Source organism: Ambystoma mexicanum, chromosome 8 (assembly GCF_040938575.1).
Source record: "Ambystoma mexicanum isolate Mex_15411 chromosome 8, UKY_AmexF1_1, whole genome shotgun sequence".
Taxonomy (NCBI): domain Eukaryota; kingdom Metazoa; phylum Chordata; class Amphibia; order Caudata; family Ambystomatidae; genus Ambystoma; species Ambystoma mexicanum.
In genome coordinates this window covers 472,834,141-473,077,933 of record NC_090929.1, presented here as the reverse complement: position 1 = coordinate 473,077,933, position 243,793 = coordinate 472,834,141, and the positions used below count along the sequence as shown (strand labels likewise).

At 45.1% G+C, this 243,793-nt stretch overlaps 1 protein-coding gene across 2 annotated transcripts; it reads left to right on the top strand.

Annotated features, from left to right (window-relative positions):
• The first annotated feature begins 3,735 nt into the window (after positions 1 to 3,735).
• Positions 3,736 to 223,650, top strand: C1QTNF12 (C1q and TNF related 12). 2 transcript variants are annotated; one of them, XM_069610093.1, is made up of 8 exons: positions 3,737 to 5,986; positions 124,306 to 124,425; positions 127,498 to 127,609; positions 135,541 to 135,722; positions 156,490 to 156,598; positions 157,400 to 157,490; positions 217,662 to 217,740; positions 221,219 to 223,650. In XM_069610093.1, exons 1-8 carry the CDS (start codon positions 5,819 to 5,821, stop codon positions 221,315 to 221,317), a joined length of 960 nt encoding a protein of 319 aa, XP_069466194.1. In that variant the 5' UTR covers positions 3,737 to 5,818; the 3' UTR covers positions 221,318 to 223,650. The 2 variants fall into 2 exon arrangements, with proteins under 2 accessions (XP_069466195.1, XP_069466194.1); XM_069610094.1 differs by lacking the exon at positions 124,306 to 124,425 and having other exon boundaries at positions 3,736 to 5,986.
• Positions 223,651 to 243,793: the final 20,143 nt, after the last annotated feature.

Sequence of the window (243,793 nt, the reverse complement as noted above, 5' to 3'; positions counted from 1 at the left end):
GCATTGAGAGGCCTAAATGTTGCAGAGGAGCTAGATTAGAAGCTGACTTGGGACCCCTTGGAGGACTCAGCAGAGATCTTGACTGGCCCCCTTTTGCTGTCACAGCAATGCACTGATGCTCCTTGATGTTCAGTCCAGACCTCTCCTGTAAGTAGAACTAAACCCCAAAATCCATAGAGTGTGTAGGCCCTGCATTCTTGTAGCATTGCATTAGATAATTCCCCATGGCAAAATCCCCATTTGCCTGTACATTTCAGTCAATTCCCCATTGAAGAATCCCCATTCCCCTGTGTAGATCCTTAGTCGCTTTATCAAAGTAAATCAATTAATTCCCCCATTGAAATTCACGGGATTTGTATTGGTGGAATTTGAAACCAACAATCATTTCCCTGTGTTTGGTGAGCCGGTATAGTACTAAAGATCTGCCAAAAGAACTGACTTCAAAAAAGCGCTGTTCCCATTTTGCCATTCTGTTCCTATTGTCCCATTGTAAGGTGCAAAACATTTTTTTTCCCATTTTCCCATTCTGTTCCTATTTCCCCATTGTAAGGTGCAAACCGAAATTGTTCCCATTTTCCCTTTCTGTTCCTATTCCCCATTGTAAGGTACATGAATTCCCATGTGTAATTTCTTTCCCCACTGAAAATGTGCTAAACATCCCAAAATCGGTTTTCCCATTCTGTTATGACCATAGAGCTAAAGCCCTGTGTGTTTTTGTCAGGTGTGGCAAAACAAAGTTTCCACTTGTATCCCTGTCTCCTCTTTAATTTTGTTGTGATTAAGTCTTCCAAAATCCGATTTTCCCCTTCTGTGCAGATTAGTATTCTCTAAAGCTCTGCCTGTCTTTCGAAGTATAACAGTATAGCAGAAAAAAATTCCCTTCCTTTCTATTTTTTCCCATAGCAGTTGTGATAAATAATTTAAAAAACATGTTCCCATTGTGCTGTGCCAAACGAATTTCCCCTTTTTCTTTCTGTCTCCCAGATTGTTTCTGTGAACACCACACAAAAACGATTTTCCCCTTGCATTCCTACTCCCTGCCAGTGCCTTCCATTCAAAGGAATCAAGCCCAATTGATGTTTGGGGGGTGAGGGTTGCTGGGGGAGCGCTTAACCATTGTGCTATCGTTGTGTGTTGAATTGTTCTTCTTCTGTCTTGTAATTTCAAAGGAAGTGTTTGTGACAGTAAATCTTAACCTGGCTGCTTTACAAAAGTCATATGCGTCTTTGTGTTGCCACAACATTGGTCGCTGATGAAATCTGTTGGCTTTCATTTGATTCTAATAAATATATTAATAAATATCTTATCAATACACATCGGCCTGGTTCTTAGTCCATTGTGACGCTGGGTATTCGTTGGGGTTGTGTGCGAGACGGGTTGGAGGCCTTATCAAAAAGGACCTGAAGTACAGAAATCAAAGTGTTTTTATTGTGCGCCACATTCATTGTAGGGGAAGGAGATCCCTGACTTGCGTGTGCCGTGTAATAAATCGTGACAATGGGCCCCCATTGCTGCGCCCCCCCTCCCTGCATCGTGGTAAGTGTTTGGGAGGCAGTGAGTCAGGAGAAGTGGTGCCAAGGTGCCTCCCCCTTCCTCTTTCCCGCAAGGGCTGCCTAACACGGCCTTGCCTGGTGTACTGCTCCCTTGCCCTGGCCCCCCACATTATTCCCCTGTGCCCTTGAACTCCCTTGGTGCCCCAGTCCGTGGCACATGGGCAAAATTGGACAAAGAGGTTTATTATTGACTTGTGTTTCCAATCTGTTCGGATCGCTTCTGGCGTACTAGAGGTATGGGACCGATTGATGGTTTAGAAACCGATATTCATCCCTGGACCAGTGGTGCCCCGGAAGTTGATTTTTCACACCCCTTTAGCCCTTTTTCTTGCCCCTAGCCTCTGTTCTTGCCCCAGCAGCCGTTAGCCCCTGTTTTTGCACCCTTTGGACGCCTTACCCCCAACCCCTTTTGTCAAGTGTGTTGCCCCACTCCCTTTTAACCTCTTTTATTGCCCTAGTCCCAGCACCCTTTAGCCCCTTTTGTTGCCCCAACTCCTTCAGCGAATTCTATTGCCTCAGTCCTGTTTAGCCCAATGTCTTGCCCCCTTAAGCACCATTTTTCAACCCAGTCCCTTTTGTTGCCCTAAACTTCGTATCCCCTTCTATTCTCCCTTCTTCCTTTATCTTACCCCATCCCCTTGTCATGCCCCCAGTCCCTGACACAGGCCTCTCCCCCACAGCCATTTCCCAGTCTCTGCTGATTTCTTAGGATGAGTAGTGTGGGCTCGCTTTGCTCCTCTTACCAGATCCCTACCTAAATAATAAATCACAGACAAATTATGTTTATGGAAAAGTTGTAGGCCATAGGCATTTTATTTTCTTACAGAAAATACAACACAACAAAAATCAATACACTGCCATATGCTTTTGGGCACCTTGTGTCCAGTCCCAAAGATGCCCAAGGCTCCTCCTGAGTCTTTGTTATCCCTGGGCCTTTGTTCCTGGGCACATGCCGCCTACGACATGCTTTGGACCGTGTACCGAAAGAGTACTCGGCGTTCCCACTTCTTCCTGCTCCTTCTTATTTGGACCGTGTACCGAAAGAGTACTCGGCGTTCCCACTTCTGCCTGCTCCTTCTTTTTTGGACCGTGTACCGAAAGAGTACTCGGCGTACCGGCTCCTGCCTGCACCCCTCTTCTTCCGTTATTCTTGTAGGGTGGATTGGGTGGCAAATGTTTTTCCTTCCCCTTATCCAGGCACTAAGAGCCTAACCGAGAGAGGTGAGCTCTTACCTGGTTTGTGCCACCTCTCCTTTTCCTGGCTTACTTATACATCCCCGGCCTTTTGTTCCTTCTTGGGGGCGGCCGGGCAACCCCCCTGGCCCCTTGCTGTTATATTTCGCACCTTCCCAGGTGCTGCTTCCTGCCCTTTCCTGGGCTTTTGTTTCTTGTGGATCCGTTCGGACGCCCCTCCCTACGCTTTTGCCCCGTTTTCCCCCACCCCGCGCCTAAACTCCCAGACCCTCTATCGTCCCACATTTCATGCGGGCCGGGGCCTGGGGCATAGGGTCCAGGCCCGAACCACAGACACCCGGCCCCCACTCAGTCCTACCCATGAATTCTCTGGCTCTCGCAGCCCTGCGCATTGTTCCAAAAAACATGCCAACGTATCTTTTACGCTCCAATTCACATGGAAGCGCTCTTTTCTGAGAAGGGAGTCAGTTGGCGCTATTTTTTTACGCGGCATTTGTCGCAGTTGAATTGAAACCTTCATATGCGTTCTCATACCAGCAGCGGTGCGGTGGGCGGTCATGCCTCTGGGGTGGTTGCCGTGTATGGATACGATTGCGGAATACTCGCGTGTGTCTTCGCAGTCGCAAATTGCAGTGTGTTATTTTTCGTGACAAGCTGATGCGTTATATGCAAGAGGACGTTTTACAAATAGTGCATTTGAAAAAACGTGTTATAGTAACGTTGGTCCACTCTCAGCAGCAGAGTGCATTAGCTCATCAAACTGGGCCACTTTGCCCAAAAGAAATCGCCCAAGCGCGCTCAGATTCTGTTCTGGCCCTTCGGGGTCTGTCCGAGAGTCCGGGCCGAGCCGCTGCCCCGTGGTCCACTCCCGAGCATCGGCTGCCTTCTCTCTTGACAGCAGAAGGAGACTCCCCCCTCAGCCGTCTCCCATTGGCCCGGGGTACCGTCTGGGAACCGCTCCGCGCCCTCCCACTTTCCCTTAAGTGGGATGGGAGCTGTTCTTCGCTAGCAATCCGAGGAGGCAGAGGCCGAGAGCAGGCAGCCCAACCTACCGCGTGGGGAAACCTGAGCGAGGCGGCGAGACCAGCAGCCCTCCCGACCCAGCCTGAGGGCACCGAGGGGCACGGAAGGCGGGAACGCAAGGAAAAGCCCAGAGCGGAATCATACCCCACACTGGCCGATACCAAAGGGCTCAAAGCAGAGTCAACAATCAAAGACCTGGACCGCAGCAGCTTCGGAGCCGTCTCGTGGTACCCTGCTTCCCCAGGGGTGTCAGACTGATGGAGAACTGTACATGACGTATGTTCTAGGGCTGCAGGTACAACCCAGCAGTTCAAGGAAAATATAAGCGCTGGTGCTGCCTGTCGCACTATACGGAAACTGTCTGATGGGTGCTTTCGCTGTCAAATTAGAGGTCTCGCCGCCCTGCTGAGGTGTGCACAGAGTGAAAAGATAGCAGCTCCGAAAAGTGCTAGTGCGGTTCCATTAGCAGAATACCAGCCCCGCTGGGAGGTGCTAGTGCTGTCTGAATAAACGTGGAACAGCCCCTTAGAGAATTGCCAGTACTATCCCAGTAACAGAGCAGCATCTCCGCTGAGAAGGGCCAGTGCTTTGCCATTAACAGAGCAACATCTCCGCTGAGAAGGGCCAGTGCTTTGCCACTGACAGAGCAACATCTCCGCTGAGAAGGGCCAGTGCTTTGCCATTAACAGAGCAACATCTCTGCTGAGAAGGGCCAGTGCTTTGCCATTAACAGAGCAGCATCTCTGCTGAGAAGTGCCAGTACTCTGTTAATACATACATCCTGTGCTATTAAAAGCACAGAAGTCCTGTGGGGAAGTGACTGTTCTGTCCCATTAAAGGTTCCAAAGCCCGGTTGAGACGTGTTTGCACTGTTCAATTGAAATAAACGTGCAAGTGCTCGGATCTGATTGTAGGTGCTGATGTCAGTCTGTTAGAGTTGGGATTTGGGTACATAAGTAGAAGAGGTGGGGGAGCAGTACATGTTGCTTCACTGCTTCTATATTGGCTTAAGATTCATTGCGTAGGAGCGGCCCCCTGCAGTCCCAGGACCGCCCTGACACTGAATAATACACGGAAGGTATCTGTGTGCGATGGAGCTGCTCTACTGCCCTTCCGATACCACTCCCATGTAGTGTCTGCATTTGGACCCCTAGCAGCTGATCCTCAGTGCTGGGCTCTTGGCGCTATATTCTGAATGGTGGATCGTCAGTGCTGGACTTTTAGCGCTGGACGCTCGATGGTGGATTCTCAGCGCTAGCCTCTTGGTACTGAGCTCTTGGCGCTGGACTTTTGGTGCTGAACTCTTGTCGCGGAACTCTCGACAGTGGATTCTCAGCGCTAGACTGTTGGCACGGGACTCCTGGCGTGCGTTTCTTGGAGCTGAAATCTCTCAGTTGGCGACTGTCGTGGTCCTGAGGACAGGCGACCAGCCCCACGGACGGGTGCCCTCATTGGCCAGCGCAGTCTGAGTTGCCATCGCCCATTTGAAGTCGCAGCGGCCATCGTCCAGTGACTTTTAATTAAAGGCTCTGTATACGTGCGGGGGTGGGCAGCCATTGTCTCCAAAACGTCCCTATTTGGGTGTGTAGGAGGTCTCTTGGAGACTTCGCTTCAGTGGGTCTTGTGCCACCGGTTGCAGACCCCTGGATTGTTCCTGCCACTGTACCCCGAAAGGTCACCACTGGATTGATGAGCTGCTCTGAAAGGGCCCTGTCCCTCCCGTCCGTGTTTTTGTGAACCCTAAACTACTTTGGAGCAGTCCAGGCTCCCTCGCACGGCCCCTCCACCCCCCATTTTCTCCGACAGGTCCAGAGAGCGTTGCCCCAAATCTTCCCCCGCGCCAGGGCTTGGAGGAAGTCCTTGGTGGAGCCTCTTACTGTAGAGCTCACCTGGCTTTCCGTGTACCACACGACGCTCCTTTGCTCCCCTCACCTTCCCGAGCCCCTCACCCCAACCCCCAACCTCTCATTTAAGCGGTCCTTGAGCGACTCCATCAGACCGGACCAGGGCAGTGTCCCAGCCCGCGCGGCCCACCTGCCACTTGCGCTATGAGGTGTTGGGTGCTGGCCGTGGTGGCTGGCGTCCTTTGGGAGCACCTCGCCCTGCTCCAGGTAGTGGCCAAGAAGGAACGCAAGAAGGTAAAGGAGCCGAACCAGTACCTGCTGCCGCTCAACGCCACCCTCTCCAACAGCGAGGAGCTCCATGGCTACACCAAGGTAAGAGACACCGCCAGCGTCTGTCCTGGGGACGGCGTGTGCTCGCGTGTGCGCTGCCACCACCCAAGCCCTGTGGTGTATACACACATGGAAACACTGAATGCAAAGAAAATATACCAAGGGCTGCGCCGTGTGTACCCACTTGAGCACCATGTACACGTGGTTGTGTCATAGCGACTCGCAAGAGTACCCTTTTTATTGTAATACATAGAACAGGCGCGGAGGGCGGTGTGATGCATGCTCACACATGTGCTCTAGTCTCCACATACATAGAGCCATGGCTCTTCGTGTACCCGTTTGCATGGTATAAGTTCGCATATGAACACACACTATATCGTGTGGAGTGTACTCACAATTTTACAATATTTTCCACATATATGGAACACACACCGATGGCTGTGAGGTGCGTACTCGCATGGATACAGTAGATGTTCCGTGTTCACGCTCTAACACATCCTGTGAGAGTTTTGAATGTGTACTCACATGTGTGTACTACGGTACAAATACAGAGAACTGGACAGTTTATTCGCCCATGTACACTGTTAACATAAATAGAACATGTCTGTTGTGTGTACTCACGCGAGTGCTTTATCCAGAGAGATATGTAGAGTTCACATCAGGTGTACGATATTCACATGTGTGGACTATGTCTACAATGGGGCCATTGCTGTCTGCACATACATGTGTACATGTGCTCTTTTGGGGCAGCATACAATGAGATATTTGCTGTGTTGTTTATTTTCAAGTGTACAGTTTTTTGTATATGTGCAGAATTTACATCAAGGTCTGTGTGTAGTATATTCACTGAAGGGTACATCATGCTTACATGTGTGTGTTTGTATTATGAACTGTGATGTGCATAGTATGGTTGAACATGTGCTTGTTTCTGCAATGTGCTCTGGTGTGTATATCATGCTTTTATATGTGTGGGTGGTGTGCATGTGTACAGCATGCCCACAGATGTGAGTTGTGTACACTCTGATGTGCACATCACTTACACAATGTGGCTTGTCGATATTTATGCATGTAATGCGATGTGCACAGCATGCATATATATGAAATTGAAATATCCTGGCTAGGCACAATCTTCACGTGTGTGTGTTTTTGTGGTGCTCTGCAATGTGTACAGCATGCTTATCGACGCCAGTGGCCTTTACATAGTGATGTGTACATATGATTATCAACGTGCATGGTGTGCACTGATCGATGCAGAGCATTCATGAAGATGCAATCGATGCATGCTTTGTTGTGGAAAGTATGCATATGTGTGCATGTTTGTGTGTGGCGTGAACATCGATGTCCCGATGACTATAGGTATGTCATGTGCAGCGATATACACAGCATGTATATTGGTGTGCGTGTGATGCATACATTATGCTTACAGATGTATGTGGTATATATCCCAAGTGAAATCATGAGATGTGCATGGCTGGTGCTCGTGTAAGATGGCTCAGTGAGATGTGGGTGTGACCTCCGCTAACAAGATCAAATCCCTTTAGGGACGACTCAGATGTTCATCCTTGCAAGGTCAATCGAGTCCCATTAAAATGGATAATAACACCTATTAACACATCAGGGGTGTTGCTAGGTCTGGAAAAGATCCGGGGCTATGCTAATGTTGGGACTGTTGGGACTCAGGGCTAGCTAGCCTTTTGGCTGCAACCCCTGAGTTTCTATCCGGGGCTACAACCAAAAGACCCGGGCTATGACCCCCTCAGCCTGCTGAGCAACGCCTCTGTAACACATAGAGAACGTTACTGACATCCTCCCAGCCAATCATCATGTTGAAAGTGCAGTCAATAACTACTGGTATTGACTGCATTCTGATTTCAAAAGCAGACAGGGTAACATAATGCAATTTACAGGCAAGATGTCTTTTAACAAGACACATCCTGTATAGAATAACCTGTTTTTTTCACTGCAACATCATATTTGACATAGGAAAGAAAAAGGCAAACATGGAAAACGCGTTCAATTTCTTATAGAGAAACCGCATACTTTTACACGACCCCTAAGGCATTCTCATGTTAAACCCTCTCCAGTTTGACTAAGTTTGCAATTGAAATGCTTAACTTTTGAAGAGAACCTTATTTAAATACTGCAAAATAAAACCACATTCAGTTGACCAACTCTGTCGATTGCGTGCTAACAGCCTTCTAGAAACACTTGTGTACAGGCGCGTTATAAATGATTTAACATATCATGTCATTATAGAACTTGTGAGGGGTCATTAACACTTGGGAGAATGACCCCTCCCTCGGTCTATAAGGCTATATTATTACAGCATGAGTATGACATTAAGCGACTCATAAAAACGAGAGACTCAACTGGCCTGAGTCAATGGTCAGGCTGAGCCATTGGTGAAATAGGATAATCTCGGGCGTAAGGCGGGCGCTTTATCAAGGCCGCACTCGCCCCACCCTCCTCATACAGCTGTTCACGTGGATGTGCTCGTCACACTCTCTAGGACAGTACTCAAGGGTTACTCAGAATAATGCTGTTAAAAGTGTTAGTATTAACTAATCTAACAGTACTCCATTTCAGACCAATAAAGGGTTAAGTCGACCCTGCTGGTATTTGAACCTGTACATGTTTCTTCACATTGTATTCGTCATGAACGTGAGGAATGGTATGGTAATGTTTATTTATAAAGCGCCTATACACAGGCAAGTGTTTCAAGGCGCTCAAGGAGGGAGGGGACAGGGGAGAAAAACAACAGTCGTTCGGAGCCCTTGAGTTTCTGAATGATGTCCAGTCTGCCCAGGGCTGTGTAAGTGCATGAAATACAGTTAACAGTGAAGATTACAACAAATAGGTCTGACGACGATTCTGAAGTTTTTCCAAGAGCATAGGGGTGCACCATGCAGGGAGGGGAGACAGGCACGGAAGGACAGAGGGTCATCAGGCATGGTACCGATCGATCGGATCATGCAAATGCACAGACGGTACACGCGGGGGGCGGGGAAGGAAGACAAGTGCAGGGGGGAGGGAGGAATTCAGATGCCCTAGTTGGTCGTAAGCTGGGTAAGTGCTGAGAGATGCCAATTCTCAAAGGGTAATTGAGGAGTGCAGAGGCAGTGAGGCAAGTGCAGGCTCTGAGGTAAGTGCTGGAGGAATGGCGGGAGTGTCCTGGGTACCTGTGAGACTCTGAGGGGATCCCGGCGGACAGTCAGCAGGAAGGTGGTGAGATAGCTTAGTAGACTAATGCATCCTCTGCAGAGATCTGTGTGTAAGCTGAAGGTCGAAGGGCCCCAGCCTCTCACCCCTTTGAGGTCAGTGCAATGAGTATAATTGCGTTGGGTAGTAATTTCCACTTATTAACAGTGGCCAAAGCACCTTCACACCATTAAGTGTCAATACACATGAAAAGACAATCCGCAAATGCAAAAACAGGAGGGCACTATGCATATAAAAGAAGCGCCACATCCAGTTCTGAGAGGTCTAGTGGGTTGGCAGGAGGACGGGGAGGCATCATGGGTGATCGAACAATCCTGAGTCATTCAATACAATGACACCTCCCTCTTATAGTAGAGGTAGTGTTTGCTGCCACAGGTTTATAATCTGTATATGGCAGCCTTCCCAACTCTGCAGTCATTTTTATAGCAAGGGTAGAGGGCTAAGTTAGACATGCCCAGAGTGGATCCGGTTAACTGATGTTTATCCAAAAATCTCTGCATATCTCGCTCAACACACTGAACTATCTTCCCAGCATAACTTCCATCTCTGGCTCATCAGCAGTGCAAAATATTATTAGCCCCTCTAACACTTAAGATAATGAGGGAATCATTTTCCAAGCTTTTTCCATTGGTACAATTTTAATCAAGTGGACTGGAGAAAATGTTTGTGGGTCCCCTCAGCATGACTGCTGTGCCATTACCATTGCAAAAAGGCCAGATCCAGTAAAAAATGAGACCGCATCTTGTATTGTTAGTCGGCTGTAAATCTAATGCCTGCTATGGCGTTAACTCCATGCAAACCTTGCTGTGGCATTATTATATTGCAAACCCTGCTCTGGCATTGGTCCATTGTACACAGAGGTAACGCTACATCCACAGCAGCCAATAGTAAAAAGTCAAAACAAATACAGTACTTTAGACAGAGCTGGACAAAGGAAAGTTTCCCTTCTTCTCCAGTCCTTGAGAGTGGAATTCCCAGCAGGCTTTTTATGTAGGGTGACCGAATTTAAAAAGTAAAAAAACCGGAACAGGGCAACTAACATAAAAGTAGGACTAACTCTTGAAAGTGGCTGTCAAGGCACTATACTTCATTAGCGATTGGACGAGAAGGAGATTTAAGTCTTACTGTTGTAATAAACCCATATTATAATTATTTTATCACAAACTACCACCATCTTAATTCGGAAAACGCAACATTTCTTCTCTGTCAGATTGTGCACCCCTGTCTGCCAGCTATGAAGACCAACTACCAAAAACCAGGACAACTGCATTTTCCAATGCAAAAACTATCTTGAGAAAGGGGGACAGAGCACCCAATTCCGGGACAGTCCGGGCAAAACCAGGACATCTGTTCACCCTATTTGTATGCAGCAGTATAAGCTTTGGTGCTCATTCATACTTTTAAGGACTTCTATGCTGAAGGCATAGATCCACCAACTTCCATCTGGTAACTTGTTATGTCGCTTGGCCATTCTTTTTCTGATTTGCAGTGCACCGCGCACAAGCAAGCGACTTAAGGAAATCAAGACTAAAGGGTTGAGGAGCAGGGACACAAGGGATGTAGGTGAGAGGAGGCAAGGTGCCAAGCTACAGGTCAAAGAGTGGATGATGACCGGATGGAAAGATAGGCACAGCGAAGCCCCCCTCACAGCTCCTTCAGGGGTGGCGTTCCAGGGGCCTAGAAACACATTGCATTCATAAACTGTGAGGGACTTGCGGTCCAGGGCAATTGTAATAAAAATATATCATGTTAGTCTTGTTGGTCCATCCTCGGGTGGAGGCGTGTTTGAACAAGTTCAGTTTAGGGCTTTTCAGTATTTTAAGTGCTTTTCTTGGCATCGCAGTGTTGCTGGCACATTGCTCCATAGTTTATCTAGGTCCCATGCATGCCAAAATGTTTCCCCCCAGGTGAAGTTTTTTTAGAGGTGGGAAGGCAGCGTTGTGTTTTTCAACCAACCTGAGGCTCCTTGTTGGTTGGTAAAGGTTGAAGTTTGCCTCGTGCGTGTTTGTCCAACATGTCTGACACGTGCCATCTTATGCAATGCACTAGATATCTCGAACCTGAATGCTTCTGTCTGTGTCACGGTGGGGTCCGATTTCCCATTCGATTATGTGGTGACAATTTGAGCAATTTATATACGCTAAGGACCTAATTCAAAGAACGTTTAGCATGCAGAAAAGTGAGTTTGCACTGCAAGAGGACTCTTTGCACTTCACTGAATTAGGCCCATTTACTGCAGTGCAACGAGTAATTTTGCAGTGCAAAGTCACTTTGCTCCACGCTGTGAATTAGGCCCGGTGCAACAAGCTTTTTTGCAGGGCAAAGTCACTTTGCTCCGCACTGTGACTTAGGCCTGATGCAACAAGTACTTTTGCAGTTCAAAGGCACTTTGTTCCGTACTGTGAATTAAATTAGGCCCGGTGCAACGAGTACTTTGGCAGTGCAACGTTACTTTGCTCCACACTGTGTATTAGGCCCGGTGCAACAAGTACTTTTGCGCTGTAAAGTCGCTTTGCTTCGTGCTGTGAATTAGGCCCGGTGAATTAGGCCCGGTGCAAAGAGTACTTTTGCAGTGCAAAGTCACTTTGCTCCGCACTGTGAAGTAGGCCCGGTGCAACGAGTAGTTTTGCAGTGCAAAGTGACTTAGCTCCGTGCTGTGAATTAGGCCCGGTGAATTAGGCCCGGTGCATCAAGTACTTTTGCAGTGCAAAGTCACTTTGCTCCGTGCTGTGAATTAGGCCCGATGCAACAAGTACTTTTGCAGTTCAAAGGCACTTTGTTCCACACTGTGAATTAGGCCTGGTGCAACGAGTACTTTGGCAGTGCAACGTTACTTTGCTCCACGCTGTGTATTAGGCCCGGTGCAACGAGTACTTTTGCAGTGCAAAGTCACTTTGCTCCGCACTGTGAATTAGGCCTCATGCAAAGAGTACTTTTGCAATGCAAAGTCACTTTGCTCTGAACTGTGAGTTAGGCCCGGTGCAACGAGTACTTTTGCGGTGCAAAGTTGCTTTGCTCCGTGTTGTGAATTAGGCCCGGTGAATTAGGCCCAGTCAAAGAGTACTTTTGCAGTGAAAAGTCACTTTGCTCCGCACTGTGAATTAGGCCCGGTGCACCGAGTAGTTTTGCCGTGCAAAGTCACTTTGCTCCGTGCTGTGAATTTGGCCCGGTGAATTAGGCCTGGTGCAAACAGTAATTTTGCTGTTCAAAGGCACTTTGTTCCGCACTGTGAATTAGGCCCGGTGCAATGAGTACTTTGGCAGTGCAACGTTACTTTGCTCCACGCTGTGAATTAGGCCTGGTGCAACAAGTACTTCTGCAGTGCAAAGTCACTTTGCTCTGCACAGTGAATGAGGCCTGGTGCAAAGAGTACTTTTGCAGTGAAAAGTCACTTTGCTCCGCACTGTGAATTAGGCCCGGTGCAACGAGTACTTTTGCAGTGCAAAGTCGCTTTGCTCCGTGCTGTGAATTAGGCCCAGTGCAAAGAGTACTTTTGCAGTGTTAAGTCACTTTGCTCCGCACTGTGAGTTATGCCCGGTGCAACGAGTACTTTTGCGGTGCAAAGTCGCTTTGCTCCGTGCTGTGAATTAGGCCCGGTGCAAAGAGTACTTTTGCAGTGCAAATCACTTTGCTCCACACAGTGAATTAGGCCCGGTGCAACAAGTACTTTTGCAGTGCAAAGTCACTTTGCTCCACGCTATGAATTAGGCCCGGTGAACAAGTACTTTTGCAATGCACAGTCGCTTTGCTCCGTGCTAAACGTTCTGTGAACTAGGCACTAAGGGCCGGCTTCATGGAATTGTTAGTGCTAAATGGGACTAATTCATGGTGCAAAGAGTACTTTTGCAGTGCAACGTCCCTTTGCTCCATGCTGTGAATTAGGCATGGTGCAATGCGTATTTTTGCAGTGCAAAGTCACTTTGCTCCGTGCTAAACGTTCTGTGAATTAGGCCCTAAGGCCCTGATTTATGGAATTATTAGTGCTAAATGGGCCTAATTCACAGTGCAAAGAGTACTTTTGCAGTGCAAAGTGACTTTGCACTGCAAAAATATACCTTGCACCACTCTGTGTATCAGGGTGTTTGTTGGCAGTGCAAAGCCAGTGCAAAGATTTCATGTGTTTTTCTTTGGTGTGCTTTTAAGCTGCTGGTTCCATTCAGCTCGTTCTCTCTCTCAGAGAGCAACACATCTCTCACGTGTTTACTAAAGCTGTTTAAAAAGGTGGCTGTGAATGAACAGTATTCGACAATATGCCAGGAGGAGAGCTCAGCAAATTAAGCTCTTGTCTCAGATACCTCTGTGTGATCCCGGAAGGGTAACTAAGTACTTGATCTTTCGGAGGCCAATACATTGAGTACCATTTAATTAGGTAATAATAACAGTTATAGTGCTTAGAAGATTAAGGAAGAACTATACACAAATATTATGTTGCTACTAGTCTTTCAAAGACGTGCGTTTATGATGCATTCTCCATTCAGAAAATGTGGAGGCAAATGCTCTATGATTTGTTGTTTCCACACTTTGGTTGTCATTGTAGTGGAGCACTCTTATTGGGGGTGGGCAAGGCTTTATAGTGTTGAACAGGAATCATGGCGCGCATTATTCAAATATTAGCTCCAATCACTCGGAACGCAGAGCTGACTCCTGAGGTGGTTTCAAATCAGCCCCCTAAATGATCGTTTCGACTCATTTCGGCTCTTAATTTGATTCAAATAAGTTTGGACTACAGGCCTGTTTTGGTCCACCCGAATCGAATTTGAACGGAGGCCAAATAACAGAATTACACCAAGTAAAGTTACATTTAAAAAATCTAAGGGAGTTAAGCGAAGAGAGTAAAAACACCTGTACACAGTTTGAACCGTCTCGAAATAGCAGCAACTCGGGAGGATAGCTCAGGGGCAATATGCTCTCCTTGGAAGCAAGACGACACGGAGCACCACAGGTTCGATCCCCGGTCCGCGCTTAGAAACTTCTGGGTATTAAGCCCGTTATGAATAACCTAACCTATCATATCATATCATAGCAACACTTTTCTTTTAAAGTTGCTGGAATATGGCTTCGAATCTTTCAACTCGTTTCCAGGTTCAGCACCCAATGGTTCGAACCCCTCCAGCCGCTTCAAATATGCATTGTAGCTGAAGGTTTAGATGGGATGAGAGCCAGTTAACCTTTTCCAAATGTCTGTGGCTATGTTTCGGTGTCAGACATTGCATTTTTGTGTTGTTGATGCCAGCTGGTGCGTGGCATTACCAGACAGTCACCCACGAATGGCGCCAATCAGTAGGAAAACAGACTTCATTGGTAAAGAGTGTGATTGCCTATTCTATGTAATCTTGCATGTGTGTAGCGCCTACTGCCATAGTTCTGATGCGCATACCCAACTGTCTGGAAATCTTTCCCTGTAGGCCAGTCCCCCCTCCATTAGTAGGCCGGGGTTCTCAGCAAGTGTTTATCGTTTGTACCTAGTATGCGCCCAAGGCCGGTTTGAATATGTGTGTTTTCAATTATTGCCGGAACCGTGTGTAATTTTCTGGAGGATCTTGCGTTGAGGTCCCAGAGTTTCCAGGGTCGGGGGTCCTTTCACCCGCAGGGTTTATTTTACCTCGAATTGTTTGAGCCAGGCGTGGTGTCGGGTTTCTGGTCCAGGTAAAGTGGACAGGACGAAAGGCGAGCCTGTTTATATGCAGGGCTCCTGCACAAGATGGCCCACTGCACACTGCCTGGGTCTATTAAATGTGTTATTGGGGCCAGTGACTAGTCAGTGAAACATTAGATGCTATTTATTTAACGTCCATTGCTATGGGCAAAGCTGTGCTAACGCTGTCTCAGGTTGTCAAGGTTCGGTGCGAGTATGGGATCCAGTCCTAGTTTTCTCCGTGCCTGCTCAAACTTTCAATCTTGTGTTTGGCATCTGTACCGGGCAAGACAGCGCGCATTCAAGGACAAGTAGTTCCATGGCTCTCAAATATTCCATGCCGGCTGTGAGTGGCTTGTGAGTCCTGCTTCTCTCTTTGCATTCTGGGACTTGTAGGCATGCGTGCGTGTCTGTACTGAGTAGGACAGACACATTGCAGGATAGATGGTCCAATCGGTTTCATATTGTCCTTTGGCAGAGCTGAGATAGCCATGCAATCCTGGTTTTCTCTTTGCATTCTGGGACTTCCAAGGACACATTCCAGGGTATGCATTCCCAGGGATTTCATAATGTCCTTTAGCAGGCATGAGCAGTTCATCTAATCCTGGTTTTCGCTTTGCATTCAGGGGCGTGTAGTTCTTTGTGAATGTCTGCTTTGAGCTGGAAAAACAAGGACACATTCCAGGGTATGTATTCCCAGCGATTTCGTAATGTCCTTTAGCAGGCATGAGCAGGTCATTTAATACTGGTTTTCGCTTTACCGCCTGGTTCTTGAAGTCTGGCATTTATAACAGGAGAGGTACATGAACAGTACCGAGTCGTTAAGAACAATAAGAGCACTTCAGCGAGAGAGAGAAAGAGAGGTTACTTAAGATCTGTGATACTAGTATGACTGGTGTGGCGGCCATGTTGCCCCTGGCCATTCGCCAGCTAACTGTGGAACATCTTTCAAGTTCTGCTTCACTTTCATGGAGCAGGAGCTGTCATCGCCCGTTCTGGTTTGAAATTTAGTGGAAAAGTTGTGGCTGCTCTTTGTAGGGGATTTCCCCTGGAGTTTGCTAAGGGATATAATGGTGGTTGGGGGTGGGCTGGTCAATGGGGTGGGTGGTGTGTAAGAGGAGAGGGGATCGAAGCATCCTGTCTGCACCTATATTAGGGTTAACAAAAGGATTCAATGTCTTGCCTCAGAAAGATAATGTGTGTGTGTGTGGGATGGAGGTCAGTGGGGTGGTCGCCCGCCCCCCCCCATCCCTTCATAGAGTGACAGGGATTGTGAGAGATCCCCCTCATTTCTTGCCTTCAATGACCCACATAATCATCGTCCTTTGATCATGTTTGACCTTGGACAGCTTTACACACGGACCAGTTACAAGAATGTCACGTCAGGGCTGGTGAGGGGCGGGGAGTCAGGAGGGCTGTGAGAGGGGTGTGCTGGATAAGGGGTGGGGGAGGTAAATGAATTAGGACACCGAAAAGCCCGGTATGGCTGAGGAAAGTCAGATATCGGGTCACAGTGTGCATAGAAAGAGATTTTATGGAGTGCTGGTGATTCTGAAAGGCCAGTATGACTGAGGAAAGTCTGACATTGGTGCAGTGCGCGTAGAAAGTGATTTTGCGGCATGCTGGTGATTCTGAAAGACCAGTATGGCCGAGGAAAGTCAGACATCGGTGTACAGTGTGCCTAGAAAGAGATTTTATGGAGTGCTGGTGATTCTGAAAGGCCAGTATGACTGAGGAAAGTCAGACATCGGTGCACCGTGTGCGTAGAAAGAGATTTTATGGAGTGCTGGTGATTCTGAAAGGCCAGTATGACTGAGGAAAGTCAGATCAGAGTTGCACAGTGTGCGTAGAAAGCGATTTCATGGCGTGCTGGTGATTCTCAAAGGCCAGTATGACTGAGGAAAGTCAGGCCTCAGTGCACAGTGTACATAGAAAGCGATTTCGTAGCTTGCTGGTGATTCTGAAAGCCTAGTATGGCTGAGGAAAGTCAGACATTGGTGCACAGTGTGCGTAGAAAGAGACTTCATGGCGTGCTGGTGATTCTGAAAGGCCAGTATGACTGAGACAGTCAGATCATGGATGCTATGTTATGTTAAGTTGATTTATACTGGGCACCACTACCATTTGCATGGTCTGCAGGCGCTCACGTGGCTCTGTAATAAATTGGGTTGGGTGGGTGAGTGAGGGTAGAGGGATAGGGTGGAGGTTGTGCTCTTCGGTTGGTGCTTGCATGTGACGAATCAACTTTCAGGACATGTCTATGTCGTGCGGTGAGCATAAGAAAAAGTGTGTGTATTAGCCCCATTCGTTTTCCGGAGGTTTAATCTACCAACATTCAATTTCTTTTTAAAGTTAAAAAAAAAAGTCCAGGGGAGCGCACACCCACCCTGCGGATGGTTGAATTCTTCACATTGAAGAACCAGGAGAAACTGATGTCTGTCGGCTTTCTGAGTGTGTTTGGATTTTGCACACTGGGTTTATTGTGTCTGTAGGGGCAACATCCAGTGTCTGGATTGTTTTTTTGCGTCAGATTGTTCTTTTTGGTGGATGTGTGGGTTGTGTGTTTTGTGTGCAGTATGGCGGACCCGTTAGGCTGTGTGAGGTATGTGTAGGGTATACTGGAGAGGAACGAGGAGCTTAGGTGGTTAGTGGTTAGCACAATTTGTTTTTTTTTCATTTTTTGTATTTTAGGATCAGTGCTGTCCCTTGATTGTCTTGGGTCTGCAGTGATAGTTGTGGGAGTTGCCTGTTTTTATACTAGTCTCGGTGAGTTGAATAGCCAGGATTTCAGTCATTTTCTGAAGATGAGGTGATTTTCGGTCGTTCTTATTTCCTTCAGGGTTGCGTTCCATAGTTTGGCTATCAGACAGGAGAATGTGGTTCCTCCAAATTTCTTTTCTTCATAGTGTTTCTTTTAGATTTTGAGGTTGTTGCTTGAGCTTAGGTTTCTTTCTGGTTGGTAGCAGTTGATTTTGGTTTGGAGGAATTTGACTCCTTGTCAGTATAGTGATTTATGAGCGATACAGAGGGCTTTGATCATTTATTTTACTGGGGATCAGTGTAGGCTTCTCAGGGGTGGTGTGATGTGATCTCTTCTGTTTAGTCTCAGGAGTGTCCTTGCTGTGGTATTTTGGATGAGTTGGAGTTTTTTGTGAGATGTTTGGGTCTTGGGTTGAGGTTATCTTGAAGATGAGTTGGAAATCATCTGTGTAGTTGTAAGCGGTAAGTGTGTGTGTTTGAATGAGTTTCATTAGGAGGACATGTAGATGTTGAAGAGGAGTGAGAAGAGGCTAGAACCTTGTTGTACATCACAGGAGATGTTTTGAGTGTTAGGTAATAGGTAAGTTCTTTCAGTTTGGTTAATGAGGAAATACTTTAGACATTGGAGAGCAGAGTCTTTTATGCCGCATTCTTCCAGTCTCTGGATTAGGGTTGTGTGTCGGATTGTGTTGAAGGTGGCTGATATGTCTAGTAGTATGTGGGCTGATTGAGTGCTATTGTCTGCATTTATTTTTAGGTCGTCCCATATGGATAAAAGTGCTGATTATGTTCCTTGCATGGGTCTGAAGCTGAGCTGGAAGTGGTTGAGAGTGTGGGTAGAAAGAGATTTCTTGGCGTGCTGGTGTTTCTGAAAGCCCAGTATGGCTGGGGGCAGACAGATCCTGGGTGGACAGTGTGTGTGTTTCATGGCGTCCTGGTGACTGTGAAAGCCCAGTATAGCTGTGGGCAGACAGATCATGGGTGGACAGTGTGTGTGTTTCATGGCGTCCTGGTGACTGTGAAAGCCCAGTATAGCTGTGGGCAGTCACATCAAAGGTAGAGTGTGTGGGTAGAAAGAGACTTCTTGCCATGCTGGTGGTTCTGAAAGCCCAGTATAGCTGTGGGCAGTCACATCAAAGGTAGAGTGTGTGGGTAGAAAGAGATTTCATGCCATCCTGGTAACTCTGAAATCCAGAGCCAACTTTAGGGATGGGCCGCCCGGCGACCTCCTGCGGTGCCCTGCATTAGCCCCCCACCACGCAAGTTCGGGATGGGTGGTTGGGTGGGAGGCTGTAAAGGTCTCCCCCAAGTCTGTAAAGATCTCCCCCAAGTTGGCATGGTCAGAGAAGGCATGGCAGACGCCCTATTGAAATTAAACGCGCTTTGCTCGCAGGATCTGAGCGCATTTAATAACAATAGGGAGCTGATCACCCCCTATTGAACTATTTTTGTTTTTCCGTTCAGGGCGCTGCGGCCGCTAAGGCCAGCCCTGCTGGAATCCCAGTATGGCTGAGGGCAGACGTATCGGATGTGGACAGAGTGCATAGGAAGAGATTTCATGGCATGCTGGTGCCTCTGATGAGGGCCCGATTCTCAACTGGGTCTTAAGTACCAAAAAGGTCGTTAAAAGTGTTAATGACCTTTTTGGTACTTAAGACCGATTCTGAAGGTGGCACATTCTTCCGGCGTTGGAATGAATGCCCCACTTTCGGAATATATGTGGCGGTTGGTAGGATGGGTGGGAAACCAACCTAGCGACCGCCACATTCGTAACCTGCCACTTAAGACAGGTATTCTTGTGGCACTCCTCCACTTTTAAATGTTCGCTAAAGTGGCATACATATATGGTAGCATTTCGGTGGCGGTATTGTGGAGGAGCGCCACTAGAAGCCTTGTTGCAGTGCAGGGTGTATATGAACACTTTCATATACACCAAAGTAAGCAGCTTCAACGTTGAATCCTGCAACGTTGAAGCTGCTCACTTTGGTGCATACGAACACCCAGGCCCACTTGAGAATAGTGGTAGAGCCTGGGCGTCCTGATTTAGGGCAGTGAATCCTGCTCTTTAGCACGTTCACTGCGCCAAGTCAAGAATCAGGCTCTGAAAGGCTGGTAAGGGCGAGGGCAGTAATGTCATAGGCGGACACTCTTTGTAGAAAAAGATTTCACGGTGTGCTGGTGCTGCTGTCCGAGGTAGACTCAATCGAAAATCAGAATTACCTTTTTGGACTGAAATAAGCTTGTGGTGTGCTCATGTGTCTTTGTGTCTGTGTGCTCAGGCTCCAATTAATATCCCTGGATTAGAAAAACTTGAGCTGGCAGGTTCCGTTTTGTCCGTGTGACTTCTTGTACTGGTACTGCTGTTGCCAGTGTTGTATTTGTTCTTCATCAGGGCTCAAGTCGAGGGTACACGCGAGGGGGCGGAGGGGGGAGTTCAGCCGCTTCTTTCAGAGGGTGGACTCAGTCCCCCCCCCCCAGCTAAAATGACAAACATTGAATGTCCTCTTTAAATTTATGAATTAAAGCCAACTTGAGGGATCGAACCACAGTCATCAGGTTTAGAGCCTGATACTTAACTGCTGCACTATAAAACCTGATGAAACGTAAAACTGAAGGGGAAATGTCCCATTTCGCTACTGCAAGTTGGGGGGAAACATGTGTATTGGTTCTTGTAGTTTAAAACATGCACACCTTTATACATTTTCAAAAACACTATTAGAAGAAAATATCCTCTTGGTTTTGTGGGTATGTTTTGATTTTAGGAAGGGCAATCACGATTTGTCCTGTGCAATTTGGATGGGTACGCAAAGCCAATTTAATGAAATGTGCATATTGCACATTGATATGCTAATTTATGTGACGTCACATCCCATTGCGTTTGTTGATGAGTCCCCCCCGCTTTAAATGTTAGGACTTGACCCCTGTTCTTCATGCATGGACCGAAGTGGTACTATTGCATAAGCTGCGTAGGTTTTCTGAGAGAGAGTGAAGCTTGTGCTGCTACCCATACAGGACCTGTCCTACATGCGTGTGCGTGTGTGTTGGTGTATGTGTGTGTGTGTGTTTGAGAGAGAGAGAAAAAGAGAGAGAGGGAGGGAGGGAGAAGGGGAAGCTGGCAGCGTTGTTGTCCGAAGTGGACCTGTCCGACCTTTGTGTGTGCGTCGTCGGTGTGTGTGAAGTTTGCAGTGCTGTTTCCCACACTGGACTTGTCCTACGTGTCTGAGAGAGCGAGAAAGAGAATGCGATAGAAAGCGAGAGACGCGCGCACTGCTGCAGCCTGCCCAGGCTAGAAAGGGAGGTTGGGCTTTTACTCTTCTGCCTTTTTTCTTCTTTTTTTCACATGTGAGGAACTAGTGGGGTGGCAGAGCAGAGTTAACAACATTTTTGTGGTGAGCGCTGTTTCGGTTTCTCGCTTCCAACCACGGGCAGATTTGCAGGCTGTGTTTAGAGCTGTCTAGACAATTTTCACACCCGGCACTTGCCGGTTATAATGATTTTGGGAGAGCATTGCCCGCGGCTGCTACTGTGCACGGAGACAGACTCTGGGCCAGAGGGTGCATTCAGGCGTGTCACTCGATGTGTCTGTCACTGGTGAACTGAGAGCTACGTCACATCCTGTGATTGGTTCTTTAGCGACCACAGAACCACCAGACAACGTTCATGGAAGACTGTGTTTGCAGTTTCCGCTTTAGAAGACACTAATAAACAGAAGTAGGTCTGTGGTTGAGACAAGTTAGGCCTGATTTCATAGTATTGCGATTGGTACATATCCATTCCAAAGCAGCATATGCCCGTTAGTCTGCCCCCTCCCCCGGCCCCCCACCAAGGTGGTGTTAGCCCCCAACGCAGCCGATCTGAAGTCCCCACTAAACTATCCAGTCAGTAGCAGCGACATGCAGGGTGTGTGCAAATAGTACACAGCCGATAAACGAGGACTCCACTTTTAACAAGGGCCTGGCAATTGCTGCATTTCTTTGTTAGCAGAGGCCTGCATATGCATGCATTTTTAGACAATTTAAGGTGTGAGGGGACGTTAGTACTTGCATGTCAGGGGAGTGATTAGTGGGGTCGTTTTGAGAGAAGACAGTTCATTCTTAAGTGTCTGGTTTCAGACATGAAGGGGAGAGTTAACTGCTTGTAACATTGATGCTTCACCAGAAGGGTCTCTCTAGAATGTGTGAAGAAGTTAGACGCTCCCCACAAGTAGGGTTCCCCCCCCCCAACAGTGTCTGAAGTCATCCCCTCTCCCAATATTTGAACGTTAGCCCGCCCCCAAAATGTTAGTCTAGTTGCTCTCATGTTAAGGGGGGGGGGTTAGGTATGGCACTTGCACTTAAGGGGAATAGTTGCAAGCCCCTACCACGAACGGGATTTGCCCGCACCTAACTTGAGTGTGTGGAGGAGTTGTGCATGGTTGCTACACATCTGCTGGTTGTGAGGCAGTGACGTGTTCAGTTCTTTTGCCAGTGCAGGGCCGACACACTCTGGTCTGTTGAGACTAACACATGAGCCGTGACATTTAGGGCCACAACGGACAATTAATTAGATTCCTGTGACTGTGTGTTGGCCCTCTAAGCAATGTTATGACTAGTAGGTGGCAAAACTAGTTAGCATGAGGTCATCTCATTCCTGATCACAATGAACAAGAGAAATGCCTTGTATCAATTAAAACATCCAGCTGCAGGACCTGCATATATGGGAAAGAGCTATCGACATGCCAAGCCTTTACATGTCTCAGCTGGTGGGATGCCACATAAAGTGTTCCTGGTCATGCCTTCTCTGAAGAACCCAAGATGTTGGAAGACCTGACACTTGGCTCGGCCAATGTACCTCGGGCATGAGCTTCAGCACCCCTGCTTTAACAATACTGTGTTCCCGTGCAGATCTGGGGATAGATAGAGCTCATTACTGACCTCAAGCACCCTCTTCTTTTCCAGCACTGAAACACACACACTCACTCACACACACGCACGCACACACACACACACACACCGATACACATCACACACACACACACCATACACATCACACACACACACACACACACACACACACACACACACCCATACACATCACACACACACACGCACCATACACATCACACACACACACACACACACACACACACACACACACACACACACACACACACACACACACACACACACACAGACAGACACACACACACACACATCACACACCATACACACACACACTCACACACAAACACATACATCCACACATACACACACACACACACACACACACACACCAGCCACATCACACATCACACACACACACACACACACACACACACACACACACACACACACACACACACATCCACACATACACACACACACACCATCCACATCACACACACACACACACACACACACACACACACACACACACACACACACACACACACACACACACACAGAGACACACACACACACACACACACCACACATACACACACCACACACATACATAAACACACACACACACACCTGTACCAATGAACTTCAGTCTTCATCTCCAACACCCATAATTCCCAGTACTTTGGACCAGACTCAGCCCTACTTGCATCACTCCATGATATTTTGGTACTTGGACACTGGGGGTGCTGCTCAGAGTCTGCCACTACACCACAGCTCTGACCTACAGCCCTGCCCATTTTATTCCCATACTTAGATTGTATGTGCAAATACAGGGGCCTCTGTTTCAGTCCCTGGTTTTCGCCGTTTATTTTGGTGGGCTGTGGTGTTTGCCTTAGGGCCACTCTCTCTATTCAGAATTGATGCCCACCGTTTGTGCTTTATCTGGAGAGCGTGGGAAGGAAGCCTGCTCGGCTGTGAGGTAATGGAGGCGGCATCTATGGTCATTCATTCTCGGAATCAGTGGCACTGCACATTTGGTATCACTACATGTTCAATACATTGCTTTTCTTAAAATTGAAAATGTTGGCTTTAGTCATTGCTCCCCATCCATCACTAACGTAGCTGTGTGTTAATGTTAAGGGAAACAGAAGGGTGGCGTCCTACCACATATATTTAGTCCCTTTACATATCCATTTTCTGTAAAGACTTAACCATTTGGCATGCTTAGTATAAAGAGAGCTGTATAGCTAAGCTAACTCTTATACAGGAATGGTGAGCAGACACACTCTTAAAGATACCACTTTACCTTATTTATTTAGCCAGTGTTCAGAGGTGCAGATTCAGTTCCACATTGTGTTCACATTCCAATTTCAATATTTCATTTGTATTCAAAATCATATAAAACAAGAACATTAACTTAACCAACAGATACGTAGGAGAACATTTACAAACAAACATGTACAATCACGTGTTGAGCAGTTTCAGAGTCGTGTAAACATGTGTAGTTAGCCTCAGTGTATAACATATACAAAAGAATAATCTTGAGTTCTTTCACAGGGCAACTAACTGAATAGTAAAAAAAAAGATAGTCAAAATCAAAAGCAAAAGACCATTCTTTCTAACATTGAATGATTTGAAGTTGACTGTGGGAAAAGGACCTAGTCGTTGGTTCATGGTAAGTCAACCAGATGATTGACAGGGCTCAAGCATGCTAGCAGGCCTCCCACTTTATCTCACAGATGCTTTGTCAGAGGCCTGGCAAGTTTATGTGAGGAATAAATGCTCAAGTCTTGATCAGAAAGGGATGGAGAATTTGATCGAAGAAGAGTTCAAGTGATATTACCTATCAACTCTTACTGCAGAGCCCCATGTGTTCATGGCAAGAAGATGTGTGCCACCCGTATTGCCACTGCTGGCCGTGGTTTGCTTTGCTGTAAGCTGAGGACGTGCATAGGAGCATCATATGCGCTGCAAGCATGCTCAGCAGGTCATCCTAGGCTGCTTGCAGATACTATTCTGCGATTCCTTCCAAGCTCTTCCGGGTTTCTGCCTCTCAAGCCTTGCAATATGATGCCTGCGGCGCATCATCGCACGCCCTGATGCCTTCGTGCTCCGGCACCTTATAAACAAGCAAATAAATAAATAAATACATCATTGATGCCTCTTGTGGCTGAGCTATGGTCAGCTTGAGCTGGAGATGTGACCGGATGGCTTTCCAGGCTGCTGATAAGGGGTTCTCATTGGCTGGTGGAGGCTCATGTTGCCTGCCTACAGAAGCAGACTGCCCGCTAATAGGTTTTCATGAAGTTTGCTATGTGTACATTACTAGAAGGACTGCTCAGGGGCTTTGTTGGCTGGTGGCAGACGGCCAAATGGCTTCAGCATAACTCGATTTCCTGCTAACCCCGGAACTTCTGCATATTCATGGCTAATAAGGTTCTCTGATGGAGTACACATGGTATTTATTGTTCCTTCTCATACACAAGTTGCATTGGATAGGGTATATGCCCAACACCGATAGGGGAAGTGCTCCCATTTAGCTTTATAATCTAGTGCATGGGTCTGCAACCTGTAGATCTCCAGTTATTTTGGACTATAGCACCCGTGACCCCTCACCATTTACCATGCTGGCTAGGTCTATTGGAATTTGTCATCCAAAACATCTGGGGAGATTGATCTAGTGGAAGCTCCCCGAGGGGTGCCGGGAGACCCATTATCCTTCCTGTGTGTGAACTCCCACAGTCTTAGCCTGGAGTTGTCGGCTGGAAGAAAAATTAGATTAAGTGGTTTGTCCAGAATTATAGAAACGTTGGTGTCAAGGTTCAGTTTGGAACCGCAGGCGTACAGGCTGCTACAGCCTGAGAGGTGAGAAAGTAACCACTAGACCAGACATCTTCCCTTTTCGCTGGATTTGAGCACAGGCATAACCCCTTCATCTGGAGTGTTGGCTGGTCGGCGGGAAGAGGACCCCTTAGCCAACAAGGTAGTGTGCAAGGGACACAACACCCATTCTGCAGCCTCTAAGCACTTGGCGTAGAAGCTGGGGGAGGAACACAGCTGGACTTTCTGTGCTGGGAGCCCGATTATTTGCTGAGGCAAAACAAGAAATATCATGTGGAAAAAAACGACCATAACAACATCTGCTTTGCCCTTTTAAGCGGGAAAGTGTAAAGTCATGAGAGAAGGAATGTAAAAGTCTATAAATTCACATTGTGTGATGGAGAATCGAAAAAAAAGGTTACTTGTAGCACATAGTCTCTGAGGAGGACATTTCACCCAGAGGCGGAAATGTAGGGTGACCCAGACATTCTGCAGGCGACAAACACAGATTACCTTTGCCCATCAGACCCTAAAAATCCAGCCATCCCTGAACCCCACATGACTGTGTGTATCAGACACCGACAAATGAAGGTAGATATCCCTGCTTGAAGATCCTCACAGTTGGCCTCAGTCTTCTGTGCTTGATGTCAAGGTTCCCTTCTAAAGTCCTGACTAGGTTCTCCTTTTCTGGCATCCTTTTAGTATCGGTGTGAGATTTTTTTTTTTAATCATAGGTTTTCTAAAGAATTTGAACCTGAAATTCATTTGGGAGATTCCTTTTGAACGGATACTACAACATTGTTAATGGTGAGGGATCATGGGAGCTGTAGTCCCAAACAACTGGAGAGACAAAGGTTGCAGACCCCTTATTATGCATGCTTAAATGTCAGTATATTTTTCAGTTGAGTAATAATGTAGATTTTAGGGTTGGAATTTGATTGAACTTCACATTTCTTTTTAATTCCAAATCTCCACCTTAATTATTGTTATTGTTTGAAATTTTACCATAGTACACATTTGCCTCCTCGAACACTTCAAAAAGAGCAGGAAGGGGTTCTTATGGAGTCTACCCTTTTTTGCAAGATTGCTTCAGCTAGATTTGGTGAGGATCCTAACACATTGCTTGCTAGGGTTTAGTCACCCTGTCCCAACCTACAATGAGCTGCTTTTAAATCTTTAAAAAACGTTGCTATTACTTTGATGGTTGACAAAACAAATTTGGACTTAAAATTCAGTAGAAATAAACAACCAAATACAAAGCACAGCTTATTGTCTTGTGCGATCCCGATTGTCAGCCGGTTGGAAGAGCCTTTTAGGATGTATCGAATAGCTTTTGGCACACCTTTCGGGACACCTGTAGAATTATGGAGCTGCTCAGAAAGAAGAGGCGGAGGCTGAGAGTTTTGATGGAGAGAAGCAGGAGGTCAAGAAAAGCCACTTACCACTGTGTCTTAGAGCAGATTACACAGGCCACTTGCTCCTGACCCCGATACTCCTGCCTACAAGCTCCCCTACCCTTACACTCCTACATGATCCAATTTCTTGCCTCATGTAATGATGTCCCATGAGCTAGAGAAGGTGGAAGTTGGTCCATGAGCGAGCAAAATTTGGAGCGTAAAAATTTGGAGCGTATGGGGACATTATTACCTGTTACCCACACAAGTACCCAGGGGTGTTGCTAGGTCTGGAAAAGATCTGGGGCTATGCTAATTTTGTGACTGTCGGGACTGGGGGCTAGCTAGCCTTTTTGGATGTAATCCCTAAGCTTCTATCCGGGGCTACAACCAAAAGACCCAGGGCTATAGCCCCCTCAGCCCCTCCCTAGCAACGCCTCTGCAGGTACCCCTTCCATACCATCAGAAACTCCAGGGGCAACACTTAGATTCCTGCAGCTGGGAACACCGACACAAGACAAGCTGTTCACTTCCTTGTTCAACAGAAAATAAGCAGTTCCATGTATTAAGCATTACAAGTTCCAAACACCTTCACCCTCTGCTTGAGACTTTAGCAGTTGTGAGCCACTGAACCCTTGCAAATGCTGTACCAAAGGCGAGCTTTGAACCTCATAGCTGCAGAAGTCCTTCTTTTTTGCATATCCCTGGCAACTGACCTAAAGCACAAGTCTAGGCCTCCCCCCATCCCCTTGCTACCCCTGGCACCTCATCGATAGCTGGAATTATGATATATTGAGGTGCCCGCCTGAGCTGCAGTTTAAATGCAACCATTGATCCTTTTGGCCTGTGGTAAGTTCTTCCTGGCTGTTGACCCAAGACATGGTCACAGCTGCCAGTATCCCAGATCCATGCAGACCATGCAAGCATTCATTCCACTGTCAATGCTGTACTTCTCTGATTCCACCTTGACTCAATTGACACCTAAGCAAGTGTCCCTTTTCCCCAGCCCCCTTGATCACAGCACTGACCTGCTAAATGTATACACTTAATGGGCTATATTTTTTTCTCTGACAAAGGTGCGTCTAGCCTCAGTCTCTCTCATGGTAGTTATCCTATTCCCATCCACCACAGCATGTCCATTCGTGCGTTGGATTGGACTTTAGATGCTATATTTTGGATAACTTGCAGCCCTTTCATGTAAACCAAAGCTCCATGAGCCTGCATTTGAGCGCCATTTTCCCATAGGAGGGAGCAGGTTCTCTCTTTAATCTGTGGATACATGGTCAACAAGTTCCACCAGATGGAAGTATAGCAAAATGTAAGCAATGATGTGTTAAAAAACACGTCATCATTTACCTTATTTCGAGACACAACTAAACTAGTATGTTATGCGATTGGTATCACATTCCGTGAGCCAGTGAGAGTTGCAGCTTCCCCCCAAATATGTTCACACTGTAGGGAGCAGCCGTGGGGCCTGGGGGTGTCAATAGTGCACACACTGATGTGTCACACGCGTATTGGAAAATATTCGAGCCCTAGCACTTACTTTATACAGTGTAATCTAAGAGCACTTCACAAATACAAACACCTGTTTTATAACTTTACTCTGAACATGACCTAGGCCGAAACACTATTTGATACGTCCTGCTTCAGAGGCAATGTTAGGCGCTGGTGATTTTCAGGAAGCCTTTCTTTCTAAAAGAACAGGGTGATGATTACTTCCGCTCAACAGTGCGCTCATAAAACATCTGCAAACTCCTTGCATGGAGGCGCACTTCTCTGCGCCCCAGTGACTCCAGTCCAGCCCACCTGCTCCTGGACACATGCAGTGTACTCCCACCTACCCCACACACTGACGGCCCAAACCCCTGCCTCCACTGCAAGAAGGGACCAAGCTAAAAGGAGACTTCAAATCATCCTTTGCAAATGGTACTCTCATGAGGGAAATGTCACCCGCCTCACTGTCCCTGCCCCCCAAACTCACCCATGCCTCAGGGTCTGGAAGAGAGACGTCTCAGTGCTTCAGGCTGTTAGGTGTCCTGCGTCTGCCAGTCTCCTGTTACAAGCCGCCCCAAAACACTTCTCAACGCAGACAACTACTCTTCTGCCTTTCCTTGCACTAACAATGGTGCTCCCATAAGAGTTTGGCAAAATAACCCTGCAGGTAACTCCAAAGACCAGCCTCCAGTCCATAATGATTTCAATGTGTCAGTGATTATAGACATACCTTGGATTGAGGCGACAACATCCTGTTTCCCAAGGATACATTCTGCGCCTGCACATTTCTAAATGGAAACAGACCAAAGGGAGTAAACAGCTCTCTAATGCTTAGGTATCCATCAAGTCAAGGTCATATGGCTAGCAACCTTTACAGTACCAAATGGGCCCACAAACGAATGTTGCAGTCTGAAAGGTGACTGTCTGTTTATAAATAGCAGATATGAACTTAGGGACATTGTTTAATGGGCAACACATTTATCCGGTTATATTTGTGCATATTAATACATTATTAATGCCCCGAAGTCTTTTCAGTTCTCTGTCTCGCCGTTTTACTTGGGATTAAATGCTGAAAAGGAAATGAAGCTCCATTTTCAGTATAGCAATCAAGGGTCCTCAAAACAAGATTGTAAACAAAATCGTTCAATGCCATAGAAGATCGATTAAATGATGCATTACTTTTAAAAACATATGTGCCCACACCACAGCTGAAGGAACAACTTCTAGTGAAATAAAATGTGTCATTTCAGAGATCAAGATCAAAAGGAATACAAGGGTAGTCTTCTCTTGAGGTGCCAGAAGATAAATAAAAGGCGCAATAATGTTAGTTCCATGCACATTTTAAATGGTAACCACATGCCATGTTTCTCTGGCTGTTAGCAATGGCAGCAATAACCTCTAACCATTCCTGTTCACCCTCTTAATGTTGAGCACACTAGGCAATATTATGCATGTTTCCATGTCCATATTTCCATTCATGATCACCAAAACCAAGGTATGATGATATCCTCCAGGGTTCCTGCAATACTCATAACGACCCTTTCCAAATCATTATGTTGTAGCTTAATAGGTTCTCATTGGGTCTTTGCTCAGCGCTGCTTATGTGCTGTGCTGCTACCTATGCAAAACAATTGCACATCACGAAGACATAACAGGCTATTGTGTCTGTCCTATTTGCTTAGCATATGGTGAACTGGGGACTACATGTTTTTTAAATTGGTGTCAGTTTAAACATTAGTCTGCACCCCAATCACTGCATAGTGCACACTTCCCATGCTCACAGCAAGGCTCCAAATGTTATGCAGCTAGTTTCTGCATTGTTCACCTGTAACGCCACATTAAGTATACCCACACGCAGTAGACCCCAGGGCCTTGTGCACAAATGCAGTAGCACCCATGCAGTGCTTCATGTACAACTCTCTGAGGCAGGAGACCCAATTTCATGAATTTCCCGAGGGGTGCCTGTAGCCAGATTTTAGGGATGCTCTATTGAAAGTATAGGGATATTTAGCACAGATTACTTTCCTGGGGGAACTCGGTTCCCCTGCCTGAGAGATGCTGATTGCAGGGAAACTGCAGGACTAATATTAATGAAATATGTAGAAACACGCTGTAATATTCTATTGTATGGGCTGCTGGTTTGCCCCAGCTTCAAGCAACATCACCTAAGAAAGTCAATTTCATAGGATTAGTCAAATCCAGTAAACAGTTATGTTGATGCAGAGCTTTACGTCCTGTGGTCTCCATGCTTGCCACAGTGAGTTGCCCAGAGTAAATGTTGGCATACCGCTGAGTGGCAGTCCATGGTAAGCAGCAATACTGCACAACTTGTACATGCGACCAGAATAACCACACACATAAAAGTCGTAAAAAGTACACTGTTCAGGACGTTGCTTTTACAGAAAGCCACACCTATAAACTCCAACCAGAATTAACCCAACATCTGATCTTTTCCCAGAAAATATGTTTATCTGTTTGTTTTTTTCTGTATCTCTTCTTATTTAATCCAATTCCTTTCTTCCTTAACCTTAACTCAATTAACTCTTCCATCCACTGTAAAGTTCAGTACCTGCACATCTTTTCCAAGTAAATTCGAGTCCCGGCATTCCGGGCGCCCATGGGGAAAGCATGGTAGGTGGTTATGTCCATTGTGCAGTGACTGGAGCTGCTTGTGGTTCTATTTATCGGGTTAAAGAGTAAAGGTTTGCTGGAACAGTCAATTAATTTTAAGTTGTTTTCTATATGTTATAATTCCTGTGGTAGGGCAGTTTGCTAACTTAGGGCCAATGAACAGAAGTCTCTCTTCCCCCTACAATGTCAACATCAAAGCAAAGGCATTTGGCAGCAGGAGATCTAATGTGTCTTGTTGGGTTCTAACGACTCCTCTTTTTAGAATGCTCAGCGAGTAGTGCACACATCTTCAGTGCTATTTATTGTTCAATGAGGGTTCAACCAAGGGATTTGGCAGCCAGCATAATATGTCCTGTGTATCTAGGCCTTGCATTCAATGATACATGGTTTAACACAATTCTTTTTTTTCGGATGCACTCAGATTCAATGATCTGTATTGCTTCCACACGTCAATGTGGTATTTTTCAAATACTACCACCAATGTTCCTAGACCTATTTTATAATCAAGGACACTTAGTTGTATATACTATAATTGCTTTCATTAGCATTCAGTCCCTCGGGTAAATGCAGGAGAAGATGAGTTTTCATCTTCATGTAGCTAACATACTACAATCCATGTTGTACTGCTTGTGTCATCAATTTTCAAGTATAATTGTGTATGCTTTTTCCATATTCCACATCTTTGCTAATTGCACATGTAGTGGCACAGTTTCACCCTCAACAGGACATTCTTCAGGCCAGGACCACAATTCCTGTCTCACATGTGCGAATTTGCACATGCTTGCGCAGCCTGGAGCAGCTGGCCACAGGTATAGTCCCACTGGTCGCTGAGGTCCACCTTTGATAAGCCCAGAGTCCATGGTACTCCTTCCGGGTATAATCCTGTGTCTTTTCCACAACCCCTCTCCTAGACCTCAGTCTCTGTATCCATGTGTCCCGATTCCTAAAGGAAGGAGGCTGACAAGGCCTCGCTAAAACTCTCCTTATCAGATCTCCTTGGTAACCCCCAAAGCACAGCCCTGCATCTTCCTTCTCCATCCTGTGAGGGTTGGAATTCATGAAAATTAGGATATAGTCTCCAATGAGAAGCACATCGCATTCACGTGGCTCTGTTTTGTTTGCAGGGTTTAGACCCCAAACTGTATTGCTTTTACAATTTGAAAAGTCCTGAAATTTCTTATGAAACCAAGGAATGGGGAATGTTTGCGACATTCTGTCTCATGTTTGGTACACCAAAACCAACTTCCCCTTAGTAACCACCTGTCTCTTATAGTAATCCTTAGCTTTCTGTAAATCCTCTGCTTTTTCACTGTCGACCTGCTAGGAACATGGGCACACACCAATGGCTGTGGTACTGCCCTACGCAGAGCCACCAAAGGGAGATCTTGTGGAGAGTGGACCTGTAGACAGGAGATTGGTGAGACTCCAATCGATTCATGACTGATTTTCATTATTACAAGAACATTTTGGCATGGCCAACACCTCTGTCTAAAAATACTCTTCTGTTCACAGATAAAGCCCTCAAGTATTGCTATAATGTTCTATTTGTTAACACAACTTAACCATCCAATTGCAAAGGAATAACTGGATGTAAATCAAGCTCCTTTTTATTACATTTTATTTATATCAATTTAAATTGAACAAACTAACATTAAAGAATGGAGATGAGTTTAACCCACCACTGAGAGAAACCCAGAACCTATCCGAGTACAACAGCATGCATCTTACAAAAACCCTCTCTATATGTTGCTCTCTGACTGTCCACATCACTGGAGATACACTGTAATAACGGGGTTCGAATGCAACCTCTTTAATGTTTGTTCTAGCAAAGCCAGCCATAATGGCTACCCTCAACAACCTCCTGATGGTTAATAATCATTACAGGACAGAGGATAGTACTCCCCATTGCTCAGTCTCTGTCTCCATCCCACCCCATCCCACCTCACACCACCACCGCCATAACACCTTACCTCTTCAAACCGTTCAAGAGCTTGTTTTCTTCTGGAAGGTGCCAAAATATACTCTTTGGTGGTCATTATAGTCTTGGCTGGGATGCGCACAATGTGTAAAACACATGTGTGACACTTTACTTTAATGCACTGTGGTACATTACTGGATGAACCACAGCGTGGATTGAAATTACCAAAACAGCCACCCTATGCACTCTATGTCAAAAATCCAACAGTATGTCCACCCATATCTGATTTTAATGGATCTGATGGATTCTGAAAGAGGGTAAGTGCTTCCATACATGCATGAACAGAAACAGAAATGCACAGAAATTATCTATTATAAATATCCTGCTGGCTTGATCATTAGGAAGCGAACAATGATGAAAGTCTAACCTATACTGGGACTAAAAACCGGTATGCAGTGATATTGTCGAATTGAAAACAGCGAATGGAATTTGTAACGAACCCAAAACGTCTAAAAAATAAAAAGAACACATTTTTAAAACTATATATATGTGGTTGGGAATGGGAATAGTAGTTTTGGGAGTGGGGAAAAAGTATGAATAAAAAAGGGGTGGTTTTAGGGCGGAACCCCCCATAAGCAAAGCCAACTTTTTTTGTGGATGTTTTTGGTTTGTTGTAAATTCATTCGTTCTTTTGTGATTCATTATAATTACATGTAACTCTAAAACATTTCAGACAATGTTTGCTTAGAAATGTGCTAGAAGTACTATGTTAAATAATATCACGTACAGCACTTTTAATGTGTTTTCTTCTTTGTCACACCAAAACAATTCTTCAATAATTAAGATGTTCAGAAACAAAACTCACATTTCTTTATTTCATTCTTGGTTACTGGAAGGATTATTAGATATCATGGTGACTTTCATTCCATTGCCTAATAAGGTTATATTGTTTATTGAGTTACATCCAGGTCAGCTTGAGCTTAATGTGTTCATAAGAAATTCGAGAACAACCATACATTTCATCCAGTTGTTAATCTAAAGACATTTGCAGAAGTTAGGTTAGAACTTGAGGTTTAGCCAATACAGGTGTGAAGTATTTGATGAGCATTGTTTTTAGATGAAAAGAACAGGTGGAAAGGGGGAAACGTTCCGCTTGTGTTGCTTAGAAGAATCCCACATTGTAGGAACATGCTCCAAGCAGGCCACTGTAACACAGTGTAGCTACATGTAGATGCATATTTTTCTCTTACCTATCACATTGTTCCACCTTTAGAGTTTATTCATCATGGTGCTTACTTTTCTAAACTGTAGTAAAGTTAAACCAATTCACACTCATAAAAGCAGTTTTGTCTTTAGTGAATCCTGGGATAGCAATACATAGCAGAAAGGATAGTTGTTTGGTATGAAGATAAAGTTAACACTGAAATTGTAACAAACTGAGGGCAAGTTGGAGTTAAATTGAGGCTGGACAAAAGCTAGAATGAAAGATGAGAACTGGTAATCAGATGGAAAATGTGATGCCATTTATTCCCCTGTGCTTGGAATTATTCAGGAATTCATTGGTTAGAATTACATAACCCAGTGTTAGACTGTGGAAAGCACTAATGACACTTTGATTCTGCACTATGTCTTTACAATGGTTCTAGAAGAAGAAAGTTTGCACTTTTATTGTGTCCTAAAAAATCAACTAAAAGGAGATCGGGGTGATTGGTGGAATAGAGGTCTTAATGCCAGCAGAATCTTCTAAGGTATGCTGCTCTGAGGTGCATATCTCACGGGCCAATTAGAAGACTCACAGGTATGTTCTTCATCAGGGATTGCTACATGTATACAGTTGTTTGTATGGAAGTACAGAAGCTTACATGCATAGGATAAGGAAAAGCTTTGCAGTTAGAAAAGTAATATTTTTGTTTCTGCACGCATGCATGCATACATAGCACTAGACAGCGAGGGAGACGTTTCAAGACAAACATACATTTGGTGGCTGATGTTCCAAACACCATTTTTGGGGTGGGATGGCCTCAGATGATGCAGGATAGAAGTATGCAAAGTGCAGCCAAAGTTGCGAATACTGCTCTGGATGGAGGGGAGGGAGGTGTGATATAGTCTGATGTTTCATGACCTAGGAGAACTTGAAATGGAGATTTCACTTCCAGCCCAGAATATGAGCTGGATGACATCATAACTATTCCACTCTGTTACTGTGGTAACATGTAGTGCATGATAATCAGCACAGGAGGACCTTCCCTCCATTCTCTTACTTCAGAGAGAATAGGAGTGCTATTGCTGACAAAGTGGATGTTGAGATAAACCCCTCTTACAAATCGTGTGGCTGTACTGCTTTAAAACCCCCTATTGCTCCCCAGTTAAAGCATAAATATGGCCATCAGTGACAGGTTTTACAGTAATCATATTTCTTCACTGTTCTATTACCTATGAGATGGTGACTGATTTGGCTCCTTCGAGCTAGCAACACAGACTAATTACCTATATTCATCAGGTTTCTGCAACTCTGCAGTTCTTGCACTTTTAACCTTTTATGTAGCCTTCAACACAGAACAGGATTTGATTTGATTTGACAGATTTATATAGCACTAAACCTGGCAGGCTTAACTGCATTTGGATGCAATGATATAATGAGATTGAGTTTCTTAACTGACATTGCTCAATAGTTTTGAATAGGGCTAAAGGAGCATAGATTAGCCCCATAGTTGAACAGTGAAGTTTTCAACAATTTACGAAATCGTATGAATTCCGTAGTGCTTCGGAGTGGAGTTCCCAAGGAAGGACGTTCCAAAGTCTAGGGTCATGGACTACGAAGTGGCGGTCCACTCTGCAAAGGAAGGGAATTCCAAAGCCGAGAAACATTGGACTCTTCTATTCTCTAAACAGAACTTGATGCGTGCTGCCAGTAATATATACTTATACTGTTTGGTTAAGTCACAGGGTGACCAGTACTGTATCAAAAGATCACATCTCAGTGAACGAAAGCACAATCTATTCTCTCTCTGAGTTCCACTCTTCATCTCACATTCCAGAGTAAGACCAGTTACCATCAGTTCAGACATACATTTTGCACAATCCTTGTCTTTACTTTATCTGGGTTTTCCCCCCAAAAAATGCGTTGCCTGCTTGCAAATTTAGTCCTGCAGACCCTAATGCAGATGGCTCAAATTCTCTTGAGATATGATCATCCCATTAATTGTAACCTGAACATATTTTGCAATCATGTGTCTTCTTTCAACATACTGTACACTTTGCATGCTCTGTATGGCACCATTTCTTTTGCCCACACTCAGTTACACAATAACAAAACACGGTCACCTTAATAGTCCCTGAGCTTTTCTCAAGCCCTGTTCTCCAACTCAATATGGCTACAAACCTAACAATCTAAAACCAAAACATGCGATGGGAGGAGAGGCTCTGCCCGAACTGCTAGGCCATGTCCCATATGCACAGAAACACAAGCAACCCCAAGCATTTCCCAGCATTTTTAGGCCTCAACACTGAGGTGTAGCGTGCTTCCCTATGGTGCAACAAGCAAGGGAACCATGCCTGGGCATTCAAACATAAATGCCTTGAGTTATTACTGTATTAAAATAACTTGAAAATGAGTGTGAAAACAAAATGATGGTGTTGAGCAGAAAACTAAAGAAATCTCGGTTTCCGTTTTTTATTGATTGTCATAGGATTGGCATAGTCACTCAGTACAAATGTCGGCGCAGGCTCATTGATCGTCAGTCCAAACCAATGCATGCAGTACAACACGAAATGGGTGTGAATATAGGAGCTATAAAAAGATATTTTAAAATAATAGTGTTCTATATCTTGTGCATTCATTCTGAAGTTGTACAATATCTGTTTCAATATCACGGTTAGCTTTTAAATATAGTATACATATGCAGGAAAGTTCCTGAATAAAATGAAAAAAATGGAAGAGCAGTATTTCTTTAATAAAAAGAAAAGCTTTTGGGCGATACACGCCCTAGAACAATTGCTGTAGTGCACTTTTGACCTGAGCCTGACTCTGATCTTTTACAGGACCACATCTAGCATTTGTTGTACAGTGCGACCTCTCGTTAAGTTGCCAGAAACATGCTTGCATGAAATACAAGCAAAGGGATTATTTTAGTCTCACACGGTGGAACTGGCTTTTCTCAGTTTGGTCCAAAAAAAAAATGTGCAGTCTTTCCTGGGAAATAAAATTGACTTATTACCCCGTTTACAGAAAAAGCTCAGACAAGACATACAAATAAAATATAAGGCTCTATGCAATTACATTTCACTGTTAATAAGAGCAGCCTGTCGTTTCTTAAAACAAAACAAAAAAGTATTGTCTTGAGTACTCCTCAAGGGTATCGAAATGGAATTAACTGCTAGGAAAAGCAGATTATTGATGTTTGGTCAGTTGCCCTTGTTATGTATAGAAGACCTCAGATATCAATATGTGGATCACGTGGTGGCCTGTTGAAAATGTGATGCATATACGTCTAAAGAGCCTAAAGTTATCCTCATCTGCAGAAACTGAGAAGAATTATGGAGGCTATATAGATGCCTTTAAACTGATAAATATCATGGCAATATTTGAAACATATTTAAAAATGGTTAAAAGCTGCAGAACGTATACACTTATGAGAAGTATGAAAATGGATGGTAATTAATTACTTCATATCCAATCCTTTTTTTAATAGTTTAGCTTTTTTCTGTTATTCCTGTTTATATATAAGCAAATATTATAGTGATGGTATAATGTAAGAATGTGTTTAATTACTTTAATGCTTGCATAGTTCTCAGTAAAAGTCTGAATTCAAATAATAAGCTTAAAGTGAATTGCTGAAAAATCAAGTAATATGATAGTACATTATTTTTTTAAATACCTCCTTGCACTTCAAAGTAATGACCTAACATGGGCATAATCTTGTGCTCCTTCTTTCATCACCAACAGTTAGCATTTGTCAAGCTGTTGAAACTATACGTCATGCCTGGGGATCACTGTAGCCTCACATATGGTTTCTGCTGTTTAATGTGCTTGGCATGTTGATGTGTGGTTCTGGAATTTCTTTCAAGACTCTTTTCCTTGATTTGTAGCTACTATGTTTTCCAATTGGTTCTATGTTGAACTCTGTTAAACATTTGTATAAAAGAGCCATTTTGTCAAATCATCTCCTTATCTATATTGTGGAGATGTTCATTTCAAATACATGTGCTGAGAATAAAATCCCTAAAGATGATCTTCTAATTTGCTGTCTAATGGTGTCTATAAATATACGGGAGTTTTAAATTATTACATAGATGTTTCTATTCAGTCTTCAGTCAGTCCTTATACATGCAGCAGGCATCTTCTGATCTTATCATGCTGTATTGTGATTACCCCGAATTGCCACTTGTTTGGAAATAAACAGTTCTACTTTGCCTTTTCCAAATTCTTTCATTGCCAGCTTTTTCATTTTAACTAGAATGACTAGCTGTTTAAGACAATGGGCCTCATTACGAGGTTGGAGGTAGCCATGCCGTTTATAAAGGCATGGCCACCACCAAACTCGGGTCTGGCTCCGGGTCCCGTGAAAGGGGAATGACTGGACCATTCTGACCTCGGCGGGCCCGGTAATTCCCCTTGGGCGGGACCCAGAGACGGTACGTCACCATTCCCATTTGAACCCCGACAGGGCTCAATGGGAATGGAGAGGATGGTAAGCGATACCGTTCATAACGGTACCATTGCTACCATCCAGTTCTGCTTGCGGTTGCCGCTCTGCCCGCCCGGTCTGACCAGGCATGCAGAGCAGCACCCGCGAGCAGCACTCGTAATGTGGTGGCATGGTAACAACGGCGCCGGTCACGCTACGGGTGCCGTTGTTGCCTTACCGCCACAATTGTAATGAAGCCCAATCTATTTGCTTCTTTAACTTTAATAGATAGTCTAATATCAGACCTTCTGTAGCTGTTTATGGGTTTTCTAGCCCATTGGACTTAATCACCGGGATTTGATGTAAAGGTTGATCAGCTTGCAAAAATTTTACACTTGTTCTATAATCTCAGTTCTTGCCATCCTAAACATAGAGTTGCTTATTATTGTCTGCTATTTTACTGAAACCTTCCTGTTTTCCCATCTCAAAAAACATTTCAGCAAACAATTCAAATTCCTGTAAAAGTGCTTTTAGCAAAATACATGCTTTTTACATAAAACATTAGGCTAAACTTAATTTGATGAACATTCTGCCTGCCCATCAAATCCAAGTTGAAAGATCTCCACCTCATCACATCTTCCTATAAGTACAGAGAAGTGGTGCTACATTGCACTGAGAGAGGCAATCTTCAATTATTTCCTTGGATAAATTATACTGGGCTATTCCCCTGGTGGTGGTGTTCTGCTGGAGGATCACTTGGCAGGGTACTCAGGTGAAGAGGAATCTGAGAACCCTCTGAACAACTTCCCTAATGATCCCACAGTCTTAGTAGCTTATTGTAAAATCGAAGATTTTGATGGTTAAACAAATAAGAACACGATTCCTACTAACTGGTCTTCTCACAGATTTTCTCACTCTCCTGCTTCTCGTACTATTTCCAATCTTCTCTAGCCACCCTTGGATCCTGGAGATTCTTGCATTAATGGTGCTCTCTGGAACGCTTAGTCGATCTATAAGAAAACTCATTCTATTCTTGACATGTTTCTACGACTCAACCTGCACTTTCTATGCATTACTGAGACTTGGCTTTCATCATTCACCTCTGCTATTCCTGCTTCCTTATTCACTTCTGATACTGTGTTTACCCATACTCCTCATTCTCTGGGTCGTGGAGGGGGTACTGGTATTCTTTACCGGCCTTCCGCCACAATTCATCTTAATTCCCTCTTGTTACTTACTTTTACTTCCTTTGAATACTCTCTTTCTACTTTTTCTCAGTCATGTGGCCTTTCTTTTGATCTATCACTCCCCCACCCTCGGCCCTCTTTCTACCTTCTGTGATGACATTGATGCTTTACTTAGTGTTGCCTTGCTTTGCTCTAATTCCTTCTTGCTATTGGGTGATTTTAATCTGCATCTTTCATCTTGTCATGCCTCTTTTCCATTTCTGGCTACTATTGACTCCTGTTGTCTCTCCCCACTTCTTATTCCTCCTTCCCATATCTCAGGTTCCTCTTTGGATCTTATGTTTACCTCTTTGATGTCTACTTCTGAGGTTTTGATGTGTCCTATGTTCTTCTCTGATCATCATTTGCTCCTATATTCTATTTATTTTCCTGTTTATGACACTTATTCTACGCTGCCTGGTCCTACCCCTTCTTTTTTGCATTGTGATCTTCCTACTTTCAAAACCCCTCTCTTTGTATCTTCCTGTATTTCCGGTCTTCCACCGCACTCAACCATTTCAGCTCTCTCAATGGATGATGCTGCTTCAGCTTTCTCTGTTTCCCTTTCTACTTCTCTTGACACTCTATATCCTCTCTCTAAATTCATTCCTTCTCATATGCCTTCCGAGCCCTGGCTTACTCAGTATCATCACGCCATGCAAAGGGCTCTCTATCGCCTGGAGCGCCACTGGCATAGATCTCGATCTGTGTCTGATGGTGTCCTTTCCCTCCTATCATACTTTATATGATGAGAGGCTTCTTCCTTCTAAACATCTCTATTTCTCTGATATTTTGCACTCTCAATCATCCCATACCCGCCTTCTCTTCCAATCCCTTTCTCATTTATTGTCTCCCTTTCTGTCTGATCACTCCCTTCTCTCCACACTCACTGCATCTGACTTTGCTAACTTCTTCACTTCTAAAGTGAATTCTCTCTGTTCTGCTATTCCCCTTTATTCTCTGGCTTCTTCCTGCTCTGTTTCTCCTTCCCCTCTACAGCAGTTCTTTGTTCTTTCTGCCAATTTCTAATTCTGAGACTTCTTTACTCATCTCTTGGGTACATCCTACTGCTTCTCCTAAAGATCCTTTTCCCTCTGGTCTTATTTCTAAAATCTATCATTCTCTCAATTCTTACATTACTAGTCTTCTTACTATCTCTCTTACTACTTCTACTTTCCCTCTTCTATTCAAACATGCCATTATTCTTCCTGTTCTGAAAAACCCTTCTTTAGATCCTGCCGTTCCTTCTGAATTCCATCCTATTTCCCTTCTTCCTTATCTTTCTAAGTGATTGGAAGATCTTATTTATTCCCAGGTTTCACCCTTTGTTACTCTTCAGTCTGTCTTTCGACCTCTTCATTCTACAGAAACTGCTCTTTTATCGGTCTGTGACTCTCTCCTCTCTGCTTGTTATGCTAAACACTCTTCCATTCTTATACTCTTGGACTTATCCGCTGCTTTTGATACAGTGAATCACTCACTACTTCTTCTCTCCCTTTCCTCTTTTGGATGTTCTGGTTTTGTAATCACATGGTTTCAATCGTATCTCTCTAATCGCACCTACTCAGTATCCTAGGCTCGGGTTAGTTCAAATCCCTTTTCTTCTTCTACACGGTGTTCCATAATGGTCTGTTCTGGCCCATTTCTCTTTTCACTCTATACTTCTCATTTAGCCAAGATTGTCTCCTCTTTTGGGTTGTCTAATCACTTTTATGCGGATAACAACCAACTATTTCTATCCTTTTCTTCCTTCACACCTGATATACACACTAACCTCTCTGCCTGTCTTTCCGCGATCAAAACCTGGAGGTTAGACCACTTTCTTGTCCTTAATTCGTCTAACACTGAAGTCCTCTTTTTCCCACCAATACTATTCCTTTAACATTCTGAAAGTTAGATCTCTTCTCACCTCCAGTGCCACACAGCTTTTAATCACTTCCTTAATCTTCTCTCAATTATTCTATTGTTCTGCACTCCTCTTTTGTCTTCCTTTCTCTCCGTTAGATTCTCTTAAATCTATCTTCAATTCCTCTATCCATCTCCTGTATTCCCTACCTATTCGTGACTCTATTTCTCTTTCTCTGGTCTCTCTTCAATGGCTACCTTTCCACTCTCAATTTAAATTCAATTTTCTCTGCATAGTATTTAAATCTCTTTATGGACTTGCCCCTATCTACCTTGCTTATCTTATTTCTTTCTACGTCCCTTCCCATACTCTTCATTCCCAAACCCACTTTCTTTTAGCTGTGCCTCGCCCCCATGTGCTTCCTCTCATTTCTGTTCTTTTTCTCTACTGGCTCTACTGGAATAATATCCCTCTCTCTCTGCGGTCTATTCATTCTTACTCAATCTTCTGTGCTTCCCTAAAAACCTTTTTACTTCAACTTAAATTGTATTTTGAGTCCTGTTGTAAGTTAAATTGTATTATTGTATCCACTTGCTCATTTTATTGTATTGTAAAATTGGTTCCGGACTCTTACGCCTTGTCGTAAGGCGCCATATAAATAACAAATAAATACAAATACAAAAGTTACGGACTTCAAGCCCCATAACGCTCTTATTACTGAGATGAGGAAGAGGAGTACAGACTTACTAAATTATCATGAATGGTCTAGTGGTTGTAATGACCCACACCTGGGCAGGGCCTTTAAATACTTAAGGGCATTTCAGGTGTGGGCAATTGAGTAGCAGCAGAAGCAGCAGGATGATGCAGAGACCAGAGCCACCGCTTTTGTGATAGTGGGAGGCCGCGCAGAGAAAATGGAGAAGATCAGAGTTCTTAGAAGATGCAGAGGATGCGCAGCAGGAAGCGGTATTGGGCCCAACTGTCCTTAGGGAGAGAGAAGTTCTCTGTGTCCTGCATAGTGCCCCAGTGTGAGTTTTTCACCAGAGTGAAAGTGGAGCAGTGTAAGCTCTATTGGCAGACAGAGCAAACAGCAGAATGCTGACGACAGCTGTCATATGACAGGAAGATACAACTAGCTAGAAGGCAGAAGCAATGTACAACATTTCCCCTTCAATAGTGTTACATGTTCCTTTGTCATTGCCATTGCCCCTTCTACATTGCTCTGTGGACCTTTGCCATAGCCCCATCCCCCATTGCCATTGCACTTTGTTGATGCCACTACAACTACAGCCCTGTGCCCCATTCCCATTGTCTATTCCACAATGCTCTTTCTGCAGTGACCATTGTCTCCTTGCCATTGCCTTCACCTGATTGCCACTTTCCCTTTCACATTCTCCCTTCTATGTTTGAATTGTGCCCCATCGCCAATGCTCCTTTGACATTTCCCATTGTCCATGCTCCTTTGCTATTTTAATTCCCAAACCTCCCCCAAGACATATACACACACACAAATACACGCAAGCATGTATACAGCCACACTACACATACTTTCCAGAAACCTCTTTCCCTCAATATCCTCATCCTCCAGGCATCATACACAGCCATACAAGGGCCAAAAGCTGGCATAACTCAATTCTGTGCAATGCAAGCCACTAAGCATTGGGTAGACCCCTGTCTCTACTTGTGCCTCAGATCACAAGTGGGTTTGTGAGCCGATCCCACCCACAACTAGTGACAAGCAAGTAGAGGGCAGTGTGAATGAGGCCTGTAGGGTGTCCTGACCCACGTTTAAGCTACCCTGCTACAACATTTGGTGCTGTGGGCTTAGGAAATTCAAGATGGCTGTGCCCCCTTGAGGAGAAGGAGGGAAGATATTATGCCCCGGTACAAGTACAGGGGCAGGGTACAATCTCGGCACTGGTGGACACTGGATCTCAAGCTACCCTTCTGTCCAGAAGGGCCTTTGATGAACTGAATGCAGGAAGGGGAGAGAATTACCAAATTCCTCTCACCTCTCTTCCTGGACAACTCCAGAACTTTGACGGGAAGGAAATTCCCGTCGAGGGGACGGCAGACTTGGACATTAAGATCGGGCGACACAAGTTGAAACACCCGGTCATAGTTGTGACCCCAGAGGGCACCCCTTGTTTACTAGGGAATGACCTCCTGAGAAGGTTGTCACCCCTAATAGATTGCGTAAACAGGGTCCTCTGGACCCAGACTAGCCGACCAATAAAATTAAAACAGAGTGTCAACCATGTTAGTTTAAACGGCACCTGCCACATGGTTGAACAAAAATCTGACCAAGTAGAATTTCACTTCCAGAATAGCCGAATTCCAGACGTGACAGTAATAGCAGTAGGACAAGAGACTGGTGATGGGGGGTCCTCTCTATTTCTGAAAATCAACCTTCCTTCCAGTCTAAAGTGGTATTCCACGCTGGAAGGAAACACTTTGAAATTCTATACCAATCCACAATCAGAAACCCCCACTCCTATAGTCCAGAAAGATGTGAAATCAGCTCAAAGCCTGGCTGATATTCAGCAAATTGGAGAGCAGTTGTTCATCCCTGTTCAGTTAAATGATGGGAAGGACTCTGTTCTCGCTCGAGTGTGTGTGAACAACGGTAAGAGCTTCATCAGCGAAGCCATGTTCCGCCAACTCCCAAAAGATCCAGCCATTCCCACCTTCAAACTGATAGACAAATGGGAAATGGACCTGGAAGCACCTGACTCCAAACATCTCCTGCCAAGCAGGTGTATGCTCAAAATCTCCATTGGCAACAAGAGCATAGTCCATAATTGTTGGGTCGTGCGAGACGTCACTGCCGCCTTTTACTTAGGCAGTGACATTCTCAATCGCTTTGCCATTAGTTTGGACCTAATAAACTTCAAAGCTTGGTCCCGATTAGCGGATAATCCCATGGGCTTTGGTGATCCAGAAAAAGCATTTAGGTCAGCTCAATTACTACCTTATGCAGTTGAAATTCAGATTAAAGAGGAAGTCACCATCCCAGAAAGGACCCGACAATTCTCCCTGGAAGTGAAAGTTAAAAGGGGACAAGAGTTGAAAAACCCTGATGCTTACATACATCTAAATGCTTCTCTCCAACAGCAAGGGTTGGGGGTAAACCCAACACCATTAGTCAACATAGAACATGACACCATTCCAATAGAGGTGGATAACAGCGACTTAAAGAGTATTACTCTAGCCGCAGGCACCATTATTGGAATGGCGGTTGATGACCGACATTTCTCCATTGATCTTGTAAATGAACTGTTAGGGCCAATCCCCAAGGACTGCGTTGACAGTGACAGTGATGACAATACAACACCAGACAGGATTTTTACCCGGCATGGGGGGAACTTCCTGGTGTACACTTCCTGCCCCTATGGTAAGGAAGATGTGACCTGTGACTTCAGGAGGGATGAGGTGATTTTCCAGGTCCATGAGGGCTGCCTTTCCCACCTGAAGCCTCCGGTCCAAATCAGCACTCTGACCAGGGACTTCTCCACCCAGCTGGAGGAGGCCGCGGAGATAGCCAAACCAGAAGTCTTTCCAGGCTTCAGGCAGATGGTGGAAGAGAGAGTCAACCTAGCTGATGCCTGTGTGACTCTGGAACAAAAGCAAAAGTTGAAACAAGTTTTCTTGGATTTCCAAGATCTCTTTGCGGTAGACTCATATGACTGTGGTCGCACCGACATCCACACCACAACAATCCCCACGGACCCTGGCATGACTCCAGTGTTTGTGAAGCAATATCGCTTGCCTCTCGCATCAATGGAGTCCCTTACTGAAATAATTAAGAACCTTGAGTCCCGGGGAATAATCCGTCCAGTCCACAGCACCTTCAATAATCCGGTGCTGGGAATATTGAAGCCAAACGGCCAGTGGAGACTCTGCGCTGACCTCAGGGAGCTCAACAAACGGGTCCACACTTCCCGATGGCCTCTTCCCTACATTGACCAAGGGCTGGCCCAGATTCAGGGGTCACAGGTATTCACTGCAATAGACCTGACCAATGGATACTGGACCGTGCCTGTCAGTAGGGAGGACCAATACAAGCTGGCTTTTACCTTTGGGGGCCAGCAGTACACATGGACCCGGACTCCCTTCGGATACCTTAACTCCGGTAATGAGTTCAATATTTTCCTACATAAGGCCATGCCTGACCTGGGTGCAAGGGGTAACCTGGCTTATGTAGATGATGTCCTCATCAAAAGTTCATCTGTGGAGGAACATATAGCGGAGATCCGTTATGTTCTGACACAGTTGAGGGCCGCCGGAGCAAAACTTTCCTTTCAGAAAGCACAGTGGTGTAAAACCCGTGTTAACTTCTTGGGGCATGAGATTACTCCTCAGGGTCTTTGTCCCCAGGAAAAGAAAGTGGAAGCACTTCAGAAACTGAAAGACCCCACAACTCTGCGGGAACTAAGGAGCCTCCTTGGACTGACTAATTACAGCAGAAAGTTCATTGAGGGCTACGCAGAGATCACCAGACCCCTGATTCATCTCCTGAAGGGGGGGGTCAAGTGGGAATGGGGTCCAGAACAAGCCGAGGCAGTAAAACAACTCAAAAGAAGCCTCTCACAAGCGCCTTGCCTAGCTTACCCTGTCAGAAACAAGGAGTTCTTCCTGGAGACGGGGTTCTCTAGTACGTGCTTGACGGCAGTATTATATCAAAAGCATGACAAGGTCAATAAAGTAATCTCCTATGCGAGCAAAACTTTATCCTCTGTGGAGGAAAAATTCAACGATTGTGAGAAGGCACTCCTGGCAACGGTGTGGGCATTGAAGAATTACCGCCCGTTTATCCAGGGGGAACACATCATAGTGGAGACTCCACACCAGCCTCTGCAATATCTCCAAAGTGACAGAATCCGGGCCGGAAATGTGAGTAATTCCCGAATTACTTCCTGGATTCTGTCAATGCAAGGCTTTCCTGTGGAGGTCAGATATGGCCAAAACAAGAAGAGTCCCCTCGCGCAAGGTCTGGCTGACTTGCATGATTGTGCCAGAGAAAACTGTCTCGAGGACGAAAGTCTAAAAATAAAGGACAACATGGAGGCATACCTTAATTCCCCCCACAAAGTCTTTGAAGAAGACAAGTGTGAGGGAATGCCCACTGTGTATGTGGATGGATGCTCTTACCATGTCGACAACAACGGGGAGAAAGAACTGGTGGCCGGCGTAGGGAATGCATGGGTGAATGAGTCCCCAGAACCCTCCGCTGGATACAAAATTGGTCCCCGAAGTAGTCAGGTGGCAGAATTGATGGCTGTGCATCAGGCCATCCTCACTGCTGTCCAGCATCAACTCCACGAACTGGTCATAATCACAGATTCGGATTATGTACGGAACGGGTTCGTGGAGCACCTGGTTAATTGGAAGACCAGAGGCATGGTATGTGCTAACAACAAACCCTTGAAACATGGGAAGTTGATCCAAAACATTGATGATCTGGTCACCTCGAATGGGATGACCATCTATTGGAAAAAGATCAAGGGTCATTCCAAAGTAGAGGGACCAGACAAAACTGGAAATGACTTAGCTGATCAGCTGGCCAAAACCGGGGCCATCCAAGGGGATCTAATTGAGATTGAGTCCCTGTTGGGGGAAATCCAGGTCACTGCCATCACTAGGTCCCAGACAAATGCTCACAACGACCTCTCAATTGCACAATGGAGTAAGGAGACCCCTGATGCTGATTTGATTACTGCTCAGAAGGGGGATCCAATAATTGGTAAATTTTACCAGCACCTTGAGGACCCTGAGAACTTTCCCCTGACGGATACCGATTACATTGGGAAAGAGGACCTAAGAGTGTTGATGAAATGTCCCAAAATGTTCCGGATCCAAGACGGTTTGTTGGTAAGGAAATCCAAAGCTGGCCACGATCAGTGGGTGGTTCCTACCTCATTCCGAAGCCTGATGTTAAATCACGCCCATGATGCGGCCACTGCCGGTCATAGGGGGTTTCACACAACATTGGAAATCTTAAGAGAGGTTGCATACTGGCCACACATGGGGCAGGACCTCGACCAGTACCTGAAGGGTTGCCTTGTGTGTGCACAATTTCAGCCATCATCCCTCACACACCGGGCGCCTTTACAAAAGAGGGGAATGACACTGCCATGGTCAGATTTACAAATCGACTTTGTAGGCCCTGTGATTCGCTCGGCTAGGGGGAATAAGTACATGTTGACTGTGACATGCTTGTTTACCAAGTGGGTGGAATGTCTCCCAGCCCCAAACTGCAAGGCAGAAACTGCAGCTGCCTTGATGATTAACCACATCTTTTCCCGTTTTGGTCTACCTCAAAGGATTGAGTCAGACAGAGGTAGCCACTTCACCAGTGAAGTAATGACAAAGATGTGGGAGATACTGGGGGTCAAAAGGAAGTTGCATATTGCTTACCGGCCAGCTTCTTCTGGGGCAGTAGAGAGATATAACCGGACAATTGTGAGCATATTAAAGAAGTTTGTGGCAGATTCTGGGCCAAGTTGGGATATCCGATTACCTCTGGTCCTAATGGCCATCAGATCTACCCCTTCATCTGCAACCAAAATGTCACCATTTGAGTTGATGACTGGGCGCAAGATGGTGCTTCCGCAGCATTTGCTCTACAGGACCCAAGAGCAGACACTGATAAATGCCTCCACTACTCATGAGTATGTAGAGAATTTAAGGAAACACCTCCAACATGCTTTTGCTTATGCTCAGCGGAATCTAGAAAGATCGGCTGATAGCATGAAGACCCATTATGACCTGAAAACTTCCAGGAAGGAATATCAGGTGGGAGACCGGGTCTATTTATACAACTTCCAGAGGAACCAGGCCAAGCAGCGCAAATTTTTGCCTACATGGAAGGGACCCTTTGAGATCGTCGATAAGATCTCCCCTGTGGCCTACAAGATCCGCATCCCCAAAGGTGGTTCGGCAGAGGGGGAAGACAAGTGGGTCCACATAAACCAGTTGAAATGTTGCCATCCCAGGCACACTCTGCAACAACTGGAGGAATCCTCTGGAATCCTAGCGGGTACTGTATCAGACTAATTCAGTTCCAATCATAAAACCTACCACATCTAGTCTCTAAAATATTGTGATTTACATGAAACTGTCTCTAGTGATGCTGTTTTTTTTTTTTCAAAATAAGAATGTAATATTTCGTTACGATGAAATGCATATGCTGCCCCACTATCTCAACAGTGGTGGAAAAAAAAATCGTCTATGAGTAGATATTGCCGCTCTTCCTTTATCATCCTAGGAGAGATGAAACCATGAAGGATGACCAAGAAGGACGATCCGGAGACCGGGAGCAAAGACACAACGGGCCCGGGGTACCGCCCAATCTTCCCATCAGGACCGGCGAGGAGAACTGATCGATCTGACCGGATGGAGAAGAAGATGCTGAACTGTGCCATCTACAGAAGAGGAAGAAGATTATGCGGACAGACCGGTGCGTGGGTCAAAACCCTTGGGCATGCGACTCCCCATCGACCCAAACTCAAAGTGCAGTCACGTGGGGGGGCTTGTAGGGTGTCCTGACCCACGTTTAAGCTACCCTGCTACAACATTTGGTGCTGTGGGCTTAGGAAATTCAAGATGGCGGAAAACCCACATGTGCGCCGAAATCCAGGAAAGCTGCGCAGTTGTGCGCACACCAAAATGGTTACCTAACTGGCCACCCACCAGGGTAAAGAAAGGTCTTTGTTAACAAAATCCACTTTTACTGATGTCAAAAAGTTGCTGAAATCGTGACTCATTGGACCACTTTAAAGATTCAACCCTTTTTGTGGGGTTCCACATAACCATCTTACTGTAAGGAGCCCCATCAAAACAATGTTAAGCAAGGATTTACTACCATGTAAGAACCATTCCTGTTTAGAATGCATTAATCCAAGAAAATCCCAAAAATGGGTGCAGTACCAGTACTCACCACTATCCAAAAGCCGGCGTTTTAAAACCCACTGTGTGTTTTTCTGAAGGCAAGCAAAATGCCTATTTCAAACCTTGCAACATGTGCAAAATATTCAATGAACACCAGCAGACATTTGGCAGAATGGAGTTTTGTGTGCCTACAAAATCTGGGAAATGAAGAGCCCAAAAACAATGCTTATAACAAAAATGCTATGGAGTCAGCAGCTTAAGCCTAACTGCAACTGGATTTAAAACCACCAAAATCGAAAATGTTAAATTAAATGAGTGACCTATGTTTGGTGTCACATGCCTTTGTAACTGTTGAAATGTCATAGTTTTGCACTTAGAATCAGCATTCTAGCTGCATGTGTAAAATTACAAGTTCTTTTAAAAGCAATAAAAAGTTAGCTGAAGGTCTGGCTTAAGGAACTTGATTTTGCCTAGCAACGGATCCCATCAGGAGTGAAACTTGAGTCACAACTATGTTCCCAGGCCAATGTTCCTTTTGCTGCCCACACTAAGGATATGCCATCTATCTGATAATTGAATTTCCTGTGCTCTGCCAGAGAGTGAACAAAGCCCTCTCCACTCAGGCAAAGGTTTTTATTACGGACGTCGTAAAAAGTGGCTTCCTCCTGGAGAAGCTGGGAGGGGCACTGCCTGTGAGAAGCAAGCTGGCTTGGCAGAAACTGGAAAGACTGGTTTCTGTACCATGTGACCTGAAAAGACACACCCCTGCAGCAAGGATATGGTTTTATAAAAAGGGGGATAATTCATAGTGCGGACATGTGAAAATTTTATAAATGATACCATAATTCTTGTGATTTTTCTGCCCACAGTTTAAGACGTGGTAGGAACCGGTGGTATGTTCAGGGGGGTTTTAGCGGAAAAGTGGATATTACTCTAAATGTGTGCATGTTAAAAATCTGAAACTTCATCAGTTAATGTCCCTACCCCCTGCACACATGTATGTAAAGTTGGGTCCATGTCGGAAATTGAAAAAGCAGTTAAAAAGTCAATTATGTACACTCTTTGAATGCAAGCTCCGAGAATGAGCAGATTTGGACATAGACATGGCTAAATTCAGCCACACCATGTATATGTAATTTCAAACAACTGTGTAACTCTGAAGTATGGATTTTGATCATATATATATTTGGGTGCACAGATGATAAGGGAGGTTGTTTCAAGAGATCATAAAATGACATCAATCTGACTCACAGTTCAGTTTGCCAATCAAGCGGAGGAATGGAAGCCTGACCAATGACGAATGAGAGGGGCAAGTCTAGTGATGCAACACACACACCCATTCTCAAGAAACAGATAAAAGCAGAGAGTCAGGACACATAGAGACATTCAATTTCATCTGCCGCTGGAAGCCCTGCCGGAAAAATCCATACTTACCTCCATCAAACTCCAGAAAGCCAAACTAGAGACTTCAATCTATCCAGAGCAGAGACCAGACCAGAGAGAAAGCAGTGCTGTGCCTAGCAGAGACCAGACCAGAGAGAAAGCAGTGCTGTGCCTAGCAGAGACCAGACCAGAGAGAAAGCAGTGCTGTGCCTAGCCGAGACCAGACCAGGCGCTGTGAGCAGAATCCGGAAAGACCTGACCAGACTGAAGATCGTGACCAAGTCGCTTTCCTGTTCAAAATCTCTTGTGAGTACTTAGCAAAACTCAGAACACATCTCTTAGTTTAAATTCATCTAATTCAATCTATTTAACCTAAGTAGAACTGCCTCCTATCTGTCACCTGTCATTTCTAGTAAAATTTGTCATTTTGAAAAAGTGTGCGTTTAAAATTTACAAAACCAAAAACGACCTTTACTAAATTACTCATATCTCCGCAACCGTTTGGGCTAGAGACTTGCAATAACTTTCATTTGGAAGCTGAGATCCTAGGCTTTCCCAGGACCCCAAAACGGTAGAGATAGTCCTTGCGGTTCCTTTGTAATAGCGCTCGGCGCATCCGCGAATTTTGCCGCGATTTGCAATTTCTTCACATGTAAAAAAACTGCTGCTGCCTGATTTCATTTGCCAGAAATTCGTTTAACCTGCTAACTATCCCTGCATCATTGCTAGTGTGAGCCTGGACTAATATTAACTAGATACCACTCACCCTGAACCTCTAAAAGGGAATTAAGAGCGTTTCCAGCATATTTCTCATTCATTGCTAGCACCTATCAAAGCATTTGCCTGTGTTTTCAAACTTCTGTTTAAGCTTGCTGGATTGAACTGAATTACAGTTGATTGCATTTCTGAGAACTGTGTGTTTTCCTTCCATTTCCTTGCCTTGCATCAAGGGGGGGAGGGGAGTAGCCAGAGAAAAGTGATTACATTGTTTGGTTGAAATCATATTGCGTATTTTCTGTACTGCATTCATTGAATATTGCATCCACCTGAGCTTACATAAAGCATCCTCTACCACATTATACTTCTGTACCTATTTACCAGTGTGCTACCTTATCCATTTCATGTCAACTCATTAGTGATTAAAGAAGTGTGCTAGTGCCAGATTCTCCGTTGTTAATATTTACCATATCAGATTAAGTGTGATATTCAATTATTAATTTATTAAAAAGTGTGATATATATTTTAATTTATCAAATAAACCTTTTTAACTTGCAAAACAGCACTACTTCTTGGCTCAGTGGGGTCAGGGGGATTCCAAGAGAGGGGTGTTATACAAGGGTAGTCATCCAGAACGCATGAACTGGACCTAAAGATATATCAATAAGGGTTTTCATTCAGTATTCTAGACTAGGCGTTAACTTGGCTGTAGTGCTGAATTGAATCCTCTTACAGGCCTTTGCTTTGCCTTGAGTACAATACTAGGAACGAGTGGAAATGAATAGGGCTGCCAGCATCTTTGTCTGGCATCCCTGCGGGCAATTTCACTCTGAGCATCGCTGCACATGCGTCAGTGGTGGGGATGCACTAAAGTACGTCCTCGGTGCATGAGTGATGCCGTCAAAAACGCCAGCCGTGGGATGCAAAATCAATGCCAATGCAAATATTTCACGCTCTAAATTAAGATGCATTTGGGAAAACCACTCAGTGAGACACTTATAATGCAGTGTGCAATACAGGTCAGAAAATGCTTTATGTTAGAGTTCCCTCTGACAGCCACCTCTGTACAGTGTTGTGCTTTTAGAACATATGATGTGATTTTAGCTCTGTGTTTGGGTCTTCCTAATCTACTGCTGTTTTCCATAGCGGTACTTATGTGGGGTGCCTTTGAAGGCCCCAAACAGAAGTCCCTTTCACCTGAATGACAGGCATTTAAACCCTGCAACAAAAACGGCCTTGCTTTTGCTTTTGTTTCATGTAAAGTCAAAGAGCCATGTGGCCTACCTATCATTATCAATGGACATGCAGCAGTTTAATTCACAAAAGAAGGAGGAATCAAAGAACCTGTGACATGGAAAACAACATTTTTAAACAGTGAAAGCAAAAACGGCTTGCACATGTGCTTACAAATAAAAATGGCTTTTAAAAGTCACAATGGCAAAAAATATCACTGCTCACCAACAAGTGTCAGGAAGACAAAACATGATGTGTGGGTTGGCCAAAGCAATGTATATTATGTCTCACCCACAAAACTCCAGTGATATTTGAAGAGACACTTCATCTTCAGGAAAAACTTGTTCGGGCTGAGGGCAAAACTTCGCAAAGGAAAGCCCCACTTCAGCTTGGATGTCGCATCTCACATCTAGTAACCGCGAAATAAAATTTGGTGCTGCTAAAGGCATCAAAATTCAGTATCCCCCAGATCTGCAGACTAGGAATGCAGGGACTTCAAAAGAAAGCCATCCTTGGATGGAGCATGACTAACAGGTGTGAATCCTTGTTGCACCCACTGCAAAGAGCACACACTAACTTCAAAAAGACTCATAAAATCCTCTCGTCACAGGCTTAACCAGGGGAACAGATGGTTGTGTGGGATGAAACAGCCATTCCATTTGCTGAACAGAAACACCACAATTAATTTAAAAGACTATTTTCATTTTTAGGCATTTTGCGCAGCAAGCATATTGTGGATTGATTTCATTTTTATACAATTTTTATGTAATTTCCAGGCGGTTTTGTGGATTTAAAATGCATCAACCTGTGACTCTGGGAACTGTAATGGCCAGTTAGACTAGGTTTCTGGCTGCTCTGAACATGTTACAGAGTTGGTGAAAAGGTGGAAAATGAAATTGGGGATATGCTCAATAACTTACATATCCATTACTGTTGTGCATTTTATGGAAAGAGAAATATGTGACACATGGCCATGCTACATCGTACGGATTTGGTGGTCGGCTTATCTAATTACCCATGATCAGTTAAAACAGAAAACATGTTTAGTATGGCAGTTGCTAGTACAATTATGAAGTTGTGATACATAACTAGCTTTTGCCAAAAAGTTGAAAGGAGTACAAAGGATGATGACAAAAGGGAAAAGACAGATGTTGCTCCAAACCCCTAAACCAATCCTGACTGGGAGCAGAGATAGAGAGGGTAACTATCCAATCCTAGTGTCAGGGATTATTGCAGGGTACTTCCCCTAGATTGTAAATTAGTGATGTCATTTCTGCTATATAAGAGGGAATGCACTAGGACAGACACACAAAAAACTGGGAGACAGAAAAAGGCTGCTGAAACTTACGATCTTTGAGAGTGGAGTGATCAGACCCCTGCCCTATCTTTCCAGAGTGTCCTGAAATGCAGCTGGCTTTCCTGAACCTTTCTATCTAAGTAGAAATAACCCCAGCCTTAAATTGCATAAGCCCTTCATTCTTGTAACATTGCAACCAATATTTCCCCATTGAAAAGTCCCCATTGAAAACCCCAATTGCAAGTGCATTATAGTCATCTGTCCACTAAAGAATCTTTTTTTTGCCCTTGTAGTTCAGTCATCTCCCCATAGAAGAATATCTTGTTTGCCTGTGTATGTTAGCATATCCCCATTGAAAATATCCTCATCTGTCTGTGTAAATCCCTAGCATATTTTTTATAAGTAAATCAATTAATTTCCCTATTGAATTTCACAGGATCGGGATTGGTGGAATTCGAAACCAGCAATCTTTTTCCAAGTGCTTTGTTAATTGTTCTAGTTTTAAAGGAATTCCCAAAAGAATTAATCCCATTGTGATTTGAGAAACAAATTAGTCCCTGTGTTTAAATTGGGCCCAGATAAACAAATTTCCATTTCCCACTGTCATTCCTCTTTGCATTTGTCATCCTGAACCAAAACCGATTTCCTTGTTGTGAGCTAACCATTTTCCAAAGCCTACCTGTCATTTGCAGCCTCAGAAAAAAACGAATTCAATTTGCATTTTCTTTTCCATTGAAATTAAGCTTGACATCCCAAAAAACAATTTTCCGTTTCTGTTCCTCTTTCCCTATTGTGTGGTCAAAAATGATTTTTCAATTGCATTCCCTTTCCGTTGCCCGTGTGCTGCATATTCTAAAAATCGATTTTCTATTTGTGTGCTGATCAGTATTCCCTAAAAGCTCTGCCTGTCTTTCTAAAAATAACCAAGCAAATTCCCTGTTTTCTGTCGCTTTCCCCAAGAAGTTGTGAGAAAGAATAAAACAAAAAAAAACATGCTTCCACTGGTGCTCCAAAAACTGATTTTCCCCTGTTTTGCTGGCTCCCCATATTGTTTCTGTGGGCACCACACCAAAACCAATTTTTCCCCTGTATTCTTACTCCCTAGGCCTCATTACGAGTTTGGCGGCAGCCATGGAGCTTTTAGCTTTTAGCTCCATGGCTGCCGCCAAACCGGGCTCTTTTACCGGGTTCCCAGAATGAGGAATTACAGGCCCATTCTGAGTTCGGTGGGCCCGGTAATTCCTCCCTCTGGGAACCCGGGCCCGGACCTTCCCCATTCTCATCTGAGCCCCCATAGGGCTCAATGGGAATGGGAGAGGGAGCTAACAATGCGCCGATTACGAACGGCCAATTGTTAGCTCCCTCTTCCCCTCGTGGGACCCGGTAAGGACGCCTGGTTTTACCAGGCGTCCTTACCGGGTCCCACGAGGGGACCTCGTAATTTCGCGGGCCGGGTTTAACGGGTCCGCCTCCATTAGCGGAGCTGGTTAACCCATTCCGCGAAAGTTATAATGAGGCCCCCTGACACTGCCTTCAATTGAAAGGAATCAAGTCCAATTGATGTTTGGGGGGTTGAGTGTTGCAGGGGGAGTGCTTAACACTAGTGCTATCATTGTGTAATAAATTGTTCTTTTTCTGTTCTGCCATTAAAAAAGGATGCAACTATGACACTATATCTTAACCTTGTTGTTTTTTTGGAAATTATTGCAATTTGTGTTTCCACAACATTGGTGGCTGTTGTAATTGGTGAATTTTCCTTTGACATAAATAATAAATATCTTATTGATATACGCACTGGCCTGGTTCCTAGTCCATTGTGACACGGGGTGTTTGTGGAGGTTGGGTGTGAGACAGGTTGGAGGCCTACTAAAACAAAATCTGTAGTATACTAAAAACTAAAAAGCATTTTGGTGTGCACCACACTTATTGTAGGCGAAGGAGTTCCCTGGCTTGCGTGTGCCGTGTAATAAACCCTGCCACTTAGCACAGATTCCTTCATTAAAATTGTTCTTCTCTAAACTTTCCTAATACATTGAATGAATATAGGGACAAATAATGTTTGCCACTTTACAAAAATCATCAGATGGTTGCTTGGTTCTGGGCTCAGAGCCTTTCAATTTTGTGTGTTTTTAATGTCTTCTTGCTTTCTACATACATAGCTGTATATGGTGTAAGATATGAGGATTCAACATGAACTGTGGTAACAAAGGGGACACATATTCATTTTTCAGTTGCATAACTCTAATCTGTTCTGAAAAAAACATCCATTACCCAGTGACTGCCTTGTTCACATTATGACTTCTTTCTTTTTGTAATTATATTTTTATTACAGTTCACAACTGAAAAATAAGTATCAAAATGCAAAAGGAAGGACAATTTCATACAAAAGTCAAATTCTTTATGATATAGTAACATGCCTTTTAATCTAATCTGGCAGCAGCAGGATACTCTCGAAGGATATACAAACTCTTTTTGTAAGATTGAGGAGTTTAAATGAATTCTGAAATCATGTTACCTGAAGTGTATTCCTCTGTGATTCATCAAGGTTTGGGGGAGGGATGTTTCAAGTCTCTGGGTACCATGTCGCCCAGCTAGCAAGATTGTTTTCTGAAAAACATTCACAGATTGCATGATGGTGATCACCTCGAAGTAAACTGAAAGTAATGTAATTAGCTCTTAGGGATATCTGCACTCACAGAGTGCTAGAAATACCATCAGAAACCATATGACAAATGCTTTAAGCAAAACAATATTTTGCAAATATTTGGATAGAGTTGGCAGCTCGAGACTGGCACCAGACATTGGACCTCATTACGAGCTTGCCAGTTCGGATAAATGGTACCAGTAAGCATGCCGATACCATTGTATCCGGACCGGCAAACTCCGAGTTTAGACCTCGCGGAATGAAAGGCACCCACAAGCACAGCATGTCGGATGCACCGGAACCATTATAAATGCCAGCCTCATAATGAGGCCCATTATCTTTCCTGTCCCGATTTCATCATTTGCCCTCATGTGACAAATAATACATGCAGTATGTTACAAAGACAGCGATCTGTGGCCTATTGTACTTTCACATTATTTTAGTACCTTTGTACCTGGAACGTATATAGGTGGCAGGGTCAAAAGGATCATTGTTCTGGGCCCCTGCCTGACTACCATACCATTGGACCTTGTTGGGGGGTCCCTTCTGCTTTCCATTTTGCTTGTTGGCAGGAGTGCTACTTTTAAGCCCTCTCTCCAGATTTAATGGAGGGGAAGTTTTTACCTCTGCCACCTTTGCATCATCAGGGGTGTTAACGGGTTTGGGGGTTGTGGCTGTATTTTTACTTTCAGCAGGCTTTCGGATCACATACATTCTGGTGGCCTGTTCAATCACCCAATCCAGGGACATATGCTTGTGAAAATCACGCATCAATTGAGCGATTATGTATTTGGGGAGAGCATGGCAATGTGTAGTTATGAACTCCTTACTATTGGTGTTCACCTACCGGGAAGTCTGAGCCAATGCCTGCTTTAAGTCCTGCACAAACTCCCTAGGCACCTGATCTTACCCACACTGCAAATTATATGTAGCCTTACAAGCCTCTTGTGGGTTTCCGTTGAGTGAAAAATCTTTTCAATATGGCCACTTTATAGATGGAGCATTTATAACCAGTCCCGCAAATAAACTGAAGTACTCAGGTGAGAAAGTTAATTTAGCAAATACTATACAATTCACATCATTCCTGATCTGGAAGGATGCCATCATCCTCATAAAGTTCCAGGTGCTCCCATACCGAATACTTGGCATTCTTGTGGTATGGGGTCAGGAAGCTCTTTACGGCCTTGATTTGTCTTATTGGGTCTTTCACAAAACCCTTGCTCTGCTTCGCTGTCTTTTTCTTCCACTGCACCTGAGTCCATTCATCTTCTGAATCTGAGCTGGTAGTGGTACTCCCTTCCCTGTCTTCTAGGCGCTCCTAATCTCTATGAGACTGGGAATATCTCCCAGAACCACAGGGTCTGGACTCCTCTCGCCTGGACCAAAGTGAACCCTCAGGGTCATTCTCCCTGGAGTTCCTTTCGGACCCAGGATATAACCCAGTTTCCTCATCCCTCCTACTGGGGAGTCTGAGGAATTCCCCCCATTCCCCTGAATATACAGAGGTTTTGAGAATACAGTTCCTAGACTGAGAGTCTGGCTTTTCTTCCTCAGAAAAGCGGGCAATGTGGTCTCTTTGTAGTCGCATCTTCAGCCAATCTAACTCCCTGACTTTCTCCTCATAATAGTTTTCATGGTCTGAAGTACTTATCGTTTTATTCCTTATTTCCCAGGACACACTGGTCCAGCCACTTTCCCTTCTGTGTGGTACAGATGAATACTCACCAATATCAGACAGGGACAGCCTCCTTGATCCGTTGGGCTAGGCCTGGGTAAGTCTAACTGCCTCATGTCACCATATTCTTTATAGGTGACATGCATGAGGTTGGTTCCGTAAGGAACTCATAGGAAAGACAGACACAAGTGATCACAGTTCAAGGGTGTTTATTGAACTTTATAATTAGTGAGATAAATGCCTAATCTAAACAGAAATCTAAGATGGGAGCAAGATACGACCATCAAATAATAATAAAGCAGTCTGAGTGGCATCTTGTCAAATAAAAAGGGCCTAAACTAAAATAAACCCATTGCCAATCCTCACTACTAAATTACCAAAAAAGAGTGTGGGATAGTGTTCACCAGAAATTAAATAAGTGTTCTCAAAATGATAAGTTAGGATGGTAAGGATGGGTCTCCCTTCCCCACATTTGAAGCACGAGAAAAGGTGGGACTCTTGAGCAAAGAACACCCATTGGCCACATCAGCACAAGGTTCACAGTTCAGTTGTATGATATCATAAACCTTCTTAGGCCAAGACTCTATCCTGCAAAAGTCTCTTGCTTCAGTAGGTCTGTGGTGTTTCACAATGTTTCACAATGTCAAACAAACAAACAAACAACAGCTTTCTTCGGTATTCTTGTACCTTGGTGATTGTTCTTTGCCTCTCGGATCTCCCTCTGCCAGGCTATAATCCTTCTTGTACAAATGGGCTTCCCTCCATAGGGTTCACCACGGCCCCCTTCTTGTATACAGTTCATGTATTCCTAATAAAGTTAATGTATAGCTCCGTTTTATCAGAAAGTGGAGTTTCCTTCTCTTTAGCCTTCATTCGGCATCCCTCTGTCGGGTTTACACTTGCCAATTATAACAGTTCCAGTTCACAATCGTTGTGGAAAGCGGGGTTGCCTTTGCCTAGCTTTCCTCTAGCAAAGGGTCAGAGACTTTCGATTGTATGAGGGATTTGGTGTAACCGTCATAGGACCACACTGATGCCTCATGCCACCTTTTTTCTAGCGCCTTCTAGTTGCTGTAGTTTTCAAACAAAACAGGTCCTGGTCAGAGCCTTTCGAATGAGCACCCACGTGGCACTGGACCGCTCTGCACCTGGAGCTCAGCTGGGCTGTATTTAAAGTTCAAACATTCACACAAGTTCTTTCTTCTTGCGTTCAAAATGTTGCTATTCGCAACCTTGGGTTTAATACAGTTCGGTTTGATATCAGCTTCCTCCGACTCACTGGCTGTGCTGAACCCATTGGCTTCTTTCTTTGTTCACCGGAGTCAAGGATAGTACCAAGGTAGCCAGTTTGCCTCGCTGCCTGCGTTATCAAAGCGGGAGGCCCCCATGTACCATTGATCTCTGTTGCTCCGCACACCAGCTATAACTCCCAGTCTTACAATTTCCCTTGTTGACGCTTTGGGGGTCTCAGTTGAAAAGGGCAGGGGCAATTCCCCTTCGTTCTTCTTCCAGATCTCAATGCTTTTCTTCTCCCTTTCTACTGCAAGTTTGGTTTAGCTGTCTCCTTGTGCGTTCTGCCTTGGTAGAAGTGTGCTTTTGTGCTCTGCCTTTTATCCCAGTGTAGAAGGTAAAGGTCTGTCAGGTGTGCGTCATTATTGTAAATTGCCTGACTCTGTCGAACCTGTGTATTGAGAAATGTCAGGTACACGGCTCTGGTGTCAGTCTGTTGTCTGTTACAGTGTAAGAACGTGTTTGTGTGGGAAAAGGGGGGTAGAGCTTCTAAATATCCTACAGGGTAGGATGGGGAATAGGTGTTACAGGGAAAGGGATACAACGTCTCAACCCTTGGTGTCTCACTTGCACTCCATGAATACCCCTTGCCTAGGTGAACCTCCCCCACTGGCCGTGTCTTGGCCACCTGGAAGACAGATCTCCGGGGAACAGTGGGTTAGACACCTTCAGGTTTCTCACAATTCCCATTTGTGCATGAGAGGTTGTAAATGACTGGCATGAGACCCCTGTTGGGTAAGGCACTTGATCAGTGGGCCATAACCCATATCCTGACGGTCAGGGTGCCTCAGGTCCTGTTTGTCATTTCTGATTTGCTTGATGAGGCTCTCACACCTCTGTCTCTCCTTATTTATTTGCTGTTGGTAGTCAGAGAGCTGACTTTTTAGTTCTGACACTAAGGCCTGATTAATCTCATGCACCCTGCTCTGAGCTACCAACCGATCCTTTGTTTGCTGCACCTCGAGCTGAATTGATTCATTTTCTCTCTGTGAGCCTTGTATGCTGTGTGCATTATCAAGGCGCTTTTCCTTCAGGAGAAAAATCTCTTTCTCTTGTTCATCCTTTCATTTTACTGCCTCTAATAGTTTGACTTCTATAAACCCCCTTGCTCTATTAGCTCATTCCTTTCTTCTCTAATTCTGGTCAGTTCCTGAGAACCTGACTGTTCCTTTTCTACCTCCATTTCCAACTGATTTATCCTCTGTAATAGGATGCTGTTATCCTAATTCAAGAGGTCTTTTTCCTGAATCCGCTACGTCCTCTGTTGTTTCAGAGTACTTACCTGCGGATGTATCTAATCAAAGTCATTTTGGGAATCAACCCCATTGATATTAACTGACTGTTTTCATTTCTCAACTGCTTTATTTGCAATTGAAAGGCCATAATGTCATCCAAAATGACTCTATTATGAGCAGCCTGGTCATTTAGCTTGTGTTGCAGTGTGCTCAGAGTTTCTAAACATCCTTTATGTGCATTTTTCAGTGCACAGAACTCTGTTTCACGCTCTGCACTCTCTTGCTGCAGTGTTTTCAGCTCATCTTTGAGTTGTTGAACATGATCCTGGGTCTGTAACAGGTCTCCAGCCTGCTTCATCTTACTAGTCTCACTATTTTTCCAATGCTCTTCTACTAACAGCAAATGAAAATATAACTGAGCAGTTAGCTGAGCCATTTGTATCTGTTCATCACGTGAAGTTGTGGTCATATATAATCAGTGATCGAAGTGTACAAAAAGAAGTAGTGGAACTATGTTCCCTACCGGTCTGCACTCAGTCCCCACAAACCCCATCACCACTTCCCCTACCACACACAATACACAACCCAAACACATGCACCTGCTGTTTAAGGTAACGTTCAGTGCAATGCACTGAAAATGCATGTTTCAACTTCTTCCTTCACTTCTATATTAAAACAAAACCATTCCGGAACAGTTTCTTTTTCAAATAAAAGTATAGGAGCTGTAAAGGGTAATTTTAAAAAGTAGAGGAGCACCGCTCCTGTCCGCTCCCGTTCACTTCGACCACTGTATATAATGTCTCAAGCCCCCAATCTTGTAACGGTTTAATGAGAAGCCACCATCAACACAGGGATTTCCTTCCTTCCCCACTTAAAGTGTGACACAACAAACTGTTTAACGGATTCTTTTTTTAGCGATATCTCAAACACATATCATGGCCCTTCCGTCCCTTTCCCTTGATCTAAAACTGAACCAAGAACCAGGCCAGTGTAGGGAAATATATTGGTATTTATTTAAATAAAACGTAATAGAAATTAGCACAAAAATGTCAAACACCACTTTATCCATGGCACAACACAATCAACATCTCTCAGCATCAATAAATCTCAAAAAGTGACTTAAAAAGAACACAATCACAATTCTTCGCTTTATGCAAATTTCACTTCAGGAAATAATTACACTGATCAATAGTGAAAGCAATGATCACAGTGTTGTGCGATTTTATTTTCCTGCGGGCTTAAAGGTTAGCAGTAGGATTTCATGATTGGTACAAATACATATGACAATTATGATTTCGCCCACACTTTCGGTTTAAAATAAACACAGGGTGATTTAGCGGTTTGTTTTTCAGAACCTTTGGTCTATGTTCGGAAGTCAGGCAGAAAAATTGGAATGATTTCGGGAATTGTGGATTTCAGACCCCCCTCCTCTGAAAGGCCTGCATTGGGAAGCTGGATAAAAAGGTTGGACTGATTCAAGAACAAAGACACCCTTCTTCCTTAAAGAAGTTGGGGTCAGCAGAAAAAAAGGATTACCAAATTAAATTATAGGCTATAGTTTTCAGCTCACACTGGCAAGTGAGATGTTTTAATTTCGAATTTTAACAAAATTCACCCCATAGTGTTCTGCCAAATGAGGAAGTAATTAAATTAATATTTTTTGTTAACTAGGCTAAGGATCTACACAGTTCCCCCCGCACCATCCACTATAAAGGGAAACGATTCAAGGCAAGCAGACTACTCCACCTTTTGGTTTCCCATGGCTCAGTTCTACTTACATGTAAAACCTCTGTTTAAAGTTCAGGAAATCCAGCTGCATCTCATGACACTCTGGAAAGATAGGGCAGGTGTCTGGTCAATTCCCTGTCAAAGATGGCCTCCCGCTCTCCACCATAGGACCCGGTCATCTTTGAGCCCTTCCTAGAAATAGACAGCTCCACCCAGATGCACTCTGAGCAATCTCCTCTGGTGTTTCCTTACAGCTGTCAGATGGTCATTTTCAGCAGCCCTTACTGTCTCTCTGTCTGTCTGTCTCTGTGTAGTCCCCCGTATACAGCAGATATGACTACACCACGATTACAATATTGGGGAAGTACCCTGCAATAATTCCTACAACTAAGATTGGAAGTCAGGATTGGTTTAGGGGTCTGGAGCAACATGTGACAATTCCCATTTGTAATCGCCCTTTGTTCTCCTTTAAAATGTTGGGCAAAAACTAGTTTTGTATCGCAACTTCATCATTTTACTATCAACTGTCATAGTATACATATTTTCTGATTCATTTAATCTTGGGAAATTATATAAGCCGACCACCAAGCTTGTACCATGTAGCATGGCCATGTGGCACATTTCTGCGTTTTCCATAAAAAGGATAACCGTTATGAATATGTCATTACCCATGTCCCTACTGTTATTCTCCACTTGCTCAACAACTCTCGTTAGAACATGTTCATATCAGGCAGCAACACATCTTAAATAGCCGTTATAGTTCCATGAGTAGCGGGTGGATGAATTTGATATCTACAAGACACCTCCAAAATCACCTGCAAATTACATACAAAATGGAACATGGATGAAATCAATCATCCTTATGTTGATGAGAAACAGGGCTAAATGATAGTAGTCCTTTTAAATTAATTGTGAATCTTCATGAGGGACAAATGGTCCTCCTCCTCCTTCCTTCTTGCCATTTGTTTTTACTGGGTCAACCTGAACCCAGAGGTTCTTTTTTTTTATCAATCTCTTTGCATTGGAAGCTTGCTCTTTGAAGTTGTTGCCCCCATTTTCACACATATTAGTCATGCTCCAGCCAAGCAAAACTTCTCTTGCAGTCAATGCTGTCAGAGCCAGCAGGTGTGGCAAACACTGAATTTTGACAACTTTAGCAGGACACTTTATTGCTGTTGGTAACCAGCTGGGGGATGTGACATCAAGACTGGCAGTGGGAGATTTACTCGTGAAGTTTGCCCACAGCCAGCAAAATGGTTTGTCTTGGGCTAACAGTTTTCCATGAAAAAAGTGGCTTTTCAAATATCACTGGTGATTTGTATGTGAAACGTTATATACATTGTTTTATGTCAACCCGCACATCATGTCTTTTCCTTGACATATTTCTGTGAGCCGTGATACATTTTCACATTTAAACTGCTTTTATTTGCACACACCTGTGCAAACCATTTCTGGTTTCACTTTTTAAAAATAAAATGCTGCTTTTCCTTTGCAAATGACAGGTAGGCCCTTTTTCCACATGGCTCTTTAATTTTACTTGAAAAACAAAAACAAAGGAAAACAAAGGCCTAGCCGTTTTTGTTTCAGAGTTTAAAAACCTGCTGTTCATGTGAAAGGGACTACTATTGGGGGGGGGGGTGGGGCTTTGAATGCACCCCACAACCCCAAACACAGATAAAACGTGTTTTTTTCAATAATTTAGAAGTTGAAAGGACAGACGCACAAGGGCCTATTTTACTATGTGGTGATTTGAATTATACACTAGAAACCTATCCTAATAGAGCATCACTTAATCACACTGCCCTTAAGCCTAAAACCAAAGTGGCATTTTCCAGCCATTGCAGTAGCTATTAGCTCATAGATGCCTGGAAATCACCACATGGCAATAAAAGGGAGTTCTCCTTCTGATTCCATGGTCAATTCCATCCTTTAGTTCATATACACATGTAAGCTATGAGCAGTAACAGCGTATCTCTCACTCCTCATGATGGAAATAGACTGTAACACATGTGATTAAGTCAGTCAGATGGATCTTAATGGAACACTTTTATAATGTGAGGACATTTGTTAATGCATATTACCCATGACTTGGAGGAATGTACAGAGGCCATCAAAGATGCAAAAGATACCTGCCTGCTATGGAACACTTTAAATTCAACCAATAGAGGGATGTTACCACCTGGAGCCTGCGAATGAAGTGGAGGGAGAATCAAAGGATGATTGCTTACCAGATGTATAGTTTAACTAATACCAGCGGGACATACAGAGGTTTTTATCCAAGATATGATATTTGTGTCAAGAACAAAACTACTGATCCCTGCAATGAAAACAACACTGAGCAGACAACCTGTTCTAGTATTTCACCTCGTTTTGATGCAGGATTTCCAAACCACAGTGAATCTTAGCAATCCAGCAGGTTTGCCGTAAGACCCATGCCCCTCAACCGCCACAAGACAATAATGGGGAAACCCGGACTTGCACCCACCTCCAAGCACTCCTCAACAATTCAGCTGAGCAAGCAGTTATCCCTCCTGCTTTCAAAGCAGCTTTCCACAAGCCGCGGCTAAAAGAGCACAGAGGATCACAGCGACCCTTCATCTACCACCCATTCTCCAACTCACCATTCACTGCAAATATCCTTGAGAAGTTTATATAACAACGGCTCCAGGATCATGTGCAAAGAAACAGTGCCCTTCGCAAGTCAATACACGCAATACAGACTAGCAAGAGGAAGGGAGTCTACACCATACTCTATATGAGACATGCTAACAAAACAACTCTAATACCTACTCATGTACTGCACACTAACTGCTAGACATTTCTGCCGCATTCAATACCATCAGCCACAACATTCTGTTAAAATGATTGCAGGATTAGATGACATCAGAATAAAATAACCTACTTGATGCCGGATCACTTTATTCCTCAGCAACGGGCAGGGGTGTTGCTAGGTCTGGAAAGGATCCGAGGCTACACTAATGTCGGGATTGTTGGGACTCCGGGCTAGCTAGCCTTTTGATTGTAGACCCTGGGATTCTATCTGGGGGTTACAACCAAAAGACCCGAGGCTAAAATCCCCTAAGCCTCCCCCAGCAAAGCCCCTGCCAACGGGACTGAAACAACCCACACATAGCCCAGTTCTGGTAATTTTCCTCAGGCTGACCTGTGTAGTACCCCAAAGATCTAGCCTGCCCCTCCCCTCTACCTTTTACTGTGTTCATGGTCCCTCTCTTAGATATTATTAATAAGGTCACAAATATATGCAGATGATACCCAAATGATCAACGCGCTTACAAACATACCTACATCAAATAGACCGGCTCTGAGCACATACCTTTCAAATGTTTATTCATGAACGATGACAAAGAGACTTAAAATTAACACAACCAAGAGCAAACGTGTGATTTGTGGCACTACAGTATCGTGTCTTAGACCAATCAGTTGATTTGAAGAAATGGGAACTTGCCAACAACAGAGATCAATAACCTTGGACATTCACTAGTCTGTGTCCTCCCACTCAAACTGTAGGTCAAAACCAGCCTCTAAGCTAGAAATGATCCAGTGCTTCCGATCGTACCTGTACCCACACAGAACATTGGCAGCAGTTACACCACTACCCTCAAGACTAGACTATGGTGAAAGCCTTCATTAGTTACTGAATGGACTGCAGGTACCAGCACCTGGCTGATAGCCTTCTGGGACCTCAAAGACATGAACATATCACAGCAGCCCTCTGATCACTCCAATGGCTCTAAATTGAACAGAGGATTGTTTTCAAAATTCCATGCATTGCTCTTCCACGCAGGGAGCAGGAATCCAACATGCGGAAATTCATCCACTACAAGCCCACCAGAATGCTTCAGTCCAGGAACGTAGCCTTAGTAACGGAGCCAGGCTTCATCGAAAAACCCCACAGAGAGTCATCCTTCTCATTTCTGTTAACCAAGCCTTGAAGTGCGATGCCCAGACGTTTGTGCACAGAGGAAAACCACGTGGCCTTCAGAAAATCCCTGAAAACCTGGCTAGTCAACTGGCGCCAGCACAACACCAGTGAAATCCAAACCGAATCTGTGCACCGTGGACGAAATTCCACAAACAGAGGCCCATGCACATTAACATCAGTCAGCGGGAACCCTGATCTGCCCAGTCACGGGCCTGCACACAACTCATCAGCTAAGGACTACTGTTATGTTATGCTATGCTATTAGGCTTGTAACGCGCCAAGCATCGTCTTCAGCTGTTTACGAAAGACAAGATGGTCCCCTGTCTTTCGTAGCTGATTCTACTGCAGATCAGACTCATTTGGGTAGGCTTCCTTGTGCCCCTCAAGTGGAATCAGAATAGCATTCTCATGAACATGACACAGGCCGGCACACAATGCCCAGGGATATGGAGGAACAGGCTGTTTTGGGTCACTCTCTGTGTGCTCCTTAAATGAAACTGGAAGGAAAGAGATCTTCAGAGAGGATGACTAAATGCTTCAACAACATCAGAACAGTCATCTTGAATCAAAAGATGACCTCCCACCCAACCATCACCATTGTAATGCCCTTATGCCTTCATCTATCCCTTCCTTGCACTGCTCACACAATCAGCCCTCACACATAGTAGGGAGCTGACTGCAAACATTCCACATTAGTGTAGCAATGCCACTGCTCACTTCTCTAGTCATATCACCTCTCCAACCACCAACAAGCAGCTAACCAGGTCCTGGGACCGCTGACTTTAACTGATCAATTTTAGGGTCTCTCCAGTAGATGAGTCACTCACCCAGGTGTACCTCTACTAACCACGCAGAATCATACTGGCACGCAACCCACGGGTAATCCAGGCCTGGAAGCATTAACAACATTGCATCTGCCTTCACATTTAGTCCATCAACAACCCACTTTTCTTGCATGGCCATGCACAGCAAGGCCATTGAAATAGCAGCTGTGCACTATACAAGACCACGTTACATTACATTGCATGTCAAGCACGCATTACTCAGCCTTTCACCCTGCGGAAGTCTCCTAAGTGAGTACCACTGAGGTGGGTGGTATTACAATGGGGTGTGCACGCTGCAGACCTGCTCTTGTTACACATCTCTGAGTTGAGTGTCTGCCTGAAAGAGTCCTTTTTCTGCCAGATGAAATGAAAGCGTTATATTTGCTTTCTCTCTGAGTCAAACCGCCACTCTAGCTGCAAGCAATTAGCCCTGCAAGAATCACTTTACTTCCTATATACAGCTGAAGGCATGACAAGCTCTGGGCGTTTCTCCGCATTGTATACAGAAACCGTCCTCTGCCTGCAGCAATCCTAAATTTAACCCAAACATAACAGCCAAGCTTCTTATGGGTTTGAGAAGTTTACTTTTACTTTTTTGGTATGCAGTCTTTAATTCTGAGCATTGTAATTTAAACAGTTCTTGCATAGCACCCTGCTGGTATTTTGGTGGCCTTCCTGTGTGTTACTTTGGAAGAGAAGAGTGTGGTTTTAGAGGTGGAAAGGCAGTAGAAGGTGCCAAATCTACCAATTCGCCCGATGGCTTAAAAGTTATAACACATGGAAAAATTGCTTTTTTTTCCACCTGTAACATTGGTTTTCAAATTGGCGAAAATGTGCCTTCATTTAACAAGCATACAGCGAAAATCACGACATGGCTTTTCTCCAAATTATAAACAAGTTGGGCGCAAACCATTGCAGATGTGCCTTTTGCTGGTTTGGTACTCATCAGAACAATATTTGTTTCTAAGATTTGGTGGAGAACGGGCTGCAGCCAGCACCGAAACCTTTTACATATCTATCGTGCTGCATTGCAACAAGTGAACATTTTCAGAAACAAAAAGCCACCATTTTGTTTCTGATGCGAGCCAATCCCCTAAGAATTCTCATGATGTTAAGGGTTTACTTGCATCAAGGGTGGGATATGGGGAGACTGCACTAGTAGCAATTGTGAAGCTTGAGACTTTGTGACGGGCTAGAAATCTGATTTTCTTTATTAATTTTTCCGTCTTTTTATGAGAATCGTGACGTCCTTCGTGAATGCTTTTGTCACTGGAAGAAGACATTCTTGCATGCTGTGTTTTGCATTCTCTCAAGAATTTGTGTCAATTCTTACAGTAAATTCGTGGAAAATTCTCTTTGTAAATGTTTGCAGTAAAATCTTACAAGAACATATCAGTTGGGGTCACAAAACACTCCTTTCAAAATGCATACTACAATTGCATGCATCCTTATTCGGGTTCCGCATTATCACAAATTGGCCACTGGCCATAAACTAATAAGGGAGAAAGATCTGATGCTGCGTAGCTTAGAAACATATTGATAATATTGAATGTGGCGTCTGTGATGATATAGAAAGAAGAAATTTAGTGCTTCAAGTGTTGTGAAATATAGTTTAGCAAAACCCTTTAAATTTAGCATAAACTGGAAGCTAATCCACCGTTTTGTTTGTTTTTGTTTTGTCTTATTCATATTTATATAGCACACAACAGCCCGAGGACATCGTGGCACTTGTTACAGTACAATGCTTAGTTACAGAGTTATGAATCATGCGTATGTTACATAATGAACAGTTTGAGCAGTGATACAATATATATACAATTTACAATATTTTTATACCCCCTACCCCATTGTGCAGCAAATGAGCAAACTGATGACATAAGAGATGGCATAATGTATGATATCACATATTAACTAAGGTGTTTTCCACTGAATATATTTATGTAATTTTATGGTTTAAACCACAAACCTAGCTCGATAGCAGCATCATGGTGTACAGGGTTTGGGTACCCAGCATATGGGCTGGAGTCTTTTATCAATAGAGAAGTACTGGAGGTGCGGTCTGTGTGTTATTCCGTGCATCCACTGGCATTAGTCCTTAGTCAATTGCTGTTGAAAAAGTCACGTTTTGAGAGATTTGCAAAATTGGAGAATTCTGGGGGCATTCCGAGTCAATACGTTCGAGTTCCAGAGGGTGGGTGCATGACAAGAGAAGGATTGTTTTCGGTTCCTCACTTTGTGGACGAGTTGCGATTGGAGCTGGTTCATCAATTCACTGTGCAAGGAGCGTGTACCAGCAGATATGTAGAGCATAGCCAACAGGTACACCCGTGTGTTAGGAATGACTGCTTTGTTTATCATACATACAGTCTTGAACAATATCCTGACATGGACTGGAAGCCAATTTATGGTGATCTTTACACTGGCTCGCCGTTAAGGACAGAATCGACTTTAAAATCTTGTGCTTAATTTTTAAATGTGTTAACAAACTGGCCCGTCATATTTATCCAATAAAGTTTCCAGTTATCAACCAACCAGTCGTCTTCGGTCAAGCAATAAACTGCTGCTGGAAATTCTTCCCCCCAACTTTGTGTCCAGGGGGACCGCAGATTTGGAGGGTATGGACCAAAATTGCAGAACATTCTTCCCCTGGAGATTTGTGCCTTTGAATCTCTCTTTCCATTTCGTAAGGCCATAAAAACGTACCTGTTCAATTAACATCGGAGCGGAAGGTTAATGTTGAGGCTGGTATTCTGATTTGATTCATCCCCTTGTAGCAAATGTTTGTTGGTTCCTACGTGTTTTGATTCTTACCAATCTGCACCTAGATACGATTTATTTTGTTAAGTGCGCTATACAAATGTTTCACAATTAGTGTAGTTTGCGTAGGACAGCGGTCAAATTTACATGTACCCATAATAAGACATGCTGCAGTGTGGTGAACTGCTTTAGGAGACTCAAGTGAGCAGTGGATGGGAGGGCATTTCCCCCATCAATGGCAGAGACCACAAGGGCCTGCACTACAGTCCGGAAGTCCTGTGGCAGGATTACATTATCTAGGTGAAGGGAGCAACAGACGAGCTGGATACCACACTTCTCTGATTAACGCAAGATTATATTTGCAATAAATTATCATAGGACGGCTAAAATAATAAACGGGAAGGGTTCCTGATTATCAACCACTATGCCGAGGTGCTTAGCTCACACAAAGACAAACATTAATTCCGGTTGGCAGCTGATTATTGACCATTGCATCTTTGTTGCTTTTCTCACAGGTTGTAAACAAACATCTTTACAGGGGGTTGAATTACAGTTGAAAAGGGTCATAAATTATACTTAAAATACATCTAAAAGCTCAGAGTTTACTTATAGAACGATTACTTGCTTTGGTGATCCAAATTGGCTGCCAGTCTGGTACTCTGCCACCGTTATCTTTATTTACATTTGGTGAAGTAGGAGGATGGGAGCAGCTGGTCACTGCCCTCTGCATTCATATTTTAGTCACAGAGCACCAGACATGTTGTCAGAGTTCAGAATTGTCTCCTCTCTATGCCTATACCTTTCTCGTGCAGCTTACCAATGGAAACAACCTTTGATGGATCATTTAACACTACGGCAGGCCAGTCCCTGAAGAAGCATTGTCAAGTCACTCAGTGCCTGAAGATCTGAGAACACAACATATAGCCTGAAGCCCTCAATATAGTTCAGGGGTCTGCAACCATTTCCGCCTCCAGATGTTTTGGATTCCAACTCCCATCAGTGATAGGCTGCATACTGAATGCTGATTGCTCATGCGTCGTAGACCCTAATATCTGGGGCACCACTGGCTCTCGGTGCAGGAGGTGTCCAATCAAGTGCACACATTCGGAAAATAAGCAGAATGCACTAGGATGTTCTTATCGAGATGTACACATCACTAATTGTGACTACCTATGTGCCAACCAAAGTGGTGGACATTATGTTCAATGTGGGTCCAACTATTTTATCATCATATCTGAACTATCTGATGTGAAGTTTTTAATTTTGTTATTTGTGAGACCCTAAGAATTGTGCCTATCTACACTAAACTTGAAGCAGCTGTCAAGGACAGTAGAATTCAACAGCCCTCCCCTGAGACCGAGCGCTGCACTCGCATAAAGGGGCATCAGGAAATTACAGGTGAAGTGCAGGAGATGCATAGGGAAAACTAAGCGATGGGTAGTATTGGGTTGTAGACAATTTACAGCTGATGCAATGTGTCTGCACTCTGCACATCTCAGAACCAAATATCTGCTTTCACTTGCCATTCACAGCACCAGAGCCCAGTGCATTGTCTGTACACCACGGACGCAGCGAGATTCTACACCTAATTAACCATTGCAGCACCAGGGCCCAGTGAAGTGTACTTGCACAGCTAAGCAGTAGAGTGTTTCCACAGCTAGAAAAGCATTCCGGCCCAGTGCAGTGTTACTGTACACCTCACAGTAAGGATACGTTTACAACTAAAAACCATTTCCAGCCCCAGAGCACAGTGCAGTGTGTTTTCGAAATCACTGCAGTAGGGTGCTTTCACAACATGCAAACCATCTCTTCGCCACAGCAGAGTTCAGTGTGTCTGTACTCCACAGAAGCAGTGTTTCTGTACACTTCAGAGTCAAGGAGGTTGAACTTCCACAACTAATAAACCATTGCAGCAGTAGAGTCCATTGCATTGTGTTTGCACACCTCACTGGCAGGGAACTTCCACAGCTAACAAACCAATTGAGGGCCAAAGCTCAGTGCAATGTGCCTGCACACCTCTTTGGTAGAGAGAAGGTGTGCTCAAGCTTTCCAAAATGTGCACAATGGGAAAATCAAGTTTTTTTTGGTTCGACCTGCCCTGAAAATCTCTTCCAGGATTTACCAACGGTTGAAGCTTTCTGCCAGTCTCACGACAGGGTCTGAGGCCCACCATCCAATTACAAGGCCAGAGACTCAGGCGGGTAGTTTGACTAGCCAATCGGGGGCCCTGAGCTAAAAGGCCTAGTTTGTTTCCTGTTGCCTTTGTAAGGTGTGCTTATCTGTAGAGTTAGAAGTGGGCAGGACAGGCTCGCAAACTGATAGCTTTGGATGAGATTTTGAGTGTTTTTGGTCAGCTTAGGAGAGTTCTGGAGTATTTTAGGGGACATTGTAAGATATTTGTGGTGTTTTGGTGTTTGTTGATCACCGTTTTATCCCCTTTTGTCTGTTTGTGTACGTTCTTTAGGCTCCATCTGTAATCGTCTGGGATAGAATACCCACTGTTGAGGCCAGAATAGCCTGAGCTTTTTTGTTAATATGATGTGGGTTACATAATGCTAAATCAAGGATTAACCAATTTACCACGTAAAAGATGCACTGATAACACAGGCAACTGCCTAAATTGTTAGAAATGTTCATGATTGCACAGAACAATTGTATAAATGTGTATTGATGTACAAAATCACAACAAACCTTGACAATGCTCACATAAATGGATATGCTAAGTGAATGATTGGAAATAACTAGACCACGTAAACTACTACTACCATTATACATTGTTATGTAACAATTTACAAAGAACAGAATGATGTCAAACCAACTGTAACTTACTTAACAGGCTCTCTTGTATATGAAATGGTTTTTTGTTTGTAACGCCTTGATAAAGCCAGCTTAAAGGAGAGAGAGACATTTGCACGTGCCATGATAAGGTTAATGTTGGCTCAAATACAGGTTTCTAGTTGGGCCTACCATGACATAGGACTGACGTCCAGTAGACAAAGACTTTAAATTGACAACTAATAAATCTAATTTTTACTCAACTATCTAGTTTTGAGTTTTTATAATCTTTGCACAATGCACTAAACCTTTTTGCTTTATTCTTATACTCTGACTGACTAAAGTGAATATCAGACTAGGTTAGGTCACTGCTGCCGGGATAGCTATATCATTTTGAGACAGATCTAATTTACTAAAGGTACATTATTCACTTTTCCCTCTATTGTTGTTATTAGGCGTATGCATTTTTGTGATTTTAATTTTATTTTTATAGAACCTTGGTTGGACCTTGTTTTGTTTTGGTAAGGCAGTACTATTGCTGTTTGGTTTGCCTCTGTACCAGCTCATGTCCCTCCCGAAGATCAGAGCCTGTACTTGCCCTACGTTACCAAAACAGGTAAAGGAGATATGCCTGTTGGTCTGTGCCTGAGACACCTTTACAATTGGGATCACTGCTGAAGCGATGCTGAGTGGGCGATTTAGCCGCTATTCATCCCTGTACTCCTGCTGAATGGTAATCATTTTGTCACACTCTTTTTTAATTTAAAAAAATAAGTTCATGCTTTACCCTGTTTCGTTTGTGCCAAAACAAAAGTTAAAAAACAGCTTCCTTTTTTGTGTTTGTAGCGAAAGCTTTGTGTGTGAACCTGTGAAGCCTTCCAGAGCTGTGCACAGTCACCTCACCTACTGTTTGTGTGTGTGTTTTGAGAACCTTCTCCCATCGCGTGAGTCATGCAAGAATCCCTTTGTTTGTCTTTGTCAATTTTCTGTGTTTTGCACTTTGACAGACACCTTATGCACATTAAACACATTTGATATTTGCATATTGAGACCTCAGGCAGCTTGTTCTTTAATTTGGAGAGAGTGGTGGAGGAGATGAGGAGCTGGACTACTCCTCAACCTCTGTGTCAGAGGTTGATGTTGAGTAGGTATCAGGTTTGTCAGAGACTTTTAAGGCTTCCCTCCCTTCCTCCTCACCTGAGGTATCCGTAGGGTAGTCTTGTGCCACCGACCTTCTTCCTGGGCGTCTTCGAGCTGGATCCTTGCCGTCTTTCTTGCCTTCCTTTCTTTGACGTAAGTAGGGGCGAGCTTCCAGGGATGCCACGCTGTCGGGTGATTGGGGAACCGAACAGTGGGAACTCCCGGGAGCCGGCTCCTGAGCAGGGAAAAAGCCTCAACGGCAGAAAAAACCCTGCGATGAGAGTCCAGAACAGGAAGATGCCTGAGGTGATGTCTTGGGATGTTGAGGATGATCGGAGTAACAAACTTGGAGAGCTGAGAGTGACGGATGAACAATGGGGGAGAAATCCCAGGTAAGCAGAATCACCTCCATAGAAGGCGAGGATGAGGAGAATACACCAGGAGAGAAAGCAGGGTTATCCAGAGGAATGAAGAGGAGCACACAGGACCAAAGAATGGTAAAGCCCAGGCGCCAATGAGGGAGAGACCAAAGGAGCCAAGCTGAGAGGAGGGATCACAGAGAGACCGGTCAGGGTACCGGTAAGCGAGCAAGCGGGAAATAACAAAAGAAGTCCAATGGAGGGGGGTCTAGCCAGAACGCGGGGGTAAACAGCGTAACCTTCCAGCCGGGAGAAGCAGAGAAGGTGCAACGCGAAGAAACGCTGCTCGAGCCCGACACTAAATAACATCGGCGGCCATCTTGGAAAACACTAGAGCGGTGCTTCCCAACGGCCGTCGAACGTAACGGCACCTGTCAATGGCGTCTCCACAAATCCCAGAAGCGCCGCCCGACGGGAATCATGACAGTATGACCCCTTCTACTTGGGGGACCTCCTGGTTTGCCCGGATGTAATCTGTGAAACCTCCTAATGAGTCGCGGGGCATGAATGTGACTCACGAGCTCCCATGTACGTTCTTCGATGGGATAACCCTTCCAATGAACCAAGTATTGAAGGATTCCATGATGATAACGGGAATCAACTAACCGGGAAACCTCGTATTCTGCTGGTTCACACTGAGTGACACTAAGCAAACTCTCGGATCTTCTTTTATAAGGGTCCGGACGGTAAGTCTTCAAAAGAGAGGAATGAAATACGGGATGTACGTGTTTGAGAGAGGAAGGTAACTGAAGACGAAAGGTAACAGGGTTAACCTTCTTGGTGATCCAAAAAGGTCCGAGGTATCTGGGTGCAAATTTTCCTATGTGTGTCCAACGAGGTAAGAATTTTGTGGCCAACCAGACCTTATCACCTTCCGTCCACGAGGGTACTGCCTTCCTTTTCTTATCGGCCCATGTCTTGTAGGACTGTCGACTAGCGTTCAAAGTCTCACTGGCTAACACATGAGTTTCTTTGAATTCCTTCAGGAGATGATCCATAGCAGGTAATTTCGACGGACGAATATCAGTCAAAGGCAAATGTTTGGGATGGTAGCCAAATGTACAAAAAAAAAGGAGACATATTGATGGCCGTATGTCTGGTATTATTATAAGTGAACTCAGCCATAGGGAGAAAGGCATTCCAGACTTCTTGCTTTCTGCTACAGAGACATCGAAGATATTGTTCTAACGTATGATTGAGCCTTTCTGTCTGCCCGTTGCTTTGCGGGTGGAACCCAGAGGAGGGAGCTTGTTGAATCCCCAACTGTTTGCAAAGAAAGCCCCAAAATTGGGAAGTGAATTGAGGGCCTCGATCCGATACCACGGTTTCTGGTAGACCATGAAGCTGCACAATCTCTTTCAAGAATATCTTGGCCATCTCAGGGGCCGTAGGTACCCCCTTCAAAGGTGTGAAATGGGCCAATTTGCTCAGAGAATCGACAGTAACCATGATGGCTGTGTTCCCTTCAGAATTTGGCAACTCCACAATAAAATCCGTGGAGACATGGGTCCATGGTTGTTTGGGAGCAGGTTCCTGTTGTAATAGGCCTATGGGCTTGGAGGAAGAATACTTGTTGGCTGCACAGATGGAACAGGTGGATACATAAGAATGCACATCCTGATTCCAACCTGGCCACCAGAACATTCTGGACAAGAGATCCTTGGTAGCTTGTATGCCCTTATGTCCGGCCATGGGTGAATCGTGACACCATGAGAGTGCCAGTCTTTGATGCTTCTTGTCGGGTAGATATAGGGCTCGACCTTTAAAAAGGATTCCCTCTCTTTCTTGTAATTCAGACCCTAAATCAGACCCGATCACAGAGCAATGTTGCTGAATGCGGACATCGCGCAAAAAAATATTGGCCACGGTTCTGATCTCTTTACCCGCTAACAATAAATCCTGGCTAGAGTCTGCTTCACCAACCGAATCACAATTACGAGACAGGGTATCGGCTAAGATATTCTGTTTGCCGGGAAGGTATGTAACCTCAAAATCAAATTGCAAAAAAAAATACGCCCAACGGGCGTGTCTGGCATTACGACATTCCATCTGTTGCAGAATTCGAAGATTACTGTGGTCGGTACGTACCGTAAACCTATGTATAGCCCCCTGAAGGAGGTGTCGCCACTCTTCACAGGCATGCTTGATCGCCAACAACTCTCTCTCTATGACAGAATAATTCCTTTCACTGGAAGACAAGGTTTTAGAATAATATGCCACCGGATGTTCTAGACCATCCTTTCCTTTCTGAAGGAGAGCGGCTCCAATAGCTCCTCCTGAGGCATCCGTCTCTACAATAAAGGGGAAAGTCTGATCAGGCTGCACCAGAATAGGTGCCAAGGTGAATGCCACTTTCAGAGCTTGGAATGCAGAATCTGCCTCTTGAGACCAAGAAAAGGTTACTCCCTTCTTCAATAGTGAGGTGATTGGGAGAACCTTCTCAGAGAATCCAGGAATGAATTGACGGTAAAAATTAGCCAGTGCGAGGAAGCGCTGAACTTCTTTAACGTTTCTGGGGGCTTGCCAACCGGTTATAGCTTGAATCTTCACGGGATCCATGCGGATACCCACGTGAGAAAGGATGAAACCTAAATAGGTTACCACTGGAGCTTCAAAAACACACTTTTCAGGCTTTACCAAAAGCTTGTTTTCCAGCAGACGTTCTAGTACCAGCCGAACGTGTCTTCTATGTTCAAGGAGGGACGAGGAAAATATCAAGATGTCGTCTAGATACACCACCACTGAGGAAAATAGAAGATCGGCAAACAACTTATCCATAAAGCGTTGGAATACAGCAGGTGCGTTAACTAAGCCGAAGGGCTTGACTCGATATTCAAAATGCCCTAGTGGTGTCCGAAATGCTGTCTTCCATTCATCCCCCTGTCTTATACGGAGCAGGTGATATGCTCCCCTGCGATCAAGCTTAGTGAAGACAGATGCACCTTGTACGGCTTCCAATATCTCCTTGATAAGAGGCATCGGGTATCGGTCTTTGATGGTAAGGCGATTCAAACCTCGGTAGTCTATACAAGGGCGGAGTTCCGATGATCCCTTCTTCGATATGAAGAACAAAGATGCTCCAGCTGGCGATTTAGATTCTTGAATGAGTCAATTTTGTAGATTACAATCTAAATACTCTTTGAGAGCCTTGCGCTCGGGTAAGGATAGGGGATACATCCTCCTGAAAGGTATAGACGCATTAGGTTGGGTTTCAATGGCACAGACTTCTCTTCTGTGAGGAGGAAGGGAATGTGGTTGCTTGTCCAGGAAGACTTCTAAAAAGTCTTGATAGTGTTCTGGGATCATATGAAGTGATGCTGTCAACAGGAGATCCGCCTTGTTCGGGGAGGCCTTGAGATGACCGATCTCTAGGCATTCATTGAGGCAAAAGGATGAGCGAAACTGTATGGCATTGTTCGTCCAGTCGATCCATGGGTTGTGTCTGCGTAACCACGGAATACCAAGAATGACCGGAAAGTGTGCAGCCTTGATGATGTCGAATACCATTTCTTACTGATGCTGAAACAATTGGACTTGCAAAGGTAGAGTCTCTTGATTAATGGGTCCTGAAGACAGAGGTTGACCATCTACCCCTTCCACAGTAATGGGCAGATTCTTGAAACGAAGTGGCACGTCGTTCTCTCTGGCCCAGGATACATCAATGAAGTTCCCTGCTGCACCACAGTCCAGCATGGCTAAAGCTTCCCAGACTGTAGAAGGATCCCGACACAACTTAACCTGAAAGACCATCAGCCGATTGTCTTCTCTAGGAAGAAGAGGCAAAGTGTTGTTACAGGGATTCTTTTCAACACCCCCGGACCTACCCCTGATTAGGTTCGGGGAGATTCGTTTCCCTGGCGGCGCGGAGGAACCTCTGGGCAATTTCGAAGTAGATGTTTACTAGAACCACAGTACATACAGAGACCCAACTCTCTTCTTCTCTTCTTTTCTTGGTCTGTCAAAGGCCCTCTTGTAGTACTGATCTGCATTGGTTCCTCTCCAACGGGGGAAACCGGACGATCCCTCAAAGAATTGGGTGAGATAGATAAGGGAGGGAGACGTGGACGTCTTCTTTCCTGTCTTCTTTCTCTTAACCTAAATTCAATCTGCAATGCGAGTGATACAAGGTCTTGAAAGGTCTGGGGTCTTGCAATGCGTGCCAGTTCATCCTTAATGTCCTCATGTAAGCCGCGACGAAATAAAGTCTGTTGGGCCGAATCAGGCCATCCAGCATCTGTGGCTAGTTGCATGAAGGATGTCACGTAAGTCTGTACATCGTGGGGACCCTGTCTAATGTCAAGGATGGCTTCATATGAGGCATACTGAACCTCGGGTCGGTCAAAGCGGGTCTGTAACAGTTGTAGAAACTGATCAAAGTTAGAGGTAGCTGGATGAGACTGTAGAACTAGTGGTGAAGCCCATGCCAAGGCGTTTCCTGTTAAATTTGAGACTAAGAAGCCCACCTTGGCCTTGGTGGTCTCATAGGTGCGAGGACGGAAAATAAAATAAAGCCACAAGCATCCAAAAATTCCTTCAATAACTTCGGATTGCCATCATACTTTCCGCAAGATAATGGTAGAGGAGGTAGATCTCCACGGGACTCCTCACGAGCTGCTACCTGCAGCCGTAATGATTGGTTTTCAGATCTAAGTGATTGAACCTCTACCGTAAGCCCCTGAATGGCGGCTACCAATTCCTGGTACTGTTCGAGAGAAGCCATCTGTGTTCTTTGGCGTTGCACGCTATCAGGTTTGTCAGAGACTTTTAAGGCTTCCCTCCCTTCTTACTCACCTGAGGTATCCGTAGGGTAATCTTGTGCCATCAACCTTCTTCCTGGGCATCTTCGAGCTGGATCCTTGCCGTCTTTCTTGCCTTCCTTTCTTTGACGTAAGTAGGGGCGAGCTTCCAGGGATGCCACGCTGTCGGGTGATTGGGGAACCGAACAGCGGGAACTCCCGGGAGCCGGCTCCTGAGCAGGGAAAAAGCCTCAACGGCAAAAAAAACCCTGCGATGAGAGTCCAGAACAGGAAGATGCCTGAGGTGATGTCTTGGGATGTTGAGGATGATCGGAGTAACAAACTTGGAGAGCTGAGAGTGACGGATGAACAATGGGGGAGAAATCCCAGGTAAGCAGAATCACCTCCAGAGAAGGCGAGGATGAGGAGAATACACCAGGAGAGAAAGCAGGGTTATCCAGAGGAATGAAGAGGAGCACACAGGACCAAAGAATGGTAAAGCCCAGGCGCCAATGAGGGAGAGACCAAAGGAGCCAAGCTGAGAGGAGGGATCACAGAGAGACCGGTCAGGGTACCGGTAAGCAAGCAAGCGGGAAATAACAAAAGAAGTCCAATGGAGGGGGGTCTAGCCAGAACGCGGGGGTAAACAGCATAACCTTCGAGCCGGGAGAAGCAGAGAAGGTGCAACGCGAAGAAACGCTGCTCGAGCCCGACACTAAATAACATCGGCGGCCATCTTGGAAAACACTAGAGCAGTGCTTCCCAACGGCCGTCGAACGTAATGGCACCTGTCAATGGCGTCTCCAAAAATCCCAGAAGCGCCGCCCGACAGGAATCATGACAGTAGGTGCCTCAGGGAGAGGATGAATGGAGATGAGATGGAGTGAAAGGAGGGGAAATCAGTGCTTGAGGAGGAAAAGACAGATGGTGGTTCAGGAGGATATGGCTACCCAGTTGGAGCAGGTTGTGGTGTCTGCAGAGTAAGATGGTCGGCAAGCACCTTGGCTTTAGAGGTGGGGTGAGGAGGCAGCACTTCTGAAGCAGCAGGGATATGTTGCCCCAGATGTTCAGGGCAACAAAGGGCAGAAGGCAGAGAGGACAGGAAGAGAAGGGGCTGCAGGAGACCAAAGAGGCGGTGGCGGCAGAGATGCTCCCCCTTCAGATGACTCAGTTGAGACCCGGGCTACTGCATCATTTCCTGACTGTACAGTGGGGGCAAGGTGAGTGCAGGCTTTCCACAAGAGGGTGAAGTCCGGTGAGAAGACATGCCTACCCATGACATCACTGTCTGTTGTTCCTGTCAGGGGGACGGCAGGTTACCAGAAGACCGTTCATTGTGGGCACCTCTTTGATGTGCAAGCACTTTGGGCTGTGAGACAATGACGTGTTCACGGAGCCCAGTGGCACCACCGACAAACACGGCCACTTTACGGTCACTAGTAAAGCAGCCTCCTATGGGTGGTGGTAGGCTTCATAATGTTGGGCCATTTGTGCAGAACAGGTGAGACACAGCGATAGGCAAAAACAGGCACATATTACAACATGTATTTCTTGTGAGTTGGTGTGAGCTGGATGTTGGGCGAGCTCGTGGTGGATGCCATGGATAACACATGTTCCTGCACGGATCTATGTGATTTATTCGAGGAAACAAATTCCTGCGGCCGAAAATACAGTTTTTTTTTTGTTTTTGCACATTTCAATGCATTTATATGCCAGGGAGACCCCCACATCACCTCCCCATACTCCCCTTAAAATATGTATAACCCTAACACACCCACAGATATACATGCATTGAAATGCGCATTTCGAAATTCTGAATTCTTGGGTGCAGGATTTTCGGCCAGGAAATAATATGCTGCACCACCCTATCCTGTTTAAGATGACTGGGCAAGAGGATAGTAAAAGGGTAGTAAAAGGGAGGAAACAGTGTATTTGGGGAGTGAAAAAAAGCATTTGTGTCCTCTGCCTGTTGGTAGAGCCAAATAAATGAAGCTGGGCCTCGAGATTGTGAGTGTGACATTAGGACTGGGAGAGTGGCCCCGCTGGAGGAGAGGTCATTTAGGATGCTGGGAAAACAAAAGTTTCCATTTGGTATGCACTACTGTGAGATTCTTAGGTCTAGATTCACAAAACCTTTTGGGGCGCAAGTGAAGGGATGAGCTTGTGTCAGAAAAGGGGCAAGCCTATTCTTGAAGGGCATCTGATGAGTTTGTGCTGATGCTTTTTTATCACCCCTTTGATCATTTGCGCATATAAGTGGGAATTTCCATGCATTTAAAAGTGCATCCCTAATTCACAAACGGGAAGCACTTTTAAATGAGTAGAAATGAAAGACATCCATCTGCACCTTTTGAAACAGGTGCCGAGGGGGGGGGCACAAATCATTATAGGGCCATTCCTTGGGTTCATTAATACCTCCATCCTATTTTTATATTTGGTCTCCGTCACTAACCGGGGTATCATCAAAGAAGAGTTTTCTGAGCCTTGATCTTGAATCAGGGGATGGAGCAACATCATTGTCATGTTCTTCATCATCCGTATGCAACAGAAACAGCAGTGGGAGGAGCATTGCCTTAGAACTTGGGGTTCTTTCAATTAATTATACAGTTGAGGTTTACTGATTGCATGCTTCATTTTTTGACTGGGAAAGATGGAGGTTATTATTTTCGTACTCGATGTTGTGTGTTGTATTTGTTGGTGTTATATTGTCTTTTGTCCTGAGCTGTTTGGTTTTCTACTATAAGATAGGGATTTGTGGTAGTGTGTTTGGGTTTTAAAATTTTGGATTTAAGTTTGGTTGGGTTTAGTCAATTATTATTATAAGTATTATACAAATTGAATACATATCTCTGGTGTAATGGAGATGCACATGTAACTTTTCTCTTGTATGTTTCATTCTCAAAACGGTAGATAAAATGATTTAAAAAGAACTATATTAAACGACCATAAGACAAAGAAAAAAAGAAACAGAAGTGCAGGATTTCCAGGAATCACCTCTTCCTCCTCATGCATGGCTGTATCTCTTTGTTGCTGAGCTACTGTCATACTTTCTTCCTCTTGAAACTTGGTTTGTGGCGAATCAACTGCCTCATACTCCTGCACTTCTTTCTCTGGCACCTGAGGCATTTGCATAGGTGCTGTATGCACAACTCAATTTCTCCCTGAGGCACCAGATACCTTTGAGACTGATGTCCCTGTTCTTTGGAGAGGAAGAGATCTACTGATTGACTGGCGTGGCTGGCGTAGAGTTCAATGTACTATGTAGGCTTCTCCAATACAAACAGCTGATGATGCAGCATATGACAAAACATCCAACGTATAAATCTCTCCGCCGACCCTTACCACGTCCATGCCCTGGGCGCTGCAGTAGATTCAGGCATGTTAATTCAATTCACCACTTCCCTTCCATGAATGAATGTGGATTTCTCAGTGCGGTGGCCTTCTCCTACGCCCAGTAAATTCACATGGAGTTCTCTGACCTTTGGCCTTCTTCTCATCCTAGTAAGCACACCTGGTGTTCTCAGTGCTGCGGCCTTCTCTTATGCCCAGCAAATGCATGTGGTATCCTGGGTGCTTTGATGTCATAGAAATAAGAAATATACACGAGGTTCTCAGTGCTTTGAACTTCAGCTATGTCCTGTAAATGCATTTGAGATCTCAGTGTTAGGGTCTTTACCTCTGCCTATTAAGTGCACGTGGGGTTTCCAGTTCTTTGGCATACTCCTATGCCTGGTAAATGCACATGAGGTCCTTGATGCTTTGGCCATCTCCTACACCTAGTTAATGAACTTGGGGATTTTAGTGTTGGTCTTCTCCTACACTTATGGGATACACCTATGGTCTCCATGCTATTTGCTTCCCCTTCCCCTAGTATATGCACAGGGGTTTCTCTGTGCTGCGGCCTTCTCCACTGCCTAATAAGTGCATGTGGAGTTCACAATGCTTTGGCCTTCTCATCTGTCTAGTAAATGCATGTGGGCTTCTCACTGCTTTGGCTTGCTCCTATGGCTAATAATTGCATGTAGGATGCTTGGTGATATGGCTTTCTCCTCCACCTAATAGGAGCATGTGGGGTTTTCAGTGCTTTGATCTTCACCTGCACCTAGTGAAGGAACGCAGGGTTCTCAGTGCTGTGGCCTCCTCCTCTGCCTTCAAGTGCACATGGAGTTCCCAATGCTTTGGCATTTTCCTATGATTGGTAAATGCACATGGGTTCTTGGTGCTTTGGTCTTCTCCACCTCATAAATGCACATGGGGTTCTCAGTACTTTGGCATTCTCCTATGTCTAGTAAATGCACATGGGATTATCAGTGCTTCTCGTATGTCTAGTAAAGTTATCAGTGCGTTGGCCTTCACCTCATAAATGCATGTGGGATTCTCAGTGTTTTGGCCATCGCCTACAGCTAGTAAATGAATGTGTAGTTCTTAGTGCTTTGGCTTTTTCCTATGCCTAGTAAATGCACGTATGGTTCTCAGTGCATTGGGCTTCCTACCGTCTACAGAATGCATACAGCCCCTCCACCCAGAATTCTCAACCCACCCTCAAATCTGCCCCCCCAGCCTCAAAAAAGTCAAACCTAGTTCCCTAGCTCACTTTAGCCCTATTCTCAAGGTACATCTACTGTATCTTAACAACCATGCAAATCCCTTCCCCAACAATGCAGAGCCGCTCCTGCCTCTTCAAAGGCCAACCATTGGCTGTCCAGAGTTTTTATTCATTTGTCTTTATATAGATGCAAGGTCAAAAATGTTATCTTGAACCACAGGAAAACCCTGTTAAGATCAATTGGGTCGAATTCCCTAGCATTTCTATGTGTTCAGGTTTTGCTCTGTAGAGAGGTTCTGTAACCAGAAAAACATACGGGTTTTGAGAAAAAAAAAACATTCGAGTACCAGAGCCCAGAGCAGTGCGTCTGCACATCTCTGAGGAAGGAAACTTCTACAAGTAACAAAGAATTCGAGCTCCAGGGCCCAGGACGGTGTGTCCTCACACCTGAATAACAAGGACTTTCCACAAGTAACAAATCATACAAGCATTAGAGCCCAGTGCAGTGTGTCTTCACATCTCAACAACAGAGAGTTTCCAAAAATAACAAACCCTTCGAGCACCAGAGCACAGTGCAGTATGGCTGCACATCTGAGGCAGGGAACTTCAAAACTAACAAACCATGCGAGCACTAGAGCCCAGTGCAGTGTGTTTGAGCATATCAGAGGCAGGGAGTTACCACAACTAACAAACCTTGTGTACACCGGAACCCAGTGCAGTTGCAGTGTGTCTTCACACCTCAGCAATAGGGAGCTTCCATAACTAACAAACTATGTGAGCACCAGAGCACAGTGCAGTGCGTCTGTACAGCTCTGAGGGGGTGAGCTACCACAACTAACAAATGATCCGAGCTCCAGGCCACAGTGCAGTATCTCTTCAAATCTCAGCAACAGGGACGTCATTTAGGGGATGCCAGGGTCGCAACTGCGACCACTGAAGTCTCCCTTGCTACCCCTGTGGGCTGCCTTGCTACCCCTAAAAAATGTTTAAAAAACTTTTTTTATTTTTATTTTTAAAATTGAGGCTCCTGGGCTGTGTCCAGCAGCATGTGTTTCTTTGTTTGTGGAGTAGCTGGTATTCTGGTAGCTATAGCGGTAAGATAGCTCAGTGGGTAGAGCGCTCGCTGGTGCAGTGCGTGTGTGATCTGCAGGTTCAACTCCCGGCAAGGTCAACTCAGCCTTTCTTCCTGCTGAGGTTGATAAATGAGTACCAACAGCGGATGGGTGATTTTGTATGTATATTTGCAATGTATATCACTTTACAGGGATATCGTAACCATATGTTTCATAGTGTACTTAGAAACAATGCTATGTGATGCCACTTCCTTTGTTGTCAAGCGGTGCAAGATCGTGTGCCATCACTTCCTGTGATGTCACTTTGGGGTTGGGTCAGATGACATCACTTCCTGTGATGTCATCAGAGATCAAGTGTTCTGTGATGTCACTTCTGCTACCCCAGGCATTTTGTTCAAATGATGTCCCTGCTCAGCAACAGAGAGTTTCCAAAACTAACAAACCATTCAAGCAACATAGCCCAGTGCATGTTTGCACATCTCAGAGGCAACGAGTTTGCAAAACTAACAAACCATTTGAGCACCAGTGTCCAGTGCACTGTGTCTGTACATCTCTGAGGAAGGGAGCTGGCACAACTAACAAACCATTCGAGCACCAGAGCACAGTGCAGTGTGTCTTCACACCTCAGCAGCAGTGAGTTTCCAAAGCACAGTGTAGTGTGTCTGTACATCTCTGAGGAGTGATATTCATCAAGGCCTACCTGCAGAGGGATAGCTAACTGGCCTGACACGGGCCACAAACAAAAGACACAGCCACCCGTGTTCAGTGGTACTCGCACTGCCCCGCTTCCGGCGCACGTGCATGGTTTATTGAAAGCTTCCTCCTCCCCTTCCTCGCATCACGTATTGTCCGGAAGGGCATAACATCACATGAGGGAGGGAGCTTACACAACTAAGAAATAATCCGAGCTCCAGGGTGTGATGTCACGTGCCGGAGAAAGCCTGGTCACATGTCAAGGGGCCGTAGCAAAAGGAAATAAAGGAATCACCGGAACTGGCATCTTGGCAGCCAACTGAGAGGTCGTGTATCCTTTCAGCGCTGCACAGTGCCATCAGGCCTTAGCAGGCCCATGCACCTGGCCGGTCCTCCACAACAGCAGAGTGCCCGACACAACACTGTCGACGAGGCGGTGCAATCCCCACCCGCCCATATATAGACTTTGGCCTTTTCACCCACCAATAACCCCCCAGCTCCATCACTGCAATCCAGGAGGCCTACCATCAAACACCCACCAGCCCGTGTGCAGATTTCCAGCTCGCGTGTGCAGACGCTTCACACTGGAGAGCGAGCCTTGCTTTCAGGCCCCCAACGTTCTGGTAGAACTGGCGGCATTCCATCGCGGAAGCGGGAGCCTCGTTCTCTCACCCCCAACGTTCCATGGGGTTTCCCATGAATGAACACAGAAGCGGAGCCTTGTTCTCGCACCCCCAACATTCCATGGGGTTTCCCGGATGCCTGATACCATCGCACATGAATGTTTCCAATGCTCCGGAAGTGCAAGCAACAGCACCCATGTCCTGACATCACTGTACACAGCAGTTCTAATGCCCAGGAGGTGTTCTACAACACACGCTCCAGGCAATCAGGAAAAGCAGTCACAGAAACACTGGCGAGTGACGGCCCCAACAACCCCAGTGACAGGAATCTTCTGTCAATGCTCATAAGTGACTCATCACCCAGGGAGAAGAACCACCTCCCGCAACCACTCATGCAGCGCCACCAGGAGCACGTGGTTGCACCTGCACCAGTGAGGAACCCTGTTTTCCCACGCACAACCCTCGGCCCAATTCACAGCACCAACCATGTCCAGCACCAACACAAGCCCCTTGAGGGCAATTGCAAGCCCATCTGCTAGAAGGGGCACTACTCCAGAACACCCTGACCCAGCACTCACCACCCTCATGGCGCCATTTTGACCCTTTCACCATGGGAGCAGCCATTCGCTGGGGAATCTGGCTACAACAATTCGAGATGCATCTCAATGCCAGGGAGATTACGGCAGACAGGAAGAAATGCACTTTCCTCCTGCTCAACATCAGAGCAGCGGCGCTACGCCTATTCACCGCCATCCCAAACAATGGAGACGCAGATAACTACAACGCCACCAAGAATTCGCTTACAAACAACTTTAAACCTGACCTCAATCCTGACTATGAAAGATTCCATTTCTGTATGGCCAGGCAGCGAGAGAGTGAGACGGTGGACAACGTCCATGCCCGCCTACGAGAAATGGCAGTTGGCTGCGAGTTCCCCAACGAGGAGTTGGCCATTCGTCTCCAAATAATCAACGGAATCTCATCAGAGAAACTGAGGAGGGCAATCCTGTCGGAAAAAAACATACAACTGTCCCGCATCCTCGAAATGGGGCGTCTTCGTGAACGCACGGATATCCAGGTAGCAGTAATCAAAGCTGCAATCCAGCGACTTCCACTTGACAACCCCAGGAAAACAGAGGACGTTGCAGCCATATCGAGACGCCAAACCACCCGGGAACCGGGAGACTGAGGAATGAACCCCCCCAATCCCCACATGCCCCAAGGAAGAGAGAATGCATGCAAATGGTGCGGTGTCCCATAGCACAGAGGAGAAACATGCCCCGCATGGGGGTCGACCTGCCACAAGTGCAACCGCCTCAACCACTATATGGCTGTCTGCCTACATCCACCAAGCAGAGGAGACCGAGAACAACCACTGCGGTGGCCACAAGAGCACCAGAGGAAATTTGCTCCTCGAGAAACCTCTCATCAACCATGCAGGAAGGGGAGAGCGAGAGCTGTAGACCATACCCAGAGATCACCGGACACGAGTGAAAGCGAAGAAAGCGAAGATGGCGCATCCCCCGACAGACGGGACAAAGAAAGGTTAAGGAAGCCCAGCAAGAGAATACACAGTGTACACCTCATCTCAGCAGTAGAGCCCAAAAGGTCCAAGCAATGCAAAAGACCATTATGCACCATCATTTCCGACAGAAAACCCTTAAGAGTGGTCGACACCGGCGCAACCGTCAATGTCATGCCAGTAACAGCATTCGACAAGCTCCACCCAAGGCCAAGACTCCAGGACAGGAAAGTCCGACTGTATGCATATGGCTGCAAGAAACCACTGCCAGTACAATGGTCCTTCAGATCAGATTTTTCACATAACAACACCACGTGCCGAGCCCGAATCTACGTTGTCGACGCTGGTTGCGAGACACTTTTAAGCTGCAAAACAGCCGAAAAACTGCAGTTAGTACAATTTGCATTCAGCATCCAACACACAGAAATCAATGATCTACTAGCAAAACACCAGAAAGTATTCCAGGGCATCGGCTGCCTGAAGGGCCGATCCATCAAACTGCACATTGACCTTACTATGGAAGCAAAAGCAGTGCGTCATCGCCGAGTGCCGTTCCACATGAGGGAGGCTGTAGAAAAAGAACTCGAAAAATTGGAAAAGGCAGGCATAATAGAGAAGACCTCAGGGCCGACCACGTGGGTATCCCCCATGGTGGTAGCACAAAAGCCCAAACAACCCAATGCAGTACGGAACTGCATCTATATGAGGCTCCCTAACGCAGCCATCGGAAGGGAACGTCACATCACGCCAACCATAGACAAGCTCATCATTGACCTGACAGGAGCAAGAATATTCAGCAAGCTAGACCTCAGGTCAGGATACCACCAACTCAAACTGGCAAAGGAGTCGAGGTACATCACCACCGTCTCCTCCCACCTCAGACTGAGAAGATACAAGCATTTGAACTTTGGAATATCGTCGGCAGCTGAAGTGTTTCAGCACGAGATCCGGAAGGTCCTCAATGGCCTAGAAGGGACAACAAACATCATTGACAACATCATTGTGTATGCAGCAAATGAAAAAGTACACCATAAGCGCCTTGCTGCAGTTCTGCGCAGACTGGAAGAAGCAGGAGTAACCATGAATGCCGAGAAGTGTGAATTTGAAAAAGAAGAGCTCTGTTTCTTCGGGTACATCTTTAAAGCAAGAGGAGTATCGCCGGATCCAGCAAAAGTAAACGATATCAAAGGCACCAAAGCCCCGCAATCTGCCACAGAAGTAAGGAGCTTCATGGGAATGGCAACGTACTGTGCGAGATTCATCCCAGACCTCGCCGCCATAGCAAGCCCCCTCCACGAACTAACAAAAAAGGACCAGAGTGGGAGTGGTCGTCCACCCACCAACAGGCATTCCAACTAATCAAAGACATGCTGTCTGCCTCCACAACCATGGCATTCTTCGATATCGAGAGACACACAGAACTCCTAGTTGACGCCAGCTCAGTTGGCTTAGGGGCCGTGCTCATCCAAATCGACAAGGAAGGTAACATACACCCCATCGCTTTTGCAAGTCGTGCGCTAACCCAAACAGAACAAAATTACGCACATATAGAAAAAGAAGCCCTCACAATCTTGTGGGGATGCAGACACTTCAGAGTTTATCTACTGGGCAAACGAGCAAAAGTATTCTCCAACCATAAGCCCCTCATCCTGATATTCAAGGGCTCAGCACCATACCGCCCAGCATGCATCGAGAAGTGGATGTTACAACTCCAGCCCTACAACATAGAAGTGGAGTACCGAGCGGGAGCGGACAACCCAGCTGACTACCTGTCCCGCCACCCACGGCCCGCCACAGACCAGGAAGAATGACACGTGACAGAGACAAATGAACACATGTGCCATGTGGTTGCCTGTCCCCGACTACGGGCCCTTACCCCACAAGAAATAGCCAACGAGACCGAGGCAGACACCATCCTAACACACAGCACTCTTGCCATCCAATCTGGAAACTGGAAGAACTTCCTAACCTCCATGGCCCAGCGCACAAAGTCCGCTCAAGAGAAACTGCAAACACTCTTTGGGATCCGCCACAAACTTACCATAGCCCCCGAAGGAGTGATAATAAAGGGACACTGAATTGTGCTACCTACAACACTGGACGAAAGGGCCCTCAAACTAGCCCTCAGTGGCACCACGGAATTGTAAAAACCACAGCATATTTTAAGTCCCGGATGTGGATGCCCCACATGCAACAGCGAGTGATGGATCTCGTAGAAACCTGTTCAACCTGCCAAGCTACCAGTAGAGCCAAGACCCCAGAACCTATCATCAGCGCTCCGAGGAGCAGCAAAAGGTGGGAAGCCGTCAGCATACATTATTGCACCATCGTAGGGGAAGGCTACCTACTTGTCCTGGTAGACGAATTCAACCGATATCCTGAGGTTGAGCATGTGCATCCACCAACGCAGAGACAATGACTCTAGCCATAGAGAAAAAATTTGCAATACATGGCATCCTGTCAAAAGTCACAAGTGACAATGGACCGCCTTTCACCAGCCAAGAATTACGCCAATTCTTCCAAGACCTCAACATACGACAGAAGCGGAACACCCCAGGATGGCCACAAGCAAACGGCGATGCCGAACGATTCATGGTATCGCTCAGCAAAGTCATCTGCATCGCAAAGGAACCAGGCCACTCCTGGCTGAAGGCAGTATACCGTTTCCTGAGGACCCACCGTCAGACCCTACATTCCTCGACAGGGATCAGCCCTGCTGCCCTCATATTTGGAGTACCAATACAAGCTGAACTACCCATACACCCGAATTGAGTGGCACCCGACCCGAACATCCCAGCCATAGAGGCAAGATGAGTCAAACGGAACGAACAAGAGAGCCGCACTCACTGTGCCTGCCACCGTGAACTGATGCCGGGAGACACAGTACTGGTCAAGAACTGGGCTACGCCCAAGAAGATGTCTAAACTTAGAGTTCTGAACCTGGACGGTCAATGCCGCGAACCACAGCATGATCACAGCCACCAGAGTAAGTGAGACTGTAACCGGGAACATATCGCACTCCGGAGAGTACCGATGGAATTGTGGGAAGAAGGCCTGAGGACCCCAAGAGGAGAACCCAGAGAACCCGGTCAGCAAAATGACCAGGAGCCACCCAGAGCCTACAACACACCCCAAGAACAAAGAACACCGACCCCATGCGAGGGTGAAGCCAGGACTGAAAACCCCTCCAGTGGACGAACCCGAGAGGTGTCATCCCCGATACAAGCTGAGGCAAAGGCCAAGACCATCCTCCTGCCTCCAAGGGTATGTCATAAAAGGAATCTACCATCGATCGAGCATGCAGGACATGATCCGAGAGACTAGAATAGACTACACCTGTTTGATATGTTATTGTTGGTGACTGAGGAAAGCATTCTAAGTTTGGAAGGAATGTGATGTCACGTGCCGGAGAAAGCCTGGTCATGTGTCAAGGAGCGGGAGCAAAAGTAAATAAAGGAATCACTGGAACTGGCGTCTTGGCGCCAGTCCGGGTTTATGCAGCCAACTGAGTGGTTGTGTATCCTTTCAGCGCTGCGCAGCACCATCAGGCCCTAGCAGGCCCATGCACCTTGCCGGGCCTCCGCAACAACGGAGTGCCCGACACAACACAGGGCACAGTGCAGTGTGTCCTCACACCTCACCAACAGGGAGTTTTCTCAACTAGCAAATCACACAAGCAGTAGATCCCAGTGCAGTGTATGTTCAGATCTCAGCAACAGAGAAACAGAGTTTGCAAAACTAAAAAACATTCAAGCAACAAAGCCCAGTGCAGCGTGTTTGCACAAATCAGAGGCAGCTAGTTTGCCTGTACATCTTTGAGGGAGGGAGCTTCCACAACAACTAACAAAAAATCCAAGCTGCAGGGCCCATTGCGGCGTGCCTGTACATCTCAGAGGCAGGGAGGTTCACAACTAATAAACAATCCGAGCTCCAGGGCCCAGTGCGGTGTGCCTGTACATCTCAGAGGCAGGGAGGTTCACAACACATACTTGCCAACATTCTGTGGACAGAAAGATGTAGGATCTTTCAAGTTTCAAAAATAATAATTCGCATATCAATGACATCACAGGAAAATACAAAACACATTGTCGGCACCATTGAAGCATTCTAAAATACACAACCCATCAAATAGCACAACATGAAAGATGTTCAAATGTTAAAAATGTTTAATTTTGAATGGTAAATTAACACCAAATTCAACTACCTAACTTCACAGAAGCTAATCACACAGAGCTGGTAGGCAACGTTTGCCACTACTCAGTAGCAGCAGCCTGGGCAATATGTATTCCTGCAGTGCAAGTTGAACACTTAATGACATGGGCCCTCATTACAACACTGGCGGTAACCAATGGCGCTATTAGCACCATGGTTGCTGCCGGTATTGTAACGAGTCTGCCAATGGTAAATGGGGAAATACCGCCCATTCCAAGGTGGGCGGGGTGGTAATTCCCCATTTGCCATTGGCCCTTCCCCATTCGCATTTTTTTGCCCCATAGGGCGCAAAGGGACTGGGGAAGGCAGTAATTAGGGTACCGCAAATTGCGGTACTGTAATTACCTCGAAAGTCCCTTTGCGGGTCCCTACTTTAACGGCTGGTCCAAACCAGCCGTTAAGGTCGGGAGCCGCAAAGGGACCTTGCAATCAGGCGTTAAGGGTTTAACGGCACCAACAACTTTTACGGCGCTGTTAACCCCTTAACGCCAGGGTCCTAACGAGGGCCATGGACTGATACTCCCCTCAGTCTGATAGTTAGATGCTTTGTGATGGTGTTACGCTCTGCCACATTCCTACACTGGTGGTTGACCTAAGGGTTGTCCCGGCAACAGTTCAAGTCAGTGGATTGGTCTGAGCCAATCAAAGTAATCGCCTACTAGCCCACTGCACAGAGTAATTGTCCTACAGCCTGCCTCAGAGTCACATAAATACCTGCCACTGTAAAAAGCAGTAGGATCTGTCTCCAAAATCTGTAGGCGATAGGACTGTTTAAAAAGCAGTAGCCTACTGCCTAAATCTGAAGGGTTGGCAAATGACAATAAAGAAACTAGTGGCGCACCAGTCTGCACCCCTCAGCGTCGGAAGCTTTCTCAACTAACAAGCCTTTTAAGCACCAGAGTCCATGCATTGTATCCGTACACCAGACAAGCAGCGTGTCTATACACCCGCGTCTGGCAGCATCTACAGCTAACGAACCATTCCATACCGAAAGCATAGCGAAGTGTTCTTGCAGGCCCCAGAGGCCTAACTTATTCCTCCCGCATTAGCTATTTTCCTATCACGACTGTCACCAGGACACGGGTACACACACCATTGTTCTCAAGGCTGCTGATTTCAAAACCATTGTTAAATTTGGAAAGATTGCGAGTGCACCTCTCTCTTAAATTTCTCAACCAAAAGGAAAAAAAAAATCAACACCAGCGTGGCGGCTTAAAAATTAAAAAAATAAAATAGAAAAGTGCTGGTTTTTTTTCTTCTTTTTTTGAATGGGACTGGAGTCCAATAGCTGAATTCTCGGCGCTCTTTTTACAGCATCCTGTGAGACGCGTGATGAGGCGAATTCCTGGCCCACACCCTGCCTTTTTAATGAGCTTAACACACTTCTGGGTCAGGTGTTAGCTGATTGGCGGTCCCAGACGCTTTCAAGATTTGGGGCCCGATCCAACATTTTCCTGCCTGCTCAGCCATTCTGTTAACCTGTCAACGTTCCAACCCACGGGCTCTACTTTCTCAAAGATATGTTATTCGCACCTCATCATCGCTCGCAATGTCCTATTGAAAAAGGAGCCTATGTCCTTGCAAGCTGGCGACTCTGAAAGGTCGACAGGGATGGGCCTGAGCTCTTTACTTGCTAACCTTTCACCTATGTAACTGGGTCTAGCGTCTTTGAAGGAGGGGCTTTGCACTCAGCCTTCTGTGTTGCCGAGCACTCGTCTGGGCCTAGTCCATGTGTAGCATGACGTGGTCCCTGGGTAGCTGGGCCTAGTCTCTTTGTAGCTGGAAAATGTCCCTGTGTAGCTGGGCCTAGACCCTTTCTAGCTGGGCCTACTCTCTGTGACTAGATGTATGGGTACAGAGGAGCCCCCACCCCTATTTGTCTGGGCCTACTTATTGTGTAGCTGAGCCTACTCTCTCTGTAGCTGGGCATAGCCCCTGTGTAACTGGGCATAGACCTGGGTAGCTGGACATTAACCCTGTCTAGCTGGTCTTAATCTTTTTGTAGCTGCAAAAGGCCCCTGTGTAGCTGTTGTTAGGCCTATTCTCTGTGAATAAATATATGGATACAAAGGTGCCTCCGTCCCTGTCTGTTGGGGCCTAGTTATTGTGTAGCTGGGCATAGCCCCGGCATAGCTTGGCATACACTCTGTGTCGCTGGGCATTAACCCTGTGTAGCTGGGCACAGTCTTTGTGTAGCAGGGCATAGCCCTTGTGCAGCTGTGCCTTGACAATGTGAGGCTTAGCCATTTCTTTGTGTGTACGAGCCTTTTTCTATATATCCTGGTATTTCATTGTATTTTCAATTTGTATATACCACAAACACTGCACAGGTGCATTGGCGCACTGCATCATAGAACACATATGAGCACCCACCACTAAACAGTCCAATCCAAGTGCAAAATATCAATCGAAACAAGGTGGTAGTCAAAGAGTTCGAGATAAAATAAGAACAAGTAAAAAAACTCACATTCTAAAGGTAAGAGAAGTTAGTACTGTAATAGAGTCCGTATGGAGAGCAGCAGTTGGAATAGGTTCCCAGTCTTCCAAGCCGCTGACATCCATCAAGCTGTTGGGCGCTTGAAGTCGGCTGCCCCTTCTGACCCAATCCCTCTGGCCATTCTTAAAAAGATTTTGCCAGACAGGACACCTTGGTTTGTAGAGGTGGTTAATTCCTCATGCCGGGATGGTGTTTTGCCACCAGAGCTAAAACAGGCTACGGTGATCCCGCTCCTGAAGAAACCATCGTTGGACGTGTCAGCATTGGCTAATTTTCGTCCTATTTCACTGCTTCCTTTCTCTATGAAGTTAGTGGAGTCCCTAATTGCCCCACTGCTTTCTTCTTTTCTGGAGTCATCTTATTTTTTGACCCCTTCCAGTCAGGGTTCCGCCCGGGCCAAGGCACCAAGAGGGTCCCAGTGTCTGTAGTTGATGATTTGACCATGTTAGCTGATCAGGGCAGTGCAGGAGCTCTGATAGTATTAGATCTGTCAGCAGCATTCGATACAGTTGATCACGCCATCCTGCTATCTCCCCTACAGGAAGCGAGCCTCTCAGGAACTGTCCTAGGTTGGTTCTTTTTCTCACGGATTGGGGTCAAATTATTTGCCTACCTCCTTTTCTCTATTCTTGGATTCTATCTTGTGGGGTTCCTCAGGGATCAACCTTGTCCCCCATGTTCTTTAATATCTATGTTCAGCGGCTGATTTGCCTCATCCATTCCTACTGTTTTCGTTGCTATTCCTATGCTGACGACACTCAGATACTAGTGCATTTAGCTCAGGATCATGATACTGTGTCCCTTGAATTTTGGGACTGTCTGTCGGCAGTAGGAAATTGGATGAGTGCGAATTGGCTGAATCTGAATGGGGACAAGACCAAAGTTCTGGTGGCGGGTGCTTCTCTAGTCACTACTGAATGGTCTGGCTCTTTCTGGCCTTCTAGCTTGGGTAACTGTCCTACTCCGGTGAAGGTGGTTAAGAATCTTGGGGTCTTTCATCTGATCTATCTATATCACCGCAGGTTAATGCAGTCTGCAAGACTGGTGACCTTTTTCTTAGGGTTCTACGCTGTGTCCTGCCTTTCTTGCCGGAACACTTGCGACCCTTAGTGGTGTCCTCCTTGATCCCTGGTCAGTTTGACTACTGCAATGCACTTTATCTGGCGCAACCTCTTGGGTTGGTGCACTGCCTATAGCTGTTGCAGAATTTGGTGGCCAGGGTGGCTACTGCGTCTCCCTATGGAGCTCATATAAGCACGCTACTCTGGGCACTTCACTGGCTCCCAGTGGCCCCGAGGATTCAATTCAAGGCTCTGTGTTTAGTACATCATGCCTTTTTTAAACACGGACCTGAATACCTGCAGGACAAGTTTTCCCCGTATTTCCCTGGCAGATCACTGCGGTCAGGAGATGCCAAGTTAGTGGCCGTCCCAAAGATACTTAGGGTTCGTGTAGGAGGGCAGGTTTTTTCATATGCAGCCAGCAGACTTTGGGATGAGCTGCCTGCTGGACCTAGAGCCGTGGAAAACCATCTTCAATTAAAAAAAGCCCTGAAAAGATTATTGTTCTAGGGTCTCTGCTATGGCCTGTACCATTTCCAGTCCTTGCGCCAAGATGCCTTCGGGTGACAGTGTGTGCTACAAATTGCCATAACATAACATAACAAAGTGTTGCAAAGAAAAAAATCATATGAAAAAGAATGCTTATCAGATTTGATTGGATTTGATTTAGCTTTTTCTAGAGCGCATAACAATGAAGTGCTGGACAGAAATATCTGCATCTGCGTGCAGATGATAATAAGCTATGGAAAGTGAGGGGAATAAAGTCATTACTGTAATAGATTAGTTTTCAACAATTACCCAAAGACAACCAAGGATTCTGTCCCGCGGATTTCTAGAAGATGGTTTCCACAGTCCAGTGCCCGGGACAGAAAATCATCCATCGCCTCTAGTTCTTCACCGAGTAGAGCAGTAGTATTGAAATTTGGGTATGCTCAATCCCCCTTGGAGTAAAAATATTGAGACCGGAACCCCTTGATTAAAAATATTGTTTCCGTGCCCCCCAGAAGCCATATCTGCTTACATTTTCTATTGAAAGCAGTCACTGCACTCCCTTTTTGAAGAGCCGCACGCCCCCCATGGACATCCCTTAGCCCCCCCTGGGGCCCAGCCCAACAGTTTGAAGACCACTGGAGTAGGGGGAGTAAATAAGAAATGTTGACACTGTGGCTGCAGAGGCCTGGACGCTTGATATGCTTTACTCATATGCTCAAGATATGGAGGCGCCAAACCATGAACAAATTTCAAGATGACGCAAAGTACCTTAAATACATTGACAGACAGGCAGCCAATCTAGAGAATGATGAAACAAGGAAGCTGGGTTGAATTTAGGTAATCTGAAAATCAACTTAATTGCCGCATTGTGAACAGTTTGTAAGCGACTCAGGGAGTAATTAGAAATCCCTGCATTCAAAGTATTAGCAAAGTCGAGGCATGGGTTAATCGTGGGAAATAAGTGAAAGAGCAGTCCAAGAAGGAACTTTGAGTTTTGCATAGAGAGAGAAGGGTTCCTGAAATAGAACGCACATTTAACCAACGAATAAGGGGCACCCCATGACTAGGCTTTGAGAGTGCAAGAAACTCGGTTTTGATGAGTTTAGTTTCAGGAACTGAGAATCCGCCCAACTCTTGAGCCCTTGAATGAGGGTCTTGAGTAGGCAGTACCTCAGATGGCTGATGCCCATGGCTCTAGTTGCATGCCATAGCAATATTGGTGTATTTGCCCCCCCCAAATGGGCCGCCAGACCTTCCTGTAGCTCTGTGCGCAGATGAAATGGCAAAGGATATAGGGCCTAACTCCCTGTAGTACTCCAAAGAGCATGAGTGGCAGGTCAGATCGAGCATGGCCAGCCCTGGCCTGCTGGCAGGGATATAATAGGAACAATGTGAAACAGTCACAAAGCCCACTTCCCAAGACCATCACATGGCAGGGGACAGAGGCGTAGACAGGGTCAGGCCCACCCAAAATCGGTAAATACGCACTCAGCAGCACTGTGTGGGCATTTGCAGGTGTTAATGCCACTGTCACTGCAGAGGGCCCAACTACATTAGCTTCAGAATCAGGCCCCACTTGTTAGACAATCCTGGCTACGCCTCTGGTTGAGGATATTGAGGAGTATCTCATGGTAAAACGTACAGAAGCCACAGAGAAATCTAAGGGGTTCAGCAAGCAGGGCAAGGAGGAACCACCATTATCCAGTAAAGAGATGTCCTCATTCAGGGCCTACATGGTGGTTGTCTCTGTATTGCAGCCAGGCCGAAAGCCAGATTGGAGCTTTTCTAGTACATTGTACTGTTTATGCTCTTGCTGGTCAGGTGGCCTAATGCAGTGTCTTCAGTGGTTACATTGGATTTCTTGCCTCACCTTTATTGCTCTGTCTTACTCTGTGGTCTTCCTGTTTCTCGCTTAGCTCCTTTAAAGTCTGTTTTTAATGCCGCTATACGTCTCTAATACTTCATTTCTCCTTGTGATTCTATCTCTTAGTCTTCATCCTCCCTCAGTTAGCTACCATTTCACTCTCGACTTAAATTACATTTTCTTTGTATTGTTTTCAAATCTCTTTATGGTCTTTCTCCTACTTATCTTTCATCTGTTGTTTCTTGTTATGTAACTTCTCGTTCTCTTTGTTCTCAGTCTCAATTACTATTATCAGTTCCTTGTCTCCCCTGTGCCCAATCACAATTGTGTTCCTTTTCATTGATTGCAGCCCTCTACTGGAATCCTCTACCCCTCTCTCTTCATTCTATTACTACTTATTCTGTATTTCGTTCTACAGTCAAAGGTCATCTTCTCCAGTCTTGATGTAAAAGTTTTGTAAACCTTGTACACCCCTTTATCCTGATTTTATTGTTCTGTAAGTTTGATCTGTGAGGCACTTTGGAGTAAAGCGCTATATAAATGACAAATAAATACAAATACCTTTTCTTTGCTAGGTGTGGTTAAGCAATCAAGGGCCAAGTTGCATAGACGAGGTGTGGTGGGATGCACGATGCACTGTGCTGTGCTGATGTTATCAAAGTCAGTAAGGTTGACTGTCCAATTCGAGTTAGTTTCTCTACAAAATAAATAGCTCTTTAATCAAACAACAGAACTAATGTGCAGTAAATTACTGTTCAAATAGGAAAACAGAGGTTTTTAACCCTAACCATTGAAGCTTTCTCTCAAAGGTCGGTCTAGCTACATTCATAGCAGAGAATAGAGCAATCATTATTTGATGTAATGTAAAGTGGTCTCCAAGAAAGGGGGGTGATGGGGAAAGATGAGTCGGAGGAGAGGGGAAGAAAGGTGCAACTCTTGAAGTGTTGATGAGTGCAGTTTGAGCTTGTGCTTGCAGAGGGAAGTCCCACGTGTGGTTATCCTCCTTGCTTCACTATCAGAAAGATCAACCACAAGAACTGGCGGATCTGGAATTGTGGGTGTTGATTTGTTGGAATTAGTGTGAAGGGTACAAGAAGGCGTTCGGATGCAGTGTGCATAGCAAGCTGCGAGTGTGGCATGGTGTGGGAAGAAGAAATGATGAGCAGGCTAGTAGGGGGGACGGATGATGCAGAGTGAGACTGACCTGTTTGGGACCAGTTTATGGAATGAGCATATGAGTGCCTTTTCTTTATCGTAGCTTGGTGAATAGCCAAGTTTTTAGGGATTTGCTGAACGTCGTTATGTTATGTTATAATTGTATAGCGCCTCCTTCATAGCTAATGGCGTTGAAGCACTCTAGGATCCATGGCCCTTCAGCAGATGGTAATCTGAAAAGACAAGGGAGTGGAGAAGTGCAATGCATGCAGAAGAAATTGTAGTTTAAGCACTCTATGGAAAGCATTGGAGTCTAGCGCGTAGACACTGGAAGACGAACTGAGGATGTAGTAGAGTCAAGGTGTGTATTAAAGATGGCAAACTGACTGTATTTGTTCCCGGGACTCAGCGATATACTAGAGGGAACAGCATTAAAAGAGGAATGTAGCAGACATGAACAGTATATTGACCCATAGGACAACTGTCTACAGTTGAGGGGACTGCTACAATTTACATGCAGTGTACATGAATATGATGGAGACAATGTGACAGCTGTATGGAATTTTTCGGGGCACTCAGATGTATGCGATATGGCAGAGTTTTACATGCAGTGTATGTGCACAGTGAATGATATGCTGTCACATGCAACAGAAATTGAGCAGATTCCTTACCATGACACTGCAGTGCTGTTGCAATGCACCTTATTGTGTGGTGGTAGCGCACGCCTCAAAGTAGGCCACATGTGCTCATCCAAAGTATGTAGTTGCTTTCGTATTGACTTCCATTGGCTCGTTGCTTGCTCATCCTGGGCCTGTGCTTGAGGAAGGTATTGGTGTTCCATGTCCAATATGAGAGGAGCGTGGGAGTGGCTGACCCAATATGGTTCTGTCGTTCTGTAGACTGAACATAAAAGCACTGATGCACATGACTGTTGACCTGTGGCCAATGTTGGGCCCGGCTTTTTGGCTGCCTGAGTGGATCCTGGTCCACAAAGTTTAGTTTTTCTTTGTCCACTGTAAGAAAATTCAGATTCTGGCCATTTCTGTTTTTAGGTGCACTGCATCAATATCCCGTGGCGCAGGGCTCATGGTTGACACAAAGCAGCACGAGGGAGCCATGCAAAAACTTTTCCTGAACTCGTTTACTTTGGCGAATGACCAGGTCCAGCGATGGTGCCTGACCCTTATGTTCTGGAGATGCTAGCTTGACAGCATTGGCACACAACCCAAGTAGGACACAGAAGGGCAATGAGTCTCTATGGAGGTGCATAGTTGGAGATTAACCTTTTGAGATGGAGCCCCAGCCTGCAAGGCTCCAGTGAGATGCTTTTTTCTTTAGGATTGTGGTTTTTGGCTCCTTTATCAAAACATCGAAGTGGCGTGCGTCGCGGTGGGGGCAGGGCGTGGTAGCCCGGGCTTCTAAAAGACTAGCTAAACAAGGCCTCATGGACCCTGGAATTAATATTGTGTCATCTAATGATGTGGACTTGGTTAACTTGGATTGCAGCATCCAAGAAAGTTCTCTTTACGAGGGCATGGCTTCGTTAGCCGAGACTTTGGAGCCCACTCACTCACTTGGCCTTCATAAAAACTTGGGATTGCGTCGACGCTCTAGAAGCTGTCCGCAAAAAAACATTTCTTAATGTGGTTGCCACAGGGCCTTTGATCATAAAAATCTTACTCTGCATATACTGTTGCGCTAATTGAAGCTGCTTCAACTCCTATAAATTCTACTGAGCTATGAGCTATGCTCTGGGCTGACAGAGGAACGTACGGCTTCACTTCCCTTCTGGGGTTCAAAAACAATAGAGAACGTGGTTAGGGCTGTGGCCACGGCTGCTCGAAGCCTTTCTCTGTGCCCCCATTGGTGCACTTTTTGGCACCTGATAGTCAACTGGTGCTTGGCCCTTGTGCAGACCATCTTTGCTCTAGTCTAGCAGAACCTGATCCAGAAGCTACGGATGATACAGACGTGGTCAATGAAGTGGCCTCATTGGCTTTGCAAGTTCCGTTGCATGATCAGTTGCACAAAGAAAACCACTCTACTCTCGTGCCCAAGCCTAACTATCCTAACTATCCTCAAAATCAATGCGCTAGTCATGTATCTCCTGTTCATGATGCATCCAGCCCTATGATATTTCCCCACAGCTTTAATCGGACGACTTGGCCACTGTTTTCTACGACACATTAAATAGTGTGGATGTCAGTTGCTCTTCAGCGACTATGTTTGCTGTTTTGGAAAACGTATTTTGCAATTCAATGCTCGATATTAAAAAAAAAAACTGGAGAAACAGGGTACTTCTTTCACACATATTGAGGGAGAGGTGAAAAAAAGTATTAATATCACCAGTGACCACACTACTGTTACGCTCACCTGGCTCCCACAGAGGCGTCGATCGGAACTGGACAGCTGCGGTCTCCACCAATGTGACGCGTAGGGCTGAGATGACGGACTGGACTGGCCCACCCAGCTTCGTTTGCTTGGCCCGTAGGAATATTCTTCTGCAAATGGAGAAAGGGAATTAACCACCCGTGGAGTTGAGCATAAATCCCCCCACCCCCGCTGTTCTCCCCACAGATCGCCTTTGATGTCACCTCTTATAGTCTCACCTGAGATGGTTTGAAAAGATGAGCTCTCCATCCTGCATTGAGCGCAGGGGCGCGTTGATAACCAGTTGCTTCACTGGCTCGAAGGAATTGGTGAGGTCCAGAACAATATTGACTCTGAGATTCCCGGCAAGATGCCGTAAGTATAAAGTTCGTAAGAGTTCAAATGCCTGACTTTCACTCTTGTCCGATTCCTTGCAGGTTGCAGCTGGACCCTAATGAAGAGTTCCTCGTGGCAACCGGTAGTATTCTGGTAAGGATTTGTATTTTCCAACACAGTTCGATAAAATATAGTCAATATGTAACCTGTTGCTTTCTCCCTTATTCAGGCGCTGAGAGAAAGTATGAAGTCTTGGGGAATAATACCTCCGCCGGTAAAATCAGGTAAGTCTATTGTGGTGGTGAGGGTTCCCCTTGTTAGTCTCTTTGTTTCACATTCCTCTCCTTTTGTTTCCCCTTAGGGGCTGGGGTTCGGCGAAGATGCAGTGGAAGCTGCGCCGACCCTTGAAGAGGAGTAGTACCCCCGGTGGTAAGATCAGGTAAGTCTATGGGGGGTAACTAATATTCCTCTATGTATTCCCTTAGCTCACCTTGCTGTTCTTGTCTTCTCCTTATTTGCCGCAGTGCGGCAGGAACATGCAGGAGGATGCGGTGTAATGTGAAGATGCTGCGAAGGCCGGTGAGTTCAGCGCGGCACTGCAGCAGGCGAGGCGACGCGCATAAAATAACTTCTTTCTTCCAGCTCGAAGGCACGATGGATCGGGAATTCAGGTAAGGATTAAAGGTATTGCTCTTGTTCTAACCTTTTCTCCTTCTTTCTCCCTTTTTCTAGGAGCTCCAAACTCGAGGCGGGCGTGGCAGAAGGCTGGATGCAGACTTGCAGGCACAGTGAGCGTTACGCTGCTGGATGCAGAATAACGCAAAGCGTGTGCTGCTCTTCGGGCGTGGTTTAAATAGCCCCCAAAGTAGTTCCAGGTAAGTATTCCTCCCCAGTCCCGCCCGAGTAAAAAATAGTCCCTAAGTAAAGTAGTCCCTTCCAAGCCTCTTTTGGCTTGGAGCTCTTGCAGCATGGTCTGCATCAGGTAAGTTTGCAGCATGGTCTGCATCAGGTAAGTTTTAATCTATGAGATAGGCGCCAGGACTGACTCTCCATATGAGCCTGGCGCCATAGGCGCCAGGACTGGACCCAAATAGCCCCTAGCAGGGGTTGTTGGGCTTGCTTAGGATAACTTCATGCCTGCTTCCGGGGTTGCTGGACGTGGTCTGGGTCCCCGGGGGTAGGCATCATGACAACTACCTGCGTAGACAGAATCCACACAAGAGAAACTACTCTTATGAGCTCAATTTTGGAGCTTGTGTCAGTGTGAAAGCAGCTAAAGCCCTCTGCTTTTTTGGAGGCTGAATCAATTGCACCCTCATGGTACCAACGTAAGAAGAAAAAGGTACACTTTCCATCTGTTATGTGCGATGACTCTAGGCTGAAGAAGAAAAGAAAGGCTAACTTGGCCATGGGGCCTGAAGTTATCTGTCCTGGTGATGACCTTGGGTACACCGGTGCAATCACAAAAATACAGTAGCAGCTCCACCTACTCCGCTCCAATGGGCCCTCATCAGCGCCTGTTCACTCCCTGCTCATACCACTGAAATTCACGACCTCCTCACCGACCTTGATCTTGACATACTCACCATCACGGAAACATGGCTCCATTGCGCATCAGGACCGGCCACTTGCCTAGCCCTCCCACCAGGCCATTCCATCTTCTGCCAGGACAGAACAACTACCAAAGGAGGAGGTGTAGCACTCAAAGCTATAGACTCTATTGCCATTAGACAAATTAACTCCTCAGTAAGTGATAATAAAGATACCCTCTCTACCAAACTCTCTCTCTCTCCCAACAATACCATCATCGTCCACATCGTTTACCGCCCCCCAGGCACTCTGCTTGATTTCCAAAGGAACCTCCTACACCTGCTAGGAGATAACCTAAAAAACCATCCTTCTGGGAGATCTTAACCTCGGCTTCAATGATAAAAAAGACAAACAAGGAAAATCCTTGGCCAAAACACTCCACGGAATGAGCTTCCTCCAAAGATTCACTGACCCGACGCATACAAAAGGTTGCATTCTAGACTGGATAGCCGATCATAATTGTGCTGTAGATATCAGCTCTAACATGCCCTGCCGCTGGACCAACCACAACCTCATACACTTCTTCATCCCGACCACCAACACTACTAAACCCACTCAACCAGCCCCCCAGCACTAGCCACATCTGCACAGCTTCTGTGGAGTGCGACAAGGCTCCTGCACCGTGCCTACACTATACAACATATTTACCGTACCACTTTTCATAGACCTGGACAATCACGGCATAGCCTACACCAACTACTCCGATGATATCCAAGTTCTCATCCCCCTCTCTGGCTCTTATGATCTCGACTTGGCCACACTCAACAAAACATATGCCCTCATCTAATCCTGGATGGCGGCTAATGGGCTTTGTCTAAATCCTGACAGCAATGACAGAAATCCTTCTAGTAGGTCCAAAGGAAACCCTCAACAAACTCGACAGCAAATATAAATCTTTTAATATTGAGAACACTGTTATAACTGCCGCTGAAGCAGTCAAAACACTGGGAGTCTTCTTGGATTCCACTCTTTCAATGACGAGCCAAGTCAGCGCCATCTCATCAACGTCAGCACTTACCATCAAAATCATAAATGCTGTCAAACCTTACCTCTTCTCCAAAATCTGCCTGACCATAGCTAGAGACACTATTGGGGCCAAGCTGGATTATTGTAACGCTCTATTTTTAGGTACCTCAACAAAAAAACTCAACAAAATACAAATCACCCAAAATAATGCCCTTAGAGCTGGATTAAGCATACAAAAAAGGGAGCATATTTCATAGGCCAGACGCGAAGCCCACGGGATACCTGTAAAAGAATGTATATTCTTCAAAACCCTGACCATCACTCACAGATGCCTCTCCCTCTCAGCCCCTCCTTACCTGGCAGAAAAAATCCACTGGGCGTCTTCTACAAGACCGAAGATGACGCAACACTCCAAGCTGCTCCACGTCCTGACTGTTAAAAGAGCTAAAGCCGGGGGAGGGAGGGTGGCAAGCTTTCCGTTCCTAGAACCCAAAAGTTGGAACATTCTACACACCTCGCTCAGGAATGAGACTTCCCTCACAGCCTTCCAGAAAGCACTCAAAACCAAGCTCTTTAACTAGTGCTGCCCACAAAGATCTATAGGTACTCCTGTAACCCCAGGACCTGCTTAAATCCTGTGTTTTAACTGTCTACATCACTGTTCCTCTGTACCTTTTCAAATGTATTGCCACAATTTCGACAAGCACGGTAACTAAGTAACCTCTTTCTTGTTTTGCCTATACCATCTTACTGTAACCAACAAGTTCACTGTAGCAGCGCTGCGATGCCTCTGTTGTGCGTTGAGAGTCGTGAAGATATAGGAGACCTCCGTCCCCAAGTGCCGCACAGGGAGAATCACTTATCACTCCCTGTGCAACCCTTGAGGCCACAGGTGGAGAAGATCCAAAGCCGGAACCGAAGTACTAGGAACCCCAAGGCAGCTGTGAAAGAAGGCAATGATTACAATCCAAGCAGGCAGGGCACTACATGTATTCAAACAGAGAACAATCAGAGTCTTACCGGGGACTTGATGAAAAAGGACGTTGAACCTGAAAGGGAGGATGGTTCCAGTACTCACGCAGGCAAGGGACCCACCTTCAAGGATAGGACCAATTGTCATTCGCCAGTCTCCACCTGGAGAGGGTTGTAGTGGAGTAAAGGGTCCCAATCAGTCAGATGACAACCACCACTTGGGAGGCGTGACCCACCGTGCAGCGAGGCGATCTGGGAAATCCAAGAGGAGTCCGTTGAGCAAAAGAAGGGTCTGAAGCCAGGAAGAGCCATCCGAATAAATGGAAGAACAAAGAGCAAGATCCAGAGGGAGTCCGTGATTCAGTCCGAGGTCAGAAGCCGTGATGAACAGAGGAGCCGGTGTCGTCGCAGCCAAACGTGATCCACAAGAAGTCCAAAAGCAAGAACGAGGTTTCAAGGAAGCCGGGTAAGTAACACGAGTAAGTCAGCCAGACAGGGTCTCCAAGGAAATCAGCTGTGAAGCGTGGAGTACAGGTACTGAACAGCTTAAATACCGTTTACTTCCTGGTCACGTGACATTAAATGGAGCCACGTGACCGTGAACCCGGGGCACATGACCGTATAGACAAGTCACGTGACCGGGCCACAACGGTACGAGCGCGTGTGTTACCGCTCGAGCGGCTGCCTAATCTCCATGGCAACTGCCAAGGGAGAAACGGCCGTAAGCGCGACTGAAAGGAGTATGGCGATTGTTTTGCCAGCGCGCGAGCCAGACTGGGTTGCCTGCGCGAGTCCCGGGAGACAGGTGAATGAGAGAGAGTGGTCCCGTGACTGGGTGACGGGACATGGCCGGAGGTACGACCCGAAGACATGACAGCCTCTGGGCCGATGTGCGCTTTATCCATTCAAATAAATAAAATAAATAAACACTATGACAACTCCTATTGTTAGAGGCCAATACAAGAAGGGTTAACATTTTAACACCTCTGTGTCTGTACGGCCGCTATCAGTGGAGGAGGACTGTGAATTGACGACTGCAGTTGCCAATACTATTGATCCCAAGGGAGGAACTTCTAAACAGCTAACAATGCAGGTACCAAAGGTTAGCTTTTTGAACAATGATCATATTCATGTCAAACCAGGCAAAAAGGCTGTGAACCTTGAGTAAAAGAAACAAAAAAATCATCTGATGAGAGTAAAGTGGAGGAACCGGTTTATAATATTGAGGATCTGTTTACATGTGATGAGGTGGTGGTAAAGGTACCTGAACAAGTTGGTATCACATTTAACGCCCCAGTTCAAACTGACCCTAGTAGAACGGTTCAGATGACCTTCAGTTTCCATCAAAAAATGGTCAGTTTGGTAAAACCAAGGCTTCACAAATTGAAAGCCTTTTCTGCAATGCCAAATCTTTCTATTTGAACCGCTCTAGGTTGATGTAACTGTTTCATTCAATTCTACCACTACACTTCATTAGAAGCAATGACCTAAGAATCGGTGACATCTGTGAAAATGTCAGCAATGCAAGTTCAGCTGTATATATTAGAGTGGAAAACTCTCTTGCCTCTGTTATGGACAAGTGCTCTGCAATAAATAGATTTCGTTATGAAGTGGAGATTGATGTGTGTGCCTGCACATGGTATCCGGAGGTACATTTTCAGCTAACATCCAACGAGACAAAGTGTCTCATGCTACACGGTGTGAAGATGGTGCTCTTCTGATAATGAGGAGCCAGTATGGCCAGCCTATGGGTTTGACATAGCGATGGTATTACCTTTAAAGCTAATTGTGCCAGTCAGCCATCCGAACCGTGGGGAATGTCATTATTTGGGAGGGTTGACTGTTGGGGATGGGGATAAGGGTGAAGAATGCCATTGGGACTGGTTGGCAAATTTGGTTAAGCAAAGGAGGCCACAGCTTTCCTAGCTCTCCCTTTCTTCTTCTTAGCTGGAACACTTGAGGTCACTTGCATTTATTTGAACTTGATGGCCTTTTAGATCATATTGACAATTTCAAGTCATAGCCCTCCAGGAGACTTGGCTTACTAACCCTTTAATCATTGACGCCTGGAAAATGTTATCCTTACAGGCTCTCCGGGGGCCTAGGGACTGTCCTAAAGGTGGTCTGGCACTGGCAGCTGGGAACCCACTGATCTTGGTTGCTATCACTCGTGCATCTTTGAATGTGCTAATTGGCAGAGTGTTAGTCCCCCAGACCCTACTAACTCTAGTAGAGAAATGATAATTATTAACATCTTGGATCCCCCTTACGTGGGTTGTCATGGGGCCACTATTAAGGAAGTGGAAAAACGAATTTCTGAATTGGTGGGCACTACAGCTGTTATTAACTGTGGGGACCTCAATTGTAGTGTCCCGCATGATGCCCGTTGGAAGGAACAGATATTGGATTGTTCATCTCCCCCCCTTCGGGGATAAGTTAAATCAAGTCTGTAAACAGGGGTCACAATGGGCTAATTTGCTTTATCTTGCTGGGTTTAGTATGGCTAATGGTGCCTTCCCTTCAGGCGCACCCCTTCAATATACTAGAATCAGGCATACTTATTGTAGCATAATTGATTAAATCTTTTATGCCAATAATTTGCCATTGATTACAGACATGTGCGTCAACAAAGACAGAAAAACAAATTGCAAGTCTGTTTTTAGAGACCTTTTTTGTAGCCCTGCTTCCACCAGAATATTGCATGTTAACTCGCAACTGAAGCGCTTGTCTTGGAGTGATAGCAATATTAGGGTTGTTACTCCTTTCGCTAGGTCTGTTCTCGAGGGCTTTATCTTAGTGTTCTTGACTCACAATCTTCCCCTGAAGCCGTTTCTTTTGTTATTGCCAACTATGAAAGATGTATTGAAGACATCATGGTAAGAACCTCAACTAAACATGCGATTTACTCACGTGCAGGGATTGGTCCTAAGAAATTACATCGACACACCTTTGGTACAGATGTTAGGGCCAAGAAAAGAGTTGTGCGTAAGGACCTATGCAGATTGGCACATGCTGAACCACATCCGTTAAACTGTGCCACTAGGGCCAAGGCCTTAAAAAGTAGTTACTGCAAATGGCTCAAATGGCACAAGTTTCAGGTTCAGTGTGCTCAATGGCGGGACTTGGTTCATGCACCCTATACTAACAATACAATTGTGTATTGGAAAATCATTAATGGCAACAAACCTCTGGTGCGTGATATCAATGGGGTCTTGGAATTGGCTAGGAATAGTTATATTGAAACATCTTTGGGGGGTGAAACTCCACAGATAGTGGTTGATACCACTTCTGCTGATTGGCACTTTTCACAAAGCATAAATGATATTCACTAGCTTATCATGGCCAGTAAATCAGCTCGAGCCCCTGGCCCTGATGGGATTTGTAATCAGTTACTAAAAACTGTTTGGGAAATCTGGGCAACTGCACTACACTGGGCTTTTCAGTGGGTTGCCGTAATCCAGGTCATTCTATCTTCATGGAAGGACAGCATGATCGTTCCTGTTCATAAAAAGGGAGCGATACAGACCCTGGCAATTATCGGCTGTTGGCTATGCTGGGCACCCCAGCCAAGATCTTTGTCAGGGCCCTGTTAGAAGAGCTTGGAGCTTGGGCTGAGAGTAACAACATTATCCCATATAATCAAACAGGGTTTTGGAAGGGCCTTAACACTACCACCAATGGCCTGGTTTTAGCCACTATTGTCCATCAGGCTTGGCTAATCCGTAAAACTCCTGTTTATGTGGCTTACATCGACTTTAGCACAACGTTTCATACTGTGGACATGGGCAGACTACGGAGGATGCTGCACTCCTGGAACAGCCCTCTTGGCCTGCTAAAAATGATCATCAGTCTACACGAACAGACTAGGGTTAAAGTTCATCTTGACCAACAAGTTGCTCTGACTCGGCTTCCCACCAAGAAGGTTGTTAAGCAAGGGTTTATTTGAGCCCCTATGCTCTTTAACCTTTATTTGTCAAATCCTGGAGAGGCCATCGTTAACCCCTTCATAATTCCCGCCAAATTATACTGAGATACTCCCATTCAATGGATGGGTGATGCAGATGGCCTTGTGCTCCTCGACCTCACTCCTGGTGGGTTGCAATCCTCACTGAGCTCCTTGAAAATATACTCTTTTGCAAACTCCCTCAGAGTGAATATTGCAAAGCAAAATTATGATTTTTTGTCCGACAAACAAGAAGGCTCAACAAATTAATTGCCACATGGATGGGAGTGCAATTGAGGTTGTCTCTGATGATAAATATTTGGGTATCAACCTGGACTCCAAATTACGTGGTGCCATAAACCTAGAATTCACAAAGACTAAGCTTTACCAGATAGCAGGTATTATTGGCTCCTTTGCTCATAGGGGTGAAGAGTATCCAAGAGGAACATTGTATAAACTGCACCAAACTGAAATATTTCCCATTGCCCTGTATTGCCCAGAGATTTGGGCTCACTGGATTACTACTGAGCTGACAAAATTGGAGTCTGTGATTTTAAAGAGACTTCTGAGATTGCCTTCCCATTCATCCTTGGAAATTATTTATTTGGAATTTAACATAGTGCGATTCTTGTTCGTTGTTATCTCAGCATTCTAATTCTATACTGGGAGCTTGCCAATGCCGAAAGGAGACTCACTGAACAAGCACATGTATGATGTGCTGCAGACCAGAGCTAACCTGCTGTCCTCTAGCTGTCTGGGGAGAATTAGGCTCATGGCTGATAGGTGGCTTCGTTCGGCTCAACAAAATATACTAGCAATGCCTCTTAGTCAATATAAGAACATCATGAAGAAGAGTCTTCACACACAGAGTAAGGAACAACTGACTGTGAATCTGGTCACCACCGTTCCGGAGGATAGTTAAGCGCCAACGTGCTCGTCTTCGAACCAAGGCGACACGGAGCAACACAGGTTCAATCCCCGGGTCCATGCTTAGAAACCTCTGGGTATTAAGCGCGTTATAAATTTCATATCATATCATATCAAAGGCAAGGCTGCTGAATACATTCAGAACATTCAGGCACGTGGAGAGCTTCCAAGTTATATCCATCACTTCTTGGGTAATTCCCTGGTTTGGGATTACAGCAGAATTACATTCAATGTAGTTGAGTCTTTTGAGCTACTTCGAGCCTGGAGAAAAATTCCTTAGAATGCTAGATATTGTCGCCTTTGTGGTGAGTCACAGTTGGAGACAGTTAAACTCCTTCTGACCGACCGCCCCTCTCTCCTGAAGCTTCGTCATGTGGCACTGCGATCAGGAGGTATGGAGGGTAACAAGACGAGTGAGGAAATATGGAATATCTTCATGAGTGGGTATCACGAGGGTTGTATGGCACACTTTACTATCTTACGGAAAAAGATCTGACAGGTTTCGACCGTCCTGGGTTGGTGACATGTGCTTATGAAGTCATCTTAATGGCCCATGTCAGTTTGCCAGGGTATTGTTATGTCCCTTTGTTTAGCTGTAAAGAATTGTTGATATGTGATAAGGAAGTGCGTAGTATTACAAGTTTACTTTTGGTAACTTTTTAGTACTGAACAAATAAATAAACATGTCTTTTCATAGGCAGGTACAGCTTGCCAATGTAAAGAGTTTTTGTATTTTTTTTCTGGCAGCAGGCTCACAGTTCACTCGGTGACCACTTCTTCAATCAAGCAGATGGACAGGTGAACGTTTAAGTATTTAAGATGGCTAGTGTCTCAGCTGTCCCTGATAGTAGGAGAGAAACACCTTTGTGAGGAATTCGACCATCCGCATGGTGGTTGTGCGCTCACCTGGGCTTTTTTCAAATTTTAAATGAAATTGAATGATGGTAAATCAACCTCCGGAAAATGCGTGGGGCTAATCTTCACACATTTTCCTATGCTCTCTGCACAACAAACGCATAGACCTGTGTACCTGGGTGGACACAGCATATAGGCACAGTCCTCACTGTCATATTAAGTTGGGACATGACAGCCAGGAGCACACAATGTCATCTCAGAAGGGGGTGGGGCAAACCTTCCCCTGCTATGGCCAGCCTAATTAACTAACCATGGACTTCACACATTTGACCCATATTCCAAAAATATTTATAGCATAGATAATTTCATTAGCGATAATTAGAACAAGCTTCTGTTGTTCAGAGACACATTTAGACAGACATACAGCAATTCACAAATATCTCAACATGCAAAACAATTTAAAGGTAAAACCAGATAACAAACACAGGTAGTGTCAAAAGAACCCCGGGACAAAAATGCAACAAAGTCGTCAAATCTAACACTATTTAACACCTTAATGCAAGCTTACTTACGATGCGTTGAGGGAACAAGTCCCGTCTTTAGGGGGAACACCTTGTTAAGTTCCTATAGAATTCACAAGGAATATAACATATAGAGAAGGTTACTATCACTGAGTGATATCCTGCCCAAATACGCATTGATAAATAAACTAGCTATTCAGTAAGGACACATGCCTCGAGACTGGCTCTCTGTGTAGCCAGGCCTGGATACTTGGTGGCTACCTAGAGTTCTCTGTGTGGCTGAGGTTAGTGCCTGTGTGAGTGGCTGGCCTACTACATATGTCTGAGCCCCAGAATCTGTAAAAAGGGGCCTAGTCCAAGGTACAGTACTGTGTATCTGGGACTAGGCCCCTTGTAGCTAAAACTAATGTCTTTGTAGCAGATCCTAGTTTCTGAGCCTGGTCACTGTGTGTCTGAGCAAAGCCACAATATGGCTCATGTTATTCATGTATAGCCAGGACTGGATTCTTGGTGGCTACACCTAGACTCATCTGTGGGGCTGAGATTAGTCTCTGTGCGGCTGGCCTACTACGTCTGTCTGAGCCTCAGTATCTATAAAAAGGGGCCTACTCCCAGGTACTGTCCTGTGTTCTGGGACTAGGCTCTTTTTTGCTAAGCCGAGTCTCTTTGTAGCAGATCCTAGTTTCTGGTTGTCTGAGCCGGGTCACTTAGTGTCTGAGCAAAGCCACCATATGGCTCAGGCTATTCACTGTGCCGCCAGGCCCGGATTTTTGGTGGCTACACCTAGACTCCTCTGTGTGGCTGAGGTTAGTACATGTGCGGCTGGCTTACTACATCTGTCTGAGCCCCAGTATCTATAATAAGGGGCCTAGCGTCAGGTACTGTCCTGTCTTTCTGTGACTAAGCCCTTTGTTGCTAAGCTTAGTCCTAGTTTCTCTGGGCCTGAGCCTGGCCACTGTGTGTCTGAGCAAAGTCTCCACATGGCTCAGGCGATTCTCTGTGCAACCAGGCCTGGATTCTAGGTGGCTACACCTAGACTCCTCTGTGTGGCTGAGGTAAGTACATGTGCGGCTGGCCTACTACATCTGTCTGAGCTCCAATATCTATAACAAGGGGCCTGGCGTCAGGTACTGTCCTGTCTTTCTGGGACTAGGCCCTTTGTTGCTAAGCTTAGTCTCTTTTTAGCAGATCCTAGTTTCTCTGGGCCTGAGCCTGGCCACTGTATGTCTGAGCAAAGTCTCCACATGGCTCAGGCGATTCTCTGTGCAACCAGGCCTGGATTCTAGGTGGCTACACCTAGACTCCTCTGTGTGGCTGAGGTTAGTCCCTGTGCGGCTGGGCTGCTGCGTGTGTCTGGGCCCCATTCGGTTTATCAGACACTAGTTGATGTATCTGGGACTAAGCCCTTTGTTGCTAAGCCGAATCTGTTTGTAGCAGACCCTAGTTTCTGTGTGTCTGAGCCTGATCTCTGTGTGTCTGAGCAAAGCTTCTATTTGCCTCAGGCTATTGTCTGTGCAGCTGAGCCTAGTCTTTGTGCAGCCAAGTATAGTGTCTCGGTGCGTGCCTAGGTCTCAGTCTCTCTGTCTGAAATGCACTTTCCACAGGTTAGATATGCACCCTTTCCACTTACCTGTATTCTTCACCTATGTGTCCTGCCTTCTCGGTCTATGATGGGGCCACCTCCCTCACATTGCCCGGGCTAGCTATTCATTACAATAATAGGAAGCACTTAAGCGGTAAAATACACGGGCACTGCTATGCTCCAGATCCTGTCTGACCCTGAAAAGCTAGCCCTGCCTAGCTTTCCCATCTGTTGGTGTGTTTCCCCCCATCCCTTCAGCTGGCCATGGATCCTACCATAACTCACGGAAAGGGGGCACAGCAGAAGCCCAGTCACCAAGGAAAAGAAAGGATATAGGACTCCAATGCCTGACTATTGGGGTTCTACACAGAGGATGAGGATAGGAAGCGGTTCTAGTCCTGGTTTTGTTTGTGTTGGTGGCATATAATCTGTACAGAGGGGAGAGGGAGAAAACTAGTTCACAGAGAGATAGAGAAAGGGAGTGAGAGATAGGGCGAGAGAAACAGACACCACCCCTCCCTCTACACACTCACGGGGAGAGTGGATGGATAGACAGAAAGCCAGATCACATTGACAAAGCGAGAAAGAGACTGAGAGCCTCTACCAGAGAGCATCAACTAATAGACACAGGGAGAGAGAGGGAGAACAGAGCCCACGAGTCTGCCACAGAAGAGGAAGAGCGTCTGAGAGAAAAAGAGTGAAAAGAGGCCACAATACACTTACTGGGTAGGGAGAGACAGAGAGACAGACTGCACTGTCACAGAAAAAGTGAGCCACAGACCTCACTGAAACAGTGTGAGAGAGACAGAGAGAGAGTCGAAGAACACTCTAACACAGAGAAAGAAAGGGAGAAACAGAGCACAGTGCTAGGAATAGTGGCAGCGAGCGTGTACCACCACACTGCACTAACAGAGAGTCAGGCATCGGGGAGAGAGCACATCACATTGCTTCCCACCCACTGACAGTGAACGAGAGAGATAGCATAGCAAGTCATCTCTCACCCGTCTAGCCACTCCACACTGACTAACAAAAAGAGTGAGACAGCAGCACTTACCAAAGCAAACTGGCATTGAGATGGTGAGACAATAGAGAGAGCACGCCTTATAAAGTGGCTCAGAGAGAGAGAGAGATCTACATATATTATGCCGGATATACAGCTCGTGCCTGTTTATACTGAGCTCTCCTGCGATGTGATCCATCAGTACTCCATGCAAATGGCCCAAGCCTTGTAGGTCACTGCCTTTTTGCTTTAACCCCAGAAGTCCCAGAGCAAAGAGTGCAGAGTTTTGTACCCTGAGCCGTCCATGCCCATCAAATTCTGGCCCTTGATGGGAAAACTCCTGACCTGGCCAGGGGTACTGGGCATCAGGGGATTATACACTGAGGCGGATTAAGATCATCGTTTGGGGCCCCTGGATCGAAGGCTAACTGTTCTCGACTTTGAGAAGGATAGACTCTCAGCTTTTGGGCGGTATCCCGGCCGGGATACCGGCCAACTTCATTTGCGTTAGTGCTCACCCGTCTGGCAGTATTACCGCCGGATCATGCGTTGGGTGCTAACTGTTACTCCCCATTCCCCATTCGGTCCATTGGACCCAAAGGGGCATTTCTTTTTTGCACAGTGACTGTGCAGTAGTACTGCCGGCGGGAATACCGCCAGTGGTAATTGCGCCAAAAATTGGCATTTTCTGGCGAGTTTACCCCCAGCTATAAACTGGGGATAAACACGCCAGACCCGATATTGGGTGGCCCCTTAAATGCAACGGTAACACTGTTACTGCCGCATTTAAGTGCTACCACCCAACCCGTGATCAGACCTATTGTGTGCAGTGAGGACATGTCTGGGGACTCTTGGGGCTTGGTTCCTCCAGACCCTGAGGAAGTTTAGCAAAATATAAGGGCTAGTGGCAACTTTCTAAAGGGCCAACCACTTTTCCCCAAAAAATGCCATGCATTAAATAATATGTGCCTTTGGCTAGTGTTAACCAGTTATTGTAGAATCGCAACTGCATTTTTTTTGTGGTGCTGGTTGGCTTCTTTTGGCTACCATCATTTGAGGGTGATAGGTTGGTAAGATAGCTCAGTGAGTTAAACGATTGCCTTTGATGTCTCAGTTGAACCTGCGGGATCTTAGCGCGAACCATGTCTGCACTGACTGAATAATAATACATAGAAATACAGTGCATGGAAGCTGGAATAATTTGACATGAGGTGCTACCGAAAAAACGTGATGCTGTTAAATTTTGCATCCAAATGATCAACCAAGTCTACAAACAAAAATGTCTACAACATGACCTACCCACTTTCCAGCAATAGTACACAGAAGCACAGTGGCCTGCTTCAAAGAAACTTTCCGTCAGGCCCTGGCATTTCGAAACACTCACTGACGGATCCTAAATCTGGCCATTCACATTTTATAGTCCATATCTAGAGATTATGCAATTTTTTATAGTGCCTAGCACTAGCAGGTAACCTGTAAGAGCTCCTATTTGCTGGAAGGCTGTGAATTGGGCCACAACAACTGTGACAAATCAACTTCCAGGGCCCCAGTGGTCCAGGCATGAATATCGGTTTCTAAACAATCAATCAGCCCCATCCCTGTGGTGCACCAGAAGTGATCCAAAGAGATTGAAAACACAAGCAACCCCCTTGTCCAATTTTGGTAACATGGATGGAACGGCAGGCTTATCTCAGAAAAGTTGTGAATCATTGGTTAGTTGCAACACAGCAAAAATACAATTATTACCCAATGATAAAAGGGACTGTCCAGTCAAGGTTGTATAAAAATATCTACTTTATTATTATCACAACAGATAGTTCTAGCACACTACGAAATACAACCCACCCTGTAAAGGAATGCAAAGGACAGACAGTCTCAAAAAAGGAAAAGGGATGCACTCTGGATACTGACAGGAAGGTAGTCTGTAGAGTCAATAATCGCAACAGTTCAAGGATACTACCTGGTTTTAGCACAAAGGGAGCAATGGGTCGTAAAATGTCACTAGGGGCCTTTGGAGAAGGACCAGGGGGACAAAACCACAATGTATCTAGTGCTTATTCATGGTGCTCAACTGGGTCGAGTCGTTTCAATGCGCTTTTCAGCTTCTATGACAGAGTTCAAGACGGGAGACCGCTGTGGGTATCAGGCGGCAGGCATTTCGGCGAGGGAAGCTGGACAGACGACTGCAGGCTGGCCTACATGGCGGCTCAGGGTCAGGAATTGTCTCATTGCTGTTCAGTGGTTCTGAAGCACTGGTTGAGGCCTCTCGGATGGCTTTAGTGACTGCGGCGTAACAACAGAGGCTCGAATGGCTCGAAAATTTTCTTTAAGGCGGACGTCGGTAGATGCTTGTCAATGCATTCCTCCTAACCTCTTCACTGGGCTTGTGTTGTCCTTTAAGGTGGATGGTCAGTACTTTAAGTGGGCCGGGGCCTGCCCGGGCCAGGCCCCGGCAGTCTCCAGAAAGTGGGGCTGAGCCGGGGCCCAGCCGGGGCCCCCCGTCCCACACAACATTGCGGGATGCATTATCCCGCCGCGGCCGCAGCCGCGACGGGAGATGCGCCCGTCATTATGTTGGCCAAGCTGACAGAAGTGCCAGCCAGCCACAGCGACGCTGAGGCTGGCGGCACTTCTGTCAGTTAGTGTAACTCCCTCTGATGACCCCTCATCAGGGTCATCAGAGGAAGTTACTGTCCCTTTGTTTTCCCTCCCCAGGTCACTGACCCCCGCGGGCTCCGTGATCTAATATGCAGATTAAATCATGGAGCCCGCGGGTTCGCAGAGGGTGAAAGACACCTCGGGCTCAGTGATAGCAGATAGATCACAGAGCCCGAGGTGCCTTTCTCCGTCGGCAAAGCTTTATAAAATATGCCTTGAACTGTGTACGTTTCAAGCCATCTTTTATAAAGGTAGAAATATTTCTATGTTTATAAAAGACGGCTTGAAACGTGCACAATTCAAGGCATCTTTTATAAAGCTTTGTCGATAGACAAAGCCACATTGCGGTTTGTTTTGTCCGTCATGCCTTGAATTGTTTACGTGTCAAGCCATCTTTTAGAAACATAGAAACATGTTACAAATATCTATGTTTATAAAAGGTGGCTTGAAACGTACACACACCATAGTAAGGTAAGCACACAAGTGTGCATAACTTACTACGGTTTGTGCACTTTTCAAACCACCTTTTATAAACATAGAAATATGTAACATTGCTATGTTTATAAAATATGGCTTGAAAAGTACACACACCATAGTAGTACGCATACAAACATATAAATGCTCACATACATTTATATATTTGTTTGCGCACCTACTATGATTTGTGCACTTTTAGGCCACGCCCACAATGCAAGCCACGCCCCCAAACGAGGGCCCCCCCTCAATTTCTTACCCCACTTAAAGCACTGTGGATGGTACAAAGCTGAGGAGAGTGTTGCAGGCAGCTGGCTTGTCCTTGCCATGGTTCAGATACTTTCTGGCACTTTCAAACCTAGGAAGCTTGCTGCAGAACCTAGCAGGTTATGATGTATACTGGCTAGGTACTGGTACAGTATCTCCTTCTGTTCCCTGGAAGATGTTTAGGGGAGGGATCTTGCTTCCCTTTTAAAGGTCCTGGCCTTTCTTCAATGGTGGAAGATGTAAGGCAGACTGTACCTTCAGCAGGGTTCAATGATGAGTTCTTCCTTCTGCGCCTGGTGAAGCCTACAGATGATCTGCCAAAAGAGGGGCACTGCTCTCTCTTAAAGCCAAATGGACCACAGGGATTGGTGTATGCTAAGCCGACCTTAATGAACCAATCGTGGGTCCACAACAACTGTGTTCATGAGGTCATAACCAGAGTGCTTTGCAACAGAAAAGGTAAAGGGGTAAAAACATGTAATACTAAGTCCCACCCATCTTACTGTCTGATGCAGATCAAAGGGTCCCTCTGGTTAATAGAGCTCTCTGTGGTTCCTGATTAAAGTGGCAGGCCTCCATTGAAGCTGCAGCGATATCACACTTTCTGTCTCTGCCAAACCACATACTTGTATCTTCTGAATGTGGTCTACTGTAAACACGCAGTCCCAGACATGAAAATTCCCTATCAATCGATACTGAGGGTGGGAGCTGGCATCAGGTTGACACAGTTGCATATGAAAGGGTGTTGGGGTTTCCTGTCTCCTTTGTTAGCCTCTGCAGCCAGGTACCATGTGGGCATGTTTGAATTAAACTCTGATTAGTAAGTGAATGCTGTCACCAGCTACAGGGCTCAACAAAGGACAGGGCAGATCCATGGAGCCTTTGTTAGTCAATTAGGCTGGCCATGGCAGGGGGAAGGTTTGGCCCTCCCTATTCTGCAGAAGCATCATCTATTACAACTTTCAGATTCCAACTAAATATGACAGGGGGGAGCGCTCCTGTAGGCTGTGACCACCCAGAGTACACGGTCTATGTGTATGTCGTACGGTGAGCATACAAACACTCGTTTCCCTGTTTCTGAGTTCTAGTCTTGATGGTTTTGAGTTGGTGATTCAAGTTTCTGTGACCCTGAGCTAGAATCTCCCTGTTACTACTCTCCCTAAAGAGACCCCAGTTTCCCTGTTTCTGAGCCGTGGTCTCTATAGTTCTGAATCTATGAATCCTAGTCTCTGTGGACCTGAGCCCTAACTGGATGTTCCTAGACACCATGAAGTGCCCCTAGTTTCCCTGTTTCTCAGTTCTAGTCTCTATGGTTCTGAGTCTGTGATTCCTAGTATCTGTGGACCAAAATCCTAATCTCCATGTTCCTAGACACCCTGAAGTGACCCTCGTTTCTTTGTTTTGGAGCTCTGTCTCTATGTTTCTGAGTCTGTGCATCCTAATCTCCTTGGACCTGAGCCCTAATCTCCATGTTCCTAGTCCCCCTGAAGTGACCCTAGTTTCCATGTTTCTGAGCTCTGATCTCTATGGTTCAAAGTCTGTGAGTACCAGCCTATGTGGACCCAAACCCTATTCTCCATGTTGCTAGACACCCTGAAGTGACCATATTTTTTCTGTGTTAGAGCTCTGTCTCTATGTTCTGAGTCTGTGATTCTTAGCCTATCTGGACTGAGCCCTAATCTCCCTGTTCCTAGTAACCCTAAAGAGACCCTTGTTTTCCTATTTCTGAGCTCTGGTCTCTATAGTTCTGAATCTGTGAATCTTAGTCTCCGTGCACCTGAGCCCTAATCACTATGTTCCTATACACCGTGAAGTGGCCCTAGTTTCCCTCTGACGATGGAGTCGGGGTCCTGAGACTAACACCACCCTATACGTTCATGATGAGACGAAAGGCCATAAATGCTTGAAGCCGCTCAGTTTTTTTCGGATGAATCCCAAATGCACCAATGATTGACAAGTATACTGAGAGATACCTGCCCAGCCAGCCATACAGACCAAACACAATACAAGTCTTTACAAGTGTGGGAGAAGAGCCCATGATCATGAACAGAAACACCTATGTAGAGAGGCTGGACCAAGCACCAAGAAGCCATGGTACTGACGTCATTAGTGACACCACAACCTAGCAGCGTTAGACATTAAGCACATGTGCAACCCGCACTGCACCACACATTCACACACTCAAATACATGAAGAACATGGGCGCACAGTTCTATAGCTAGAGGACAGGTACATATACATACTGTCAATGTTTTTATTATTTTGTCATTAGCCAAATGTAGAAACACAGAAACTGAAAGGTGCAAGAGATCCTGATCAAGCTTGCTGATGCTTAAAGCCAATAGTGGTGTGGACACACAGGAGTATGTATGGAACCTGATCGAACCACGAATAGCTGATCTATAGGGAATGAAGTACAACATGGACAATGTAGAAAATGCAGTATAAGGTTTAGGACATTTACAGCAGGCCTCAAAGCCACTGAGCAAAAGATGAACAGAGCCATCTCAGGCTGCACAGGGAGCAAGACGTGTGAGACGGTCAAGAGATATGGAGACACATTCCGATCCCCAGATGAAAAGGGGCCAGTTGCAGAGAAACTGAATAAATACTCACAATTAGGAGCTGCAGAGCTCGATTTTGTGGTCTCTAAATACGTGATACAGCCGAATGAAACAATGGACAGTCTTCCATGATGGGAAAGAGAAGCTGGACCCAACAAACAGACGCAGACTGCAACAAGTGTTGCTACCGTTAGGAGGATATTCTCATAAGGCAAGGTGGTGTACACAAGTTACAATACAGACATAATTGTTCATATTAGCTTGAAAAGGTACACAACGAGCTGAGAACTCGTTTGAGTCCCATGCCTGGGGGGGATCAGCTCTAACCAATCACAGTTTAGTATCCTAGGGGTTGATGGCAACGGAGAAGAGCCAATAATAGGCCCACTACGCTGCAACAATGTAATAGATAGTGAATTGGGGATGGGACAGGTTGGCCACCTGAAATGTGAGAGCCAGTAGATTTACATAAATAGGTGATTTTATAGGTTATTACACTCCTGATAGCCAATCCCTCACACCGATAGAATTTTAAAGAAGGCTCAAGTAATGACAGAGTAATATCACCATTTTTGAGTAAAACTGGCCTGCGAGCCAGGAGACGCTGATAAGTACTGGAATCCACCTGTGTACTTCTATCCATCCCTGTTGGTTTTATTTGTAATAAACCGCAGTTTGAACTTGCCGTTGACTGAGTCTTTCGTGTATACTGGGGAAGGAGCTGGGTTCTCCAAGTCCACAGACTTAAAGCATCGGTCTGGCATACCTGGGAGTTCTTCCCAACATCACTTTCTGAATTCTAGTCTCTATGGTTTTGAGTCAGTGATATCAAGCCTCTGTGGATCTGAGCCCTAGTCTCACGGTTCCTAGTCTCCCTAAAGAGAACCTATGTTCCCTGTTTCTGCCTGAGTTCTGCCTCTATGGTTCTGAGTCTGTGGGTCCTTGTCTCTGTGGACCTGAGCCCTAATCTCCATGTACCTTGTATCCCTGACATGATCCTATTTTCCATGTTTCTGGGTTCTAGTCTCAATAGTTCTGAGTCTGGATTCCTAGTCTCTGTGGACCTGAGCCCTAATCATTTCCATGTTCCTCGTTTCCCTGACGTGACCCTAGTTTCCCTGTTTCTGAGCTCTGATCTCTATGGTTCTGAGTCTGTGATTCCAAGTCTCTGTGGACCTGAGCCCTAACCTCCATGTTCCTAGACACCCTGAAGTGACCCTAGTTTCTTTGTGTTAGAACTATGTATGTTTCTGAGTCTGTGAGTCCTAGTCTCTTACCTGAGCCCTAATCTCCACGTTCCTAGTATGCCTGAAGATTCCCAGTTTCTGAGCTCTGATCTCTATGGTTCTGAGTCTGTATTCCAAGTCTCTGTGAACCTGAGCCCTAATCTCCGTGTTCCTAGACACCCTGAAGTGACCCTAGTTTCTTTGTGTTAGAACTCTCTCTGTATGTTTCTGAGTCTGTGAGTCCTAGTCTCTTACCTGAGCCCTAATCTCCACGTTCCTAGTATGCCTGAAGTTATCCTAGATTCCCAGTTTCTGAGCTCTGGTCTCTATGGTTCTGAGTCTGTGATTCCAAGTCTCTGTGGACCCGAGCCCTAATCTCCATGTTCCTAGACACCCTGAAGTGACCCTAGATTCCCAGTTTCTGAGCACTGGTCTCTATGGTTCCGAGTCTGTGTGTATGTTTTAGCGTATGTGGACCCGAGCCATAATCTCCCTGTTCCCGGTCTGCCTGAAGAGACCCTATTTTCCCTGTTTCTGTGCTCTAGTCTTAATGGTTCCGAGTCTCTATGTATCTGGCTCTCGTGGCCCCTCAGCTGAGAGGGCGCTGTATAGTTGAGTCTTCTCTCTCCCTGTCATACCTCAAGCCATCTAATTGTTCATTAAAATATGGAAGCGTGAAAGACTGGGCCCGGGGAGCAACTGTTCATGCATATAAATATCCATTGTTCACATTCCTCCTTCTGCTTGTGACGTCATAGACACATAATGTTACAGTTGTAGCTAGGCAAAACAGTCTGCCTAAATAATTTTCACTGTTACATTCCATCTTCTCATTATGATGGCATAAACAAAAGAACGCTGCTTTCCACATCCCAAGCCAGGTTTTAAACAGATCTGTCAGTTTCTTTACATTCCATGCTCGCCGTGTGACGTCATAGATGGAGGAATGCTACTTTGTAACAATGTCACTACTGTTAATATAACAAGTGGTATTTGAGTATATTAACTGGACTGTTTGAAATGTAAACAGATTGAGGTAGGTTGGAAGCTTTTGATTGGCCTGTTTTACACCATAGGGAGAACCAGATGACCTAAAGGACTGGGCATTTCCAGGACATGAATGCCACGTGGAACGTATGACCTTTTACCTTAACCTGGCTTTTTTGTAGGATTGTGCATTCTTTAGTATGATATCATTACTCAGTAGGAAAACACAGGCACTAACACAGGCAATAGCTCTAGCCTTTTTAATCCTATGGACCCAGGGTGCACCAATCGGGCATTTAAAGGGCCTGATTCATGGAAGTGTTTTATAATGGTGCAATCCCATAGGAAAACGTTCCATGAATCAGGCAAAAAGAGTCATTAGAGGAGGTGCTGATACCTTATTCTTGGAAATGTGCATGTTGCCTTATCAGCAAATGTGACCAGAATATTCCCAGGTGGTTGTGCTGATGCTAATGATGCTTGTTTGAATTAGTGTTTGGAGTTTCCTGTCGCTATAGCTGTGCGGATTTGATTTCTGCTTCCAATCTGTCTCCTGTTGCACTATAAATACGTCTCCGATTGCAAATGTTTTCAACTTGCCAGAACATCAATGGGCTGTTCACCTTTACATCAAAAAAGTGGAAAATTGGTTTGTGATCCAGTGATTATCTTCTGATATTTTTGTCAATATATAGTTTGCTAACATATTGGGCCTGATTCATAGAACGTTTTCCTATGGGATTGCACCATTATAAAACACTTCCATGAATCAGTCCCATAGTTGTGTGATATTGTTCTGTAAATAAAAGCTTATATGTATGTAGTGTATTCATTGAGATTGCATCTATCTATGTGGCTGAAATCTGAGCCAGCCAGTCTGCCATCTACAGAGCCTGAGGATTCAGCCTTGCTACCAAAAGGCAGACCAATTGGTCTTGTGAAGCCCTTGCTTGACTTCAAAGTAAGTGTTGTTTATGCAGGAGCACAGTAGAGTTAAGGTGGATCACATTTTGCCCTCATCAAATGCCTCTGAGGCATACACAACAAATCATTTCAGACAAGGCATCCCTTTCCCACCTTAAATCCCATATGGAAACCTTTCCTTTTCTCGTTTTCCTACAACACGTCCAAGCAACAGCATTCCCTTGTCTCAACTATGTGAATTAACTCTATATAGACGCGCTTCAAAATACATATGCAGACTTGTGAGAACATGGTGTCGACTACTGCACCATCTTGATCCTGAGGCACTCTACATTCCCACTTGCTCTCAGTCTCCCACAGCATCAGCTTTAAGGCACTTTGCATTATCCACCAGGCCTTGCACAGTTGCTGGCCAGAGTTCACATGGGCAACATTGGTCTGATATCTGCCCAAGGGCAACCACTGTTTGATACCTCCCTTCCGCATTGCAGCTCTATGCTCCATGAGGTTTTGTCGGTAGGGGGTACACAGTACTCAGTAAGTCAACTCTGTGGGCAGGTAAATTGAACCACGTTCTGTATTTTGCCATAAAATAATTAGATGGCAAGACAGTATAGGAATTCTGGAGTAACATACAGGCCTATTTTTCAAAGAAGAGGTGGTAAATGAATGAATGGGACACAGCAAGGTCTGCAAAAACAGGACAGTCACCGTAGTGTGAGGGCAAAGACAGAGATGGTGATTGGAAAGTGCTTTTTTTTTTTTTACAACAGGAAGGTGAATGAACAGACATTATGGACCTGCTTTTTACTGCCAGATTGCCTCGGTACCATTGGGGCACTGATTGCGCTGCAGTGGGAGCAGTGGTCGAAGTGGGCGGGAGTAGTTGGATCAGTGGTCGAAGTGGGCGGGAGCAGTACTACTCCACTTTTTTCATTAAGTTTTACCATTCCTTTACTTTAATTTTTAAAAAGAAACCATTCCGGAATGGTTTCGTTTTAAAATAAAAGTGTGCGAAGAAGTTGAAACTGAACGTTCCCTTAAACAGCAGGTGCGTTTATTTGGAGGTTTGTATTGCGCGTGGGAGGGGGCTTGCCGACGGGGTTTGTGGGAAGCAGGGGAGGGAGCGGGGACATGCCAGCAGGGAACATAGTTCCACTACTTCTTTTTGTGCACTTCTACCACTTAGTGGGATAGAGTGCTTGGAAAACCTATTCCAGAATGCAGTACAGGGAAACTAGTTGCTCTGGTCTGGCAATTGCACCTGTTTTCTTGAAAGGTTGTCCCCGTGTGGTAACACGCCTCTTCTTTGTCCACAGCTTCCGGAAGCACCTGATCCTGAAATCACGGATCCCCGGGAGACCTGGATGAGGTTCGTTCACCGCCCCGATGATGGGAACAATTCCAAGAAAAAGTGCAAAGGCAAAGACAAGAAATTAGTAAGTTGCTGCTGCAGTGGAGGTGGAGGGCTTGGGGGGAGTGGAGGACATTAGGATTCGATTTTAAGCAGACCGTTTCAGCACTTCAGTTAAAAAACTCACTTTTCAAAAGTTTATTTGAAGGAGTGTTAAAGTTAAATTTTTAACACAGTGACACTTAGAAATATTTGTCATACTTGTGACGAGTCGTAAAATCTATAGTTACAGAAGGGGAATCTACTGGAACTGTCCAAACATTTCAAAATCTGCAGGTGATTTCTAAAATCTGCAGGGAATTTCGGAAGTCTGTGCTCATAAGAAATCTGCTTTTTCTGCAGAAAAATCTGCCCCACGTATTTGGACATTCTCTGCGCATGACCGCAGTGATGATAGTCCAAGGAAATTACAAATTACATCATTGATGACAGACAAGGTCAACACCATCCACCAGGGCTGTGCCCATGCCATCCGGGGATTGCAGCCATGCCTCAGGTGCCCTCATGGGCACTTTCACTACCTGCACTTGCCACAGAGCATGGCCTCTCACATATGCTTACTTTTTATAATCCAGATACAAGGCTCCAAAGTAATTTCTCAAATGGCAGAAACAGTGCTCAGAACTAATTAACAACCCTTACGGCCTCCTCCTCAGTCCCTCCCCTTGCCCTCATCTCAGGGGCTATGGGCTTTGACTCCTTGGGCTGCATCTGGCATTTGTCTCTTGTTTGTGTCCATCTCGATCTTGCCATGTAAAGCTCCTGCCATCCATGGATCCAGGAATCCCCCGTCTACATCCTGAGGGTCTGGCAGTGACACGTCATGCTTTCTCAGCATTTTCATTTTCTTTATGCAGAGGATTCTGGGATCCACCAGTCTTGCCAAACCCTCAGAAACAGCATGGAAGAAGATATAATTTGCTTAAAATTGCACTTACACTGTCTAAAGAACCACCAAAGCAGCTCTTTGAGAGCCCTTTAAATCCCCCCACCCAAACTTCACCATGTGGTTTTGCCATGACCCCTCTTGCTGCGGTGTGTGTATTTTCATTTTTGTTTTCCACTGTGAAGCAGAGGATCCGCTATCTTGGATCCGAAGATCTGGCAGTATTGGCAGATCCATGGATCCAACATTTTGGACCAGAACACAGCATCCTGATTGGTACAGTTATATTTTTTACCCAGATCCTCATATCTACCATTCCCATAGACAAGATCTACATACATCTGATTCCCCAGATGTTGGAGAGGTGATAAGGTTTGAATGCATTTTATTAAGTAACTGCTGAACAGATTCACAATAATCCATCCAAATATTCTGTCCACTTACTTGGCCAAACCATATTTTTGGAAGGTTTTATGCAGATTCTTGGTCAGTGGCCAAATTTATAAGGAATCGAAATGTGTGTGTGTGTGTGTGTGTGTGTTCGCGCGCGCGCATGCATGTGGAGCATTTTACCAGATGACTGGCTATCATAGAGACACCCTGGTTTGAGTGTTAAGCTTTTTCTTTTTTATCATCTATTCTAATGTCTTACTTTAGTGCCTAAAAGAGCCAGTTGATTTGATCCAAGACTACACTTCCCAGAAGTTACTCGGTTTTAATGGGAAGGCTTTGTTATTCACCACACCAACCATATGCAGTGTTTTAAAATGGTTTCTCTTTAATCACAAGCACACATTGAGTTAATCGGTTAAAGACACTAAATCAAATAATGCATTTCACTCTGATTTCAGCTCTTGGCCTTGATGAAGCTTGGGTAGGCTGAAACATGCTGATTTAATGACCGCAATAACATGTATTTTTATATATGAATAAAATGAAGAATCTTTTAAACACTCCAGGTGGTGGCTCTGTGGACATATTCTTCAGCTAGTGGCGATGTCTGCTTTATCATGACCGGCACCGCTGCCCGGGATGGTATTCCCCCCGCCCCCCTCCTCTGCACACAGAGGCAGAGTGCAGGAGCTTTGATAGTGTGTGGTTTGCATTAACATAGATCAGAGTGGGCACTGTCCATTGTGAATGGGGTCGTCTAGTAACGCTGCTCCACTGAACATGTCACTTTAGAACAAGTTATCGGGGCCGATCACGATAGTGGGCCAGTGACCTTTTGGAGGCAGGATTCTCTGTACACTGATGTCTTATTAACACGCCACAAACAGACAAACACACGCTTTTCGGACAGGTAAAGATCTGCTTGGTCACCTTAAATACTTCTCTTCCTGAATTCTGATTGCCTGTAATTGATGTTGACCCAGAATTACAATTGGTGAATCAAAATCGCATGTATACAATTAGCGAATTGCAGGCTGCGGTGGTGCAGTGACAGAAGGCATGTGGTATGTGACAGTGCAGTAATCTGTGTGCTGGGATAGTGGGACGATGGGGGCCTGAAAGCTGCAGATAGGGTACCTGCTAGAATAAGGTAATCCCAGTCCACTGCCACGGGGGCAACAACAGAGGAGCCTCAGAAAGCAACCCTCTGATAAAACACAATCTGACCCCAATGTAAAGGAATGTGGGGGCCCCAAAATGTGACTTCCCCCGGGTGGACATGCTGTGGCTCTAGGAGTAGAGTATCAGAGGACATGTACGTTGCGATAGTGCATTGATAAAGAGCCTACAGTCAATAAGGGCTGCAGACGGCCCTATTGCAGTGGGGCAGGGCCTGCATATTTCAGTAGCTCAGCTAGAAGTGGCTGCACATGTGCGGTGTTAGAGTATCCATTGAAATGCATTCATGGACTGGTGCCTGGATTTGATTCTTAGAGTATCCATTGAAATGCATTCATGGACTGGTGCCTGGATTTGATTCTTAGAGTATCCATTGAAATGCATTCATGGACTGGTGCCTGGATTTGATTCTTAGAGTATCCATTGAAATGCATTCATGGACTGGTGCCTGGATTTGATTCTTAGAGTATCCATTGAAATGCATTCATGGACTGGTGCCTGGATTTGATTCTTAGAGTATCCATTGAAATGCATTCATGGACTGGTGCCTGGATTTGATTCTTAGAGTATCCATTGAAATGCATTCATGGACTGGTGCCTGGATTTGATTCTTATGCTTTCTTTTGGCTGCTCTCAAAGCGTGGCCTTATAGGACCGCCAGGCCCCCCAGGGCCCCAGGGCCCACCTGGACCTCCAGGCGCTGAAGTGACGCAGGATGTGCTGCTGCAGGAGTTCAAGGAGATGATAAAAGGTAAGTGCTGCACCCTTCGTGTCTCCAGTGTCTTAAAGTACAGAGTACACTGCATGTCTGTTCACTACATAATTCAACTTCCATTAGCACCCTGATTGGGGGAGCCAACCAATCAGGTGGCTTGGATTGCGGGCTGAACCCGGCGATCTCCATGCCGCTTGACAGCCGGTTCCCCTGCCGCCATCTACCCCTACCCTCAGTGCCTGTTTACTATTTTCTTCCACCTTTCCCACCCCTCCACTTACCTCATTTTGGCTGTGGCGAGTGCTGCAGCCGCTCCTTCGTCTTCGCTGCCAGACTCTGCCATGGAAAAGGAAGAGGGGCTCCGCTCCATACATTGCAATAGTATTTTCCTTCCGTGATCAGGACGCCGCTACGCTCGGGCCTACAACTCGGGCTGACGGGCCATTAATCCCAGTTCCAGCCCTTCGAACAGGGGGTTAACGCCACATTTATGTCGCCCCTTCACCACGGATGTGCCCTAGAGTACAGAGCACACTTCATGTGCACTCACTACACAGGACAGCTTATATTAATGCTGCACCGTCATTATTAATTGGCTCTGCCGTACAGTGTATGTACTCTCACTATATATTGACAACCTATATTAAGGCTGCCCCTTCATCCCTAATGTGCACTACAGTACAGAGCACACTGTATGTGCACTCATTACAGAGGGCACCTTCTATTATTGCTGCCCCTTCATTAGTGATTTCACTGCAGTACAGTGCACACTGCATGCACACTCACTACATAGGAACATTTCTATTAAGGCTGCCCCATTATCACTGGCGTGTCCTACAGTACAGAGTGCACTGCATGTGCACTCACTACACAGGACAACCTCTGTTAATGTTGCTACCTCATCACTGACGTGCCTTTACAGTACAGAGCACGCTGCATGCACACTCACTACGTAGGACAACTCCTGTTAAGGTTGCCCCTTTATCAGTGACGTGCCTTTACAGTACAGAGCACGCTGCATGCACACTCACTACATAGGACAACTTCTGTTAATGCTACCCCTTCACTACAGTACAGAGCACACTGCACATGCACTCACTGCACACGGCGACTTCGATTGATGCTGCCCCCAGGGGAGCAACCGCCATTGGAATGTTGGGCAGCACCATAATTACCACATGTCAATTGACGATACTGGTGTTGGAGCAGTTTAGCAGCACTTTATTCAAGATTACTCAGTAGTCTCTGCTGCAAAGTAAATTCGCTGTATAGAGGAACACTATGGTTGCAGCCTGCCAGAAGGAATGAGTGCCTATATATCACCCATAGGAAGATTTGATTCAGAGAGGACTGCATTTCATTTAGGACATTTGAGTTTGCGAGACACATTTTCCCCTGTGGAAAACATGAGCTAAGAGGATTCACCAATCCCCATGGACTATAACCTAAGGGATGGATGGCCTCTAGCAGTTTGCCTATGGATAGAAAGTCATCACTTATATAGGTTGGAGTCTGGAGATTTGCTTATGGACAAGCTACCTTTCAGCTGTAGGGGTGGATGAATTCTGGGCTTTATCACAAGGACAAAACACAAAGTCAAACAAGAAGTGTAGAGTCTACCCATTGTCCCAGGGTCATAACACTACATTTCACTTGTTAAATCCAGAGCATTGTCTCATTCATAGGAAGTATGGGTAGCACACATTTACCCCTTGAAATAATGTGTTCAGAGGTATTGCCCGGTCCCCGGAACAGAGCATGGCTTATTACCCAAAAAGGGATGGCTATACAGATTATAGAGGATAGGGACTCTGTCCCCTGCAGGAAGGATGGACTCTGGGAATTTGCTTGGAGACAAAAACAATCCTTCCCTTGTAGGAAGCAGGGGTTCTGGGGATTCCCCCCTGAACAAAGAGCCTGTAAACCTTAGGATGGATGGGAATGGGGGATTCCCCCATAAGAAAGAACCTGCTACTTGTAGAAAGAATGCACTCTGAGGATCAACACGAGGGGATAACCTACCATTACAATTTGAAATTGTATGATTAAGCTCTATACAAATACAAGATATTGTTATGTTGGAAGAATAGGTTCTGATGATTAGCAATGAGGTGATGAGCCAGTCATCTATAGGAAGGATTGATTCTGAAGAGTGTTCCAGGATAATCATTTAGTTACCTATGGGATGAATGGGTTTTGGGGATTCACCAGAGACAGATAAATGTGTTGCCTGAAGGAAGGATGGCTTCTGGGAATTTAGACAGCGATTAGGAACCTCTCAGCTCTTTCAGCCTAATGACACAAGCTGTCTCGGATCACCCTACTCGACCAACCGTAGTCAGAGACAGGCCAAGTTCCACCACAAAGTACCCCTAGCTTACACATGTGGCGCATAGGCCATCCCGAAGAGCTGTCAGTACCAGGTGTGGCGGGGGTTAATGACCCACAATCACAATGCAATTAAGAAATGAAAAGAAATGCATCACGAATTTCTTAGTGGGATTTTCACATAGAATATACTCTTTTACCTGTTGGGAAATTGATTATGGGATTCAATTACCCATGATATAAAACATCTGAGTCACTAGAATAACCTGTTCTGTGTCTGACTAAGGACGGCAACATGCCACTTTTAGTAAGGTCAGGTTTCCAGTGACTCGCCCAGGGATATAAAACTGGCCAAGTGCAGCAATGGTGGGTTTGTAGATTCATTGGATAGGGAAATTGTTAACACTGGAAAGTATTGGATCATGCCAGGAAGGAGAATATGCCACCTGAAAAAATAATGGGCCTGGGTTTTCTCTTCTGAGACGGGGAACTGTGCCTGTAGGAAGGATGGCGCTTATGAAGATTCACTCAGGGAATATAAAATGTGCCTAGATATTTTATTTTATGGTGATTAAGCCTATGATATAGCTTGGCAAGTTAACCACTTGCCTCAGACATTTGTATTTTTGGGCTAGAGTACACAGGTTCAAACCCTGGCAAGGCCAACTCATCTCTTCTCCTGACTGAGGTCTATACATCGAGTATGATTAAAGTGGCTAATAACAGCACCTATTGTTACTGGGCTTGGATGCTTGAGCAAACCATCCGAACGTGCTAGAAAATCATTCTTTTTAATCTAGTGGTGGAGTACCTGACAAAGCAGTAAACACATCTGGAATTAGCACATGTGTACAGAGCCCGCCTTCTCTCAGGCTGGATGGTCCAGAGTACTGTCACTGGATTACAAAAGTTCCCCCTGCAAGACAGGATTGGCTGAAGTGAATATCACAGGGATCCAGAGCCTTTCACCTGCAGTGCAGGATGAGCTAAGTGGACCAGGCCTGGTATACAAAGCCGTTCACTTCCTATAGTAGATAGGTACAATAAGACTGGCAAGAGGCAAAGGATTCAACAAAAAACAGCTACCTATTTCTCAGACTTGATGGATTCAGAGCTGGTCCCAGGACCATGGAGTTTGGTTAAATTGGTCAGGGGATCAACTTCAATATCAACACCACCCTTAACTAAGAATGGATGCACGTATGGGAATTGCAGGGGATGCCTAACTCAACACCCGGCCATTTGGCAGGTTAAAGACTGGGATTCACCAGCCAGGCTCTTCTTGGTCTCTTTCTAGAGGCCTTGCATTGAGGTGGTTGAATGTAACCGATCAACAATACTTTGACCTCTCTCTAAAAGGGTGAAATCATAGAGTGATTTTGGATATTGGGCCAATGCAGTACTTGGTCTATTACTGCAAACACTCCTCTAGAGATAACAATTTCTGTAGGCATGCTCATTCAATTGCTGTCCTCTCGCTGGAAAGATCCCATCCAAAGGTGAGGCGCACACTCAATTTCCTCAAATATCTTCTTGTATTCCCATCTGTGGGACAACATCCTCCATCCCTTTAGCTGTCTTCAATGTTTTCCCTGCTCTGCTTTATGCCCACCCCCTTCCATGATCCATCAGCATCACTATCCATGCACTTACCCGGTCGACTGTAGCTTAAGGGTTAGGCTAAGGTGCTGCCATTACTAGCCCCTACCAGTCTTGCTTTATGAGCTTAGCTCTTACCATGGCTGTGAGCAGTATCCTAGCCATGAGAGTCGGGAGACCCTGGGAGAAACACATGAGAAGTGAGACCAAAGAAAATCATATTGCAGAGAAGAACATGGTCTCATGAGAAGCCCAAATGCATTTGTCCCATCGTTGCTCTGAATACTTACCCAATGGGGGGGATGGCTGGCTGAGCAGTGCATTATGGGGTTTGGAACTTCTGTTCAACTCGAGGATGAGTTGACTTCAGAACAGCTGAGGCTCTGGATATCTCAGCTCTCTTCTGCCTCAACCTATTGCCTGGTACTGCCTCTGACTCTGTCTCTGGCTCAGTGGTCTGGCACTCTGGTAGTATACACACTTAGGGCATGGGCAAGCAACTTGCACCTGCATGCCAGACAGTGCGGCATGATCCTGTCCGACTAAGAAACATGTGCATCCATTTTACCCAGCTCAGGCTGGTGCCAGGCCTGCCCCTCGTGCAGCATGCGGTAGGTTGCATTTTAAACTAACAGTCAGCTGCGGCAGGCGAGAGAGTCAAGAAATCAAACTGTCATCAAAAGTCAAGTAGAGGCAGCATCATTTTAAAAGCAAGACGAGCATATTTGGACTGGCTTGTCATCCTCAACAAAAGTATTGCATTGATAACGCAAGGCGCACAGATGCACAACGCACGCCATTGTAGGTTATGTGGTACTGGTGAAATTGAAACACTTGAACATCTATTAATTGAATGTGAAAGCCTACATATGCTAAGAGCAAGCTATATGGAAGCATACAAAAATTATACTAACCTTGACGATTTATCTTTAATATGGCTGAGGTTTTTAAATGGTAATGATCAAAATCTGATATTTTATATTGTTACATTTTATTGGAAAGGTGTGGAAATTATGAAAATCGTTGTTTGATGATTTTTATGAATGATACCTGTCTTTTTTATGTACATTTTTAGAAATTCACTAATGAGTTGTTGTATTATCGTAAAGGTTTTATTAAGTACTATATTTGGTCATGCAATAGAGCTTTGCCCAATTTCCTACTGAGTATTTTAGCCACTGTATGTGTACATAGGATAACTGTGCACATGTTGTTTTCTCATCTTTTTATGTTACTTTCTTTAACTGTTGTATATACAAAGCCAGTTGGCTGATTATGTATTAAATAAATAAATAAATATATTAAGGGGTGACAAGATCAACAGACAAGTCAAGCATCAGTTTCAGTAGCAACTTCTTTATTAAGGGATGTTTACAAAAAAGGGTCATCCCAAATATAGGGCAACCACCAGGATGTTACAGTGGCACAGCCCGAATGAGCACCCTGACCCTTCCTGCAAGCCCAGCTGAAGGGAATCCCAAGCTCTTTGAAGAAGCGCACACCGCTCCACATCACACATGCATAATGGACGCTGTGGACATGCTGCCACAGGGCACACCACATCTTGCACAAGGTGAAATATGCAAGTATGTTTCTGAATCAAACCTTGAACTTTCACCTAGTGTACACATAAGGGTGTGGGAACTTGTATCCAACCGTACCAGCTGCCAATGTGCACAGCTAATAACATTAGTATGTGTATTGCAGTGGCAGAGGCAGCTTTTGGTGCTGGAGCGGTCATTTGGATCCTGAGGGGCCCTGGCTTTGTGAACTGGTTCAAGATCACTGCTGGGAGTGGATTATCTTTTAGTGGAGAGGCATTGACATCTCCCATGAATCAGTGCAAGCGACTGATCTGGCCAGGAAGATCACTTTTAAAATTATATGTTCAAAGGGTACATTTATCAGCATTATTTTGTAGAAAATGGAGGCCAATGCCCATAAAATGTCCAACTGGTCCTCAAGGGTAACACAGGGACAAATTAATTAAATGCAAAATTGAAGGGCAGGGCCCTACCAAAGAGGACTGACAGTGATGGATGTTTCCTAATTGCGGGGGGGGGGGGATTCATGCCCCAAACAATGTATCATGAGACACTACAAACAAGTATTTTGCATCACTCATCATGATCACCGTGGTCTTGTTTGCATCCAGCCTGCATATTTTAAATACATCTCTCTAGCACAGTTTGTAAATAATTTGCCGTCTTTAAATAAAATGCTCTGGCATTCAGTGTATAAACCATTGAATCACTCTTAGCACTTACGTGCTACTGGGTCACATGCTGCTATTTCCCACATGTACAAAATGGAGTGTTGAAGGAAAGAGTACACACAGGTGAAAACACCTTTACTCCTATTTTACTCTCCATATTTTAAAAAATGTAAACGCTGCAAGCAAAAGATAGCATTTACAATGGTTTCCTATGGAATCCCCCTGCTTTTAGCATGTTTTAAATGCAGGCGGATTCCACATGAATCCATACGTTTTATGCCTGCATGAAAATGTCATACAGGCATAAAACTAGACCCTTAAGCATGTAGAGTAAGAATGAGGTGAAGAAAACACATTTCCCCTCCTGTCTTAATTTTTGAATTCTCTAAAGTGGTTAAAAAATGTGCAAAGACTTATCTAAGCCTTTTACCTCTTAGTTTTACAGTTATTTTACTGCACTGATGCATGGTCCTCTTGGTCATCTTGGATATTTTGAGGGGGCCAGTACACCTTTAATCCCCCTGGTAGTTGCACCCATAGCTGCCTCTTCATCACCGATGTGCCCTTCAGTACAGTGCATATATATATATATATATATATGCGCTTTCTGCTGCGATCTAGGTTTGATCGGCAGGTCGCTGGTTTGAATCCAGGCACGCCCAACTCAGCCTTTTATCCTTCTGCGGACAATAAATGAGCACCAGCTTCAGTTGGGATGACAAATGTATGTAAATATGTTCTGTGTACAGCCCTCAGGCATGAGTGATATATACATAATAACACATCATTAATGCCTACAAACACAGGTTTCATGGCTCACTTATTTAGAGACACATTTTAATAGAAAATGTCTTCCAATTGTCTCACCCCTCAGCATTCCCCTAGAGTCTCCATCAGACTCTGCCTGCATACCCAAGTAATTTTCCCTCTCATTATGGGACGGCAGCCTGTGCAGCATCAATAAGGGAAGGGGTCCATGGTTTCTAAAATACTTATATCTGTGGGAGGGAAAGGGAGGCGGTGGTTCAGTGGCGATAACCTTCCCTGTTCTCTGTCATGGAGGGAAGTGCATCCATTCCACAGCTCTTGGCACTTTGCTGTCAAATCATGGCTCTTGCACAGTGGGAAGGAGCGGAATCTAAGTAAGGAAGACGTGGACAGGGCCTTATTGCCCAGGGGTATCTGTGAAGGTATCATTTCATCCAATAAGACAAACACAAGACAGCTCCACCAAGTAGCCTTTACTGGAAGTTTATCTCCGGAAACAGAACCACACTGCAATCCATCATGGGTATTCAAATAAGTTGACAATTTTGCTTTTTCTGCTCCATACAGAACAAGTATTGTTGCCTGACAGGGCAGTGCTAATTAATAAGTGGCGTTATCAACTCAAGACGTGCAGCTCTGAGGGGTACAGCAACCAATCACATACATGTGTCTCCCTCAGTGTGGCATAGATTGACATACTTGAGAATGGAGAGTTGGGATCTGGTGGACAGTAGATCAGTGGTGAGAAAAACAAAGCGATCAGCCTATTCACTAGGCATCTATACAGGCTTCCCTCCCAATGCCATTCTGAAATAACAGGCCTTCACTAGGAACATCACAGAACGGAAAATAGAATCAGCCAGAATAAATGTTGGTAAGCTTGGTATTAGTAATAATTGAATAAACCAACTACAGATTGTCTTCCTCACAGCAGGCGTCTCAGCAATGCCCCCTCACATAGTTTCAGAGGCATGACTATGTTGGAAAATCTCTAGAAGTTCTGATGAGCTGGTCTGACTGCAGAGCTGAAGAATTAACCCACTCTTCTTTTCCTCAGAGGCTGCAGAGCACCGAGCTTCCGCGGCCACGCCAGAGCTGACCAGTGAGTTGCCCCCACTGCTCCCAATCCTGGAAGACGTGTCCCCATACCGGCGGGTGGAAGAAGCCTTCCACTGCAAGCTGAAGGGCCCAGTACTGGTGGACAAGAAGACCCTGGTGGAGCTGCAGAACTTCCAGACGGTGAGGAGGGCTGCGGGGAAGTGCGGGGAAGAGGAGCTAGGCCTGAGGAAAGAATTCTAGAGAAGAGGGTATTGCAGTGCTTGCCAACTGCTGAAGACGGGCACCAAGGCAGTGGTATGCTTGAATGTCTCGATTTGGGGGGAAAACTTGTTTTGAAGGCCTTTTGGAAGTATACGTATATATTTTTTGGCATCTGAAGGAACCTGTGAAGAGAGTTCCAGAAAGCTGGGGCAAGAGCAGAAACGATTCGGCCACCATTTCCTTTTGTATTTGAACTGGGAACCTATAGCAATTTCTGTGAGCAGGAAGGAAGAGGCCAAGTTGGCACGTTGTGGTGAAATGTGCCTGTCGTGATGGTGGCCCCTGGGTCCGGAAGGTCCTTGGGATGATATTGAAGATTTACATTAAGCTCCTTGACTCATCAAGAGCCACTGCAATTCATGCATCCTTTGAGATATATGTTGCCGATCATCGGTCCCGTTGTGGATTGAATCCGCTCCATTTTGAGTCCTTTTCCCAATGGGTGGATCTGACAGGAAAGCGCTCTCTTGTAAAAAGTATTTCCATAGCTGTGTCGAGACACGACAGTAGAAGGGACAAGCCAAGTGCAGAGGTCAACAGGAAGGAGTGGGGGGATTTTGCACAGCACCTGGTTGAAAGACGAAGCCCTATATTTTACAGGTGGAGCAGGGAGTCCAGCTTAAAGCTTACATTTTTAGGTTTTGGCAAATAAATGTTATTTTAGTGACACCTAGTGGAGAAAAAACTATTGCAATCAGTGATGTCAGATGGAAAAGGGGTTAGCATACACATGATGTGTCGTCATTCCCTACTTTTGTATGTTTCTGGCATTGTGGTTTTGCTAAAAGAAGAATATTCTGTGTGTTCATCTGCTGTCAACTTAAAGGAAAGAGTTGTTGATGTCTGATACTTGACAGAACAGTGTTTGAGGTTTGTGTCTGTTTTTGTTAAGCACATTCATAATTTTGTATTACTTGAAATGTTGCAAACTCTATTGCATGACTCATGGCATGAACATTACTTTTGCATTTTGTCCTTCGCTTGACATATGACAGCCAAAACCTATTGACTTTGCCACTGCTTGCTTATGATAAGGGAAGGTACCGGGAAGACATTTATGTCAACAGGCCAAAGAGAGGAATTATTTGGATCAAACATTAAATGCATAAAGACAAATGAAAATTGCAGTCAAATAGACGGATCGTAGAGGCAGGTAACAGGCTGGAAATTTACAGGGACAGTGAGTGGGCCTGGGTGACGTTACAAGTGAGGGGAATGTATTGTGAGGTATGAGGAGGCAGGAACACCAATTCCACTCTACAGATTTTCTGCAAAGAAGGGCATAAACCATTTGAGGGCCTTTCCATAAAACCCACCTTCTCCTTTGCCAAACGCTGTTGAATGATCAGGTGATATAGAGAAATGATGTGATTGGGTCTCGGAAGGATAGCTCAGGGGCAACGCGCTCGTCTTGGAAGCAAGACAATGCAGAGCAACACAGATTGGATTCCCGAGTCCACGCTTAGAAACCTCTGTGTATTAAACGCATTATAAATAACCAATTACATTTGGGTGGTATGTGCAGACCACACAGAATGGAGACCACGGCCATTGCTGTCCCCTTCAGAGGATTGTAGTTAAGCTGTTGGGGATCAAATGATGCTGCAGGCATCTTTTGCAGGCTGGCAGACAAAGGTAAGGGTAAAATGGGAAAACCAATGGGTGTTTAAGAAGGGCTGTGAGAATTGCCTTTCCGAGGGACAAAACAGCAAAACCTGCACTGTAGGACACTTTAAGAACCTGGCTCATAATTGGTAGGATTTAGAAAACTAGACAGATTTTGAGACCATTTGACGTCCAAATTGTCTAAGGAATGAGTATGTTTTGACTGTAAGGAATTGTAGATGGATAGCTGTGAAGTAGGGAGCTGTATCCCAGTGAGGGGTTTTGAGTAACATCAGATAGACAACAAGATCATAGTGCAAGATGTCTAGGAAGTCACTGAGGACTCCTGGGAGGAAAACACACCAAAAGCTAACAGTCTATAACTTGACATTGTTTTTTGTGCAGGGGACAGACTTGAGAAGTACGTCGTGAGTGGGTGGTAGTGGTGGAATGGGAGGTGGTGCAGGGTAAAATATGAGTGGTACTGGTGGAATGGGAGGTGGTGCAGGGCATGATCTGGGTGATAGTTGTGGAATGGGAGGTGGTGCATGGTGAAATCTGAGTGGTAGTGGTGGGATGGGAGGTGGTGCAGGGCATGATCTGGGTGTTAGTGGTGGAAAATGAAGTGGTCCATGCATGATCTGGATGGAATTGGTAGGATGGAAAGTGGTGCAGAACATGATCTGAGTGGGAGTGGTGAAGTGAAGTGGTGCAGGGCATGATCTGGGTGATACTGGTGGAATGAGTGGCAGTGCAGGGTATGATCTGGGTGACAGGGTGGACTAGGGCATGATATGGATGGCAGAGGTGGAAAGATAAGTGGTGCAGAGCTTGATATGGGTGGTAGTGGCTGAATGGCAGGTGGTGCAGGACATGATCTGGGTGGCAGAGGCGAAGTGGTGCAGGGCATGATCTGGGTGGTAGTGGTTGAATGTAAGGTGGCGCAGGGCATGATCTGGATTTCAGGGGTGGAGTGGGAAGTGTTGCAAGGCAAGATCTGGGTGGCAGAAGCGAATGGCGCAGGGTAGGATCTAGGTGGTCATGGTGGATTGGGAGGTGGTGCACGATAAAGTCTGGGTGGTAGTGGTGGAATGGGAGGTGGTGCAGGGCATGGTCTGGGTGGTAGTGGTGGAATGGGTGGTGGTGCAGGGTAAAGTCTGGGTGGTAGTGGTGGAATGGGAGGTGGTGCAGGGCATGATCTGGGTGGAAGTGGTGGAATGGGAGGTGGTGCATGGCATGGTCTGGGTGGTAGTGGTGGAATGGGTGGAGGTGCAGGGTAAAGTCTGGTGGTAGTGGTGGAATGGGAGGTGGTGCGGGGCATGATCTGGGTGGTAGTGGTGGAATGGGAGGTGGTGCAGGGCATGATCTGGGTGGCAGAGGCAAAGTGGCGCAAGGTAGGGTCTAGGTGGTCGTGGTGGAATGGCAGGTGGTGCACGGCATGACCTGGGTGACAGTGAAAGTGGGGCTTGTGTTTTCATCTTAGAAGCTTGCCGTTCAATGGAATTCTGCATTGTTGGTGTGGGCCTCTCCATCCACGCGCTGACGAGCTCACTAGACGATGCTTGTGCTCAGTTCAAGGGTTTAGCATGGCGTCTTACACATATAATAACACATCAGCGTAGGTAAAGTAGATCAAAAATACAAAGAAACACTGGCACTTTGTGTGGAGGGAGCCTGAGCAGGGCGCAGGATGGAACAGGCCCGAATTAACAAGCCCTGCTGTCTGGTGCCAGTTTCAGCCCTGTGGTCCCCTCTTCTCCAAGCGCATCAATCCCCTATTAATTTAATTACCTTTAATTGGGTATTTTTAGGTAGAAGCTGCCGAGGTTAAATTGCTGTCGGTTTTACATACGAATATAATATCTTTAACCCTGTCCCTTCTGCAAGACGCATTCATGGCGTGGGGGTTCAGCGCTACAGTGTAACTGGCTCTTAAGCACATATAACGTCAACATAGCACACATATTATGGCACACATCATAACAAACAACACAATTAAAACATAGAGTATTATCTTACGTTATAGTATAGGTTTGTAGAACACTTAGAAAGTCATCTTTCTGTGACAACAAATGTTCCAGAAAGATAACCTATAATAGTATTAAAAACCTAGAACAGCATAGCATTTAACATATACCATAATTAGGCTTTATAGACCTAGCCTGAGCAGTGTACAGGGAGTTATGGGCCCTGAAGTCCAAGTTAAAGGCCGAGCACAGCGAGGGTGTTTAAAAAGTCTTCAGAGCCCAAAACTCCCAGAACAGCCCGAGGGGCATGATCTATAAAGCTATTATGTCCCTAAAAAATCAAAATAAAAACATTTTATTTTAAAAAAAGAAAAAAGAAAATCTGCCTGGAGTGGTTGCTGGAAACTGACTAATTCCTAGCAACCGCGCCCAAACCTGATGTGGAGGGAGGGGAATGGATTAATCAGCCTGGTGAAGACTGCAGGCAACAAGAGGGTGGGGGGTGGATGGTGGTCTCCCCACCCTAACAAGGTAAGGAGTGGGCGGAGGGGAGGGTGATTGTCTGTGCCGCGTTTGTGAGGTGCGGCCTGGGCAGGATGAGAACGGCACTGGAAGGGGGGCTCCTGCCCCCTACTCTAAGAAGGCAAGGATCGAGTGAAGGGGGCTGGTCATTTTTCATGCCCTGGCAGCGTCTGTCAGGTACGACCAGGGCTTTGTGCAGAATGTCTCTGGAGGATAGCTTAGGGGCAACGTGCTCACCTTGGAAGCAAGATGACACGCAGCAACACAGGTTCGATCCCCGGGTCCGCGCTTAGAAACCTCTGGGTATTAAGCGCATTATAAATAACCTATCATATCATATCAATGGCGCTGACAGCATGATTAGCAGCGCCGTTGACCTGTAATGAGAGGCAGCGCTGTGCTAACATCCATGGCCATATGATGGTCAATGCAACAATCCCGTGATGAGAGAGGGCGCTGCGCTGAGAGCCATGCAGCGCTGGCAGAGCTGGCAGCATGGCTGGCAGAACGGTGCTTCTTCTTAACATGGGAGTGCCGCGCTGACAGCCATGCACTATGTAGTAATATAGTGCAGGCTTAGCCCTGGTGTGGAATGCTACGTGCGTGGGATTCCACACCAGTGCGTTCTAGTGCTGTTTACTTTGAGCGGTTTGAACATTGCTGTGGGAGTTGGAGGGAGGCGGTGCTGAAGGTGGAGGACCGCTGTGCAGGTCGATCTCAATAAACCAGGTTCGATCCACTCTGCCGTGTGTCTCGTTATTACACTTGCAACGAGTGATCGACCTGCCCGAACCACGCGTCTTTGGAAGCTCCAGCGGTTACTGCCACTCTTCTTCGGTTGGCATCGTGCCTGGAGGGACGCTTGAGGACAGCGCTCAGAGGCGCCCTCCGTGTCCGCCTACGTGCAACTTCGACTCCTTCTCCGGTGTGCAAGGGCGCCCCTGAACCTCAGCACGACGCAGCGCCGAGCTGATGCACGCCACGGAGCCCAGCGGCAACTGATGCCTGGGCTGCGCTCCCCGTCCGGGGTAGAGCACGTACCGTGAGCCGGCGGATGTATCCGGAGCCACAGGTGAGGCAGTCAGTGTAGCGTCTGGCCCCTCAGTTCTTCCTCGCCCCGTAGACACTCTCCAGTCGCAAGCAGAAGGAGGGGGGGAACCTTTCTATGATCCGCTCTTCCATTGGATCTCTACCGTGGGCAGGCTGCAGGGAGGGGCGGATCTTTGAACATTTGCAAGCACGCTCGCTAAGCGTTAACCCCTTCTGCACTGCTACCACAGACATTGCCTTGTTTGCTTCGTTCCGTGTTCTAATGAACTGTCTCGGTCTGCAGGAGTTAGAGTAACTGTCTTGAACCACAGAGTAGAACTAAAAGTGACCTTCCTTTTCAGATAGACAGATGTGACAAAAGGAGGGAGGAAGATCTTCTTCTATTTGACATTTCTGCCTTTACATTGCACTGAACCTGAGGGCCATGTGCATTGCACTAAGCCAGAGGGCCACGCGCTAGAGCCCCTTTAGCCCCAACCTATTCATTCAGCAACTTATAGAGGAACCTTGTTGTCTTGCAAACTCCTTATTCTTCTATTATGCAACACAGCAACGCGCGTCCTCCTCCTGGATTCTACCCAATCCCGGGGCTCCGCCCATTGCTTGGGAGCTATGTGTCGACACCTTCAAGGTGTATTTTAGGGCGTCAGGAGGGGCAAGACTCTCGGATGACGACAAGGAAGCAGCTTTGCTAAATTGCCTCGGTACAGAGGGCCTCAGGATCTTCAGACATTTACCTGGTCCATGTGTGTTGGCCCCTTTACCCAACAAGGGTGAAGGGGGTGATGCTTCCCAAAATGTAGTGCTTGCATATGAGACTGCCCACGGCAAGTTAGAAGGATGGTTCGGAAAGAGAGCCAATGTGGTACTTGAAAGGTACCACTTCTTTTCAAGAGCACAAGGTTCGGGGGAGAGCATCGACTCATATGTAACCGCCCTTCGTACTCTGATTGCTACTTGCAAGTTCATGGGACTGACAGAAGAATACATCCGGGATCAGATTATGATGTATACACGTTACTCTAGGGTCAGGGAGAGGTTGTGGACTGAGAAGGATCCACCTCTGGAGAAAGTGATTGAAATTGCCCGGGCCATGGAGGAATCTAGGAAAAGCGTGAGGGAAATGACAGACAAGGCGGAAGTCGTACATGCCGTATTACCCCGCAGGAGTGAAGACTCCGGAGGCAGAGACAAGGACACCAGAGGGACGTTAATTTCTAAGGAGGTATGCCGGAGATGTGGTTGGCGTGGACATGCTCCTGGGTCGAAGGAGTGTCCTGCCTCCACCTTAGTGTGCAGGAAGTGCAAAGGCAGAGGGCATTATGCCTGTATGTTCAGGAGTACTGTGTCCTCCAGAGAAACTGTGAGAATGGTGGATGTGAATGATGAGGAGGAAGGTGTAACCATGGTGGGTTATGTTGGTTCCTCTCGAGCTAACTGCGAGAGTACTAAGGAGGGTGTGTTGTTGAGTGTAGGTCCTGGAAGGAAGAGTGCGTGGGCTACCCTCAAAGTGAATGATGTGCCTGTGGAATTAATGGTAGACACGGGATCCCCCTACACTATGGTCTCTCCCGAACTCTATTGTTCCAAATTCAAGAAGAGGATGTCAGATCTGTCTCCTCCTTATACTAACCCCTGTGCCTACGGGCGCGTTCCCATCAAGGTTCTCGGTTTCAAATGGGTGGACATAGAATTTCAGGGACGTAAAACCCGGGGAAAACTATATGTTGCCTATAAGGGTGATCCAGTGGTGGGATGGGACGAGCAAGCTGCTCTAGAAATAGAAATACGTCCAGGCAAATCAGTTCCAGTTTTGAGTGTGACTGAGGGTGAAAGAGATACTACTGTTTCAGACGTACCCTTGTCTGCAGAAACTCTGTAGAGTATGTTTCCTACAGTTTTTACATCCAAACTGGGCAAGTTGAAGGGTGTCGCCCACAAAATAGCCCTGAAGAGAGGTGCGACCCCTGTTGTGCACAAGGTCAGGCAAGTTCCAGTAATGGCTCGGGATGCCTTGAAGGAAGAGCTTAACAAACTGGTGGAGGCTGGAGTGATTGAAGAGGTAGAGTGCTCGGAATGGCTGGCTCCTGTGGTGTTAGCGAGAAAGTCTGATGGAAGCATCAGGATGTGTGTCGATCTCAGAGACCTTAACTCCAACATCTGGACCGACAGACATCCTCTTCCTAATATCAATGAAATGCTTTCCTTGGTGGGTGGAGCCTCCTGTTTCTCTACTTTTGATCTCTCCTCCGCCTATCATCAAATCGACCTACACATTGACTCCTGACCCTTGACCTTTTTTTTCACTGGTTTTGGGGCATTTCGTTTTTGCAGAATGCCCTTCGAACTGGCATCTGCTTCTGCCGTTTTTCAGAGGGTGATGCAGAAGTTATTTGCTGGTATTCAGGGTGTAGAATACTTCCAAGATGACATCTTAGTTTGGGGTGGGTCTTGTGCAGAGCACAACAGTAGGGTCATGGCTTTTGCTTTTGCAGCACTAATGAAGGAAAAGCCGGCCAGCTGTAGTAAACAAAAGCTACCGCTGGGTGTCTTTCCCTTCATAAATAAAAATAATACATAAATAAATACAACGTTTTTAAAGCTGCGGTTTTATTTCTAAGTTTTCCGGGCTCCTCCAGCTAGTGCTTATTTTAAAAAAATAAATAAATAGCACTTACCGAGATTCAGCTGCAGCTTACCTGCTCTGGTCTCCGGTCCCCGTCCTCCGCGTACAGCACCAATGAAGGGAAAGCCACCCAGCGGTAGCTTTTGTTTACTACAGCTGGCTGGCTTTTCCTTCATTAGTGCCGCAAAAGCAAAAGCCAGCACAGGAGGGCCTCCATTTCACAAAATGGATGCGCCCATGTGCTTGCTTTTGCGAATTTTGAGCTTGAATAGCTCAAAATTTTACATAGGAAGTTTTAAAAAAGAGAATGCTAGTATTTTTTTTTTATGTTGCCTATCTATTTTTTAAATAAACATTTTTACTAGACCATGCCTTTAAGGCAGAGTATTATGGCAGTGTTTGGAGAAAGCAGACCTGCATGTATGGCAGACAAAAATGACACTGTATTGGGAGGCCTCTAGTCTAAGCTTGAACATTGACTGGAAGCTAATGCCCAGAGGCAGTAGCAATGAGGGTCAGTGAACACCACTTCCGGGCCAGGAAGTGTGTAGAGACAAAGGTCCACTCAGTGCATAGACCAGGGTGGCCCAAGTATTGTGGGGGGCAAGCTCCCTGTGGTAAGAAAGTATGGCAGCCAGTTGGAAGAAGCCCTCTAAACAAAAGAATGCTGGTTGCTAGACTTCTCTATTTCTAAATAAGAACTCTGATTTCTGCCAGCACCTGGACTACCCATAGGGAATTGAGTAGTTTGGCTACGTCTTCAATGCTCCTCTGTGCGCATGTACAATACGTGTGGGTGTTGCATGTATTAGAACGCTACTCACGGCAGGGATTGAAGCCAGGCCCTCACGCTGGGAGGGTAGTTTTGTAGGAGGCATACTGTCTCCTCTTTGGGGAATGGGAAAAGTCCGAAGTCAATAAAGTTGTACATCCACAACCTTTGTTCATGTGCTTGTCCTCCCGGTTCTAGCGCTGTCTCCCTGGTGGGTGACCTCCTGATGTGATGTCCTGGTCATACCTCAGACACACTTGGTGCCAGTGTTTCTTCCACTAAGGTCGGGTCTTCCATTATGGAGAGCCTTCCTGTGCCATGAGCATGCAGCTGTGCGGCTTTAGTTCAAGTTGTGCTCTCTCGCTCACCCTGTAGTATCCCACATGGATCCTCCAGGCCATCTGTGGTGTCAGAACACGCTCCTTGTGAAATCGAAGCTTCAGTGTGACAGTGGCCTTGATTGTAGCTGGTTCCTTCCATTTTCATGTCCTTTTCTTGGACCGGACCAATCGAGAGTTATTCCGCCATTTGCCATAATCAAGAGACCATGACTGTGTTGCAGGTTACCAAGGCAACTTTCTGGATGCGCTGCACTTGCACATTTTGACCTTGGGTTTTTAAAACATGTTGACCTTAGCAAAACCACCAACTTTAAAGTTTTAGGGCCTGATTCATCTATTTGCATGGTTCAAAGTGACTTTGCACTGCTGAAAAGTGACTTTGCACTGCTGACACAAACCCCGATTCATGGAACTGTGCAAAGTGTATTTTTTTAGGGTGAGGGATTCCTGGTTGGGTAACGCCCACACCTCGGCCAATGAAATGTGTTTTTAGAAAACACGTGACCCCGCGCCGGGTACTAATGAGATAAATTCCAACATCAGATGGCAAGATCTTGGGGAACCCCTCTTTGCGAGTTGGAGCAGTGATGGGGCGTCAGTCTATGGTGATTTCACATCGACATAGGACTTCCATTAATTTGGGGGACACTTCTGTTTAACTTGCCCATACTGCTGTTCGGTATCAATGAATTCTAATGGCCCTATAAGGTCAACACCCATTATATCCTAGAGTGTGTGGGCTAGGGAACACTTGTCATGTGTGTGCCGGCAGTACTGGAAGGCCGTGCAGAACTCAATGCGATGCTACACTTCTAGGTCTGGGGAAGGCAAACAGTACTTTTCAGTGGGTGCCATTTGGTGAATGTCATGCCCAGATGACCCCCATGCACCCTGTCAAGTAATGCTCTTTGGTGCCGTTCCCAAAGCAATGCCCTGCAGCAGACTGCCTGGAAGCTTTTGAGGCCTGCTAGGAGCTCTACTGGATGGGTGTATTGATGGGGACGGCAGGGCTCTTCTAGAGCTATCGGCATACTCTAGCCTTTTCTACCTTTTCTTTTTTGACCTGGACAGCAGTTACTGTGTCCTGCTAAAAGTGGACAGTGGGTGTTCTTGGGTCCAACAGGAGAGGGTAAGATTCAGTTCACTAGATGCATTTGCAGGTCTACTGTGGATGAAGGCTCTTTTGAGGCACCAAATTCCACTTTACACCAAGTATTTATTTATTTTGGTATTTTGTGGAGTGTCACCTGTCACCTTCCAGCTGCTTCAAAGAGCTTGCCCATCTTGCGGATGAGTCCTGGTAGGAAGCTGGAGGCTCATACTGCTGAGTGACCCTGGCTGGCTTATCAGCAGATGGCTGGTAGGGTAGGAGAGACTGGTGGAGTGTTCACTGAATGGTGGGTCTACTATGGACTGGGACATAAACTATGCTTTGGAAGGCTTGCCTGAAAAAACACAAAATAACAAGTTCATATAGAAAACGTACATTATGTTGCGAATGCACAAAATACAGAGGACGTTCCCCCAAACAAACACAAAATGGGATTCAGATGCAAAATCCAAACTGGGAAGAAAAAAGAAAAAGGAAAATCATAAGGACAGGACAGGGTTAGATATGGAAGAACGAGAAAAAAGGGTCAATTCAATAGGTGTGTGCCGGGTGGTGTGGGGGCACACAGAAAAGCAAAAGGAAGGAGTACATTAACAAATAACTATTTCGTTTTAACATTTTCAGCAAATATGCATTTGCAACGTAGACATAAATCCTAACAGACCAACATTGTATGCCATGTCTTAGCAACTTAACATGATGTTGCATAACATAGCATATTGTTGCATACCAAACATAAAAAAGCACAACATTTAAAAGCAGGGCTAAGCATAGCCCAACCAGACAGCAAAAACATGACACAGCAGAAATCTAACATACCATAACACCACTACACAGCTAGAATGTCCCTTAGTTCCATTCAACATGCGGATGCATGCCACATAAAGGTAACTGGTAACTACAACATTTGACCACCCTCTCCCCTCCCTCAGCCTAAGAGAGAATTACCTTGGCTACCCATCCCAGCCAGACTACTCTACGAAATTTAGCACATCATGTATAAGGCATCCAATAGCCTAACTAGGAATAGGTGCATGGGCTCAGGTGGGACGCGCTCCTCTAGGACCCAAACCATTGCGAGGCTTGAGAGGAAACTGGCATGCAAAGGGAAAGCCAGGAAACAGGCCTGCTATTGCTACAGCCCATCCTACTGGAACACAATCTACAGCCGCAATCGGGTCTGCTCCAATGTTATGCAGTTCAGGAAGGAACTCAATACCCTGTTCTTCAGGGAATACTTATGGGTCGCTTCGAGTTGCACCCAGGTGTACCCCACACCTTTAGTATGGTATATACAAGCTACTAAAACCTTTAACCTCTCCTTATGCCGACCTCTATTAATCCCAAACTTCTTGAAGAGTGCTCCATTGCTTCCTTGCTAAGTTTGTGTCATATACATCCAAATAGAAGTAGCAATAGAAGCCAAGGAGAGCTGAGGGGCCTGGGAGAGCTGATAGGCCTGGGGGAGCTGAGAGGCCTGGGAGAGCTGAGGGGCCTGGGAGAGCTGAGAGGCCTGGGAGAGCGAGCTGAGTGGTGCTGGAGAGCTGAGGGGCCTGGGAGAGCTGAGAGGTGCTAGAGAGCTGAAGGGCCTGGGAGAGCTGAGAGGTGCTAGAGAGCTGATGGGCCTGGGAGAGCTGAGAGGCCTGGGAGAGCTGAGAGGTGCTAGAGAGCTGAGGGGCCTGGGAGAGCTGAGAGGCCTGGGAGAGCTGAGAGGTGCTAGAGAGCTGAGGGGCCTGGGAGAGCTGAGAGGCCTGGGGGAGCTGAGAGGCCTGGGAGAGCTGAGGGGCCTGGGAGAGCTGAGAGGCCTGGGAGAGCTGAGAGGTGCTAGAGAGCTGAGGGGCCTGGGAGAGCTGAGAGGCCTGGGAGAGCTGAGAGGCCTGGGAGAGCTGAGAGGTGCTAGACAGCTGAGAGGCATGTGAGAGCTGAGAGACCAAGAGAGATGAGTGAGCCAAGTGCACAAGGATGCCTAATAGGTGTAGAAAGGTTAAAGAGGCAGAGGAATCCAAGAGACATGTGACTCACGGGAAAGAGACGAATCGAGGGAACACAACCCAGTAGGGCAACCTGGACAGACGATGAGAATATCTGTAACTGTGAAAGCATGCTAGGCGCATATCCCTGAGACTGTGTTTAAGGGACAAGAAACATGCTGGAAACTGTGCATCTGAGACTGCATGGCAACCCTGAGACTGTTTTTAGAGGAGAGGACAACAGGGATACATGTATCTCTAGTAGACTGGAATGCCTTGTTGTGCTGTAGTTTATCCATTTCCTTCACCTTTGAACTGGACTGTTCAGTGAGATGGCCCTTTTACTTTAGAGAGAAACCCCTAGTACCGGTATGCATTTATCATATTCCTCATCCTGACCACAATAAAGTGTGTTTGTATGGCGCGTCCTTCATCGTGCATTCTGTTGGTCTGCCATAATACAGACGGTTATAGGCAGGGGATACAGGTTCGGGAGGGAAAAGTGGTTGCATTGTTCAGTAATTTGTTTATGGATCTTCAGCTCTGCTCCCACTGAAGCTCCAATCCTATACCTTTTCCACAATCTAACCTTCCTAACTGCATGGTTGAGTACCTGTCTCTCTATCAGTGATTCCTCCCTTGCCCTCTTCTGCTCTGTATGGATGTCTAATGGATGAATATTGTCTATGTGTCCTGACCTGCAGGTGCTGGATGGGGTCGGACGAATGCTCTGAATTGGTGTTGAGAGGTTTCGCTCTGGCTAAATATTGATGTGGTAGACTGTGAAGTGAGTAGTGTGTACAGTGACCTGTGCAGTTAAAGACTGGATTATTGCATAGGGGTTCTTTGCATCCCACTGTGTGGGGGTGGGGCTGTGCCAGTCAGCAAAGCCAAGCCTGAATGCTGCTGAGAGTTGGAGTTACTCATGTGTCTGTGTGTTCTGCTTGGGATGGGTTATGCCAGAGATTTGATTTGTATATGACTGTGCATACTAGTGCTAAACATTCAACATATGCAAGGTGGCCAGTGCATAAGAATTGATAGCCTTGTAAACTAGGCGAGGGAACTTGAAAAGGGTGTGGTTGTGCATGGAGAGCCAACTAGCATGGTGCTGGAAGGTAGAAGTGGGAGAGGATCTGGGTAGATTGTAAAGAGTGCTGACAGTGAAGTTGAGGACTCTGGGCATCATCACGAGTTGGACGGTGCAGTAGAAATGTGGTGATAATAGCGTTACCGCTGCATTACCGCACCACCCAATTACGAGTTTGGGGCAAAGTTGGAGGATCCACCTCCAGCTCTGAGATGGATGTAAATCCACTGACCTTATACCCATTTTCGGTGCAGTTACCTCGGCGCAATTACCACTGCAGCAATTGTGCCGAAAATATGCCATTGAGTACTAAGCAAATGGGGCCTTGCACCGCCAACGCCACTTTTAATCCAGTGATATTACCACCAGACTAAGTGGCAGTAACAGTAATTGTGTTGGGTGGTATCCTGGTGGATTTACCGACGGGATACGCCCCAACTCGTGATGAAGTCTTTTAAATAGAGGGAGGAAGGAGTAGAAAGGAAGGCCGAGGAGTAAGCACGAGCAGTAGTTGACTTTTCTGTGCATGAGGGTGGAGATTAGAGTTTTCGTAGAGTGTTGAGTAAAATATGTACAAATGGTCTGAATGTTGAGATGGTTAATATGAGCATAAGAGGTGGTGGTGATGAATTGTTAAAGTCAGAGGTCGCTACCAAAGAGGACTCCAAGGTTGCAAGTCTTGGTCAAGGGAGCAAAAAGGTCACACAGGAAGGAGATAGGGCGGGGGAGTCGATTCCTTTTACTGCAGTCAGTGAGCAGAGGAATAAGAGTCACTGGGCAAAGTGAATTGAGTCCTCCCTACAAACGGGAGATACTGGACCAGCGAGAGGAAAATGCTTGTTTTTTGTCCACATTGGCACTGGCCAATAGGTGCATCTTATGAGGAAAGATACTTGCCGATAAAAGTCTCTGCACGAGTTCCTCTGCAGTGAAGTCAACTGTAACAAATAAAAGAAGCAGTTTTCTATACATTCTCTCCATTTTGTTGGAAGATTCGACATTGCTTTTTATTTATAAAAAATGTGAGCGCAAAGCATACACAATTTCAATAAAATCACAAAAGAGAACAAAACTATCAGCGTTCACAAAATATGCACACCCTAAAATTATTACTCTCATAAAGTCCCTAAACAATGCATGCAAATACAGCCCTAACATTCATATTTCATTAGCACCACTACTTGCAACAACACATATACTCTGTAATCCCCCGGTTCACACTGGTACTAAGAGCACTGCACTGTGAACTCTGTGCCTGCACTATGCATCATGCCCACGTTTGATCTAGGTACTTTTGTGGCAGTGTATCAGTTCATGCCCCAGCCATTTTGCATCCATACTTGGTTCAGTAGGTCTGCCATTGCGCCAGGCACACACCAAGGTGTACCGTTACTTTGGACTCACTCCTTTGCCTGGAGTGTCTCCCCCTTGAGCATTACGGATCAAGCATACAACCCATTTATCACAAACATATTTTTCACATATAAAGAACGCTGTTATTATTTTCCCAACATGCTCCTTAATTTTATACAAAGCAGGCTGTAACCCTCAATGGTGTAGTCAGCTCCCCCTTTCACATACGAGTATTCCCACCGAGCACAAGAGCAGTGTATCATTCTTTCTTTCTTGGAATGATAACCGTCTATCAGAAAATGATGTACATGGTTATGCCAAGTTTTGAAAATGTGCTTTGCTCAGTAAGACAAGTGTAACCTTTTTATTATGAAAAATATTCTTATTGTCTCCAAAATGAAAACTGCAAGTGATCATTATTAAATTAATGTGTGCTATAAACATTTTTTAAAAAGCTTCTTTGCAATGTTGGTACAATTAAACAATTTCCTTATTTTAATATCTACTTTTGCCAAAACAACACAGCCCCCACTCTAAGGTATCTGTTTTATTCCTCTAGTCTTGCAGCTGGTGGTAGGGTGGTTCTAGAAAATATTCAACTGGCAAAGTGACTCGCCTCCATACATATAAAGAGACAGAGACATAGAACGGGACAGAGAGACAGCGAGAGAAAGAGACTCCAGAGAGCAAGTGGGAGAGGGAGGGAGAGAGAGCCCTAGATCGGCATATCATACGCTGGGTACAGCCAGTTTATTGGCTGTATTCACCTTTGTTACTTTAGCAACTCTGCTCTCCCAGCATCTCCTCGTAGGACGTGTCCTTGGCATGTCACCATGCACAGAGCACAGGAACCACCTTGGGCTACTGTGTCCAATCACTTAGCCTGATTTAGAGGCCATTTTGACTTTGTGCTTTTGCTCCCACTTCTTGGAATATCAGAGGACCACACAGCGAGCCTCACTCACTAGAGGAGGCAGAGTGTGTATCGTGTATGTTTTGCCTGATTTCCCCTTTCTAGAGGAGTGTGAGTGTTTACTGTCCATGTATGTCTCTCTGTATATCTGTCTGACCCTGTCCATAAATCTCTCTATATCTATCTGTCTATCTTTCATCCCTCTTTCTGCCTACCTGTTCATCGGTCAATGTCCTTCACTTTATGGATAACGGTCTGTCTATAGATCTTTCTATCGATCCATTTATCCGGCTACCTATGTATCAGTCAGAATCTTTCTCTTTATTGATCTCTATGGTTACATGTCTTTATAGTGACACATTTTATGTTGAATGCACTTATACCGGAGAAAAAATTTGGAAGGGTCCGCCCCCCAATCTCCCCATTTCCCACCCTTAAAAACCGATTCCAACCATTTCCACATAAGATGTAACCCTTTACCCCATCCCACATACATTTTCGTTATGTTTTGTCATTGTAAATGTTTTAGTATAGGTGCATGTCTACATAACATTTCCGTTATAAAGACTGTATACCGATCGCTATCTACCTGTCCATCCATCCATCCATCCATCATCTATTCAGTCCGAATGCCATTTACAAAAGACAACATTCCGCAGGTTTGCCCTCTCCTGGTCCCTTTCAGAGCCCCCATCAACCCCTCTTTCCTGTGTGGCACCCTTTAAACCCCCCCCCCCCAACGCCCACCCCAATTTACGTGCTGTAGGCTCCGGCTGCCTCCTTCATGCTATCTGGATACGCAACCCTTGAAGCCCGACGTACACCATGGCGGAATCCGGCATGGACCATGGTGCTAATAGCACCATGGTCCACCACCTGACTTGTAATGAGGGCCCATGTCTCGCATTTGTGCCTGACCTTTTGCGCATCAGGCTTTTGGCTGACAAGGCATCTATGCCGCAAACGATGTATTCAGCTATCCTTCCATCCATTTAACCATTATCCACCTTGACTGTTTTTTTTTTTTTCTTTCTTTCTTTCTTTCTTTCTTTCTTTCTTTCTTTCTTTCTTTCTTTCTTTCTTTCTTTCTTTCTTTCTTTCTTTCTTTCTTTCGTTCTTTCGTTCTCTCTTTCCTTCCTCATCTAAGCCCTGCTCCTAATGCAGATGAAAGATCCCTTATCTTGACGGCTGACAAACTTCACTTTTCTCGAAGGAATCCTGCGGTGGGGAGGAGGCAGCCGTGTAGGGAGAGGTTCGGGCCATATTCATATTTTAGTTTCTCTAAGCGATTACCTCTCATTTTCACCTCAAGCCAGACCCAGTGCTCTCGTGGCCAAAACTAACAGTAAACAAAGTCGATCTGATGGAAGTCTGACTGCGGAATGTCTGCCGCTCGCCATGATTGGCAGACGCCCCACAGCGGTCCACTAACTGTGGTGCTCTTTCAGCGCACCGCGCTCCGTTACAGCTTGCAGACTGGTGCACACGTTTCTATGCGTATGTGCCTCAACTCTCACTCGCTGAGAACGAGTCTCACATCTGGGCATCGTGTCTCACTTCAGCTCCGGGGAGCGTAAATGGCCTCGTGCCAGAGGTAAAAGTGTAACAAAAAATGTAGTGGCACTGTAACCCAGGCGGGCGGAGGCAGTTAGGTAGCCTAGGGCACGGACCCGGACTGATGGGTGGCAGGGTGGGTACACCGCCAAGTGGGTGGCAGGGTCGGACTGGGGCATAAAATTGTCTGGGGCACCAAGAAAAAGTGTCTCACACTGGCAAATGGCAATTCATTCCTTTTGTGACAAACTGTTTGAGTAGTACCCAAAGGGGAGGTTTTTGTTCAAATGTGGTGCAAAATGTGCATTTTATAGGATATTCATTTAGTAACACTGGTCAAAACTACTAGCGGCATGGCGAAGTAACTTATCAAACTGGCCCACATAGGGCCCAAAAAGTGTCCCACTTTGACAAAAAAACCTGTCCCACGCTAGAAGTTTCTGTTTTTTTGGTTCAGGCATTGCCCTTTTGTCCTATAGGCCAGTCCGAGCTGGATGTGTTGGATGGGCTAAAGAAAGGGCCCCCCCTTGCCTGATTCTCATTTTCTTCTCTCGAGTCAAAATAATGTCAGTTTAAATGTAAGTGCTCTAGGAGGTTGTTATGCTGCAAATTAAAGAAGACGTCTCCAAAATTCTGCTTGCTTTCTCTGATAAAATCTCTGCAGCATGGTGGAAAATTAGAACCCTCGCCCTCACTAATCCCATCACTAGCCCAGGTGCTTCACCCCCAACTAACATCTCCAGAGGAAATGGGAAATCGACAGAGGAATACCCTAGCTTCGCTTTCAAAGCCTTTTCCACCCTGAGAACTTGCGGATGCCCTCGCGACCATGTGCCCAACCTCCTGGCCAGGGGGTGCGCTAACTTTTAAGATAATATTTTAGCATAAACCACTATTTAATCCTTTTCTCACTCGCTTTGTCAACTCCTCCTTCAAGAACAACAATGTCCCTGGCTGCATTAACAGAGTAACCGTCACACCACTAGTCAAAAAACCAGGTCTCAGCCCTGAAGATCCATCTAATCTCAGACCCATCACTAATTCTGTTTTTCTTCTCCGTTAGATGGCTTCTATACAATTGCAAGACTTTCTAGATCAACATTCAATACTCCATGAAAGACCGTCCGGATTCAGGTCCAATCACAGCACTAAGAGTGCTCTGCTAGACCTCCAAACTAACATGCTCGACATGATAGATCAAAATCAATGCGGCCTGCTGATGCTCTTGGACCTATCAGCAGAGTTTGATTTATTAGATCACAACGACCTGTTTACGACACTCCAAAGTACTGCCACAGGCTCCCATCAAGCCCTGTCATGGTTTAACTCCTTCCTGTCCAGCCGAGTCTCTGAGCGGTGCATTGGGGCGGTACTTGCCTTGACCCAGCTGCTATCTGTTATGGGGTTCCCCAGGGAGCCAGCTTGTCCACAGCCCTCTTTAATGTATATATCAGGCAATTATGTGAAAAACGGGATAAAGAAAAGATTGTATTTTCTAATTACTCTGATGATAAGCAACTGTTGCTCACCCTAGACAGCAACCATGACTCTGATTCTCTCAATCTCAACAGCATCTCCCGCACAATCAAACAATGGATGTCAACATCAAAAATTCTAAAACAAAGCTTCTTCTCTTCGGCCCTCAACAAGCTAAATCCAAATTAGACCTGCGGTACGTCCAATTTGAGATCGATTGTTGCCATATTGCTACTCTCAGTAAAGTAAAAACCTTAGGCACTTACTTAGATTCTTCCCTGAGCTCTAATTCATCAGTGAGTAACTTAGTGAAAACCACCCATTACCATCTAAATTTGCTCAGTCAAATCAAGCCTTTCATCTCAGAAAGAAACTGCTAAACCTTAGCCAGAACAACCTTCCTCTCTCGATTAGACTATTGCAATGCGATTTTACGCGGCCCATCAAAAGACAAAATTGTTAAGTTGCAGAAAATTCAAAATGATGCTGTTTGCATCATCAGGAATACGAAACGGGGCGTAGAAAAAAATCTCCACTGTCTATCTATAAACTCATGAATCAAGTTCAAGACCCCCACACGGACACATAAATGTGTATATGGCAAAGGATCCACCTACCTGAGAGAAAAAATCAAGAACTATCATCCTCCGAGAACCCTGAGCTCCAGCATACAACGACGTTTAGTCTATGCCGAGCCCAACCGCACCCGAGGCAATGAAAGTTCCTTTGCCTTCCTCGCCACTAAGGCCTTGAACTCCCTCCCACCGGCACTTCATCAGGGAGAGTTGCTGCGGTTCTTCCACAAGCAATTGAAAGCTATTCCATTTGAATAAACCCTACCTCTGCCCCGCCTACTTCTTAGCTCATCTTGTCTCTTCGTTGTCCTTGCATGTTTTTGTCAAGTGCCCAGATAAATAAATAAATAAATGATGATGAAGAATTACCCCACAGAGTTCCAGGAGTAGCTATGTTCGTATGAACAATTGTACACAACTTTGAGTCAGAAAGACGTGGAAAGGGGTAGATGCCAATAACAGAAGGATGCATAGGGCCAAGGCATATGCTATTTGGTTACCGAGGCTCTAGTAGGGCTTTCAAGAAGAGCAAACAGGGGATGTGCATTGTGTTTAATAGGTGCTTCTATACTTGTACGAGAACCTGCCTGAAAGGCTCCCTGCAGTCCAAGCACGCCCACACAGGAGCACTTTACATGGCCTTACACCAGTGGTCTTCAAACCTTTTTGGCCTGGGCCCCCCTCAGCAAGATGTGGGCAGGCCGCCCCCCCCAAAATGCCAAATGGACAGTAAGTCCAAAGGGCTATGAACTTTTGCGAGTCGTCGCCATTACCTGCTCCCAGTATAATCCCTGGGCTCCCCCACCGGTAGATAAATGGTACCATTACACACGATATTCATTGCAAGCTGAAGAGCAGATTTTATTTTTGAGTCTTGAATCTAGACTAAAAAAAATCCTTGTTTTCCTTCCGAATGTGGGTGTGCGATCCCCTGGACATGAGGTTTCGGCCCCCCAGGGGGTTGAACCCCGCAGTTTGAATACTGCTGCCTTACACACTGTCTGCCAGCAGAGCAGGGGCCCCTTGAAGTGATTGGCTTCAAAGAGCCCATCAAATAAAAGGAAATGGTGTGCCACATCTGCAAAAATAACAGTTTGGAAATGATTGTCGCAAGTACCAGAACCATTAATATCCAAAAAGTGTGCGTTTCTCTTTGCTCCAACTCACTTCATCCCCACCCCATGGATATTGCCAAAAACGGTCATGGTTTTGCTGTGAAACCCCCCAATTTCCAAAGGAGAACAATCACAATTAGGGATAATTGTTATCTCCTCTTAGGGAACATGGGCGGGGCCTTACCCGTGTGGCCTCAGAGGCAATAGCCCACTCTGCAGGGTACGGTTGACAGGGCCACAAGACAGCTCTATTGATACAGTTATTATAGCAATCACAAAAGTCTTGCTCTGCTTCCTTGTGTTGTGCAATACTCTTGTCTTGGTGCCACCATGGTATTGAGTTGTGTGCATGTCTTGATTAGTGCCACCAACATTAGTTTGTGGCATTCATCAATAGTAGGTATTGCACAGGCACTTTGAACTGTAGTAGATATTGTGCATGTGTAATGCTTTGATCTATGTCATACATTGGACCTGTGTAGCTCTTTGATCCATTGTAGATATTGCAAAGGTGTAATGTGTTCCTTTATGGCAGCTGGTGCACAGGTATAACGCTTTGCTCTGAGGCAGATATTTTCCAGGTGCAATGCTTTGATCTGTGACAGGTAGGGCACAGGTGTAATTCTTTGCTATTTTCCTCCCATAGCCTCTTGCCAAAGGAGCCTTCCTCCGTGGGTCAGGAATGAACCTGGCAACCGGCCGCTTCACAGCACCCATATCAGGGATCTACCAATTCTCTGCCAATGTCCACATCGGTGAGTGGTGCCAAATCATGTGTTGGGGTCGGGCAACACTAGGTGCCTGTTGTAGTCTACGTACCCCGCATCCCGGGGCTCCCGAAGCTCGGATGTTGGGTAGCTATCGAGTTTGGTCCTAATGGTCACATCCCAGATGCAAATCTCATTGGAGGGGTTTCTAGGGAGATTGGCCTACCATCTGTGCAAAGGGAAGTACATCTCAAAGTGGACAACATTAGAGTGAAAGGTCCAGCAACCAGATCACCTCTCTGAGCACAAGCCCGCTGTTATGGGGGGCATGGTGGCAGAGAACGGATAAAGTATGGGGTTCACTAAAGGATTGAGGGAAGATTATGTTTAAGTGAGGGAGAGAGGAATGGAAGAAAGAATGAAGGAGGAGTAAGAGTTTATGAAGAGGGAAATCAAAATCTGAGAGGGATGTAAGGATTTGGCATGGGAAGAACAGTGGAAGTATATATAGAGGCAGACACAGAGCAGGGGAGGCAAGCTCAGGGATCGCAAAAGAAACGAGGCAAGCAACAGAGGAAGATACAAAAAGAACAACAGAAGCAGCAAGAGATGCCTTTCAAGTATCGCTCTAGATGTTATGGGGATCTGCTTTTGGGCCATTTTCCTGATCAATTCCCTTGTAGTCATTCTGTTGTGGACTGTCCCTCTGTTTTTTCAGTGACCCTTATCCAGTCATTTTACCCCGTTGGGCCCTTTCCCCCCATTTGCCTTGTTTTTTGCCAGTCGCCCTAAAGAGGTCCTTCTCATTTTTCTAAATCCTCTTCACAGTCCATTTATTTTCTCTTCCAGATCACAGTGAGATGAAGACAAAGGGGCAGCTGAGAGCCCGGGACAACGTACGGGTGCTGATCTGCATCGAGTCCTTGTGTCATCGCTACACGTGAGTGACCGCTCCAGGCCACTGTGTGTTTACCATCCCTGGCATATTCCAATAGATTCTTGTGGCCACACATTTACACATCAGGATACCAATGCTCATAAGACACAGTAAAGCATATATGTATCTGGTGGGCATTAGTTGGACAAGCCCATACATTCAATAGCCAGTGGGTTTGGGAGGGCATGCATATTCATTGAGCGCTGACATGGAAACACAGCAGAATTCCATTGAACTAATGGGAAACAGTGCATATGAGGGAGGGCCTGGAGCAGAAATTGTTTTTGAGCTGTGGATCGTGTCTTTATTGAACTTATCTGTTTCCCAGTTCCTGCACCACATATCAGTGCTTCTGCTTCTGAACCCTTAGTATGGCACGCCACATTACTTCCTATGATGAAAACCTGTATCAAAGGAGAATTATCAATAGCTTCAGGTGTTCTGGGGAAAGGTCAGGGAGGGGAGAGTCTAGCCCGCTACGGAGCACTGGGGTGGTGTACGGGGGGCTATAGGCCCAGGTCTTTTGGTGGTAGCATCAGATAGAAGCTTGTGGGCTACAACCAAAAGGCTAGCTAGCCCCGAATCCTGATAGTCCCGGCATTAGCGTAGCCCCGGATCTTTTACAGACCTAGCAATACCCCCGCTAGCCCCTATTATGGAGTTGACACCGTTCAGTGATCTTATACACAACCGCTCTATTTCAATGCACACACCACAGTCGAGTTTGGAAAGAAAATCAGAAGGAAGTAGGAGGGCATGCGACATCCTGGAGGGAAGATAGATAGATGGGCCTATGCTAAGACAGGCTTATACTTTCCTGCATCATTTTGTGTTCAGGTTTTGTTAAGCACAAACCTAACCAAAGCACAAATTAACACATTAGGTTTCTGCCATTTTAGGGATCCAAGATAACAGGATGGGCGGGAGAGCCAGTGTGGGATATTCCCAGAGGAATTATTCAAGAATGTGTGCAATTTGGGTAAGTGGTCAGGTGATGGGTAGGATTGGAAGGGGCTCGGTGGTGGGTCTTCAATTCCTTAAAGAACTGTAAAGGTTTGGGGGAGTCAGATTTGAGCAGCATGGTGTTCCAGAGTCTTGGAGATGATCAATTTGTGGGCTGCTAGTCCATCGAGCTAAGGAAACATCTGTATAATTATTTGTGTTCTTATTTTTACCAAGGGTGTTCAGTCTGCAGTGACCCCACCAAGTGACACAAGCCCAAGGTCACCTTCAAAACCAAAGTAATTAAGCTGTGTGACCATAGCACTTCTCCCCAATCAATATTAAGCATTCTACTTTCATGTACAGTTGCATTCAATCTCATTGATGACTCATAAATAGTTGGAGCAATTTTTCTTTTACTGAGTAGCCAACACGTGTTTCGACCTGAAACAGCAGTTCTTCCTCAAGGCTAAGAGTCCCAATAATAATCCATAAATATACAAAAATACAAATTAAATACATATAGAGCTCTCTGAAAATTCAAATGGTGTATCAAACCATCAAGAGTTTCATGATATATTCATATTGTGTTAACAAGCCTAAATGCTCACAAGGCCGGATGATGGACTCAAATGTGTCCCATGGCGCACAATTATAGTATCTAATTCTAATCCAAGCAATTTGTGACCTACAAGTTAAACCAAAAAAAGTGTTCTTTTGGTTTGACTAGTAGATCAACCAGCCCTGTGAGCATGTAGGCTCGTTGACACAGGTAACACAATTATGAATATATCTTGAAACTCTCTTTAGTTTGATACACCATTTGAATTTCATAGCGCTCTATAATAAATAATGATCTTTATAAATACTGTTACAGGGCACTTTGGGAAGACCTATTCCCAAGTGTTGATTGTTGCTATTGCGAGCGATTTATGTAAAGTGGAAAGCTCACCATCAGTCTTAGAAAGGTAAAGTTAATCATACATTGCACCCCACACTCTTGGGATTGTTTTTTGGACACAGTGAGGTAGCACAAGGGTTTTACAATCTTTTGCAAACCACTGTGCACTTTCATACTTGAAGATGACTCTTTTTGATCACAGCTGTTTCTGCATGCCTAACATTAGGACTGGCCTAACTCATAGGATTACAGGATATTTTTACCAAATTGACAATTAGGTTTAGTGGTGGTGGACGCATGATCACAAAGCACAGTCACGAAACCTGATGAAGACACAGAGACAAGCACTGGTTATGGGAGTGCTGTTGGCTTGTGTATTGAAGTAGTGGGAATGAACAAAATAATGGTGGGATCTATGTATACTTTTTTCTCTCACCAACCGTTCTGCGATGGTTACTCGATGTGCGTAATTATGAATTTACACATGGATACACCAACTAACGTGAAATGTGATCACTAAGATAATTGGTAAGGTATCAAATACTATACTTTATATGTATTTAATTTGTATTGTTGTTTGTTTCTGGACTATTATTGGGAATCCTAGCCTGGAGGAAGACATGCTGTTTCCGGTCGAAACACATGTTGGCTAACAAGTAAAAGAAAACTTGCACCAACTATTTATGAGTCATCAATGGGTTTGAATACAACTGTATATGAAAGAAGAACACTATTGATTAGGGAGTAGCGCTGTGGTCACCCATCTTAGTTACTTTATTGAAGATATCTTGCGTTCTAGTTTTACCTTGCTTGCAGTTCTGCGTTTCAAGTTTGGCTATGTCAATGCTTCTTGTGATGCATTGTGCCACAGAGGTTGGTGATTTTCTGTGCCAGGTAGGGGGTTGTTTTGGCAGTCACTGCCTTGAAAATTGTTCATTCAGTCTTAAATGTGATCTATACCCGGAGAGGGATCCAATTTAGATCTATCAGGTCAGTGTAACAGGGGAGAATTTATTTTCTTAGACCTTTGATGAATTGTGCCACCACACGAGGAACACTCCTCCAGGATATAACATGTCTTTACATCTGTGTTTTCACAACTTTATGCATGTGTATCTACTGCAATTCCATCTCAAATATTAAATCGATGTTGCTCATTTTTCAGGCAACAAGCAGAACAGCTGTATAAAAAGGTTAACGGGGTATCAGTAGAATAACCAGAATGAAGGGTTTCAGGGAGCTTGTCCCCCATTTTTTTTTAAAACTTAATTTTTATTGACATTTTTTAAGGAAACAAGACATTGCCAGATGACATTGATTTGACTTCACATTGCAAAAAAGACAGTCCTAGTCCCCCAGATTTACCCATTCCCCAGCTCCAATCAACATCCCCAAAATGCTGACAAACTCGACATCCTGTCTAATAAAAACCCATAGCTCCTCACCCTACCCCTCCACACTACACCGTTCTCAAGAACTATTCCCGTTGTGCCGATATCCATTTAACCATGTCTCAAGGGATAAGTTCTCAAAAAAATCCTTATTGTAATATTTCAGCTCCCTCCAAGGCCCCTTCCCTCCACTCTTGCTCCTCTCATGTGTCTGCAGGGCTCAACATGACCCCCTCGTCCAGTCCCCACTTTAAAAGCAGCACCCCCCACTCTGCATTAAACCCAGCCAGCCCATCATGCACCACAGCTTCCAACCTCTCCATGACTATTATATCATGCACTTTCCTCTCCCACATTTCTTTCGATGGGAGAGTCCCGCTTTTCTAACTTTGGGCTATGGCCAAACTCTCCGCTCTCCTATCTTCCTCCCTGTTTTTCTCCGGGACCACCAAGAGTATCTGCAGCGGGTTCAGACTGAGCTTGATTCCTGTGATTTCCTCCATCCAACCTAGCACTTCCGACTAGAACACTTGTACCCTGGGGCAACACCACCACATATAGGCCAGGGGCCCCCTCTGGCCACATCCTTGGGACACAAAGGAGAGGCCCCCACAAACATTCTGGAGCGCTTCAGGGGATCCCTATGCCAGCCCATCAATACTTTTAAATGATGCTCTATTTTGGAGGTGAACAGATTAACCTGAAAGGTGACTTTATACATTTGCACCCTGTCCTCCACCATGCTTTCCTCCCCCACCAACTCCACCAAATACCTTTGAAAGGTCTGTCTCCCCTTTAAGCAAGACTCATTCAAAGCTTTATACAATCTAGACAAAATGCCCCTACGCGTGGTAGAGACGTCACTAACCTTCTCAACCATTGTTAGTTCCATTGCCACTTTTCCTCACCATGTTTGGTCGGTCATTATGCCCTTGATACAGAGATACTCAAAAACTAAGACTAAATCCCTCCCCAGCACCTTCCGAATGGCTTGCAGGTCCAGGAAAACCCAGTTGTTGAATAGTTGACCCGCCCGCTCAAGTCCCATGTCCGACCACTTCTGTGAGAAAGCCAGCCCCTGGAGCGCAAAGTTGAATGGCGGTCCCCATACTGAAGACAAGTGGGAGGGCCATGTCAAGAATGTGTGATTACCCTCTGTGTCAGACCAGAAGGACCAAAACACTCCCATGGTGGGGTGCGACCTGAGGCATTCGGGTACAGACTTGAGAGGGGACCAAAGATAGTCCCTCACCTTCAAAGGATGGGCCATCAAGACTTCCTGGTAGGTCCAGTAGGTCCACAAGTCATCCCTCATTTGCTCGAGCATCACCCTTAGTTGACCCGCCTTATAATAATTCGTTTGCATGAAGTCCTCTGACAACCCCCCATTTACACACACGCTAGCCCTAGGTTGGTTATAAAGATCTGCCACCCACCTCAGAAAGTTTGTACCCAGCTGCATCTTCGCCAGGACCTTCATCATGAAGAGCCATTTGACCCTGTCATATGCTTTCTATGAGTCCAGGGATACCAAGCAGGCATCCAGACCCCCCGTCTGAGCGCAGTGGATCAGATTCAGGGTCTTCTGTATATTGTCCGATCCCTGTCTCCCCCTAATGAAGCCCCCTGGTCGCCGTGCACCACCTTAAGCAGTCCCCCCTCTAATCTCATACCCAATATTTTTGCCAGAATTTGTACATCGCTGTTCATGAGGGAGATAGGCCTGTATGAAGAGCACCTGGTTGGATCTTTCCCCTCCTTTGGGATTACGATGATTGGTGCCAACAGCATTGTGGGGGGCAAGCCCTCCCCCTGCATGCAGTTGTTAAACACCCTTACTAAGCATGGCTCTAGCCATGACCTAAACAGTTTATAAAACTTAATCAAGAAATCATACTCTCCCGGACCTGTCCCTGACTTCATGCCCTTTATGGCCTGCAGAAACTCTTCAGTCGTAATCGGGCACTCGAGGTTCTCAACTATCTCTGGGGCAAGCCCTGGGAGGAGAAGCTCATTGGAAAAATGTTTCTCTCTGTGCCACTTCACCCTTCCATTCTGACGCATAGAGGTTGCTATAGTACTTCACAAACTCCCCTCCAATACCTTTTGGGTGAATGATGGACACAACCTCCCCAGTCACTATCTCTCCAATAGTTCTTCGCTTCCTCTCCTCCCTCAGTTTCCATGCAAGGATCTTGTCTGCCCTAACTCCATTTTCGTGGTAATTCTGTTTCAAGAACAGAAGTTTCTTTTCTGTATCCTGAGTTAGGATGGCCAGTAATTGGGTTTTATTTTGCTGAACTTCTTTCGCTTCCTCTGGAGACGTATATTTCCCGTGAGTTCCACCTGCTTGTACCTGTGCTATCTTTCTACTGAGGGTGTTTTCCTTTTCCCTCATCTCCCTTTCCTTTTCAGAGCCTATCTTCATCAATAACCCCCAAATCGTTACCTTTAAGCCCTCCCATAGGGATTGGATTGACACCTCCCGGTGTCATTGGAAAGGAAGAAGCCCTTGATTCCCGAGATCAGTTCCTGTTGCACCTCCCTCTCCTTCAACAGGAAATCCTTACACCTTGAACCCCCACCTTCGCCCGGAGTCCGTCTCATGTCCACTGAAATCCTCACCATATCTTGATCTAATCACGGGATTGGGGTGACCTGTGAGTCTAAAGCTTGAGCCTTCAGGGTTGTGTCTACCAAAATCAGAACTATACATGAGAATGCATCGTGCACCACTGAGAAGTAGGTGTATGGCCTATCCCCCTCCACGGCAGGGGGAGGGAGTCAACCAAGCTGATCCCCCCAACCTCTTACGGTCCCTTGTGGGTCTAACACCATGCTGAAATCCCCCCTACTACTAGCTGACCCTCCACAAATATAATCAGAGTGTCCCTCACCTCCTCCCAAAATTCGCATTGGCCCACATTTGGAGCATAGACAGAGCCCAGGGTGAGTCGGGATCCCTGTAACTGACCCTTAACAAAAACATATCTCCAATTCGGATCAGACAGAACCGATTCCACCAAAAATCCCACTTGGGCTGAGACCAGGACTGCCACTCCCTACTTTTCCTCATGTCAGATGCCAGAAACACGGCTCCCACCACCCGAGACTGTAATCGGGGTTCCTTGCCCCTCAGCCAGTGCGTCTCCTGAAGGCACATCCATTCCAATTGAGCCCTCTTAAATTCATGCAGCACCATTGACCTCCTATGTGGTAAATTGAGACCTCGTACATTGAGGGAGCCAATACACATTTCAGCCAGTCCGGACATTACTTCGCTGTTTGAACCCTGCATAACTCACCCTTTACCCCAGACAGATCCATCGATGGACCTCCGTCCCTGGTGCCCACCAGACATCAAACCAACTTTGAATCAGCAAACTCTGAACTATATATGAAATAAACAACCTGAACATCCCCCTCCCATCGCCCCCCCCTTGACATTCAACCCCACCCAGATTAGTCACCTAGTATGGGATCAAATCACCAGTGTTCCCCCCCAAACTCAGAACCAGCCCAACAAAAGCCCTTTTCCTTGAGCCTCCTCCAGCACAATATATCTCGAGCCTACTCACTCCCAACTAACCACCTCCTTCCCCCCTCATTTTCTCAACCCATCGACGAAACCCCTGTCTGGGGCAGCTGTTTCAGTTCCCCCGCTAACATTCTTTCACTAACGTTGTCCCCAACACCACCATTCCTAGCAACTCTCAATGGTTCCCCCTTCCTCCCGGGGGGGATTTAAGTTTCTTGAACTTCTGTATTCTGGGAATCCTTTGTCTATCTTTAAGTTGGTCTCTACTACATGCTCCTTCCATCTCCTCCCCAGGGCCCTCCTGCTCAAAGGAAATAGAAAAAGGGAAGTCCCAGCTTTACCACACTCCCTTATCAGTGAGCTATTTCGTAAGTGGACCACATTGCTTTCTTCTCGCTAGCGTAAATGCTGACAGGTCCTGGTAAATTGTTATTTTGCCAGAGTCATAGACCACTGGGCCTGCCTTCCTTGCCTTCTCCAGGATCTTCACCTTTTCTGTGAAGTAATGAAACCTCGCCAGCAATGTCCTCTGACCCCCTGTCCCTCCCCCAGCACGGTGGGCCCTATCGAATGTAGGTTCGTCAAGCACGTCTGAGTCAAACATGACCCTCAGCACCTCCATGATTGACCTCTTAATGTCCCCCTCAGTTTCTCCCTCTCTTTCGGGAAGCCCAAAAAAACAGAGGTTGTTCCTTCATTCCCTTTTTTCGAAGTCATCAATTTATAGCTTCACTTCGGACTTCATTCTCCTCAGTTCCGATAGACTCATGTCCATTTGCATCTCCAAAGTGTCAAGAGAGGTTCGATTGTTTTCCAGGCCGTGTACTCTTTCATCTATCAAGACCATCCTCTGGTCCATTTTGTCCAACCGGAGGCCCTGTGCCGAGCGCATATGCTACGTTATGTTATTTGGCATTTATATAGCGCTCTATATATCACTGGTATGACCTCAAAGCGCTGGTAGGTTGAATGCCCTCTGGGACCGTAGTCCAGGTCAGTTGAGAGAATAGGGTGTCGTAGGGTGCATGGGTGCACCCGTTATGTGTGCAGCTGATGTAAGTGCCTGATGGTAGCTGCATCCTAGCATTAGGTGTGGTGGTATTGACATCGGTTGAATGTGTTCAGTCTGGCGGGTGAACGCCAAGACTGGTTTCTGGCTGCGTTAGTCCTGTAAGACACTTATGTGTGCAGCTAGGCTGGATTGTCATGGGAAATAGCTGGGTTGTATTAGAATGACGAGGTGTTCATGGGGTAATGTTCCTATGTAAGAAGCTAGGCCGAATTGATCGAGGGGTATAGCTGCACTCTAATTGTGTGATGGCGTGGAGAAGAGAGTAAGCATAGTGTTATGGGCGGAGAGTGTTTGCGTGGAGTTATGATCTAAGGAGATAGATATTCTGCATTTCAGGCATGCGGTTGCTTAATAGTGAATTAATAAGCGTATTCAGTGATGACATTGTTCGGGATCTCATTGAGCATTAGTCATCAGGTTACTAGGGTTCAATCGCTTCAGAAGGTCGTGATTGGTATTACGGAAAGAGACACGTTTTTAGTGCTTGGCAGAACACCATGTAGTGGTTGGTGTGTCGAATATGAGGCGGAAGCGAGTTCCACAGAGTTGGGGCCAAAGTTCAGAAGGCGGATCCTCCGATCCTGAAAGAGTTAGAGGTTGGAATCACTAGAAGGAGGGCAGTGCTTGATCTTAGGGTGCGGGATGGGAGGTATGGTTTTATCTTTTCTTGTAGGAATAATGGGCCGGTCTTTATCCCTGATTTCCTCCATCAAGGCAGCTATGTCCTTCTTGGTAGACACCGGGCCCTCCTCCATATTTCCAGCCAGGATGGGAGTAGTCAGGCATGCACTCTTTAGGGGTGCTTGGTACTGAAATTTCTCCAGGACTGGCCTCCAACTCATCTATTTCCTGGCTCCCCGGGCCTTCCGCTGTCCCTCAATGACTCACCCGGCTTGATTTCCTGGGCCAGTTGCTAGGAGCTGCTGTCGCCCACCTCTGATATGCCCTCTCAGTGTGTCCCCAAGGCCGTCAAACCTCTGTGGCCCAGCCCCACATTGCCTGCTGACCCCCCTTTTACTCACCAGCTAGGTCGAGGGAGTGGGGCCTGTTGCCGGTCAGTCCTTGCCTTGACCAAGGGACGCAAATTTGTTCTCTGGGCTGCACACAGACAGACTGCCACTCCCCAGCATCCAGGTGATCAAGCGTTCTCCCTCATCGTCCCCCCAACACTCTCCAGTAGGTATTCCGGTGGTGTGGCAAGGCGGGCACACGCCCCTGGTCAGTTTCAGGGGGCCCACACCACTGGCGTCCTGTATCCTGCGCCCACACCAGTCTTGTTTGCCAAGGAGGCCGTCTCCTCTTCCAGATAGCACCATACTTGGGCCCTCTCAGAGGGCCGCTCTCACCTGGTCACTGACCCTGGGGTGCCCAACCAGCTTCAGTGGGTGATAACATAGACCCCCTCTGCGTCTGCTCCGCAAGGGGAGCCCCCCAGGCCTCCACTGGGGGTTCTCAGGCACCCCGCTCCTCCTCCTGTCCCTCAACCTCTCAACGTCGCTCTGCAGGGGTGTCTCCAGCTCTGCCTCTCTCCCAACCTCACCAGAGGGTTATCGCGTGGGGTGCCTTGCCTCCACCTCCCAAAGCTGCAGTCGCTGGTGGCCCTCAACTGTGTCCTCCAAGGCACCACTTACACAGTAGAAGTCTCTGTGATGCCCTGTGGGGCCCACCACACTCATCGCAAGTTCAACTGGACCTCTGCTGTCTCCGGCGCAGCAGCAATCGAGCCTCCAGGCTCACACCTCACTCCGCTCTCTGAGGGGGTCACCGCCGTGCAGCCTGCCTGCCGCTTAGGATCACACCCTCGGCACCACATCCCTCTTTCAGGGTCTCCTTTACGGGGCCTACGCCGGGCTGTCGTGTTCCACCTCCCGCAGTACATCTCTCCTTTGTGCTGCCTCCGTCCCCACCACAGCTGTCGGCATAGCTAGCTTAGCCGCCCGATGTCATATGCACCACAAACTTGGGGCAGGGGTGCCCCAGGCTTGCCTCTCCTGAGGGGAATCCTTGTTATTGCCCCGGGGGTAGTGGGGGCTCAGTCTCCCTTTGTGATTCCGGGCTCAGGAGCTGATGTGGCTAGCAGCTGCACGCCATGTGCCCCCTGGCGGCCTCCTTGTCCCCTATTATAAAAAGGAAAAAGCAATGCAAATGGACAGATGAAAATGCATAAAGCTGTAAACTCACCCCTGTAAAGCCAGGGAACCACACCAGGGGTGTCAGTCATTCGTGTGGTCCTGTCACCTTGATGAGTGAAGACCACAGCTTGGGCAGTCATTCTAAGGGCTGCTTCTTGAAGGTAGTGTTTTCATTTTACACAGCATACATAGTTGAAACTCTGTGTTCTGGGCTTTATTTATTATATGGATCTTCAAATATTGGCCACAGATGATGAAACCTAGGAATTCCGCCATGGCAGAGATTCGGTCTGTGAAGCCATCTGGCTGCATATACTGATCCATTCTTGGACTGGGGTTCATTTGAAGTGGATAGCATTGAGGGTGGATTCTATTTTAGTGGGGCTGAGTTTCAGCCAGGCATTTGACAGCCAGCCTTGGGTGATTTGTAGGCCTTCTTTTAGTCATTGGAAGCACTTTCTTTTGGACACCTACACGTGCAGCTGGCTGTCCTCGGCATTTTGGTAGTTCTTTATAACCAGGCAAGTGCTAATTACAAGACTTCCATTGTACAGAAAAAAGATGATTGTTGAAAGCATGGACCCCTGAGGGACTCCACTGGTCACTGGGAGCCACTGGAATCCAGACAGGCCCATTTTCTCATGCTAGGGTGGGTTAAGGAGCTATGGGTTTAGCCATTAGCCATTAGCTAATTAGCCATTTGCTACTCTACACTCAGGACTAGAGATCCAATAATACTTAACAATTCATAAAAGTCCAGGGCATAAATGGCACATGGCAAGTACAGCTTAAATGTTCAGAGTAAAATAAGGCAGCGATAGTGGTATGCACTCACTCACCCCTGAGCATGGTGGAAGTTCACAGAGATTCACAGCAGGAGGTAGATTTGATTTGCAGCTGATTTAAAGATTGTATAGATATGTTATTTGTTCCCACTGAGTTTACCTTTCAAACCAGGATTCTTGGAAGCAGACACTAGATGGCGTTTCCTAGCACTCTGGGACTCTCCTCACCCTGAGCTGTTCGGTTGTAAACATGTTTTTCCATCTAATCTGCCTTTAGTGTCTAGTCTAAGTGTGCTTGGGAACTGACATAATTGTGTCCTCAAATCCCACTTGATGATCTGTACATACAGCGTTCCACAGTGATGATAGAAGGTTCCTGACACTATTAACCTGGATTCACTTGCCACAATGATGCCAGCAAACGCCTAACCGTTTTTAAAGTGGATTGTCTCTCTGCACTGCTCGGCAAAGTGAGATAATTTTCAGTCTGCATACATCACTCCCCCACCTCCCATTCAAACTGCAAGCTTACTGAGGGCCTCATTACACGGATGGCGGAGAACCATGGCGCTATTAGCGCCATGGTTCATGCCGGTAACATACCGGCACTGCCTTGGCGGAAAGGGGAATTACCGCCCCATTCCAAGGTTGGCAGGCGGTAATTCCCCCTTCCACCATTGCCGTTCCCCATTCCCATTTTTGCCCCATAGGGCATAATGGGAATGGGGAAGGCGCTAATTACGGTACTGCAAATTGCGGTACCGTAATTAGCTCCCTGGGTCCCTTTGCGGGTTGGTTTTTAACGCCTGCCAAAAGCAGGCGTTAAATTCCCCAAGCCGCAAAGGGACCTCGTAGTAATGCGGTAAGGATTTACCGGTACCGGTAAAATACCGGTACCGGTAAACACTTACCGCCATCCGTGTAATGAGGCCATGAGAGTCAGAGAGGTGAGATTGGTTCGTTGTTTTGCAAAAGGCTAACAACTTGTCCAAAGGTTATTGTGTAAGGATCCCAAGTATGTGTGAGGGTTCAATTGGACAGATTTTCCTAATATGAGAACCTACAAAAAAAAGACGAAAGTACCAACATCCTATTTTGATAGGCTGGTAAATGACCCGTAGCTGACGTAGCATGTGGCGCCAAGGTATCTGTGTGTTTCTCCGCCTTGTGGCCATTTTCAACTGGAGTGTCCGGTCAGAGCAGGCACGGAGCAGGCAGTCCATTCTGTGTGTTCCCTTGCTCCATGTAGGGAAACTGGCAATGGAGCTACTGAGATCCCTATAGATTCCACCGGCTTTTCTGCATCCCAGGTGTAACCCATAGGGATCCCGTGTAATGACGACCACCACTTTTGTACAAGATGGCCGGCGTTACTGATCACCACCGTGGCTGCACCCGCGCATGGCGGGGATCCAATGGATAATGGCACGGAAGCATGGGACCACCCAGACTCCAGTGCTACTTTTCAGCTCAATACAGGGTAGAGCGCTGAGGAAGTGGTTGGCTGTGGTCCGGATTTGCTCAGCTGGAAAATCTGCAATATTCCAAATGATGGGTTTAATGGTGAACAATAGTAGTATCGATTAGACCAATTAAATGATTTAAATTTAAAAAAAAAATGTAAACAATAATGTAAACCAAAAAATCCAGCTGGACTAGCGAAAGAATTGAAAAATTGAAAATAAACATTAATGCAGACTGGACAGAAATGAGGAGACTGTGCAAATAACAAGGTGCTATGGAGAGTCTAAAACACACTATTTAAGAATGAAAAACAAAGGCCGTCCTTGTAGACTCCAGGCTATGAAGGACGCATACAAAGGGATAGGCTTTTGGGTCTGTACCTCTTTACCCCTCACGTCCCTTCACCTGCTCCGAACCCCAACCTCCCACACTTACCTGCTTCTGGCTCCGGCTGCATCCATCCTGTAGTCTGTCTGGACAGCGCGATCTTGGAAGCCCATGCACAGCAAGTCGTTCTTTTGTTCCCGTCCATCTCCCTGTCATTCGGGGCGCCCCTCTGTCCACTTACTCCCCCCACCCCCCAGATAACTGTATGGACACTGGGATTCTAGAAGCCGAAGGCACAGCAATTTGCGCTTTTGTGCCCATCTCTCTCCCCGTCATTTCCGGGAGGTCCCCCACCTCGAACGTCCCTTCAATGCGCTCTTTCGCCGACATGACTCTGGCTCTTAATTATAATACTATAAGGACCTGGGAGAGATGCCATGCTGAGGGTTCATTACTGCTAGTGTACATGGCCAGTACCAGTGGGTCGCTGTTGGGTCTCTGTTGCCATTAACTCGGACTCAGAAAGGATAGGGAAGGGGAAAAGTGACTCCAATTCTTCACTTCTCAACTCCCTGTATGGCACTCCACTTATCTATGAGAAAAACTGTCCTCAATACATACACAAAACAACTAAACAAGAAGTCACATGGCTATTGAAAGCTCCCCTTGCCCGTAGCATGGCTATAACACAGATAGCCACCGAGCAATGTTCCCACATACACAAATCATGAGTGCAGACGTAAGTAGTGCCAGCTCCCCTCGCCTACAGCATGGATGTGCCATGGGCATCCGTAGAGCAATTCTAACTCATACACAAAACATGGAGTCCCAGATAGAAGTAATGCAAGCTCCCCCCACAGGTATACCACGAGCAGCTGCAGAGCAATGTTCCCATATGCACAAAACATGAAAGCACAAACAGAAGTACTGAAGGCTCCCCTGGCACGCAGCATGGGTATACCACGGACTGCTGCAGAGTAATGTGCCCTTATATACAGAACATGAAGGCACAGATACAAGTAGTGCAAGCTCGTCTCACACACAGCAAGAGTATAGCACGGGCAGCCACAGAGCAATGTTCTCTCATACACAAAACATGGGGGGATAGAGAGAAGTAGTGCAATCACCCCTCATACGTAGTATGGGTATATCAGGGGCAGCCACAGGGCAAATAGATAGAGTCTACTTCCTTTCCACCACCCATTAACTAAGGGAAGATATTAAATCAAACAAATCCATACACTTGGTTCTGTTGGACAAACTACTTACATTGGATTTCTGGGTTTGGTGCTCAGGAAATACATCAGTGTTTCAGGACCCTCTCTTGGGGAAGCCCAGGGATCTGGTCCCGCACTTCAGTCATGGATAGCCACCAGCATTCATCCCTCGATTCTACTCGCCTTGCAAACATCCCAGCCTCTTTAGTCTTTCCCAAGTGCTGTCTCCCAGGCAATGTTAAGTCTGCATCATTTTTTCAATAGTTGCACCCAGATGATCTTTAGACATCTCTCCCCTCTTTGGCTTGTGCTTCCACTTTTTAACCTCACAGCCACACCTCGTAAAAATTAAAATTAGGATGTGCTAGCTTATAAGCCCTGCATTTTAATTAGACCCCTACTGTCCTCTTCGACCCCAAGGCCCAGACCGTCTCTGTGGATAGTCTCCCAGAGTTATGTAGTTGAAATGATGGGAGGGATGAATCCACCCACTGGAGTTTTCATTTTACACTTTTCAATTTTTCACCTGAAAAGTCACTACAAGGCAAACGTTTGTATTTTACACATAAACCTAACAACATATATATTGTTGGGTTTTTCTTTTCATGCCCCTTGTAATGAACTGTCTCGGCAGGAGGTTGCAGGTGCGAACAGCACATTTTTGCACTTTATACAAAAATTATAATAGTTATGAACGTGACATTTTCTACCCAGATATCTATCACATCCCCAAATCTCTGCTTTGTGGCATTTTCTGTTCAGTTAAAACACATTTTAGGATCTAACTCTTGTCCCCAAGGTCGAATTTTCATAAGGGTTCCTTCACTTTTTGTGATACTTTGACCATTACAGTGCGACTTATGATTCTTGAGAAAATTAATGAACTATGATCATCCAATTGAAGGCAAGTCCCTGATGCGCACACACCAGACTAAATAAAACCCTCTAGGGAAAGAAGCCAAGAGATAGCTTGCAAGGATAACAAGGTTTAATTGTAAAAAATACAAATATCAGGACTATACTGCTCGAGAACGTTCTAACTCCCGACTGAATGTTGATGCTTTTTGAGAGGGCACAGCATCATTGATGACATCACGTATATGGTCTGAACCCGCACAGATGATTGGTAAGGCAGTATACATAATCCTGCTCCATAGGAGATGCCAAGCTACAATTGGTCCGTTTCTCAGCCGTCTGCTGATTCCCACTGTGCTCATCTCTCCATTGAGTGAAGGTCAGGTCACTCATAAGTTACTTTGTAAAAACTATAATACTAGGCTGAGCCTACTACTACATCACTGTGGCATGCACCTGGGAGGCTCGGGGACTGTTGCCAGGGGGAAGGGAGGAAGAAATACAGTCATAATGACCCACACATTCTGGGCTTTGGTGATACCGCACCTCTCGCACTCAAGGCTTCCACCATTGTTTTAATGTATAATTTATCCCTCCCTGTACCTCGTGTTACAAAGGATATAGTTTATGCTGAGTAGTGAAACAGTCGCACATGCTTAGATCTTGTATGGTCATTTGGTTTATGCTAGGGGCTGGGTGGTCACTTGCTATCATGGAATGCAGTTGTGTGGGTGTCGGGTCAGTGGGATTTGGCTCTGCAATGGCTGGGTGGGGATCAGAGGCTGCCGGCAGCTTGATTGTGATGAATGGGCATTGAGAGGAGTCTAGTGTTGTCTCATGGCCTTGCAGGGCGCATTCCTTCCAATGATACTAAATATTTGCAACAGTGAAGGGACAAGGGGAAAGTGAGCTTCCGTGAGAACGGCTGGTGTAGGCTCATTCCGCCTTAATGATTTGGGCCTAGTCAAATCCTTCCACGGATCTAAGAGCTGTGTAGTGCTGCCATGCAAGCCTGTGCCTCTGCCATAATTACAAAATGGCGTTTCTTTCTACACGCCTTCTAAGGTTAGGCATCTGCTATTTGCACTATATTAGATCTGTGCCGAGTTTCATTGTGCGTTTCCCTCCCCCCTTGTACACTACACTATTTCATAGGGGATTTGCCTCACCGTAAAGCGCCTAGGGGGGTGGGATAGACTCATTTCCATCTCAACACAATCTTCAAACATATATGCAGATCCTGACTTTCATTTCACAGTTAACAGGGCATCTACTTCATTGTTGACATTTGCCTGGTGTAAAGCAATCAGCCTTTCTTCCCCCAAGGCTAATGGCCATCTTGTTTCTTATCTCAGAAAACAGGCCCCAATAAAACTCTTTCCTTGGCACTGCTTGAGTGTTCTGAATAGAAACTGAGCCCATCTCATGATATAGAAACTTAAAGGCATGCCTCTAGAAACAGATATGTATGTTTGTGAAGGTTACATTTCCTTGGGCACATGAGGCCTTCTGTTTATTTTTAATATAATTGCGTCTTGCTGACACTTGTTCATTTTCTCATCATGAGATGTTCATTTTGGCAATGGAAATTTTAACTCCATGTGTTTATTATTTCAGCTGCAAAATGCACCCACTTCCATAATCGCAATTTCTGTGTTTGCAAATGCAATGCTTTCCATGTAGAATAAGCCTTTAATTTTTCTTGGCTTTATCAATCACATGCAAGGCCCAATCAGTAAGTGGATTTCTCTTTATTTGAAACAGCCTTATAGTATGCAGCAGATGTAATTAAATACTATCTTTTCAGTTTGGCATTCATCTCGGCATGTTTTCAATGCCCTGCTGTGTTTAGGCCCAACATGGATAAATGCAGTCTCCTTCTTTTTGGGCAAAATATATCCCATACATGGTCAGCCGTAGAGCAATGTTCCCTCATTCACAAAATATGAAGGCACAGATAGAAGCAGTGCAAGCTTTCCTTGCACGCAGCATGGCTTTACCATATACCGATGCAGAGCAATGTTCATTCATACAGAAAACATGAAGGCACAGATATAAGTATTGCAAGTTCCACTCACACACAACATGGGTATATCACAGGCAGCCACAGAGCAATGTTCCCTCATACACAAAACATGAAGGCACACACCTACGTAGTGGATGCTCCCCTCACACACAGAATAGGTAAACCAAGGGTATCCACAGAGCAATATTCCCTCAAACACAAAACATGAAGGCACAGACAGAAGTAGTGCAAGCTCCACTCACACACACTCTGGATATACCCCATTCAGCCGCAGAGCTTTTTTCCCTTATACAAAAAACATAAGGGTCCAGAAAGAAGTTGTGCAAGCTTCACCAAAACACCCATAGAAGCTTGCACAAGCTCCCCTGGCATACAGCAGTATTCCCTCAAGCACAGAACACGAAGGCACAGTCAGAGGTATGGCAAACTCACCAGGTGCGCATCATGGCTATACTACATGCAGCTACACAATAATGTTCCCTCAAACACAAAACATAAAGGCACAGTCAGAAGTAGTGTAATCTCCCCTGTGTTTGCAAATGCCATGCTTTCCATGTAGAATAATCCTTTAATTTCTCTTGGCTATACCAAGGGCATTCGCAGAGCAAACAATGTTCCCTCATACACAAAACATGAAGTCACAGATAGTCGTATTGCAAGCTCCCCTTGCACGCAGCATGGGCATTCCACAGGTAGCCGCATAGCAATGTTCCCTTATACACAAAACATGAAGGCACAATCAAAAGAAGTGCAAACTCCCCTTTCACGCAACATTGGTATAGCACGGGCAGCCACAGAAAAATGTTCCCTCAGACACAAAACATGAAGGCACAGTCAGAAGTAATGTAAGCTCCCCAGGCACACAGCATTCTTATACCACGCGCAGCTGCAGAGCCATGTTCCCTCATACACAAAACATGAAGGCACAGGTAGAAGTAGTGCAAGCTCCCCTCAAACTTAACATGGCAATACCACGGGTAGCCACAGACCAATGTTCCCTCATAGACAAAACATGAAGGCACAGAGAGAAGTAGTGCAAGCTCCACTCACACAGAGCATAGGGATACCACAGGCAGCCACAGAGCAATGTTCCCTCATACAGAAAACATGAAGCTACTGAGAGAGGTAGTGCAAGCACCCCTCACACAGAGCATGGTTATACCACAGGCAGCCAGAGAACAATGTTCCCTCATGCACAAAACATGAAGGCACAGAGAGAAGTAGTGCAAGCTCCACTCACACAGAGCATGGTTTTACCACAGGCAGCCACAGAGCAATGTTCTCTCATAGACAAAACATGAAGGCACAGAGAGAAGTAGTGCAAGCTCCACTCACACAGAGCATGGTTATACCACAGGCAGCCACAGAATCAATGTTCCCTCATACAGAAAACATGAAGCTACTGAGAGAAGTAGTGCAAGCTCCCCTCACACAGAGCATGGTTATACCACAGGCAGCCCCAGAGCAATGTTCCCTCATGCACAAAACATAAAGGTCCAGAAAGAAGTAGTGCAAGCTTCCCCAACACGCACACAGAAGCTTGCACACTCTTCCCTGGAATGCAGCAGGGTTCATTCAAGCACAAAACATGAAGGCACAGTCAGTAGTAGTGCACACTGTCCAGGCATGCAGCATGGGTATACCACGAGCAGCTGCACAGCAATGTTCCCTCAAACACAAAACATGAAGGCACAGTCAGAAGTAGTGCACACTCCGCAGGCACGCAGCATGGGTATACCACGGGCAGCCACAGAGAACTGTTCCCTCAAACACAAAAACATGAAGACACAGAGAGAAGTAGTGCAAGCTCCCCTCACACAGAGCATGGTTATACCACAGGTAGCCACAGAGCAATGTTCCCCCATGCACAAAACATAAAGGTCCAGAAAGAAGTTGTGCAAGCTACCCCAACACGCACACAGAAGCTTGCACACTCTTCCCTGGCATGCAGCAGGGTTCCTTCAAGCACAAAACATGAAGGCACAGTCTGAAGTAGTGCACACTCCGCAGGCACGCAGCATGGGTATACCACAGGCAGCCACAGAGAACTGTTCCCTCATACACGAAACATAAAGGTCCAGAAAGAAGTTGTGCAAGCTACCCCAACACGCACACAGAAGCTTGCACACTCTTCCCTGGCATGCAGCAGGGTTCCTTCAAGCACAAAACATGAAGGCACAGTCAGAAGTAGTTCATACTGTCCAGGCACGCAGCATGGGTATACCACGAGCAGCTGCACAGCAATGTTCCCTCAAACACAAAACATGAAGAGTCAGAAGCAGTGCATGCTCCCCTCACACTCAGCATGGGTATACCGCGGACAGCCACAGAGAACTGTTCCCTCATACACGAAACATAAAGGTCCAGAAAGAAGTTGTGCAAGCTACCCCAACACGCACACAGAAGCTTGCACACTCTTCCCTGGCATGCAGCAGGGTTCCTTCAAGCACAAAACATGAAGGCACAGTCTGAAGTAGTGCACACTCCGCAGGCACGCAGCATGGGTATACCACAGGCAGCCACAGAGAACTGTTCCCTCATACACGAAACATAAAGGTCCAGAAAGAAGTTGTGCAAGCTACCCCAACACGCACACAGAAGCTTGCACACTCTTCCCTGGCATGCAGCAGGGTTCCTTCAAGCACAAAACATGAAGGCACAGTCTGAAGTAGTGCACACTCCGCAGGCACGCAGCATGGGTATACCACAGGCAGCCACAGAGAACTGTTCCCCCAAACACAAAACATGAAGACAGTCAGAAGCAGTGCAAGCTGCCCTCACACTCAGCATCGGTATACCGCGGACAGCCACAGAGCAATGTTCCATCATACACGAAACATGAAGGCACAGATTGAAGTAGCGCACGCTCCCCTCGCGCACAGAACAGCAAGCAGCAGTGCAAGCTTCTATGACACATCCTGGGTCAGACTGGGACAAAACATAGCTCACCACCAATAAAAAAAAATAGCCAACTAATGATTACTTTTCACCACAAACTGCTTTCAAAGTAACCAGTGGCAGATTTTTGGTAAAATTGTCCCACAAAACGGTCCCACAGAAGCCAGTTCGGCTATACTGCGGGCCTTGCCCTGCTACTTTGGTGGCCAGTCCGAGACTGCACGCACAGAACCCGGGTCGAAATGGCCCATAAAATTGTCTCGGGCACCAATGAAATAGTGGCCCGCAGTTGCACATGGTTATTCTTTCCTTTTGTGACACTGTTTGAAGAGTACTCAAGGGGGAGTTTTTTGACAACATTTGATGCAAATTGTGCATTTTAAAGAATATTTATTCAACAGCACTGGTCAAAACGACTAGCCGCATAGTGAAGTAACTCATCAAACCGGCCTACATTGGCCAAAAAAGTGGCCCACTTAGAGCCCAAATACTGGCCTACGCCAGCATTTTTGGTTCAGACATGGGCCTGTTGCCTAGGCCAATCCGAGCTTGCCCAGAAAGCGCACCGCAGGGGCAGCGCAAAGCCTCCCTCTCTCACAGAACAGGTGCATCCGGGCAGCATGGGTGCCCATTTTGGAATCTGTGTACCTGCACCCTTATAAAAACACCGCGGTGGACGATGATGACTGCAGGCCAGGTGAGTTTGAGGTAGCGTAGGCACTGCTTTGATTGGAAAATGTGTGCTGGAACGGCTTCAAGGCTTCTTCTGTGCTACGCTGCAGACCCCCGCCACTGTGTGGAGACCGCCATCTCCTCATAAATGCCAACACTTTTATGGTCCAGTAAAAGGGCGCAATTTAACAAGCAGCTCCTGTGCAGTGCTGCTGGCCAGGTAAGCCTCAGATGGCAGTGAGAGAGGCTGCAGCCACGTGGGGCGCTGAGCTCATGCGGCAGAAATGTTCCATTCATTAGCGCCACGCCCTGCTCACCCACGTCAGACCTGCAACGAACATACCAGCAAGGTCAGGCGAGCCCTCGCCCGGGGCGCATTTTTGGCAAGACACTGGCTTCTTGGGATGTTGACGCCATAACGGTCTCTAGAACCGAACTGAGAGTTCTGTGTGGGGCTACCGGGAAATCAGACCCGTTTTCTGATAGGCCAGGTCCTATGAGCTGGTGGTTTTGGGGCAGGCTCTGTCTGGTTCTAGGCCGACTCGCCTGAATTCCCCAAAGGCTGCCAATCAATGAGGTGTAATTATATTTTGGATGATAGCTCAGGGGGTTTATGCGTCTGTTTTGCACGATGTTTGTGGAATAAAAGCCTACATGACTCAGCATTCTCATCCTCCCAACATAAAAGGAATCACACTCCATTCACTGAATTTAAAAAAAAATGCTTTTTTATCCAAGAGGCGATTCAGTTGTGACTTGTGCGTTAGATATCACGACACACACAGTATTGTTTATTTTGCATTTAAAATAACTCCCCACAAAAAGACACTGTTATCCCTTCACTAAAAAGAGCACAGGAAAGCCTGCCTCTTTGTGCTACTTTAGGCCTACGAGAGATCTCCACGCCTCATAGAATTGCCACACAACATCCTGGACCCCCATAGTCATCTGCAGTGGAGAAAGTGTACTTTGTTGGGTTTCTGGGACAATGGTAATTTTGGATGGCTCCGTGGCAATCATCGGCATGGAGCAGGCATCCTTCTATGCAGATTGTCATCAATGGTCCAGGTGATGCAGGTCGTAATCAATTAGTTCCCCATCAAACTCATGGGTAGCACACAAAGCATCAACGAGGCCCTTCCACGACAAGCAGTATCACTGACTTGTGGGGTCCCCACGGGGTTCAGTCCTGTTTCCGGTTCCTTTCATATGTACCAAGGGCACCTCTTTGATCTGTTCTAATCATATGCTGACAGCACATCTTTATAAGGATCTCCTGGGGAAAGGATGCATTTCTCGCCCTCCGGACATGCGTTGATCATATTGAACATTGGATGTGACAAATCTATGCAGCTCAACCTCTCACAGATGGAAAGAATTTCCTGTCTAAAAATGTGAGCGGCCATAAAACTCCATTGCTCGTTTTCTGCTTCTTGATCAGACCTAACAGTAGCAAAAAAAAAGTTTAAAAGCATCCACCATGCAGCCAGGGGAAAACTCTCTTAACAAAGACATGACTGCAGCCCCCTCCCTGCGCAGCCCCCCTGTCTGATTTGATAAACAAACACAGCAGTAAGCAGTTATGTGCTCTCCTTGTGAAACTTCAGGAAACATATTCCTCTAGTGTCGCTTCAATATTCAACAATGCTGGTCTACAGAGCAGTCATTTCATCATTTCACCGGGACAATTCACAGTACTTATAATTAGTGCCGGCCTTAGCAGCGGCAGCGCCTCGTGTGTTTTAAGAACAATTTTACCCCCCACCTCCCCGCACTGCCCTGATCAACGCGGGGCGGCGGGCCAGGGGGTGCGGGGAGGTGAGGCCAATTTTTTGTTTAACTCCCAGCTCCGGCGCCTGAGCAGGGAGTTAATCACTGGAATAAGGTGCTCATGTTAATGCATGAGAGCCCTATTCTAATGAAAACCGTCTCGCTCCTGCATCGGAACGGGGCGGTAATTATCTCAATAGGGTGCTGATGCTTTTGCATCATCACCCTATTGTTATTAAATGCACCCGACACCGCGGGCGCATTTAAAAACAATAGGGCACCTGCCACACCTTCTCCCACTACGCCAGCTCGGGGGATCCCTTGAAAGACTCCCCCGAGCTGGAGTGGCGGGGGGCTAATGGTGCCCGGGAGGGTTTAATGGCACCCCAGTCGGTCGCCCGGCCCGCTCTGCCGTAAGGCCGACTCTGCTTATAAGAATGCTGGGCGAATTTCCACCCCAACAAAATGAAGAATCAAAGTGAATCCCTGCATTGGAGATTCAGCAGGCTCGCAAGTTCGAAACGTGAGCTCAGCCTTGTCTGTGAGTTTTCCGTTGGCCAGTAAGAACCCCTGAACCTCTCACAGTGCTTTGGTGGGTGGGCCAATCAGAGCCGCCCCAGTATCTCGAGGGAGATTTGGTGGCCACGGATAGGACCCCGCTTGCTTCCTCTTTCTCAGAGGGCTTTTCTTGGCTGTTGTAGGGAGGCCTGATCCGCACGGGGGTGAGCAGAAGAAGTCCCCGGTTTGTGACATTTTCTTTTTGATTGGACAAGCTTTGTTAATCTCATTACATGTTTACTCAATCTTTGAAAAGCCCTTTGGAAACCCTTTGTGACACCTTTTATTATTTTTTTTAATTTTCTTTTTTATTTACTTTTGTATAATCCAAGAAAGAAAATGATTTTTACAAGAGAAAATAGCTGAAGTTTCGATGTAAAAGTGTGGGCTTATCCGAGCATTTCCCGAAGTATTTCAATGCTTGTTAGTTTGTTTGCCTGGTTTCTTCAAGCATAAAAGTGCCAGAAGAAGAGTCGCCAGGCGGCCAAATGAAGCAAGTTCAGCATGAGGCAGTTAAATCCCATCCGGCAACTGTAGTTTAGGTTTCTGCGTAGGATTTGCCATCTGATTGTGTAATTCTTGATTTAGTTGTTCTCTGGTTGACAGTTGGAATCTATTGCGTTTATTTTTGTAAAAGCTACTTCCATTAATTTGCATGTTGCTACTGCCCAACGTGCTTTTTCCCCCGAAATAAGGTGGCACCACCATGTGTCTTCTTCTACCAGCAAGGAGTTTACCCACAGAGGTGACAGTATGGCTATGCATTCTGGGTTGAGAGTTGGACAGTTTAGCAGGAGATGACAAACTGTTTCTTTAGAGCCCTCTATTGGGCACAATCTGCATGTTGTAACACTGGCTAGGCTTCTTATCCCCAGAATCTCTCTAGTGTAGAGCAGATTCAAAAAGATGCTCCAAAGTTTTTTGTCTGGGAATTTTATACAATACGCCAGAGGGGATTTTAGCTTATTGTGCGTTGGCGGCACAGGTGTTTCAGGAACTTGATCGCGATTGTTTTCTCACCAGTCGTTATCCAGTCTTGATTCTTCAGCTTTTGGATCACTCTTTGTGGGTTCGATATCAAGTCCTCTAGGCTACATGCCACTTCTTCCAGTTTGTTTTCTTGGTGATTGATCCAGTTCTGAATCTGCTCACATTTTGTTGATGCTAGCTCTTTGGCGATGGTATTGAAAATTGGAAGGCCATCTTGCATGAGCGTCTTTCTGTAAATGGCCAGTGACGAGACATTGACGGTGGCTCCCAATGACAATAGGCCCAACCCTCTTCTGACGCCGCAATCGGGATAGAGTTCGGTAGACCCAGAATCGTTCTCCAAATATATCCCTCAAGTTTCTGCCATAGTGAGCTAGGCATATTGATTGTAGCATCCATGCCGTAAGTTAGTGCAGGTACTATTTTGCCTTTATAGAAGTTGATTGCTGGGATCAGTGAGAATTTGCCAAACTTGCGATCGATCATCCTCAATTGTGAGGTCAGGTTCTTGACTTTGTCCCAGAGATATAGTTGCATTTTTGTCTCCTGTGGAGTCCCATCCATGATGACTCCCAGATATTTGAAATTTGGCACGATTTCGATACGACATTTGTTCACTGACCAGGAGTGAGCTGAGTTCTTAGGTTGCCGGTTCTTGGCAAGGATCATGATTTTTGTCTTATTGTTATTTATGGTGAGATTGTTAATAGCCATGAATTCTGCCAGATTGTCCAGCTGACGTTGAAGCCCTATAGGGGTCTGGTCTAAGAGTATCATGTCGTCAGCGTAGAGAATGTGAGACATCTTGATGGTGCCGATCTTCGGTGGAAAACGCCGGACAGTTGCCTCCGAGTCTTTAAAGTCTCCCAGGAAGGCTACAAAGAGGGCCGGAGCCAGTGGACAGCCTTGTTTCACTCCTCTTTCTGCGTGAATTTCTTTGGTGTGTGTACCTTGCTGGTTCAGGCGGACATGTAGGGTGGTGTTCAAATGCAGAGCTATGATTGGCTGTAGGATTTCTTCTGGGCAGCTCCAATCTTTTAGCTTTTTCCATAGGAGCATTCTGTCGACTCTGTCGAACGCCTGTGAAAGTTCAATAAAGGCGGCGTAGACTGTTGGAGCTCCCCGTTTTATTCTTGCCTTTAGAATACTGAGTATGAAGATGTTCACTGCAGTACAGCCGTTTTTCTTGAAGCCCAGCTGGAAAGGGTCCTCACACGGCACATCTTTTGCCCAGCGCTGGAAATGTTGTAGAAGAAGCGTGGCAAATAGTTTGCCCATGATATCCAATAGGGCTATAGGCCGATAAATTGTCGGATCTTCTCTGTTTCCTTTTTTGAAGGTAGGAATGACAGTTGCTTTTGTCCATGACGCTGGAATCTGTCTGCTTGTTGTGCAGTGGCTGATCAGGAGACTGATAAAGTCCCTCCATTCATTGATGTGTTTTGTAGATCCGTATTCGTGAGGCCATAGGGGCCCTGGTGCTCTGGATGTTTTTAGCTTTTGGATAGCCGCACTTATATCTGTTTTTTGGGAGAGGTCAGCCCATGAAGCTGAATTGAATTCTAGATCAAAGGTCGCATTTGTTGTTAGGGGGGGGGGCAAAAAGATCTGTGGAGAATTCGACCCAGGCGGATTCATGAACTGAGTTGATCATGTTTGTTCTTGTTTTTCCTTGCGAGATGTTAATCAGGGCCCAAAAGTCAGCTGATTTTTTGGATGCTAAAGTTCTCATCATAGTTTCGGCATCGTTTTGGTAAAGTGCTGCCCTTCGTAATCTGATCCAGGATTTATAGCTCTTGTATTCTTTTGTCCATAGTTCCCACTCCAAGATAGAATTTTCAGCTTTAGCAGAGCGTTTCAATTTTCTCACTGCCTTTTTCTTTTTCACTATTATTTTGTCATATGTATGGTTGTAGATGATAGGGTTTGCCTTTGCCTCATTCTGCATATTTTGTAAACAATTTCCGATCCACCAAAAAACAAAAAAGCTACGAACAAAAAAAACCTTTCTGAAACCCTTTGTGGTCTTTTTTTCAAACTTATTTCCTTGCCCTACCTCTTAGCGTTGAGCAAGTGTATTCCGTTATGCTACCTGGAATATTTTCGTCTACGCCCAAATACCTCGATCACACTGGCTTGATGAAAAAAGGGATGGCTGCTAAGCCTGTGTGTATTATGCACTGATGGTAAAGTAGGCCTCATGTGGTTCAGTTCGCTATACAATGGCACAGTCTGGGGGACTGTAGAGGCTAAGGGTTGTATGGTGACTGAAGGATGGTATTGAGAAGTCTGCAGTGGATGTGTGGTGAGCAGTCCTTTACATGGAGCCACCTCATATGAGACTGCAACGATGTAGTGCCCACATTGCTCCTTGCCTTCCCAAGCACCGAGTTTTCTTTCACAGAGTGTGGGTGGTTAGACTTCATGAGCACACATTTTTCTTGCACCAAAGCTCAGCTGGCTAGATGCTATTTGGTCTATAGCAAGAAACTCCACTCCTTGGATTTTTATGGTGGGCTAAGACGTGGTTGTATATGCTCCTCGGGCTGTGAAGGTGGTGGTGGTGCGACTGCCACGCGCTGTTTTTTTGAGCTTTCAGATCTCTCAGGCTGTGTGTGAAACATTTCACACACGGGTGGAGGAGTAGCATTGTCTTCCCCTCCTGTATTTGTAGCAGTGCCACAGCCTCCTCCTACTCCAGGGTATCCGCGGCCTTCAAAAAACATGTTGCAGCCTTGACTCGGATGAATCATAATCTTTGTCTTGCTCATCATCATCATCATCCTTCTTCGTAGCGGATTTCGGTGGAGGATCATGACGTCCCATATCCTCCTTCTGTGCGTCGTTTCTTTCTATTCATTAGCAGATACTATCTTCACCTCTTCCCCTTCTGCCCCAGGGGCACTGGACTGCACCTCCTCCTATGTCTGAAAGACTCGGTACATACTATTTTATCTTGGACACTAGTGTGAGATGTGGCAGAAGGTGCTGGTGTTCAATGAGATTTAGGCCTGCAATTTAGCATGGATGCTTCGGTCATCTCCTGTGCACACAGCAGATGTTGTGGCTGATGTAGTCCCCTTCCCACTGGCACACTGAGGTGCCCTTAACACGTTGGCACAAGATGGTCATTTATCATCTCCAGTTACAAAAAGATAACACCTGTGATGCACACTCATTTACCACCAAGCCCCTGTCATTAAACAAACAATTGTGTGATGTTCTCCTCCCTAGTCAATGGCAAGAAAGACAACTTCTATGTGTGTCATTCACGATGGTCCCTGGAACTCTATCCCCACTAGTACTAACGACAAAAAATTACAGTCACTAAGTACCCGAACCAAATCTGGGATTTTTTCGCTTTCTAGTATCCTCTCCTAAATAGTCACAATTCTCTTGAGATATAAGCACCTTACAAATGCACAATACATATAAACAAATAAATAATGTGGCACACTTGGCTATAGGCACTGCCTAGATGATACTCTCTGGGATTTTCTTCTCTCTAGTTACTGCTTCACAGACACAAATGGCATGCCATGTATGCATATTTCGCCCCAGGTGGTGACTGGGACTGTCTCCTCTCTACAAGTAGGTGTCACAAAAAGGTGGCCCATGCAGCTAAATTCACACCAGTGGTGTTCTCCTTCCAGCCCCCAGCAAACACTGGGATGTAAAATCGATCCTATTTTAGTTTTCTACCTCTCCATCCGCTGAATTCTTTTTGAATTTTCTACACCTCCCTTACCTAAACTGGCAACCTCCTGATAACAAACTCTGACCTTAAAACAAACTGCAAATTTGACTAAACCACCCACCTGAACCTTGAAGGAAGATTGAGAAGGTGTGATCTGGCCAATCAGTGACAATGTGGGTACTCAAGAGTTTGCACAGAGGTTAGCTCAGGATGCCATGTCATCGGTGACAAAATGTCCCTGCCTTTGGCTTTCAAGTCCTTATTAATTACATTCTGGAAGTTGTTGTCTTGGGTCAGTTCAACTGAATGAAATACACTAAATTAAGCTAAACGAAAATCGAAGCCCAGGACTGGCAAATTGTGTACAGGCACTCGTAAACTTGCGTTCTCAGGAGTATCCACACAGTTTTGCGATGCCCTTAAACATTGGGGATATACCCTTCCTCACTCCGAAACAACATCAGCTTAAAGCACGACTCCACCAGAGCACGTTCACGAGCTCAGCAGTCTACTAATCCGTCGTTATAACCCAATAAGACATGCACTGTGACAAGAATTAAAATGAAAGAAAGCGTTCCCTCGAATTAACGACATTAGCTGATCACGTAAATGCAGAAGCCGAACCTATAGATCTGGAAAATTCCAGAAACCTTCAGGGGCGGAAAGGCTGAGCATGAAGGGAATGATTCCTGTTCGACCTCTTTTCCACTGTACTCATTATCCTTCATCAGGTGTTATATAAAATCTGGATTTAGCAACCATGTACGTGACCTCGAACGTGTCTATGTTATGTTAATTAGGAGGTAGCTGTCATGCATTACCTAATACATGTCTGCCATGGGTTATCTTGGATATGTTTGTCATGGGTTGCCTGGGGCATGTCTACAATGAGTTACCTACCATATGCCTACGCCATATTTCCCAGGACAGGTCTTACATGGGTTGCCAAGGACATGTCTAGAATAAGTAACATGGAACATGCCTACCACGGGCCACCTTTCATATGTTTATCATAGGCTACCTGCATGGCATTACCTAGCATGTGTCTACCATGTGTTACCTAGAACATGCCAATCATGTGTTATCTGGCATCTGTCTTCCACAAGTTACCTAAAACATGTCTTCCATGGGTTTTCAAGGACATGTCTAGCATGGGTTATATCGTAAATGTCTACAATTGGTTGCCTAGAACATACCGATCATGTGTTACCTAGCATCTGTCTTCAATGCGTTATCTAGGACACACCTTCCTTGTGTTTCCCAGCACATATCTACCATGGGTTACCTATCATGTCTACCACGGGATACGATACCTATTACATGTGTACCTTGCATTACCCAGAACATGTATACTGTTCATTACAAAGAACTTGCCTGTCATTGGTCACCTAGCACATGTCTGCTATTGGTTACCTAGCACATTGGTTACCTAGCACATGTGTGTTCTGTGTTACCTTTGACATGCTTATAATGGGTTACCTAGGACATGTGTACCATGAGTTACCCAGGACATGTCTACCGTGGGTTACCTATTAGATGCCTGTGAAATCGCTGTTGGGAAGGTAGGCCATCTTCATGATTTAAGTACTTGGACAGGGAAGAGTAGGACTGTGAGTAGTGAACATTACCCGGCTCTAGTCCCCCTGCCCCCAAATTTTGGGCTATGTCGACTCGACCTGACCAACCTATAGAGCTGTGGCCGGACAGAACAGGACAAAGACATCAAACTGTGCATGGGCTTCGCTGTTTACAAGCACCATGAGACCTTTGGGTTTGTGTTGCGCTACGTAAGAACTTATTTAATAAGTTAGATACCAAAGGCTCTGCTATTCCTAACGTAAAGCATTTCACTGTTAGCACCTGCATTCATATGCCTACATTTTTAGTCAATTTAAATCGTGATGTGGGGTTAGTATTTGCATGCCAGGTGAGTGATTAGAAGGGTAGAGGGGGCAGGAGACCACTCATTCTCACAGTAATTCTTAAATAGGTGCTTTCAGATGTAAAGGAGAGAGTTAACTGCTTGTAACATTGAAGCTTTACAAAAATAGTCTCATTAGAATGCATAAAGAAGTTACAGAGGGGGTGGAGCCTCCAAGGTAGCCCTGCCCATCACCAATGAACCCCCTGTTGAAATGTAGGTTTTGTTGCGCCCCTGGTGTGAGCGTTCGCTCTGTCAGTTCCTGGGCCCTGTGACAAAGCTGTGAGCCTATTCCATGGCATTACCGTTCACGCTGTGCCACAGGGTGTGGATGTGCCGTAAACAGGCCTTAATGTCGACATGTTTTGCAGCTGAGTAAGCATCCGTCGGCCATAGCAGATGCACAGTGCAGCACTTTCAGCAGGACACCCAAGTGCAATCGGATTAATGACGTTCGCAGTAAGATATTGGCCCCGGGGATCCACAAGAAGGCACACGATTTCTCGGGAAGTGGAACTGATGATGTCAGGGGCCCGTCAGCCCAGGGAGCTGGTGCCAGGGAAAAACCGGATGAGCAGGCAGCCTACTTCATACTTCTACAGCAACAATAACAAAAGTTACACTACGTGTTCTGTTTGATGCCTACTAGCCATTGATAAATACTCTTAAGCCAATCGTCCCTATACACCAATTGGAAGTGCTTATCAATTAAGCGCTTGTGTCCTTAGTCCTGTGGCTACTAACACCTGTGCTTAATTTGGGGGGGAGCCCTGGCAATAATTTTTGTGCCACCGGCACTTGTTGTCTCAGGCTCACATTAATTATGGAGTGGTGATAGTCAGGGGTGGACTGGCCTATAGAGGACTCTGGAGATATCCGGGTAGGCCTCTGCACCCTGGGCCCATGGGTGGACTGGCCTATAGGGAACCCTGTAGATTTCCTGGTAGGCCTCTGCACCCTGGGCCCAGGGGTGGACTGGCCTATAGGGAACCCTGTAGATTTTCTGGTAGGCCTCTGCACCCTGGGCCCATGGGTGGACTGGCCTCTAGGAAACCCTGTAGATTTCCTGGTAGGCCTCTGCACCCTGGGCCCAGGGGTGGACTGGCCTATAGGGAACCCTGTAGATGTCCTGGTAGGCCTCTGCACCCTGGGCCCAGGGGTGGGCTGGCCTATAGGGAACCCTGTAGATTTCCTGGTAGGCCTCTGCACCCTGGGCCTCTTTTGTGTGGTAGCCTATTTTATTTCCAAATGTTCTCATGGGGAAAGGATAAGGCTTGCTAAAAATTTGCAACATGGGGCCACTTTGAAAATGTTTTCCAGGGCCTCTTTAGGTTGCCAGCTCCCGCCCCCCCAGGTGATAGTGCATCCATTAACCGCAATGAGCAGGTGCGAGCTGCAGTGGTCGACACTGTGGGCGCAGCTAGGGGTGGTGGCAGCAGTGGTGCCCACCCGCAGTGTCATAGGGGTGCTACAACATATTTGGGCCCTGGCACTTCTTTTTTTCCCCCTTCAAATGAATCACTGGCTAACACCTTCAAACTGTAACTGTTCCTCCTACTGGGCCATTGGAGATCCTGTTATGGCGCTCATGAGGATGGACAGTGACTGTGCATCACAAAGGAACAGCAGCATGTTATCTTCTGGCGTGGCACGTATCTCTGAAATAGGAGCATTGCACACCGAGCTACACTTGGTTAGTGAGGACATTTCTGAGGGTAAAACTGTCCGATATAGCTGGGGAGAAAAAGAGCATCTGTGAGCAGGGAGCGTGCTTGTTCATTACCGGTTAGGCTGGGGGCGCACCCATTCACGAGTCAGGCAGAGACTGGCCTGTCACTGACTGAGTCAAGGCTAGTCCGATGGCCCCTTGCAGAGCGCAGTGCCTGTCAGGGAATCTCGAAGTGTCCTGATGGCCCAGTCCACCCCATCAGCAACCCCACCTCTATGGCGTTCCGTTCTGGTCCAGAATGTAACAGCAGTGTGGAGGCCGTTTCCCGCAGGAGCCAGACAGGCGTATTTAAACGTCTGGGTATTTTTAGACTGCACTTGCACTCCTGGCACCAGCTGGCTGTGGCCGCTAGTAAACACAGCGCTGCAGGGCGCCTCTGTCAGGGCAGACATTGAGCCAGGGCGTCTATCTTATCTGAGACTCCCAATCTAGAGAACTTTTGTTTTCTCAAGCACCTTGAGAGCACTCGGAGCTGGCCGCCAGCCTCCCGTGACACTTGGATCGCTCGCTGTCTGTCTCCGCGTGATGGGTCTCGTTGCTCTCTGGGAGGCTGCCCTCGCCCCTTCGTCCTGTCACGTACCTTCATCTTCTCTCCTCCTAGAACCATTCCTTATCCTTTCCCTTCCCGGTCTTCCTAGCTTGCGTAGGTTCTCTCTTCTTTTGTCACTTATCTTTGTTCCTCTGCCCCACCTTATTGTTTCCTCCCGTGTTGGTTCTTTCTTCCGGGGTTTAGGGCAGCATGCCCCATTCCACTGGAAGATGATAGGCAAGCAATGCTTTTAACTTTTCATTCTGGGACTGCAGTCCTGTATTTTCCATTTATAAACCCAGAACAAAGTTAAAACCAGAACTGGGCCCACATCTCCTGAATGGAATGGGGCCGGTTGCCATGCAGGTGGGGGTGTTAGTTGGAAAATACTTCCTCTTTCATACAGTATGTGAACATATTCCATTCCGTTCGGAGGATGATACTCCAGTCCTGGTTTTTACTGTGCATTCCGTGATCTTTAGTGGTGGATTTCCCATTCTCAATTCAGAATACAGGTCCCAGAGTGAAAATGAGCACTCGCCTACTCGGCACTAGCCAATCAGCTCAACACAGGCGTTATTGGGCAATCTCCATTCCTTGAGCCTTGTTGCACACAGTGCACACTGTTTCCATTAAAGACAGAGAGAAAGAGAGAGAGAGACTGGCAGTGGCGAAATGAGAACGTGATATGGGAGCTGGCTGCAGAGGCCAGTGATCGTGGGGCTGGGGGAGGTCAGCTTAATTGGCCTTCTTATGACGTTTCATGCTTGGCTATGACTTCTAATGCTTTGTTATCCATTTCATGCCTTGCTAGGCCCTAATCAACCATGCCAGGTCATGCTGTTCCTTGCTATATGTGGTTTGATTGTTTGCACCCCTCTCTAACACACCAACCATTCTACTTGTGTACCTAACACAATGCTGCTCCCAAGGTTTCCCAATGTGATTCTGCACGCTGAGATTTGCTCCCATTTGTCCACCTGTAATTTTGCTCCTGTGTGTCCCATTGTGCATTTGCCCTGCTATAGCTGTGCTGCTAGGTGGCCCACTGTAATGTTGCCTCTCTGGGGTTCTATCCCGTGGAAATGACTTAGAAGAAATGTACTTCAAAGTGATTACTTCAAAATTATTTCGAAATATATATATAGGTTTGTGAGTTAAGGGGTTAAAAGAGGGTAGGGTGCCTGGGGAAGTGGCAGTAGTGAAGATGACGGGGGATATGAGCGTACCCCCAAATTTAAAAACAAAAAAAGAACAAAGTTTAATCTCGAATTAATCCCTTCGATGTAAATTATCTCGAGGTGATGTATATCAGCAAGATAGCATAGAATCCCTTGGTTCCCTAACGTGATTTTGTTCCCTGATGTCTGATGTAATTTTGCTGGCTGCTAAATTTTGCAGCTGATCTCGTAGCATGCTGAGTTGTTCCTAGAGACCCACTGAGACCCTACTCTCTCTGGAATACCCACGATGAACTCTTGGATCTAATTTTGCATGGTCTTTGTACCGGGTACCCACTGCTGTATTGTTGGTTGTTTTTAATTTGGCCATTCCTTTTGAAACTGGTATCTCTGTCAACAATGTGAATAATCTTTAGAATACAGACGTGTTCATTTGATCTAAAAAAAATCCCGGCAGGCCGGCTTTCCCGAACGGCAGCCTGTTCGGATCGCGTTTGCCCAAAATCTAGCCTGCCTTCGCAGAGCCTGAAGGAGCATCTGTGGTAGAAAGAAACAGAAAGGAACGGGTGGGGGAGGAGAGTGTGAGGTCAGGGGTGGGAGGAAAGCTTGGCTGGGAGGCAAAAATGTGCCAATGGAGGGGTGGGGGAGAGAGAGAGAGACACTAAAGATTTGGGCAGAGCCTAAGAGAGACTGGGGTTCTCAGGGTTTCCCTAGATGAGAGGGATTTGAGAGGGGGGACGTGGGACACGGTGCTTGGGGAGTTTACTGGGGTGTTCCCTGTATCAAAGAGCAGGAAGACGGGTCTATGCACGATCATTTTTTGCACCAAATAGTTTTCTTGGAGTGTGGTTATGGGCAAACCCGCCTGCGATCAAACACTTGAATCCTAGAATATTCAAGCACTGGCAGTTTTCAACTCTATAGGCCGTTAGCAGTCAAGGCACATTCAGTCTAGAGCCCCTCCCTGGTTATCATCTGCCTTGATTGCTCAATGCCAAATTGTTAAGAAATATGAAAGGGTTTGGTGATGCCATCCTTCTGATGAGTCTTATCAATTATCACGATCCTTGTACCACAAGCACATTTTACGACTCTAACATGATTGAATCAGTCCATTATAAATGCAAGATTTGAATTCAGTTGTTAATACTATAACAACTCTGCTGAGTGGCCCATCCTCTGAAGCGTCTCCACAGAAATTTCAAAATTATGTTACAATCTTTGCTTAGAATCCATCGGATCCCATCACCCAATTACCATCCATGGATTTCATCACCCAATTCACCATCCACGGATCTCATCACCCAATTCACCATCCATGGAGGTCATCACCCAATTCACCGCACATGGATCCCAACGTCCAATTCCCCATCCATTAATCTCATTGCCCAATTCACAATTTTATTTATTTATTTATAGCATTTGATTATACGCCCACACCCGGTGGTATCACGGCGTATGTTTACAAGAGTATTTTCAGATTTATTGGTTACACGAATACTCACAGGCTTCTTGGTTACATGGTAGAAGTGCTTAGAGATAATTACAAGCATAGTTGCATAGACACAAGTCAAAGGTACAGGTTACATGGTAAGAAGGAATAGCACAAGAAATTCAATGACACATTTGATATACAAGGGAGTGTTACAAATAGTGTTTGTCATGTGGTTAGTACTTATTAAAAAGCCAGGTTTTTAATAATTTCTTGAATTGTGGGTGGGAGGTCTCGTTACAAATATCAGATGGGAGTGAGTTCCAGATTCTGGGGTCTGCTATAGTGAAGCTGGAACTACCTGTTCTAGAGTTCTTGAATTTGTGGATAAGAAGGTGAACGTTGGAGCTGGATCTAAGTGTTCTTGCTGCTGTTTTGAGTGTGAGGCATTGTTTAAGGTAAATAGGGGCATTAGAGGTGACACATTTGTGTGTGATGGTGAGGGTTTTATGGAATATTCTAGCTCGTATGGGCAGCCAGTGTGCCTCTCTCCTGTACTGTGTAATGTGCACCCTTTTGTATATACCTAGCGCTGCTTTCAGGGCCTTGTTCTGTAGTAGTTGAATTTTATCTATGTTTTTCTTGGAGGTCCCTAATAATAGTATATTTCAGTAGTCGATCTTGGCCAAGATGAGGGCTCTTGCAAGTGTGATGCAGTTTTGGGGTGTGAGGAAAGGTCTATTTAGGGCAATACGTTTGGCTGTGTAAGCCATGGAGGAGGCAAGTGAGTTTATGTGTTTGCACATGGTGAGGCTGGAGTCGAGGTAAACACCTAGGGTTTTGACTTGGTTCGATATGGTAATTGGTGTACCATCTGTGACAATGGAGGTGTACTCTGGATGTAACTTACTTAGGTGGGCGAGGGCACCTACTATGAGTATCTCTGTTTTTTCTCCATTAAGAGAGAGGTTGTTAGTTGCCATCCAGTTCTGGACGAGGGAGTAGATTCTGTTAAAACAAATGGTGTCCTGCTCTAAATTACCTGTGATGGGGATGAGTATTTGTGCGTCATCCAAGAAGTTAGTGTATATTACTCCCATGGCATCTAGGGCCGCAAAGAGAAGTTTGGTGTAGGCATTATAGAGAGTTTGGGAGAGGTGGGAGCCTTGCGGGACGCCCAGTGGGACAGATATAGGATCAGCTGCTTCATCACCGATGGCTACTCTCGAGGTTCAATCTGATAGAAATGTTTTGATCCAGGATGTTGCTTCTTTTGAAACATTGAAGTTTTTTGCTAGTGTTATGCATAGTTTGTTATGGTCCACTAAGTCAAATGCTGCTGACAGGTCAAGCAGTAGGAGAATACAGAGGTTCCCTGATTCTCTGGTGGCGTCCATCTGGTTTTTCAGGTCCAGTAGGGCTGTATCAGTGCTATGCCTGGGGCGGAAACCGGATTGCATATCTCCTAGTAAATGGTTGTTTTCCAGGTGGGATTGAACTTGTGTATACACAATTTTGTCTATAACTTTAAGCAGAAAAGGGACTGTCATGATGGGACTGTAATTGGTAGGGGTGGTGGGTTCTAGGGTGAGTTTTTTTGAGGAGGGATGTTACCAAGCTTCTTTGAAATTAGCTGGGATGGAGTTGGAGTTGAACGAGGCGTTAATAAAGTTGGTGATGGTGGGAGCTTGTATGGGGTGCAGGCCTTAACTAGTTTGGCAGGAAATCTATTGCCTTTGAAATTGGAAGGTTTGAGGGAGGCTATAGTATTCAGTACAGGGGCTGGTGTCATTGCGTTGAAGCAAAACTCTGTAGAATCTATCACTGGCGTGGGGGTAAACTCAGCAAAACTCTGTAGAATCTATCACTGGCGTGGGGGTAAACTCAGCAGTGTGTGCTAGAGACTTTCTTTGCAACACAATTTTATTTTGTAAGGTGTTTAGTTTTGCGTCCTGGCAGGTGGTACACCATGCTTTGCTTGCAGTTGCTGGGCTAGGAGGTGGAATGGGTGTTTCTAGTTCTTTGATGATTGAGAACAATTCTTTATTGTTAGAGGCAGCATTAGAAATTTGAAGGTTCAGGGAGTTTGCTTACCTGGGTGATCACTGCGGGTTTGTAGGTTTTGGAAATTAAAAGGAGTTCTTTTTTAGCTTCACTGGAGGTTTTTTTTCTGTAAAGATGTTCTAGGGGTCTTTTTTACTTGTAAGTTCAATGAGTTCATCATTGTACCATGGGTTGCTGCATTTGAGTCTTGGTAGCTTGGATCTGCGGGGGGCTACCTCATCAATGGCTGTTCTCGAGCAAGTATGGTAATGCAAAGAGATGCTGTTGGTGGTAATACCAACTGTGGGTTGAGCATCGAGTAAGTTGTTCAGGATGGGGGTCAGGATTTCCAGGCGAGTTTACGTGTATTTCTAACCAAAATAGGGATAGGAGCAGTGGAAGGAAAGACTAGATCATTGGTCATGATTGTGGATCTCAATGCCCAATTCACAATCCATGGATTTCATCGCCCACGTCACCATCCATGGATCCATTCACCCAATTCACCATCCATGGATCTCATCGCCCATTTCACAATACTGGATCTTATCGCCCAATTCACCATCCATGGATCTCATCAAAGATAACTGGCCAGACAAGAAAAGAGTTTGAAAATCCTCCCGATGTTCACACTCTTTGCTTGTCTGGCCTATAGTTTTTAATGAGATCCATGAAACCTGCCACCTATGTGATGCTCCAAGCACTCCATCCACTTAAATAATTGTAAACAATTATTTTGCTTTATATTTCTCTATGTGGTTTCAGCTGATCAATCTATTCTTAGCTCATGGTCATTTTACAGATTTTTTAAAAAGTGTTCCGCATCACCCTTGTCATCAAGAAACCATTTATTGATCCTGATTGTCTTTAGAAATGTCACCCTGTTACGGCTTTACCCTTTGTGGGTACATTCCTGGAAGATATAGGGTCGCAACCTGAATCATTTTCCTTAGAGAACCATTTTATTTCCCCATGTTAATCTGGATTTAGGCCTGTTTGGGATATAGTGACAACAGCTTGGCATATATTAGGCCTTTCCACTGGGCACCTGATGCTGGGACATCTGTTCATTGAGCTGATGCACCGTGAGGCCCTCGTAGACATTCCTTCCATTGAGATGGGCATGTAGAAGTGGACCTTGGACGGCTTCCAATCTTTCCTTGCCAATTACATTCAAATCGTATATGACACGGGGGAAATACAGTCATGGAGCAAGACATTAGCCAGGAACAAAACAACCTAGGCAGAAATTGATAGCCTCATATAGCAAGGAAAGGCACACAGCATATAAGGCATAGTAATGCACACAAAAATAGCAAGCCATGAAAAGGCATAACAAGACAAAATGACTTCCTCCCTGGACACCTCCCACTCATCTCTGCAGACAAATCCCATTTCTACAACAAAGTGACACCAAATCACTGTCAAGCCTGGCCCCCCTCTCACTCTCTCTCTCTTTCAAATCGATAGATTGTACAGCATCTGTGGCAAGGATCAAGGAATAGCAAATGAGGGGCGAAAACTGACTGGATACTCCTTATCCTCTGTGAAATGCTGAGGGTTCTGGAAGAAAGGAGTTATTTGGGTTAGAGAGAGAAAAAGTTGCCCAGAGTATGAAGATCAATGTCATCAAAAGCCATTCTAACTTGCTCAGGCGCTATGCTCAGGGGAAGCACCATGGACCCTCGCCATTCTGGGCAACACTTGACAGGCAAAGGACACCCTTTGCCAGGCATTGCTTAGGCAATTAAGCAGTGGCCAGAATTCTAGGTAGTTTCCCCAGTGTCCCCACCAGATCACATTACACACAGCCAAAAACAGGTGGGAAAGTCACTCTGTTCCCCTGTAAACAGGCAGTAGGCATCATCCCATAGTACTTACTGGCTGACTTTCTAAAACTAAACACTTTGACAGGGTCAGGTATCTGACCTTGCTAGAGGGAATGTGAACTCATCTGAACCTGGGGCTGCAGGCCTACCAGGCTGTTTGCCGGAGCCAGTGTTGCCTCAGAGGTGGGCTGTGGGAGTTGGAGGGTCCCAGGTTCGGTCCCCTCTTTATGTCACTGGCTACAAATGCAGAGTACCACTTTTGGTCAGCCCTTACCTGCCGCACAAGATGCTGGTATGTATTTTCTCTCTTGCCTTTCAGGACCGCTGAGACCAGAATTCCTTACAGAGTTGGATGGAGCATAGAACCCACTCACTGCAGACCATCAATCCAGGCACTCATCCCATGTGGAATATCAACTTGGTAACATAATTTGGTTTCATTGGGTCACCATTGAGGGGACCTGTGTTTGAAGAGGGGGCAGGGCATGAATGGCCCTTTAAGGTTTCCACATCACCTGGATCCTGCGGGAGAGAAAGGCAGAAATAGCTCCAGCTAACCAGCTGAGGCTGAGATCCAATGGAAGGGAGATGAGGGGGAGGGATAAAAGGGGACGGGATGAATGGGGCAGTTCTATTTTTTCAGTGAGGTTAATGGAGGAGAAGGTGGACCAATGGACCAAGAGGAGGAAGGAGGGTAGCGTGGAGCATGGAAGAGAATTACAGAGAGCATGTGCAAGGTATTGGTTGGTGTGACAAAGTGCTACTTGTGTGTGAAAGTGCGTGCCTGGGGAGTGGATTGAGTGACTGAGTTTAAGTTTAAGAGATGGGGAAGTTAGTGAGAATGAGTGAAGAAGGTGTGAAAGGTGGGTGACTGTGGGAGAAGAAGGGGTGAATTGGAGTGTAGAGTAGGAGGACAGTGTCTAAGACAGTGTAGGAGGAGAGAGAAGTAGGGTGGAGAGCGGAGGAACGGCAGAGTTGCAGATAAATGAGTGGAGAGTTGGAGAGGGAGAGTAGCAATACAAGGAAGAACAGAAAGAGGAAACGAGAGAGGGAGGGAAGGGAGGGAGGGAAGGGAGGGAGGGAAGGAAGGGAGGGAAGGGAGGGAGTAGGGGGAAGAGAAGGGACGAAAGTAGAAGGAAGGGAATTGAAGGAAGGAACACACACCAGGGCGAGGATTATGAGAGCATGAGAGGTAAAGATCAAGTGAGACCTCAGTGGTTGGAAGGCACTACTTCCTGAGGTCATTCTTCTTTGGGGACCACAGGGTATAATCCATCTTGAACATTCTGTAGGGCGTACGACAGATAATGTGGTTGCCTTTAGCCCCTGAACACTAGCCATCCAGATTTTAGACAGCAGGGGTTACCGATCTGTAGTGACCATCTTGTGTTTTAGGGAAGTCTGGTGTTAGCTCAGTGGTAAACCAAGGGAAGACGAGAGAATGGCACACCTTAGTAGGACCATATTAAAATATTTAAATAAAACCCTTGAAGCATCTTTCAGAGTTGGTGTGTCTTTAGTCCATCTGTCACAACACATATAAAATGATTTCTGTCAAACCTAAACTTTAAATTCCTCATTGGTTAAAAGAAGTTTGTTTATGAGCTGAAAGTGGCGAAAATGCTTTACAGAAAACTGTCAAGCACAATTAGAGCTACGCAGAAATGTTCTTGATGTGTGTTCCAGGTAGCAAAGGAAGAAGGACTCTTGCGGACAGAATAGAGTTTAATAGATGAGTAAGATTGGGATTGGTTTGCCTGGGAATGTTATGTTTGCTTGTTTGGAGTGAACTACACATTCTCCTCAATATTGCTGGGAAAGGTAGTCTTTGATCGTTTCTTTGCTGCTTTGAGTTGAAAATAAAGGAGGCGAATCATAATATGAGCTTCTGGTCTTGGCATGGAATCTAGTTTTTGGCATATCTTTTTGTAAAGATATGTTTCTTAAGTTTTCCAGAATGGGAGATAAGCTCCAATTCCCACGAGATCAGGTGCCCGTGGGCAGCAGCCAATGAAGGTTATCAGGCTGGCTTGATATTGTCTCATCAGCCCAGGTGCATAATTAGGCACTGTGCCCAGGCTTAGTTAAGAGGAAGTCTTTGAACGTTTTTTTGAGTAACGCATTCAGTTGGCATAATCTTACTTGGATAACATGATGGCTCCAACAGGAGCTCTGGGAATTGTCAGCCTTTGATGGAAGCCTTCTGTTTTATCCAGAGTTCTGATTTCTTCATTGGGAGGTCGTGCATTGCAGCCTCCCTTGACTCTCTACACAACACGATCCAATAGCCAACATAAACCCACACTCCCACACCAGAGCTCAGCATCCTCACATGCACTGCAGAGACCAGCTGCTAACACCTCTCCAGTCTGCTCTCTCTCTCTCTCTCTCTCTCTTTCTCTATTTCTCTCCAGAAACCTGGCAGAGTGGCAGAGAGATTCCTCCACCAGCCAGTGGTAGCAGGAGGGGGCCCTTACCACTATGTCCACCCTTGGAATGTTATTTCTGTCTTTCCACCTAATTCCGTCCTACCAGGAGAGTAGTCTCCGGTTCTAGGGAAACAACCCCTTTTCTAGAAAACACACATGAATCCAATATAAGTAAGAAAAACAATTGTGCAGGATAATGGCTAGTTCAGGGCCTCCCTTTACACCACCAGGGTACAATATCCCTCCACATCACCACACACACATTGTTATATTAAGAAACCTTTGTCCAGGTAAGTGTGACATTGTACAGGAACTTTATTTCAGTTGTCATAGTGATAGGTTATTTATAACGGGCTTAAAACCCAGAGGTTTCTAAGCGCGGACCCAGGGATCGAACCTGTGTTGCTTTGTGTAATCTTGCTTCCAAGGCCAGCACGTTGCCCCTGAGCTATCCTCCCTCCCTCATTCAGTCATGTAGTGACTGCCCCTTCCTTGCTCCCATCGGGAAAAACGAATCCTTATTGAGTTTACATACATTTTCACAAAAGTGTTCTGAAGTGCACGTTCTGAACGACTTGTTCCATGAGCAACAATGTCAGAGCAAGCCTTGTCCCACGCCCTTTCAAGTCCTTTCCTTTTATTCTTCTTTTGCCAGCTCGGTTCACCTCCCGCCCCCTGCTCCGTGTCCATGGCACTTTCTCTATCTTTAGAATGGCCTGGCGCATATCTAGTGCCCAAGTCCATACTAAAAGTAACTCCATTCTCGCTTAACTCACAACATCACACAACCTTCATTTCTTACCACACTCTAGTTCAAGTGCATCCATTGCGAGCCCGGCTCTATTTAGAACACTTACTAGCCCAAGCTAGTCAATATCCATCCTTGTCACTGGGCTGTCTGTCAACCCTGGATCCTCTCGCCCTGAGTTTGCATTCAGAGCTTCAATACTCCGCTGGCAGCATCACCTGCCTCTCAGCGTGGGCAGAGCCTAGATCCATGACTGGCAGTGCTGAGGCGTGTATTTGAAGATGGGTCTGCCCTTGACTACAAGGCCAGTGGTTAATACAGGCAACGAAACAAAGTCCCTTCCACTATGTGTCTGTGTACATCAACTCTCGCCCCGTTGCCCACTGCATGATAGTGTCAAATCAAACTGGCAACGCCACTAGTAGGTCCAGAATAATGTTCATTAGTACATATTTTCCCTTTTTAATCACTAGTATTAGTGGTCATTGATAGGGCACAATGTCTTCCATCAGAGGGCATGCGAAAACATCAGGGTAAGTAGAAAGAGGGAACTGGGCATAGACAAAACCATTCAGTACCCATGCAGAAAAACAAATCGATGCCTAGCTGTTAGTTGAAATGATTAAAGATGTACAGCATAGACAGACAAAATAATGCCAGAATTGTCACTGTAAGAACACACACATGATGGCTTTGCCCAAATCAGGGGTTTACAATGTGTGGCTCTTCAGATGTGTTGGAGTATGGCGCCCATGATGCATTGCAATTGACTATGTGTTCACTAGGGTTGATGGGAGTTGTAGCCCAAACATTTCGGAGACCCAATGGATGCAGACGACCTAGCCCAAACATTGCCAGTATTTGCCCCTCTAACAACACACCTATGGACGCTTTGCCCAAATATTACTAGCACTTGCAAACGTAAGGACACAACTCTGATGGCTTTGCCCCAAAATGCCAGCATTTACCCTGATAAGGGCACGCCTGTGATAGCTTTGCCCCAAAATGCCAGCATTTCCCCCATTAAGGACACACCTGTGATTGCTTTGTCCTAAATATTACCACCCTTTGGCACTTTAACAAAGCAATTGTGAACACTTGCAATGGTCTTGCCTCAACTGATGGCAATTGGTCCTGTAAGGATGTACATCTGGACGCTTTGCTCCAAGATTCCAACAAATGAACCCTGCAAGAAGGTACTTGTGATGACTTTTCTCTAAAATGCCAGCGTTGCCCCATGTAGGAAAATGCAAAGTATTACATTAAGGATAGTAGAAATACTTCCTGGGTGATTAGAAGTCTTTCTACTATCTCAGTGCTTAATGAACTAGTGTCCAACCCTTACCTTGCACACTGTTCTTAGTGTTAAAAGGTATTTACTGGGTTTAAGGATTCATAAATTACAGCATGTCTGAGGTGGTGACATCACCATCTCAAAATGTGGTGTAATTTTACAAAACAAAAAACACATGGGCAAAATACTTTTAAAATGCACAAAGCAATTAGTGCTGAAATCAGAAGCAATTGAGGAAGATACCTTCATTCATTGTCTTATGGCATGGGGAGTGGTCCTCGGTGCAACAATCAGTTAAAAGAAATTTTGAGGACCACCGGCACCACTGCTGCTGTTGCTGTGAGCCAGTCATTTTGAATCTATTTTAGAGTAGATGTCTACGTGGCATGAAAGGATTGGGCAAGGCCAGGCTAAGGCATGCAGATTGAGCTGTGACACGCGCCACCCAAGAAATCGCTGAGTGTGCTAAAAAAGATGCTTCTTATTGACGACACTGGATACAGATGTAGAAAAGGAAACTCCCAGCTCCAGCATTCCCTTTGGAAGCACAGGTACCATTCATACCTGCTCCCACCAGGCCTATCCTAACCACTTGCAAGAGTAACACAGCTGACAGCAAAGGAACACTCAGATACCGGTCTATGCAACATACAACTTTTAAGATTCCCCGCCTACCCATATCGGGCCTGATTCACAGAGCGTTTTCCAATGGGATTGCACCATTATAAAATGCTTATGTGAATCAGGCCCTACGTGTTTGCATGGATTGGCTCCTCCATACCTGCTAAATAAAGATATATAACCCAACAAGAACCTTATTTTCAAAAGATAAGATCTTCCTGGCTATTCCTGCATCTAATTTTGTCCATAGAGAAGATCTCAGGTTGTCTGTAGCAGTCCCAAGACAATGGAACTCCCTTTCATAGAGTATAAGGGAGCTAGATGAATTCTTTCAGTTTCATAAAGCCACCAAGCATTGGCTGTTTTGCTAATTTGATATCTGGCTGTGTTCAGTAGACAGCATGGCGCCCCTTGGTGCAGTTAATTCTCTAAGGGGCATGTTACAAAATGAAACAAATACAAAGGACCTCATTAAGACCCTGGCGCTAATGGGTTAACGGTGCCGTAAAAGGCTGCAGCGCCGTCGTTAACCCATTAGCGCCTAATTACGAGGTCCCTTTGCGGGACCCGACCTTAACTTTAAAGTAGGGACGGCAAAGGGACCTTCGCGGTAAGTACGGTACCGCAATTTGCGGTACCGTACTTAGCGCCTTCGCCATTCCCATTATGCCCTATGGGGCAAAAATGGGAATGGGGAAGGGCCATGGGGAAATGGGGAAATACCGCCCCGCCAACCTTGGAATGGGGCGGTATTTCCCCAATTCACCATGGCGGACACGTTACGATACCGGCACCAACCATGGTGCTAATAGCACCACGGTTTAGCGCCGGAATCGTAATGAGGACCAAAGAGTACAAATACAAATATCAACAATCAACTTGCGTCTACACTGGGCAGAGTGCCACATCTTCTCAGCACAAACAATAAAAGCGATCAATTAGTGTCCCCAAAGTACACTTTGCACATGAAACCATGTAGCCGGCTGCCCTCAGACGATGGCTGTACACTACAGTCCAATAGGAAGGGCACGGGCAAGGATCCACTTTCAACAATTGTTGTCTACTGTGTGTACATATTACCTTCATGATTTCTTAACCACAGGCTCATAAAACCAGCTTTTGCTTATATTGCAGTGATTTTATAATGTCAGGGTCAGGCTGCGGTGGGGGTGTGCGGTATAAGGACGTGAAGCTGTGTTTCAGCGTATTCTCAATCTAATCTAGAAGCACCCTTGCTCCAAACTGGGCAAAGGTAGCACGGTCTGTGGATTGTGGCATCATTCTGAGTGTGTGCCTGGATTCTCTGAAACCATAGAGGTGGAAATCCCCAGTGAGATTCTATTTACCCACGTGTTTGCCTGTTGCTCTTGACGCTTGATGGAAATCCCTGATAAAGAGAAGCAGGGAGGTGGGAGTGGGTGGGGCCGGGGGGATTGCCGTTTCGAACTTCTACGAGGCAGGGCATCTGCAGGAAAAGGCTTTTGAGTCCTAATGTTTGCAACTTCGATGAAGGGAGGTGTCACGTTTTGATCCGAAGGTCTTGTTTATTTCTGGAAAGAATTGACAGTATTCGATTTGCTTTACAAACTCTTTTTCAGCAAGTTGGATTATTGAGTGACTCGGTGAGCAGGAGGGGAGCAGTTGTGTCATTCTATGTATCATCAACTAATGCAAGTTATCTTTTTTTGTATGTTTGCATTAGATGTCACTGGGCGTTGCTTCTGTCTCTATGTAAGAAAGAAGAAATATAAAACATAGAAACAAATAATGAAGAAATAAAAAATAAAGAACCAGAATAATAAACAACTAGAATGTAACTAGCTGTACCAGCAGTACCATACGCCGAGCTAGCACTCTCCCTTGCTCTCTTTGTGCTCCGTTTTTCGCTTTATCTTCCTTTCTCTGTGTGGTGCGAGTCTCTGCAACGCTCTCGGGTCTGTGCTTTCTGTTCTCTCTGTCAGTGTGGTCTGTTATTCTCTCACAGTCTCTCTCTCTCTTTCTCTCTCTGATGGCACGGCCTGTTTCTTTCTTTCTCTGTGTCAATGTGGTCGCTCTCTGTATTTAGTTAGGTCTTGCAAGCTATGTTCTCTCTCTCTCCCTCTCTCAGAGTCTGGTACACACATTTTCTCTGCCAGTATGTCCTGGTTTTTTCCCTCCCTATCTCACACTTTCTCTCAAGGTTGCTCTGTCTCTTTATCCATCTCCTTCACTTGTTTTGTCTATTGCTCTCTCTCTCTATCTCTCTCCCATTTCCCATCTCTCTCTTTGTCCCTCTATTAGACACTGTATCTCTCCATGTGTGTGCATCTCGCTAACTCTTCCCCTGTGTATACTTTCCCACTCTTTTTCTCTGTCCCTCCCTCTTTCTTCTTTTATCTCTCCTAATCTCCTTCGCTGTGAGTGTCTCTCAATTAAACATTGCATTGGGTTTCATAGAAAAAAATAGATCATTGATGTTAATATGAACAGGGTAGTTTCCAAGAAGGAAGGATATTTTGAGAGACAAAATCGTATGTATTCTCAGCAAAGAGCCTATAGAAAAGGACATGGTTTCATTGCACTAACTATGTAAACTGTCTCTTTAAAATAATACAATGTTACCTTTGAATTATCACTTCCAGTATATATTGTAGTCATTTTAAAAATGTTATACTTATCTTACTGTACAAAGCACATCATCAAAACCTAGAATAACCATATAACTATTTTGATACTACTCTTCAAAATACACCTAGCTTAGTTCTATCCTAGTTCTGTAATGAGTTCTTAGCATTTGGTTATCATCTGTGTCTAGGTGCCTTCTGTGTAAGTGCCTTTCTCGTCCTGGTCAGTAATGTATTGCATAAGTGAGTTGTTTCTTGGACCTTCTAGGTTCCATTCCTGTTGTATCCTTGTTTGGCGTTTCAGCGTTGATGATACTAAAATTCCATAAATAGCACAACAGGATGGAATCTACAATTACACAGAGCAACACATTTACGCAACACATGACCTACAAGGATGAGAAAGGCACATAGACAGGGGATGACCAAATGCTGATGACTTATTTCAGAACCATGCCTGATTATTTGATGCTACAGGGAATGTGGAGGAGTAAACCAATAGGACTTTTTATTATTAGATACTGGAGACTGAACATTAAACACTATGTGCAGAGAGCATTTCAGGAATGAATGTCCATTAAACTGACCAATGTGCGCCGGCAAACATTTCTGGAGGCCAGATGAAGCTCCTATAAGATGTGAAACATGTGCTGACCATTTTTAAGTGAGCACAGATCAAAAGTGCATTTTAGAGCAACAAAACCTGTTTACACTGTTGTGGAGCACTAATAGTTTACACACAAAATAATATCCTATACATTAAAGTTTTTTTTCTGACTTACTATTTACAGATATTTTGGGGGAATATTGGTTGCCACATTTTTCACGAAAAGTGTTTATATATAATAATATATAACCCACAAATCGAACATATAACATAAATTATAAATGGTCCACACTGTCTGCAGCGAATTGTATCTTAATGACGTATCCCAAAAAAAAACCGAAAAACATATTTGATTTGTTTCAACTATAAAATACACTAATTATTTAATCTACTTTGCAAACCTATGCATCAACCCACATTTCTAGTAGTCATCTCTCTCTTGCATCCAGTAACACAATACACTTTATGGAAATATGGAGCTAAATTTCTATTTCGAAATCAGATAATCTACATGTTTTATCTTAATGACTAATACCATGCTCTGTATTATATTTACAATGCAATGTCTGCCACCGGCAAGGATGTAACCACACTATCCTCTGCTTAACTTTGTAATGTACTGCAATCAATACTACAATTATGTCAAATGCAATTATGTAACCTATGCAACTCGCTCTGTGGGTTATTTGCCAAGAAATGCACCTAGATGCCTTTGGACTTTGAGCGCTATATAAATAACCACATAACCTCATAAATAAATAAATAAGTAAATAAATAAATACGAAGCACCTTCATACCTTAAGAGTGGTAAAATACACAGTCTAAATTAAAACACAAATATTCTTATCCTAGCATCTGCCAATTTCCAGGTATAACGCTGTGCACCATCATAAATTATTCCATCCATCATGGCCTTATTCAACTATTTTAAAGATTTATATTTCAGGACATACAAATCAAAACCTATCCTTAACATGTGACCTTTGATTTATGAAACAGAAGTAAGCTTCCTAGCACTGTTCACAGAATTATTAAAGAGTGTGTCCTTTGGAACACCAATGATTGTTCATAAATCCCCCAAGTTTCTTACTACGGGGCCAAACATTTGATGTTAGTTCTTCCCACAGTATTTCACTCAAGGTGTCAATGGAAGGTCCTTTCAAAATCGAACACAAATTTTGCTGTGATCTCTCAATTCTCTTATCTATTATACATGGCCCCATTTCAAGACAAGCATATTCTACATGAAAGGATTTTCTTAAGTGAAGCAATTTGTTAAAAATATATTGTATTCATTCATATGTTAAAATGTGCACTACTTTTGACTCATATAATTGTATGGTAAGCATCCACGATTTACTACTATAATTCCCCTCAAAATGTAAAATATTATACAAGGCCTTTTTTCAAGCTCTTCCTAGTGCCACACACATTTATCTAGTAAATTCCAATATATTTTAACATGTTTCATTCATTCTCATCCATCACCCATTTATAATGACAAGTTTTCAGATGTTTGTTCAATATCGTCACAAATGATTCACTTGAGTTCTTTTCATGTTTTAAAGATAAGACATTCTGGTATTCAGATTTTAGGTACTGTTGTAGGCCTTTAGGAGTGTGAGCAAATATCACTGTTTCACTAGTGTACAGTAAATAAAAGATCTTATGATTATTGATTTTGGCATGGATCAATATACAAACAACTTGGAAAATATTGCCTAAATCCACAATATATAGATTGAACAGAATCAGTGCTTGCACAAGTCCCCTATAAAGTTAATTTGGATTCCAATTCTATCCTTTGGAACCACCTACCCTGATTTGAGAACTGAGAATACGGCCGTAGGTATTAGTGTGGAGTTCGGTTACTACAGATACTAATGACCAGTGAATACCTATTTATGTAATTCATATCAGATTAATACTTTATCAACATGGTCAAAGGTGCTTGAGAGATTTATAAAGTCTGCATATAAAAGCATTTTCCCCCCAATAATATATTTGGATGCTCAGTGATGTAATGTCATAAAATTATCATAGGTGACTGTCTCTTTAATCAAACTGGTTTGATTAAAGGTCAGAAACTTATTTTCTTCAACACATTCTTTTATCTAATATATATTTACAAAAACAGATTTGCAGGTGGATCCTGATAGACAAATATTCTATAGTTATTTGTTAATACGTTATCACCAGATTTATATATTTCTAGCATAATGCTGCCAATCAACATTCTAAAGTTAATCCAAATGTAAAAACATGATTGAAAAGAGGAGTACATATAGCCACATTTTCTGAATTACTTTTAGAGTGTCGTCTGAAATTTCAAGTGGACCAGGTGCATGACAACCTTTCATTTGATTATCATTCCGCCGAGTTCATTCTGATTTATGCATTTCACATCTGTCCGAAAATCTTGATACCCTGCATATTCAATAATTGATAGTAACTATAGTAACTATCAATATAAGGCTTACATTCATTTATCTTAAACTATGAGTCTTTTGCACTACTCAGAGTGGCTAGGCCTTTGTAAATAATCCTCCAAAACGTTTCATTATTCTACTTGGAAATGCAGATATTAAACAGTACCAATTTGTCTCTTCATCATTGCTCTTTTCCGATCTTAAAAATGTTTCTTACTGTTTGGGTCATTTATAAATCATTGACCAGCCTTCGTTGCTTATATCACAATAAATCAATTCCATTTCTTTATTTAAGCTCCACATTTTCATCTGTACTTCAAAGTCACACAGAATGCAAGTTTGCCCTGGGACTCAACATTCTTTGGGGGACATTGCTCTTTCCCTATGTGTGCAAATAACCACATACAATACATCATAGAATAATCCCATGACATCAAACAAGTGATCAGATGATAGTCACATTCCATACAATTACCTTTTTGTAATAGAATTTCATAAACTATAAAATGAAATTATCATAAATACATAATTTAATATGGATTTATGTTCCTTTTTTCCATATGAATAGTTAGCTCTGCTTTCTTCCTGGATCTGGCCATTAACATTGCATAAATGATATGTTTTGCAAATGTCCAAAAAAGGATACTGTCTCTTTTATACTGGTGTTGGTAGGACATAAATATTTAGGAATGGGCCTCATTGCACCTTGCATTTCAAGATCCTCATCATTATACCAGTTATCATTAATCTGTGCATTAAGGTAATCAAACATAATAAGTATGCCCTTTCAATATTCTCCCCAAAAGAAAAAACCCTCTTTTGTTAAAATCCCAACCTGATTTTTCACAGGCAATAAGTATATAGATATTAAATATCAAAATAGATTGACCATCACAATCATAAATGCCCAGGATAGTAAGTAAAATATAAACAGACCTTGGAACCATCAGGACATGCCTTCCATTAAAAGCTGATCTTGTTAATGTAAATAGTCCACTGATAGGTCTTTCTTTGTTTACTTTAATGTCCCTTTATAAAAGCCCACAAAAGTCTCTACTTCCTTATGCTCAATTAACCAAGCTTCCTGATTACATACTACGTATTATTCCTAATGAAATCCCATATCTCCTTTTGTTTACATTTTGAGGCACCTGCAACTTTCAAAGAGGTTAGACAGATATCCTTAATTGAGCTCTTTGCATTGCTAGGGATGCTTTAATTGATGTGATTGAAGAGTACTCACCAGCTAACATCAATTTCCTGTCCCATCCACATTCTGCATTTTGGCGCCTTTTCTTCAAGTGTGCAACGCTCTTGTTCACCCATTCTGCTACTAATTGTCATAGTCGCTACATTTTGCAGCTCTATTTCTGATTATTCCTGTCATGCAATGGTTTAATGTAATATTGTTTCTGTTGGGATGTTCTTTAACTTCCCCACCTCAGCCAAGGACCTTATTTGATATAATTCTTGATTAAGAGTCAACAGAAGATGTCATTGGGGTCCATCTTGTACACATTTAATGGTGACTAAATCAGTATTATTGGTGGTGAATACCAACAGTTGGGGAATATGATGTAATACACTTAGCATGTGTTAATCTATTCATGAAGGTTAATTCAGTATTGGCAAATATTTTACATAATGCAAGCCTCAGTTTATGTGACATTTCACTTTCCATTTGTTCTGACATCTGAGGAAATTATTTCCCTCTCGTGTACAAGGTTATGATCCTGAGTTGATGTATTGTGTTGTGTTAACTCAACAATCCTTTCTTTCTCATTGATAGTCCTACATGTTATGTTATAAACAATTTGGACATTTCTCCCAATATTTCACCATCTATTACATAGGAGTCAATCCCCTCAAAAATTGTGTTCAGTACTTTTTTATTAAGATGAATATTCTCACTAAATCACATCTACCTTATGGATGACCTAGGTATATGCTTTTTATATTTTAGCTTTTCCAATCCAATCAATTCTTAATATTTTACATTTTCATTTGAAAGTTCTTTCTCTTTCAGTTTTTTTTACTAACAAAATAGTTTGTATTACCTTCTTTATTATGTTTATCTACTCTTATTTATGCTTCCAAAATATTGCTTTCATCTTGCCAAGTGTATTTTCTCTCTTTTCAGTAGACATAATTAATTGTCTTTTCACTTTGCACATTTTTTCCGTATCCACTAAAACATATTTTATTCAATATGGTTGCTTGATTATTCGAGGACTGTAAGCGTTTTTCCAAAAGTTCAACAATATACAATCTGATGGAAGCTTTTGAACAAGACAATCAGGGTAGGGGAGGGATCTGCCTGCAATGCTCCATTATTATAAAAAGCATCCATCTTCTGGAAAAGATCCTTCAATCAATTCCATATAGTTTTTTTTAAAACGTCCTCCACCCCTGAACAGTTACTAGTGATGCAAAGTCTTCAAATGTTTTGTCATTAATTAGGCATAATAACTGATCTCTTTCTGGGATTCATTCCTTTTCAAAATATTTGATCTTATCAGTCAATAGTCAGGGAGAGTATAATCTCCCAAAGTTGTTCATTGATTTCCTTATTTCTTCCATTGCTCTGTGTCACCATGATAGACTACTTCATCCAGTAGTATATCTTGAGATTCTCCTGACTCGGGTCACCCCAATTCTGGATTTGAATTCTACTCTATTATTTAATGGGAAATGCTTATTTCCATTTTATTTCTGACAAGCAGTTCTTACAAGAATTGTGGCTAACACGCTTTTACCTAATTAACTATTTCTCAATTTATGACCCACCATGTTTCGGGATATATATTAAGCAAAAGAAAGGGAGAGAAAAACCGGAATCCACTCCCGGGCGCAACCGCACTCCAGCTATAATTATCTTGAAAAACCTCATAAATCCACACACAGACCGTGTTAACTGTGCAGCCAGAAAGTCCTTTATTGGTGAAAAGGATATGTGGACAAGGAAGGCAGCAGCAGCATTTTACAGGTAAGAACGACGCGTTTCACCCTACTCGGGCTTCGTCTGGTATGTGTCATGGAGAGAGGACTGCATTATTATAGCCAGATAGTAAAAGTCCATCTTCACTTGTTAGCACTCTTGTGTGTTGGTATAGTGTCACACTCTTTTCTATAGAAACAGGCGCCCATAAGTAAATGTCTTTAAACAATGCTTTCATTCTATTTGAATGCTTGACATATAAACTATGCAGATGATGAATATATGTTATGCATGTCCCATAATTTTCACAGCGCTTCATTATTACTAAAGTGCTCAGTGCTTTTGATAACAATGTTGTATTAAATTAATGACAATGCTTTCATTCTATTTAGATGTCTATTAGTATGTTATAAAAGAGAAAGTAGTTTCTTTGCTTGTTTTGTAATATTGGTTGAATTTCTTTACCCCAAGTGGGTGTAACAACGTGCTTAGTACTAATAATGACATCATAATGACCCCTACGAGCCATTTGTTTGTGTAGCTATGTTAAAGTGCACAGTGCCTTATTATTACAGTCAATGTTATATATTAAAGTGCTATGTGCTGTAAAAAATACAGTTGGACTGCATGTATTATAATATACATTCAATTTCATTATCCCAAGTGGGTATAATAAAGTGCTTGGTGCTAATGATGACATCATGATGACCCCTGAGAGCCATATGTTTGTATGGCTGTGTTAAAGTGCACAGTACCTTGTTATTACAGTGGATGAGTGTATACTAAAGTGCTATGTGCTATAAAAAACACAGTTGGACTGCTAAAAATCTAAATGCTATATGCTCTTAGTGTGAATATTACAGATCAGAGGATAAATCATAGGTTGGAATTAGAGACTGTGTGTTACCCCTAAACGTGCCTCTGTGGTATTAAAAAACCAAATGGAATTCAACATTTGATTTAAAGTAGAGACTGTATGTTGCCCTTGTGGGTGCCTCTATGATGTGACTGGACCAGATTCATTTTTATAAAAAGAAAATTATTAATACGAGTGGAAAACTGTGTGTTACCCTTGCGTGCATTTCAATCGGATTAATTCATATGGGAGACTGTGCGTTACCCTTGCGGGCGCCTCACTCAGATTACAAATTCAAAGGATATTTCTTTAGGTAGCAATATGAGATAGGAGACTGTATATTACCCTCACCGGGCTGAAAGTTAAAGTGCATTATGCACAAACAAGTCTCATATTAATACCAAGGGTTGACCTTAATAACGGAATGACCTCCAAAAGTAAAATTGCCACTTTTTCATGATAACATTGGCCCTAATTTTAGAATCCCATCAAATATACTCATAATGTTCAAAATTCTTTTACCTCATTAAACTTCACATATACAAGACTGAGGCACATTGTAAACCAATAAATGCAGCATACTTTGTGTATAAATGCACATTATTCTCTCCCATTTACAAGTGATAAAATAGTGTATGAAAAAGCTTTTTGTTAAAAAAAAAACAATAAGAAAAAAGTGCAAAACACTGCAGATAGATGTTTGGATGTCTAATCCGTACTTAGTGTACTGTAAACCCTTACTTATTCTTTTTGCACACAGAGAAATGTAATTTCTAAGAGTCTTGTTGTCAAAAAACCTAGGCTAAACAGTGTTTATACTAGATAAACAAATAGAAATGTTGAGTGAAGAATGGAAGTTTGTGATACACCTTGGTGTTCAAATTTACCTCAACATTTAAAATACATTTTACTCAACTTAATGGGTCTGATTGTGAAAAACACAGTCTATTTTTCAGGCTGATCATGTTTTTAGGATCCCAAGAATACATATAGTTCTTCATCACGATTGTGACCTCCCGGAAACTTGGTGTTGAAATCCACTATGTATCTTGATTCCATTTCTCTCAATTTTCTTAGTCTATCCCCACCTCTTGGGTGTGCTTCCACTGTGTCCATAATAAAATATTTAAATGATCCAATGTCATTTTGATGAATGTCTTCAAAGTGTTTTGCAAGTGGATAGGACATATCGTGATTCTTGATTGCATGTAAGTGTTGAGGTATCCGTAGCTTAGCTTCCAGTTTTGTGCTACCAATATACCACAAATTACATGCACGTGTGATCACGTAGATGACAAATTTTGTGGAACATCTCAAATATTGTTTAATCTTGATTTCCTTTTTGGTTCACGGGTGTAAGAAGACCTTGGTATTCATTCCATAACGACACCCTTTGCATTTGGCACAAGTGTAAAAACCTGGTTGTCTTCTTGTTAACCAGGTATTGGAACTCTGTTTTTAGATGACTGAAAACATACTAGTTGATAGTTTAGTTTGTATTGATGGTGGCTTCCTATAAGTTATTGTAGCATGTGTCGGCAGATGCGGACTAATGTCAGAATCTCGTTTCAAAAGATTCCAATATTTGTTCAAAATCTGTTTTGTTTCTTTGGCTGCGGAATTGTACGTAGTAATGAATCTAATAATGGAGTCCTCTTTCTGTTGATCTTTTATCTGTTCTTTGTGCGAGCTATTTTTAGCTAGAATCATTTCCAGACTTTTACTACAACTACGGTCATAGGCTTTACTTATGATTCCTTTTCTATATCCTTGCTTCAAAAATCTTGCTGCAGTCTTTTTTGCATTGATCTCCCACACTTCATTCTCACTACAATTCCTTTTAATCCTTAAGCACTCACTGTACGGAATGCTATTCTTGAGGCATTGTTGGTGAGCACTTGTCGCATGCAGAAGTGTATTGGTGCTTGTTTCTTTTCTATGTGATTCTGTACTTAAACTGGTTCCAATAACTTTTACTTTTATGTCTAAATAGACTATTTCAGACGTGTTGTGTTGTTCTGTAAATTTCAGATTATGTCGGTTTTGGTTCAAGCTCTGAAAGAAACAAGTCATTCATTTGCCGTTCCATTCCAAATGATGAATAAATCATCAATATATCTTAGCCACATAATTACTTTGTCTGTTTATTTTTTCTGGTTGTCGCTGGAAAAAATTTCTTCCTCCCACGCACCCATATACAAATTTGCAAAGGTTGGGGCTATTGCTGTGCCCATTGCTGTACCACAGATTTGATTATAGTATGTGGAATCAAACATAAAGGAATTGTGGGTCAAAATGAAAGACAGCATGTCCACAAGCATATGTGAGTGTTCTCGATAGCTTAGCGATCTGGTAGACAGAAATCCTCTGACCGCATCTATGCCTTAGAATGTGAAATACAGGTATATAGGGAAACCACGTCCGATGTAACCAAAAGAAAATCTGGTTGCCAGGGAATATGTGCAATATGATTCAAAAAAGCTGTTGTGTCCTTGGTATAATATGGTAAAGTTTCCACAAATGGGAATAGAAAATTGTCTATGGGCCTCATTACGACCCAGGCGGTAAGTTACCGCCTGGGTCGTACCTTTACCACCATGGCGTAAACTACGTTTACGCCATGGTGGTTGGCGGACTTACCGCCCCATTCCGAGGTCGGCGGGGCGGTAAGTCCCCAATCCCCATTTACCCTTCCCCATTCCCATTTTTGCCCCATAGGGCATAATGGGAGTGGGGAAGGCGTTAATTACGCCACCGTAAATTACGGTGGCGTAATTAACAACATGGTCCCTTAGCGCCATGGATTTTAACACCTGCTAAAAGCAGGTGTTAAATCCGCCATGGCGCTAAGGGACCTCGGAATCAGGCGGTAAGGGTCGGCGCTGTTTACGCTGCCGTAAACCCCTTACCGCCTGAGTCGTAATATTTCAAGGTGTTTTCTAGTAAGGAGTCTATTGATGCCACAATCGGTCTTCCGGATGGTCGGGACATTAATTTATGGATCGTCGGTATGAAATGTATAATTGGAGTCTTAGGATGATCCTTTGTTAATAATAGTTTCTCTTTCATTGTAATGAGATCCAAATTATACCATTTGTCCAACATAGTGTCATATTGTGCTTTATATCATGGATACAGATCACTAGGTAGTCTGACATAGCTACTGGTGTCTTTCAATTGGCGTTCTGCCTCCCTCTGATAGTCTTTGGTGTTGAGAACTACAACATTGCCACCTTTGTCTGAAGACTTTATTGTGATGGATTTGTCTGCTTTTAGATTTTCTATGGCTATATAATATATATATATTTAGAAAAAGGGAAAGTAATTCCTTCTCTCCTGAAGAGGATAGCACTCGAAGAACAGTGAAATATATAGCCTTAGTCATGTTCAACAAAATGATGTAGACAGGTAATAAAGAAACCATCAAGGAAATTGTTCAAAAGAACAAATAAAATGAAGCAACACAATCTACAAACAAGATACCCAGTGGAAAAACCTTAAAACACTAAAAATCTTTCATGTGTGGACACTCACATCAGCTAAAAAGAGAAAAAGGGTTAATACAAAAAATACAGTGAATTGAATATTTACAAATCCAGAAAAAAAACATAAAAAATAAAAGCACATACATTCAATTAAAACTCTAAGTCAACATTACCGGTCCACTCAGTGGGCTACACTCACTTAATAATAGAAGGATGATGCATAGCATGTCAGTTCTTTAAAATATTGCATTCAAAATATGAGCATAACTATGAGGGCACTTTCACTGTAATTAAGATTTCTGTGGTCAGAACTTGTTTTCGAAATCCTCACAATTCTGTCTTGTTCATTTTAAGAGAGAAAATCTATTCATACATTCTTCCAACTGGGATCCAAGTTGGGTTCACTGACACACAGTCATGCAGAATAATAATGAATCACAAGCGAAAGATTTGACAGCTGCGTATGATTTCACAAATTTACCAGTCTTTCTTGCTGAAAGTGTTGACGAAATTGAAGACTGGTTTTGTGCTTTTTCTGAATTTCATGCTTCCTCTAAAAGCTCTATTAGATCACAAATTGAGGGTAGACAGATGAAGTATGATGGTGCTATAGCGGAAGACAGCTATGCAGACTTCAATCGAGTCAAAAATGCCTCTATAAGATAAAAGGCGAGAAAAAACGCGCCAAAGACGTCTATTAGAATTGGATACTCCAATGGCGTATTGCTTTGGATCGATTCAAGCGCAAAATATGATAAAAGCACCAGCCTCTGGAAATTCAAGGAAAATGTGGTCACTACTTGGCTGAGCAAAGGGCAACAATGTTTCCATGAATATTAACCCCATAAAAGAGGAGTCTTGGATACAACATCTATCAAGTCTCCTCTAGGTAAAAACGTTATTTGGGCTAACATTAGTGCAATGCGTAGTAAAGGCTCTTTACTAACAGTGGATGTGGATGATATCAAGTGTGAAATAGCTAGATTGAAATCATCTATAGCCCCCGGTACTGACGGTCTGGCTGGCGTCGTCCGTGAGCAGGATCCTGATTTCTGGGCAACATTACATAAGATTTTGTTTGACAAAGGTTTATACGAAGGCAGGATTCCATCCTCCTGGACCTCTTCTAGATTGATTCCGGTGCTTAAAAGGGGTTCTCCCTTTTGTCCATCTAGCTATCGCCTACTTTCCGTGTTAGATTGCTCAGGGAAGTTGTGTTGCTCCATTTTGTTTAAGAAGATACAGAAGCGGGCAGATAATGGTGGTTTATTAGAGAGATTCCAGAGTGGATTTCATACTGGTTACTCTACAACTCAGAATCTAAGACTGATGGGCCATTTAACAGAGAGGGCTGGAAGAAAGAACACCCCAGGCTTTTGACAGATTTTAAGTCTGCTTTTGACACAGTGGATAGAGTTAGGCTTTGGGAGAAACTTGAGTCACTCGGCTGTCCATTTGATGTTCTGTATTTTGTGAAACATTTGTATGTCGACAACTTAGCCAGGGTTTAATTGGACGGTGAGAGAGCCTTGACCGCACCCGTCTTCCTAGGCAGTATTGTGAAGCAGGAATGTTCCTTAAATTGTATGATATGATAGGTTATTTATAACGCACTTAATACCCTTGACTCCCCTGCTGTTTAATCTTTATTTGGCCGATTCCTCTGTCATGCTCGCTAGGGGCGGGTGTGTTCCTCCTAAAATCCATGTGTCCCACTGCCATGTGTTGGCCTATGCCGACGATCTGTTCTTGTTAGATCATACTATCTCTGGAGTAGGCCATGCTGCCAAGTTGCTCTTGGAATACACTGCAGTGAATTTGTTGATTATACACGAAAATAAGACCAAACTGATGATATTCTCTGCAACAAAGGTGGCGCGGCCATGTCTTATCGTAAACGACATCACAATTGAATATGTCGATTGTTACAAGTATCTTGGGGTAGAAATAGGGGCTCAGTCATGCTATAAATCTGAATAACTACCCGTACTTACAAAGGCTACTCAGCTGACCTCACTAATCCTCTTTAGAGGGTGCTGGATGCCTATATCTGCACTGTTTTGTTCCTGCAGTTATTTATGGTTTGGAAAGCCTTACTATGACTGATCTGAGCTGGCTGCAACAAATGGAAGGGCGCTCCTGACAAAAGATTCTGGGTCTACCTCCCTGCATCCCCATGGCTGTCATTAGGTTGGAATTAGGCTTGCTTTCTCTTCAATCCATAGTATTGCGAAAACGAGTCCTAATGTACGTCCAGATGGTATTAAGGAAGGATCTGCATTTTCTCTATGACCTGGCTCGAGATGCTCTAACAACCCCAGAAAGTTAATGTATGAGCTGAGTGTTATGGAACTCCTGGTGGAGCTGGGCATCACATTAAATCCAAAAGTCAAACCATTCAAGTTCAAAAAAGAGCTCCATAGGAAAATAGAGTTATGGGACGGGGTGAGAACTTTCGCTATCTGGCCACATTGAGGAGCTACAGTCTTGTAAATGAGACATTATATATGTTTAATAAACCTCAACCTTACTTGATTGTTTGTCCATCCAAAAATCGGCGGCGTTTCTGGCTATTACTTTGATTAAAATGCTTACCTGTTCCAACAGTGGCAGGTTCTATGGTAAGGATTGCTGAGTCAAAGAGCTAATATTGTATTTGTCAAATTTGTTCAATGCCAGAAACTGTCAAACATCTTTTAACTGAATCCTCTAAGATTGATGAAGAATACTGGAGCCACCTGGAGAGATTTGTACAACAGTGTGAGACTATTAAATCAGATTCTTTCTGGTGTCGCTGTCATAACACACCAAATAGATCTCTCTAGCTGGCAATGTATAGGATTTGGCTGGTGGTTTGTAAGAAGTTATAGAAGCATGTGATGGGGACAATTAACTGGTTGTGACCATAATGGTCACATCCTATAGTTTTAACGTATATGTAGTATTTGGTAATTTGTGCATATTTGTTAATGTAGTGTATGATTTTATTGACTTTATTGTTTTGTTCTGCATTATCAGAAATTAGGATAAATTGTTTGTATTGTGTTACATTTTTGACTGAATCACATTAAATTAAATTAAATAAGTGGAAGTAGTTGGGTAAATAAAAAAATATATATATCAGCAGAAAATTAGGTCCTTTGCAGATTGAAGTAATTTCTTACACACATTAATCACCCCTAGTCACGAGGGGGATTAAGATTCAACATGGCTGACACTGAATAGCGTAAAACACAGCTGCTCAAGCATCCATTCTTATTCTTTTATCTTCCAACTGATTTCCTAGTCGGATTCACCAGCCCCTAGTCACCCAAGAAAGAACAGAATTCACAGAAAGACAAAAGTTGTATAAATTTTAGGCCACATCACTTTAATGCTTTTATAATTCCAAATATGATTTCAGTCAGAATCACTTGAGGGGAGGATTAAGATTGAGAGAAAATTGACAGATTAGCACGGTTGAACACCCACTGAAACATAAACTCTCTTCTTTATATCTTCCAAATGGGTTCCAAATCAGATAAGAGGCCCTTCGGTCACCCAGGAAGAAATGGTACTTAGACAAACTGGGGATCTTTTTTTTAATGTTGGCAGCTTCCCCAGATAGTAGTCTACAGTACTATCCAATAACATACTCCTGCAACACAACTGCACTTTGTATTTCAAAAAGAGTAAGTGGAAAGTCCAGTTTCGGGTGTCAGTAGATAATGGGTGTTGAAAATCCAAAGCATTGGGATCTAACCAGCAAAGCAATAAGCAGGCGCTCGCTGTCTGTTGCCGACTGCCCTTCTAACTCCATTGCGCATGCTTCGCTCTGGCTGGGATTTTTTCAATCCAGGTCACGTTTGCTGTGCGCCTAGGTCCTAGTGCACCTAGATTAATTCACTTCAGCTCCAACAGTGCTTACTCTGCCACTTTAGCTGACTGCCCTTCAATGCCCTTGGCCCCCATACTTATACTCCCCCGGTGACCCTCATGCCATTGTTATACGTGAATATTTTCGATTATACTTAAAAATGAAATTCACATTGATGTGTAACTTAATTTGGCATTACAAATTTCTATTTTTTTTCTATTTTCGACTTCATTTTAAATTTTGCCTGATATATCATTTCTTTCGTTTTTATGTCATTTTGTCCTTTAATTCTGCCCTTTTTGCTCAGGCAGCAGTGAAGCAAAACCTCGAAGTTCTGACACTTTCCACCTGTATTTCTGTTTTAGGATACCGTTTTAATATGCCTAACTTGTTTTGTCATCTCTTCCAGGTCTTTAGAAGTCATCGCAGGCCTGGAAAGCAACAGTAAAATATTCACCGTATACGTACACGGACTGCTACAGTTACAGGTATGGGGTTATGCTCCTGTGTCACAAGCGCTTAAAAAAATTGGATGAAACAAGGGGGCGTTGGTGGGGGCGCGGGGCTTCGTGGGAGTCGCTAGAGCCATCAAGGCGCCAATGCTTTGAGGCCCATCCAACTATTGGCGGGGCTAACACATATGAACAAGAATACAACGCAAGCAAAGCAATGTTTAGATGTGTGGTGTGAGTGTGTGTAACTTGCAGGACTCAAAGGTAGCCTGGAAGGTTAATTCCCCTGCTGCATATATCTGTATAGCAGGTCACAGGGTCCAACATCAGAAAGCCAGCCAATATGGTAACCACATCTGTAGGCATAACAGCCTTATCACATTTGCCCCACAGTCCAGCAAGGCACACATGAGAGTAAGCGCTTAAAAGAGACAGGAAACAGCAACCAAACCGTGGAACCCACAATTAAATCCGGTTGTTATAATTACGTGGCAGCCCACGTCCTGTGCAATAGCCGAGGCTTGCAGGAGGAGGCATGGACAGCCAATTCCCGTGCAGCCAACGTTTTACGTATTTGCGTAATATATTCAAATAGCTGCACTCGGCGCATCATAGAACGACTTATTTCTCTCTCTGTCGCTCCCCATCTCTCTCTCTGCCACACTCTGTGCCCCTGTCTCTTTCTACATGGGCGAGAGTAGCATAGTCATGTGCGCCTATGCCCGAACCACTCCAGCCATTGCCGCCATATGCATGGCCAGAGGGGGAAAAACAGATACGTTGAGCGGGTGGCGTTTTTTAAAAATGTGTTTGAAAAAAGCAGTTATTAGAAAACAAAAACAAGAAATTATCTAATTGTACTAACATTGTAAACTGTCTCTTTTTAAAATGGTATGATGTTTATTTATAATGATCACTTTCAGTATCTTGTAGTCATAAAAAGAATGTTACACTTGTCTCACTGAAAAACATACGGTAGGAACAATATTTTCTGATAGAAGATTATTATTTCAAGATAGGCAGTCCAGTGCACACCCATTGCACTCTTTCTAGATACCACTATGAAGAAGTAGAAGGGAACAAATAGCACTAGTGAGGGCTCCAACTTTCTTTTCAATCAATCATAAAAAAGTGCCTTTTTTGTGTGAAAATAAGAATGACCAAAGATCTTTACATTTAAAAAATATGTCGCTGATGAAAGGGTTGTATGGTTAAATCACTAAGTACATAATGCACACTGGGATTGGAGCTTATTGCATTTTTCACAACACTCACCCTAATATTAAAATCAGAGTGTAGACCGGTTCAGGCAGCTTTAGGACTAGATTTGGGGAGAAAAATGTTGCAGCATCAGTCACATGTCCGGTCTATTCAGAGCTAATGCTTCCTTTCCCCTGCACAGAATTTTATTTGAGCGTTAGACTGAGAGTGGCTCTGTTCTACACATGCTCAGTTCCAAAAGCATAGACGTCCTAAGAAAATTATATGTATATAAGATACCATATGATTAATATTGGTGTGTTTCGAAATGGCATTTAGATATATAAATACATTCTCTGCATTTCCTTAGATGTCGTTCCTTTTGTTTTCCATTTGCTTTGGCCTTTTTTTATTTTGTGGAAGGGCGTTTGGTTGTTATATTATGGGTTATTTGTAAAGCGCAGCATCTGCCATATGTGGACGTCAGCAGCTAGGAGCGTCTGATAGGGTGACCAGATGTCCCCATTTTTCCGGGACTGTCCGAGTATTTGCACCTCCGTCCCGTGGTCCAGAGACTTTTTAAAGTTTAAAAATCCCATCCTGGGATTTGGGGATCAGGTGGATACCATCCCGGTTTTTGGCCGGATATCTTCATTTTTGCCAAAAACCGGAATGGTATCCACCCGATCCCAAATTCCGGACGTTTTAAAAAAACTTAAAATAGCCTTGGGACCCCCGGTGCTGAAACATGACACAGGACAGGCCACCTACATAGAAGTAGGACTACAGTTTCACCACTGAAACTGTAGTCCTACTTCTATGTCAGTGGCCTGTCCCAGTTTTTTATTTTCGAAATCTGGTCACCCTAGCGTCTGATCAGGAGAAGGAAAAAAATACTCTGGGCCTCATTACGAGAGTGGCGGAATGGGTTAACGTTAAAGGATGCGGACCCGTTAACACCATTCCGCCACATTACGAGGTCCCCTCGCGGGACCCGCTCTGCACGTCTGGTTTTACGAGCGGGTCTCGCGAGGGGAAGAGGGAGCTAACAAAGGGCCGGTCGTAATCGGCACGTTGTTAGCTCACTCCCCCATTCCCATTTAGCCCTATGGGGGCTGAAATGGGAATGGGGAAGGTCCGGGCCCGGGTTCCTGGAGGGAGGAATTACCGGGACCTCCAAACTCGGAATGGCCGGGTAATTCCGCATTCTAGGAACCCAGACCGGATTTTGGCAGCAGCCATGCCGCCAATAGCGGCATGGCTACTGCCAAAATTGTAATGAGGCCCTCTTTCAGCAATAATCAGATTTACCAAATAGGAACATTTTACTGAAAATAAGATAGGCAGAGATTACTCTGAGTGAGCACCTAAAGGCTGTGTGTAACCGTGTCAGCAAATGCTTAGTGTGAGGGAGGCCTGAATACCTATGGAATGCACCAATCTCTGACATCACAAGGCATGCCATATTTTCTGTGGGCAATCCCACTGCAGCAAATACTCTAGGGCCCCTTCCACTACCATTTAATGTCTTCAAGTACAGTTCTTGAGAACCCCAGCAAACACAAGATCTCAGGATATCCACCAACTATTTAACAGAACCCTCTCATTTATCTGCTTTAGGTTACCTATTCCAAAGTTTTTCGTTGGTTTTGCTCTTGACGACCCTACTTGCACACCCTAGGATCCAGAGTATTCTTAAAAATGTGTCCCTCCCAAAGGCTGGAAGCAGAGGAATTGCTAGAGGGGGAGGGGGCTACGGGGGCTATATGGTTGTAGCCCCGATAGAAGCTCAGATACTAGAACCAAAAGGCTATAGCTAGCCTGGAATCCAGCCAGTCCCGACATTAATTTAGCCCCTGATCTTTTCCAGACCTAGCAACACCCCTGCTGGAAGTGTTATAAGGATATGGGTAGTGTAGCAGACAGGGTTCTGGATGGTAATAGGCCACAGGGAGAGTAAGCTGCATGTCAGGAACCAACACACCAGTCCCATTCCTTATAAATCGCAGTGAGTGATGTGGAGATGGCAGTGGTGCCATTGATTGTAGACTAGTGGGCTAGTGCACCTACTGCTGGACCCAATATTCAACCCATAGGCTAAAAGAATATCAATGTGTGTTAACTGCATTTTAATTGTCTTTTGTTAAAAACACCAGTTGGTCATATTAAACTTGTTATTTACAGTTTTTCCAGACCCAGGAAACATATATAGTGCTGATTATTGGTGAAATGAGATCATTTTTTGAGGGGAGAGACTATGACTGTTTGTGTGTCTGGGCCTACTCATGATTTACAATTTGCCTTTTATCTGCAGGCTGGGCAGTACACCTCCATCTTTGTGGATAATAGCGCGGGAGCGCCGGTTACCGTCCAGAACGGCTCTGACTTCATGGGAATGCTCATGGGCGTATAGGCCGGATAGCTGAGAAGGGGCGCACAGCAACAAAGAAGCGGCGAGCAGCGGAGGAAAGATGGGCAGAAGGAATGAGAGCATGCATCGGTAGGGACAGACACTAAGAACACAAGAGGGTGTCACCATGGATCCAATGGGTGACATCTCAATGACATTTCCACTTCCACCTAGAAATCACCCGTTGACGCTTCGTCCTCCACAGACATCTTTATGGGGCCCGACAACCAAAGGGGCCACCCATTACCCATAACTTTACGCCAGTTTTGCAGAAATACACATAACCATTCATCTTCATATAGCGGACAACTGCGTATTATTTAAAGGAACATATTTTGGACCAAGCTCTACTCCTTCTACGCTGCACCCAGACATAGGACAGACTAAACTGTGTGTTTTTCTTTTAAAGAACTTATATTTTATATATATTTTGCAAAGTGAAAAGCAACTGAAAAAGGTTAGCAGAGTTCAGTACGGGAGCTGCCTTCGGATATATATCGACCAAGAAAGTCGGGGTTCTCGAGACACTTAATTCACTATGGCAAATTTCAAGAGGGAATGGACCATGCACGGTATTAGCACATTTTATGAGAACCAGAGGTGACCACATCTGTCATAGGGAGGAGGTCATTGTGAAAGAGCTTTGGACATTACCCATCATTTATTACCGAGTGTTGTCACCAATGGATCCATGGAAGTCAGGGGAGTTTGCTCAACAGTTTGGATCCTCATCTTTACTTATCTTGGTTTGACTCTGAAATGTGTTTGGCCGAAGTAAGTCCTGCTCTGCTTAAGCCTTCTTTGCCTTAACTGGGAGGTGAATTCAGAAGAAGAGCCACCATCAATGGAGCATACCAGATCCCAGAGGAGCCATTTCAATCAAATACAGTATCCCACAAGCTGCATTGGCTGGTTACCTCTGTCGTATCAGAGAAATGTGGTCCAGTCACATTTTTATAAGATACCATTCATGTACATTGCCGTGACTTCAATGCTTTCCTATGGAAATTAGGACGTATGGGTCTGTCCAAAGGGCAATGAAATGTTTAAGCAGAAACAAAATATTGTTTGGGGGTCGTTAGAGAACCTTTAATCGGAAGCACAGCTGAAATTCTGATAGTGTTCCATGGTGGATCAGGAAGGGGGAAAGGCTGCATTCAATCCCACGCTCCTTTTGTCCAGTGGTGACTGGGATCCCTAACACTTCAGGAAATACAGAAAGCCCGCCCAGGTGCAGAAACCTCCAGCTTCCTCTTCTGGCCAGACTGCATCTACAAAGCAACAGTGGGACTGTCAATATCAGCGGCACCTCGCTGCGGAGGGTGGGATTGGCCCTACATGTGTCGGATTGCCATTGGATTCAGCTTTTGTTATGCATTCGGATTGGCAGAGTGGAGAGGCGGAGGGGAGGGTCCAACTGTGTCCCTTTATTTCAAATGTTTTGAAAATATTTGGTGATAAAACTGTTTCTTCAGCAGCTATAAAAGCTGTTCCGCTGACTCCTCGAGCTGAACAATGCAATAAGGTCAAAGGGTGAGATGTTGGGACTTCTCTTGGATGGGGTGGCTCACAAATCAGAAAAGGATCTGCATGAATCAGTTTATGAAACGCTCCACATACTACCAAGATCGAGGCGGAAAGGTTCCACAAACCAGATTGGTCTGTTCCACAGGGAGGACTATTAAGACTAAGCATGGGGTGGTAGTGGCTCAGAGGAGCCACCACAGAGTTCTCTATATTTAAGGATGCTGTCTTTCCTGTATTAGGCCAGCAGGTGGACGGATAGTACTGATGCGGCCTAAGGCAGGCATGGGGTATGACAATCAGCCTGTGCCCAACAGTCTGTTAACCGTGCCTTTCTGAAGAGCACCTCCATGGGAGCGTGCTTGCCCAGGACGCGGGGACCTTCACTTTACTTCTCCAGGCTGGACATATTGAGTGCACACTGTGGATATTTGCATCACTCCTTGGAGGTGGTAACACAACCCTTCAAAGAAATGTTTCTTTCCCAAAAGGTTTAAGTTGGACAACCATTACTGGTGGGGCACAGCCTATATGTACTCCTATCTTACATGACAGGATGCATCGTATTGCTATGAAGTCTTGTATTGTGTGAATACTTGTAAAGAAAATGGGGTGCTTTTCCACAGACTCCCAATATGTAATAATCATATAGTGTGGTGTTATCAGACGTGTATTATAAATATTAACTTGGACAAAGTTTCAGTATGCCTGACAAATTTAAGTTGAAATATTTAATTTATCATCAAACTGAAGAAAAAGTTGTCTGAGTTTTTCTTTAAATGTGTTACTCTTTAATAAATGCATATTTTTGATTTATGTCTGCAACGGCTGTGGGCCCGTCAAAAGATATCCAGGTTGCCACAAAGGAGAAATGTCCATTACTATGATATGGCTTTGCCTTGCACTCTAAAGTAGATTTCCTTTAATAAATTGGGACTTCGCTCTTCTAATGTGGGATGACGTGCCAGTGCAGATTGAATATAGTATGTATACAAAAATGTCGCAATAGCAACTCTTTTGTTAAGGCTAAATTATATTTTACCTAAGCCGCTTTCCTCTGTAAATTCTGACATCGCCCATGAAAGTTCACCAAATTAGTTATGGAAAAAAAAAGTGCAAGAAAATATTTTTTTGCTTTGGGTTCCCCATGTACACGACAAAACAAGCCAGCCTACTGGACTCATATTCTAAAATTCCAAAATTGATATTTAAGATTGTCTAGGATTTTAGAATACTTCTATGCCTCCCTGGAACCGGTGCAAGCTGCAAACAGTTTAAACAAGCATTGTCAATACCAACATTTGTGGCTTTTGTGCAGCTATGGGAAAGGTATTTGTCAGCCATTGCCGTAATGGTACTAACAGGCCATTAATGGTAGGTAGCAGCTTGAAAATGGTACACGTACCCGGGCATATGATAGCAGTGCCTGACAAATGCCTAACTAATACCTACACATAAGTCAACACTGTTGACTTTGCTAATGCTGGTTTTTAACAGGACTTCAGTGAAGGACACACATACTGCTTATACATCAAGTGGCAAAAGGCAGACCTTTTAAAGACATTTTATTACACCAGTAGTACATTTACAGCACCAATTAACACCCTGGCAGGCCCTTGGAGTGCAAAGTTTGATTTTTAAGGCTTGATGAAGTTAGCTCAAAGAAAGCCCAGGATGGAGGGTTTTGGGCAGGGAGGGTCAGGAAGTGGGTGGGATTGGCCATGGGGAATAGCATGGCCATGGGCAGTCAATGGGTGAGTAAATAACCAAACAACACCTACAAGCATTGCCATCTCGCCTTAGCGTACTCCAGTGCATTAGATTGGGCTTATAAGTGGCACTTGCCAAAACTAAAAATGGGATCAAGCCTTAGTTAAGGAATTCACAATTTAAAATTCAAAATATATATGTAAAAGGTAAGTGCAGATGCCAAGAAAAATGCTTGTTGGTGGAGTAATCATGCACACACACTCCACACACACAAACATACATGCGCACACCTGACACAGACAAAAGTTATAAAACATGCACATCAGTAGATTTTGCATGCCCATTTAAACATGCACAACAACAGCAAACAATCATCACAGAGCATGCATAACCATGTATAAAATGAACTAAGCACACGTCAGCAAAATAGGCATATACAATACATTCACAATAGAAAGAAGCCAGACAATATGATAGGAATATATATATATATATATACTCAAGGAAAAAACCTTAGTTGCAGGGATGTTAAGGTGAGAACTTAATGCAACAAAACCCCTGAAATTCAACTAAAGCCACCTTAACTTTTAATCACTTTCGTAATTTCGTCCAAATCCGTTACTCGAATCAAAAGTTATTAACAATAGAATTTTTAGGGGTTCCTATAGGGTGGCTATCGCCGCCCTGTTATATATATATATATATATATGCAAATAATACATTCAGAATACGTATACATACCTCCCAAAATGCACAGACACCCCCTACATACAGACACACACGCACAACACACACACACACACACACCACCTCCCATAGACGCTCCCAGACACACTCCACACACTGTAAGTAATCAAATTACATACATACTATATACTCACAATTTATGTATGCACAGACAATGCACTCAGATATACGTATGATCAAACAATATGCTTGGTATAAGTAAAAACATGTATTATAATCATAAAGACTGTCCTTTTTTATTATTACGTGGCGAGGGGCATCCTGCGCCATTCACATTGTTGAAAAAGAGAAAAATACCTCTGACCCTTCTGGTCTGCTAGACAATAAAGCAAGTTATCCTTGTTTTTTATTTATTTAGTTTGTTTGTGCATTTATATAGCGCTACGAACCCTCAGGTATCTGAGCGCTGCTTATTTCCCACAGTGTGTGGTGCTCATTTATCGACCTCGGAAGGATGAAAGGCTGAGTTTGGCCCTGCCGGGATTCGAACCTGCATCAGCAGGTTCTGCACAGATGTCAAAGCGAGCGCTCTATTCGCCGTGCTATCTGACAGGCCAGAGTTCGAAAAGAATCATCAAAACCTCTGTTATGTTAAACCTTAGCTATATCGTTGCTTGTCCTAGTCTACAAAAGTAGCACTTTTCTCAATGTTTTAGCCCTGCCCAAAAACATACAGGTACACAAACAATTTCCACAAAATGCAAACATTATTAATGTCTCAGTTGTATACCTTAATTGCTCAGTTATAGCACTTTTCAGTATGAACGCCAGTCACTACAGCTTCTTCTAGACAGACTGGGATCCTTACATGTTTCGATTGTATACATCTGCATCTTCATCAGGGGGTGATATTATGTTGCGAAGACAATAGATGGATTCCTAAAAAATGAAAAAAAGGATCACCCCATCCCTATGCCCAGAAACCACAATTTCAAAAATCACTTCTACGTCTGCTCAAAGTACAGTAGGAGACACATTTCTATTCAGGAGTGGTAAAACCAAACACCTCCCAGGTATGTGCGTCTTCTCACGCAGGTGTGCATATGTGAGTAAACATACATACATTCGTTCATACATTTTTCCCAAGTACAACCCTCAACCCAATATCAATTTTTAGCCAATTCTTTAGCAGTTGAAGTTCCTGTTTTCGGAAATATGTAGGGCACAGCTTGTATCTAAGTGTAAGTACTGTAACCAACCAATATAATCCAAAGGGGCTCTTTTCATGTCAGTCTGTTTCAACAGAAATATATTTTAGAATCATCCTAGGGTGCCGAATTTTCTAAATATCTGTATCGAAAATACCTTCTCCTTGTTAGATCATGATTATTGATTTCCGCTCCTTAACTGGTATATTCTTTATGCATTTCATAACGACATCAACCGAAATAAAAAAGGTATTTATGGCTCCCAATAATACCTCAAATCAATTTCATCTAACGTCCTATACACACAGACACCATACACACACCCACCCACATAAACAGCCCCATACATACCCATTCACACACATACCCTACACACACACACAACCACACCCCATCCCTCACAACTCCCCCTCACACACTTAAAACACGAGGGCCCTCATTACAAGTGAGCAGGTCTGGAAATAAAGGTGCTGGTAGAAAGTTACTGGCACCCTTTCCCGACAGGCTCACTTTAAGTCTGTCGGTAGAGGCACGGAACTCCTGCCAGGCCTGACCTGCTGCATGTTTAGGCCCCTGCGGGTAGGCATTTGACTGAAGCACCAGCACTGTTTGTGACAAATCAACTTCCGGGGCACGAGTAGCCCAGGGATGAACATCGGTTTATAAACCATCAATCAGCCCCACACCTCTAGTACACCAAAAGGATCTGAACAGATTGGAAACAAGTGAATTATAAACCTCCTTGTCCAATTTTGGTAACGTGGAGGGAACGGCAGGCTTATCTCTGCAAGGTCGTGGATCGTTGGTTAGTTGCAACACAGCGAAAATACAAGTATTATCCAATGATAAAAGGGACTGTCCAGTCAAGGTTGTATAAAAATATCGATTGAAGAAAAGATGCTCCACACTTGATGAACTGCGGCACAACGTTTTTGTGGAAACTGAAATTTATTAATTATAATGCCCTTTTGGATAACACGTGTTTCGACACACCAGTGTCTTTTTCAAATCAGGGCTGGTGAAAAAACTAGTAAGTGTGTAGCCGAATTCACAGTGAAAAACATGTATCAGAGATCATGATGCACAGTCAAACAAATATAGAAGCAAACCATGAAAGCAAAAAATTAAATTAAATTAAATTAAAAATAGTCACAGAGAATAAAGGAGGGGTGAAGGGGAGGAGGTTCAAGGTAAGTAAAAAGAAAGCACAAAGGTAAAAAACAACGCATTAGTACATACTCATAGGTCAGTGTCTAGTATTATTTAGACAAAAAAGTCAATCTTACTTAAAGTAATTGATATAGAAGTGTGCCCATGGACGCCTTACCTATATTCCAAATCAAAAGTCTTCAATTCAGTAGAACAGAAAGTCACGGGTTAAATACCCCTATTATAATTCATGCCAAAATATCACATTTTAGACAGTAAATACGTGTGACTCGTCATTTAAAAAGTCCAATGTTATCAAAGTCTCCTACATTGCGTATTATTGAAACTATATGTTTAAGTAGAAAATCCTACAATAGTGAATTACCCGAAATTAAAATGACCTCGATTATACAAGTTAACAATTATTTTTAAGAAAGTGTCCATGTAAATACTGGATAATATCCTAGCATGGTGGAATACTTAATACGCTAAACAGCGTTTGACTGGAACGCGGCAAAACAATTCAAATAATGTACTCGTAGAACAAATAATGCTAAGTCCAAAGACACTGTAGTTGCGTGTATAAAATATGCGCGTACTCTGATCCAAACACGGGCAAATACTTGATACGCTAACCATCGTTTGACTGGAACGCGACAAAACAATTCAAATAATGTATTGGTAGACCAAATAATGTTACGTTAAAAAACGCTGTAGTTACGTGTATAAAATATGCGCTTACTCTGATCCAAACACGGCCAGCACATTGCTCGAGTTTCAGCCGATCTCAGGATCAAAGATACCACCAATTGTCGTAGCAAATACATAGTATATGCCATAATATGCACATGTGCACGCGTATACATTGGGAGCACCATAAGAGAACTCAGGTGTAGAATACGTGAGCATATCTATGACACACTGGGAGTGCTAACAAAACACATGCTGTGATTTCAATGGGGGAATTAATTGATTTATTTGAATGAAATATGTTAAGGATCTACACAGACAAACAAGATATTTTGCTATGGGGAAATATCAGGAACAATACTTGAGAAAAATGCAGGGCCTACACAATCTATGGCTTTGGGATAGTTTTACTTACAGGAGAGGCCTTGCAGTGGGCATCAGGGAACAGCAGGACACCTCTGGGACAGCAAGGATGTCAGTCAAGGATAGTCCCCTCTGGCTCCTCCAAGGGGTCCCAGTCAGCTTCTATGTCTCCTTGTCCCTGTCTCCAATGCAAGATTTGGGGCCTCTCTGCTTGGGTGTTTCTCGCAAGAGTTCAGCAGCAGGTTACCTCCCGGGATAAAATTGTCAAGGAGTTCCCCCCTTCTCACCTGAATCTGTTCTTTACCGGTGTTCTTGGAGGTTGCCTTCTTTCGGATGGATCGGGTTTTGAAGAAGGCGGCCCGTGTCTCTGCCGAATCCAGAATGCGTTCTGTTTTCCGGGAGGTCAAATCCAGGAATCCAGGAGGCTAGGTAAGTTCGCTAGAACTTGAATCCAGAAGGAAGAAGAAGGGGGGTGGGTTTCGAGGAAGGGATAGTGGAGTAGAAAGGAGAAGAACCGCGAGCTACGGAGCACACGTCTGGTCGCTAATCGCTATAGCATTGAGACGCGCAGCGCCGCGGAAGGCGTGGTCTAAAAATAGAGAAGGTTTACGTCCAACGCATGGAGCGAGAAGGGAATGCGTTGGATGGCCATATTGGAGGTATTAGTTGTTTAAGTCCATTGTGACAAGGACCATGAGGCCCAAAAGGGGCGCACCGAGCGATTCATGACAAAAATGGAAATGCCTGTTCTAACGCAAACTGGTCTACTTATAGGGCAAATGACATCACAAACTTGTCATGATTCCCGCAGAAGGGATTGGTTGGTTTTCTCTACCCACCTCCCACCTTTGTGCTAATAGGACAAGGAGATGAGGGGCGTGAGTTAGGAAAGCTGAGGGAGGGGAAAGCTTTGTCATCCCAAACTGACATGTGGGTTTGGCATGCTTAAACTCTGAAAATCTATCAACATGGCAAGTACCCTACTTTTTCAAATCTTTACATAGATGGATATATCTTTAAGAACTACATTTTAAGGCACATCAGATGATGGTAATCTGAATTCCTATGCAGAGATACAGTTTCTCTTCATTCAGCTGCATCAGTGAGAAATATGACATTTCATAGTTCACATGTTTATTTTGTCCTTCACCCTCACACCAACTTTCAAAACTCTCGGAATCATGGGAAGGCCAAAATCAAATTTTCCTTAATAACTTCTGTTATGTTTATCACACACATACTGTTTTGGCATGGTTCAAAGTGAGGTACTTTCACCTTTAATTAAAGTCTGCAATGAACTTTGGGGCAAAAACACTGCCCATTTTATGCAATAAAATGTATTTGTTTTAAAAACTAAACTCCAGCCTACATGCCTCGCTCACTCTGGCCTCCACATGTTTTTCTCTTAAGTTTCATTTCCCCTTAAGCATGTTACCAGCCAGATGCTGACTCGTGTTTAGCTTACCATATCCCTTCTTGGCCTCGTAATGGCCATGGCTGCAGCTTTAATGGACATTTTATGGGAGTTGTGACCTCAAAGTCACTTCTGCTCAAAAGACAGGCAGGGCTTTATCTATTTCCACTGTGATTACCATCAATAGCAGTGTATTTCTTTGTATTTTTAAGTCATGGACCTGATTGCTTGTTGACAACCAGACCTCCCACTCCGGGACAAGCAGAGGAAAGGTCTTTGAGGTTAAAGTCTCATTTCAGGAGAAATACCCGGCTACAGGTATCATTCTGCAAGAAATGGCTTTTAACTAACACACAATGCATTTTACATGAAGTATTTCATAAGGCACCTGAGCCTTATTTCCATGTATAATTTACTTCTTTAATCTCACAGTTGCAAAAAACAAGAGTATCACTTCGGGATTGTCCATATGTATAGGGCAGTTATATGAGAAAACCATGTTCACCTTGAAGCCAAGTAGGCACTTTTCTCTGCGTACTGTCATTTAGGATGAGGAAAAAGAAAGTTCTTTTATTTCTTATAAATGCAAGAAGGTTGGTTTCACTTGGGATTTTGGAATCACAATCCAGTATTACATTGAAGATAATGTACACACTATCTGCTCTTTAAGTAAAAAGTGTAGCTTTCCATGGATTTAGTAAAACAGGATTGTCAGTCACATGTCTTTCTTTTCCTTGCTGAAATGCATTGCGCATATCTTTGAATTTTTGAGATTTAAGCCCATTTTCTTTCCTTTGAGATTTAGGCCTGTTTTTGGTTCAATGTCTGACATCAGCATTTCTGTGCTGGCTTTAGACTTCAATAGGACTTCAAAAATCACTGTGGCCTCATTATTTCTGGCATTCAGGGGCTATATTTTATCCCACATGCCCCCCCATGGATATTTGATTCCAATGAGATAGAGAGAAGAGCAAGGAGAGAGTGGGTTTCTGTTTTCTTGTGGCCTTGGTTCATTCCAGGAATTGCCTCGCCAGCGCAGGTCGCTCTTTTCCCCATCTTGAGGGAGTGGCGCTCTGGTCTGCACTCCACTATTTTCAGATTTTTAGTTTTTGGGCATGGACCCCTCCCTGTCCGGTAGCTCCACCTCCGGCCTGTAGAGGTAAGGAGTTATTTAATCTGCTAAGAATAAAAGAGAGGTTAAGTATTTCATAAAGTACTAATTTCCCCGGTATTATTGATGTACAAATTAACACCAAAACAACAAGATATACATTACTTTTCACTTGGCATCTACAATTCAGAAAATGACAATTACTTTTGGTACATTGCTGATAAGTATAAATTGTTTTACTCCCTGTAAATGTGTGATTTTCTCCATCCGGGTTTCCATTCCTTACTTTTATTCTTCAGATGGTTCCTGGGCTCTACCCTCACTGGGTTCTTCAATCAGTCACAAGTTCTGTCTGGGATGACAGCTTTTCAACTGACTGATATGAACCCATTTCTCTTCCGTCTGTTCTCCTATAGACTGCTGATCTTATAGGCGACAGGTGAGATTATATTGACAATTTCAAAAGCACTGCGCCAAGCGGGGAGGAACGTCCGCTCTTTGGTCTGGTTCCTTTGGAAATTGTACAGGTAGACCCTGTCTCCTACTTCATACTCTTTCTTGGTAATCTTTAAATCATAGTGGGTGTTCATCCCCTCTGCTGACTTTTCTAAATTTCGTTGAGCGTAAGCAAAAGAGTGCTGAAGGTGTTTTTGTTATGTTTCAATGTACTCATGAGTCATGGACACGTTGATCAGGGTCTGTTCTTGGGTTCTATAGAGCAGATGCTGAGCTATCACCATTTTACGTGCAGTCATGCGCTCGAAGTGGAGTCATTACTGTTGCAGAAGATGGTGTAGACCTGATGGACGATAGCAAAACAAAAGAGTTGATGCTTGGAAGGTTTAGAATAAATCTTGACCACTGGCATTGCTCTGGGCAACCCTCCAGACCATCGTTCTTCGCCTGCCAAGCCATTACAAAAGGGGAAAAACCATATGCAAATCAGGCTTGGTCCCACCCCAAAGGGGTAGTCCAGCCCGAACTGATAGGTCACATCCCTTTTGCACGAGACCACAAGCATCCCCAGACATGTTTCAGCCTTGTTGGGCGTCATCAGTGAGGAGTAGCTTGGGTCTCTAGGCCCAGCAGGCAAGGGACCCATGTCTGGGCATACCCTTCCCACTCGGGGTGACAATAGCAAAACAAAAGAGTTGATGGCTGGAAGGTTTAGAATAAATCTTGACCACTGGCATTGCTCTGGGCAACCCTCCAGACCATCGTTCTTCGCCTGCCAAGCCATTACAAAAGGGGAAAAACCATATGCAAATCAGGCTTGGTCCCACCCCAAAGGGGTAGTCCAGCCCGAACTGATAGGTCACATCCCTTTTGCACGAGACCACAAGCATCCCCAGACATGTTTCAGCCTTGTTGGGCGTCATCAGTGAGGAGTAGCTTGGGTCTCTAGGCCCAGCAGGCAAGGGACCCATGTCTGGGCATACCCTTCCCACTCGGGGTGACAATAGCAAAACAAAAGAGTTGATGGCTGGAAGGTTTAGAATAAATCTTGACCACTGGCATTGCTCTGGGCAACCCTCCAGACCATCGTTCTTCGCCTGCCAAGCCATTACAAAAGGGGAAAAACCATATGCAAATCAGGCTTGGTCCCACATCAGGATAAGTGATAATTGAATGTCCCAGCTAGGACCAGAGTCTGCCGCAAACTTCTTCAAGATGCCCACAATTGTTTTATTGTACCTCTGAACTCCCCCGCTAGAGTATTGGCAGTAGGCAATGTGGAGTTTTCTCTTTACCCCTACTATCTCCCACATCTTTGTTATCACCCCATTGGTAAAATGATTTCCTCAATCCGACACAATCCTTTGGGAAGGCTTAAAAGAGAGAAGATGTGATTGATCATTAGGGGTGCAGCAGTTTCTGCCTTGCAATTTGGAGCCAGAAAACATTCCACCCAATTGGTAAACAAGCATGTCACGGTCACATGTACTTGTTTCCTCTAGAGGAGCGAATCACTGGCCTGATGAAATCGACTTGCAAATCCGACCAAGGCAAAGTCATTCCCCTTTTCTGTAGAGGAGCTCGGTGTGTGAGGGATCTTGGCTGAAACTGAGCACACACAAGACACCCCATTAAGTATAGGTCGAGGTCCTGACCCATGTGTTGCCAGTATGTGACCTCTCGCAAGATTTCTAGGGTTGTATGAAACCCCCTATGACCAGCAGTGGCCGAGTCATGGGTGTGACTTAACATCAGGCTTTGGAATGAGGTAGGTACCACTCACTGGTCACATCCAGATATGGATCTCCGTACCAATTGCTTGGATTCATTTCACATACTTTATCCACCTGACTACTTCGGGGACCTATTTTGTACCCAGCAGAGGGCTCTGGGGCATCATTGACCCAGGCATTCCCAATGCCAGCCACTAGTTCTTTTTCCCAGTGATTATCAACATGGTAGGATCACCTATCCACATAAACTGTGGGTATTGCCTGGCGCGTGTCTTCCTCATTGTTTTTGTGCGGGGAAGCAAGGTATGCCTCCATATTGTCTCTGGTCTTTAGACTTTCGTCCTCGAGACAGTTCTCTTGAGCAGAGTCAGGCAAGTCAGCCGAAACTTGCGCTAGGTGACTCTTCTTGTTTTGGCCATATCTGACCTCGACAGGAAAGCCTTGCATGGACAGAATCCATTAACTAATTCTGGAATTACTCACGTTCCTTGTTTGGATTGGGTCACTTTGGAGACATTGTAAGGGCTGGTGAGGAGTCTCGACAATGATGTGCTCCCCCTGCATGAACTGGCGGTAATTCATCAACGCACAAACCGTTGCCATGAATGCCTTTTCGCAATTGTTGATATTTTCCTCCACAGAAGAAAAGTATTGTTCGCGTACAAGATTACTTTGTTGACCTTGTCATGCTTTTGGTATGATACTGCTGTTAAGCAAGTATCTGAGAACCCAGTTTCCAAGAAGAATTTCTTGTTCTTTATGGGGTAAGCCAAACAAGGCGCTTGGGAAAGGCTCCTCTTTGGTTGTTTTACTTCCTCAGATTGTTCTGGATCCCACTCCCACTTTACCCCGGCCTTTAATAAATGGACCAAGGGTTGTGTGTCCTCTGCGTAGTCTTCAATGAACTTTCTACTATAATTAGTGAGTCCAAGAAGGCTTCTTAGCTCTCGCAGAATACTAGGGTCTTTTTATTACAATAATGCTTCCACCTTTTTTCGCCTGAGGACTGAGACCCTCAGGGGTGATTTCATGCCCTAAGAAGTTCACGCAGGTCTTATACCACTGTGCCTTCTGAAAGAACAGTTTAGCGCTGGCTTTTTGCAACTGGGTCAAAACATGGCGTATTTCAGCTATATGTTCCTCCACAGTTGAGCTCTAGATTAAGACATCATCTGCATAGTTTAGGTTTCCCCTTTTGCCCAAGTTGGCCATGGCCTTATGCAGGAAGATATCACATTTGTTGCCAGAGTTTATGCATCCTAAGGGGGTTCCAATCCATGTATGCTGCTGCCACCCGAAGGAAAAGGCAAGCTTGTACTGGTCTTCCATACTCACAAGTACTGTCCAGTAACCATTGGTCAGGTCAATCGCAGTGTACACCTTTGACCCTTGGATCTCGGCCAGTCCCTGATCAATGTAGGGAAGGGGCCATCTTGACATGTGGACCCATTTGTTTTTATTTTTTTGAAACTTTGATTATTATGCTTGACATTACAACACGAGGACAAGTGGTTTGCAAGCAGTAAACACAATTACAGTCATCATACAGTGTAAGTGTGACATAGTAGTAGTAGGAGACCGGCAAGAAATACAATATACAAAGTACACATGATGGAAATGCAATTTAGGCACATCCTTTAAGCAGGCATTAGGATTAAAGAGGAGGGATCATCAGAGTAAGTATCAGTGTCTGCTGACATCGAGGAAACATAAGAACGGAATGGAGCCCAGATATTCCTGGGTTGTGATACCAGTGGTTGCTGGGCCGACCATGCCTCCTCCATGTCCGAAGCCCAAGTTACAGCTCGAAGCCACTGAGTATGTGTGGGGACCCCCGGACGGAGCCAGCACATTAGAATACAACAAACAGCTAGCAACATGCATAGTCCTGCTAGTTTCTTGGCGTTGAGGCCCAGTTCAGAGAGTTCATGAAAAAGACACACCAGAGGAGACGGGGTGATCATGCAGTCTAAAATGCCAGACACTGTGGAGCAAACCTCCTGCCAAAACTGAGAGAGGTGTGGGCAAGACCATAACATATGTATGTAGTTTGCAGCATCCGATCCATATCTGGGACACCTGGTGGAGTGGTCCTTTGACATATGGTGTAGTCTGACTGGAGTATAGTGGAATCTGTGTAGCACTTTGAATTGGATCAGTTTGAAGCGAGCGTTGAACGAAATGTCATGGATGCGAGCGCACATGCGGCTCCAACGCTGGTCAGTTAGTTCGATTCCCAGATCCTCACCCCAAGTGTGTCTGAGTCTATCAAAAGGAGGGCGGACCTTGGCCTGAAGTAAAGCATATAGTCAGGAGACCTTCCCTCTGAAGGACATAGCATTCAGGAGTTCATTTAATATGGGATCATCAGGTGGAATAGCGGGGAAATCTGGGTATCTCCCTTTAAGGGAGTGGCAGAGACCTATATATTGGAGCCAATGGGAGGGTCTTCTGCGCAGGGATATAGGAAGGTCTGGCCACTCGATAAAGTTACCCTGATTGAAGACATCACGGATAGCCCCAAATACCTTGTCAACCCAGCGGTGTATCGCAGCCGGGAAATACAGGGAGCCTCCGGGAGGAAATTACAGAGGGGAAGATTACCATGAAAGGGGTGCGAGGTGACGGTCAATCTCAGCAGTTTAGTGAAGGCCAGTGATGTACAGCCTACAGGGTCCAGATGCTCAAATTTAACATGCTGGAGGGGGAGGACTAGAGAGCGCATATCGCAGTCTTTTACAGAGAGCCGCTGGAGCCTGGTATGTGGTGGGGGATCTGCAAGTATAAACCAGTGCGAGGCATATTGTGCCTGGGTTACAATCCAGTACCTATCGAAATTAGGGATACTGAGGCCACCCTCTGACATGGGTGCAGCTAGAGTGTCTAATTTGAGACGGACCACACCAGAATGCCACAGGAAGTTATTCATTGTGCGAGTCAGAGATTGAAAGAATTCACTACCTGGCCATAATGGGATATTGAGGAACATGTAGAGGAGTTGGGGGAGTACGATCAGTTTCAGTATGCCAATTTTTCCTGCCAGTGAGATTGGTAAGGAAGCCCAACCCATGCATTTCCTAGTGATTGTAGTAAGGTATTTCCCGAAATTAGCTGTGTATAGAGGACCAGGTTGATGAGCAACCACTACTCCGAGGTAGGTGAGCTCAGTCTGTGACCATGTAAAACCCAAGGGGTCTGGAGGGGGCAGAGTAACTTCGGTCAATGGAAATAGAAAAGACTTGGAGCAGTTCATTTTGAGACCGGAGATTTCACCAAAGCGTATGCCATTGTCTAGGATGGGGCCTAGATTGTCCGCAAGGGATCAAATGAAAAGAAGAGCGTTGTCGGCATATAAGTAAATAATCTCTGTGAGCCAACGAGTCTCAGACCTCTGTGTGCATGCCTCTGACGTATCCTGTCAGCCAGGAGCTCGATGCTGATGGCAAAGATCAAAGGAGAGAAGGGGCCACCCTGCCGCATACCAAAGCAATTTCAAAGGGGGCCGAGCATATGTCTTCAGTGTGGACTCTGGCCATAGGTTGAGAGTAGTGAAGGCTGACCCAGGCCCGAAACCGGGGCCCGAATTTGCCTTTCTCAAAAACGCGCCAAAGGTAGCTCCAGGAGATGGAATCAAATGCCTTCCGCATGTCCAGGGTAGCCGCCGCGGCCTGTATGGTTGGATCGATACGAGCAAGAATATAAAATAGACAATGCAGATTAAGGGATGTAGAGCTCCCCGGGAGAAATCCTGCTTGGTCTGGGTGTATGATATAAGTCATATATGGGGCCAGTCTCAGAGCTAGCACTTTGGCGCAGATCTTAACATCACAGTTAATAAGGGAAAGCGGTTGGTACAAACCACATTGGGTGAGGGGTTGGCATAGTTTTAGGAGCACTAAGATTATAGCCTCGTTGAGGGATGGGGGGAGGACACCCAACTCACATGATTCCTCCCACAGTGGGTGTAGTTGAGGGATCAGACGGACCTTGTACTGCTTATATAATTCAACCGGGAGGCCATCGGAGCCAGGGGCCTTCCCAGAGGCCAGGGAGTCTATGGCTTTAGGGAATTCGTCGGGTGTGATAGGTACATCCATGGAGTCCCTGGTCTCAGTGGAAAGGACAGAAAGTGGGAGGCTGTCCAAATATTCTTCGACATCTATTGCCGGGACACTGTCGACATTGGAGTAAAGGGACTCGTAAAATAAGCAGAATTGTTATTAATAGCTTGTGACGACAGGGCCAGTGTGCCGTTAGATCTCTCTATAGCTGGAATGTGAGGTGAGCCAGACTCCTGGTGGAGAAGCCTAGCCAGGACACGGCCAGGGCGCTCGCCCTCTCCATACCTGCGAGCTGAGTGAGCGTTATCCAGGAACTTCCTCTTTCGCTCGACGTGGGAGCGGAATGTGTCAAGTTCTAAGCCAATCTCAGAGAGGGTGGTGAGTGACTGTGAAAGGGCATATTGGGTCTCAAGAGAGGAGAGTCGACATTCACTCTTTGCGATGTCACTCCGGATCACCTTAAGGATCCCGGATTCCTTGGAGATCACTCTGCCCCTAATGTAAGCGTTGAATGATTCCCAAAGGGTAGCCTGTGTGTGGTCTGAGCCAGTGTTCAATGCAAAGAAGTCATCTATGGCGGTCTACAATTCAGATCTAAAGGCCACATCTAATAGAGCATGCGGTTTGAGTCTCCTGGACCGTAGTGCGTTGCAACCGGATCCCCAATCTAGGGAGACTGTCACCGGGGAATGGTCAGAGAATGTTCTGGGGAGAATTGCCATGTGTGTGATGGTTCTGACTAGTATGTCCGACACAAGCCACCTGTCGATCCTGGAGTGGGAGTTGTGTGCTGAGGAGTAAAAGGAATATGATCAAGAGTCCGGAAAGATCAGCCTCCAAGCGTCTACTTCCATTATAGGACTGGATTTCTATGATGGTTCTAGCTGCTTTAGTGAGTTGACGGGGCCTGGTGCCCGACCTATCCAGATCTACATCCAAGATCGTATTAAAGTCCCCACCCCATAGGACAGGCACAAGAGGAAACCCGGACAACAAGGATGACAAGTGTAAGTAAAAATCGGGATCATCCACGTTGGGGCCGTAAACATTGGGGGATACAACTTCACGATCGGAAAGGGTCCCAAACAACAAAACATAGTGGCCTAGGTTGTCTACATGAACTGCCTTATGCTGGAAGTTAATTCTCTTGAGTATCAGGGTCATGACCCCATGATTCTGGGTGGAGTAGTAACGTTGGGGGCCCCAGGATTTAGCAAACCTCTCACAATCAATGGAAAGTGGAAACGTTTATTTAACTCTCTAAGGTCTGTGTAAACTCTCCATTGCAAATTAACAAGGGGGATCCTGGGCGTCTCTCTGCCAGACATTGGTCCTGGTTGCGAGTGCGTTACCCATATTCTTTAGCTCACTATCTTTCACAGAGGAGAAATTTCCAAAACATATCAGTCTTTGTCCTGCCCTGGGGCAGTCCAGCACCGAAATGCTAGTCAATTCTCCTCTGAACAAGAGTACCAACAGCAACCCCAGATACGTGTTTTGGTCTGGTTGGACCTCATCAGTAGGGTGGAGCTGTGCCTCTCTAAGAATAGCGAACAAGGGAGCCACGTCTGGATTCCCCTAGTAATTTAGGGTGAGACCCAAAGCTACTTAATTCATGCAAATTAACAAGCAGGGTCCTGGGAGTCTCTCTGCCAGACATTAGTCCTGGTTGCGAGAGCCTTACCCAGATTGTTTAGCTCACTATCTTTCACAGAGGAGAAATTTCCAAAACATATCAGTCTTTGTCCTGCCCTGGGGCAGTTCAGCACTGAAATGCTAGGCAATTCTCCTCTGAACAAGAGTACCAACAGCAACCCCAGACATGTGTTTGGGTCTGGCTGGACCTCATCAATAGGGTGGAGCTGTGCCTCTCTAAGAATAGTGAGCAAGGGGTCCACGTCTGGACTCCCATAGTAAATTAGGGTGAGACCCAAAGTTACTTAAAATATGCAAAAAACAAGGGGGGTCCTGGGAGACTCACTTTGCTGATAAAGCTTTTTCCATTATTCAGGCATTCTCTGGGCAGAACAGGCTCCCCCCTTCATTTACCTGAATGGGGAGAAACAGCTGTTCACCCTTTATCGGGATATCAGTCAATCTTTGAGCTGGTTTTGCATCATCTTTTATCATGGGATTTGGCTTTTCTTCAAATTGTGGGTATAACATTTCAGGGTATTTCCTTCGAGTGTGGAATGCCACTTAAAACTGGGAGGAAGGTTGATTTTCGAAAATGGAGAAGGGTGCCCATCACCAGTTTGTTCTCCTATGGAGATGACAGTGATGTCGGGGACTTGATTGTTCCTAAAGTGGAATTCGATTTGGTCAGGCCGCTGCTCAACCATATGGCACATGCCATTTAGACTCACATAGTTTGTGCTTTGTTTTAGTTTTATTGGCCGGTTAGTCTGTGTCCACAGGACCTTGTTCACACAGTATATTAGTGGCGACAACCTCGGAGGAGATCATTCCCCAGGAGACAAGGTGTGCCCTCTGGAGTGATAACTATCACCAGTGTTTCACCCTATCTCGCACAATTTTGATCTCCAGATCCGCAGTCCCCCCGACAGAAATCACATTTCTTCTTATGGCTTACATCCAGGGGTCATTTCACCCCACACTGGACACCCGTGATCCTTTGGGAAAAACAGACTTGAGCCATCTTAACTCCGACTCAACCGATTACAAAGCACCTAGAAGCCTAGCTGAAGATGTCGGACATCAAGAACACTCAATTGTAGGGAGAATCCCAATGAGCACTATTTCAATAGTGAAATCCCTGCTTTTGTTTGGGTGTGTAAAGTGTCAAACAATTATAAAGGTAGATAGATTAATCAATAGTTCAACCAGAATCCAACTCAAATTAAGAAAACACATTGATTTTATTATAAACAATTTGTAAAAACAACACAATTAATATAAGGAATTCATTATATATTAATACACATAAAAACTATTATAAAACATAGTTTGTGACTTTCTTATTCCTGTTAATGGAGCTCTTATGACTAAGAGTAAATCAATAGATCGAGAGATAAGAGAAAATAACTCTAATTCTCATCAGAAATGACAATGTATACCTATTATATTCAGATTCTAGTACATTTTATTATACAATAACAAGTATAAAAGTCATTTGAAGTGTTTCTGTCTTCCTTGCCTGCCCTAAAGGGCCTTAGTGACTAGTAAGACTCCGCTCTCTACGACAGAGTCTGTGAATTTGACATTGCTGCTGAAATTATTGCCCGTGCACCCCTGTTCTCAGATGCAGAGTGCTCCTTTTCATTAGTCTGCTAGTCTGTACCTTCTCCCAGCGGGGCAGGTTATAGTGTTTTACATTAGTGTGTTTGTAGTTACAGTGTAATAAAAGTATCCTATTTTTATATAACCTTGGTTGTACATTTTGTTTGGTATCACAGTAGTATTGTAGTTTGGATGCTTCTGTATCAGCTCACATCCCTCTTGAAGATTCTAGCCTGCCCTCAGACCATGCTACCTTAAATAGGTGTAAGAGATGTACCATTATTGTTGTCCCTGTTTCATCTTTAAGGCTTTGATCACTGCTGGTTCAGTGGTGCGAGGCTGAGTAGGAGGTTCAGTCACTACTCTTCCCTGTACTCCTGCAGAGCAGTGGTCATTTCGTCACAATGCATAAAGTCACAACTGGTATATTGCCCTTTCGGACCATGGGAGGCAGGAGGAGGGCAGAGGACCACCAGAGGGCTTCTAGACATAAGGATGATGGACGACGAGAACAGATCTTTGCACCTCTGGGATAGTGCAAGTTGACTGGTTGACTAGGTGAAGATATGACTCAACTACAAAGACAGCATCATGAGGTCCAAATACAATTCAACCACAAGAATATACTAAATAGGAAGCAACAATGGGGGTCATGTTTGGAGCATGGAAATAGTTTCCATAATGCACCAAGATCACAAGGAAAACGGGGGAGCCCCATGCCAGATTATTAATCTGTATTATTGGCTGCGAGTTATGGAAAGAGGAACAGAGTCCAGAGACTTGGAGGAAACACAGGAACCTGTCTGTGAGGACCCTTACCTATCCACTGGTAGATCGGAAGGGACTGTGTTATCACCAACTTGCATGGATGAACAGGTCAGCAGCGCAAATTGCCCATCAGTTCGTATGTGACCCCTCCAGCACAGTACGATAGAAGACCCAACTCAATGCGGGAGAACAAGATACCCACACGTTTCATAAACTATGACATGATTTGCAGACTGAATGTAGAGGGCTAAGATGTGTGTTGATGGGTCTAAGTCCCCCTGCCATGCCTCATGTACGCGTGACTTTCAGGCATGGAAACGAGTCTCCCGCTATGGGTACATCTGCGAAGTCCCGTGTCCAAAGGCAGCTCCCAGGCATGCTCATAGGCACAGTCCTGAATTAAACGCTGTGGAGGCCCCTAGACAGTCAAAATTTTGGCCCCCCTCGCAAATTATCTGCTAATAGGTTATTAATTTTCTGCACCACTTTATTTTGATCCATTGTCGCGGGGCCCCTAAACGGAGTGGGGCCCATAGACCGGTGCCTGCTTGGCCTAATGGATAATCTGGCACTGCCTAGACACGTTTCTCGCATACCTGGGCACCAAACTTTAAATTTGCATCCTCGTTTTCAATGTTAAATAAATGCAAGTTACTGCACTAGCGTTTGACGTCCCTGGTTGAATTTCTTGAGTTAACTCTACAGGAGACCGAGATATGGCATATTATAATCAGCTTAATACTCCGACGGAATACAGTGTTTATAATGAATCCTGTATACTGAATCCCCATATATCGAATCTTTTATCTTGAAAACCTTTATAGTGAATGTATTTATGTAGAGTAAAGGGTTACATTTTTTGGGGAAATGGTCGGGATGAGTTTCTAGGGGTGGGAAACAAGGGTTTAGAGGGGGACCCCCTCCCAAAAAAAGAAATGCATTCACTATAAAGGTTTAAAGATAAAAGATTTGATATATGGGCATTCGTTATACATTACCTCGATATAAAGAAACGTAGCCCACTCAGACATACTGACAATTGCACCCGCCTCCACCCATGACAAAACTAACAGTGTAGAAGTTTCAAAGTTTGCAAGAACGATCCATCTTCTAAGCGTCTCTCTTGCAACCAGGGCAGTTTCTAGAAAATATTGCCATACCTCTCAACTCACATGCTTTTGGTGGGTGTCACCTGCCTTGCAATCAGCAGACTCACCCGCCAAGTCCCCTAGATGGCCATACACTTCAATGGGCCATCACCCGCCGAAAGCAAAATCTGGTGTTTTTTCGCACTGTGGTGACGCTAAAGGTTGAGAGCTATGTATTGCGCCCAGTGCTTAATTTTGGGCCTGGGGGGTGTTTGCCAGAGCTGAGCCCTGGCATCTATTTCTGAGCCCCGGAACTCATTGTCTCAGACTCAGATTGATTATTAAGTAATGACAGCCAGAGCATCCATCAACCCAATGAGCAGGTGCGAGCTGAAGTTTAACCCCAAATGTGTCCACACTGTTGGGGGGCAGCTGTAGGTGGTGGCAGCAATGGTGGGAACGGCCGCCTGCAGTGTCACAAGCATGCTAGAAAATATTTGGGCCCTGACACTTATTCTCTTAAAAAATAAAGCACTGATTGAACCCATGCCAAAACACCAGAATACTCCTCCGCCGGCCCACACGTTGCTCCTCTACTGCTACCTCACACTGCACTCCCGCTCAAAATGTATTTAATCATTGCAATTTGAATGCCGTTTTATTGGCTTGCCCCTAAATCTAATAACTAGACAACATATTCAGCAATGTTTTAAACAGGAATTCATTTTCTATCTTATGTTTTTGTTCTTTAAAGGAAGGGCACTCTCATAGATGAAGCTTCCTCAAAGGCGTCTATTGCTGCTGGGTGGTGATCTATTTCCAACAATTGTGCACGTAATTGAAAGTCCAGCAAAAGCCAATAGTCCTCTTCACTTGGTGAGCAAAGCGCTCAGAGGCCGTTCAACATGGTGAGGCAGAAGAATGGGAGATGGGTGTGAAATAAAGGGAAAGAGTCAGTCGGTGGTGAAGAAGAAGGTAGTTACCGGATATATTAAGTAAGGAACATTATAAAGAATGCCTTGGAACTATTTCAAAGCAAAATAGGGAGAGATGGAGGTAGGATATGAGGTGAAACATTCATGTTGCCATAGCATCAGCGTACATGGACAAAGTATAGCAATATTTGCAGAAATGGTGTGAATGCCTGAGCATTTATGGGGAAAATCTGATGGGAAAGTAGCTGAGTATAGGATGGCAATATCTAGAAAATGGCATGAGTCCCTAGGCATGTGATGGCAAAAGCTACCTAATGGGGTGAGTTCCGGGGAATATAATGT

Coding starts and splice junctions, on each gene's coding strand:
- C1QTNF12 (XM_069610093.1), top strand. CDS start 5,819: ATGAGGTGTTGGGTGCTGGCCGTGGTGGCTGGCGTCCTTTGGGAGCAC. Junction 124,426..127,497: donor AAGGCAAAGACAAGAAATTA/GTAAGTTGCTGC, acceptor CTGCTCTCAAAG/CGTGGCCTTATAGGACCGCC. Junction 157,491..217,661: donor TCCTTGTGTCATCGCTACAC/GTGAGTGACCGC, acceptor CATCTCTTCCAG/GTCTTTAGAAGTCATCGCAG.